At 48.8% G+C, this 271,605-nt stretch overlaps 89 protein-coding genes across 90 annotated transcripts; 40 read left to right on the plus strand and 49 right to left on the minus strand.

The window, feature by feature from the left end:
• Positions 1–12,055: 12,055 nt before the first annotated feature.
• On the minus strand, positions 12,056–13,020 carry LMH87_001283 (uncharacterized protein; the record flags this gene model as incomplete). Its single annotated transcript, XM_056199336.1, has 4 exons — positions 12,056–12,387; positions 12,448–12,751; positions 12,831–12,853; positions 12,987–13,020. 4 exons carry the CDS (start codon positions 13,018–13,020, stop codon positions 12,056–12,058), a joined length of 693 nt encoding a protein of 230 aa, XP_056056193.1.
• A 3,639-nt stretch (positions 13,021–16,659) lies between these two features.
• Positions 16,660–17,235, plus strand: LMH87_001284 (uncharacterized protein; the record flags this gene model as incomplete). The annotated part of the gene is made up of 1 exon (XM_056199337.1): positions 16,660–17,235. One exon carries the CDS (start codon positions 16,660–16,662, stop codon positions 17,233–17,235), a length of 576 nt encoding a protein of 191 aa, XP_056056194.1.
• A 640-nt stretch (positions 17,236–17,875) lies between these two features.
• LMH87_001285 (uncharacterized protein) lies at positions 17,876–19,213 on the plus strand (the record flags this gene model as incomplete). Its single annotated transcript, XM_056199338.1, has 2 exons — positions 17,876–18,421; positions 18,488–19,213. The coding sequence occupies 2 exons, from the start codon at positions 17,876–17,878 to the stop codon at positions 19,211–19,213; spliced, it is 1,272 nt and encodes a 423-aa protein (XP_056056195.1).
• A 764-nt stretch (positions 19,214–19,977) lies between these two features.
• LMH87_001286 (uncharacterized protein) lies at positions 19,978–20,982 on the plus strand (the record flags this gene model as incomplete). Its single annotated transcript, XM_056199339.1, has 1 exon — positions 19,978–20,982. The coding sequence occupies one exon, from the start codon at positions 19,978–19,980 to the stop codon at positions 20,980–20,982; it is 1,005 nt and encodes a 334-aa protein (XP_056056196.1).
• Positions 20,983–21,205: 223 nt separating this feature from the next.
• LMH87_001287 (uncharacterized protein) lies at positions 21,206–23,361 on the minus strand (the record flags this gene model as incomplete). The annotated part of the gene is made up of 4 exons (XM_056199341.1): positions 21,206–21,485; positions 21,537–22,420; positions 22,471–22,704; positions 22,753–23,361. The coding sequence occupies 4 exons, from the start codon at positions 23,359–23,361 to the stop codon at positions 21,206–21,208; spliced, it is 2,007 nt and encodes a 668-aa protein (XP_056056197.1).
• A 1,131-nt stretch (positions 23,362–24,492) lies between these two features.
• Positions 24,493–24,953, plus strand: LMH87_001288 (uncharacterized protein; the record flags this gene model as incomplete). The annotated part of the gene is made up of 3 exons (XM_056199342.1): positions 24,493–24,622; positions 24,707–24,818; positions 24,914–24,953. The coding sequence occupies 3 exons, from the start codon at positions 24,493–24,495 to the stop codon at positions 24,951–24,953; spliced, it is 282 nt and encodes a 93-aa protein (XP_056056198.1).
• A 277-nt stretch (positions 24,954–25,230) lies between these two features.
• LMH87_001289 (uncharacterized protein) lies at positions 25,231–26,704 on the minus strand (the record flags this gene model as incomplete). Its single annotated transcript, XM_056199343.1, has 4 exons — positions 25,231–25,253; positions 25,315–26,073; positions 26,136–26,553; positions 26,639–26,704. 4 exons carry the CDS (start codon positions 26,702–26,704, stop codon positions 25,231–25,233), a joined length of 1,266 nt encoding a protein of 421 aa, XP_056056199.1.
• A 552-nt stretch (positions 26,705–27,256) lies between these two features.
• On the minus strand, positions 27,257–29,203 carry LMH87_001290 (uncharacterized protein; the record flags this gene model as incomplete). Its single annotated transcript, XM_056199344.1, has 1 exon — positions 27,257–29,203. One exon carries the CDS (start codon positions 29,201–29,203, stop codon positions 27,257–27,259), a length of 1,947 nt encoding a protein of 648 aa, XP_056056200.1.
• A 2,000-nt stretch (positions 29,204–31,203) lies between these two features.
• Positions 31,204–32,770, minus strand: LMH87_001291 (uncharacterized protein; the record flags this gene model as incomplete). The annotated part of the gene is made up of 2 exons (XM_056199345.1): positions 31,204–32,104; positions 32,175–32,770. The coding sequence occupies 2 exons, from the start codon at positions 32,768–32,770 to the stop codon at positions 31,204–31,206; spliced, it is 1,497 nt and encodes a 498-aa protein (XP_056056201.1).
• A 708-nt stretch (positions 32,771–33,478) lies between these two features.
• On the minus strand, positions 33,479–34,626 carry LMH87_001292 (uncharacterized protein; the record flags this gene model as incomplete). The annotated part of the gene is made up of 5 exons (XM_056199346.1): positions 33,479–33,548; positions 33,595–33,656; positions 33,704–34,254; positions 34,312–34,402; positions 34,567–34,626. 5 exons carry the CDS (start codon positions 34,624–34,626, stop codon positions 33,479–33,481), a joined length of 834 nt encoding a protein of 277 aa, XP_056056202.1.
• An 824-nt stretch (positions 34,627–35,450) lies between these two features.
• LMH87_001293 (uncharacterized protein) lies at positions 35,451–36,244 on the minus strand (the record flags this gene model as incomplete). Its single annotated transcript, XM_056199347.1, has 3 exons — positions 35,451–35,804; positions 35,864–36,046; positions 36,095–36,244. 3 exons carry the CDS (start codon positions 36,242–36,244, stop codon positions 35,451–35,453), a joined length of 687 nt encoding a protein of 228 aa, XP_056056203.1.
• Positions 36,245–37,803: 1,559 nt separating this feature from the next.
• Positions 37,804–38,712, minus strand: LMH87_001294 (uncharacterized protein; the record flags this gene model as incomplete). Its single annotated transcript, XM_056199348.1, has 2 exons — positions 37,804–38,427; positions 38,476–38,712. The coding sequence occupies 2 exons, from the start codon at positions 38,710–38,712 to the stop codon at positions 37,804–37,806; spliced, it is 861 nt and encodes a 286-aa protein (XP_056056204.1).
• Positions 38,713–40,820: 2,108 nt separating this feature from the next.
• Positions 40,821–41,255, plus strand: LMH87_001295 (uncharacterized protein; the record flags this gene model as incomplete). The annotated part of the gene is made up of 3 exons (XM_056199349.1): positions 40,821–40,842; positions 40,989–41,010; positions 41,066–41,255. 3 exons carry the CDS (start codon positions 40,821–40,823, stop codon positions 41,253–41,255), a joined length of 234 nt encoding a protein of 77 aa, XP_056056205.1.
• Positions 41,256–41,300: 45 nt separating this feature from the next.
• LMH87_001296 (uncharacterized protein) lies at positions 41,301–42,765 on the plus strand (the record flags this gene model as incomplete). The annotated part of the gene is made up of 3 exons (XM_056199350.1): positions 41,301–41,693; positions 41,753–42,619; positions 42,679–42,765. The coding sequence occupies 3 exons, from the start codon at positions 41,301–41,303 to the stop codon at positions 42,763–42,765; spliced, it is 1,347 nt and encodes a 448-aa protein (XP_056056206.1).
• A 194-nt stretch (positions 42,766–42,959) lies between these two features.
• Positions 42,960–44,126, minus strand: LMH87_001297 (uncharacterized protein; the record flags this gene model as incomplete). The annotated part of the gene is made up of 1 exon (XM_056199352.1): positions 42,960–44,126. One exon carries the CDS (start codon positions 44,124–44,126, stop codon positions 42,960–42,962), a length of 1,167 nt encoding a protein of 388 aa, XP_056056207.1.
• A 2,451-nt stretch (positions 44,127–46,577) lies between these two features.
• LMH87_001298 (uncharacterized protein) lies at positions 46,578–47,329 on the plus strand (the record flags this gene model as incomplete). Its single annotated transcript, XM_056199353.1, has 2 exons — positions 46,578–46,907; positions 46,958–47,329. The coding sequence occupies 2 exons, from the start codon at positions 46,578–46,580 to the stop codon at positions 47,327–47,329; spliced, it is 702 nt and encodes a 233-aa protein (XP_056056208.1).
• A 1,847-nt stretch (positions 47,330–49,176) lies between these two features.
• LMH87_001299 (uncharacterized protein) lies at positions 49,177–50,452 on the minus strand (the record flags this gene model as incomplete). Its single annotated transcript, XM_056199354.1, has 2 exons — positions 49,177–50,210; positions 50,263–50,452. 2 exons carry the CDS (start codon positions 50,450–50,452, stop codon positions 49,177–49,179), a joined length of 1,224 nt encoding a protein of 407 aa, XP_056056209.1.
• A 1,308-nt stretch (positions 50,453–51,760) lies between these two features.
• LMH87_001300 (uncharacterized protein) lies at positions 51,761–54,105 on the minus strand (the record flags this gene model as incomplete). The annotated part of the gene is made up of 2 exons (XM_056199355.1): positions 51,761–53,151; positions 53,229–54,105. 2 exons carry the CDS (start codon positions 54,103–54,105, stop codon positions 51,761–51,763), a joined length of 2,268 nt encoding a protein of 755 aa, XP_056056210.1.
• A 1,253-nt stretch (positions 54,106–55,358) lies between these two features.
• LMH87_001301 (uncharacterized protein) lies at positions 55,359–57,216 on the minus strand (the record flags this gene model as incomplete). Its single annotated transcript, XM_056199356.1, has 2 exons — positions 55,359–55,478; positions 55,549–57,216. 2 exons carry the CDS (start codon positions 57,214–57,216, stop codon positions 55,359–55,361), a joined length of 1,788 nt encoding a protein of 595 aa, XP_056056211.1.
• A 996-nt stretch (positions 57,217–58,212) lies between these two features.
• Positions 58,213–58,653, minus strand: LMH87_001302 (uncharacterized protein; the record flags this gene model as incomplete). Its single annotated transcript, XM_056199357.1, has 1 exon — positions 58,213–58,653. One exon carries the CDS (start codon positions 58,651–58,653, stop codon positions 58,213–58,215), a length of 441 nt encoding a protein of 146 aa, XP_056056212.1.
• A 453-nt stretch (positions 58,654–59,106) lies between these two features.
• LMH87_001303 (uncharacterized protein) lies at positions 59,107–59,577 on the plus strand (the record flags this gene model as incomplete). The annotated part of the gene is made up of 3 exons (XM_056199358.1): positions 59,107–59,196; positions 59,398–59,455; positions 59,510–59,577. 3 exons carry the CDS (start codon positions 59,107–59,109, stop codon positions 59,575–59,577), a joined length of 216 nt encoding a protein of 71 aa, XP_056056213.1.
• A 1,813-nt stretch (positions 59,578–61,390) lies between these two features.
• Positions 61,391–62,313, plus strand: LMH87_001304 (uncharacterized protein; the record flags this gene model as incomplete). The annotated part of the gene is made up of 2 exons (XM_056199359.1): positions 61,391–61,874; positions 61,940–62,313. The coding sequence occupies 2 exons, from the start codon at positions 61,391–61,393 to the stop codon at positions 62,311–62,313; spliced, it is 858 nt and encodes a 285-aa protein (XP_056056214.1).
• Positions 62,314–62,890: 577 nt separating this feature from the next.
• LMH87_001305 (uncharacterized protein) lies at positions 62,891–63,643 on the minus strand (the record flags this gene model as incomplete). Its single annotated transcript, XM_056199360.1, has 1 exon — positions 62,891–63,643. One exon carries the CDS (start codon positions 63,641–63,643, stop codon positions 62,891–62,893), a length of 753 nt encoding a protein of 250 aa, XP_056056215.1.
• A 1,338-nt stretch (positions 63,644–64,981) lies between these two features.
• Positions 64,982–65,473, minus strand: LMH87_001306 (uncharacterized protein; the record flags this gene model as incomplete). The annotated part of the gene is made up of 1 exon (XM_056199361.1): positions 64,982–65,473. One exon carries the CDS (start codon positions 65,471–65,473, stop codon positions 64,982–64,984), a length of 492 nt encoding a protein of 163 aa, XP_056056216.1.
• Positions 65,474–67,105: 1,632 nt separating this feature from the next.
• On the plus strand, positions 67,106–69,640 carry LMH87_001307 (uncharacterized protein; the record flags this gene model as incomplete). Its single annotated transcript, XM_056199363.1, has 2 exons — positions 67,106–68,684; positions 68,730–69,640. 2 exons carry the CDS (start codon positions 67,106–67,108, stop codon positions 69,638–69,640), a joined length of 2,490 nt encoding a protein of 829 aa, XP_056056217.1.
• A 407-nt stretch (positions 69,641–70,047) lies between these two features.
• On the minus strand, positions 70,048–72,033 carry LMH87_001308 (uncharacterized protein; the record flags this gene model as incomplete). The annotated part of the gene is made up of 1 exon (XM_056199364.1): positions 70,048–72,033. One exon carries the CDS (start codon positions 72,031–72,033, stop codon positions 70,048–70,050), a length of 1,986 nt encoding a protein of 661 aa, XP_056056218.1.
• Positions 72,034–72,242: 209 nt separating this feature from the next.
• LMH87_001309 (uncharacterized protein) lies at positions 72,243–73,945 on the minus strand (the record flags this gene model as incomplete). Its single annotated transcript, XM_056199365.1, has 4 exons — positions 72,243–72,600; positions 72,650–72,729; positions 72,774–73,735; positions 73,783–73,945. 4 exons carry the CDS (start codon positions 73,943–73,945, stop codon positions 72,243–72,245), a joined length of 1,563 nt encoding a protein of 520 aa, XP_056056219.1.
• A 672-nt stretch (positions 73,946–74,617) lies between these two features.
• On the minus strand, positions 74,618–76,207 carry LMH87_001310 (uncharacterized protein; the record flags this gene model as incomplete). Its single annotated transcript, XM_056199366.1, has 1 exon — positions 74,618–76,207. The coding sequence occupies one exon, from the start codon at positions 76,205–76,207 to the stop codon at positions 74,618–74,620; it is 1,590 nt and encodes a 529-aa protein (XP_056056220.1).
• A 1,246-nt stretch (positions 76,208–77,453) lies between these two features.
• Positions 77,454–79,763, minus strand: LMH87_001311 (uncharacterized protein; the record flags this gene model as incomplete). Its single annotated transcript, XM_056199367.1, has 1 exon — positions 77,454–79,763. The coding sequence occupies one exon, from the start codon at positions 79,761–79,763 to the stop codon at positions 77,454–77,456; it is 2,310 nt and encodes a 769-aa protein (XP_056056221.1).
• Positions 79,764–80,916: 1,153 nt separating this feature from the next.
• On the minus strand, positions 80,917–81,759 carry LMH87_001312 (uncharacterized protein; the record flags this gene model as incomplete). The annotated part of the gene is made up of 1 exon (XM_056199368.1): positions 80,917–81,759. One exon carries the CDS (start codon positions 81,757–81,759, stop codon positions 80,917–80,919), a length of 843 nt encoding a protein of 280 aa, XP_056056222.1.
• A 678-nt stretch (positions 81,760–82,437) lies between these two features.
• LMH87_001313 (uncharacterized protein) lies at positions 82,438–83,313 on the plus strand (the record flags this gene model as incomplete). The annotated part of the gene is made up of 2 exons (XM_056199369.1): positions 82,438–82,449; positions 82,522–83,313. 2 exons carry the CDS (start codon positions 82,438–82,440, stop codon positions 83,311–83,313), a joined length of 804 nt encoding a protein of 267 aa, XP_056056223.1.
• A 1,506-nt stretch (positions 83,314–84,819) lies between these two features.
• Positions 84,820–86,093, plus strand: LMH87_001314 (uncharacterized protein; the record flags this gene model as incomplete). 2 transcript variants are annotated; one of them, XM_056199370.1, is made up of 7 exons in its annotated part: positions 84,820–84,858; positions 84,922–85,045; positions 85,108–85,136; positions 85,248–85,364; positions 85,421–85,685; positions 85,747–85,900; positions 85,961–86,093. In XM_056199370.1, the coding sequence occupies 7 exons, from the start codon at positions 84,820–84,822 to the stop codon at positions 86,091–86,093; spliced, it is 861 nt and encodes a 286-aa protein (XP_056056225.1). The 2 variants fall into 2 exon arrangements, with proteins under 2 accessions (XP_056056225.1, XP_056056224.1); XM_056199371.1 differs by having other exon boundaries at positions 85,747–85,892; positions 85,961–86,017.
• A 524-nt stretch (positions 86,094–86,617) lies between these two features.
• Positions 86,618–87,597, plus strand: LMH87_001315 (uncharacterized protein; the record flags this gene model as incomplete). Its single annotated transcript, XM_056199372.1, has 2 exons — positions 86,618–86,693; positions 86,753–87,597. 2 exons carry the CDS (start codon positions 86,618–86,620, stop codon positions 87,595–87,597), a joined length of 921 nt encoding a protein of 306 aa, XP_056056226.1.
• Positions 87,598–90,894: 3,297 nt separating this feature from the next.
• Positions 90,895–92,736, plus strand: LMH87_001316 (uncharacterized protein; the record flags this gene model as incomplete). The annotated part of the gene is made up of 4 exons (XM_056199373.1): positions 90,895–90,941; positions 90,993–91,295; positions 91,351–91,550; positions 91,610–92,736. 4 exons carry the CDS (start codon positions 90,895–90,897, stop codon positions 92,734–92,736), a joined length of 1,677 nt encoding a protein of 558 aa, XP_056056227.1.
• Positions 92,737–94,271: 1,535 nt separating this feature from the next.
• On the minus strand, positions 94,272–95,938 carry LMH87_001317 (uncharacterized protein; the record flags this gene model as incomplete). Its single annotated transcript, XM_056199376.1, has 5 exons — positions 94,272–94,373; positions 94,591–94,601; positions 94,684–94,994; positions 95,190–95,572; positions 95,645–95,938. 5 exons carry the CDS (start codon positions 95,936–95,938, stop codon positions 94,272–94,274), a joined length of 1,101 nt encoding a protein of 366 aa, XP_056056228.1.
• An 873-nt stretch (positions 95,939–96,811) lies between these two features.
• Positions 96,812–97,984, plus strand: LMH87_001318 (uncharacterized protein; the record flags this gene model as incomplete). The annotated part of the gene is made up of 4 exons (XM_056199377.1): positions 96,812–97,319; positions 97,376–97,423; positions 97,474–97,566; positions 97,620–97,984. 4 exons carry the CDS (start codon positions 96,812–96,814, stop codon positions 97,982–97,984), a joined length of 1,014 nt encoding a protein of 337 aa, XP_056056229.1.
• Positions 97,985–100,388: 2,404 nt separating this feature from the next.
• LMH87_001319 (uncharacterized protein) lies at positions 100,389–101,450 on the plus strand (the record flags this gene model as incomplete). Its single annotated transcript, XM_056199378.1, has 1 exon — positions 100,389–101,450. The coding sequence occupies one exon, from the start codon at positions 100,389–100,391 to the stop codon at positions 101,448–101,450; it is 1,062 nt and encodes a 353-aa protein (XP_056056230.1).
• A 1,477-nt stretch (positions 101,451–102,927) lies between these two features.
• Positions 102,928–103,899, plus strand: LMH87_001320 (uncharacterized protein; the record flags this gene model as incomplete). Its single annotated transcript, XM_056199379.1, has 1 exon — positions 102,928–103,899. One exon carries the CDS (start codon positions 102,928–102,930, stop codon positions 103,897–103,899), a length of 972 nt encoding a protein of 323 aa, XP_056056231.1.
• Positions 103,900–104,982: 1,083 nt separating this feature from the next.
• Positions 104,983–105,987, plus strand: LMH87_001321 (uncharacterized protein; the record flags this gene model as incomplete). The annotated part of the gene is made up of 1 exon (XM_056199380.1): positions 104,983–105,987. The coding sequence occupies one exon, from the start codon at positions 104,983–104,985 to the stop codon at positions 105,985–105,987; it is 1,005 nt and encodes a 334-aa protein (XP_056056232.1).
• Positions 105,988–106,507: 520 nt separating this feature from the next.
• LMH87_001322 (uncharacterized protein) lies at positions 106,508–107,228 on the plus strand (the record flags this gene model as incomplete). The annotated part of the gene is made up of 2 exons (XM_056199381.1): positions 106,508–106,877; positions 106,933–107,228. The coding sequence occupies 2 exons, from the start codon at positions 106,508–106,510 to the stop codon at positions 107,226–107,228; spliced, it is 666 nt and encodes a 221-aa protein (XP_056056233.1).
• Positions 107,229–108,143: 915 nt separating this feature from the next.
• On the plus strand, positions 108,144–109,088 carry LMH87_001323 (uncharacterized protein; the record flags this gene model as incomplete). The annotated part of the gene is made up of 1 exon (XM_056199382.1): positions 108,144–109,088. The coding sequence occupies one exon, from the start codon at positions 108,144–108,146 to the stop codon at positions 109,086–109,088; it is 945 nt and encodes a 314-aa protein (XP_056056234.1).
• Positions 109,089–109,159: 71 nt separating this feature from the next.
• Positions 109,160–111,034, minus strand: LMH87_001324 (uncharacterized protein; the record flags this gene model as incomplete). Its single annotated transcript, XM_056199383.1, has 3 exons — positions 109,160–109,545; positions 109,595–110,374; positions 110,422–111,034. 3 exons carry the CDS (start codon positions 111,032–111,034, stop codon positions 109,160–109,162), a joined length of 1,779 nt encoding a protein of 592 aa, XP_056056235.1.
• A 1,160-nt stretch (positions 111,035–112,194) lies between these two features.
• Positions 112,195–113,887, minus strand: LMH87_001325 (uncharacterized protein; the record flags this gene model as incomplete). Its single annotated transcript, XM_056199384.1, has 3 exons — positions 112,195–112,933; positions 112,989–113,760; positions 113,809–113,887. 3 exons carry the CDS (start codon positions 113,885–113,887, stop codon positions 112,195–112,197), a joined length of 1,590 nt encoding a protein of 529 aa, XP_056056236.1.
• Positions 113,888–115,562: 1,675 nt separating this feature from the next.
• On the plus strand, positions 115,563–117,548 carry LMH87_001326 (uncharacterized protein; the record flags this gene model as incomplete). The annotated part of the gene is made up of 3 exons (XM_056199385.1): positions 115,563–115,674; positions 115,733–116,097; positions 116,145–117,548. The coding sequence occupies 3 exons, from the start codon at positions 115,563–115,565 to the stop codon at positions 117,546–117,548; spliced, it is 1,881 nt and encodes a 626-aa protein (XP_056056237.1).
• Positions 117,549–118,967: 1,419 nt separating this feature from the next.
• On the plus strand, positions 118,968–120,242 carry LMH87_001327 (uncharacterized protein; the record flags this gene model as incomplete). The annotated part of the gene is made up of 1 exon (XM_056199387.1): positions 118,968–120,242. The coding sequence occupies one exon, from the start codon at positions 118,968–118,970 to the stop codon at positions 120,240–120,242; it is 1,275 nt and encodes a 424-aa protein (XP_056056238.1).
• Positions 120,243–120,320: 78 nt separating this feature from the next.
• LMH87_001328 (uncharacterized protein) lies at positions 120,321–121,874 on the minus strand (the record flags this gene model as incomplete). Its single annotated transcript, XM_056199388.1, has 3 exons — positions 120,321–121,277; positions 121,340–121,606; positions 121,665–121,874. 3 exons carry the CDS (start codon positions 121,872–121,874, stop codon positions 120,321–120,323), a joined length of 1,434 nt encoding a protein of 477 aa, XP_056056239.1.
• Positions 121,875–122,636: 762 nt separating this feature from the next.
• LMH87_001329 (uncharacterized protein) lies at positions 122,637–123,575 on the minus strand (the record flags this gene model as incomplete). The annotated part of the gene is made up of 1 exon (XM_056199389.1): positions 122,637–123,575. One exon carries the CDS (start codon positions 123,573–123,575, stop codon positions 122,637–122,639), a length of 939 nt encoding a protein of 312 aa, XP_056056240.1.
• A 2,481-nt stretch (positions 123,576–126,056) lies between these two features.
• On the plus strand, positions 126,057–128,211 carry LMH87_001330 (uncharacterized protein; the record flags this gene model as incomplete). Its single annotated transcript, XM_056199390.1, has 7 exons — positions 126,057–126,356; positions 126,418–126,621; positions 126,675–126,803; positions 126,864–126,997; positions 127,069–127,335; positions 127,458–127,825; positions 127,883–128,211. 7 exons carry the CDS (start codon positions 126,057–126,059, stop codon positions 128,209–128,211), a joined length of 1,731 nt encoding a protein of 576 aa, XP_056056241.1.
• Positions 128,212–129,089: 878 nt separating this feature from the next.
• Positions 129,090–130,654, minus strand: LMH87_001331 (uncharacterized protein; the record flags this gene model as incomplete). Its single annotated transcript, XM_056199391.1, has 6 exons — positions 129,090–129,395; positions 129,449–129,675; positions 129,738–129,994; positions 130,339–130,419; positions 130,473–130,544; positions 130,644–130,654. The coding sequence occupies 6 exons, from the start codon at positions 130,652–130,654 to the stop codon at positions 129,090–129,092; spliced, it is 954 nt and encodes a 317-aa protein (XP_056056242.1).
• Positions 130,655–134,077: 3,423 nt separating this feature from the next.
• LMH87_001332 (uncharacterized protein) lies at positions 134,078–136,293 on the plus strand (the record flags this gene model as incomplete). The annotated part of the gene is made up of 4 exons (XM_056199392.1): positions 134,078–134,122; positions 134,182–134,976; positions 135,040–135,664; positions 135,725–136,293. The coding sequence occupies 4 exons, from the start codon at positions 134,078–134,080 to the stop codon at positions 136,291–136,293; spliced, it is 2,034 nt and encodes a 677-aa protein (XP_056056243.1).
• A 2,522-nt stretch (positions 136,294–138,815) lies between these two features.
• Positions 138,816–139,992, minus strand: LMH87_001333 (uncharacterized protein; the record flags this gene model as incomplete). The annotated part of the gene is made up of 5 exons (XM_056199393.1): positions 138,816–138,952; positions 139,012–139,344; positions 139,466–139,520; positions 139,618–139,651; positions 139,928–139,992. The coding sequence occupies 5 exons, from the start codon at positions 139,990–139,992 to the stop codon at positions 138,816–138,818; spliced, it is 624 nt and encodes a 207-aa protein (XP_056056244.1).
• A 3,184-nt stretch (positions 139,993–143,176) lies between these two features.
• LMH87_001334 (uncharacterized protein) lies at positions 143,177–144,797 on the plus strand (the record flags this gene model as incomplete). The annotated part of the gene is made up of 4 exons (XM_056199394.1): positions 143,177–143,572; positions 143,707–144,179; positions 144,224–144,635; positions 144,684–144,797. The coding sequence occupies 4 exons, from the start codon at positions 143,177–143,179 to the stop codon at positions 144,795–144,797; spliced, it is 1,395 nt and encodes a 464-aa protein (XP_056056245.1).
• Positions 144,798–144,998: 201 nt separating this feature from the next.
• Positions 144,999–146,669, minus strand: LMH87_001335 (uncharacterized protein; the record flags this gene model as incomplete). The annotated part of the gene is made up of 1 exon (XM_056199395.1): positions 144,999–146,669. One exon carries the CDS (start codon positions 146,667–146,669, stop codon positions 144,999–145,001), a length of 1,671 nt encoding a protein of 556 aa, XP_056056246.1.
• A 1,691-nt stretch (positions 146,670–148,360) lies between these two features.
• Positions 148,361–150,603, minus strand: LMH87_001336 (uncharacterized protein; the record flags this gene model as incomplete). Its single annotated transcript, XM_056199396.1, has 6 exons — positions 148,361–148,996; positions 149,045–149,352; positions 149,403–149,789; positions 149,883–150,271; positions 150,344–150,426; positions 150,484–150,603. The coding sequence occupies 6 exons, from the start codon at positions 150,601–150,603 to the stop codon at positions 148,361–148,363; spliced, it is 1,923 nt and encodes a 640-aa protein (XP_056056247.1).
• A 2,305-nt stretch (positions 150,604–152,908) lies between these two features.
• On the plus strand, positions 152,909–155,538 carry LMH87_001337 (uncharacterized protein; the record flags this gene model as incomplete). Its single annotated transcript, XM_056199398.1, has 9 exons — positions 152,909–153,021; positions 153,084–153,607; positions 153,667–153,789; positions 153,836–153,944; positions 153,991–154,189; positions 154,233–154,384; positions 154,435–154,653; positions 154,700–155,153; positions 155,212–155,538. 9 exons carry the CDS (start codon positions 152,909–152,911, stop codon positions 155,536–155,538), a joined length of 2,220 nt encoding a protein of 739 aa, XP_056056248.1.
• Positions 155,539–155,979: 441 nt separating this feature from the next.
• On the minus strand, positions 155,980–158,245 carry LMH87_001338 (uncharacterized protein; the record flags this gene model as incomplete). The annotated part of the gene is made up of 2 exons (XM_056199399.1): positions 155,980–158,078; positions 158,146–158,245. The coding sequence occupies 2 exons, from the start codon at positions 158,243–158,245 to the stop codon at positions 155,980–155,982; spliced, it is 2,199 nt and encodes a 732-aa protein (XP_056056249.1).
• Positions 158,246–159,120: 875 nt separating this feature from the next.
• Positions 159,121–159,944, minus strand: LMH87_001339 (uncharacterized protein; the record flags this gene model as incomplete). The annotated part of the gene is made up of 2 exons (XM_056199400.1): positions 159,121–159,304; positions 159,373–159,944. 2 exons carry the CDS (start codon positions 159,942–159,944, stop codon positions 159,121–159,123), a joined length of 756 nt encoding a protein of 251 aa, XP_056056250.1.
• A 269-nt stretch (positions 159,945–160,213) lies between these two features.
• Positions 160,214–161,365, plus strand: LMH87_001340 (uncharacterized protein; the record flags this gene model as incomplete). The annotated part of the gene is made up of 1 exon (XM_056199401.1): positions 160,214–161,365. One exon carries the CDS (start codon positions 160,214–160,216, stop codon positions 161,363–161,365), a length of 1,152 nt encoding a protein of 383 aa, XP_056056251.1.
• A 342-nt stretch (positions 161,366–161,707) lies between these two features.
• LMH87_001341 (uncharacterized protein) lies at positions 161,708–162,949 on the plus strand (the record flags this gene model as incomplete). Its single annotated transcript, XM_056199402.1, has 1 exon — positions 161,708–162,949. One exon carries the CDS (start codon positions 161,708–161,710, stop codon positions 162,947–162,949), a length of 1,242 nt encoding a protein of 413 aa, XP_056056252.1.
• Positions 162,950–163,084: 135 nt separating this feature from the next.
• LMH87_001342 (uncharacterized protein) lies at positions 163,085–164,882 on the minus strand (the record flags this gene model as incomplete). The annotated part of the gene is made up of 7 exons (XM_056199403.1): positions 163,085–163,672; positions 163,738–163,992; positions 164,049–164,108; positions 164,170–164,448; positions 164,501–164,559; positions 164,613–164,657; positions 164,705–164,882. 7 exons carry the CDS (start codon positions 164,880–164,882, stop codon positions 163,085–163,087), a joined length of 1,464 nt encoding a protein of 487 aa, XP_056056253.1.
• Positions 164,883–165,683: 801 nt separating this feature from the next.
• Positions 165,684–168,609, plus strand: LMH87_001343 (uncharacterized protein; the record flags this gene model as incomplete). The annotated part of the gene is made up of 7 exons (XM_056199404.1): positions 165,684–165,730; positions 165,799–165,827; positions 167,188–167,266; positions 167,316–167,549; positions 167,596–167,762; positions 167,828–168,409; positions 168,461–168,609. 7 exons carry the CDS (start codon positions 165,684–165,686, stop codon positions 168,607–168,609), a joined length of 1,287 nt encoding a protein of 428 aa, XP_056056254.1.
• Positions 168,610–168,805: 196 nt separating this feature from the next.
• On the minus strand, positions 168,806–169,912 carry LMH87_001344 (uncharacterized protein; the record flags this gene model as incomplete). Its single annotated transcript, XM_056199405.1, has 5 exons — positions 168,806–168,834; positions 169,102–169,140; positions 169,196–169,304; positions 169,355–169,643; positions 169,698–169,912. The coding sequence occupies 5 exons, from the start codon at positions 169,910–169,912 to the stop codon at positions 168,806–168,808; spliced, it is 681 nt and encodes a 226-aa protein (XP_056056255.1).
• A 1,325-nt stretch (positions 169,913–171,237) lies between these two features.
• Positions 171,238–173,378, minus strand: LMH87_001345 (uncharacterized protein; the record flags this gene model as incomplete). Its single annotated transcript, XM_056199406.1, has 5 exons — positions 171,238–171,706; positions 171,776–172,065; positions 172,133–172,629; positions 172,687–173,129; positions 173,179–173,378. 5 exons carry the CDS (start codon positions 173,376–173,378, stop codon positions 171,238–171,240), a joined length of 1,899 nt encoding a protein of 632 aa, XP_056056256.1.
• Positions 173,379–176,982: 3,604 nt separating this feature from the next.
• On the minus strand, positions 176,983–177,732 carry LMH87_001346 (uncharacterized protein; the record flags this gene model as incomplete). Its single annotated transcript, XM_056199407.1, has 1 exon — positions 176,983–177,732. One exon carries the CDS (start codon positions 177,730–177,732, stop codon positions 176,983–176,985), a length of 750 nt encoding a protein of 249 aa, XP_056056257.1.
• Positions 177,733–178,849: 1,117 nt separating this feature from the next.
• On the plus strand, positions 178,850–179,733 carry LMH87_001347 (uncharacterized protein; the record flags this gene model as incomplete). Its single annotated transcript, XM_056199409.1, has 4 exons — positions 178,850–178,852; positions 179,278–179,295; positions 179,356–179,527; positions 179,660–179,733. The coding sequence occupies 4 exons, from the start codon at positions 178,850–178,852 to the stop codon at positions 179,731–179,733; spliced, it is 267 nt and encodes an 88-aa protein (XP_056056258.1).
• A 111-nt stretch (positions 179,734–179,844) lies between these two features.
• LMH87_001348 (uncharacterized protein) lies at positions 179,845–180,543 on the minus strand (the record flags this gene model as incomplete). Its single annotated transcript, XM_056199410.1, has 1 exon — positions 179,845–180,543. The coding sequence occupies one exon, from the start codon at positions 180,541–180,543 to the stop codon at positions 179,845–179,847; it is 699 nt and encodes a 232-aa protein (XP_056056259.1).
• A 1,228-nt stretch (positions 180,544–181,771) lies between these two features.
• On the plus strand, positions 181,772–183,232 carry LMH87_001349 (uncharacterized protein; the record flags this gene model as incomplete). The annotated part of the gene is made up of 3 exons (XM_056199411.1): positions 181,772–182,555; positions 183,018–183,086; positions 183,156–183,232. 3 exons carry the CDS (start codon positions 181,772–181,774, stop codon positions 183,230–183,232), a joined length of 930 nt encoding a protein of 309 aa, XP_056056260.1.
• Positions 183,233–183,662: 430 nt separating this feature from the next.
• LMH87_001350 (uncharacterized protein) lies at positions 183,663–184,982 on the plus strand (the record flags this gene model as incomplete). The annotated part of the gene is made up of 1 exon (XM_056199412.1): positions 183,663–184,982. The coding sequence occupies one exon, from the start codon at positions 183,663–183,665 to the stop codon at positions 184,980–184,982; it is 1,320 nt and encodes a 439-aa protein (XP_056056261.1).
• Positions 184,983–185,162: 180 nt separating this feature from the next.
• Positions 185,163–186,827, minus strand: LMH87_001351 (uncharacterized protein; the record flags this gene model as incomplete). The annotated part of the gene is made up of 1 exon (XM_056199413.1): positions 185,163–186,827. One exon carries the CDS (start codon positions 186,825–186,827, stop codon positions 185,163–185,165), a length of 1,665 nt encoding a protein of 554 aa, XP_056056262.1.
• A 527-nt stretch (positions 186,828–187,354) lies between these two features.
• On the plus strand, positions 187,355–188,680 carry LMH87_001352 (uncharacterized protein; the record flags this gene model as incomplete). Its single annotated transcript, XM_056199414.1, has 1 exon — positions 187,355–188,680. The coding sequence occupies one exon, from the start codon at positions 187,355–187,357 to the stop codon at positions 188,678–188,680; it is 1,326 nt and encodes a 441-aa protein (XP_056056263.1).
• A 521-nt stretch (positions 188,681–189,201) lies between these two features.
• On the minus strand, positions 189,202–191,324 carry LMH87_001353 (uncharacterized protein; the record flags this gene model as incomplete). Its single annotated transcript, XM_056199415.1, has 4 exons — positions 189,202–190,070; positions 190,124–191,013; positions 191,075–191,154; positions 191,205–191,324. The coding sequence occupies 4 exons, from the start codon at positions 191,322–191,324 to the stop codon at positions 189,202–189,204; spliced, it is 1,959 nt and encodes a 652-aa protein (XP_056056264.1).
• Positions 191,325–193,370: 2,046 nt separating this feature from the next.
• Positions 193,371–193,725, minus strand: LMH87_001354 (uncharacterized protein; the record flags this gene model as incomplete). Its single annotated transcript, XM_056199416.1, has 2 exons — positions 193,371–193,615; positions 193,701–193,725. 2 exons carry the CDS (start codon positions 193,723–193,725, stop codon positions 193,371–193,373), a joined length of 270 nt encoding a protein of 89 aa, XP_056056265.1.
• Positions 193,726–194,238: 513 nt separating this feature from the next.
• Positions 194,239–196,431, plus strand: LMH87_001355 (uncharacterized protein; the record flags this gene model as incomplete). The annotated part of the gene is made up of 6 exons (XM_056199417.1): positions 194,239–194,578; positions 194,638–194,763; positions 194,815–195,131; positions 195,194–195,561; positions 195,617–196,061; positions 196,123–196,431. The coding sequence occupies 6 exons, from the start codon at positions 194,239–194,241 to the stop codon at positions 196,429–196,431; spliced, it is 1,905 nt and encodes a 634-aa protein (XP_056056266.1).
• A 695-nt stretch (positions 196,432–197,126) lies between these two features.
• Positions 197,127–198,891, plus strand: LMH87_001356 (uncharacterized protein; the record flags this gene model as incomplete). Its single annotated transcript, XM_056199418.1, has 2 exons — positions 197,127–197,269; positions 197,385–198,891. 2 exons carry the CDS (start codon positions 197,127–197,129, stop codon positions 198,889–198,891), a joined length of 1,650 nt encoding a protein of 549 aa, XP_056056267.1.
• Positions 198,892–199,524: 633 nt separating this feature from the next.
• On the minus strand, positions 199,525–200,067 carry LMH87_001357 (uncharacterized protein; the record flags this gene model as incomplete). Its single annotated transcript, XM_056199420.1, has 1 exon — positions 199,525–200,067. The coding sequence occupies one exon, from the start codon at positions 200,065–200,067 to the stop codon at positions 199,525–199,527; it is 543 nt and encodes a 180-aa protein (XP_056056268.1).
• A 77-nt stretch (positions 200,068–200,144) lies between these two features.
• Positions 200,145–200,907, minus strand: LMH87_001358 (uncharacterized protein; the record flags this gene model as incomplete). The annotated part of the gene is made up of 3 exons (XM_056199421.1): positions 200,145–200,489; positions 200,539–200,644; positions 200,696–200,907. 3 exons carry the CDS (start codon positions 200,905–200,907, stop codon positions 200,145–200,147), a joined length of 663 nt encoding a protein of 220 aa, XP_056056269.1.
• A 613-nt stretch (positions 200,908–201,520) lies between these two features.
• LMH87_001359 (uncharacterized protein) lies at positions 201,521–203,028 on the minus strand (the record flags this gene model as incomplete). The annotated part of the gene is made up of 3 exons (XM_056199422.1): positions 201,521–202,397; positions 202,449–202,789; positions 202,843–203,028. 3 exons carry the CDS (start codon positions 203,026–203,028, stop codon positions 201,521–201,523), a joined length of 1,404 nt encoding a protein of 467 aa, XP_056056270.1.
• Positions 203,029–203,544: 516 nt separating this feature from the next.
• Positions 203,545–205,723, plus strand: LMH87_001360 (uncharacterized protein; the record flags this gene model as incomplete). The annotated part of the gene is made up of 5 exons (XM_056199423.1): positions 203,545–203,867; positions 203,915–204,115; positions 204,180–204,450; positions 204,503–205,494; positions 205,543–205,723. 5 exons carry the CDS (start codon positions 203,545–203,547, stop codon positions 205,721–205,723), a joined length of 1,968 nt encoding a protein of 655 aa, XP_056056271.1.
• Positions 205,724–206,302: 579 nt separating this feature from the next.
• On the plus strand, positions 206,303–207,400 carry LMH87_001361 (uncharacterized protein; the record flags this gene model as incomplete). The annotated part of the gene is made up of 1 exon (XM_056199424.1): positions 206,303–207,400. The coding sequence occupies one exon, from the start codon at positions 206,303–206,305 to the stop codon at positions 207,398–207,400; it is 1,098 nt and encodes a 365-aa protein (XP_056056272.1).
• A 211-nt stretch (positions 207,401–207,611) lies between these two features.
• Positions 207,612–208,540, minus strand: LMH87_001362 (uncharacterized protein; the record flags this gene model as incomplete). Its single annotated transcript, XM_056199425.1, has 3 exons — positions 207,612–207,911; positions 207,966–208,297; positions 208,375–208,540. The coding sequence occupies 3 exons, from the start codon at positions 208,538–208,540 to the stop codon at positions 207,612–207,614; spliced, it is 798 nt and encodes a 265-aa protein (XP_056056273.1).
• Positions 208,541–209,433: 893 nt separating this feature from the next.
• On the minus strand, positions 209,434–210,679 carry LMH87_001363 (uncharacterized protein; the record flags this gene model as incomplete). Its single annotated transcript, XM_056199426.1, has 4 exons — positions 209,434–209,475; positions 209,646–210,040; positions 210,113–210,622; positions 210,676–210,679. 4 exons carry the CDS (start codon positions 210,677–210,679, stop codon positions 209,434–209,436), a joined length of 951 nt encoding a protein of 316 aa, XP_056056274.1.
• Positions 210,680–211,634: 955 nt separating this feature from the next.
• On the plus strand, positions 211,635–213,820 carry LMH87_001364 (uncharacterized protein; the record flags this gene model as incomplete). The annotated part of the gene is made up of 7 exons (XM_056199427.1): positions 211,635–211,677; positions 211,743–212,160; positions 212,212–213,185; positions 213,241–213,480; positions 213,528–213,540; positions 213,602–213,753; positions 213,813–213,820. 7 exons carry the CDS (start codon positions 211,635–211,637, stop codon positions 213,818–213,820), a joined length of 1,848 nt encoding a protein of 615 aa, XP_056056275.1.
• Positions 213,821–214,555: 735 nt separating this feature from the next.
• Positions 214,556–216,188, minus strand: LMH87_001365 (uncharacterized protein; the record flags this gene model as incomplete). The annotated part of the gene is made up of 4 exons (XM_056199428.1): positions 214,556–214,620; positions 214,675–214,687; positions 214,946–216,120; positions 216,182–216,188. The coding sequence occupies 4 exons, from the start codon at positions 216,186–216,188 to the stop codon at positions 214,556–214,558; spliced, it is 1,260 nt and encodes a 419-aa protein (XP_056056276.1).
• Positions 216,189–221,813: 5,625 nt separating this feature from the next.
• Positions 221,814–223,445, plus strand: LMH87_001366 (uncharacterized protein; the record flags this gene model as incomplete). The annotated part of the gene is made up of 1 exon (XM_056199429.1): positions 221,814–223,445. The coding sequence occupies one exon, from the start codon at positions 221,814–221,816 to the stop codon at positions 223,443–223,445; it is 1,632 nt and encodes a 543-aa protein (XP_056056277.1).
• A 13,948-nt stretch (positions 223,446–237,393) lies between these two features.
• LMH87_001367 (uncharacterized protein) lies at positions 237,394–242,150 on the minus strand (the record flags this gene model as incomplete). The annotated part of the gene is made up of 5 exons (XM_056199431.1): positions 237,394–239,685; positions 239,737–239,882; positions 239,958–241,123; positions 241,181–241,272; positions 241,329–242,150. The coding sequence occupies 5 exons, from the start codon at positions 242,148–242,150 to the stop codon at positions 237,394–237,396; spliced, it is 4,518 nt and encodes a 1,505-aa protein (XP_056056278.1).
• Positions 242,151–242,861: 711 nt separating this feature from the next.
• LMH87_001368 (uncharacterized protein) lies at positions 242,862–247,221 on the plus strand (the record flags this gene model as incomplete). The annotated part of the gene is made up of 8 exons (XM_056199432.1): positions 242,862–243,024; positions 243,097–243,807; positions 243,863–243,920; positions 244,005–245,970; positions 246,068–246,200; positions 246,271–246,539; positions 246,723–246,818; positions 246,880–247,221. 8 exons carry the CDS (start codon positions 242,862–242,864, stop codon positions 247,219–247,221), a joined length of 3,738 nt encoding a protein of 1,245 aa, XP_056056279.1.
• A 248-nt stretch (positions 247,222–247,469) lies between these two features.
• On the minus strand, positions 247,470–248,267 carry LMH87_001369 (uncharacterized protein; the record flags this gene model as incomplete). The annotated part of the gene is made up of 1 exon (XM_056199433.1): positions 247,470–248,267. One exon carries the CDS (start codon positions 248,265–248,267, stop codon positions 247,470–247,472), a length of 798 nt encoding a protein of 265 aa, XP_056056280.1.
• Positions 248,268–267,452: 19,185 nt separating this feature from the next.
• Positions 267,453–267,939, minus strand: LMH87_001370 (uncharacterized protein; the record flags this gene model as incomplete). Its single annotated transcript, XM_056199435.1, has 2 exons — positions 267,453–267,682; positions 267,768–267,939. 2 exons carry the CDS (start codon positions 267,937–267,939, stop codon positions 267,453–267,455), a joined length of 402 nt encoding a protein of 133 aa, XP_056056281.1.
• A 137-nt stretch (positions 267,940–268,076) lies between these two features.
• Positions 268,077–269,358, minus strand: LMH87_001371 (uncharacterized protein; the record flags this gene model as incomplete). Its single annotated transcript, XM_056199434.1, has 5 exons — positions 268,077–268,160; positions 268,360–268,422; positions 268,470–268,666; positions 268,715–268,814; positions 268,864–269,358. 5 exons carry the CDS (start codon positions 269,356–269,358, stop codon positions 268,077–268,079), a joined length of 939 nt encoding a protein of 312 aa, XP_056056282.1.
• Positions 269,359–271,605: the final 2,247 nt, after the last annotated feature.

A 271,605-nucleotide genomic window follows, 5' to 3' on the forward strand; every position in this document is an offset into this window, starting at 1 on the left:
CACTAAATATCTATAAATTATAGGCATTCTAGTACCTTAAGCTATTATTTAAAAAAGCGCCTATACTTATATAGTTTAATCTAAAAGCCTATATATATATAGAAATAGATATATTAGACTTTATAATTAGAGTAATACTATTATAATTATAGGGAACTTACTAGTATCTTATAGTGTTTTTATTAAAAAAGCTATAAAGAGCTAAACTAAATTACTAAACACTAAATATAGAGATACTAGTAATTTTAGTAATATTCTACTAGTAAAGATACTACCTAATCTACCTAATAGTAACTATTAATATTATTATAGACTACCTAAACTATAACTATCTTATAGAGAAGAAGACACTATTATATAGGCAAGTAGTAGTAATAGATAAACTATCTTTATATAACTTTAAAATTATTTTTAGACTAGGTAAGTATAACCTTATAGATATTTTATTACACTAAGTGGACTATAAAATAGATATAAATAAGCTATATATAGAATAACTACTACTATAATTTTTAAACTATTTTATATAAATAGGGAATAATAGGTATAATATAAGAATTTACTATACTAGGGCGAGCTAGAGGAACACCTAGGTAGCTAAAAGTGATAAACAGTTAGAGAATACACTATAAAGAAGTAGTAATAATATAAATAACATATTAAGTGAGAAAACACTATAAGAGTAGCTATTAGCAGCCTAATAAAAAGACATCTTTATTAAGTAAACTAGGAAAGTATTATATAATAGTAATAAGGAAGACCTAAGAATCTAGGGAGTCTACTAGATAGTAAATATAGTAGGTCTCTTAGTAAATAGAGGGAGAATTTATATACTACTTAGAAAGAGGGTAGAGATCTTATAACTATACTATAATAACCTTACTATAAGATATTAAGGAACTTACTAGACACTATATAAAGTAGCTACGTCTTTCTTCTAGTAGGGAATAAGATATAATATTAATATATATATTAAATACTATTATATATATTAAATAATAAAACCTAGAATATATTAACCTTATAGTCTCCTTATACTATTACTACTACTATCTCGCCTATTTAAAGAAATATTAATAGACCTTATTACTAGATTACTAGAATAATAAGGGTAATATAGTAAATATAATATAATACTAGTAATAGTAGATAGGATAATATAATATAATATCTATATTACTATAAACACACACCTATCTAGTAATAGACTCACAGAAATCTTCTATAAGAAAATTATTATATTATATAAAGCACCTAAAGGTATTATCTTAAACTAAGATAGTATCTTTATATCTAGCTTTTAGAGAAGCTTCTACTACCTTATAGTATATAAGTAGTAACTTAATATCATATTCCACCTATAAACAGACAGCCTAATAGAATATATAAATTAAGCACTAGAACACTACCTACACGCATTCTATAACACTAAATAGACTAATTAGGTTAAAAAACTATCTATAATATAATTCACTTATAATATAAGCTAATAAGTAGTAATCTATAATATACCTATAAAGTTACTACTAGGCTATATACCTACCTACCTTTTAGTACCTACCCTAAATATAAGTAATATATAAGCCTAAGAACATATAAAAGAAATACTTATCGTATATAAAAACACTATAAAATACATATAAGAAGCTAATAAGTAGTATATAAAATACTATAATAATAAAATATAGCCTAAAGAATATAAGGTAAGAGACTAGGTATTATTATTAATAAACAATCTAAAACTAATATAACCTACCTATAAACTTATAAAGAAGTATATAAAACCTTTTTAGATTATCTTAATAATTAGGATAGTTAAATAAGTATATAAACTAAACCTACCCTAAGGCTTAAGAATTTATAATATATTTAATATATCTAGCTTTAAACTATATAATCACTATAAAAGTATAGTACTAAATATATAAACCCTATTTAAAAATAATAATAAGTATATAATTAAAGAAATTATAAGGTATAAATATAATAGTAAATAAAGACTCTTTAAAGTAAAATAAGAGAGATATAGTAATATAAAGAACTCTTAGGTTAAATATAGTAACTTTATAAATCTAATAATACCCTAAGAGTATAAGCTAAAGCTATAGCCCTAACTATAAATTAAGTTTATAAAGTGGAAAATATAAGAGAGAAGTATAAAAGAAGTAGGGAAAATAGTGACTTTTATTAATAAATTTATTACTATAAATACACTATAAAGATAGTTTAAGCTTAAATTAAGTTTATAGTACTAAAACTCCACTTTTCTTAAAAATATTTTTACCTAAAGGCTAGTAATAATATAATAAGAGTATAGTGCCTACTCCTCCTCCTCCTCCTTATTATCCTAACTAAAATCTAGTAAAGCTAGTACTAGTAGGACCTTAATATTAAGATCCACTTATATATAAATTAGCTTTAAAGACACTATAAGAAAGTAGTAAACTTATAGCTATAATAGTAGTAATAATACCCTAATAGTAGGCTATTCTTATATAGAAAATCTACACGTATATAGTAGTATTAGTATAAGCGCCCTAGTCTATAGTAGTATTAGCGTAGCACTTTAGACCCTATAAGGTTATAATAACCTTATTAGTATAACCTAACACCTTCTAAGCCTAGGTTAAAAGACCCTTAAGAATAAGGCCCTAATAGTAAGTTAGTAATAAGGGTGAAAGGAGAAAAGGAACTACTTACTAAATCGCTATAATAGCGGGCAGCCTAAAGTAAGTTAAAAACTTACTACTCACTTATAGTAAGTATAATATAAGGTTTACCACTATCTTAGTAGTAAAAACACTTCTATAACTTATCTAGCTTATAGTTAGATTATAAGGAACTAGTAGGGAAAAGGGTACTTACTATTAGTCTATAGACATTAATAAGGGGCACCCTTATTAATAAGCTACCTAAAATAGCGGTAACACCTAGTATCCTAACTTTAATATAAGTTAGTAGTAAAAGTAATATAATAAAGAAGCACTTATAGGCTAATAATATATAGACCCTTCTTATTCTTACTTATATAAAGCTATATAATACTAAGTAATAAGTTAGCTATAAACCCACCTTAAACTTATATAGACTTATATAAGTAAGAAGGGGGTTATAGTAAGAATAGTAGACCTATAAAAAGTTAATAAAGACCTAATAAGGAAATAGTAAACCTATATAATAATTTCTTTAAAAAAAAAAAGTTATTTAATTCTACACATAAATTAGCTATAACCTCACTAAACTAAATAATAAGTAAACATATAAAGAAAAATAGTAATAATAAGGTAGCTAAACTTAGTAATCTATAAATCAAGTTAGTAGTAAATAAGATAATAATATATAAAGTAAATATAAAGATAATACTAAAATATATAATTTAAGGTTATTAAAAGAAGAAAAAAAGAAGAAGTAAGAAATTAAGTCTTTAGTAGTTATTTATTATTATAAGAGCTTACTAGGGCTAGTAAGGTGGCTAAGAAGGTAAGAATAAAGGTAAAAGGTAGCTAAACTTAAAAATAAAAAGGAAGTAATAATATAAAGGTAAGTCACTATATATATATAAAGAGTATATAGTAAAGATATAAGCTAACACTATAATATAGGATAAATAGTATATAATATAAGAATAAAGTGAAACTTATTATAAAAGAGACTAAAAGACACTAAAACTAAGTTAAATAAATAATAGGCTTACTATAAAGAAGCTTTAACTCTATAATATATAAGTAGCGATATATAGGCAGTAATAATATCACTAAGAGAAAAGTGAATTATAAAGCGAACCCTAGCCCTATAACCACATAAAAGGCAAACCTCTAAGATAGAAGTAGTATAGAGTAATAACATACTAGCTATACGTATATAGGGAAGTAGAAGGAGAGAAGGCTTTACGCTAGGATAGCGCGTAAGAAGGAAGGGCAGCCTATTAGGGCACCTATAGGGCATACTAGTTAGTAGGAGGTTATAGGCAACTAGAGGTATTATATACGAAGAAGCTACTATATAGTTACGGGCTGCTAATAAGGGAGTAGCGAGAAGGCAGTAATAATTCCACCATTATTCTAAAAACCTAAGGATTATCTAGTAACTAAAGCTCTTCACTAATAGTACCTCACACTACTATACCACCTTAGCTTTAATTATAAAATTAAAATCTATATAAAGCTAGATAGGAGCCCTAAATAACTTCTATATAGTAGACTATATTATATACTATAGGACTAATTACTTAAACTATACTACTAACTAACTACCCTCCTTAATAAAGGCTAGATCTAAACTAGCTTCTCTCTAACTATAATACCTATACTCCTAGTTAAAAAGGCAAATAAGAGCTAGTATTTTTATATTAATTACTAGGGTCTTAACACTATATTAGAAGATAACCACTACTTATTACCACTTATTAAGGAGACTATCTATTCCTTATTAACTATAAAGTGGCTTACTAAGTTAGATATCTACTTTACCTTCTATAAGCTATAAATAAAGCTTAGTTCTAAAAAATACACTATATTCTATATAAGATTTAGATTATTTAAGTAGCTTATCTACCCTTTTAGCCTCTTAGGTATACCTACTATATTCTAATAATATATAAACTAGGTTCTAGGCGACACTCTAGATAACTATATTATAGCCTATTTTAATAATATTCTTATTTATAATAATAATAACCTTACTAACTATAAGTAAAAGGTTATTATAATACTATTATAGCTTAATAAGACTAGACTCTATCTTAATCTTAATAAGTACGAATTCTCTATTAAGATAGTAAAATATCTTAGGTTTATTATAAAGGTAGGCATATTACTTATACCTAACTTAGAGAAGATTTAGGCTATTTATAAATAGGAGCCCTTATAAACTATAAAAGGGGTAAGGAGCTTTCTTAGTTTCTCTAACTTCTACTAGGAATTTATCCTAAAATTTACTACCTTATTAGAGCCACTTATCTAACTTACTTAAAAGTATATCTAGTTCTACTAGGGGGGAGAGGAGGATATTACCTTTAAAAAGCTAAAGTTACTATTTCTCTCTAAGCCCTACCTCACACTCTAAGATCCCACTAAAAAGGTTATAATTAAAACTAACTATTCTAGTATAAGGCTAGGAGGTTACTTATTATAACTTAATAATAGGAATATTTTACGCCTAATTATATACCACTCCTAAAAGCTAATAATAGTAGAGTGGAATTATACTATCTATAATAAGGAACTCCTTACTATAATTAAGTATATCTAAGTATAAGAAGTAGAGCTTTAAGGGTAGGAGTACCCTTTTATTATACTTACTAACTATAAAAACTTAGAGTACTTTATAAAACTATATATTATCTTAGAATAATAGGCCTACTAGGCTAAATTCCTCTTTATATTTTAATATTACCTTTACTACTAGCCTAGCTCTCTTATATAATAGCTAGACACACTTAGCTATTAGGAGGTATATAAAGATAGACTAGACTACCTACTAATAGGGATCCTAAGGCTAATTAATATTATTATAATAGAGGATAGTCCTTATACTAGGGTACTAATACCCCTATTTATAAATAATAACCTTAATATACTATAAGAATTAGTAGTTTAAATAGACCTAAGCTATATAATAAAAATCACTATAGTCTAAAATAGCGCCTATATATTTCCACTTAGAGCTAACTTAAAAGATTAAGTAGTAAACTATACTATCTCCGCCTATTATTACCTATAGTTCTAGGGCTATCTTTAAGTACCTAATTAGGAGCCCCTTATTACTACTCTAATTAAAAAAGTATATATTAACCCCTTTTTAGTATATTTAGAGAAGAATAATACCTTCCTCCTCCTTATATAGTTATATTACTAGTCTAGTATATTATAAGATATTATATAGTATATCTAAAATTATGCCTATTTTAGAGCCTATAAGTCTAGGAAACTATAATAAGGCCTCCTTTAACTAATACTAGTAGCTAACCACTACTAGTAATAAATATCTATTAACTTTATAACTAATTTACTAGTATAGGATAGTAATATATTATAGTTCTTTATAGTAATTATAGACTAGCTATTTAAATTTATTTAACTAGAAATAATAATTATAATAATAGCTAAGACTTATACTAAATAGTTTCTCTTATATTAGTAGTATTTCTATAACTTCCCTAAGTAAATTATTAGTAATAAAGGCTCTAACTAGGTTAGGGAATTTTAGTATATATTATACCGCCTAATAAGCACTAAGTAACTCCTCTCTACTATATATTACCCCTAGATAGATAGTAGTATAAAGAGGGCGAACTAAAAAGTGTAAGTAGTATTATATATACTTATCTTATACTTATAGTATAATTAGATATAATAACTACTAACTATATAATAGGTATTAAATAATAAAGACTCCTCTATTATTAATTATAGCCTAAACTTCTTACTTTATAGCTATAATAAGGAATTAATCTAGACACTATAAGAGATAATAATAGTACTAAAATCTCTAGTAGGACACGCCTAGATATTTCTTAAATAAATTTAGGATAGAGTTAAGCTTATATAGTCTACTATTATATATATATAGTAGTAATAGAAGGACTCTATAGATTAGACATATTAACTAACTAAATAATTCTATATTAGTAATAAAGTATAACTTTCTTTTTAGAATATTACTATATTATAACTAAATAAAAAACTTAATTAGGTCTATATAAAATATATAGTAACTAATATACTATTACTATTAATAGTTATATTAGATATCCCTAATAATATCTATAAAACCTTCTATATTAACCTTATTAAAAGAGCTACCACTAATCCCCTACTATCCTAGGCTTATAATAACTAGGCCCTAGTACCTATACTAGTAAAAAATAAACTAAGTTCTAATCTAGCTAAAAAATACTTTATTAAGAAAATCCTACACGCCTAGAATACCTATAGGTATATAAAGAAAAGAGAAGTACTAGTAAAATAGACTAGCTATCCTACTCTAATATAAAAGCCCTTAGTAGTACTAATAAATAGTGCAACCTTATAGGAATTTAAAGTAAAATAAAGAGACACTTAGACTAATAATAGCTTATATATAGCTTATTACTATTACTATATAGTAAGAGCTGCCTAATATTATAGAAAAGATATAAGCCTAAATTATAACTCTTAGAAAAATTTAATTAATAAATAGTATATTACTATAAGAGCCCCCTAAGAGCTTATAGCTTCTTTAATACCACACCTAGCCCTTTAATATATATAACCTAGACTTATATAGGTATTAGAAAATAAAGAAATAGTAAAACTATAAATATATACTAATATAATATAAAAGACTAAATATAAAAGGCTAAGGGTAAAAGGAAAAATAGGTGGGAGTATAGTAGTACTATACTAAATATATAATAGAGATATCTTACTCTTTATTAGTAGACTACTTATAATTAGGGCGGGGGGAATATAAGTAATAATAAACGTATAATAAAGGCGACTTAGGGGAGTAAGAGTAATAATAGTGCCTAAAGTAATAATAATTAGAACTATAGTAATATAAAGAGTATAAAAAATAACACTTATCTTACTTATTATTAAAATAAGTAAGAGTATAGTATTAAGGAGTAGTAAATATAGTAATTAATATAAGGGTAGTAATTATTTACTATTATACTATAATATTATAATTATTATATTCTATAATAGTAATAATAATAGTATAATTCTTTATCTATATAAATAATTAATAGTATACTAATAGAAGAGAAGTAGAGGGTATACTTAAATAGCTTAGAGGCTAGTAGTTAGTCCTTAGAAGGCTTATATAGCCTATATTATCTCCTAAGAGAAGTTATAACTCTAATTAGAGGTAGGGGTAAAGACTATCTATAATAATATAAGAGGGGGCGGTATAAATAAGGCCTTAGTTAGGGAGGGAGTGGTAGTAAATATATCCTAAATAATATAGGGCTATAAGTATATAGACTTTAGAGTACTATTATACTAATAAAAAGCCTTTTTAAAGGCAGGTATAGTAATAAGAAACTTATACCCCTTCTAGTAAGACATACTAGTAGCTACCTTTATAATAGCTCTTTTCTTATTAATAAGAGACTATAAATATTTAGTAGTATAATAGAGGCGCGTATTACTAATAAAGAGTACCTAATTATAAATATAAGGCTTCTTCTTATATTAGTAAATTAAATAGAAGCTAGTACTTATCTAAATATAAGTAAGTATTAGATTTTTAGTAGTAGTATAGAGGTATATAAGGTAAGGGTATTTCTCCTTATTCTTTAATATAAAAGCCTTATTATCTAAATTACTAATAATAAGAATACTATTAATAGAGTAGTGGGGGGCTTTATACCCTAAAGGACTAATATTACTACTACCTTATAGTAGAGGAGGGGGAGGAGGAGCTACTATAATAGATATAGTATAGAGGTATTAGGGAATAATAAGGGAGTTATCTAGATTTAAAGATTAGAAAGTTAATAGTATATAGGTAGAGGATAGAAGGTAGAATATAACTATAAAAGTTTATAAGAGGTTTAGTAAGATAAAGAAAGGAGATAAGATAAAGGTAAAAAGAAATTTATAAGAAGTGGTAATAATAGTTATAGCTATAAGACTTCTTTTATAAGATATTCACTTTAAAGATAAGTAATATTATAAAAGGGCCTTAAAGGCTATACTTAGCCTTAATTATAGTATAAAAGTAAAGTATATTATAAAAGTATTATATATAACTAGTTAGGGTAAGTAAATAAAGTAGGGTATAGCCTTTATAGCCTATACCTAGCCCCCTATTTATATATAGAGTACTAGTATATAAGTTTCTCTATACTATAATATATATAGTAGAGGTATAGTATATAGTATACCTATATAGTATAAGTATATAAGAATAGTTAATCCGCACTAAAATATACCCACACTAGTATAGTAATAAAAAACCTTTTTTTAGTGGCTAATATACATATAGTGTTAACACTACTATTCTATATCTATTTTAGCCTAGCCTAGGAGGAGAGGGGTATATAAAGGATTTAGGCTTTACCCACTCCTTAGGGACTTAATATAAGAGCTTACTAAGCTCTTATATTAAGTATAGATTATACTTACTTTATAGTGTAGATTATAAGCTAGATTAGGGGAGAGGGAGAGAGAGAGAGCCTCCCCCTTCCTTCTTCTTTCTTCTCTCTTTAAGAAAATTAATAACTATTATAACACTCACCTATAGCAGCTATAAGGCTAGTCTATAATAATATTTTTATTAAAAATATATAATAAGCTCTAATTATTATTATATAAGATTTTTTATTTAATATACTCTAATATATTTATTATTATACTTAATAAGTAGTTAATTTATTATATCTTCTATATTTATATATTAAAAAAGAAGTCTTTATAAATCTAATTAGAGAATATATTTTATTATAATTCTCTCTTTTAAATTAGTAGGTTTCTTTAAATTAGGTATAGAATTATATTATATAACTTAGTTATTATATTAGTTATAGATAGTTATTTAAAATATATTATAAATTAATATAGTTTCTTGATAACTTAATTTTAAGTCTTTTTTAAGAGCTTAAAGGGTAAGAATAATACCTACCTTTTTTAAAGGGATTTTTATAAATTATTATTAAGTAATAGAAATACTAAAATAAAGGGTACTAAAAACTAGGTAGAGTAGGTGACTTACTTATCTAGGCAACTTACTTATTAACTATATTATAAGTTATAAGAGACTTATATTATTTCTATAAATACTCTAATTTAGCTAGTACCTTAAAAGATTCTTACTAAAGATATTAAAAGAGGGTAATAGTCTTCTCCTCTTTATAATATAAATATTAAGATTTTAAAATAATCTAATTAAAAGAAGATACTAATACCTTAGAGTTATTATAAGAATAACCTTAATAGATATATTCCTTATAATAAAAAACACCTTTTATTATCTTATAAGAGAGCTTCTTAGAATAATAAAAAGAATAAGGTATAATAATAACTTTAAATTCTTTAATAATAGTAACTAGTTTTAAGTGCTATTTAGTTTTAGTAAAATAAGGCTTAATAATATAATTAGATATAGTAAAGTATAATAATATAAGAGGAAAAAAGACCTATAAATATAAAAGATAAAATAAGCTAGCTATAATAGCTTTAAAGATAAAACTAATAGTAGAGGAGTATTATATTATAAACTAGAATATATATAAGGCAGACTAGGGAAGTGGCCTAAAAAGTAACTAGGTGGGCGCTTATAAGTCGCCTAAATAGGATACTAGGTTATATAACTAGATTACTATAGATTATAGTAAGCTAGTAGTAATTTAAGGTAGTATCTATAATAATAGATTACTTAGAATTACTAGTAATTTAAGGAATCTAGAAAATATAATAGAGAGATAGATAGTATTATAAACCAGAATGCACATAAAGCAGACCCAGGAAGCGGCCCAAGGAGCGACCAGGCGGGCGCCTACAGGTCGCCCGATTAGGATGCTAGGTCACGTGACTAGATCACCGTGGATCACAGTGAGCCAGCAGTAATCTAAGGTAGCATCTTTAAAGATAGATCACTTAAGATCACTAGTGATCTAAGTGATCTAAGGAATATAATAGAGAGGTAGATAAGTACTTAAGGGAGAAGTGTTCTAGTAGCTAGGGAGTCTAGATCTCTATTAATTAATCTAAGTAATAGTTTCACTATTAAGAGTTCTACTCTTAATAAACACCTATAATACTACTTAATATACTACCCTATAGCTTTAAGCCTAACTTACTCTCTAAGAAATAGACTTACTATAACTTAATAAATAAGCTATTATTATAGTATTCTCCTTCTACCTAAAATAATAACTTATTATTAAGGCCCCTATTATAATATATAAGATATAAATTTAACTTATATAAAGTAATTTAACCTAAATTAACTTAATTCTTAAAGATTATAATTAATTACTTAAAAGCGCCTTTTATTATACTAATATTTAATATATAACCTTTATAGGAGTAATACCTTAATATTAGAGTATATAGAATATTTCTACAAGTTAGCATATAGCTTTACTTAGTGTTTGTGTTCTTAGAATTATAATAGCCTAAAACTTATAATTTAAGTCTTAAAGATTTAAAAGTAAAAGGGGTAATTATAATTCTTAGTTAAACTAACTATTTATAACCTAATAGCTTATAGAAAACAAGTAATAAAGTTATTTATATATTCTAATAATTTAAAAAGAGCTAATTCTTATAAACTAAGCTTATAACTATTATATCAGGCAGTTATTAGTTATAAAAGGAAGTAGTTAATTAATTTAAGCTAGCTATATAGGTATTAAGACGCCTAGAGACACCCTAAAGGGGTAGCTCCTATAAACTACAGATAAATATATAGTAAAAAACAGCTTTTATAGGATAGAGGCCCTAGTATAGTCGTAGGCAGTCCTGGCTGCGTGACACTGTAGCTGTTTTAGGTGGTTCTCCAGGATCGACTTTCTTATCTCACTGGATACTGTGGGCTGAGCCAGCCGGTCTGTCACTGTTTGTCATTCATAACACTAAGACCTAGCTCCAACTCTCCTCATCGCTAATCGTCACCCGCAAGAAAAAAAATGCATTCGTGTCCTGGGTCCTGATTAGCGCTCAACTAGTGCAAATTACATACTGATATAACACAGGGGCATATAGGCACAAAAATGGCATAGGTCCTGGACAAGCTTCTTGCTTGCCCCTTGATCTAGGTACTGGTAGCACGGAACTATCAAGCACATGCTTTGTTCCCAATAAAATAATCAACATATCAAATCGGCTTCATCGTCATCGCTAATCACCGCGCCGCGTTAACTACTCAAATAATACTGACAAATGGCGGCACGCATAGCCCGAACACAAATCTTTGACCTTAGCCAGCAGCGACACAAGACGACAGTGCCTATCCACAATGCCTATCCATGATAGCCGCTACAGTGGTTATGCCCATTTCAAAACTCCAAATAAATAGAGAAGTCGCTGTGATGCAACAATAATCTGGAAACATCGGGCTGCAAGACTCAGCTCTGGTGTTGTCGCCTGCAGTGAACGCGCAAGTTATCCTGTCGACTGAAGAGCTTTCCGCAGTAAGGACAAGCCTTTGATGGATTGTGCGAGTCTTCATGCCGAAGCATATCTCTCTTCGTCCCAAATCCTTTGCCTTTTCTGCCCTGAGCCATGTGGCAGTCAGGAAAGCTGCAGAAATACTTGCGGGAATGTAGGCGGACATGTTTGTCCAAGTCGCATTTGCGCCAAAAGAGCGACTTTGAAACGCATGACGGATGCAAACACTGTAGCGCGGGCGGTAAAGAGCCGGAATCAATACCAGCGCTAATGTCAGAAGATGCTGGACCTGAGACACCGGTCATCATTGTAGCGTAAGGCGCTTTGGTCTCTGGAAAATTGGACAAACCCGTCGAGGCCATGCCATTGCCGATGCTTTCCGCAAAATCAAAGACATTCTGGCCATCCCGAATTCCCATTTCCAAAACTTGCGAATCAAAGTTTATCGCATTTATCACTTCTTCCGGCGGATCATTGACGATTGCATAGCTTGATGTCAACCCAGTGTTAACAGAGTCGTTCATAATATATGATGCGGCCATGGACGCTGCAGAATATTCAGGAAGAATCAAAGAATCAGAATGCTCGAGGAGCTGGCTGTTTGTAGTAGTGAGGTCATGCGGAACATTCAATTCGGTGCAGTCACCCTGTTGCTGGTCCCTGTTAATGAAGCCCTTGTGGCACCGCTTGCAAGACTTGCCACAGGCTGAGCTGTAAGGGAAGAGCACGCACCAGATTTCTCGCAAGTTGGGGTGCTAGGGCTTCTGTAGCTTCAGATAATTCATTTGGACGAGTGATATCGAGTGGAGTAACTGAACTACTGTAGACATTCGGCTGTTCTGTCTGGTTGGCTGCATCTGGTGGTTGGCGGACCAAATGCGAGCGCACATAGCTTTGACAAGACGGAAGCACTGTCCTGCATGAGACGTCCGAGTGAGATGCCATTCTCGAGAGATTGATCACCCCAAGTTAGATTAGACTAAGCTCTTTGTTCCGATTTAGATGAGTTAGCTGGTGCTGTAGAACGACCAACCAACCGCCCCGATGAGGCGCCCGAAGTTTCGCCGTGACGCCACGTGACAATGGGGTATTAGATAAGCTACTGCAATAGGGCGGCGACTGCCAATAAGTTACCTGCGCGGATACGGATCTTTTTTTCGCCCCCAAAGGAGGGGGCCTGTTCGATCGTAGTATAGCGCTGGACGATTTCGACCACGGCAAAGCTGATCCTAAGAATACTAGTAAGACGACTTAATGGGGGAATGATTTCGCGTGCGCTGGCTGCCAGTGCGATGGCAATGAGCTACACTGCGAGAGCGAGAGCAAGAGCGAGAGCGAGTCTTCCGGCCACGACGCAGAAGATGGCTCCGGCCAAAGATTACATAAGGTCAAGATGCTGGCAGCTTTTACATGATATAAGCATAACAAGAGCAAGCACAAGCCACAAAACGATCAGCTTGAAAGATAGGGTACGCGCTACTTTGAGCTGAAAATATGGACATAGGTAGAAGACGGACACTTGCTGGCCTGTTGATGACGTGGGCTTTTATTGTGAGAGTTTGGGCGATTTATTTAATCCATCTAAACGATTCTTGTATAAAGAGGAGGAATTGAAGATAACAGAGTTTAGATTCTCCTGCAATGTCCTTTCTCAGCGTTAGCCACGACGTCGGTTGAGTAGACGACCGTTGAGCGTAGGTACCGCAGCAAGGTTTGCCATCGGTATCAGTCCTGTACTCTTGCATGGGCCCATTTCGCCGCAAAATCTTCATAGCTCAAGCTCCCTTCAGCGCTTTTTTCGAAATCGGCCACAATTTGATCACGTTCTGGCCCGCTCGCACTAACGTGGTACCCCACGCCTTCGAGTTCACAATAGTTGCAGGGTGTTGAACGAATAGCGAGTGAATTGCACAAGGCGGCCAATTCTGGTGAAATAGGTTGCTTCTGGGCCATAGTAACAGCCGCAGTGTTGGCCGCAGTGTTGGCCGCAGTGTTGGCCGCAGTGTCTTCCCCCGGCATTTTGTGGTGTGTGAAGCTGCCAGAGCTGCTTTATGAACGTCTCGAGTAGTACTGTCTTGATCCTCTTGTTTCGTAAAGTTGGGGTTTGAGGAGCAAAAGTGGCGCTGTAGGAACGGAGCAACAAAGGTAGCACTGTTGGAGCGGGGTAGCAGCGGGGCAGGAATATGTTATTGTCCGTATTGCTAGCCGATGCCAGCTATTTTCGTGGCTTGTGCCACGCGGCCACTTTATTTGGAACCCGCGACATTCGCGCCGCCCAAGGCCCTGATCTTGGGTTTTGAGACTGAGTCCCGGCTGGGACCAAGGTACAAGAAGGTTGTGGAGTTTACCACCTTGTACACTATGCTGACTATAAGGAGCCACAGTCCTAGCCAGTTTAACTAGGACTGAGTCCTAAGCAAGAAATTGTCACTCTTTTAGGTAAATTGTGGGTAGCAAAGAATAGTATCCGCAACTAGAGCCCCTACTAGTATGGTACCTATATTGCTACCCAGTATGTTGCAGGGTCTTCTGGCGTCTTTAACATTTATACTATATTATGCAAAAAAACCGCTCTCAGTCCCGGCTAGGACTGGGGGATCGAACTCATAATTCGGGCCTAAAGGTGCTGCTGTATACCTATAGCCATCATCAGAGTTCTATTCGTCTGCTATAGCACGTCAAGTGATTTATCAGGAGTGAATCGGGCCAGGACAAAGAAGCTGAGTTTATTCAGGCAAGCTTTGTTTCTAGCCAGACTACTACATGTGCGAGCGGTAAAGATCGTTCGACAATTGTTCAAAGTGAAAGCATCGACAGACGTAATTCCTAGGGAAAAGTCCAAGAGGCGCAATGGTTTTCTATTTTTGGCCGTGGCGGAACACCGCAAAGGTTCCGACCTTGCGCTCTTACAAGCGTTCATATACTCAAAGAATACTAAGAAGCATCTCGATAAAACGAAAGAAATAATGGAAATATGATTCAATTGAATCTAGCGCTATAGTTCAGGCAGACGGCTCGCGATAGAATGTTACTGTCTGCGAGACAGCAATAGACTCCAGTCGCTAGGGTGCTAGTTTGCGTCTTGAGGTGGTAACGTGCGAACATGACTTTGCTGGCTTGACGGAAGCCAGATCCGCAACGGCAAACTCATGACCCTAGTGATTAATGCAAAAGAAATGGGAAGTAATGCACTTGGATCACATTGAACTAAATTCTGTACTTAAGTGTCTATGGCGACAGACTGCCGTACATCCTTCACATCCAGGCCATCTCACTCGTCTTCTGTCTCACTCGACGGGTGGTTGCAGCCATGTTGACCATTTCAGCAACCACAGCCACAGTCTTTGCAGCTCCCTCCTCCGCAGGAGTCCTTGCTGCTGCAGTTGCTGTCACGCGAACAACTCTTCCAAGAGCTGAGGGGACCATCAACAGTAGTCCAGCACCAAGGACCCGACCAATCAACATCGCATCTCTTATAGCACCATCCCGACTTAGAACAGCCCACAGCTTTACCCTGCCAGCACTCACGTCTCTTCAAAGAAGAAGAATCGGTCGTGTTGAATGTTGGGTGTTCTTTGCATGCGCGAACAGTGTAGGGGTCAACGCCAACGGGGACTTCCATGACCCCCAAGTCACCACAGGCTGCCTCGGCCTTAGCGTACGAAACGTCTCCACGCGAGAGTGCAGTAGCCATGGAGGCTACCTGGAGGAAGATCAGCGCAGACGGCTTCATAGTAGAAGAAGTTGTCGTGAAATACTGATGGGGACAAGAAAATGTGGGCGATTAAAATAACTTTTGGTGGTTGAAAGTGTGAATAGTAAGGATTGTTCCGTGGAGAAATATTTGGACGGGACAGGATATATGTTTATAAGTTCGCCCTTACCTGTGGTAGAATGATAATCATAATGTTATACCAAGCTAATTTCTCATTTATTTATAGACGATATAATACCTTAAAATAGACTACTTAAAAACTGCAGTATTGTTATCATACTATTTATAGCTATATTTATTTTTAGATAATAGTAAATATACTTTCTATGCGCGCGGCAAGGCTTCCAGCAGCAAGGCTTCCACCAGCAAGGCTTCCACCAGCAAGGCTTCCACCAGCAAGGCTTCCACCAGCAAGGCTTCCACCAGCAAGGCCCCCAGCAGCAAGGCTTCCAGCAGCAAGGCTTCCACCAGCAAGGCTTCCACCAGCAAGGCTTCCACCAGCAAGGCTTCCACCAGCAAGGCTTCCACCAGCAAGGCTTCCACCAGCAAGGCCCCCAGCAGCAAGGCTTCCAGCAGCAAGGCTTCCAGCAGCAAGGCTTCCAGCAGCAAGGCTTCCAGTGGCCCTTGCTCTTCAGTCGTCGCTAGGGTTATTTATCGAAGGGGCCCCTGGTATACATTCCGAATTGATCTCTCTATTACTGTTCTATCCCAGGCTCAATTCAAGACTTTTTTTGTTTAATGTTCTAAGCTCTCTCTTTGATTCGAACAGTCGTTTTCTGTACGACTTGAACAACTATAAACTGCTGTTATCAATCGCGATATCTGTTGCACCAAGCTCGATTCAACATGAAGTTTACTTCTGTACTTTCCGTTTTCGGACTTCTAAAGGCCGTCTCAGCTGGTCCATTCAGCTGGTACTACTATAGAAGCGCCCACTGCGGTGGTCTAAGGTTCGGCTGTCGGGACCTTGATCCCTTTGTCTGCTGTGAAGCGCCTCCATCAAGATACCTGTATCAGACTGTGAAAACCTATACTACAGGCCCGCTCGGCATCCCTGTCTTTACCTACGTTGACAGGTTTGGCAACTGCGATACTTGCCAGTTCACTGGCACCATTAGTCACTGCTACGACAACACCAACCCTTTCAATGTCGGGTTGGTGCTTCTTGTGCCCCAAGGCTGTGTTCGAAGTAATGCTCTCGAGTTGGCGGCGAACAATGGCGGCCACAAGGTACCGGCTCTGGCAGAGAAGGCCCACCACCCAGAAAGCAAGTGTCGCAGCACCTCTCCCATCAACCACGCGACCGTTGGCGGCATTGATTACACCCTCAATGATGAGATTCTTGACGATTTCGCTTCGGACGTGGACCTTCTTGGCGAGAAAGAGTTTAGCATCAAGTGGATGCATCTTAAGGACAGCTAGGCTTCAAAAATGTAAATTAGAGGTCATTTCTAATGACTTATTAGCTTACTCGAAAAAGGAAACTAAGCTTAATTCTACGTCTCACACCAGTATTTATCCGAGTATGTAAGACTGCGGTACACATTAATTGTTAGAAAGTGCTTCATATTTATCAAATACTATAATTATTCGAAAAACAAAAACCCCCCGACAAGCCGGAAGGATAGGGTTCCGCTTGCAGTTATCGCATCGGTCCAGGGTAGGGGAGTAGAGCATGACGGAACTCGGGCCGCCCTAACTCAACTCGGCCTGCACCGACAATAGTGCCCCTTCCAGATCCAAGCCTGCCATCAACAGCTAAAGGATTACATAATATATCCCCAACTTATCCCATAACCTTTATTCTCTCACACCTTGGCGACAAATTGAGAGCCTCTGCCAGCAAATAGGATAAAAACACACTCCCAGGCGGGGGTGTTCCCGAGTGGGTGGCCGACGTTAAGCTAGTAACCTAGTGGCAATGGTCTCTACTGCCACTAGAATAACTTTCCGCTTTCGACTCTGCCGGTGCCACTAATGGCCTCCGGCTGCGTGTCGGAAAATACTTTTGCCGATCAGAGAGTAATATTTTTGTACTTTTCCGTAGACGTCTCGTTTACCTATGACCCGTTGCCTTGCAACTGAGCATTTGCCCGATTACCTTGAAAGAGTCAAATTTACCATGACCAAGTTCAAGCGCAATGCACAATCACAACCAAAGCATGGGCCAAAGTCGGACAGCGGTGCATCCAAGGCACCAGTTGCAGCACCGGTCCGCCGTCCGGGTTGGACTGGACCAAGCTACATACGGAAACCCGCCAAGCAGACGCCTGCAGCAGTCAAGGATACCAGCTTGACAGAAAAGATCCAGAGTCTGTTTGTCAAACATCAACAGCTTATTCTTGACACAATTAGAACCACGTTTCCTGCCGCCGATGAATTCAATGCATTGATACCAGTATTACGTGCGGTCAAGGAAGCCCTCGACCAAAAGGACTACTGCACGGCATTCGGGACCGAGGACTTCCTGGAGGCATTTACAATCCGTTGGAGTCCTAGTAGAGCTCTGACGAGTGCAAATGTACTAGCTTGGATTTGCAGCGAGATGGGAGAGGCTGCATGGGTCCAACAGTTCCTTCACAATGATGGGCAAAAACCATCCAAGATCGTATGCATTGGGCGAGGAGGATCCGACTTGTTAGCATGTGTGGCATTGCTGAAGCAATCTCATCAGAGCAAACTCGACGAATGCCCCCGGCCAAAGTCATCTTCTCCTGATGCGATAAAGACGGACTTTGTTTCTATCGCTTCCTCACACCTCGACCCTGATTACAACGACAGTGCCATGGTTGATCTCAACCTCATTGATAGGCACGATTGGTCAGGGATTGTCACAAAACTACAACACACTCTTACACATTCTCCTCCTCTTTCGAAATATGCGACTGCCAAGGCGCACGCTTCAAATATCCCAGCCATCCCATCTCACGTCTTGAATCTAGCAGTCAACCAGATCGACATTCTCGAGAGCGAAAGTACCGATCTGCGTGCGATGATTGGGCCGAACCCGGCATTAATTACCCTCTTCTTTACGCTCCACGAGTTCTACTCAATCTCAATTGCTAAAACCACAGCTTTCTTATTGAGACTGACTTTGACAGCACCCAAAGGGAGTCTATTGCTTATTGTAGATAGCCCGGGAGCTGATGCCGCGCTGCCTGATGGTAGCAACAAAGGAGAAGAAAAGGAATACCCACTCGAGTGGCTACTTTACCGGGCTCTGCTGCCGCCCAAGAGCAGTCCTTGCAATAGCACAAACTCAGAGGAGGAGGAACAGCCAGCATGGGCGAAACTCATCAAAGGTGGCCATGAAAAGGAGTACAAGTTACCTGCAGCACTGAGATTCCCAGGAAGCCTAGAGAATACCAGGCTCCAGGTGCACCTACTAGAGCGTTTATAAAGAGCGTTGTATTAGCCAGGCTTATCTTGTAACTTTGATTCTGAAAAAATTTGGCTAACCACGCTCAGCTGGTTCCATGTTCCGGCCCCTACCCTATATGATCTGAAAAGTACTCTATGGTGCCTCCGGAGAATGTCACGCCCGTGCTCTATAAGACATGGCATTACTCCGCGTCAGCAACTGTGTAGTGGTCTTGGCAAAGACAGCCGCCACCGTTTTATAGCGCCTACACAATACTGAGAATATGATAAATTCCCTTGTCAGTGATGGGTAGTGTATGAATGGTCGGTACTCTGAAAGCGTGGGACTCAGGGACAAGGTGCTCCCGGAAACTAGGCTAAGCACTCAGCTCAGGCTTTCGTCACCCCCGGATCACCTTTTGCTCAGGTTGAAGCGGCGCCAGCTCAGGTTCCGAGCCAGTTTCCCTAATTCTTTTCTATTCACTTCTAATTTATTTGTCCTTGCGCAACTCAAGTCTGCCTTGCTCCTGGCCAATTAGACGGCGCGCAGCGGTGCCTGCTGTCCCATGGAGATCAACAGCTTCACTGACGTCACTTTCGCAAACGCGGCGCAACCTAGCAAAACAGGGTTTCAGGGACGCGCAGCAGGGGTCCAACATCAACTTCCTTGAAAATACATGCGATTTACCAACATTCCTTATATCCCAGTCTAAAGCGTAAACTTTTATTTACAACAACCTGCCCTCTCTTTTCGACTTTACCATCTCTACAAGCCTCACAAAATCCGCCAATGCAACCACCACCATGGACCTCCTACTCTCCATCCCCGTGCTCACATACTTCTGGGCCCCATACCCTCCATCATGGTCGACAAGCCTCAACATACTGCTATTCACCATTTCGTGGGGCACCCTGGTAATGTCGCACGATCCCATCAAGGTGCATCTGGTCGGTGTCGCCGCCATCCGTCTCGTCTTCTGGCTCGCCCCGTCGCTCATCTTCCTGCTCTTTGACGTTGGCCTGCCGAGCGTCGCCGAATCCATCAAGCACGGCGGCCGCGCGGGCCTGCCACCGCGGAACCGGCGCGCGCTCACCCAGCTTCTCCTCCTCGCGCTCTTCAACACTGCATTCCTCCTTGCCGTCGAAGGCGCCTGCAGCTATGCCCACGCCGTCGCGTTCGGAAAGCCCGAGTTCCTCACCACCACGACCCTGCCGTTCCCATGGCAAATCGCCAAGCACATCGCCATGGCCTTTATCGCGCGCGAAGTCCTCCAGTACTACATCCACCGCTTCCTCCTCCACGGCGCGTCGTCGTCCCCCGTCGCCCGCCTCCACGCCTCCTACGCGCACAGCCGGCCCAGCGCGCCCTTTTCGCTGCAGGTCCTCGCCGACCACCCGCTGCCGCTGCTCCTGCACCGCTTCCTCCCGCTGTACCTGCCCGCGGTGCTCATCCGCGCGCACCTGCTGACGTACTTTGTCTTCGCGGCGCTCTGCACGCTCGAGGAGACGCTCAGCATGTCCGGGTACACGGTCGTGCCGGGCATCGTCATGCGCGGCCTCGGGCAGCGCTGCGCGATCCACTACGCGAGCGGCGGGGGCGCCAACTTTGGCGCGTACGGCGTCGCCGACTGGGCGCACGGGACGAGTCGCGGCAGGGGCGTCCTCGAGGATCTACAGGCCGAGGCGGAGAAGCACCAGCTGCAGGAACGAGCCGGCGACAAGGTGGGCGAGGGCGCGAGTATGGTGCAGGGCGGGTTGGACGCGCTGCGAGGAAAGAAGGGCAAGAGAAGGACTGCAAAGGAAATTTGATCTTCTCAGGTTCAAGATTGGAAAGATGCCCGGATGGCAATGTGATTGCTGAGAATCAAGCGTTGGAAAGATGTCCGAATTGTGTATGTGCTTAGACATGATACCCATTGCCGTCTATAGTTTTGGTCCGTTTCCTTCTAATGTAGTATATACCAAAATCTGTACCGGAAAATGCTGCATCCACACTGAAATGCAAAGTTGGTTCCAAAAATACAAACGCCGTCTATGCCGCCCAGCCCTTCTTCTTGCGATACCACGCCAGCGTCGCCAGTCCACACTGGATCCGCATGCCCATCCTAGCATCTAGGACATAGGCCTCCCACAGCCTCGCCTTTTCCAAGTTGTCCTCGCATTCCTTGACCTTTTCCTTTTGGTACGCCTCCGTCTGAGCGGCGTCCAGGTCAGAGGGCGGCTGACCGCACTGGGCCCACGCAATGGCGGCTACTTCGTGAATCGCCGCAGGCACGACGTAGTCTTCCTTGTGTCCACCCTTGAACAGGTTTCTAGACCATGTTAGCATCGTCGTCCTCGCAATCGGGTATACATGTACTTACTTGTCGTGCGACAGCACCTCCTCTTGCAGTAGGGCCCTGGCCTCGTCAAGGCGGTTGGCCCCGCGCAGAATCGAGGCCAGAGACACAGCGCGCACGCCCAGTTCGTCTCTGTCTTTCAGCTTCTCAAGCTTGTCGGCCGGCGCTGTGAGCCTGCTCCAGGCCAGACACTCCTCTGCCTTTTCAAACTCGCTCGTGGCCATCCACTTGGGTCCGCTCCAGGCAAACATCATTTCCACCGCGGGACTGACCGCCACTGCATCGACCAGATCCAAGCCGAGCTCCTTGCTGCGTGCCTCCCACTTTTGCACCTTGCGCTGCACAAACGTTTCAAACGGAAGCTGGCGAGCCATGAATTTCTTCTTGGTCGTCGTCTCGCCGGATTTGCGGAGGTACTTTTCGGCAGTCTTCTTTTCGGTGCTGGCTTCCGCCGCGTCACCACGCGCGACCGCATCGCGATACAGCTCCAGCGACGCCGCGCCCGCCATGTAATAGTACAGGGCCGCGCTCCACGTGTTGACCTCGACGCAGTGCAGGAAGTACTTGCGCATGCGCGGCCAGTCGTGGGCCGACATGGAAAAGAGGGCGAGGGTGAATTGGTTAATGGCCGTCACCTGCTTCATCTTGGACGGCGTGCCGCCTTCCAGCTCCGCAATACCGGCGGGCAAGTCGCGGCGACCCGCGAGGCCCTTGGCTTCTTCAATAAGCCACATGCGCGACTGGGGATAGCGTTCTCGCATGGTGGAGAGCAGGTCGGCGACCTTTTGCTGGGGAATGCCGTACGGCTCGGCGGATTCGTCAAAGTCGGCCTCGTGAGGCTGGATATCGATGAGGCCCAGCATGCTGTGGTAAAAATTAAGCAGCATGATGCCAGCGAATGCGCCGTTCTGTATCAGTATATTAGCATGAGGTCAATCCCGCTTCGAGGCATACATACCGCATTGGGATGGGCTACAGAACGCCAGAGCATGCGGATGCCTGCTTCGCGATCACCTCTGAAACCCACGATGGACAAGACACGAGCAAATGCTGGCGGCATCAGTGACATCATGAGCATCAAAATACCCATACACATGTTGACGCCCGAGTGAATAAAGGCGTCGATGGGGTTCGCCATCTCAACGTCAATATCTTGCAGCGCCGGCGCCGTGCTGTTCAGCGAGGTAGGGAGCTTCTCCATATCAGCCGACAAGCCTTCGAGGCTGGTGCTAGACGATACCGGTGTCTGTGTTGCCGAAAAGACTTTTTTGTCCTCCGTTGATGCGCGGGCGCTGGCGACGGCGGCACTACTGGACCCTTTCCGGGCGCGCTGCTTCTTAAAGTACTCGTTTTCTTTGGTGATGATGGCATCTAGCGTGATATACGCCCTCCGCAGCTTCAGGAAGCTCTTCATGGCCTCAATCACGCTCTCGTTTAAGACTCCCAGGACGGCTGACATGAGCTGCGTCTGCGTCACGACGAGCTCGTACTCTGTGCCGGGTGGGTAAATCTCGCCCGCGGCATGGCCCGCCGCCGCTCGTTTCTGTGCGCGCTTGAGGTCATCCCAGGCCCTCGTCTCGCATTTCGCTAGCAGGTCCGCCGCCTTGCTAATGTTTTCCTTTTCAAAGCCCAAGATGGCCTTCATGAAGAAGACGAGCGCGGTGCCAAGGTCGTGGTAGGTCGAGTTGCCTTTGCGCAGCTCCGTTTCGGCGCCATCGATGTCGTCGTTGATGATGAGGTTGGTGGCGCGCATGGCCTGCTCGAGGTCGCCGCGCTCGGTTGCCAGTTCTGCCTTGAGGTCGACGGCATTAGCCTTGGGGCCGGCGAACCACGAGGTGAGGCGGCTCATGACGTCGCGATTTGTGAAATGTCGCGATTTGCGAAATATCGCTCAAGATCCGCTACAGTTGCGCCCAAACCCGACAAAAGTGCGCTGAAACAAAGGAAAATGAGAGAAAAATTGCAATTGGGGGTAATGGAAAAGTAAGATGTAATGATCAAGTCCTTATCGGATGCGAAACTCGGCGCACGCGTGCACTGCCCGGATCTGACGGCAGGCGCTGAGGCCCCGCCGACCGGTGACGACGACAGCGGCATGTCCGCTGGATTTTACGCCTTGATTCGGGGCCGTTGGGTGACGGAGTTAGCACGCACGCCGGCTTTCTGGTCCGCCTGGCTGAGGCTAGAGCAAGGCTGTGGGCGCTAGTTGGGCGTCAGCGGCGGAGGGAGGACGCTGTGAGATGGGGATGTGGGATGGATGTGCCTGGGGGACGCTATCGGCCAATGGGATGCGCTGTGATTTCAGGTGTGATTGGCTTTGATATGAGGCTGGTATGGAGGCGTCGACTTGGTAACGTTAGAGGTCAGTCGGCCATTTTATTAATCTAAATCAAGCACGGGTGCTGGCGTTTGTCGTCGCTGCTGTACAAAGGAAGCCCTCCGTTAAAAAGGCCTGCCAGCACGTGGCTACGAAGGCAGCCCACTGATGCTGACAGGTGCTGGTCGCGACTTTTTGCTGGAGAGGTTGTTTGACGCGGCAGAAACCACATGAGCTCGTCAGGCTCGTCAGACGCACGTGCTGGCCTCCAACAAGACCTACAACACACAAATAGCTCTGCTAAAGTTTCCATTCGTAGATATTCTTCTCGTACCGTTAGAAATGTTGTTTCTTCTTTTTTCCCTCTCAGAATGAAATCCCCCGGTTCATAGCAGGCTTGGTTCTCGAAACCAACCAAATACAGCCTACCCTATACCCCGGGACCGAGTTCTTCCGCCCTCGCTCGCCCCACGTCAACTGGCGCTCGACAGCTCACGCAAGCATCCACCTGCCTGTCGCTGCGATCTGACCCCAAGCTCCAGCCCGCACCTCATCATACAACACATTCTCTCGCGCCGCCACCAACCACGTCCCTTGCTTGCGCATTCACCGCATCACCTAGCTTTTCACATATACGTCGCGCGCACAGCATCACCAGCCACAATGGCCGCCGACAAGATCGACGACAAGACCACCACCGCCGCAGCCGGCGACCAGCAGCAGCAGCCGCCCAAGGAGACCAAGGCCACTGCTCTGGGCGAGGACGACGAGTTTGAGGACTTTCCCGTTGACGGTGCGTCCGCCCCCTCTTATATGGCCCTCTTCTTTGAACCATGAGCGCAGCGAGGACCCAAAAAGCTAACGAGATGATGGGCAGACTGGCCGGAGGACCAGACGGAAGCCGCGCAGGGCTCGGGTCAAACCAAGCACCTGTGGGAGGAGAGCTGGGACGACGACGACACGACGGATGACTTCTCGACACAGCTCAAGTGCGTTGATACCGTTTCCTGCCCATGTGCCCACCGAGCGACGACGCCAGGGTGTTTTGATGATGGGACTATGGATTGAAGCTAACCGTGTACAGGGAGGAACTCAAAAAGGTCGAGTCGTCGAAACGGAGATAGAACGAGCGAAATTACATACCCAGGGAAAAAAAAATATGACAATATGGTTGGAAGGGCAGAGATAGACTGGGCTTTAATGGGCTGAGTATGCCTGCTACATAAATCATGACGAATACAATGATCAGGTCAATGATGATGTACATTTGCGCCAATTCCATGCTACAAGTTATGGTGACATGAGTTTGCTGAACGGAATACGGTATTTGAGCTCCTCAACGTCGTGCGACCATGCAGATGCCATTAAGCGTTCATTGAGTGTCTATTTTGCTACTTTTGACTACAGGCGGCTGCTCTGCCTATCTAGACCCATCTCGTCAACGGGTTCCCGCAACAACATCAAACAGCCAAAGCATTTACTTACTCGACAGAGCAGTGACGCCAGGCAGCTCCTTGCCCTCGAGCAGCTCGAGCGAAGCACCGCCACCAGTGGAAACGTGGCTGAGCTGGTCCTCGACGCCATACTTGGCCGCCACAGTTGCCGTGTCGCCGCCACCGATGATGACAATCTTGCCATTCTTGCAGCCACTAACAGCAGCATCGAGCGTGGCCTTGGTGCCCTTGGCAAACTTGTCAAACTCGAAGACACCGGCGGGGCCGTTCCAGAGAATCGTCTTGGACTCGTTGATGGCGGCCTCGAACAGCTTGATCGACTCCTTGCCGCAGTCGAGACCCATCCAGCCGTCGGGGATGCCGTCCTTGTCGGTCGCGTAGCCCTCGGCGGCGTCCTTGTCAAACTTGTCGGCGGTGACAAAGTCGGTGGGCAGGACTACCTTGACGTTCTTGGCCTTGGCCTTTTCCATCAGCTTGGGGACCGTCTTGGAGCCGGGCTCGTCAAAGAGCGAGTTGCCAATCTTCATGTCGTCAATGACCTTTTTGAAGGTAAAGGCCATGCCGCCGCAGACAATGAGGGTGTTGACCTTGTCGAGGAGGTTGTCGATGAGCTGGATCTTGTCGGAAATCTTGGCGCCGCCGAGGATGGCGAGGAACGGGCGCTCGGGCGACTCGAGGGCCTTGGCAAAGTAGTCGAGCTCCTTCTTCATGAGGAAGCCAGCGGCCTTTTGGGGGAGATCGACGCCGACCATGGAGGAGTGGGCGCGGTGGGCGGTACCGAAAGCGTCGTCTAGAAACTGTTAGCACCAAAAAAACTCAAGCGGCATAGTTGTAGGAGAGGGGAGCACGTACTGACGTAGACGTCGCCGAGAGCAGTGAGGCCCTTGCGGAACTCGTCGACCTTGGCCTTGTCGGCCTTGGTCTTGTTGCCGTCGGCGTCCTTGGCGCTGCCCTCCTCCTCAATGTGGAAGCGCAGGTTCTCGAGCAGGATGACGGCGCCATTGTCGGCGCCATTGACAATCTTCTCGACCTCGGGGCCGACGCAGTCTGGGGCAAAGGTAACCGACTTGCCGAGCTGCTTCTCGAGCTCGGGGACGACGGGCTTGAGCGAGTACTTTGCGTTGACCTGGCCGTTGGGGCGGCCGAGGTGGGACATGAGGATGACGGCCTTGGCGCCATGGTCGAGAGCGTGCTTGATGGTCGGGATGGCGCCGACGATGCGCTGGGGGTTGGTGATCTTGGTGCCGTCGAGGGGGACGTTAAAGTCGACCTGGGAGAGAAGAAGGGGTGGTCAGAATGGCTCCTAAATCATGTCTTTGGTGGTGTGGTGGTGATGGCGGGGTACCCGAACTCACCCGAATGAGGACGCGCTTGCCCTTGACGTCGACGTCGGTAATGGAGAGCTTGTTGGAGAGCGACATTTTGAAAATGACCTGATGGGTGCTCTGGATTGTGTAGAAAAGAAGCGGAAGTTTCTATAGCTCGTTGTCAAAAAGCCAAGACAGGTGTTGATGGCAAGGTGGGATGGAGGGGCAACGGAGGGGCGAGGTAATTTACGGATGCAGATGGTTTGGGTTGAGTCGAGCTCCCGACGTCAACCACCCACTTTGGAGCTCCCCACTTCTCGGCCAGTCAACAGATAGCTGTGCGGCCAAAAGCCTCATGAAAAAAAGACGGAAAAAAAAGCGAGGTCATCAATGCAATACTGTGGACACTAGATGAGAAAACAAGAGTAATTTGTGCATTTACGCGGGTGTGTACCGGCGAGCAACAAACCATTGTGCCACTGCAACAAACAGGGTGGAACAACCTCGATCGCCCGTCTTTGGGCAATCGTCCTATATATAAATGCTTGTAGTATCCAATACGATATATATTACGAAAAAATACCATTATATTTCAACGAGACAATAATCTCAAATCTCATACTATAAGACTGTTTCTTGTCTCTATGCGATACTATGAGTCGTCTCCTACGGTGTGACAATATTAAAGTCGCCATCACCAGCTTCAAGAACCCCGGCAAGCTGCTCTAATTTCGCGCCATTGCCTGCAATCTTCATTCCAGCCGCCTTCATCTTTCCGACGTCGAGCATCGAGATTACCATCGTGGGCAACACCTTTGCCTCGCAGCAAATCGTCACATCTGGCTTGGTTTTGCGCGCTTTCTGACTGTAGACGAGCGCTCCGTTGGAAAGCCACACGTAATAATCCTTGGACTTGTCCGTCAGAGAAACCTTGATCTGAATGTCCTCTCCCCAGGCCTCCGGCCCCTTGATGAGCACCGAGAGCGAGTCAAACACCATTTCCGGAGTGAGCTGCGACATGATGTCAGGCGACGCGAACGAAGTTGGCGTCCCAAAGTTGCCGCTCCGAAGCTCCGTCGCTCCTGAAATGTAGAAATTTCGCCAGGGCCCATTCTCGGAGCCATATCCCAGCTGCTCGTACGTGTCTGCAAGCATGTCACGAACGGTCTGATTCCTCGGGTAGGCAAAGACTGCGTGGTTGAACAACTCGGCCGCCCAACGATAGTCACCTTGCGCGAAAGCTGACCTCGCCTTCTCCGCCAAAGGTTCCAGTCCGCCAATCGCGTCAACATAGCGACGGGCTCTCTCGGTGGGAGTGTGCTGCCAGAGGTTTGCCGGCACACCATCAAACCATCCCATGTAGCGTTGGTATATGGCTTTGACGTTGTGGCTGATGGAGCCATAGTAGCCTCGCGTGTTCCAGGCTTGCTCCAGCGCCGGCGGCAATGTAAAGTTCTCGGCAATCTCGCTTCCCGTAAATCCTTGGTTGATCATGCGCAATGTCTGAGCATCCAAGTACGCGTACATGTCCCGCTGGCAGGTGAGATATTTCACCACGCGCTCTTGCTCCCAAGTCGGCCAGTGATGGCTTGCAAACACAACCTCGAGGCCGTCGCCGAACAAGTCAATCGTCTCCGTGAGATAATGCGCCCAGTCGCGAGCATTACGCACGAGAGACCCGCGCAGCGTCAGTATGTTGTGCATGGTGTGAGTCGCATCCTCCGCCGCACACAGCGCTTTGAACTGCGGCAGGTATATGAGCATCTCGGAGGGAGCTTCTGTGCCGGGAGCCATCTGGAACGTCATTTGAATGCCATCCACCTCCATTTTCGAACCAGTCGTACTTATGAGAGTGGTGGGCGCAATCAGCCCCGCCGGCCCAAGCGGCAAGGTCAGCCCAAGACCGGCGCCGATCTGCCCAGTTGGCCCACGCTGCAGCGCTGCGCCAAACATGTAGGCGCTGCGCCGGCTCATCGCGGTGCCGGCGTAGATGTTCTCTGACGCGGCACTCTCAAGAAATCCCGAGGGTGCAATAATTTCCACCTCACCAGAGTCGACGCTTTCCTGGGAGACAAACCCTCTTACACCGCCAAAATGATCAGCGTGAGAATGGGTGTAGATGATGGCTTTGATGGGTTTGTCACTACGATATTTGCGGTACAACTCTAAAGCGGCGGCGCCAGTCTCCGTAGTCGTAAGTGTATCGATGACCACGATGCTTCGAGGACCTTCAACAAAGGTTGTGTGTGACAGGTCAAGACCGCGGACCTGATATATACCTTCCACAACTTCGAAAAGTCCATCCTTGCCAGTCAGTCTGGACTGGCGCCATAGGCTAGGATTAGCAGTATCAGGACTGGAATTGTTCAGAAATTCGTAATTGCCACCGTCCCAAACAATGCTACCGTTTGTTGTAGTGATTTTGTTCGGCCGCAGCTGGCCAATCAAGCCTCTTGCCGCATCGTCAAAATCTTGTACATTGTCGAAGGGAAGACTGGAGAGTACATTCTGCTGGTGCTTTCGTATAAACTCGGTCGCTGGTTTGGAAGATGTTGCCGAAGCTGAGAACATGAAGCAGAGGCTAACGAGTGTCCACGAGCGGAAAATATGCATTTTGGAAAAGTGAGAAGAATCTTTGGAACGATGTCTTTGATCGCAAGGCAGTCAATTGGCTGTCAACGGACTTGAAAAAATCGTTGCCTGTTACCTGGAGACGAAATTGAGTAGTGAGTGATAAGGGAGTTAATGAATTCACTTGCGACAAGTTCTGGCGCCATATATACGCAGTACGCACAGGTGGTGTCAGTGGTCCATTTTGGCCATGACGCTTTTCATTGCTGCCACATTTAATTCGTAGTTTGTAAGCGATGACTATGACGCGATGTACGACAGTCAACATTTTGCAATCTAATCTACATGGGGACGCATCGCTTTCCGCTCTGCATGGCTTCCACTCAACGTATGCATCGGGTTTCTCATCAATCATTAAAGTTCGATAGACTGCTTTCGGCACTCTCAGCTTGTGCACTCCTAGTTCCAACATGGCAACTGCCCCAGAATGGAGCCAGACTTGCCCGTCAGTCTTGAACCGGCTATCCAGGACTTACATCATGCCTCTGCCTATTGACCACTCTGGCGTGGCTGCCAAGGCTTTAGCACTCTTGTCTTTGACCTGAGGTCCACGCCGCGCCACGCCGAGAGGATAGTAGCGAAAATGCGTGAACTAGCCGAGAGCGAAATTTTACCCAACATTCGTTTTACAGCAGATATACGTAATTAAGAAGTGGCTCAGGAGCTAGCCCAGCCAGTCTTGTACGGCAGCTACCGTCGTTGAGATCGTACGATGGAGCTACTGCGGCTATAAGCAGGGCCAGTCGCCCATTATCCGATGGCGCCAAGAAACAGCTCGTAAGGTCAGGCGTATTGAAAGAATTTGCAGGTTACATACCGCGGGCGGAGCTGGACGAAGTGGGTGAGCGACGGCCCGAGTCGCGACGCCCGTGTCGGTATTGTCTTCTTCTGGCGTAGATGCCTCACAGACTTGGGTTCCATAGATATCATGTACTCCTGTTGGACTGAACTAAATTAAATCTAGAATGATGCAAGAGCCGGCGCGTGCAACGCGAATTTAAAGAGCATAATAGAGCCCCTGTTCGCTGATAGCTGAAAATTGTAAGTGGTTTCCTATCGTCCGTTGATATGAATGCGATATTGTACACTGCTGGCAAAGTGTCTGTGACATATCGTCAAAAGGCGAGGTTTGGTAGAGGCTCCAATTTACAGCAAATGACGACACGTATTAAACTCGTTTGTTGGTAATTCTTATTGGATGAAGGCAAGTGACCGCTTCGATTCGGTTGCCGACAGCCCGCAGAAATTGAGTTCCGCGGCGTTCCGTGGACAGGCGACGTTCCGCGGAGCGCTTTTCTTGGAAAACGGCCCAACTGCAACAACCAGTAAATACCGACCCGTCTTTAGCCCTACCATTTTACACAAGAACCGCCAGGGGGTCAAGCCATTGAGGCGGTGGTCTGCCTCCGTCCTCGCCATGCCAAGACCTATTGAAATCCGTGATTGCTCATATCAAAGACTACTGTAGGCCAGAAACAGACTTCAAGTGTGAAAAGGCGTGAAAAGTTTGGTACTTGTGCCAAGTCAACTTGCGACGTACCTTGATTCCAGTGTCTTATCAAAAAGGAAAAATACGTTCGTACGTACCGAAATGAGAACGGTCTAGTTTTCACGGCACGGTCTCGACAGCGAGGATGCAGCTATGAGACGGGGAAAGCCCATCTTTTAGGCCGGCTGTACATTACATGGGTGCTTTGAATGATGCTATTCAATGATCTAGATACCGGCGTAACTACGAGATAGGCCAGTGTCGAGGAATCTGCCCTCTTGAGACGGCCTTTACGATGCATGCTTTGGCATTGGAAAGAAGAGACATTACTAATATTCAATCTATGGTGGAACTTGCTATCACCCCAATTAATTATCCCTGCGAGGGAAAGTGAGCTTGGGATGCACGGGAGTCAGCTATCTGCGCCGCAGCCGCCGCGACTCGGACCGTAGCAGTCGACTTAGCTCCTCAGGTACGCGACGGAGCCCTGCCCTCACGACACGGCCAACGAATTTCGTCTTTTTTTTTGCGTCGTCGATTGCCGTCGCAAGCCCTGTCTTGCCATCTTGTACGTCGACTCCTCGTCTGCCACTTCCTCATCGGCCTCGCGGATCTGCGCCTTGGTCAAGACATACCCGCAGCAGACAATCTCGGGGTCGTCTTCGTCGGGGGTGAGCGCCATAAAGACTGGCCAGACCACTTTGGCCACTTGCTTCTTGCTCAGTGACGCTGGATTGTACTGCTGCGTCTGAGCTGTCCCCGCCGGCTGCTTTGGCGTATTTGCTTGGGACTTGCTGTTCTGGCTGATGCTTGCCGCGCCAATTGTGGTGGACTTTTTCTCGAGTGGCACAGCACGCCAGTCCTCTGGTACCTGGAACAGAAAGACGGCCTCAATCTTATTCTCTATTTCCAACGCCAAACTCCACGCCTCGGCCGCACCTTCGCAGAGCAGGCGCACTTTTTCCTCGAGTCTCGCCCGTGGAGCCCACGGCTCCAGCGCATCGACAATATCGCCAACAGCGCTGGCAATGCCGCCGCTTTGCATGGCGCGCTGTTTGTTGTCTGGAAGCTCCTTGAAAAGTCGCAGCAGAACAGCACGCACGTAAGCCTCGTGCTCTGCGTCTTCAACTGCCAGGTGGCGAAGCACGCGATGTAGATTGCCGTCCGGGTCCACGAGAGCCTGCTGAAAGACGTATTTGGCAAGCGCTTCACCCGTTACGGCGAGAGCGGCGACGACACGCATCTGTTTCGCCGCTGACGAGTTGGATGCTGGCAGTGGGATACCCAGCTTTTCTATGGCGGCCACAGGCGCCGCGTCTGCCGCCACGTCGATAGTCAACTCGGCCTTGTACAAGTCCAGAAATCGATGGAAGATATCGGACAGTGCCACCTTGCTGCAATCAAAGTATTAGCCGTATTTCGACACCTTCGGAACTACCAAGAACGGCCCGCGGAGGAACACACATCTGTGCCTTGGCATCTGCCACCGGCTGCAGTGGAACAACAAAAGACTGGAGGGTGGCAAGGGACGCATTCGCATTCGTCAACTCCAGTTTGTTGCGAGCCATGTCCTGCTTCGCCGTCTGCAAGCTGCTGCTCAAAGCCGTACGACTCGACTTTTCCTTGTCAAGCTCCTCCTTGGTCTTTTCGTACAGCGTCTGCTGGCGACTTATCTCGGCAGACTTTTTCTTGATGGTTTCGACCTGCGTCAGGATGCTTTTCTCCTGATCCTTGATCTGGCGGTCCAGCGTCTCGGCCTTTGTCTCTGCGCTTCGCAAGCTTTGCACCTTGTCCTTTTGATCCTGCAGTTCACGCAGGACAATGTTCCTATCGGCATCCCATTTGTTACGCTGCTCGGCAATCGAGGCCAAATTGGTCCGATTCGCCACTTCGAGGTCGGAGTTTCGCTTCAGCAGCTGTTCGTTTTCAATGTCAATTTGCAGCAGCCTCTTGAGTACCGGACTCGACGAGACGAGGCTGATGGCGTCCAGTGACGGGTCCAAACCGTTGGACGATGGCCCATTTTCCTCTTTGGGGGGTTTCGCTCGTTGTGATGGCATAACTGCGTAGATGGTGGCCTAACGATTTAAGCGGATATGAGAATACGCGAGCCCCAACGGCTGCTCTTGTATAGAACCGCTGTGGTTCGCATCGTTCGCATCGAAGTCGCTACTCGGTGGGTAGTGGTTCTGTCATTGGTTGCAGTGATATGCTGTCTCAGCGCCAAAATCCGAAGGCGAGTAGTATTGAGGGGTTCCGCCAGTCATTCGCCAGTCTCAGCGCCAAAGGATCAGCTGAACAGCTTGCATACATAGCGGTAGGCCACTGCAGCTTCCACCGCATGTATAGCTGCTACTTCCACCAAAAAACCCAGGGTCAAAGCTGCAGGGTGATGTGTACAGAGACTGAGTACGTGTCGCCGCCGGGGGCCATAGCCAATCACCCAGTGCAGTAATGACAGGGGCTGGCGGCGGCTGCGCAGCCTCGGTGGACATCTGCAGCTTGCAGATCAGAGGCATTGACAGCTATGGGCACTGGGAATACGCGGAGACGAAAACAAAGAACGCCATGGGAATGTCGGGCGATTACCTCCGCAGGCAACTCACGAGCTAGGAAGAACGACCCTGAGTACCGAAGAAAAATACGTATGCATTACGCCAAACGCCATGTGGCCCAAATTAGTAACCAGCCCAGTACACTACTAGGAAAAGTACAGAATGCCCCGTGGTTCTACTGGGTTTTGACAAACCCTCCATCTAGACCCTTACCTAAGCCTCCATTATAGTCGTCTTACCCTGTAATGTCTTGCGATTCTCGACCGCACCTGTAAACTTGAATCTATTCGAGTTGCCGTGGGTCAGGCGTGAGCAGCAAAACTGCTTACTCGCTGCTGTTGTTGAGAGACAGGTATGCAGTCCAGGCAATACCGACAGTCGAGACAAATGGCTACCACCGGTTAGCTGCAGACATAGACAGGGACGTAACGGACTTACCAGCTGGTACTGCACAGGCATCAGACGAAAGTTGACGAGCTGCACAGCCGGCCACACGACATAGTTGGCCTTGAGTGTCGGCACATACATGTCGCGAAGCTTGTTGCTGATGGCACGGCGGCCACCACCTTCCGCCACTGTCATGGCGCTAAAGAAGAGAGCCACACCAAAGGGCGCGAAAACAATCTGGTCAAAGGCCACGCGCTTCAGGGCTGGGCCAAAGGAGCTCGTCTTGGACATGGGGAAGAGGCGCTCGAGCAGCTTGAACCAGCGGAACTGGATAGGCGCGACGCAGAAGCCGTAGCCCATGAAGCGGGTCAGACGCTCAAAGTCGAACGCCGGCGGCATGCCGGTGTTGGGGCCGAAGCTACCGAGCGAGTCCTTCTCGTAATAGGGGCTCTTGCGGCCGAGTTCGTGGATTTCGACGGTGACGGTTTCGTCCTTGCCGCCGCCGGGCTTGCGGACGACGCGGTGGCGAAAAGCCGTGATGACCTGAGCGACAGTATCGGCGATGCCACCGAGGAGGGCGTTGGTCACCATCATGGTGATGACTGACAATGTTAGCTTTATTTGACGCTCGAAATTGATGGAGATTTCGGTCGGCATACGTGGTCGCTCCTCGTACGAGGCATTGAACCTCGCCGTCAATCGGGCGGCCAGCGCCATTTCGATAAGGAGGATAAGAGTATGCAGGAGAGGCTGTGTCAAAAGACAAGTTATTAGCAATTGGATTGTGAGTCGACGTTTGATGAATGCGATGGTGCGTGCGCCGATGATGACGGAATAGAGATGGCAGCGTCACCAGTCGAGGCAGCGGAGCCAGGGCGGCGTTAGCGCCTGGCCGATAGAGAGAGATAACGCACAATTCGGCCAAAGATATATCTGTTGACAGCGGAAGACCTCAAGGGCGAGTCCCAAGTCATGCTGGGCGATTCAAATAAATGCGTATCTGCGAAACTTCAAGGTGCAAGAATTAACTGTCGGGGTCGGGAGTAGCGGAAGGCTTAGTTGGCCTTGGCCTCGGGCGGGAGCGATGACGAAAGCGGCGTGGGCGGGCGACAGAGTCAGCGGGCGACTATTTGAAGCTGGATGAAATGGCAAATATAGCAAAACAAAGAACCCGATGAAAATGTCGGATGGTCTGAATGGCAAGTAGCGAAATAGGCCGTACTCCGTACAGACCGATGGATGAGGATGTCGGGAGAAGAAAGTCGGGGTCGCGTGAGGTGTGGCGGAGGATTTGTGGCTGCGTCATGCAGGGTTGAGGGGCGGAGGGCTGCCTGTACAGCGGCCACTCCACTGGAACAAGTCCTGTAACGCGAAACTTTAGCGCTGTGATCCCCCTGTTCCCCTCTTTTCGGCTTGTGGCCCCTTGTGGCTTAGGCCGCTTGGTGATTCTCCTCCCAGTCCAGCACAAGGGGCAAAGATCGAACCACACGTCGAACCAGACGAGTTAAAATAAATAGAAAAATTCCACGACAAACTTGATATACCAAAGTCATAATGATAATTGTTCAACAATTTGATTCCTCTATTTACAGTTCTACCAACATCATTGCTCCGTCCTCTCGGAAGCTGATACGTCACTGTGTCAATACAGTGGATATGCCCCTGAAGCTCGTAGCAGTGGCCAGTAGTTTATTTCCGTCAGCCACTGATGTGCTCGCCAGCCACAATAAACGACAGAGCGCCCGCCAGCCGCTCAACCCTGCAACAAACAGAGACAGCCTGATAAACCAACGTCCGCCTAACCACCACGAGCAATCTTCTGCAGCTGCGCGTACGCTCCGTTGAAAATCTGCGAATCGCCGCCGTACGCGTACTTGTCGCTGTTCTGCCAGAAAGTCTGGAACGGCCAGCCGTTGGGGATCTCGCCTACGCTGCTCGAGTACCGGGCCAGGCTCAGCGGGCACTTTTGGCCAAACGCAGGGCTGTTGCCCGTGCACGTCTTCCACCAGTCGGTCGTGGTGTAGATGATGGGGTACTGCGTCGTCTTGGATTTATAGTGCTCGACAAAGTCGCTGATCCAGTTGACCATGGCGCTCTGCGAGAGGCCATAGCAGGTGGCTCCGTACGGGTTGTACTCGATGTCGAGCATGCCCTGCATACGTCAGACCAGCACTAACGCGACGGTTCAGTTGATGAAATGACAGGACTTACCGGCAAAGTGATGCCGTCACCGCTCCAGCCGCCGCCATGGGCCAGAAAGTAGTCGGCCTGTGCGGCGCCAGACGAACGGTCAGGAAGCGCAAAGTGGTAGCCGCCGCGGATGAAGCCAGCCTTGGTGGCACCAGGGTACTGCGAGCCGAAGCTGGACGAGATGTAACCAGTTCCCTCGGTGGCCTATCTTGTCAGCATCGTCTGTGATTCGGATGGTCCGCTGCAGCATACCTTGATCATGACAAAGCGGGCACCGCTGCTGTAGGCCGCACCCCAGTTGACAGTGGGCTGGTAGCCAGAGACGTCGAAGCCCTGCACCGTGGCAGAAGCGACAGAAGCAAGGCCGGCGATGCCAGCGACAATGGATGAGAATGACTTCATTTTGGTTGCTGTTGCGATACAGTCTCCTCACCAATCCAGACGGGACGACGCTGCCGTATTTATACTTCATTCTTCGGCACTCTCCGCTGACACTGAGAGGCCGTTTACTTATAAATGCAACCCCAAAACAACTTATCGACTTGATTCCGCCGATACCCCTGCGCCTCGATCCAAGTCCTGACCGACCGTGGGGAACCCCAACAGCCACTCAGACTGCAAGTGCCGCCGGCATCTATCTCCTTACTCTAGAACCAGACCGGAAACGTGCTACCATCGGCTCAATCATAGGCCACAGTTGGTGGGACGGCAACGCTACAGGAATCGCGGCTGAACATGGTCGGTGGGCCCGTGAACGAGCAGAGCGAGCATTGCGACGCGCATTATCTTTGCTCCGCTGTAGTTTCCGCTGCAGTTTCCGGCAGTAAATGCTAGTAGCACTCGATTTGGACTGACACAGGTCTTTGTGACGCTTTTAGCTACGCCAGCTAATTCCAAAAGGCCGGCCAACAAGCATTGCAGAGATCAGCCGTCAATGAACGGGAGATTGCCTGAATATCACCTCGCTAATCAGCAATTCAAAACGAACCCCAAGTACAACTCCCCGCCCCGGCGCAAAAGCCCCCAGGAGCGCCGGCAGATCGCCTCGCTAGCGTCGATGTATCCATGTCCCGTCTCCGTCCACAGTACCTTGGCAAAGCTGACATTCTTGGTCAGCGCTCCAATGGCGGCGCAATGTTTGAACAAAAAATGGCAGCTGAAAAAATGTAGAGGTAATTCATTTACAGTTCTGCCAAGCGAGAGTCAAGACCGCCCAGGCATGACCGTTCAGCTCTGCGAGCTAATGTCGTGGGTGAGATTTCCGGCCCGCCTGTTTCCCACTAGCTCGTCCTCGCCATCGTTACCTCTGTATTTCGTGGCGATGTGTGACACCGTGGCGGCGCCTCGTTGTCATTGTCACCTACCTCTTCTAGACACGGTCCTCGGGGGAACGATAACATGGCACCAGATATCACGGCATTCGCTGTTAGTGCCCCTGCGTTGAAGGTGCCGATCCCCTTGCTAGCTCTTCGCTTCAATGGAACCCGACCCTGCGGAGCTTGCCGATATGTGCTGGGGCGATGCTCAAAACGGAAATACACACCGCGCCTGGCCCTCACGAAGCACGGGCAAGAACACATATATCCGACGCATTCCCATTGACAGACATGTATTCATGATGGTTGAAAGCAGCAGCAATGCCGCGGTGGTGCGTTTCCACACCTGTGACGGCGACGGTGAGGGGTTAAAGTGACAGTTGCGGTAGGGCTGGGAGAAGTCGGCTCTGGACCAAAGCACCATCATTCACCCATAAATATGGCCAGGGCTCAGCGGCCTGGGTAGCGAAAGACCGTTGCAGTTGGTAGGCAGACCTCTATTTAATTCACTCTATACCCTCAGCACAGTCCTCTGAGAGCCAGACATGCACGAGCTCACACATTGTTGAGTGGAGTTCTCTTCCATGATTCCAACTCGAGCAAGACTTCGTGCTTATCACAAAATGGTACATCCCGTCAGCCATGCTATTTCAAGGCGGCACCAACAAGCTCCCACGTGTGCTCGGCAATCTTGCCAATCTGCTTCTCTGTAAGGATAGGCTTGCTCTCAACCACCTTCCCCTTATTGTCGATGTAACTCCAGCGCGGCCTCTCTTTGTTGTCCCCAGCCGGTGTCGACACCTTTTCGACGCCATTCAGCAGGTACTCGGCACACGTAGCAGGCGATACTGTGGCAAGGGGAGCAAGCATCTTGGCGATGGAACCCAGATACCACGGCATTTCTCTCATGAGACTCGTGTTGACGCCGCCAGGCCAGGCATGGATGAAGTGCCGCTTGGCGTTGGCGCCTTGCTGCTTTGCGCTTCCCTGTGCTTGTTGGGAGGCAAAATAATTGATCATGGCGTCGTTCATGACCATGCAGTGATTAGAGGCCGTGCCGAGGCTAAAATGCGTCTTAAGATCCAGGTCTTCCCAATGGACCTTGTCTGGGTTCCCGAATTTGCTGTCATAGACAATGACGACCTTGGCGTCCTCCTTGAGCGCTGGCAATAGCTCGCGGATGAGCAGTTGCTTGCCGTAGTAGTGCAGCGCCATCTTGCGATCGATGCCCTCGGGTGTCTCCGTCCTCCCAGCAATCGTCATTATTCCCTGAGTCATGATGAGAAAGTCAAGCTTGTTCGTCTCTGCAGCATGTACCTGCTGGCCCTGTGACGTCCCGGACAGCTGCTGCTTGAGCTTATCTGTAAAGTTCTTGATCTCTCGCATCGATGTTGCCTCGATGGGTTGAAATTCCATGTTGCCATGAGGGATGTGATCGGGCTTGGTACGTCCACCTATGATGACGGATGAGGTAGGTGATGAGGCTGCGATGCGGCACGCCATGCCGTAGCCAATGCCGCTTGTCCCGCCCACGACTAGCGCTCTTGTTGTCATGATGCCTGGCTATTATTTAAAAAGCAAACTTAATGTTCCCGTTCATGTTACGAGGAGATAAAAAACATGGTCTAGATGGTTCGGAACATCGTTTTAGTGCAACCTTGTGGCATGCCGTCCCTGAACGTGTGCTGCGGCGGACTTTATGAGACTTGCGGGCCGGCAACTCCGCCGCACATGACGGCGGCGGCGGACCAAGCCCCAAGCAGGCCTAGACGAATACGGTCAGGGTTCTAGAAGATATAGTAGCTGATTCTATACCGCTGCAGCTGGTGATCCGATTCTCAGGCTCGCTCACCTGGTGGCTGCGCCGAAATGTGCAAATGCTGCAGCTTGTGGGAGCCTCCCTATACCAGACGCGTCATTGGGCGCATTTAGCCTTCTTCCCCTCATTATTTTCTCTCTAAAGCTCTGAATTTCTCTATTTTCTCTGGAGTTGGAGTTTGAAGCACAGAGAAGCGAAGCGCCATCATTACCACCGATCTGAGCGGCAGCATCTCGAATCTCATTCAGAAACGGTCGACTTGTCCCTTGCACATTCCTCGAGAATCAGCTACAAGTGCGATGTAAAGTACCTGGCCAAGCAGATACTCCGACGCGGCTACGTGAGTGTTCATTGCACACAGTCCTTTTTATCAGATGACGTCAATTACATGAAAATACGGTGTAGCCAAAATTAACAAATCGCGTACTCTGGTGCCAACCTACAGCTCCCAAGGCGCCATCATTGGAGAGAGGACTACATGCACACGACGCTGCGGTTGAGTTGCAAAGACGCTTACCTGGGCTGAAGAAATTGAAATGCGGTCGCAAAGTTGACGTCTACACATGGGATACGCACCTTGACACAAAGAGCGCAGCTGATGATGCTTTCAACAAGAAAAATCAGTGTTGTGCTGCGACCTCGGTCTATCTCTCTTGGTGGCCATCCGCGCTTCGTCAATGGCGCATGGATGGAGGCCCACACCGGCTTGAAATATGTGCATCACAACAACAGCAAGCGGAATATGCTTTCAGCATCAGCGGATGTGAAACATTTGCAAAGTCTCGACAGTTGGCACACGAAGGTACCGTCGGCGATTCTCAATCAGCTACAGATGTCATGACGGCGCTGGCAGACTACTCGAGGACGAGACAAGCAGCAGACGCATCCCGTCCGCGAGTGAATTCTCATCCTAGCTTTTTGCCACTCAGGCTTTTCTCGCCTGTCTGATCACTTTCATGCACTCGTGCATGCAGAGTGCCGCGAGGCTGCAGCAGGAGCGGGTGTCTCAGCGGCTTGCAGTAGCCAATCGTAGCCCTGCCTACACATCATATAGAACCGTTATTTCCGGCTAAGCGAGCCTCACAGGACGAGAAGTCGCAGGCTAAATACCGTCATGGATAAGTCTCATTCTTGGTCTGCAGCCCAGCGAGGCTCATCAGCAGGCAGCTAGGAGGCAACAATAGCAAGGGTGATCAGCCCCTAGGGAGCCAGCCCCCACTGATCCGCATGCTGCGCATATGATTGTTGTCCACAAGCATCTTCCTGTGATACCTACAAACCTTGCCCCCGCAAGAGGAAAGCATCGACAATCTCCTGGCGACGTTGGCCATAACGGCGCATTGGCGTCGTGCATCGGCGCAGCTCTGACTCGTCCGGAAGAAAATCGCCAAGCCAGCCACAGATCGCACGGGATCGAACCCGCCGTCTACGGATCTACCGTTTGCTTTCTCGTCCCAACGTTGTCGATCGCAGCTTGCTGAAACGCAAAGCTTACTTACCTTTTTGCACAGATATGATACTATTTACGGCATAATGATGCAAGACGGTTACAACTTTGTCGCACAATGCAGCAACTAGCCCGATCAGCGGTCACACCCCGGGTCATGCTGGAAATAACCTTTCTCAACCACTGGCGTTTATAGGTGAGACATACAGCAACGGGATAGCCAACTAGTCTCAACCAACCGCAGACTAGACTAAGCTTTTCAGCAGGGTTGCGGCACGTTCCAGCGGCGCCGATCCACTAAGCGAAACGATCCATCACCAAGCCCGCACGGCAACGCGGCACATAGTGAATGCGCCACGAGGAGAGAAGAGCTGAAAACCAGTAATTCGCAAAGGCATGCGGGGGACCTTGGAAACAGGTGATGCTCCAAGTTGATTTCGAGCGGAGTCACCCACAGCGGCAACCCAGCAGACCTTTGATTGAAGCTTGTGAAACAGGCCTTGTTAGCTCACACTATGGGCAGGAGCTGACGTCAGTGTTGGCACTGATACCGGTATCGTGTAGCGATTGTCGCCAACGTGGAGAGGTGTGTGGTGCGCGACTGGACGATATAGAGTTTTGCGATAACCAGTCATATGCAGCTACGATGCGACTTTGGACATGCTTTTGACCAGCGATCTTCCACTAGCTTGCGTCATCCTCATCTGGCGACCTCATTGCCAGCGCATGCGGATGCAGCCGTTACGTTATTTATTATATGAGTCTAGTTTCAAGACTGGTATAAGAAGGACACGCCTCGTCAATTTTCCAAGTTGCGGTTTGCAGCACTAGTCAACAGACTACACAACTCAATTACGCAACACCAAGACGAACATCATGGAAGCATTTTTTCAGGCACAGGCCAAGTTTCAGGCCGCCCGCGGCCTCACCAAGGTCCGCGCCAAGCCCAACCAAAACTACAAGCGCCACGGCACCAAGTCGTACGTCTACCTGCTGAACCGCTTCGGCTTCGAGCCCACCAAGCCGGGTCCGTACCACCGCGTCAACACGCTGCAGCAGCGCGGCCTCGCGCAATCCCACGTCGCTGTGGGCGGCCGCGCGCACATCACCTCGCGCCTGGCCAAGAAGGTCGGTGACGATGGCAAGCAGACGGGCGAGGTCACGGCCGAGGACCAGCAGAATGACTCCGAGTACCTGTGCGAGGTGTCCATCGGCACTCCCCCGCAAAAGGTGCTTCTCGACTTTGACACTGGTTCTTCCGATCTCTGGGTACGTCGCTCCTACATGATGGAGTTTGATACCGGACTTTAAAAATCTAATTGATGTAGATCTTTTCCACCGAGCTGGACCAGGCTACCCAAAAGGGCCACACCGTCTTTGACCCGTCCAAGTCGTCCACCTTCAAGAAGCTGCCCGACCAGACATGGCAGATTTCCTACGGCGACGGCAGCTCCGCGTCGGGCGACTGCGGCAGCGACACCGTCGTTATCGGCGGCCTGAGCATCGAGAACCAGACCGTCGAGCTGGCGTCCAAGCTCGCCGACCAGTTCGCCCAGGGCACCGGCGATGGTCTGCTGGGCCTGGCGTTCCCCGCCATCAACACGGTCAAGAAGGGCGGCCAGTCGGCGCCCGCGCAGACGCCCGTCGCCAACATGATGACGCAGGGCGACATCCCCAAGGAGTCGCAGCTTTTCACATCTGCTTTCTACAGCGAGCGTGACTCAAACGGCCCCGAGTCATTCTACACGTTCGGCTACGTTGACAATGATCTCGTCAAGGCGTCGGGCAAAGATATCGCCTGGACAAAAATTGATTCCTCCCAGGGCTTCTGGATGTTTCCCTCGGCGAGCGCCTCCATTGCCGGCAAGGCAATGACGCTCAGCGGCAACATGGCCATTGCCGACACGGGCACCACGCTCGCGCTCGTGTCCGACGAGGTCTGCGACGCGCTGTACAAGGCCATCCCCGGCGCCAAGTACGACTCGCAGCAGCAGGGCTACGTGTTCCCCCTGACTACCAAGCCCGATGACCTGCCCGAGTTCAAGGTTGCGGTCGGCGACAACTTGTTTGTCATCCAGCCCGAGGACCTGGCCTTTGCGCCGGCCGACGACAAGAACTGGTACGGCGGCGTGCAGTCGCGCGGCAATAACCCATTTGACATTTTGGGTGATGCGTTCCTCAAGTCTGTCTATGCAGTATGTTTCAGCTTCTTCCATTCCTCCTTTTATGAACACATTGCTAACATAAGAATCAGATCTGGGACCAGGGAAACCAGCGCTTCGGTGCCGTCCCCAAGATTGAAAAGACGCAGAACTTGACTCCTCCCAAGGCCACCCAGTAGACTACCAGGTTATACCATGTACATAGCTTCACGACAGATTGATACTGTGAAATTTAAAAACTTTGTATGTTCACTATAATCGGATGCAACTGCACTGCGTCCATTGACCAGACGCCGCTTTACATCACATCATGGCACCAAGAAAGCACATCTGATTCAAAAGTTGATTCATTAAAATTTTGCTGGCAATCAATTTATTGCATTTTGCCAGATATAGTTTGCTGTGTGTCGGAAGATGAGCCATCCCCAAACTTGACGGATATGCTTCCCGAGCTCGTGCCCACGTCCGTATGGTGCTCCGGCGTCCCCTTGACGCCCGTCACGCGATGATGCGCCTTGTCCGTCTCCACGCCCTCTCCTGTGATGGACATGCTCCCGGAATTACTATGCGCTTCCACCGTGCCCTCCCACTCATCCGGGTAGGCGATGCGGACACTACCGCTGTTACTCTTGTGCTTGCAGACAAAGCCTGTCTCGTCGGTCTTCTCCCCTGCGCTGCTTTCTGTCCTGTCTTGTTGCGCAGCAGCGACAACGCTAATATTCTGCGTGCCGCTGTTGCTCGCCGTCGCAAAGTCAGACCGGCGGTCGTGGCTGTGGTCGGAGAGGAGCGCGGTAAGGTGCTGCGAGCCGCTATTAGACTTGATGCTGGTGGACTTTGTCAAGCCGAGAACAGCACGGATGGAGCCGGAGGAGGTGATGATGGAGACTGTGCTGTCGCGGCTGGGAAAGTGCACGCGCGAGGTGGCGGCGTCGAGCTTGCCATTGATGCTCAGTGTGCCCGAGTTGGACTTGATGCCCACCTTGCTCTCGTGGGATGGCTTGTCGAAGAGCGGAAGAAGAGTGAGACTCGCAGACCCAGAGCTTGTGACCACGTCAAGGACGTCGTGCGAGGGGAAGAGACCGGTGATGCCGCCGCTGTTGCTGGCGAGGAATAGCTCGCGCGCCGGCACAAAGTCGACATCGGCGGGAGACAGGTGCGTGACACTGCCCGGGATGCTGGGCATTTCAATGTCAGACTTGATGTGATAGTCAGCCGTGGCCACCTGCAGCCGCTCCAGACCGGCGTCTTTTGGCCATCGCAGGTAGATCTGAACAGGCTCGGCGCTGGCCGTGTGGATTACGATCGACTGCCTCTTGTCGGTGATCTCATTCGTCACTTGATGGGAGTACTGTTGGTCCGCACAGACGTCGAGCACGGCGGGTGCGCCGGCAGGTACCTGCTGGATGTGAAGGCTGCCGGAGCGGAAACCGCTCGTGAAGGATTGCAGGGTGCTAAAGAGGCCGCTGCTCTTTTGCTTTTGCACGATGTGCAGCGAGCGCTCGCGGCCGAGGCTCAGAGGCAAGGAGATGAGTGTTTCCATATTGATGGTGTGCGATTTGTCCTGCGTGGTAAATTTTAAATGACTCAAGACGATGGGAATGTAGTTGTCGGTAGTTTTATAGAGGGAAGGTGTACTCCGTATTGGGTGTTGCGTGGCTCCGCGTCAGCAAATCGCCAGCTGAAGACGCTACACAGCCTCGTCTGCCCACATAAAGTGGTGCCACGTAACGTAGGGCTGGCCCATTCGGAGAGTTCCTGGTGATATATGCGTACTTTAACGCCTATGAACAAGCTTAGTGGATGCATAGCTGTAGGCTATTTTATTTGTAGGCGCAGCGGCGAGAGAATGCTGTCGCGTCGATGAACTACGTAACTGGCCACGCCATGACGAGTTAGTCTGATGAGGTGCGCGCTAACTAACGCCATAGGGCTGGTAAATTTGGCGTTGAGACTTTTTCCTACATTGTAGTCATGGCAAGATTCATTCTGCATCACGTTGGCAACCAATGCAGCATGCGACCGTCAAGACTGCTGTAGGGTAGTGCAAATTTCACCAGCTGCTCGGCGTTCCTCCGTGTCCTGATAACAATTCCCAGGGGGGCTGAAAGCGAGGAATATGCTTTGTGAGTGGAGAGGGTGTATTTCCAAAGTAGATGCAGTCCTCTGGGTGTGATTGCCTCGAAGTGAAAGAACCAGCTGACACTAATCCCTTGTTCCGTGGATCTGCCATGCCATTAATCACCAGCGGCTTAGCTAGCCGACGGCTATACATAAACAGGTGCTTAACCGAGAATAAACAAATGATTTGATGTAAGCGATATAGATGCTAGGCCTTTTACGACACAGTGTTTCAGCCAAGGCCGTTGCACTAGTCTCGTATAATGCTACAGTTAGTAAATGGAAACACTGGGCTGCTTGGAGCAAATGCTGGACCAGGTCTTTTACGAAAGCGGCCCAGCACGAGCTTCATCTTGTCCATCTCGCTTGAATGTGAGTTCTATAACTGTGAGAGTTCGCCGGAACTATTCGCCAAGGCAGCCGGCATGCCAATCTCGTTTAGCCTCGTAGTGGCGAAGATGGCCCACAATGGACGCGAGAGCAAGTCTCCAAAGATGGGCAGTCAAATGGCCAGACTAGACAGAACGGTACAAGAGCCAACCGCAATACTTTCTTTTCCAAGGGGTAACACGGAGAAGCGCTGTCTAATTTGATTAACCCAGTGTGTCAGGGCGACTTTAGCACGCAGTGTCGACCTTGGCGCGACGCGTGGCTACACTAGGAATCATGAGGCTGTGAGACAAGTCATTGATGATACACAGTGAAATTGTACATTGTTATGCGCAGTGACAAAGGAAGCCAATCAACCCGATACTCAATACTTAATATGTGGCCGACTCAGCCTTGCAAATGGGGCTGGACAGCTTGCCCTACACTCAGCCACTTCGAGACAGCCACTTCGAGAGAGCCGTGCACAAAGGAGCCAGTCGCGAGGCGTTAATTAAACTTTTTGCCAACGAGTCAAACAAAACATTTGGCTTGTCCCTTCCTTGAGAGAAAAGGTCCTAGTTTTGTATGCTTGCATGCCTGCCTGCCCGGAGAAGTCTGTGGACTGCGTGTAAGTGCCATTTGAGCACTCCTCTCGTCGGAGGTATGTCGCGACGCTGGCTCGCCAGTATCCTGGTCCGTGACCCATCTAATGCTATTTTCCCACAGAATAGACCATGGTTGCAAAACGTAAACAACGGTAGTAATTGTTTGTGATCATCAAGGCTGCATCACTCCGGCCGGCTCGTTCGTGCACTACGCCGACTGCTGAGAACGGCTGCAGTCCAGAACACACTGCCGAGACTAACGCTTTCCGGCCACATGTTTCAGGGCTCGTTGGATATTACGTTCCAGAACAGTCAGGTTCGTGGTCGACATTGCAAGCCTATTTGCTGGGATGCGCTGCGGTACCTGCAGGCGACGGCTGACAAAGAGCACGCCTAAGAATAACCATGGTAACTAGGCTCAGTGGCGTAGATGAGGCTGTGTATTGGCAGATTTTTGGAATCATCAAAGACTTTGGAGGAACACGGCATGGAAGCCCGAATTTGACTGCTGAATTGGCCTTGTCTATGGACTAACATCTGTACGATGCTACTGCCTATTCGCTGATGAGACACTCAAGAGCATGGGCGTGGCCGGGCTAGCTTCGTAGTGTGTCTTCGGCCAACTCGACCTGTTCGCCTCAACTGCCGGTGGCGTAGACGGGGGGCTGTGATCATCTCATACTCGGCGCGTAGCGTGGCCTGGAATAGACAGCTTCTTGCTTCCGCCGGCCCCTGCATGTGTCTGGCAGAGCCTAGACGGGCCTCATCTCCGTGTTGGTTGGCAGATATAAAGGCGGGAGCTCTTCCCATCATCGTCTGTCGCTCATATTCAGTTCCTGTTCTTTATAATACATTACACTTGACTTTTCTTACACGGCACTCGCTTGATTCTACTAAGAATGCATCTCTCCAACGCTCTCCTCGTCGCTGGCGCCGTCGTTGCCAACGCCAAGACCATCCGTGTTGATGTCGGCAAAGACGGCCTCACTTTCGGCCCTAGCGGCACAAAGGCCGCTATCGGTGACCAGATTGAGTTTCACTACTTCCCCAAAGCGCACTCCGTGGTCCAGTCTGGCTTCAAGACCCCGTGTCAGCCTCTTTCTGGTGGCTTCGCCAGCGGCTTTGTGCCGACGGAGCCCAAGGACGCTGGTCTCTCTACCTTCACCGTCACGGTAAAGGACGACAAGCCAATTTGGTTCTACTGTGGCCAGACTGATCACTGCAAGAGGGTAGGTCAATGACCCATATTGAAACAGTCCGGTGACTAACAAGACGATAGGGCATGGTGGGCTCCGTCAACGCCCCAGCCACTGGCAGCACCCTCCCTGCTTTTGTTGAGCTCGCAAAAGCTTCCAACAGCACCATCAATCCCGCGCAGGCGCCTGTCGGCGGCAAGCTCGACATCAAAAAGGCAGGCAGCGTCGGCACCACCTCGATCGTCTCGAGCAAGCCCAGCAGCACCCCTGGTAGCCGCACCACGACCTACAAGACGACCTTTACCAGCAGTGGCGTCGTCGTCACGTCGGCTATCACCGCCACTGTGCCCGCTACTAAGCCTACTGCCAAGCCCACCGTGCCCGTTGTGGTCAATGGCGCTGCCCAGCTCGGCGCGGGTGCCCTGGCTGCTGTCGCTGCCGTTGCAATGCTGTAAAAAGATGGACAAATGTGCTAGTTAGGGAAAAGGCGGAGCGCGAAGTCCCCTTTTTTGTATTTAGGGTTCGAATTATATGGACAAGCGCTGCGAAAGTTTTGGCAATATCTACATACATGTTACTGTATCGATTGTACCGCGCAGGAGGAATGTGTCCAACCTGGTCGGTCGCTCCTCAGCCGTGAATTGAACACATGCATCATATCAGGCGACTTTCATCAGTCATTCATCTGTTTTTGAACGATCTCGGTTGCACGGCCTTTCTATTGAACAGTTTTTGACGCAAGATTTGATTCGCTACATTCTGTGCCACGGCCAAGTACAAGCATTGGTTGAAACAGAAACCCCAATCATGTTCTCCTTGGCCTGCTCAAAACATTGGCGCTTGTCGCATACAGTTTTCCGGAAAGTACTTGATGCAACAAGGGGTCAGTGTTCTCAATTTAGCTACTTTGCGCAATCGTGCCAGTACTGTCCGTCCCACCAGCAGGGGCTTCTCTGAACAAGCTCTGGCGCATCATGCTCTCTGGCTTTGATGTTGCCATCTACAAATTGATTAGTTTCATCCCGTACAGAGAAATGCTTGATAATACCAACTGCCGCGGCAGCTGCGACCGAAGTGAAGATGAGCAAAGTTGCAAATTGCATTTTGGAATAGTGATTGAACGGGAGTGATGAGGCTGTGAAAGCTAGAAACTGATTCAAGTGGTAGTTGGTGTTAATGCAAAGTCAGAAAGTCCTAACTTGGTGGGAAATCGATTCCTTATATAGTTATTAAAGTTGATGATTCTACCTACTCGTCAAACTTTAATTGCGTCCCGCGTAGCTGCGAGAACATAGATGGCATGGGCGAGTGCTCCGATGTGCCGAGATGTACGTACAACGTTATGCCTGTAGGAGCGCCGATCGTCGTACGATTTGTTATGGTAGTTTTTTAAAGTTTTGCCGAGTGCAACGGCAAGCTGATGCCGATACTTGGCTGTTAGATTGTAGTCAATCTCGTGTTCTCCAAGAAAGCTGTGACATGATTTCGTAGCCGTTCTGAGAACCTTTGCAGTGTGAGCTACTAGTATCGTTCTTACCTTCAATTTCGGCATTTGACATGCATTCGGCTGTTTGGCAACTGCCGGCCTTGGGTACCCTGGTGATGGCTATTGAAACCCGGCCCGGCCCGCCTGTCAGCTAATGATCACTAATGTACTGACAGGGTCTACAACATTCATGCGGCTGCACAAAAGACGAAAGGCACATATCCTTGGAAACGGATTCTGATGCACTTGATGCGGATTCTATATTGTGCGTGACTCATAAATAATCTCTGTAGTATCGACCTATTACAGTCACATTGTGAAATGCAGTCCAACCTTCACTTTTGCCTCGTTGCTCGGCTGCTTCCTCGCCCCAGCGGCCTCGCCGAGCAGTCGGCAACACTCAGCATCAGCACAGTTACGTTGTCAAGTGACAGATAAGTCTTGGCCCTCCATGCTTGGCTGAGCTCCATTTCTACTGGATCACTGGTCTAGCAGCCATGAAGACCAGGCCAAAATCACGCGCCGACCGCACGCCTCTCGCTGCGATCCGCCAAGCGCCAAGTCGCCGGAGCGCCAGGACAAAGACATATTACGCGAAGGACATGTGCCAAGTATATAGCTCTCCTTTCGCAACGCGGAACTGAGTTACGGGCTTTTTGGAACCCTAGCTGCCCGCCAGTGGCTCAAGTTCGAGCATGCTCAGTACCTTTCCACAGTACCTGGCGCATAGAGTCTGATTTCAATATGAGAGGTGCTAGAAAGAACTTATGATTACATGAGTGTAAGCTGCTGCGTATTCTATTGCAGCTCAATCGGCTACTTAAATTGCTGTTCTTCCCATGCCTCCCGCCTATCCTTCGCACTATACTCCAGATGCTGCCATTCGGTTTTTTCGTCATCCGTCAACCTGCCCCCTGGGAAGAATGTGCCTACCATGCTTGAGCCTGCATATGGATACTTTTTTTCTACCGCGAAAAGAGTTTCCATGACCTTGGGCGAGCCAATCACCTCGACTAATGTGAGCGGCATGCCATAAGCAGCAGGCGTTCGCGTCTTGCCCGCAGCATAAATATTTTGCGCAATTCCGACACCTCCAATAGCCAGCAGGAACCATGTGTTTTGTTTGATCCCAGCTGCTGTAATCAGAAGCAAGACCCAGAGAACTGCGAGAACCAGCAAGGCGAATCTGGTCGTAGCCTTGGGGAGGAGATCAGTGTCGATCTGACCGGCGGCGAGATCTTCAAGATCAAACCCTTGCCCTTGGCCTAGGATGAGAATGGTGTGCTGGCTGCCATTACCTTTGGTCAGGATAATGTCCTTGTCGCACTTGTCACGACACGCCCATTTTTCATGCTTCCACTGAGGTAGGCTCCCTGTCAAAAAGGACAGCAACATGCCCACAGCCGTTATCTGAATTGTAGCCCAATCTCCATAAATACCACAGGGTATTGCTGCAATACCCAGCTGTAGGATGCATGTGCCGAAGCCGAGCCAGTAGACAAAGTCGTACCCTGGAACTCCAGCGTGTGCTTCCTCTGCCTTGTAGACCGCTACACAAAGGCCCGCCCTCTTGGGGTATTTCAATGTGTCGCCTGCTCCACGCCGCTCTTCATTTGCCTTTTGCCTGTCGAACTTGTCCCTAGCATCCAACAAAGTCTTGAGGTGTTTTGAGACCTTTTCATGTTTCCAGTCGTCGTAGTCCCTGACGATGCGGCCGATGATCCAGGAGCTGTTTGTCCGCGAAAATCCCGATTTCGCATTGATGACTTGGCAAGATGTGTCGGGGGGCGGCATCAGCTTGTTGTCCCCGACGGCGCTCACGACGGCCGAGACGGCGTACGCAACCCATCCTAGAAAGCGGTTAGCAGAGGAAACCGGCAGCTGGCCGAAATGAAGACGTGCCGAATGAAAATGCGACCGGCGTTATCTTCGAGCCAGAAAGTTGTGCGAGGGCGCGGGCGACGACATCGCCGCCGAGGATGAGGAGCACGGAAAAGACGTCGCCAGGGTTCTTCCACTGCGCTGAGAAATCGCGCGACGCGGCGCCCGGGGCAAAACCGCGACGAGCAAGCTCGATCGCGGCAGGAGCCATGCTGAAAAGATGCTTAGTTGCTGAGCGCGCCAAGCTCGATAGTCAATGTGAGGGGTCAAGGAGACGGGTTGCACACAGGTGGAGATGAGTGTGGTGATGTATTGATCTGCCTTGGCCGCCTCGCAGGGGGCTGAGGTTGACCGGTTAGCTCCAGCTTGCAGTCCGTTGCTGCATGATCATGCTTGCTTGGGTTACAGTGGATTGATGCCCGACGGTTATGGAAAAGAGAAAAGTTGTTTGTTGTATTTAGGTCCAACAATGGAACTCGGGCAGTTCAAACAGATGTCAAACATGATAATCATTCGTTCGAGATAGATAGGTGAGCCTGGTCACTCACAAATAGTAGCTCCGCTCACCCTTGAGTGTGTTAGTCGTGAACCTCATTGACGCGCACGGCACAATGATAGTATCAATCTACTTGCGCTAGCCACAGATGTCGGGAACTGGTTTTACAGATGTTGAAAAAAATTCGATCCATTCCTGAGTATCATAAACGAGGAAACAACTTGGTGAGCGCCCAGAGATTTGTCGTGGGTTTAGCGCCACTGGGATAGTTGTCAATTTGGTGTATTCTGCTACTTTGGATGAGCAGCAGCTACCTCCGCATCGAGAGGTGTTTTTCTGCCCACACACACTGATAGCATAATCCTCAAATCTGCAAAATACAGGCGCCCGTTTCTTGCCTTCCCCCGCAACTACCCCGCGTGTTAATCCTGAGCATTTCGATAGGTGGTGATGGAAAACTATCTTCACCGCTTCGAGGACGGCAAACGAACAGATGGGTACCAATATATTCTCACATGTCAAAATTTGCAAAATCCCCGGCGGGGTGAGGGATTGGATTGTTGCTGTCACGAGAAAGAAAACACCACTTCTAAAACCGCACAGGGAAATTGAAATCTGCACTCGGGCGCGCCGCCCATATGCACGTCCTATGCTGAACTCAATAGACACAATCACAGCTCAGATAGAGTGGCAACGAAGCGAAGGGAGCTTGGTATTCTAATGCTAAATCGTTGACCTAATGCAATAGTCTACAATTTACAAGCAAGTTGCATTGGTCATTCCTGATATCTCACGGTGCGTGAGAGCAACATTGCGGCCAACACTCAAGGCGCTAAACCCACCTCAATCAGTGTTTGTCTCGCTTTTCTGAGTTGGAACTGCTATGGGGGCTCAAAAACTTAATTAATCGAGTACAAGTATTTTTTTCCGTCTCCGCTGCTAGAGAAAAGATGGCGCTTTCAACGCACGCGCTGGTGTTTGAAGGACGCTCACGTCGCACCAATTCCACAGCTGGCAGTGTGCTTAGCTGGGATGACTTAACGTGCAGTTCAAATCAATGCAACCCGAGCCGGAGCGACACTCGCGACCGCCTCGCGGCCTGCTGGAAATTGAGCCGACGGCTCTACTGGCGCCTCCCCTATGCTTGGGGCAGTGTCGCGGTAGTATGTCACCTTGAGACTCATAGAAGAAACGAGACACTTCAAATTCGTGAAGGGGGCCGGGCGCATGGCAAACATGTTTCGTTGTCCGCTGGAGCTCGCGCCAGCACTTTTCGCACCAGCGGTACCCAGGGAACTCTTCCGAAGTCTTGCATATGCTTGCCCGGATGATCCTGCTGCACAGCTTATTGGAGCAGCAGATCATCATATTCGTGGCCGCGACGTCGTCGGGCCAGATCTTCCTGAAGTCGTATTGATTCGCGACGACCATTGCGCCGTTGCTCTTGAGCTTGAGCTGCTCGCAGAGGGCATTGCACTTGTGTGTCGAAAAGAAGAACAAGAAGCCTTCCTGGTGCAGATTGGTGTCTGTGAGCCGGAAGCGCTCTGGGTCCTGGCTGTGGACGGTGGGATCGGTCAGGACGCGGCCCACGCCCTGCAGGTCGCTGACGAGGAAGCGCCCGAGGGAGCGCTCAAAGGTAAAGTGGGAAATGGCCTGGGCGGCCATGTATACGGGATCAGAGGCGTTGTCTGGGTTGACCCATCCGGCGTTGGAGTTGTACTTGACGTACTCGCCATCGATTAGAGGCTCGAGCGACAGGCAGGATTCGGCATCGCCGAGTGCGGACTTCGGTGCGAGGGAGGTGACGACAATGAAGTCGAGGGAGTACTTTTCCGACACCATTGAATTGAATTCGAGAGCAAAGGCCTTGCAGAGAGCCTGGCAGCGCATGTCGCCGAGAAGATGTGCGAGCTTTTTGCCCCTGCGCTTGTAAGACTTGACTACTAGTCGGTTGCGCGATGCGTCGGAGCGAGCGTAAGAGGCGACACGCATAGCGCCCTGGGCGAATGGCCGACGTCGCTTGTGGACGGTCAGGTTGGTGGTTTTAATCTTGATGTTGTCGTCGTGGGCCATCATTTGGTCCAGCATGCTGCCACCGTGTGCGACCACGTCAGTCGTGTATGCCTCGAACTCGATGATCTCGTCCAGCCAGCCGGGGGTATCCCATTGAGGGGCAGTAGTTTCCAGAGCGACATCGGGTTCGTCGCACTCTTCGACCATGAAGAGAGGGCTGAAGTGATTACCACGATGATGGTCTTTCCCATTGCCTGCAACAGAGACGGAGAGGGTAGCAGATCGTGTGGCGGATGTGGTCACAATCTTGACTGCGAGATGTCTCAGTGCGCCATACGATGTACCCAGGTTATGCTCTTCGAAGTTGAACTTGTTTTTAGCCCGTCCGCCCGGCGCGGTCCCTGGAAACTGACGGTGGCAAGGCCCGACAAGGTTTTGCCGACGAGGGAGTGGTACGTGTTGGCCTTGTGAAGCTTACAATCCGCAGAAGCTTCTGCGTAGACCTGAGAGAACTCGTAAGCCATCCGATCGGTAGAACCGTTGATGCGGAGAAGCGAATAGTGGACATTCTGGTCGATCAATAGCTTCAACATTGGGACATGGGTGAGACCATGAGGCTCGCTGCCAGGCTTGATGTAGTCGTCATCTCCATCATCCAGATCATGAAGGTTGCGCCCGTGGGCCGGCGCATCGCAGATGTGAATAATGCATCTGGTCGGATGCTTCCAGGATGCGACCAGGGCCTGCTGCAGGCCACCCAAAACGTCCTCGGGGTAGTCCCCTCCGCCTTGCGCGACAAGTGTGTCCAGAAATGAGCTGACCCGTTTGACATCCGAAGTGAAATCGATGGTCTGAATAGGATTCCTGTCGCCATGGTCCTTGTAACCCACCACGGCCATTCGAACATCAGCCTTGTTGAAGAAGGCACTTTTGATATCCTTCATGATGCTGATGACCTGGTCTTTTGCTGCACTAATGTATGGCTGCATGGATCGAGTCGTGTCTATAAGGAAAAGCAGATCGGTCGATGAAATGTGCTTGAAGATTCCGGCGGTCGAAGCAGGCTTCGAGTTGGCCAGAGCGTGATTCTCGTGGTTCTTAATGCGGACCAATCTTGCCTCGGCTTCATGGGGGGAGGGCGTCGCTTCGCCCTCACGCTTTAGTCGCGTTTCGATCCGCTGCCTGTTGGTCTCATGGTGCGCGGCTTCAGCTGACGGCGGAACCGTGCTAGTGCCCGAAGCTTGGCGGTTGAAGATGTGCTGTCCGTCGGCAGCAGAGCTGGTCGGCCTCCGAAGGGAGGCAGACGAGCCATCGTTGAGCGAAGAACGCATCACTCTCTGTACCAACGATTGCATATCTGTCTGGGAGATGTTTGCTCGTGATACCGACTCAGGACCAACGCCAGGGTTGTGGCTTGGGTTCCTGGAAGACTGAGCTGTACCTGGAGTCTTCGTTCGGTCCCTTGTTGAGTAGTTGTTGCACCAGGACATCGATTCAGACCTCCGGGAGGGACGGGTAGGGGCCATCTTGAGTCTCTTCCTACACCTAAAGTCAAAATTGACCTTTGAAGAAATGAGTCAAAGAAGGCGACCGTAGAGCGAGAGAAGGGGCTTTAAACTTGTCCGTGATCTGCCTGTGCGCCGAAATTATGGCTAGGCGCCTTGTTCGACCAATACTAGCAAACACTACTACCTCGGTGAGAGGATGATGCTCTTTGCACCGACATCGGCAAAAGCAATGTGCCAACAGTGTTACCAGAAATGATGTCGGGCTAGCATTCTGTAGCAGAACGATCTCTCCTGAGTGTACGAGAAACTGACTACTCGATATCATAGTCATGAATCTAGTTGTACTACAAACAATAGTTATGTGTCGCCATGCTCGTCGCTGCTGCTCCCCGGCGACATGTAAATACACTGCGCATGGCGAGGCGCCTGGAAGCTCTGAACCGGTGCAGTTGCACTAGACCATTTTTGGCAACACCGCAGCTGTGTGTATCGCTAATATGAAGGTGTTCGATATTGCAGTGGGGCTTTCCTCTCGATTTATGGGAAGCTCTACCCAGCCGATAGACGGATGTACAATGAGGGTACCACGTCATCCTACAGGCCCGGCGGCAATGCTACCATAGAACAACAAAGTAGAGCCAGTGGCAGTGGCAGAGTATGACTTTACGAGGTTTAAAGAGCTCACTGAACAATGCAAGTGTTGAAATGCATCAGTTCGCAAAGCTTACTGGGCGGGTATAAACAGTCGACTCTTTCCTTGATCATCGACTCGGCATGTCGCTTGCATGGGAGCAAGGCGACCTATGTATTTATAGAGTTTGTGTATTAGTACCGAGCAAATAGGTACGACGTACGAATGAAGGAAAACCGGGGAAAGGGAAATCGGTCCTGGGGATTATCCGCCGTTAGTGCGCGAGTGACGCATGCTGCCCAGGGCGGTTTTGTACTGCCACTTCTCGCCGGAGTCCAAGGGGACAGCGCAGCTTGATTAATTCCTAGCATGTCGGCAAACGGGGTGGAATGGGGGTATGTCAGCGTTCCAAAGGCCGAGATGAGGTCTGAGGCGTGACTGCTTGCGCAGTCACACACTCTCGTCATGCCTATTCTTTGGTCATCTCCGTCGGGCAGTATTTGCTCTTGACCTTGTCGTATATCTCGGGAAAGGCACCGATGGCGTTATACTTGCGACGACACTCACGGTATAGTTGGTGATCAAACATCTGGCAGTGGGTCGTGTTAGCATGCTTATTTTACTCGTCCTCGTCGTCTCTTCTTCAGAGGGGCACGTACCTCTTCAAACTCTGTCCGCGTCATAAAGCTGTCCGTGTAGAGGAGCTGGTAGCCGCGACGATCCCGCGCAAACTTCTCGACCCGTCGCACCTCCTTTACCGCGTCCCAGGACTCCTTGCGCTTCAGTTTGGGTGGTACACCGTACACGCCAAGGTTGAAGTACATTTCGTACTGAGAGCCAGTCTCCGGGCTGGTGCGCGGGTGGAGAGGCTCGCGTAGCGCACCCTGCAGCCCGTCTGGCTGTTTGTAGATGCGCACGGGGTAAAAGAGCAGCGGGTAGACCTCGAATGCGTCGTGATAAATTTCGATGGCATCTTTTAGGTGAGACAGCGGAACCACAATATCCTGCACCACGTGCTTGAAGACGGACGCCTCGCGGATCGCCGGTGCTGAGGAGAGCTTGAGGTAGGCGATCCTAGGCGGTCCCATCCAGCCAAACACGTACTTGTACCACCAATTCACGGAAATAGGGATGACCTCGGGCAGTTCCCAGAAGATGCTGCGCGTGTGCCGATGGAAATAGGCCCTGAGCGGGATCCAGTCCTCGCCCCGACCGTGCTGCAGGAACGACTCCACGTGCTTGTAGAACCAAGGCTTCCAAATGTGACCGACGTCGTTAATGCCACTGGTGTGACCGGCTGGCGGGCCATCGCTGAACTCGCCAGTAAAGATGACGGCAGTATCTTTGCTGAAGATTGTAGCCTCGATCAGCGGCGGTGCATTCGACGCGTGCGTCAGCTTCGTTAGCTTGTTCTGCAGCTCGTCCTGACTGTAACACGGAATGTATGTCATGTGCACATATGGCTTTATCGGCACGATTTTCAGATCCACGGCCACAAGAAAGCCCAGCGTACCGTGACTCCAGGGCAACGCGTGGAATAGATCAGCGTTTTCCGTGCGCGAGCAGCGTACGAGGGAGCCGTCGCCCAGTACCACCTCGCAGGCGCGGACCGTTTCCGAGAAGAAGCCGTGGATGTGTGAGCTGACCTCGACACCGACGCCCATCAGCAACCCGCCCACCGTCAGGTCATCCATCTCGATCATGACAGCCAGGGCGTAGCCCATCGGGACGAGGTGGCGAGTGATTTGGCCCATGTTGACCATTGGTTCGCAGCGCACCGTCATGCTTTCCGTGTTCACCTCGAGGATGTTGGGCAGGTCAATGCGGATCTTCTCGCAGGTATCCTTGTACGTCTCTACGCGGAGGCTGACGGAGAGCCAGGGGGGCCGCGCAGTCACCATCAATCGGCCACGACCGGCCGCATTCCACGATTGCACCTGCTGTTGCACCTCGCGCACTCGTGCATCATGCAGATGCGGCGTGGCCAGGAAGGCTTGGGAGTATAAGTTATGGAGTCGTGAGTATTGGCTGTGCGCAAACGAGAGCGGCACCATGGTGAAGGCGAGGAACCAGCCGCGATGCTCGACACCGAAATCGACAATCATAGGGTAAACTGGAGTGCACTGTATCAGCTGTAGCGTCGGCCAGAGAATCAGATCGGCGAGCCAGCTAAAGAGTAGGGAGCATAGCCAAAAGACGGGAATCAAGGTGTAGGCTGCGAAAATCCACACGGCGTTGACGAGATGGTGCAGCCAACGCACGGCGCGCACAAACGGCGACCCGGCATACTTGGTGTAGTCTGCAGAAGCAGAGGGAGTATTTGCCATGCTGACGATATCGCGAGTATTGGCGGGAGAGTGCCAATGGCAAAAAAGGCAGCGGGGGGAGCTGAAGAGCAGCAATCATGCACAGGGGCAGGCGGCCAAGCCTCACGACGGGTTTGATGAAAATGTATCCCATATTTTCGCTAATGGCACCTACCACGTGACTACCCACCATTTTAATTCAAGAGACACTTGATTTTGGATGCATAGCCACGATGGCCAACTTATTATGGCAAGCTTAGATTGACACCGGCCCATGTCAACATGACACGTCCATCTGCCAAGTTAGCAGGCAGCCAAAACCAAGGAACCGTACGGGGTTCGATGCATCCAATTGGTCGAATAGCGGGCTGCTTGCTCGACTGCGCCTTGCGACCACCATGATGCCTTGTAAATTGCCTTTTCGAATTGTCTCGCAGAAATATCGGCAATGGCGAAGCGAGTGTTGTACTATTTTGGTTAAAAAAAAATTTAACTTCAAAAGTGACAGCCGTTCTAATTTAGTGTGTGGGGAAGCCTCGCCAGCTGGTTATCCGGTACCTGAGACTATTGGTGGGGGAGATAAACGTTCCGAGCCATCTCCGATCAGCCAGAGAACGAGCCATTGCGCTGTTTTCCGCCCAGGTAACGAAATGCTCCGAGACTGTGTAGCTCCGGACATTAGCAAACTGCCCGCTGTGGCTGTGGCTGCTTCACGACCCAAGTACGGCAACTGGGGGGTCAAGTGTCGATTAGTTACATTTTACGGTAGCGTAACCTTCGTCCAGGGCTTTACTGCGCTCAAACAGCGTCAATCTCGGTGCCTGAGCCAGTTCACGGTTATGAGACGGCATGAAAGGAAAAGGAAAATACAAAGTCACCGTAGCTGGAGCACTACCAAGACCTCACGCAGACTTCTCAGCAAACATATCAGGAGGGACAAACTTTTATCTTATTTATCTTTTTAGAGTTTAGTCTGGCTCGGTTTTCCTCATAAAGTATAGGGTATTTAGACCTGTCTCAAGTTGACTTGCTCTGGTTCTGGAGCTGCTGCATCACCCACAGAATCTCAGTGGAATCCGGGTACTCGCGCACCTTGACAATCTTGCCCGGTCGCTCAAACTCATAAGACGATGTGATGTTGTTGACGTAGTGAAGATCGCCAGGGCCGTCGCCGATGGCCTGCCCCTCGACCATGACCCTGTTGTCCTGGCCGACAATGTTGACAATCTTGTACTCGTAGTGCGTAAACTGATCCATCAATCCGGGCAGGTTAGGCAGGCGGTCCTTGGCAAGGCCGTCGCCGCAAGGGAAACCCGGGGGGAGCAGAGCCGCGTTGCCGCTGATCCACCATGTTGCATCAGGGGCGAAGAAGCCAGGGAGGTTGTCCCAGCTGCGCGAGGAGATGTTGCCGATAAAGGCCTCCGTAATGGCAATGAGTGCGTGTGTTGGAATTTGCATTTTGATGAAGATGATAAAGATGGTGAAGATGCTGATTGCCGCGAATTTCTGAGGATAGACCTGTGGTACTTATACCAGTCTTGGCCGCCAATACTTTCTACTTACTCTTTACTGTCCCCTTGAATTATAGTGTGCACTACAATTGAATACTTCAAAACACGTTCCTCCATTAATTTGGATTTTTTGAAACTCCGGCGAGTAGGAATCAGCCGGGCGTGACGCTGAGCGGCTGAGGTAAGAATAGATAGAGGCCGTATCGTCAAAGTCAGCACTAAGGTCGTCCTAGGGCGATGTTGGCGGTCTTGGCGGTTCGATCAATCCTCCTTGTCGGCTTAGCGCTTCTCCAGAATATCTTTCGGGTCCGAAACTTAACACGGGCCTAATCAATTCTAAGCAAAGACGCATCCCACGCCCCGTCTTTACACCAAAGTCGCCGTCGGCGGATTAAAGTCAATGCAACCTTCCACGGGCCATCGGCGTCATGCTGCTTATGTGAACGTCATGACGAGCATCTTGAACTGTTGGGGTCCTCCGATCGGTCGGGTATAAAGACAGGCACTTCTTCCAACTTGTCTGCTCGCTTGGTCGAAACAGCACCATCAAATCAGCAGCACACACACACACACACAAAATGAACTTCGGCAGCATCATCCTCATGGCCATGGCCTCTCTCGCCATTGCTGGCCCTACCCACGACGCCCGCAGCGCCCCCAACTGCCGCGGCCCCTGCGGCGATAACAACAGCTTCTGCAAGAACGGTCTCTGCCCTGGCGCCGTCGGCGTCTGCAAGTGCATCTAAGCGGTAAGAGGACAGCTACTTGTCGCAATCTGTTTCATTTGCTAAGAGAAAGACCAGCTACTTGGATTGAAGACAGTGTTCATGATTCAAATCTTTTGCATAGTCGATCAATGTACATAGGATAACCTGATATAAATAGAATATCCATTATGCACTACTCAATATGCCTCTCATATCGCCTAGTGGCAGTTTCGAATACTCCCCTACTTTGATACCAGGCCGCAAAAGCAATATGTCAGCCGGCTCTATATCGCCGTCTATTCGGACACACCTGGCAGAGGCTGAGTGAGCACTCGGTGCCAGGCGGCAATGCAGTTGTGTACTGGCCAAAAGGGTGGATGTAGTACTTTACATGTGTATTGACGTATCAACTCTAAACGGCGAAACTTAGACTCGGTGTCATCGTATGTCCGGGCTGCACGCCGCGCACCGTTGACTGCTGGTCGCATTGTGGGCACTTGCGATTTCTATATAGAAACATGCCCGAAAAAAAAAAACATCCTGATTGTTGTTATATGTTTTCTATCTTCTTTTATTTTGTGAGTGTATAATCGATGATGAAAGTAGCGAGGTTCCGGTAGACACGCGACTCGCGTGTCAACTGCACAAGACAAAATCTCAACAACGCACTACCGCTATCGTCACACACCACACTCGCTACAAACCGTCAACCGCAGAAAACGAGTTTTCATCATCTACACATTTCAGCTTCGTGAAAGTCAGTGACCCTGTAGTAGAATTGAATGAAACCATTCTATCCATCTAGAACCCACTAATTTTGGCCACGCCAGATATGGTATATTTCACCGACCAAACCAGACTACTATTTTGAATCGAGTGGCGAGAGTCCGTCACATAGGCTCCAAACGACTGAGGACATGTCGGAATTTACTACTGCAGCTGTAGTCGAGAAATTGGCCGCACAAGTCTGATGTCTTGCGACACGACAGTGTGGGCGTCCAGAGTCGGGGTCCAGTAGTTATTGGTTACTCGAGGCCCTCTCCACGGCACTCTTCAATGTAACCTCAATCTTGACCAATCCATCTGTAAGTATATCCATGCTGTCACAGAATTCCATTACCTGGTCAATAGTTACTACTGACACTTTGTAGTTGGAAGCGGCAAGGTCCGTGTCGAGAGAGGGAGGGCCGATGAACGGGACCACAATTCGCGCTGCTGCTGAAAACCAGACCGCATCGACAACGAAGGGATTCATCAAGCTGGGAAGTTTCGGGAGCTTTTATGTACTATGGTGACGATCTTTCGGTAGTGTTTATATGCTGTCGAGCCGGCCGAATGGCACCACGTGCTAATCATCCTCTGGTTCGGTTTTGAGCCCTGCCGACTGCGCGCCTGTCGGACGTGTACTTGGGCCGAGTAGTAGAACCGCATTGAACCAGCCTTGTGATGCTGCAGAAAGTCATTCTGTTCCAGAATAAAGCCAGAAGCAGTTCATTGCGCCATGGGCAATGCGGCCGGAGCAGGCTGCCCGTCCCCAGCTAGCGGGAAATTAGCCACGAGCCTTACGCGTGGCGTACTGACAGTCGGGAGTCATTCCCGGAATTGGCACCCGTGAAGATTATCCAAGTTTTCGAAGCAGTGGGAGTCTGGCGCAATCTCACTCCTGATTTCTGACCAGAACCGGCCTTCCGTTGGTGTGTAGATCCCACTTTTAGACTATCGCAGCGCTGCAATTTTCCTTTCCCATCATTCAATTCAGCCTGTTGCCTAAACAGTGCCTCTGCCTGCAGTTAGCCGCCCCCGGTAATCAACAGTGACGACGCCATGCAGTCACTATGCATTGCTAGCGCATCCGTTGCAGTTGTTTCCGTTAAACCCGGCTGACTGCTCAGCCTTGTTTTTCGAAATTATTTTAATTGGTCCCAACGGGCGGTCACATCGACATGTTCTCGCAAAAACAAATACAGTAAATTCACGATGTTGCTGCTGCTTTGTGCGACCGTTCTGTCCCTTTGTCGCATAGCTTTGGCGACACCATACAATGGCAGCTGCGCGGCCCCCAACAATGGCACGGCGAACGCCCCGACACCACTCGACGGCTTCCTAGGGGCCAACTCCACAGGCTCTGCCAACTTTACCGTCCCCAAGATTACAGGCGACACCCTGTGGCATGTATTTCTTGCGCTGAAAGACAATGGCGGGCAAGAGGTGGGCATGTGGCTGGCGATTCCCCAACAAGCTTTCGGGAATAACTCGCGAAAGTACATGCATCTCTGCGCATACGCCCTCGATGGCGCATTCGGAAGCCCAAAGGCGGGGACAGGCAACGAGACCTGCGACGGCCTCGTCTCGGAGTCGTGCACCGCGGGCATCTTTCGTTCTGTGGACTTTGGGCCGACCGGAGACTGCACGGCCCCGGGCTTAAACCAATACTGCAACACACAGAGTTGGCATGCATCTTGTCAGTTGAGCGAGGGAATCTTTCATCGCATATTTTTTTTCTGGGCACTAACAAAAGAAAAATAGCTATCAAGTTGGCCACAGGCATGTCCTGTCTGGAGACCAGCATCCCGGGCGTAGACGTACCAGACGGGTACATGGTTGCGTCGCTCGGCGCGGCTCGCACTATGAGCACTGTTGATGAGGGACACGAGGCGTACGATACATTGGTGCAGACTGCGCGGCCTCTGGTGCTTGAGTTTGTCCAGTACACAGACTTGGGCACGTATTCGTACACGGCTGATCTTGTCGAGACGCAGCGAATATGCGCGGCTCCAAGTGAAATCAGAAAAGGCAGTAGAGTGCCGTCCGACGCCCAATCGATGGGCCAAAGCGTGAAGCAGCGTGGTCGTGGTCCCCTGTTGGCTCCTCTGGCGTTGACGCTGTTTGTACTTATTTAGACTTGTTGTGGCCTGGCATACATACTACGCAGCATATTATTTTTATAGCATGCATACATAAAGATACGCGAAGAAAAACATCCTTTCGTCAATACTAAACGCACTCCGGTAAAAGCTCCTTCACGAATTGGTCGTTTGGTGGGCGCGGGCCACAGGAGCGATGCCACCTATAATCCTTATTTTAGCAACTGCGCATACAAGTACCATGCATCCGCAGCCTTGGGGGTCCCCTCTTGGAAGGACAGACCAATTGGATTTCTACTTTGCTGCAAGGACAGCATGCAAGCTGCAGCTACTTGAGCGGACCAGGTACAGGGGTGTAGAGGAACTGTTGTGTATGCATGATAGCGCCGTGCCGTCTAGTTAGCCTCTAAGCAGGCGCTCTGGGGCGGAGTTGCGAAGACTGACGAGAACCGAGAGACGAATCCCGTTGAGCAATTCGTTAACTGATATGAAATCACGGACTTGACATTCCAAAATAGAGCAAGGAATTTTATCGACGAGAAAACAACCGCACTCTGTTCAAAGACTGTGTACAAATACCAGTACTTGTCGGGGTTTACGAAGTAGACACGAGCTAATTCTGCCCATCGACCGGCTGCTTCGCCATAACAGCCTGATATAATATTTTCAGCGACGGATGCATGCCTACGACCGCCTCCACCGCCTCTGCGAAGCCCACCGCCCTAGCGAACTCGAGCACGCTGACCACAGTAAAGTCCGCGTAGCTCGGCTGATCGCCGTGGACAAACGGCCCCGGAACGAGCTCCAGCCAGTCGCCAAACTCCTCGAGTCGCGGCTTGGCGGCGACCAGGGCCTCGCTCATGGGATGCTCGGCCGCCCACTGCTCAACTGTCTTTCCCCACCTCTTGCGGCGCTTCTCCGCAAAGGCCGCGGCGCTGCGCTCCGAGAGGATGCCCGCGACGTTGCCGGCGACGGCCTGCAGGACGGGCGCAAGGGCCGGCCCGAAACGGGATCGGAACTCGACTGACCGCGGCGTGTCGTAGAGGAGCGGGTGCTCGGGCTGGATCTCCTCCAGGGCCTGGATTATGTTCAGTGCTCCCATGTAGTATCGAGCGTCGCAGCTGCGGGGCTGGACCACGAGCACGGGGATCTCGTAAGGTTCGAGGGGGTCTGATTTGGGCTCCAGCGTGGTTGGCGCAAAGGTTGACTCAATGTCCGGATACTCGACGTGTTTGACGGAATATGGAATCTGTTTATGCTGCAGCGAATACAATATTCGAAACTCATGATGGGACCAAGTCGCACCATCCTTGCTTGGGATAATGAAGATTTGAACTTCGTCGCTGGTGCTGTTGTTTGAAGCCATGGTTGTGTTACTTGTTGAGAGTGAGAAGCACAAAAGCCGACGGGTCGCTGAGTTGAGTTGAGGCGCGGGGTAACTAGTGAGCGGGACGATAAGAGTCCCGCCATTATTGTTACAACCGTGGCTCTTACCTACACGAGACACAGCTCTAGTAGGAGCGTTGTTTTGCCTAGTAAAGAGAGTGTGTGTAGTTTGAGCGCTCTTACTCGCTTCAGATAGTTAAGCTGTCCCCAATGCAAATTTAGTTGTGATTTTAGGGCAATGTGTAATTCTTACCCTTAATTTCAGAAGTCGAGCTTGTAGGCAAAATCTGGCAAGCCGCTGTTGTCCCGCGTGGTTTGCCGGGCGTGCCGGACACCTTGAAGATCCAACTCTCCTCTTCTGGTAGTCCTACAAGGCATTACTGGCGAAGAGGCATCGAGATGAGCAAGATATCAAGTTCGGGGCATGCTGCTGCTTCGACGGCCTGCAAGTGGAGGCTAGAATTGATGCTTATGGTACCCGGGTAGCACTACATACCATCCAGATGTGCCCACTAGTTAAAACAGTTTTTGTGCGCCACGGTGCTTCGGCAGCACTCTGGGAACTGCACAGCTAAAGCCTGACGTATGTATCCCCTTCAGAACTGCGAGAAATCAAGGCGGAGGGCAATGGCTCCGCTTGTGAAGGTGATAGCCACACTACGGCCAGGTGCAGTTGATCTGGGCCCGGCACTTGAGGCGCTTGCACTTGCTTCCAGCTCGAAGTATTAATGCCTTTTTGTGTTGCCGCAGCCTCAACTCTTCATCTCTCTTATCGCCATTCCGTTTCCAACCATATAAAAGACCCAAATCTTGGCCTTTCTTCGCCGTCCACTGAATTCTCCCCCGCGGAGAATCGTCTCTCGCCATGTCGCGCATCACAGACAAACCCGACAACTTGATGTTCAAGTGGCAGAGCCAAACTCATCGCAATAACAAAAAATCTGCCCGCCGGCCCATGACAGCCTGCCAGACATGTCGCGCTACCAAAGTAAAGTGCGATGGAGAGCATATCTGCGGCCGTTGCTCCACCAGAGGCATTGCCTGCGTCTACAACAAGTCCCACAGCCCACCAGCGACCACAAAGAGCATCGCTCGCAAGAATAGCCTGAATGCGCAGAGTGCGAGAGATAGTGTCACAGATCCGTTGGAAATTATATCGAAACCGTCTCAAAAATGTACGCCATCATTCCTGTTGTACTGGCATAACCATCAGCGACACTGACGGCCGTGGCATTGGTATCGCAGGATCTCATCTTGAGGAAGGCTGCGAGTGAATAGTAAGGTTTATGCATGGAAGGCTTTTTCGAAATAGCCCAGACTATGTGCCAGCATCCCATTTCTTCTGCTCCGATATAAACGCGTCTTTTAGCCTATTGTAGCCCTCATGACTTTTGCATCGCTCCCAGTACTCTCGAAACACTTGGCTCGCCCGTTCTTTGTCACTCTTATCCGCATGTCGCTCGCTCTTGGGAAGTTCCTGGCGGGTGGTGGCGCCCTTTTTGTATTTCCGTCCGCCGGCGTGGTTTGCGTAGCGCTTCGCCCGCGTCATGCCCATCTGGATAAACTTGCGCGCCATGTCCATGCCGATAAAGTCGTCTTGCTCGCCATACGCCTCGAAGCGCGCCCACAAGTCGGCGGCGCTCTTTTCGGCAATGGGCACGGTGCGGAAGCGCCAGAGGGGTAGCAGGGCGGACTTGTACGGCTCAAAGTGGAAGACGCCTTGCTCGCCGCGGCCGATGCGGTACTCCATGCGCTCGCTCTGGCTTGTTGTCTGCCGCAGAGTGTTCGGTTTCTCATTTGGTTTAGACATGCTGAGTCGGCTTCGTTGTATCGGATTAGTTGTGGTGTTGCAAAAGTAGGAAGTGAGTGTGACGATGAACAACAGACTTAATTTCTAGTATCTGACGTCACGACTACAAGAATAGTCTCAGTTTTTCGCTGCGATGGCTCCAGCAGAGCCATGTACAACTTTTTGCTTAAAACCGAACCCTAGGCAAATTGTAGTGGGAATATAGCATCCGTAGTTCAAGTATGGTCCAAATGATGAATGGCATCTTGGTGGCGATGTACCCAAGTGGTATTGGAGCGGGCGCCGCCTGCGTTTGGTCTACGGCAGGCGCCTTAACCGTAAACCAAAGACAGCCATTCTTGGTTACCTCGGATCAGGCAAATTATCTCCTAACCTGGGGGTTTTCACTTTTTTTGCGTACTCGATTCATCTTTGCCGTTTCCTCACACTTCCGTTCCTGCAACCGTAGCTGTTTGATTGTAGGGTAGCAGTACCAGTACCTGCCAGGGTCGGCGCCGGACTGTTCTCTTTTCTTATTGTTGTTGGTCTCTTTTTTGGAACGCTAAGTGATTTGAAATAAAATCCGCGATAAATTTAGCCTGCGTCTAATTTTATCACGGTTCCTTGTCAAGCTGATCGGCGGCCAGCCTCACTTTCAGCTTTCTACAATTGTTGCTTTTTCGTGGCGCAGGCGACCCAGTCTGAGCAGGCGGCGAGTCAAGCTATCAGTACCGTATGCTTTGCAGCGAGACAGCTGAGATGTTTCGGCAGCGTTGGAGCCCATCTTATCCACAGCGTAGAATCAATGCGCTGGGGTGGTCGTGAAGGCGTAGCATTGCAGTCTGACTGTCCATCGTCCGCCAGGGTAGCACCACGCTGTGCCTGAATGCCCAGCAATTATAAGCTGTCGTAATTTAGCGGAAACGGGCCTTGCAATAGTTTGGTCGACTATTCTTGTTTTAGCTGATTTATCACGAGCAGTTGCAGGCTAACGGCGAGACGAGCTAGTTGCTGGTCTGGTCTGGCCGCTCTGGTCAGGCACATCCAGGTCGCAGCCTCTCCCTCTCTGTCGTTTGCTCTGCAAACCTCAACTTTTTCCTGCCCCCCCCCAACGCAGTATTTCTTGCTCCTTCATCAGCGCAAACTCAGCGATCAAGCCATCGGCGTCTGCATCGTCTCCATTATAGCCAGGGCTCCGTATATCGTTCGCCCCGTGGCTAACGCCCCATCCCCGCTTGGGAGTGTCCGAGCTCAGCGTCCCGAGTCCCTGATTTGCAGCGGTCCAGCAGGCCAGCCGACCGGGCACCGCACAGACTTGGGCTTGGCTTCTTTTTGGGACAATTTCGAAACGCCGATTCTGCATGGGAAAAGTAGCCTCCTGTCCTGTGGAACGCTTGCTGGCTCGCTCGCCTGCCATCTGCCGTGCTGCAGTGCCTAGTTACTGGTACCAGCAGTCCGGGCATGAATGCACTGGCGCCGCTCACCTGCGCCATCGCCATCGCCATTCGCCCTACCGTCGAGTCTAATCCGTTTGTCAAACTAGAGCTGCCTCGGACTACTCCATCCGCCTGAGAGACACCAGACCGTGTGTCCCCCCCCAATTGTGGCTCTTTTGCGGCGCGTGCCCAACGAGACGGGCTCTCTCCTTGCATCATGGACCGCGATCCGCCCGACGGTCCCCCTATTGCTGTCCCGTCACGAACGCACTCGCAGCGCCACGCTCACAACCGCTCAAACAGCTCACGAACCAAAAACGGCCCTTCCTCTGCGCGACCCAACCCCGGCGCCAGTCCAGAAATCATCTCCGACCTCATCTCCAGCCTGACCACCTCCCACTTTGATTCGCTGCCCCTTGCGGACCCGGCCAGTCCCTCTCGCCTCGAGACTCGAACCACTGGCTTCTCCGACGCCATTGATCCCCTCGACGACGGCGCCACCTCTCCCGTCGTTCGTACCTCGAAACTCCCCTCTGGCTATACCTCCGCAAGCACACCCAAGAGTCCCCGAGCATCCTCCACCGACGGCTTTCGACCATATCTTCGTGGGAGCAGTCTCTCCCGCGCCTCCTCCTCTGCTTCCCTCGGCTCACGAAACGACGATGCCAGAAGCATTGGCAACCTTTCCATAGAGCCTGGTCCCGCGCCCGATCCCGAGCTGCGTCCGCGCCGCTCCCACGACAGCTGGGGCAAGAAAACGGGCCGCCGCCAAAAGGACGTGCTGTACATGAGCTCCAAGGAGCGGCTTCGTGAAAAGGACCTGGACCGCAAGTGGCCTGGTGCGGTCATGCCCTCGGCCAGCGGTGCCAGCAGCATCCACAGCGGCGGGCGTGCCGATCCCTTTCTCGCAGAGATGGCCATTCGCGAGGAACCCGTATTCAATCCCGTTCGATACTCGAGCGACTCTTACAACGGCTTCCAGGCTATACCCACCCGCGAATCCAGCTTGCGAAGGTCGGGACAGAAGAAGCGTTCCAGCGCCCGTCGATCGAGACAAAACAGCGAATCCGAGCCCATACCCGAAGCTGCAGAACACAGTCGCAACGGCGCACTATCACGGACGAGCCACAAGCGCGGCGAATCTGACGCTGGACGGTCGTTCTTGTTTGACGTAGATGAGTATGCTGCCGTGACACAGGCGCTCGATGACCAGTACGAGCGGGAGAATGGACGCCCGGAGCCGTCGCCGGACTATCGACAAAAATCCTTCTTGGACGACATTGACCACGAGGGAGCCCCAGCGCCCGCCATTTCCAACGGCCGCCGAGCTTACGAGCGGGAGCACAACGGCAACGGCCGCCTAAGCCCCTTTCCATCCGCTGACTTGCGCGCAAAAGGGAGCGGCTCCAAACTGAAGCGTCTTTCTGCCGCTGCCCCGATGAGCCCAGCCCGCACGAGCGAGCAGTCCGACCGAACGGCCCATCCTATCGCATACGAACGTCCTGCCTCGGCGGATTCCATCGACGACAATGTCGAGTCATATCTGTGCTCGCCTAGACTATCCCAGAAAATCAAGCATCCGCAGACGGGACGAATGATTTCGTTTTCCGAAGTTGGTGACCCTGAAGGCTCGGCCGTCTTTTGCTGCGTTGGCATGGGATTGACTCGATACATTACGACATTTTACGACGAACTTGCCTTGACTTTGAAGCTGCGTCTCATTACCCCGGACCGTCCAGGCGTCGGTGACAGCGAACCGTACGCCGACGGCACCACCACACCACTAAGCTGGCCAGGTGAGTTGCCTTTTCGCTGATCATGATCAATGCTAATATTTCTAGACGACGTTTATGCCATCTGCCAAGTTCTCAAGATTACCAAATTTTCCATTCTCGCCCACTCGGCCGGCGCAATCTACGCCCTCGCCACCGCCCTACGCATGCCACAACACATTCGAGGCAAGATTCACCTCCTCGCACCCTGGATCCCGCCTTCGCAGATGAACGTCTTTGGCGCGTCGCAGGCACCTCCCACGCACTCAATCCCCACATCACAGCGCATCCTCCGTGCGCTGCCCACACCCATCCTCAAGGCCGCCAACAGCAGCTTCATGAGCGCCACCAGTTCCTCCATCACCAGCTCCCTGCCCAAGACGCCCCGTCGGAGCAAGCGCAAAAGCGGCGGCAAAGAGGGCCGCAGCGTGACGCCCTCCGCAGGTGACCACATCGATATGGCGACCCTGAACGGAGACCACAATGGCGCGCGCCCTGTCCCGACGCCCGACGCCACGGAGAACATGGACCGTATGCACCCCCCGCAGAGCAGCATGTATGCCGGCGCGGGCCTAGAAGAGGCGGCGGGCAAAGAGCGCCAGGTTACGTACGACACGCGGCTCACGCACGCTATCTGGGACCTGGCAACGACGGGTGCCAATCCCGCTGTGGATTTACTGGTATGTCTGGAGCGTCGCCATACCATTGGGTTTCGCTACGTGGACATTACACGGCCGGTTGTGATTCATCACGGCAGCAAGGATAATCGCGTGCCGGTGGACAATGTCAAGTGGCTGGGCAAGAGCATGCGCAGATGTGAGGTACGCGTGCTGGAGGGAGAAGGGCATGGGTTGATGGCGAGCGCGACGGTCATGGGCTCAGTGCTCATGGAGATGAGCAAGGAGTGGGAGGACTGGATGCGCGTGACGGGGGATGACTCTCGGCAACGGGAGCGTGGACGACGGACGACGCAGCGATGAAGCCGGCCAATCTTCTTTTTTTCTTTTTCTTTTCTTTTGGCTTGCGTTTTTGATGCTCATCATGGCATAATGTGTTGGATATCCCTATGACCAATGTATTTTTCTTCTTCATTACGGACGGGCATTTGGCAATGCTAGTTTTGATTATCTACTTCTCGGACGAATTCTTGAGGTGGACTTTATCTTTTCTTTTGGATATTTTAGCTTGGAAAAAGTTGTTCAGGCATGCATGCTATGATTATAATCGCATTTTTCAAATACCAGCCGCATTCAAGCGGTTTTTATCATATACATATTCTTTCTATGGTCTTTTTGAAGTCAGACTGCAGTCTGCCCTTGCTCTCTTGAAGAAACCTTATCTAATTCTCGCTGCTACGGCTTTCACTGTGGTATACATGTCGCTCGACCTAGTCCTCGGTCAGCACCCTCGTCCAGTCAAATTTCCTCCAGTCCTTCTTGAACCCGTCCACCCTCGAATCGCCGCGATGCCACCGCCCTTGCTTCTTGACAATATGCGGCTCCGCGTCCACGATCCCGCCAATAACCTCTCTCGCAAAGACATCCCCCTTGGGCCAGCGCCCAGCATCCTCCACGATGTGCCCCAGTCCGCCGTCCAGCGTGAACCAGACGTGAAAGTACGGCATCTCCTTGGCCAACGACCTTCGAAACGCCATCCGACCGAGCCCCTCGCGCGCCTTCGCACCCGTGTCGATAATTTTCTTATGCTGCGACCACTCCTCGTCGGCGGAGAGGAAGGCTTCTTTAAAGTACGCCGGCGCGGTGGCGCCCTCGGCGTACGGAATGGGGACGGCCATCATGGCGGCGTGCAGATGGCGGTTCGGCGCGGCGGCGTTTTCGTAGAAGAGCACCTCGCGGCCCTGGGCGTGGTACATGCGCGTGAGGCTCTTCATAAAGTTGCGCATCTCCTCCCACTCGTCGTCGTCGCACTCGAGGAGGTTCTTGCGGTGCGTCGTGGGGACGATGACGGCGCCGCCAGGGGATATCTCGGGCTCCGTGGCGAGCGTCAGGAAGACGCGCGTGGCGAGCGCGAGCACTGGCGCGAGTGGCGGCTTCTGCGTGTCCTCGTGGTGGCACAGCGGACAGTTCTCCAGTATGCGATTGACTTTCTGGAACTCGCTGACGGCCATGTTCTTCAGGTTCACCTCGGACTTGTGCACGCGCTTGGCGAGCTTCTCGGCGTTTTCTTCCATGTACTCGAGGTCGTCGTCAAACTTGCCGTCCTTGGCGATGCGCTCGGCGAGGCGCATGCCCTCGCCGCCCGCCTGGCCCTTGGTGCGGCGCTCCTCGCGCAGCATGTCGTCGACCGTCATGTCCTCGTTGGCGACGACGGTGCCGCGCTCGCGGCCGCGCTTGTTGTCCACCGACCGCACCTCGTTGCGGATGTGGCCCGCGAGGAGCCGACTGTCCTGCCCGCCGAGCACGACGGACTGCGCGGCCGACGCCGAGGGGGAGAAGCCCGCGGCGGCGCGGTTGTAGTCCTCCTCGAGCTGCGCGGCGTTGGGGAGCCGTCGGAGCTTGGCCTTCATCATTTGCGCGCGGAGACGGTTCAGCGCGGTTTGGTCTAGAGGGGTGACAATGGTCGCGGCGGGCGCTGCGCTAGTTGGTTCTGCAGAGGGTGGTCGAGGGGCTGGCGAAGTTGGCTTTTGGTTGGCGAGACGCTCCGTGTAGAATTCGCCTGTGGGTTTGTCTTTCATGTTGTAGCCCTTGCCGTAGCTTTTGGCCCGGTCGAGCTCCTGCTTCTCTTCTCTGGCGTCATCAAATTCCTGCAAACTTCCGAAGCGCTCAACAGCAATGTCTTCGACCGGCCGTCCTGTGTCGTTCGCCATGTCGTACACGCCGCGTAGCTTGGTCATGCGCCAGCTGGAACCGGAATCGCCAAATGTGTAGTCGATAACGCACTCTTTTGGCTCGGAGGACGCCTCGGCTGCGGAAGCGGGTGTATTGAGCCCACGGTTGATCTCGCGGACAGACATGACGCGCTCCGGTTCTTTTGGTGGCGTCTTTTCCTTTGGTATCGCTCGGTGGATGTGCTCAATGTCGAGGGCGGACGGCGCCGTCATCCAAGCGTCTCGGACAGGCGCATCTCCCGCTTCCGCTGATGGCTTGTCTTCCAGCTCTTTGTCTTTGTGTTTTTCGCTACGATCTCGGGCACGATGCTTGTCGCGGTCTCCGTGCTCGTGCCGTGAGTCATCGTGCTTGTCGCGCGCCCGCCGTCGCCGCTTGTGTCTGTGGTCGTCGTCCTCGTCGCGGTGGCGCCGGCGATGGCGATCGTCGTCGCGGTGTCGGTGTCGGTGCTTCTTGGGATCTTCGGTGCGCTCACGCTCGGCCTTATCGGCAGCAAGCTGCTTCTCAAACTCGTCGAGGCCGTCCATGGTGGTGGGAGGATGAAGATCTGAAGGTGCAAAGCTTGAATCTCGAGGCAGCTAAAAGTTTGCCCCACCAGGTCGGGAGGTGACGACATGCAGGGCTACCTTGCACCGAGATTAAAAATAAAGATAAAATGCAGAATTTTCCTCCCTTATTGACTATGACTTGCTATTACACTTGCTTCTATTATATTCTTATGGTATTGTTATTGCGACTATAGGCTGACTCGGTGATATCGCACAATCTCGTCGTGGCCAAAGACTCGTTCTACCTCTATTCGGTAGCCTTTTACACGAGGCACCAGCTTGATCCATACTGCCCAGTATAATACCCCAGAGATTAGTACCGCGAGCCCAACGAGAGGAAATAGGTAGAAGTGAGCCCCGCCGATGGAAGATGAAGGCGGCGGTACAAAGGGCCCAATGATCAAAAGCCCGTTGAGAAACAGATATATCATCGAAATGGGCAGATACGTGTGCCACGGCGATTTCCAGCGCTCTGGTTTATTCCATTGTAAGTAAACGAGGCCAACTGTTAGGAGCATGTTGATCCAGGCCCGAGGGTATACAGTTCTATCTTGTTAGCTCGACTTCAGTCCGTGTGTAAGCAGACCGCACTCACAGTTCTATAATCGCATCATACGAGTGGCCGAGCGGCGGTGCAGCTATCACAATGACTGTGATTACCCAATGCAGTACAAGCTGTTCAGTCAGCAATAGTCGTAATGTACGAACGCCGTACGTACCGACGCCGCTGGAGCGTTGCAGGGCTTGTTCGACGCCCAGAATCTCCCGAAAGGCAATATTCGCTCCTTTCCGAGCTCTTGATTCAGACGCGAGTGCGCAAAGCTTGTCGCCAATACACTCCCAAGACTACTAACTGCCACAAACACAGGTAGTGTCTTGGCCGCCGCACTCTCCCCAAACATGTTCTTGAAGAACAGCGCAGCAACTAACAACTCCGACGTTGCCAGATCCAGCTTCCGAACCGCAGCAAAATACGCAATATTCGCCATCATGTACAGCACAGTGACGACGCCCACCGCCAGCGGCGCCGCAATCGCCAGCGTCCGCCGCGGATTTCGTACCTCGCTGAGCACATAGTTTGCGCTCTCCCATCCGCTAAAGGTGTAAATAATGCTCAGAAATGCACTCGAGTACGCATAGAAACCGCCCGCGCCGTACCGCTCCATGTCCGTCCTGGAGAATGAGTGGTCGAAATTATGCGGATCGTCGGTTCCGCGATACCCTGCCAGCGCCGCAACCCCCGAGAACGCAATGACGAGCATGACGACGACCTTGAACACGCCCATGAGGTTCATCAGCCGCACGCCCCATTGTGGTAGGAGGCTGTGTAGTAGGACCGCAAATGTCACGCAGCCGATGCCGATGGCGCGCGCGGCCCATGTCTCTCCCGTCAGTGTCGAGCTGCACGCGTCGACAATGAGCTGCCCGAAAGCGACCGCGTTACCGGCGGAGAAGCCCAGGAGCACCATTTGCAAGGCCAAGATGCACGAGGCCAGATACTTCGGACGGCGGAAGATGCGCTCGAGGTAGTTCTTTTCGCCACCTGAGCGGGGAATGGCGAGGCCGAGTTCCAAATAAATGGAAAGTCCGCAAAGGGCGAGGATGCCGCCGAGGAGCCAAAGAAGAAGAGAAATGCCGACGGAGCCCGTGGCGCTGAAGACGGTCGCCGGTGCGGAAAAGACTGTCTATTTAGCATGGTCTCTCTCGTGGAGAGGAGGGGTTACGTACTCCCTGTCCCAATCATTTTATTGATTATCAAGAACGCCGTACTGAAAATTCCCAATTTGCGTTCATCGCTGTATGAAAATTGCTGTGCCTCTACGTCGGCATGCCGTTGTCGCACGACAATCGATTTGGCCGACCCATGGCTGTCATTGCGGTCGGAACGCATGTCGATTTTCCGCAGTTGACGAGAGCATCTGTCTTCCCCCCGGATAGAGGGCTCAGTGTCTCCTATATGTACAGTCTCTCTACCTACCAAAGCCAAGTCTTAATAAGGTTCTCGGCTGTGCTGGCCAAGCTTCGCCGCAGCGCACACGCCCTTGGCGCCGAGTCCAGCAGCGCAGTGCAAAGCCACCGCAGCGAGGCACAAAAGTACAAAAAGCCCATACCTATAATGAGGGGGTGACAAGAGAGCGACTTAATGAAAAACGCCAAGAGGAAAGGCGAAAGCCGTTGCGCAGGGTGTATGACTGCGTTAGACTTGCCAAGACCTGGGCGTAGCAAAATGGTTGGGTCTCGGCCTTGGCCCAGAACCCAAGAGCAGCCAACATGCGCAATAAAGACTCTAGAACGACACATTTGTGTGTTTCATTTGAACTGTCTTGTATTTTGGTATCTAATTATTCCATAATCTATTGCTAATGATGCTAAATTCGTGTGCAGTGGTGCAGTTCCTTGTGCAACCACCCAAAACTCCGAGCGCCGTGCCATAATGCCAAGATGTGATTCCACTTTGGCCATCTTGTGTTGAATCTAATCATGTGACAGAAAGAAATCGTTAATTGAGAAAAAGAAAAAAAAACCCCTCAGCTCACAAATGCGGCCGTAAATTAATCCTCGTTCAACTCTTGCCCAAAGCCTTGTCGAGCATTTCAAACGTGGTGACGACGGCGTAGTGGTCCGACGTCCAAAAATTGTCTTTTTGCTTGGGCTCCGGCTTCGGCGGCGGATCATCGATCATATACGCGACCGATTCCTTGACACGCATCGCGCCCGCGTAGTAGACAAAGTCGATGCGGTCCTTGGGCTCCGGCTTGTCGTCGTAGTCGGGGTTGTTGAGGAAGATGGGCGACCAGGTGTAGCCCGGGTCCGCGACGGGATCCGGGTGGGCTTCACGGAACGAGTCCTTCATGCCGGCCTGGACCGGGTACCACGACGACGGCCACTGCATCTCGCCGGCGCCGCAGTGCATGTCCTTGGTCGCCTCCGTGTAGTCGAGGTGCGAGGGGGAGTTGAAGTCGCCCGTCAGAAGCACCGGCACAGTGTCGCTGCCGTTGATGTACGGCTTGATGGCGTCGCTGAGCTCCTGCGCCTCGGCGGTCCGCCCCGAGTCGTCCTCCTGCTGCATCACCGTCTTGTTGTCCTTGCCCTCGAAGCAGAACCCGTACGGCCCGTACTGCTGGAAGCCGAGGTGAGCGCCCCAGACAATGACCTGCTGCTTATCGCCGTCGAGAGCGATGCGCACCGCCGCCGTCTTGTTCGTGCTGTCGAGCGCCTCGACAATCGGATACCGCGAGATGATTGAGGCATCCCATGACTCGTACGCCCACCAGCCGAGGGCGTGCGCGAGCCGCAGCGCATGGATACCGTCCGTTTCCTGGAGGCCGACAATGTCGGCGTTGAGCTGGTTGATCACTTTGACCTGCTTGGCGTGGTAGTCCTTGACCTGGGTGCCGCCGTACCACAGGTTCATGCTCATGACCTTGAGCTCCTTCACCATGGGCACATCGGGGCCGCGCACTTCCACCACGGCTTCCATAAAATACGACAGTTTGTTGCGACCCATGACCTTGACGGCCAGCGACGTCTTGCGCCTGGACTTCTTGGTCGGCGTGCCGTACAGGATGCCGGTGTGGGTTGAGTGAACCCAGCCGTCGCCAGAGCTGTAGACGAGGTAGTATAAGTTCTCGTCGTCGCCCTCAATGTTGGTCATTTTACTGGCGTCGAAGCTCCAGTATTCGCCCTCCCGCGCAGGGCGCAGGTTCATCTTGTATGTATAGTATCGGACATTCGTCTTTTCGGCCGTGTTGAAACTGACCGGCGGCGCGATGGCCTCGTACGTGTCGTCCGCCATCAGAATTGCCTTGTAGCTGCCCTGACCGAGCTTTGATGCGTTGAGGCGCACCTCGCCCTCCTTGCCCTTGGCGTAATCCCAGGTCAGAGGGTCCATGGACTTGGTCCCGTTGACCGGTACGCCGCCGAAGGAGTAGAAAACGCCGATCCAGTTCGTGTCGGACGCGGTCGTGACGTTGTAGCGAAACGTGGCCGGCTTCTTGTTGTACTCCCATGTCAAAAGAGGCTTAGGCTCGGGCGGCCGAGCGATAGAGTGAATTGGCGGCGTGTAAGTGTAGATTGGCCCTTCTGCGGCGATGGCGGCCGACGGCATAATGAGCGCCACCCCGAACGCGGGAAGCCATGTCGACAGGCGCATCGTCGAGATTTGCAGACCGGAGAGCTCGTGGGGGAGCAGGAGGGGTCGTTAGCTATATACTGTTGAAGTACTTTACTAGCAAAACTCAAAAGCCGACCTGCTATGCAGTCATAGAATGGCACGAGGTAGAGAAATGTGAGACACTTGGATGGTATGCAGCCGACAGCCTAGCAGCGGGATGTGATACATTTATAAGGTCGAGAAAATCATTTTCGCCGTTTCCAAGGCCTGCATTTATTCTAGTGTTAGTTGAATTACCCAAAGCTTATTGCGGCAACCCAGCACCAGGCACGGGCGCCATCTAACCTTTTGCCGGCCGCCGCCAAACTCTGAATTGCGCGGCCTGCATCGAGACGCCATCACGGCCCCGGCGCTAGTGGTCATTAGCTGAGTTTCGAGGTATGCGTCCACTTGAGGTGGGCGTGTCTCAGAATAGAGGCACGGCTTTTTTCGACGAGGTCTCGACGAGGTCTTGACGAGGTCTTGACGAGGTAGAGTGCTGGAACTGTGGGGGCTGTTGCGGTCCTCTTCCACAGCTATTTTGAGGCTCGGCCTTGTATTGAAGCCTTGTTGCTGCGGATGAGGCCGCTGGTCGGCGACAAAAAATGCATGAAACTAGCGAAGCCTGGTTGCGGCAAGGCGTGAAAATAGACCATTGTGGATGAGAAGCCACTATAGGCTGACGACGACTTGAAGAGTCCCGCGATAACTAAAAATATAATATTTACGAGAATGGCAAGAGGTCACTTGATACATTTTTGAGCTGTGTCTCGGCTCGGCAGCATCCAGACTCTGCAACTGTATTGTCTGAGGCCAATTGCCTGTTAATACCCCAGACTTTTCCTCTCTACCTTCGACAGGATTTGTGGACAGTCGAATGCTGGTGGCGTTCCTGTCGATCCGCCACAGAACACAAATCAGACTTTCGGGGGAGCTAGAGGTAACTTTGAGCCGCCCTTTTTCTCTTTTTCTCTTCCGCAAGCCGCCTTCTACTTTAATACCGCAGAAGATGTCTCCGATCAGCACGTCATGAAGAAATCGTTGTTTCTCTATGTCTTACACGTGGCAGATGGACGGATTGGGTTCACCTTGGCTAACAAACTTACCCCGCCACCGCCAGACTTGCGCCATGTCGCATTGCCGAATTTTTTCACATATCTAAACCTGGGGAGAAATTTTTCGAGGCTTCCCAATTTACCAATTAATATCTAAATATCTACGTACATGCATGCTAGTGTTCTTCCTATTATGCCTGCCATCGCCGACTCCACTGGTGCACCAGCCCTTTATCCTTGCGCTGCACCTCATCCCATAGCCGGGCCGTCAAGAACTTGTACAGATAAGTGCTCGCGTTGTTGTAGCTGATGCTGTGCGTGCTATCGGTAAACGGCATCACCCTGAGCTTGGTCGGCGGCACCTTAGACCCGACGAGCAGGTCGACGAGGGCCGCAGTGTTCTGGTAGTGTACATTGTCATCGCCAGTGCCATGCATGATGGCGACGCCGCCCGCAATATTCCTAAAGCCATCTATATTGCGGACAGCTGTGTGGTTGTAGCCAGACTCGTTGTCTTGCAGCCTTTTCATGTAGCGCTCCGTATACACAGAGTCGTAGAGGCGCCAGTCCGTCACAGGCGCAGTAATGAGACCAAAAGTAAAAGCACCAGAGTTGGCCTCGACGACTTTAGAGGTGAGAAACCCGCCGAATGACCATCCCCACATGCCAATTTTGTTGGCGTTGATGTAGGAGAAGCGGGATGCGAGCTCGCGGGCAACCCAGATCTGGTCCTGTGCCTCGAGGGTACCGAGCTGCTTGACGACGGAGCACCGGAACTTGCGGCCCTTGCCAGCAGTTCCACGGTTGTCGACGACGTAGGTTATATACTCGAGCTCTGGATCTGACCCAATATAAGCGGTCCAGTCGAGACCGATGTAGCGTTTCATGACCGATTGCGAGTTAGGGCCCCCGTATGGTTTGAACAGCACTGGGTACTTTCTGCTCGGGTCAAAATTGGCGGGGAGGGTCTGCTGAACATTGAGCAAGAAACCTTCCGGATTTTGAAGCTCAAACCAAGTCGTATTGAGTAGCTTGTACTGCTGAGTCTTCTTGTAGTAGCCTTCGTTGCTCTCGAGAGTGCGTAGCGGCGTGGTGCTGTTGGCGGACACAAGCTGCTGGTACGGGATCTCAGGTCCCTGGTACGACAGAACGTAGTAACCGCCACCGGTGGAGAAAGATGCACCGTAATATGCAGGCTGCGAGTCATCAACGAGCGGCGTAACCTTCATAGTCTCCCAAGACACACTGTACAGGTGCGATTCGGTGCTATGGCGCTTGGATGCCAGGAACGCGACCTGTTTCCGTTTCGTGTCGACGTTGGAGATGCTTCGAACGTCCCACTCGCCAGACGTCAGTTGAATAGTTTTACCACCCTCGACGGGATATAGATATAGATGTGTCCAGCCAGACTCATCCGAGGTGTCCACGTAGTAGGTCGAGTTGCAACTGCCCTTCAAGCTGCCGGCGAAGCGAATATTCTGCTCATTATCGAACCAGCCGTCGGTACCATCGCGCTCACGGACGACTTTAGTTTCGCCAGTCTTGATGTCGACAGTAATGTGCTTGTCCAGGTCTTGCACTCGATTGAATGCACGGTAGATGAACCTTTGGTGTGTCTTGGTGACCCATGCCACCTCACCAATGATTGTCTCGTCGCCGAAAGCATCGACGGGGATATCCTTGCGCTCCCGCGTCTTGACATTCAGCAAGTGAAGACCAACACGAGGATTCGTCGTGCCCACTTTCGGGTATCTCAGCTTCAGTTCTTTGGGGTACAATGGCGCAAACTTCTGCTTATCCATAAAGTAGGGAATTGTGTAGGTACCAACGCCCGTCTCATTCAAGCTGAGGAAAGCAATGTAATTGCCGTCCGGGGAGTACCAAAACGCTGAAGCAGCGCCAAGAACCTCCTCCTGGTATACCCAGTCCGGGACGCCGTTGAACTGATCCGGGCCGCCATCTGTGGTTATGCGGTGCACGGTGGCATTTTCATCGCGGATGTACACATCGTTGCCCCGAATGAACGCGATAGAGTCTCCTGCGGGCGAAAGCTGGGCAAATTGAATGTCGCCAGCTTGATCCTCGACCAGCGGGCGAGTTTTGCCGGTGGCGGTATCGAGAATGGTATAATCGGCCAAAACTGAGGAGCGGTACTCTTTTGTAGCATTGATAGCGAACAAGACTATGCGATCATCGGCGCTGATCCAGTAGTCATCCATGTCGTCGGGAATCTGGCTCTTTTTCAAGAAGACAGTCGAGTTGCCCGAGACAATGTCTTGTCGCACCAGGTCGCCATCGTCATTGCTGGAGATGTACTGCCCGTCTTTGCCGCCAGCCGACGTCCACGTAATCTGAGTCGTCTTCGGCCGCAGGCGCGGGGATGGCGTCGTCTCGTTGTAGGTGAGGAGACGATCACCGCTGGAGGTGGCGGGAAATGGCAGCTGTGCTGTGATGCTCAAAGCAGCACCCACGGTTACAGCCAATGCAGCGAAGACCTTCATCTTGCTCCTTGACACTGTTTGAAAGTCTAAGTGTATCAGTGAGGAGGGGAGATACCGCCCGCGACTGAGTCGACATCTGCCTATTTATATTCGCCTCACTGCGTGACACATAAGATCCACTGTCTAAATTGATTGCATTCGATGCTACCAAGACCAGGATGATTTGCGGCGCTCGGCTACGTTGGCCAAGAGCACACCACACTACCTGCCCGTTCGGGAATGGGTAGTTTCCACCGCCAAGGCGATCATCCATGCGGCTATTTCTTTCGCCATTGATGCATGCTTCGTTACTTCAGATCTGTTCGTGGGGTAATGTTTGCTCCTGGCCGGTGCAGACTTGTGACGGGGTTTCGTTGTTGTAAGCCGGCGCTAGATATGGTGCTTATGATCGGACGGCCCTGTCAGCCGCATCGGAGTAGACTCACGGGTGATGAGCACTAGCAAAAGCGCGTTTCGATCGTGGCTACGCCACCTGCCTCTCTCGGACTGCTATTGCTCCGTGCAGAGCCCCAATGAAGACTGTGCAAATGAGGCCAAGCGCTGCAAGTCAGCGTAGCCTGCTGGGCTCGCTTGGCAAATAATCCGCAACAGAGGCATGGACAACATGTAGCCTACTGCTGAACGAGTCTTGAAATATACGGAGCCATTTGTAGTGTATATTATCCTTTCAATAAGATGAAGAATCATATTTTCCCGAATGAAGATTCATGCAGTTTTAACAAGCGATTTTTAAATATGTTCCTTTGAATAAACACTTCTTTAAAATGATAGTCATTAGGCTTGAAGATAATTCCCTTTTACCTTGATATACATAAGCTATGCACGAATTAGCCGGATGTAGTGCTGCGTGACGGGCTACTACAGCAGCCTAGCCACGCCTAATGCTCGGCTCAGCTGGTGCTGGCTCAGGCACTAGCGAACATAGCCTGCAAGGAGCAGGGCGAACCAGCCCGTGAACATACTGCAACCGCACCGGAGAGGTCCCTGGTTAGCCGCCTTATAACGCTGTGGAAGAACAGTCGGTGACTCTCTTGTATTGACACTTCGCATTTGTAACTGTATCTATTTTATTTTCTACCAAGCTTCTTGTACTGACTCTCTAACTATATCCTACTCCCAAATGTGATCATTAAACCTGTGCTTCAATTTAAGTCTAGTTCTTCTTTGCAAGCACTGCTCCTCCCCACAGTGAGCCTGGGTTTAGTCTCGTCGGGTATTTCGCCATCAATCGAGAATAAACCTCCTCTGCAGTATCGCTCTCTTTCACGGCTTGATGGAAGTCTTCGAAGTACTTCCGTGTCTCCATGATTGCTTCCGGGCCGAATGAGCTGTCCGGGTCGCTGTGGCCGCCAATTACTGTCACGGGCTTCAATGCTGCGAGCTTGTCCAACGCTCTTAGCCATTCCAGGCGTGAATCAAGGCTACCTGACTCGCCCATGTAGGGATGAGTATTGCCGTAGACAGAGTCGCCCGCAACAAGAAGACGAATAGATGGAACCCACAAAGCAGTAGTCTCATCGCAGTCCGTATGACCCAGCCTGACGATCAACAATGCTTCCCCTTCCAGTTCAAATCCATCTGCCTCCAGAGCCTCAGCCGAAGCGAATTTGGTTGGAATCTGTCCAGGAAAGAGCTTTCCCCATAGACCCTGGAGCCGGTCCGGGGAGTGCTCTTTTTCCATCCTAGCTGCCACTTCCGAGGTAGCCAGGACCTTGGCCTTGGGAAACTGATCCAAGACAGTTGAGCATCCAAAGTGATGGTCTCCATGAGCATGAGTGACGTAGACGGCAACCAAATTTTTCCCGCTGGCGACGACCCAATCTGTCAATTCTTTGGCAGCTTTAATAGTCAATTGAGTATCGACCAAAACAGCATCCTTCTCTCCGTAGACCAGAGTTGAACTTGTGGGCACCCACTTCAGGTGGTCGTGGCCTTCGGGAGCGCTACGCGTCGCGCTCGTGCGCTTGCTAAAGAAGACCTTGTGCCGAAGAACCATTGTGTTTTTCAAGGAACAAACTTTCAGGTAGCAAGAAGACGAAAAGGTGTAGTTGACTGGGACAAGAGAAGCGAAGGTGCAAAGACGGCGTTTCTCGGCTTGGTTGACGACTCTAGCGGCAGAGGTGGCTTTATACACCGAATCCAGGCGACGCCAGTACCATGCTTTCACTAAGCCGCTACAACATTTCACTCAACGCAAAATTGATACGTATTGGTAAGCCGCGAGTCGGCAAGCACTGTGCGTCTCCATCGCAACTGATCAGTGATCACGGCGAAGCACACGGCCTCCACTGTATCAGTGATCATGACCCGAATACAAAACTTCTCCACTCTTCGCATTTGTGGCATCAGCCATTACGAATCGAACTCCCGTAAAAAGGATATTAACTTATGTCGCTAGCAATGCCGAGGCAGACAATTGCCTTCTCAGAGGTACAGATGGCTTCAGTTTGGTGACGATTATAAATCTTCGAGTCCGTTTACATTAATCTCAGCTCGACCCAGCCTCAACAACTCGCTACTGGGGTCTTTCGCTGCCTTCTTTTTGGTAATCAGATTGTATTTTTCGTTCAACATCATGGTACTACCGAGAGTTGACGTCGAGTTTCGAGCTTGTGACGGCACGCTTTTGAGAGGATGGCATTATCCAACTGAGAAAAAAAGCCCATGCATCGTTATGTCACATGGGGTAAGGGAATTTCATACTCAGATTAGACAGCAACCTGCCAAATAAAGCAATCTAGACGCTAATTGCAAATAGCTTGCTGGTATCCGTCATTTCCTTCTACCGCCTTTCGCTGGTCGATTCCAGGAAGCCGGATTTGCTGTTCTCCTGTACGACAATCGCAACTGGGGCGATAGCGAAGGTGAACCTCGACAGGAATCAAATCCAGCATTGCAGCAGACGGACTACTATGATGCTTTCAACTATGCCATTACCCTACCGATGGTCGACTGCGATCGGATGGTATACTGGGGAACCAGCTTTTCTGGTGGCAACGTCATTTACGCCGCTGCAGTGGATAAAGGTATCAAAGCTGCTATTATACAATGTCCTGCTAATTCTGGAGAAAAGCGTTCTTTGGCTTTTCGAGACCAGGTTCCCCAACTCTTTGAGGACAGGGCCAGAATTGTTGCCGGCGAACCTCGAGGTCGTGTGCCGTGCATTGCGCCTGACTTCGAGTCAGCCCAGGCGGGAAACGCGCTGGTGCTGTTCCCTGACCTTCACGCATACCAGTCCTTTAATGGCATCCACGAGTGTGGCGGCAATTGGGAAAATTGGGTAACTCGGCAAACGCAACTACAAATGCTCGAGTTTGAAGGCCACGCAATGATCCATCGGATCGCTCCAACGCCACTGTTGATGGTGATTCCGGGCAATGACAGGACTGTGTTGACATCCTCTCAGCTGGTGGCGTTTGGGAAAGCACGGGAGCCTAAAGAACTGTTGTTCTTGGAGAATGCCGGGCATTTTGACGTCTATCGAGGACAATTCTTCGAACGTAACATTAAGGCGCAGATTGACTTTTTGAGAAGCTACGTCTTCGACTGAATAACAGTGCGACGGCCGGTGCAGCTCAACAGCTCGATAATGTTCGACCGTGCCGATTTATCTAGTGCTTGTTATCCGCTAGGGTTCTCCGTACAAACAATGTATAATTATGCCTATATTTTTAGCCAGAGTGTATTATTTACTCCATTGAGCCTCTGGACGCGCGATATTCATTTCGCACAAGCTGTTGTGCTGCTCCCCGCATCTCGAAGCGTACTCGATTGAAGCTTGATTCGACCACTATGTATACTATTTTGAACAACTGGGAATCATCTCTTCTTCGGCGATCCAGCCCCACGAATCATAGCATTCATTCTTCAGTAATAATATTGATGGGACTAAATACAACCAAATCTGGCGCCAAGTAGGGAAGAAGCTTGTAGGTATCCCAGTAGAGCCAGACTTCTTTAAACTGCATACCCTGTACCGTTCGTGGCTCATTGTTGTGGCTGATTATAGCAATCATTGAGAGAGGTACGCTAACAGTGGGTTCATGGTTCCTGTTGTCCTTAGCCCAGATGTGGCGGACAGCTTGGCACACTAATTCAACCGTCCCGTCATCATTATGGATTTCTGAGACTTTCAATATGTCGTGAGAAAGCTTCCCAAATTGACTAAAAAGCTTCATGATCCACGGCCAGATCTGAGTTCCGCTGTAATCCACTCCATTTTGATTGTGGAACACTGCATCTTTGGCGTAAAACTGAATTGATTCAGCAGTGAGGTTTTTAGCGGTAATTGCGCTAGCGTATTGCTGGTAAAAGCGCTGAGCTGGCGTGAGAGGCCTGTTGCCAGATAGTTCAGCACTAGTAACGACAGAGGTAAGTTTAGGCATGATAGTGGAGTTGAGACAGAATCCCCTGGCCTTAACACAGTTTTCTTGTCATGCCCGATAAGGGACGGTTGGCAATAGTGTTTGCATGGGGTAAAGCTTCATTTTAATATATTTACTGCCCGGAGTTATTCTCCCCATTGGACTCTTTTGATTACGGAAACCATCTCCGAACGCCGAGTGATGAGGAATACGACAAGCCCTTCTGCTTACGAGACGTTTCTTGGTTGTCGAATAGATTGTGGGGCGCCGAGTACCGAGGAGTTCAACATTGGAGAAAGCTTGTCAAACGTATAACGCTTCGCCGAGTTATAGCAACAGACATAGTTGAACATGGAACGGCATCTGAGTTGCCACGTAGCCCCACATTGTATCATTTAGAGCTATAACAACCCCTAGAGCTACAACAACCCCGGAGAAATCACCGAATGATTATTCATCTCGAGAAGTCCCCATTTCGGCTGCATCTAAGTCACCATGTTCACTCATCACACCTAGCCCACTATTACTACCCTAGTCTCAACTTCAGAACGGTCGTAGGTATAAAGCTGACGATTTATTATTAAATAAGGAACTGGCCGTTTAACGTTCACTGCACCGCCTCAATTGATCAGCAGCTCGCTCGAATTCGTACAAGCGACGCAGGAATAACAACCCATATCTAACGCCAGGACATGATGAGCTCACTCTTATTAGCAGATGCTTGGGTCCAGGTCCGTCTTTTTGGTACGGCGCAAAGCCGCAGAACCATAGTGCTGTTAATTGACCATAACTAGGTAGAAAGGGCCATTGGCCAACGGCCACAGTTGACGGGCGACGCCTTGGCTATGCGAGCGCAGTACAAGGCAGTAAATGACGAGGTCAATGCAAACCTGGTTCGGTCAACTGAAGTTGCTGTCGGTGAGAGTCCCCAAAAGCATTGTGATTTGGATTTATGCTGCTTGCACTGACCTTACATACAGAGGACGAGATACTCGATGGCAACCTCAGAGTGAGAATTTATAGGCACGTAGATGCTACAAAAGGATCTCGTCGGTTTCCGGTTGGGCTTTATTTCCATGGCGGCGGGTTTTGCTGTGGCGACTTAGATTCGGAGGAACAGATTTGTCTTCTTCTCGCCGAACGCCTGCCTTGCGTCATAGTGTCAGTGGACTACAGGCTTGCTCCCGAACATAAAGCTCCTACGCAACTTGATGACGCCATCCATGCCTGGACATGGGTGAGTGGGGGAGCAATCCACCCCTCTATTAAATAATGGAATCGCTAATTAACCAGGCATACAATAACGCGACCAACCTCAACGGTGATTGCGACAAGTATTTCGCCATTGGTCAGAGTGCCGGGGGCAGCCTTGCTCTCTCAGTTGTCCGGCAGCTGGTTGTGCTCAAGCGGAAGCATGAAATCAAGGGAGTTGCAGCAATTGTTCCGTTTACAATTCATCCCAATGCGGTACCCAGACGCTTTTTGGACAGCTACCGGTCGTACAACGAGCTCAAAAACAGCCCTGTGAACACTAGAGAAGCTATGGATGTATTTTACGGTAGACAAAAAGCTCGAGCTGTTTTAAAGGACACTTATTTCTGACCGGTTTTTCTGTCAAGATGCCATCGGTGCGCTGGAGACTGATCCAGACGTCTACATTATCAATGCAGTTGCGAATTTTCATCAATTCCCTCCAACATACCTGGTTGTCTGTGAGATGGATCCATTAAGAGATGATGGCCTCATTCTGAATGATGCTTTGCAGGCAAGTGGGTGAGTAACCCGTGGGGAAAGCTACTAAGACCTATTTGATTCTAACTATGAGACTCAAAGAGTTCCGGTAAAGATGGATTTCTACAAAGGTTTACCCCATGTCTTCTGGGGTTTTAACTGTCCTGCACCGAGCGGAGACTTTGTGGGTGATGTCATAAGTGGTGTAAACAGTTTCCTATGCACTACTACTTAATTGGGTCATTCCTCAGTAGTGTTACAATCAATAGTAAGAATTATGTGTCTAATGTATGTCAGTATAAGATTGTTGCAGAATCGCTGCGTTGGAATCATGCGTAGACACTTCTCTGCCTCGTGATAGTCCCTGATGATTGAACTGGCGCAGCGAGTCGCTGCCCATTCTAAGCGCTTCTTTGGCAATCTTTTGGGGATGGTATTGAAAATGGACCGGCGAGATTTCGTTATACCTACGCATGTAGTATTTTCATAATCTATATCCTACAGAGTAAATGACCACGGCAATCTGATGTGCTGTCGGGCCGACGAGCTATGGCCAATCAATGATATTGCCAAAACTTCCGTGCCGGTGAGCGCGTTTTACCTCGGCACCGTTCGGTAACTTTGTCAGCAGCCCTTTGTAAATTCCATTCAACTCATCCGCAAACGGAATATGTTGCGCAGCACAATTATTTCGCCCACAGTGTACCTTGTTCGCGCAAGATGAGTAGGCAACCAAGCACTGTGATTCACCCGCTAAATATGCATGGCGCGGTAGAGAAACTGGGCCACGGTGCGTACTCGGCGGACTTAATCTCTACATTATGTATTGGGAATGGTGAGGAGCCGAGTGCACCGAAGCACGTAGGAGAACATTTACTGACTTAAACTGATCAGTACCTCATGGCGGCTTTTTGGCATTTGTTTTTCTAGAGGCCACGAAGGCATATTTGCAGAAAGAAGTGCATCAGAACATTATGCTTGGTCACTGGGAGTTTTTATTTCCTACAAAAGTCGGCCGCGCCATTTTGCTTGTCGAGGAGGTAAAAACGGGGAAACGAATGTCAGTACTGCATATTAAGCTATACCAGGGCGACATCAGTGAAAATGCTCCGTGGATCAAAAGTTCATCCTACGCGGCGACTACCGCCTACATTACGGCAGAGACATCGGAAATCAACATCGGAGTGAGCATCCCGACCGGTTGGCATAGCGCGCCTTCATCAATGCCCAAACTCCGCCTATTACCGCCCGCTGGTGATGGCGATTGGCAGCGACTGCATGTGCCACCGGTCGCAAAAGCGTTACAGCACGTGGAATTTTATGTTTTGAGCTCACAAGATCCAACATTGGCAACACGCGATTACTGGATTCGCTTAGCAGGCGGAGGGAATTTTTCCAATGCCTCCCTCGGGTTTGTCTGCGACGTGGGTCCGCCAGTGTTTATCGATTCATTTCGGAGTGCGGCAGAAAAGACTGTGGCTCGCAGCTCGAGCAAGAGGGACTCGTGGTATCCGACATTGGTGATGGACATGCAAACTAAGCAGCAGTTGCCGGAAATGGGTATCGAGTGGCTGCGGCTGCGGTTTCAGTCAAAAGTGGTTCATAACGATCGTTTAGACGTTGAAGTGCTAGTCTTCGACGAGTTGGGCGACCTGATCACAATTAGCCACCATGTGGTCATGATAGTTGACATGGAGCAGAAGAATACTGCAAGGGGTGAACAGAAGGCAAGCATATGAGGTTTAGCTAGGTAATTAGAAAATCTTTTTTTTTTGTGCGTATTACTGGCCGTGCTGTTCCAAGCTGATTGGAAGCTCGTGCCGTAGAGCTTATATTTTTGCACTGTGCTGAGCCGAGTAATCTATCGAGGAATAAGTACAACGCTTATTCGCGTCTGAGCTCGACACTAGTAGCAGGCGCTGTGGGTGCATTTGGGCTTTTTTCTTTCGCGGCTTATTCAACCAGTATATGTGTGAGTGAAGCAGCTGGATCGCAATTTTGAACGCTTACTCTTACGCAGTAGGTCTGCGGCGGTGCGTCTTACCCGGCAGCCGCTGCGCTGAGTCAAAGCATAATCACGTCTACATCAGCACATGCGCCTGTTTTAAACCGTGATTTATTATCTAAATATACTTTGCTTGGGTAAATTGTCCGCCCTCGCCTTATCGTGACGGAAGACCGCGCTATCGATGCCATCTGCTAGGCAAGCTTCTCCAAAGCCACCCCCGCCACGCCCGTCTGGAACCCCTTTAGTCCAACTGCTGTCAACCGTTAAAGACGTGATATCAGTAGCAAAGCAGAGACTAAATACCTCGCGAACAAAATTCTTAAGAAAGAGACCTATGATAATGCGAATCATCACATTGCGAAGAGTCTTGAGGAAGGGGATCAAAAGTTTGACCGCAGCCGGACTGGCTAGATCAACTAGTTGAACAAATTGCACTCAAGAAACCATACAAAGACCCCAAAACCACTTTAATAACGCGAGCAAGTGCTGGACTACCCAAGAACTTTATGATATCAATAAGGGTAACGATGCTTTCATTGATAATATGGTCAAGCGCTGTGAGGAGTTTTTGCGATCATCTGCATTAACACCTGGAGATGGTGTGGCAGAAAGACGCCAAATAGCAGCAGTGAACGTTTTTGCAAGTGCTTGCATAGACGATAAAACCCGTCCCGTTTCCGATTTCGAGACCTTAACTTGATTGAATTCAATAAGAGATTTGTCTGTACACTATGTAAGTATGTCGACGCATCTCTGGGCAGTGCTCGACCAGCAGAATGCTACACTGCTAAAACAGTGATTGACTGGAGTTCTTCAACAACTAGAGCTACAGTTGAAGTCACAATGCCTAGCATTGTTTTGTTGGTGTTGGAGACTTAGCTCTCCAAGTCACGAATGACAGAAGGGCCGCCTTCAGCGAAGCCAAGTCCTCGATCCGCTTCGGCAGAGAGCAGTTTGCCTACAACGCTGAGAGCCAGTGCAGCAAAGATGACAGTAAAGGGTCTCATTGTAATGCTTTGATAATGAAAGGAGATTCAAAAGTTGCGAGTGACAAGATAGTAGTGTGTCAAGTTATAGCTGGTGAGGTCTCTCTGCGTGTGAGGAACCGGGGCGCTAGGTAACCACTCGGCCACAGAGATCAAAAAGATCAAGCAATACCAGACCGTGGCCGAGTATCCCTAGCATCCACCCTATAGCTTCGAGGTCCCTGACAGGCTGTCCTTCCTTCCACGTAGCAGTCCCTGGCTACCATGGCTAGATAATGGGTCTTACTCACCAGCTAGACCACCTAGAAGTATATAGTGTTAGAGTCAGGGGCCTTGAAGCTATATAGTGGATGCTAGGGATACTCGGCCACGGTCTGGTATTGCTTGATCTTTTTGATCTCTGTGGCCGAGTGATTACCTGGCGCCCCGGTTCCTCACACTGCGGCTGAGTATTGAATTTGGCAACCAACCCGTCTTGTATCCCTGCGACTCCTCAGCCGGGGCTACGAATCGTTCCTCTGCACTCGATAATTGAGCGAATCTACGCAGCTTCACGTGCTGCGATATATCGAATGTTCTCAGCACACACCAAGGCAGTCTCGCTCTCTGTTGTGCCTCGGGGACCGGAACAATTCTGCCATCCTGCACTCGTTCGACAAGATTCAAAAAACAAATACCGGCTATGAGAAGCCTCGGGTGGGCTCGCGGAAAGATCAGCGCCGCACCGATCCTCGGCTCTTATCATCGGCATTTTTCAGTTGCATGTCATCTGAGTTGGCGTATCCGAAGCAGTTCACTGATGGACCTTGACGGGACCAATGGAATCCGAATGGACCATACCGACTACAATATGTATGAGGAATATGTAATGAGTTCTATTGTGAGACATTTATAAAAAAAAAAAGTTTGTTCTAGAGGTAGAGAATACAACCTCAGCCTGCGTACTGCCTCTCATGAGTTTCGGCAACATCCGTGATGAGGTATTGCCGCTACTTGCCGGCCACTTTAGTTTTCATTTTGGGACAAAGGTGGCTGAAGCCAATCTAAATGTGCAACTAGCCTAGAGAAAACAGCGACAGCCGTCGCCATTCCTATCATGGTACGCAGTACTATTACATGCACGATAGATGATCCACATTCGATGTCATGGCGCCGGTGGCCCCGTCTTCATTTGGCACTTTCACCGTCGTCGGAATGGCAGGGCTACCGGGCCGTCTGAACTTCTTATCCGTTGTAGCCCAACAGCCACGTGCGCACTCTGTTCGTAGAGTCGGATTCGGAACTTGAGCCTGTGCCGTTGCGGCTCTCAAGATAGGTCCTACTGGGGCTTTTCCGTAGAACCTCCTCATCCCGGGACCACCGCCCCAATCACATGCTTTCCGCCGTCTGGTGGTCAGAACCAAACTGCTGCAGATTTATTCCATTTAAATTTTTTTTTCTTTCATTTTCGGCTAAGGATCAGCCGATAGTCTATATAAGCATGGCGAGACATGATTTCATTCTGCTATAAAGGAGATGATATCGTAGCTTCAAGCTTCACCTTCTTATACTGACCCGGTATCACAGACTCTAGATTCACGCTGTAGTGTTTAGAGTACCTCCAACAACATTGCTAGCTGTTCAACAGTTACGCGGCACTGCATCAATTGTTATTATCTCCGCGCATTTTCTTCCCCACCATCACAAAATTGGATAATTGCTGACACACACAGTGTTCTTCGCTCAAAAATCTTGTCAGCTGTCCTTGACAATGCATCTTCTCCGACTGTTCCTGCCGTCCTTGCTGGTATTGTTCGCTCGTGTTGCGGCGACAACCCCAACAGATGCTGAGATGCCGGCGCTAGCACCTCACACATCAACGCACGTATTGGAAAACAGAGGCCTGGTTCATAGTATCTGGGAAAAGCTCAAGTCTGCAGCTACTTGTGACGCTTGTGAGGTAAATTATTATATATTCCCATTCGTGCCACGCAAGGCTATTGGCTCACTGAAATGCCCCCAGGACATCTTGGTCTTAGTAAAGACACTCGCACTCATGGGCGATGGCCCTTTCGTGGACGTTTTACAGACCCTTTGCAAACTCTCTGGCGTAAGTGCTCTCATACGACACGTGGACAAGATGTAAATTAACACGCGCAAGGCAAGATAAGGTTGTTTGCGACGGTTCTTTTGGACTTGAGGGCCCTATTATCGCGAATGTCTTTCGCGAAATGGATCTCAGCTCAAGCTCACCAAAATCATTTTGTGCCACTTTCCTGGGACTATGTGACTATCCCAGCGTTACTCCATGGGTTGTTCCGCTTCCCAGTCAGAAAATCCCGAAAATACGCCCGAAATCCCGCGGCAGAGATCCTATCAAAGTCGTTCACTTCTCCGATATTCACATAGATCCACTACATGCTGCTGGCGCCAACGATAACTGTAACAAACTTATCTGTTGCAGGTACGTTGGCGAAAATTACAAGTGTATTTCCACGCGCTGACACTTTGACAAATAGAGCCACTGACAACCCCAAACGGGGCGGATCGAACGCTGGCCCCAACGGTGACCACAAGTGCGACTCACCTTTAAGCCTTGAGGCAAGCCTATACACGGCCATCAGCCAGATTGTCCCTGACGCCGCGTTCTCGATATTCACAGGAGATATCGTGGACCACGCCATTTGGAACACCAGCGTTGAGTACAACAAAAACTCAAGTAAGTTGTCCTCTAGAAAATAACAGGAAGCAGAGCACTGTCGTCTAAACGTCACCTAGTTGTAAAGGCGTACGAGTCTATGAGTCAAGCTCTGGGTCTGGTGTATGGTACCGCAAGCAATCATGAAATGCACCCTACCAATGCATACCAGCCAAACAATGTTGGCGATCGCACTGGCTGGATCTATGACTTACTGTCGAACCAGTGGTCTCAGTGGATTGGCCAAGCCCCAGCTACGGACGCAAAGCACATTGGTGCATTCTCCACCAAATACCCAAGCGGCAACCTACGCATCATATCGCTGAATACTAACCTGTACGAGCGGCACAACTTTTGGATGTACAGGAATCTGGAAGAGAGGGACCCAAACTCGCAAATTGCCTGGCTAGTCACGGAGCTTGACGCCGCTGAGAAGGCAGGCGAGAATGTATACATTGTCGGGCACATGCCATTTGGAGAGAAATACTGTTTGAGAAATTGGTCCAACTATCTCCATCAGGTGGTCGAACGCTATTCATCTACCATTTCCGCCATGTTCTTTGGACATACCCATGTCGATCACTTTGAAGTCAGCTATTCACAGACCCTTGACAAGTCTGCTTCTGACGCTTTCATGGTATCGTATATAGCCCCATCTCTCACCCCAACCTCCGGCATGCCGTCTTTTCGAGTCTATGATGTCGATCCGGACACCTTCGGCATCCTCGACGTTACAACCTACATTGCGGATATGCGCAACGCAGCTTTTCAGAGCACTGGCCCCGTATGGACCAAGTACTACTCGGCCAAAGAGAGTTACGGGATGGCTGGGGCTCTCGGTCCAGAAGCTGAGCTCACGCCTGCATTTTGGCACAATGTGACGGAGGCCTTTGAAACCAAATCTGAGCTGTTCGACGCTTACATCGCGCGCAAGAGTCGTGGTTGGAAGGTGGGTCAGTGCGACACAGAGTGTAAAACAAAAGAGATTTGCCAGATACGAGCTGGCCGGTCTCAAGACAACTGTTTTAAACCTACACCAGGGTTCCATCTTAGAAAACGCAGCGAGATTGAAGCACGAGGGGAGCACGATGAGTGTGGTGTTCCAATTTCATCCCAGGTGTTCCACGCCTTGACCATGGATCTGGAACTGCTGAAGGCTTTCTATAGCCTGGTCCAAGAGAAAGCAGGATTCCAAGGGGGGAACTAGAGTCAAGTCGAGACTTGGGAAGGTTTTTGGACAAAGGTTTCTTTAATCCATTGTGCGGATATCGAGTCTGGAGGAGTATAAGTGACCGGACTTGATCTGCGAGTCGCGCAAAGACAGAGATTTGGTTTCATGTATCATATGCCGTTTCTGCTGTGTTTTGCGAACGGGAATGAACCAGACATGGCTTTGCGCCGGAATGCAGTTTTTGGCTGTTGCGAAGAAATTATAGTCAACAATAGCTTCGAAACAACTCGGAAATTAGACAGGAAGTTCTGCCAGTGTTAGTCAGTTCTTAGTTTATTCGAAGCCGAAGTCTTGTGAGCCAATACTTTCCTAGCCGAGGAAACAAACTTTGGCTGACTGGAACAGCTTTTTTTTGGTATCAATTCTCGGACGATGCGTATTTATTTTCGGCACTGTGCAAATTTCGCTTCAGCCCAGAAAATGGGTGGTGAAATTGGACCTGCCCTCTCGGACTAGAAAGGCCGTGTTTGGTCTTGTTGCTGTTCCTTTGACATCGTTTATATCTAGATAAAAAATAATGTTTGATTGATTTTCTTCTACTTTGAAGCATTTTTTGTCCGGTTTTGTAATGTAGTGGACAATCACTCCAGTGCAAATAACTCGTCGCTAATCGCTCAAAGGAGTCGTCTGCGAGCCTAAAACTGGATCTCAGTAGACCTAGCAGATTACGGCGCGCACAGCAGCAGGTGCTGACAAAGGTCTGCCATACCCGAAGCTAAGTGAACAGAGCGTCTAAATAAACCGACCATGTGAACGCGATCGGAAGAGCAAAAAGATACGCGGCTTATTTCGCGCTAGCCCTTTTCTTCAGTGTGTTCCCGAGGCAGAGTCGATAGCATATATTTCCACTGGACCAAAAATGATTACTGAGCGATGATGAGTGATCTAGCCACGATAGACCCAATCCTGAAGGTAAACGACAGCTGTGGGGAAGCGTGGTGGCGCTTGCGAGATGAGGTGGTGACGTGCGATGATGACGCATATTCATGACAGCAATTGTCTACGGCATCCCCCCAAACGATCAACTGGTGCGATCGGCCCCGAGGGTCGCAGCGTTAGAGGAGTATAATCTTTCAGATATCGAATCAGTCAAAGGGCCGACGTGAGTGTAGGCATGCTGGCTGCCGGAGAGTACGGGCAGCCCTTTGCGCGTCGATTTCGAAGCATACACAATGCAACCTATGTGACACCCAGCAACTGATGCGTCGGTCGTGTAAGTCTACCATTCCAGGCTCACAGTCACTCCAACGCAAACAGCTCGTTGGCCAGGGCTGATGCTGCTAATCGACTTTGCGCTAGATCCTCGTCATCTTGCCGAACTACTTATAGCCGCATATTGCCGCATATCGCCGCATATAGCCATAAGTAGTAACGGTGAGTTTCTGGGTAGTGCATGCCTTATCTAATCGAAGTCTGACAACGGAGGGTGTGAAGTAGTGTTGTCCTTCCGCCCACAGCGCCCTTCGGTGAGCTAGAGTCCGGGTCTTGCCCGGTGTGTTCTCGGTTGCGTGCTAGTATGATGGGCGCGCTGGGTGGCTGAGGACAGAGTGAAGGCGGGTGAGCGGCTTTATGTCGTCGTTGCTGAGGTTGCGCGCGACAAGAATATAGAAATTCTTGTCGACATTTTAGAAAATGAGATTTTTTTTAATCTATGCTTTCTTTTCATATGGACATGTAGTTGTAATGCTTTCTCTCGTATCTATAAGTGAGATCCAGGTAAATAAGTATATCACGTCTAGTGCATTATTCCTCGCGGAACATCGCTCTACTAATCGCGATTTCCACATCACAAACTCTGAATCCCGGCGTACGCCCCAAGCATACACTCACATCTAGTAGTTCTGTGTCCGAGTTAGTTTTATATATACTGATCAAGCGCAAGTACCCGAAATTGTAAGCAGATAAATCTCAGAGGACGCTTACCGGCTATCAAGCGTGTTATGTTCACGGCAGAATTACCAAAGCGGGTAAGCATCCGAGGATCAGTGTTCGATGATGGCGAGTAAAGTCGAACGTTTTTGGTTCTCAAGTATGCTTCGAGTTGCTCGGCGTCGAGCCAACTGCCTTCGTACTGACTTCGAATATTCTCTGGAAGCGCCTCTAGAGGGACCTCGACTCTTCGCCACCGATGGCGGTCCTGTTCTGGGGGCTGCTGGGGTAGTGCAGTCGATTTTGCTGAGGCCCGGCTGCCTACCCTTGCGCCAATAGTAAATATAGGGACATCATCCCACTCTCTACGAATGTCCATTCGCATTATCCTGGAATGTATAGCTGCAGCAAAAAAACCAGCCATACGGTCCCTATTCATTACGGTGCTGAGCAACCAGAATGGACGACGGATACGACCTGGCGTGGGCTCTTTGTTCACCACAGCTCTATAGGCAAAATAGACTATAGATATTCGTAACCGTTCAATAAAAGCCGAGTACCCAATAAAATAGTCATCGACAAGGTCCTTTTCGGGAGCGTGCTGCGGAAGAGCATCATTCCTGTCCGAAAATGCGAAGACCGGCGATAGGAACGGCGGTCGTGATGGTGTTCGCTCGAATGAACCAGGGTGTAAGGAAAGGCCCACGCCCAGCTCACTGATTCGAGATAAACATTGCTCGCTAGCGAAGCAGAATGAGCCGTAATCGGGCTGCAGTATCGATGCATTGGAATTGTAGAGCATGTCGCGGAGTCCCACCATGGTTGAAGCCACGTCACTCAGTGCAGACTCCAATCGAACATTGCGCGCGGATAAAGATGAGACAGTAGATGTCTGCCTGTTTCGGTATGCGCGTTGTGCCAAGCGAACCTGTCGTCGCCGTTTCTGTTGCCAAAATCGCAATTTTTAGTCAAAAAGATGGCACACCAGGCTGAGAGTACGTAGCATAATACTGACTTCTTTCTTCCTATCGTCAGTCGAATTGACAGCGGCGCTCGCATCGCCTTTAATGGAGGATGCGACCGGCTGTCTTTTGGTTTGCTGAATGCTGCTGCGCTGCGATACGCCGCTTGTGTTCTCGCGCGGCTTCCTTGAAACATTCACTCGCCATTCTCTCAACGGCGATGCGTTTTCGGATTGGAACCTCGGGGCAGGTGTTTGGCCCAGCGATCTGATACTTTGATGTGGTGGGGGGCAGTCGGGGTAGGATGCTGCAGATAGCAAGGACTCGAGGTCAGTAAAATCTGTCATTGCTATGTTCTGGACGACTTGGATTGTGAAGCCTTGTTCTGCACCAGCCGCGTCACTCAAAGACTCAGGCTTTTTCTGAGGTGGTTTGTGGGCGACCACGGTGACGAGTATTTAAAGAATACTTTGACAGTTTAGAGCAGAGGAATAGCGTCCCGTCCACATTACTCCGCTGCCGAACCATTGAGGTACAGATTACATCAGCTTCGCCACACTAGACAGATAGCCATAGATTGTAAGGGTAATAGGCTATATAAACTTTAAAGTAGTACTGCTATTAGTTATGCTAAAAAGAGAACAAGTGATGTTGAATGTTTTATATTTTCTCAATTCTGGCATTGAAAAGAATGCAATGGCAGTGATTGACGTTGTGCAGTAAAATAGCAAACACTAGGAGGAGTCTTTACTGTGCATCAAGAACTACAACTCAGCGCGCTCGGAAACGGGAAAGATTGACACTACAACTTCAGAAAACCACAGCGCTTCTGCAAGTACTCCGCCTCTGAGTTCGGATGAAATGTTTTAAATTGTAGCCGTCTGGTCGACGCTGAATCATCACAACTCAATCGCGCTCCGGTTTAGGATGCGGGCCAGTACCGCTACTCTACTGCCCCTCCGTCAAAGGATAGCTAAGCAAATGTGTGGACACCCTCGCCCGAGAAAACTAAAAGAATGACATGTGTAGACAAGGTGGTATGTAAATGAGCTCTGCCCGAGGCCATCGGTCAACATCCGACGGCGGAAGCTCATGCTCAGTGACGCAATAGCGCATCTGTTGCGTCAGCCACGGCACCGCATGGTTTAAAGCGCATCCCAATCCAAAAAAAAAAAAAAAAAAAAAAATTCGTTCAAGCCATCTATCAACATATTTTTAAAATGCCAGAGGCAGACTGTCCGATAATTGCTGTGCTTGGCGCGACAGGCAACCAGGGTGGCGGAGTGATTCGCGCTCTGCTCGCTCGACACCCAAATGAGTTCCACATCCGTGCTATTACTCGGGACTCGGCTAGCCCCAGAGCCCAAAGTCTCATTCAAGACCACAATGTCGTATCTAAGATGAGTATTTGTCAGGCCAATGTCGATGATGAGGAGAGCCTCCGTCGGGCGTTCGAGAATGCATGGGGAGTGTTTGCTGTCACGAACCACCGCGCATCTAATGGAGCAATCAATTCAGAGAAAGATTTGCTACATGAACTTACTGCCGGGCAGAATATCATATCTGCTGCCCAGCACTGCAAAGTGCAACACTTCGTCATTAGCAGCCTGCCGAATATTGCCAGAGCGAGCGATGGCCGGTTCAAAAAGGTTTACCACTTTGACCATAAGAGTCAGATTGAAGAGGCCGCACGCTCGTGCCTCCCATCTGTTACTGCCTTGCTGCCCGGTTTGTGTGGCCGATCACCGTTCGCAACATTGTACACTCTAATCGCAATGTTGCAGGTCTTTTCTACACCAATATGTTTTGGTCACAGTACTGTCGGAGAGAGGGTATAGTGTGACGAACAACACCTTGCCGCCGAATCGCTAACCAGCTATAGATAACGGAAATGTTCGATTCTGCGCCGCTGTTTCTGGCGATACAGTGACGGAATGGGCCGACCCATGCCATGACATCGGTCTGTACGCAAGTGGTAGGCATGACTAACTGAACAAATAAAAGAAATCCTCTAATATTTGCATCCAGAAGTATTTGCCAGGGGTCCAGAAGTTACCAGATCCCAGCGGTATCCAGTGACTGGCCCAAAGATACCTTTCGATGCGTTTCCAGACTTATTCACAAAGGTGACGGGGCAACCCGCAATATTCGAGCCCATTACTATGGGTGAATGGGGCGAAATTGTTGCAGCTCGAGTGGGCCAAGGATTTGAGGAAGACATCAGGCAGATGGCCCAATGGATCTCTGTAGCGCCGGTCGAGAAGATATGTTATGGAACAATTAACTCCTCTCAGGACCTTTCGTACGAGCATCTCGGCCTAAAAGCCTCGACCTTTGAGGACTGGCTATGTAGGACACGATGGAATGGGCCACCTCGCGGCCAGGGGATTTAGATTTAAGATTTTAGATCTTCTTTTACTTTAGCTTCAAGCCAAGAAATCATCCATCCCATTCATGTTGCCCGTCTTGATTCTTCCTCGGAGAATATTTTACCCATGCAGTCAATCGCTTTGCACATCTGCAAAAGACGGCTGTGTGACATCTTAACATTAGTCCAGATGAGATTATAACTTGACTTGCAAGATGAAGGCTCAAGGATGTTCTAGCGTTTGAACGAGAAAGACCTGTCGATAGCAATTCGACCTTGCACATGCGCTGTTCCTCGAGCAAAAGCTACCCAAAAATCCTTTACCTTTGGACCAAAGGTACTCACAAGCTTCATTGCATCTTTTCCTTGCATCATCGGAGCAGTTTTCCAATCATGCCGTGTACCAAGAAGGAAAGGCAAGTCCATAGTGTGTACAGCTCCAGCCATGCTCCCGTCAGGAGCTATACTAAATTCATACAGCATAGCCTCTCCACCGAGCGCAAGGACTCTTTGCAAAAGTCGCTCTGCTGGTTGCTGGAACCACTTCTTCGTAATGTAGCTACCAATCTCCACTTCTAGGTAGTTTCCCAAGTAAGGAATTCGAAGCAAAGGCTGCAATCTTTCTGCCATGCCTACAAACGCACGCCCCTCCTCCTTGGTATAACCAACTAAAACTGGAATGATCTTCAAAGCACAATCTAGCTTTTCATCAAACTCTGAACTGTCGGGGAGCGGCGCGTACCCAAAATTTGGGCCAAACGGCATAGACCCCGCGGAGAATGATCTTGCGATGGACACGAGTTCGCTCTGTATGTTCAACAAGTCCTCGGAGGACGCATGACTGCCATACATTTGAAGCATCCGACGAGTATGCATGGACAAACAGCTCACCAAAGGCCCACGGTCGTCCACTTCCCGAGACCGCAACGGCGCACTCTGCAATATGACGCGATGAAACAAGCCGTCAACTCCGTCGGAAGCAAGAAGACAGAGGATGGAGTCGGCTCCCGCAGATTCTCCAAACAGACAAACTCTTCTGTTGTCACCACCAAACGCGTGAATGTTTTTTTGTACCCATCGCAACGCAGCGATCTGATCAAGGAGGCCAAGATTGGCTGGCGCTATCCCATCGATTGGTTGGTAGCCAAATATTCCCAGACGGTATGTGACGCTGACGACAACGACCCCTCGTGAAGCGAGAGCAGCGCCGCTGTAGCACCCAAGATCCCCTCCGCCAGAGGTGTAAGCGCCGCCATGGAAAAATACCATGACAGGAATGTTCTCGCTCTGACTGAGCCTCGAAGGTGAGTAGATGCTAACGTGAAGGCAGGACTCATCCATGGCGCGATTGGCAGAGAGCGATCCGTGCAGGAACATGAGCCGCGAAGGGTTTTGAGGACATATTGTAGCCGGTCTGGTGCAGTCAACGATGCTTGATGGCCAGGAGTAGCGACGCGGAGCTTCGAAGCGGCTTGCTTCCGCATATGTCACGCCCCGGGCAACGAGCATCGTTGGCGTTTGGCGCGCGTATATCGCACCATCCTGAAGCTGGACCACCACTCTCTCATTGCTAGTCATTTCTCTCTCTGGCAAGCTCAATTCACGCTAGACAGAGTGAGAGCGATAAGGGTGGTATCTTGTCAAAATGGATACGCGAGAGGCTTGATTGAACTTGTGAACGATGGATTTTGCAATTAATCGACGAAGTGTGTGGTATGGTGTTTCTTTTCGAACCAGCCCCGTCGGCTTTCCAACTGGTGGCTAATCGGCCTCCACAGACGGTACAGTAATTGAGCTAAGTTGAAGCGGGGATAGCGGCTGAATCAAAATTGCACGGCCGTCGGTAACACACAAAGTCCATGTCAGTCCATGGTCAGCCATTGCAGTGAACGAAAATCACGCGGTCCGGCAGCACGTTCAGAGCCTAAGTCACGGCTACACGACCACTAATACACAAATGGTCCGAGGAAGCACAGCCTCGGCTTTTCTTCATGATAGCGGTGAGCGCGCCGTTCTGCCTAATTACTTTTGACTTTTGATCACTATTCCGCGTTGTAGCCGACGGCAACGAACTTCTAACAATCTCGCTCTGACTTTTGCACCTAATGGAGCAGCAAAAGGTGCATGCAAACTGGGACACACGGAATGTTTTTTCCCTCTCCGCTAGTCGCGCAGGCGAAATCACTCATCAGTCTCGGATGAGAGTACAACAGGCTGGATTCTGATGAAAAACTGACACCCGACTGGCGTTGGTGCGTCGCAGACCCCATCAGCCTGGCCTTCCACTCACTATATAGGCGGCATATCCTTCAATGATGACAATTGGGTTTTCGCTGCTCCAACCCACGACTACTAAAAACGCAAGCTCAAGAAGCATCTGTTACACACGCAACAGCTTAATAACTCATACTTTCTTTTGACTTATTACAATGGGCAGGGCCACGAAGCAAAACAACCACTCTACGGTCTCGGATTGGGTCAACAGGGATCCAAAGACGTGGAACGCATTCCAGAGGCTTCACAACAGTGTTTTCTCTCCCAACCGGGCGCCAGGACTCCCAGTTCCGCAAAAGATGCCTGTCATCTCGATGCTCTCGCAACACATGTTCATCATAAGTTTCATAATGGTGCCATTGTCACTCCATCAAACCTATGTGTTCATGACTGGACACAGTCTTGCCAAGCTGCCGACGTTTCTACTCTATACCAGCGGCTACATTCTTTCTACAATCCAGCTTGCGCGTGTACTAGGCCATCTCGCGCATAGGGTCGGCTACTTGGACAACAATGTGGCTCGCGATGGCCTCGCCAACACTGCGGCGGGAAAATTGATCTCAGAGCTTGCAATGACGACTGGTTTTCGACTCGCAATGGCAGTCATCCTAGCATACAACGTCGACAGCTCTCCCTGGGAGGCGCTGGGCGGTTTCCAGGCATGCATCTCTCTGCTGGTCAAGCTTAGTCTGTACGGCCCTGTTCTGGACCTCTTCTTCTACATATATCATCGGGCGTGCCATGAGATACCTGCCTTGTGGATGTATCACCGCACGCACCACCTCAACAAGCACCCAACGACAGTCCATGCTGCCTTTGCAGACGAAGAGCAAGAAATGATCGAAATGGTACTCGTACCTGCTCTGACATATACCACATTCTGGTTCGCTGGGTACCCGCTCGGCTTCTACGAATGGTGGGTGTGCCTACAATACATTACATACCCAGAACTAGTTGGACACAGTGGACTTCGAGTCTACGCGACGCCACCCACTCCAACTTCATGGTTCTTTCAACTGCTGGGGGTAGAATTGGTCCTGGAAGACCACGACTTGCATCATCGCAAGGGATGGAAGAAGGCTGTCAACTATGGCAAGCAAACAAGAATCTGGGATCGTCTTTTCGGCACGTGTGGCGAGAGAATCGAAACGGTACAGGGTAACGTGGATCTAGAAAACAAGATATATCTCCCGATATTCGTACAAAATACAGAATAGCAACACTCTTTTGAAGCCTCTTAATCATGAAATAAATTCCAAATTATTGAGTGTAAAGGTGTTTTTCTTTCTATCTTTATGAATCTCATACAAGCAATAATTATGAATAGTAAATACCTCAAAACAATCTTAAAAGTCGGAAGAAGCAGGAGCTGGGCCCAAACTAGCTAGCCATTGCCGATGCGCGGAGAGTTCTCTGGTCGTTGGGGCTATTGTCTTTACCCTTCTGGCCTACGCAGGAGTCAAGTGTGCAGAACCACCTTCGGCTTTTGTCCGATAGGCACCAATACGCACAGTTGTTAGCAGAAAGAGAGGAAACCAGCATCTGTGTAGGGTGGGGATGAGCAATCCTGCTGGAAGCTGAAGATGCCTGTCTCGGTGATGCACATGAAATTCCACCAAAAAAAGAAATTGATCCAATTTGCTAAGACTGCGGTTGTGGCTTCTGTCGACGGACGGTTGTCTCCTCTGCTCTTCTGGTGGGGTAGCCGGTGAGAAATCAAGTGGGACATAGTTCTCTCGTCTGGGTGGAGGACGAATGAAAGAAGTACAGTCTCCGCAGGCTCCGTCCGAAATAATACCCTTGCTGCTGGTGAGTGATCAAGTTGGGGCTCCGTGTCAGAAGGGATCTCGATCTGGTAAGGCTCCGAAGACAAGGCCAAGCGCAAGCACAAGTTGGCTGCCAGCACGAATCAGTCCACCACCTGCTGGTCCATAAATTGAGGGTCCGCATCTGATTCATCATCAAGTGGGCAGAAAGGCAAGCCGAGGAATAGAAATAGATAAGCTCAGCCCGGATTAGCTTGGCCTGGAATTCGGTTGAGAATGTCATGATGACACAGTGCCGAAGCTGAATGCCATCCGGCAAGGCCACCGGCTAACAATTGTCTCGCATATGTCGTCAAACGTCTGTCCCGCGGCGAGCACAGTAAACGAGATCGGTCGAACAGCCACATGCTGTTCTAGCGAAAAACCTGCTACCACAGCTGGCTGCGGACATTAAAACTGCACCCTATGACGGCATGCCACCGTAGGTACCAAATATATCTTGCTTGGATTGAGGCATCATGATTCAAGATTAAGTATTTGTAAGCTTAGTTTCCGGTCGTTCGGTCCATCATGGATGGCTATCCAGTGCATGTTACCTGGATTCCGAATTTGTAAGCTTTGTCACGGGTGGCTCCCTAGTAAAGCTTCGGACTTGACGGATCACGGCAGCAGCATAAATTCACTTCCAATGTCAAAACCACCAGTGTGAGCAACTTGATATGTATACATTTTTCTTGTCCTCTACCATCACCGTCTCTCCCATCGTCTACAGCTTGTAATCCAGCCCAGAATAAAAGGCAACGAACCAACAACAAACAAAAAGACCCCAACAAAAAAGAATACAGAAGAAACTGCAAGCATGGCGGTACTGCAGCGAGCCGTTACGATAGTAAAGCCGGGAGTGGCTGCGTTGGTCAACAACCGGCCGATGCCAACTCTGCGTGAAGGCTATTTGCTGGTCAAGACTGTGGCCGTAGCAGTCAACCCGACCGATTGGAAGCACATTGATCACTTCGTCAAGGAGGCTGGCCCTCTAGTCGGGTGTGACTATGCCGGAATTGTTGAGCAGGTCGGACCCAACGTCACCAAGCAGTTTGCCAAGGGCGACCGTGTGTGCGGAATGGCACACGGCGGCAATGTGTCTCAGCACGAGGACGGTACCTTTGCTGAGCACATTGTCGTAAAAGCTGATGTTCAGATGAAAATCCCAGACAATCTGAGCTTCGAAGAGGCAGCCACTCTCGGCGTCGGCCTCATCACCGTCGGCCAGGGTCTCTACAGGTCTTTGGGCCTTGCGCAGCCGACGAACCCGACCACTGCGGGCGAGACCATCCTGATTTACGGCGGCAGCACCGCGACAGGTGCCTTAGGCATTCAATTTGCCAAAGCCTCCGGCTACAGGGTCATCACTACCTGCTCGCCGCACAACATCGAGCAGGTTCGGGCTCTCGGAGCGGATGCCGTCTTTGACTATCGGGACCCCGAATGCGGCGCCAAGATTCGAGAGTACACCGAAAACCGACTCACTGTTGCCTGGGACACCATTTCCCTTCCCATTTCGGCCAAAATCTGTGCCGATGCGCTGACGAGCGGTGGTGGTGCCAAGTACTCGTGCCTACTTCAGCACCAGTTTCCTCGATCCGACATCAAGCCAGACGTTACCTTGGCCTACACTGCCTTTAACGAAGAATTCAACATTATGAATAAAACAATCCCCATCCTGCCGGGCGATTTCGAATTCATAAAAAAATTTATCGACATCAGCAGAGAGCTGCTACAGACTGGCAAGGTCAAGGTCCACACGCCGCGTGTGGAAAGGGGCCTCGACAAGGTCTTGGAAGGTCTTCAGTTGCTCAGAGAGAACAAAATCAGTGGCGAGAAGCTTGTTTACATTGTATAATGTTTTTTCAACCTCCTTCGGTCTGATTGGATATTGACTTCTCTGCCATCACATCGTTCTTCCTTTTAGACTCGCCGCGAGTGGTTCACCATTCAGAGTAGCATTTTCGGTTGACATTTAACTAGTCATAAATTGCATAAATTGAGCTACTGCCTATTGTCAATTCCTCATTGCTGGGTTCCCATATATGTCATTTTGAAAAAAGTACAATCAAATTTGCCTGTGTCCCCCCACAACGTGGCAGGCTTTCGTGTCCCAAGGCGAAACATGATGACTACTTGCAAACCAGGTGCGCCTCGTCTCAGCCGATCTGCCAATTCTAAACCACACTAAACGAATCCTTCTATCCGCATTTAACCAATTCATTCGATTGCGATCTTTGCGCGGTAATTGCAGCCTCTGTGCGGTTGTTACAGCCCTCTGCGGCCTTTGCGGCCTTTGCGGCCTTTGCGGCCTTTGCGGTCTTTGCGGCGATTGCTGCTGTCATGCTGGCAACATACCGCGCGCGTCGGGCCAAAGTAGCTGTAGAATACTTTTCAATATCGTGTCACAAAAAAGTTCTTACTTCTGTTTCGGGGCAAAAGCTCTCGTCATTTGGCAAAGTGCCAGAAATCGTCGATCGTGGACCGACGGCGAGAGGAGACAACACCCAAATATTCTGCTTCCTTGCATGCTGCCATCAAAATGATTCATGGCTCTTCGCCGAATTTCATATGGGGCAATACTCACTCAATTCTTTTCCCCTGCACCTGCTTGGGGGATTGTCTGCCTGAGAATTACCGCAATGATTCCTCATGATAGCTTGGTGGAGCAACAAATGTCCACAATCTATCCAGAGTTGTGCATCCAGGAGATTTTAACTAAAGCCGCGGCTTGCTTTTTGCTGGACAATTGAGTTGATTGTTAAGCTTTCATTAGTTGCATGATGTAGTCAAATTCTCGTGTTTGTTAGCCGAGCTGTCGGCAGCCGCTACTGGCTGCGTTGTATTAAATAGATGGCATTTGCTTCCCTGGTTGGTTATGAATACCAATCACATCTATCACTTTCGCTGCCACTCTCACAACCAGATCTACCCAGCAATTATGTTCAGCGGTTGGTCTACTGCTCTGTGGGCACTCGTCACTCTATGCGGAGCATCACCGCTTGCGAGCCCCCCGAACACGCTGTCAAATACCAGAACTTTGACTCACATTGTGCATCAGTTTGATAATGGTACCTGGGTCGAGAATATTGCGTCGAGGGCCAACGGAAAGTTGCTCGTCACGCTTCTTGACAGGCCAGAGCTATATGAAATCGATCCGCGCAACCCCAACGCAACACGCCTCGTACACAACTTCTCTGGCTATACCAGTTTATTCGGCGTTTCTGAAACCTCCCAAGATGTCTTTGCAGTGGCTGCTGGCAATTTTTCATCAGCTGAAGGACCTGTCGCAGGCTCTTTCGCGATCTGGAGAGTCGCTCTGGATAGGCAGGGAGAAGTCGAGGTTCTCAAGGTTACCGACATACCTGACGCCGTATTCCTCAACGGAATGACGTCCCTCCCAGCGCCATCAGTTGATATTCTCGTCGGCGACAGCACGCACGGGGTAGTTTATCGAGTTGACATAGCCACTGGGCAGTACTCTGTCGCGCTGCGGGACGAGACATTTCTGCCGCCGCACAACGCCAGCCTGCCTATTGGTATCAATGGCATCAGGATACACGACCAGCACTTGTATTACTCGAATACGTTTCGGCAGCTTTTTGGACGCATTCCTCTCAACACCTCCACCGGGGCTGCTTTGGGTCCATACGAAGTCATAGGCACGGATTTCAAGATTGATGATTTCGCCATTGATGAGCGAAATAGTACATACGCGGCCGCTGGTTTCGTTAATGAAGTTTTCAAAATTACTCAACGTGGCAAAACCAGGCTAGTTGTCGGAAAGACGGATTCCTCGTCGGTATTAGGGGCTACCTCCGCGGCTTTGGGGAGGACTTGGCTAGACAAAGATGTGCTGTACATTACAACATCAGGGGGGCAAGCATCTGTCTTGGATGGGGTATCTATTGAAGGAGGAAAGGTTGTTGCCTTATTTTTAAATTAGTAACTTCATAGACCCAAACTCTAGTTGGAAATTGAACCTGGAATAGCCACCTAACGTGTCGTGCCCTATCCTTTGAGTCTTACAACTGTTTCTGAGTAATGAAATAATATTTATTATGACCCGTCGTCATGAAGAAGGTTCCTTGTAGGTCTAGTTAAGAAGTATGTTGCTGACTGTTAGCAAGGACTGGCTCGAAAGAAGACTCTTGGATATCAATACCAATTCGCACCTAGGATGAGAACATGACGCCAAGCTAGTACTGGGTATAAAAGTGTTGTGAAGTGAGCGGAGAGGTAGGTACCATGTTGTAAGTGGACAGTCCCTGCAGGTTCTGGCCTTGAGAAGGAATTGTCAGCTGCTGGACAATTGAAATAGAGCAGAGTGGATATATATTTGCCTCGGCAACGGCGCTGAGCTAGTCTCGCCGGCCTATATAGCTAGTGGCGTTCCCTACATTCTACGGCGGGCGTGCGTGATTCTACTTCTCGGTTCCCAATTCCCGGTTTCCATGCTACCAAGAATGTCCACTGTACACGAATCCGGTATCCTACTGGTTCTCTCCCGAATCAAAGACACGGCTCCTCTCTCTTCCGATATATACAATGACTGGTATAATCTCATTCACATCCCAGAGATTCTCAACACTGGCGGCATCTCTGATGCTGCAAGGTATTGGGCAGATGGGGACAAGCACGAAGAGTATCCATACTTGGCATTATACCAGGTGCCGAGTATGAGTTTTCTCGACAGCAAAGATTTCGAATCAATTACCGTCCATCACGAGATGCTTCCCGGCCCGACCAATAGCATTCTCGATGTGGCCAGTTTCGACTTTCGGCGATACATACGTGTACATAAATTTGCCAATGGCAATCACCTGCGCCAAGCTAGTAAGGAACCAACCATGCAACTGCAACTGTTGAAATAAGGCTGACTCCGTACAAGCTGGTCTAGACATTTGTTTAATGTCCCTCACGTTCGACTTGCCGCAAGAGCAAGACGATGCACAGGCTTGGCTGCCTAAAAATATCGTGGACCCAGTGGCCGCTTCCACTGACCAGCTGAACGCACAAGTGTATGTGCGGTGGCGCTCGATCTCCGGCAGATACAACTTGTCATCGAGTACAGAGCACGAAATAGCAGAGTACCTAGTCTTGTATTGGGGCCCTAGGAAACTGGCAAACGCTATCCGCCGCCATGCGCCCGCTGATGCGGTCATGTCCATCTACATAAAGCTATAATTTGTCGGCCAGAGACCTTCATCACGCACAGAGCTGCGAGGAAGGCAATATAAAATCTTTATTATGAAATCTCTATAACTATACATATATTTATTACTGAGTTGTATTTCTAATGATAAACCCTTCTCTTAATAGGCCGCACTTGCTTGTGGCATGCTTAGTAAGAACATTCTTTCAGCTTCAACTCAAAGCTAGACGGAAATGCAGCAAAGAAGTACTCATAAAACGTGGGTACTGTTCAAAGCCGCCCATGATGGCGCTTTGTATGAATGCCGCAATCCGGGTGCGCACGAACAAGCACAGTGCTCCCTGACTCAGTCGGCCTGAGCATCAAGAAGGGAATTCTTAAAGCTCTGGTGTGGGTGTGCATAAAAGTAGGCATCGCAATTACTTCGATTATAGAATGTCTGCGAGACTAATTTAAGAGGCTTCAGTAAGGTGCTGTTGAATACACTGAAGCATGACATTGAACTAAAATAAAATGAAATCCAGTGCTGTTATTTAGTTGCTGCAAAAACGACGCAGCGGTCCCGGGTAACCTACGCAATAGACTTGGCTAACGCTGTCTCAACCTCGAGAGCTGACGCAGCGAGAGGAAAGCTATCGCATATAAAAAAGTTCATCAAAGGATCGTTACATTTTAAAAAAAGACACTGAATCGTAGCAACGCCTAAGAAGCCTTACGACTTGGTAATTGCCGTGTCGTCCCAAAGAGGAAACTCCGCCTCTTTGTATCAGCCTCACTCCTCACGACGGGGTGCGAACTTGTCGTATTGGACGCATTCGCGAGCCAGTCGCGCAGGCCTGCCACCTATAAAAGGCCCCAATAGTCTGCGAATAGTAACTACGAAGCAGATCCCGATAACCAGCTTCATTGTGCAGACAGCAGATCAGCTCACCATGACGACCGCGAAAATGACAGACCTCCGCATTGCCACCGTGCAGTTTGAGAATATATCCGCCGACAAAACTGCCAACCTCGCCACCATCCAGCGCTTCGCCGCCGCTGCCGCCACACAAGCATGCCATGTCGTCGCTTTCCACGAGTGCTGCATCCCGGGTTACACGTTTGCGTCGCGCCTCTCCCGGGCGGAGCTCTATGCCGTCGCCGAAGCCGTCCCCTCTGGCGCCAGCACCCAAGCTCTGATCGGCATTGCCAGGAAGGAGAACATTGTGATCCTCGCGGGTCTGTACGAGCGCGATGAAGAAAATCAAGAGATTTACAATACATATGTCTGTGTCTCTGGCGACGGGCTCCTGGCAAGTTTCCGGAAACTGCATCCATTCATCAGCGCGCACCTGAGTGTCGGGAATGAGCTCGTCGTTTTTGACTTGTTGGGCTGGAAAGCGGGTATTCTGATCTGCTACGATAACAATGTTGTCGAAAATGTCCGCGCGACGGCTCTGTCTGGCGCGGAGATTTTATTCGCGCCGCACGTTACCATGTGCACGCCGTCGACGCGCCCCGGCGCCGGATTTGTCGATGCGTCGCTGTGGGCGAAACGCCACGAGGATCCGACGACGCTCCGCGCGGAATTTGACGGATTAAAAGGCCGCGCGTGGCTGATGAAGTGGCTCCCCGCCCGGGCTTACGATAATGGCATCTATGTCGTGTTTAGCAACCCAATTGGCATGGACGACGATCAGCTGAAAAACGGGTGCAGTATGGTGCTAGATCCTTTCGGCGATGTGTTGGCCGAGTGTCAAAAGTTGGATGAGGACATGGCCGTGGCGCTGTGCACGAGGGACAAGTTGCAAGAGGCTGGTGGCTTTCGATACCGCAAGGCGAGACGGCCAGAGGTCTACGGAGACGTCATTGGGCAGGAGAATGATTCGCAACTCAAGGTTGCCTGGATGTAGATGGAGTAGATGAGATAGAAACAGAAACTTTGATTTATGTGGTATATACACCCATTTAATGCCTATCGTTATCATGCGTGATTGGGCGTGTTGTGCGACCCAAAGTACTTGTCCAACTCGCTCTCCAGCTCGCTGCCCTCAATGTGGCGCATCTCCTTGGCGCGCTGCACCGGGTTTACCTTGTCCACGTAGGCGCTTGCAAAAATGACATCGAGCTCCTCGAGGCTGCGGCCCTTGGGCTCAGGAAAGAAGAAGTATACGACGGGAATAATGGCGGCGTTGAAGACGGCAAACATGATGTAGGTTTGGTACCCGAGATTGGCAAAAGCCGGTGGCGTGATCATGACAATCAGGAAGTTGGACAGCCAGTTGGAGCAGGTAGACAGCGCGTTCGCCTGGATGCGAATGCGGAGGTTCGTGATTTCGGCGGGGTACAGCCAAGTCATGCCAAGCCAGCCTAGGCAGGTTAGTTGGGGCCCGGACGGACGGGAATGATATAGACTTACCTATGGCGAAGAAGGTGTTGAAGACAAAGAGGAACACCGTAGCGGTCACTCCGTATGTGGTGTTGAGCTTGGGTGCACCATTGGGAAGCGTCGTTCCGGTAGACACGGTGCCAGCAAGGACGGCCATAGACGCCATCATGCCAAAAGCACCAAACAGCATCAGGGTACGACGACCGGTTCTCTCAATCAGCGGCAGGGCAACCAACGAGGCCAAAAAGTACTCGGTGCCGTTGGCAGCGGCCAACAGTCGGGACATTTCAGAGCTGAAACCGAGAGAGTTCTCAAACAAAAACGTGGCGTAGTAGGTAATGAGATTGATGCCGCAAATCTGCTGGCCAAATTGGGCCGCGACACCAATGAGCGTGCGGCGTAGATTCTGCGACGGACCGCCAGTCAGAAGCTCTTTGTTGCTGAACTTTCCCTGCGCACCTTGAGCCTCGATGCCATCAACAATATTTTGTATCTCCTGCTGAGTCTCTTCGTGATCGACTGGTTTACCGAGCAGACGCGCAGTGACTGCAGCGGCTTCGTCCATTCGTCCGTGCATGGCCAGCCAGCGAGGCGATTCGGGTAGATACATGAGACCCCACATGACGATGAGAGTAAAAAAGCTCTGGAAGGCAATAGGGAAGCGCCAGCGAATGGAGCCTTCCAGGAAGTAGAAGCCAAAGTCAACCCAGTATGCAATCATGATGCCGCCCGAGATGAGGGCACCAGACAGCATGATGAGGAAGCCACGCTTGTGAGGGCGGGCGCATTCGGATTGCCAAGTTGGGATTGCTGCGAAAATTAGATATGAGACGGAGAAAGACATCCTGGTTACTCACTGGAAGTCACCATGCCGTTGCCAATGCCGCCGACAATGCGACCGGCGACAAAGAGGCCGTACTCAAAGCACGCAGCCTGCATGGCGGTGCCGATAATCATAATGAGACTGCCCCAGAATGTCGAGGACTTGCGGCCCCAAGATTCACCGTAAAAGAAAACCAAGACCGCGCCAAGGAAGCACCCGATTTGGTAGATGGCCACACCAGCGGCCTGTGTATTGGCGGACCCGGTACACATGTCGGGGTTGGGGATCGTCGCGGCGTCGTCGAGCCAGCAGATGGGGTTGGCTTGTTCGCGTGGCGTCATGAGAGGTAGGTTCTTCTGGAAGTCATCCAGCGTCAAGAGCGCACTCAGTACGCCCTGATCGTATCCGAACATTAGGAAGCCACATGATGCAATAATGCCGATACAGTTGTTCAGCAGTCTGCCCTCGAGGAGCTTGCCACGAATCGTCCATTCAGGCAAGGAAAACTTGTCCATGAAGCTGCTGCTTGGTTTCTTCTTTTCGCTGGCTTTTTCCTTGTGCGTAGGGCTGGCGGCGGGATGTTGAGTTAGACTGTTGCTGGCATTGCCAGAGTCGGCCGACTGCTCGCGCTTTTCCGTGTCCGCCATGGTGAAGTCGAGCCGAATGAGAATGCGATTCGGAGGAAAGAGAGGTTGAGAGACCCAGTAAGATCGATCTGGGGATTATGGACATTTTGTATTCGCCCATGATACTGTACTTCATTGTAGAAGCCGCCAAGATGTACTTGTGGAGGAAAGCGGGTTGATTTCAGTCTTGGCTGAGGTCACGAAAACCTCTGTGCTAGAGCACGACCCACGAGTTGTTGAAGCGTGCGCCAGTAATCTTATTGGAATATACAATGGCCCATAATTAGAAGCGGGAAAGGGGTTTTTTTGGTAGCAGTCTGGGTCCGGTGTGCTGGCAGGCTGTCCACGGACAGCATGCACAATGAGCCTGACAGCAAAAATTCGTGTTGACGGCACAGTAGCAAATGACGCAGTCAACGGCTGTGTCTCTAGATAGCACCACTTATCTTGCCGTCCTAGCCGTATCTCAATATCAAATTCATTCCCATGTAAATGCCTATCTTAGCGGCGTCCGTTCTCAAATGCCTCTTGTCCAGAGTTGGCCGACCTGGCTCAATCAGGCAACGAGCTGGCGCCCGTACCGCATATAGATTGTGAGCACCAGAACAAATCTTGGCGCCATCATCGACGGAATACCATAGATGGAAAGCCGGGATCGAAGAGGCGTTTTGGCGCGTGTGGCAGCCAGCCTGCTGGTTGGTTGCGATTCAAAATCAGCGATTGGCCTTGCCAGGGTCCATATTAATGACGTCGTGAAAAAGGCTGGCCTCGTGCGAGGCGTTTTAAGGTTAACTTGTTGACTTGGCCTTGCACGCACTTATTGATTTTGTGTGGACCAGGCAATTAGAAAAATTCGTACTGTGCAGGCATGTTATGCTGCGCGACTTGGCTGCCAAGATTACTTGCCTTTTCACTATGTTGCCAAGTAGTAACTGATTCGTGTAGCGTGTCGTGGATCTCTAGCACGTCTTGCCCATGAACCGAACAAAAAAGCTGTGGGTCTGCCGTTTCTGACGGGAGGTGCAAACCCGTTTTCTGTAGCCAATTCGTATCTGGCGAACAGTTGGGGTGAAATTTCTGGTTCTTTTGGGGCAAACCGATGCTTCTTCCAGCCATAAGGACTGCGGTGTTGATAGGCCTGGCAATAATCCCTGAGCGCATTATCGGCGGGTTTTGATAAGCTATGTGGATTCACAGAGAGCGGAAGCCGTCGGGTTCATGGCGAGCAAATGCTGCTCGTCCTCTGCCGGCCCGACATGGAATCCTGCTGCCATGCCCGTACCCATGTGGACCATCATATGGCAGTGAAGCATCCACAAGCCAGGATTGTCCACCAACACTCGCAAGACAACATGCCCGCGCCGAGGAATGCTAATGGTATCCTTGACAAGAGGGTTCTCAAAATTCAATGGCTGCCGCAGCACGCTAGCTGGGTCATACGGGTTGTAGCTGCCCCAGCCTCCGCGGCCCTTGGCTCTGAAGGACGAAAGGACGTAAAACGAATGCCCATGCAAATGCACGGGGTGCGAACCATCGTCCAAATTGTTGATGATGAGGTCTACATGGATAGGGGTGGATCCGCTCTCAATGTAAGGGAAGAACTGGTGTTCGTCCCAATTCTGCCGACTCTGTGAGAGAAGCGGCGTAGACTGCGGCTCCCACGTGGTGTGGTTTATATAACCATGTGGCCGATTACCGAGATGCGACTTGATCATTGTTTTGAGATAGAACAAAATTGTCTTCTGCGCGGGAGGAAGGACGGTCTTAGTGGGAGCCTCGGAAGATAGCTCCGAAAGATCGATACGCGTTTCGATTGCTGCAAGATCTCTGGGTGGCTGGAACTTGGCAGCCAGAGTTGTCTCCGGCAGGGCGGGGAAGGCCTGCTCTTCGATGAGCGCAGGGTTGGGTCGAGAGTAGTTTCTATTGGTGTTAGCCGGTAAAGTTGATCAGAATATGTGGAATTGGTGGCACGGACTCATCATCCAGGTATATGTTGAGCCATGACTGGCTGCTGTAATCGTCTTTCCAAGCAAGCATCAAGTCAGTGCGCTCGCCAGGGTACAGGACGCCGATAGCATCTGCGATGGACGATTGCACGGGGCATCCGCCATCCACCTCGATTGGCTGTAGAGTGGCCCCATCCACCATGAGTGTGATGCCGGAAATGGTGCCAACATTAATGAGTCGAAGTTTCGTTTTGGCAGCCTTGCGCCGAAGTATGGGTGTCATTTTTGCCACTGACTTGTCTGTGCAGTTGAGTGGAAATGCAGCCATCTCCATGGAACAGTCAAATCGGCCATGGCCATTAATTTGCAGAGAGTCTGGCACTGGCTCATCGCCGAGACTTGTCCATCCTGCATACCAATCCAGGACTTCCGCTTGCGGTTGATGAAACCAATCACCTACCATGAGAAGGACGTCCTCGTAGTCATCATGGGGTGCGGCTCGTTGTAGGGGAGGATGAATCACCAATCCACCAAATAGTCCATCGCCACGCTGAACTTTGTGATGGCTATGCCACCAAAACGTACCATGCTCATCATGTCCGATGTTGAAGTCATAAACAAAATCATTGCCGCTGGGTATGGGACATTGTGTTACGCCGACGGCTCCGTCCATGGAATTGTTGCCTCTCATTTGCAGACCGTGCCAGTGTAGGGAAAGGCCTTCATCAGTGAGGTGGTTGTGCACATGAATAACAATTCTATCCCCAGAGCGAGCCTCAATTGTTGGTCCAGGAAATTCTCCTGCAGCACGAGGTCAGCATATACTGTATCCGGTGCGAGGCGACTTACCATTGACAAGATAGACTTGCTTTTCGACACCATCTGGACTGCGCGTTCCAGTTGTGACTGTCCAGTCAAAACGTAGCATTTTTGCATCTCGATTGCTGTGCTTTTGCGGATGCAATGGGATAGCAACCTGGTTGTGCGGTTGAGGCTGCTTGTTGACCAGCCGTTGCGGATGCAAACCGAAGTATGGTCCAACCAGCAGCATCGCCACACTGAGAAAGACAACTGTGACAAGCCCCAGTGACACACAACTTGTCAACGAGGGTTTTCTAGACTTTGTTGACATGGTATCTCGCCATTTCACTTGAATGGTTTGCTCTTGCATCTCGATGCTCTGGTCGTCACTGGAATCATCTGAAGTTGAGTTCAGCTTCCGATGAGGTTCGTGGAAGCTAGTTTCAGCACGCATTCTCACAGAGCGGCTAGCCTAAAAGGCGAAGTCTTTTCTTTACCGCGGCTACCCAAGTAGAGCGCTGGGACAAGAGATACGGGCAACAGACAGCCTCAGCGCGGATCGAGGCAGGGCCGACAGCTTTGTGCCAGTCGTGGGGCAGGCGGCATTTGCGAAGTCTCGAGGAGGCGAGGGTATGATGATCACTTGGTGGCTAGAGCCTGTTCAGAGGCTTCGGTGTCGAATTGGTTGGGTTGCATTAGAGGCGTTGAAGGACGACAAGTCATTTGAAATTGGATGCATTGTATAGGCTGCGTTTGCATGTAAATGGTTCGAGATAGCGGGAGACGGCAAGCCAGCCAAGACTGCCAGCTGGGGCACGTGTACAGGGAACCCCGCCGCGTGGCCGCTAAAAGACCGCTAGAGGACCGCTAAAGCTGGCCTCAGGGCTTGCGTTAGCGGAGCGGCCCCTTGGGGAACCCGCTGCGGGAGCAACTTTCAGGGACTGTCACTGTGTCCACTGGGGCTGCCGACGATCAGCGCTGCCGTGATGCCCCAAGTCAACGAGCGAGGTTTTTTTCACAGGCGCAAACAGAATATTGAACACGACCGAACTCAGCAAACAATTACCCGGAGATGGCAAGATTTTCAGCAAATTTTCGGCCGTCCTACCTGATCTTGTATGCGCAAACGGCTCGGATTGGGACTCGGCTCTTCGATTACGCCTATTTAGGTACCCAGATAAGAGACATGCCTCGACCGCCTCCTCTGCACTTGCACCTGGTGGCGACCTTGCAGGGCTTACCCACAGGGCTGTGACGCTAATTCCAGGGCCTACCTACACCCACTGCATTTGCAGCCTCCACACTGCAAATCAGCACCCTCTGGGTACCTAGGTAACTACTTTGTTAGCACTGGTCCACCGTGACCACCATCATCAATCTAGACCGCCAAGCCGCCTCTAAGCTTCCGTCTCAACATTATCACCGTCTGTACGAGATGTATCGCTTGGCCTCGTGCGCCTCGTGCAGCATCGCCGGTCCCTCGTGGACCCCACACCACTATGTATTCTATTGTCCACATGGACTGCCCTGGTGATTGTATTGGATAAACTCTACGTTACATGGCCGGAACAGACTCTCCCGCCAACCCGACAAACACGTTCTCCGTCCCCGCGACGCTCGGCCGCGCTCTGAGAGCATGGCATGGGGTTTGCGCGCTCCGCTGGCCACGCCGGCCCAAAAACTCGGATCAAGGTTGGCACTCGAGCTGCTGAAGAAGAGTTATATCAACGGGCCCCGTCGCGGTCGCCCCAGTCCTCGAGATGCTGATTCAACTCCTCTTGCCTTGGTGCTACCCTGCCATCATGAATACCCTCCGGATTGCTGCCTCGGCCGTCACTGCGCTCCTCTACTGGTCCCAGCCCGTCAGCGCCGGTAGCCTGGCCGATATTGACCATGTCGTCCTCTTCATGCAGGGTGAGCACATCCCTACCCTTGCCCAAGACACTGGGTGACACTGGCTAACACCATGTAGAGAACCGTGCCTTTGACCACTACTTTGGCACCATGCCTGGTGTCCGTGGCTTTGCCGATGCCAACCTCCAGATGAACGGCGATAAGCCCGTCTGGAACCAGGTTGTCAACTCCCAGATGACCACCAAGGCCGATCACATCAACCCTTGGTATCTAAACTACCTTGGCGGCCAGTGGGATGACATTACTCAGTGCATGTATGCTGGTAGCAACGGCTGGGATGCGAACCATGCTGCGTGGAACCATGGCACCAACGACCACTGGGCCATGAACAACACCGTCTACAGCATTGGCTATTTTCAGCAAAAGGATATTCCCATCCAATGGGCCCTTGCTGACGGTTGGGTCATCGGCGACATGTACCAGGTATGCAACTCACAGTCAGTTCTGAAGCGCCCGCTAACCGTTCGCAGGAGGGTGTTGTTGCCTCTACGAGCCCCAACAGAGTCACCTGGGTCTCTGGCTCCATCAACTCCCCCGGTAGCCCTCAGAAGCCTGATCAGGGTGGCAACCCGTACATTGACAACAACGAGACGCCTGGCTGTGAGGCTGGCGGCATTAACTGCTACCCGCTCAAGTGGAAGACGACGGGTGAGATGTTTGAAAAGGCCAACGTCTCCTGGTCCGTCTTCCAGGACGCCGACAACTTTGACGACAACCCGTACGCCTGGTTCGGCCAGTTCCAGGATGCGCCCGAAGGTTCTCCTCTCTACAAGAAGGGCATGGCTGGCTCTTCCATGGACTCCTTTTACGAGCGCGCCGCTAACGGTACCCTGCCGGAGCTGTCGTATATTATCGGCCCTACGGTGCTCTCCGAGCACACCCCATACATGCCCAAGGATGGCGGCTGGCTGCAGCGCAAGATTGCCGACGCCATCATCAAGTCGCCCAAGTACAACAAGACCGCGCTCATCTACTCCTACGATGAAACCGGCGGCTGGGCCGATCACGTCGACCCTTTCCGTTCTCCCAAGGGGACTCCCGGCGAGTGGCTCGACGACCCCTACGGCAAAAATGGCTACACCTTTACCGGCCCTGGCTACCGCGTGCCCTTTTATATCATCTCGCCCTGGACGCGCAATGGCGGCGTTTATACTGAGCACACCGACCACAACTCGCAAATCCTCTTCCTTGAGAAGTGGCAGGAGGCCAAGGGCCGCGATGTCAAGACAGACGAGATGGTTCCCTGGCGTCGCGAGAACATGGGCGACCTCGTCAACGCGTTCGATTTTGTGAACCCCAACTACGAAGTCGTCGAGCTGCCTGACACGCCTGAGCCACACAAGAACTCCAAAGGCCAATGGGACGGCGCCTCGTACTGCCGTGCCACACACTCGGATCACCAGCCCCCGGCGCCGTACACTGGTCCCGGTGCCATCCAGGACATGACCACGGTGGTCGGTGAAGGCTTCAAGTCCGTCCGCGGCAAGTTAACTGAGGGCCGCTACCTGACCTTTGAAAGCAATGGTCAAGCACTCACAGCCATGAAGTGTGGCGGTAACAAGAAGCCCATCATGCAGGCGGCGACGCCCAAGCACGATAAAAAGGCCCAGCGCTGGGTTGTGCACGCCGTGGAGCTCGGCGGGAGCGACTTCACGCTAAGCAATGTAGCCTGCGGCGAGTACATCTGCCAGGGCGGCGTCTTTTGTGATAGCAAGGATAAGGCGGCCGTGTTCACCATTGGGTACACGTCGGGCAAGGGCTACACGCTGTTGGAGAAGCAGACTAGCGAGTACTGGGGCGCGGGCAAGGGCAATGGCGCGCCTTCGGCAAGCAAGGAGCCTGGCTACTGGCAACTGTTTAGCGTCAAGTATTAGAGAACATGAACAGGGTCATGGTTATTCTTAGTACATAGTATTGGTAGCAAATCACGCGTAAATTGAATCCACTTCCATATAGTCCTGCGCGGTCTACACCACGTCCGTTGGCTGATTGGTAGCATTCCCACTCAGTTTCCGTAAAAGGGTGGGAAGCACGGCGTGGTTCCCCGCGCCGAGCCCGTGCCCGCCGCCCTTGCAGATGGTGTGGAGAGGCAGCGCGGAGCGTCAGCAGATTAGCGAAGGGGGCGCGAATCCCTCGCGGTCTTGGAAGCGTATACCATCTCCCGGGACCGCGCGCTCTTGGTGTCTTTTTACATGAGCTTCCTCTTTCGGATAGTGGTCTCGTGACGGAGCTGGTGCAATGCCGCGGTCAGGGGTTTCCGGAGTTTGCAGTAGTATATCATCTGATAGCGGCGCAATTTTATTTTGTTGGCCAGAATGGCGCTTCCGATGAGTGGTTGCAGTACCTGGGCGGTGATGATCATTCGATGAGAGCTAGGGCCATTTTAGTCACGGATTAGGATGGTGATGTGAATAGCGGAGAGTGCTGGTGACACGCGATCCACAGAGGCTAACCAGTTGACTTGATGTAACAAGCTCGGGTGCTGCTGATAACGATCAATAATTTACTCATGTCATGGATTTAAGAGGGCGGATGTGTAGGTCAAATCCCTTGAGTCGAAGCTATAGGGTAATCATCTCGTCAGCGACACGGTATGGGGTAATCGGCAATCAGGGAGGTCTTTATTCGCTTTGAGGAGGATGGATAGCAGCCTAGCCGTGTACAGAAAGGTGGTTCGACCCGGTGTTGCTCAATACACCGAGCTTTGGTATAAGTGCTCCGGCTTCGGCCGTTGACAATGATTTACACGGGCACTAATCGCCGTATTTTGAAGCCTGCACTGGTCATGTGCTCCAAGCCCTCTAGACAAATTGTGAAAGTCTGAGTCACTAAAAGACACCATATGAAAGTTTATTTAACGGGCTTGAGATGCAGTTGCAAGGCCCATCTGGCGTCAAAGCCAAGTCCGAGCTGCACGTGTAGGCGTGTAAACTACCCGACACCAAAAATACAACGCAGTGACATGCACAATGCTATTATTTACTGTTGCTAAAGCGTTACCCTGCATCCAGAAATTTCTCGTCCAATAGTTTTCGAGCGTGAAATCGTTTCTATATGGCCTAGGTGCTGTGTTTCTGTTCATGGTTCCCCCACGCAATCCCTACGGGTGGTGAGAAATAGCCGTCGGCTTTTCCCCCACCTTTTGGAATCGGCAATGACGATACAGACAGGCCCGAGCAGCTCGGATATCAATACCGGACACGGGTGCGAGGACGAATTTTCGGGACTGCTACCCTGACGACCATCATAGAAAGTGTATTTCCCCCGCGTTTCTCTCCCGGACGTGCTCCGCCATGTTCACCATCATCGCCGACGCTCTCAGCAGGTTCCTCGACGCTTCAGAAACAATCAGCCAACAATACAGAATGAAAAGCATACTCAAGACAGCCCGTCTGGCACTCCCAAGGGTACTAGCCCTGACCTCTCTGGCGACTGCCACCACCACCGGCCGATGCACTACCGACGAAGACTGTAGCCTCAACGGCATCTGTAACACCCGCTGCGGCACCTGCGCGTGCGATGCAGGCTGGACCGCCGGTGACTGCGGCGTGCTGGATATCCGCCCGGCGAAGCGGCACAGCGGCTACAACCGCACCGCCGAGGACACGTCCTCCTGGGGCTCACGCATCATGCAAGATCCTAAAGATCACGGCTTGCATCACCTATTTGCCGCCGAGTTTGCGCACGGGTGCGGCTTGGACTACTGGGCGCCGTACTCGCGCATCGTCCGCGCCGAGTCGCGTCATGGTCCCGCGGGTCCATATGCCTTTGCAGATGAGGTCGCCGGTACCTTTGCGCATAACCCAACGGTGGTGTACAGTCCCGCGGACGAGGAGTACCTCATGTACTATATTGGCTGCGAAACCGAAGTCGCGCCGCAGTGCACTAGCAAGCAGTTTACTTGCGGCCCGGGGAATCAGAACAATGGCGAGAGTGGCATCTCGCTCAAGGCGAGCAAGGACTTGAAGTCGTGGATGGACGTAGGACAGGTCTTCCAGGGAAAGGATAACAAGGACTGGGACGCCGATGTGACGAATCCTTCCGCGTTTCCACTATACTCGGACGCCGGCGACAAGACGGACGCAATCCTGCTGGCGTACCGTGGATGCCCGTACGACTGCGGCGGCAGCGAGCAGGTCAACATTGCCTTGGCCAAGGACGGGTACAAGGGACCGTACAGCAAGATGCAGCAAGACCCTATCTTCAGCCAGGGCAACGAGGATCCTTTTATCTGGCGTGACAAGCGTGGCCACTGGCACATCTTGATGCACTCGCTCGAAGCGGAGGGCGGGTTCGGCGACGGGCCCAAAGTTGGCCGACACGCCTACGCGAGGAATTACACTGGTCCGTGGACATTTTCAGAGCGGTCGCTGGCATTCAACACAACCGTGCACTATGATGATGGAAGCACAATCAAGTTCTTTCGGCGCGAGCGTCCGCAGCTCATGTTCTCGACAGACGGAAAGATGACACCGTTGCTGCTGACGACAGGCGTGCAGCCGCGCAATAGCCCAATGAGCTATACTGCCATTGTGCCTATCGGTGATGCCGGTGTCAGGGCCCAGTAATGTTTTTGAATAGCATACATGATCATTGAGAGGAAAAACATAAATTATTGTTTCTTTCTCTATTGGAAATCTGACTGTCTACTGTTTTCGCGCTACCCAAAACTGCGCCTTGTACGCGCTGGTGGTGAGCGCCTTGTCGTTGAAGCTGTACACGGCACGCATGCCGCGCACCGTGCGCCCAGGGATGGTGAGGCTGCCGTACTTGTCGTCTGTATCGAGGTACTCGAAGCCCATGGTCTCCGTGACGGAAATGATTTCGTCCAGCGAGAGCTGCACCAGCGGTCCCGTGCCGTACAGTAGCGGCCCGAGGTTGATCCAGTAGCCTCCAGGCTTGAGGAGCTTGGTGATAGTGTCAAGGTACGTCATGAGATTGCGCGCCGTATCGATGAAGAAGTACGTAAGTAGCACGTCGTAAGAGCCGGCTTCATGGTTGAAGACTGTCGTGAAGTCGCCTTCCACGAGCAGCACCTCGGCCTTGTCCAAGTTGGCGTCGGGGAAGCGAATCGGGCGGATCATGTCGCTCTCAGTAATATGGTGCGACCAAGTGTCGGCAAAGGGATGGAAAGAGGATGAGTTGGCGTCGGGGAAGGTTTCCAGGAAGCGATACGCGACGTTCATGTACGCGGACCACTCGTTGGCCGTGACCTGGAAGCCGCCCAGCCGCGCCACCTCGTGCGCGAGACGATTCAGACCGGAGCCAGGGAGGAGGATGCGCAGAGGAGTGTCGCGGCCCTCGCGCTCGGGGAAGAGGGACTGCAGCGTGCCGAGGAGCGCGGGAAAGGTCTCTTCGCATTCATTGGTGCCCGAGGTCGTCCAGTCGCGGACATAGTGCTTGAGCGCCTGCGAGACGGACGCCTTTTCGGCGCGTTTTCCGGCGGAAACAATTTCGGCGCCGTGCTTTTTGAGCTCCTTGGGTGGAATGCTGTAGTACGCGAGCGCGCTCTGGACAATCTTGTCGCAAAGCAGCTGGTTCAGGACGAGATGCTCATCGACACGCTCAAACTTGGACGAGTACTGAATGTGGAGGTCCAAGAGCTGAAAAGATCAGCTGTGAATTGATCCAAAAAAAAAAAAAAAAAATTGGTCCGGTTGCGTACCGTCTTGTGCTTTTTGCTCACGTGCTTGTATAAGCCGCGGAAGCGCTCCAGTTCTGCCTGCTGTCGCTCATAGTAGCTCTGGAAGCCGAAGAGCGCGTCCAGCAGGCGGTGCCGCGGGTGGGTGGACGACCAACTGTGGTCGCGCTGCATCGTCTGCAGCAGCCTCTCCTTTTCGGCTTCGTGGCGCGAGCCCTTGATAGGTTCCTGCGCGCGCTTGAAGCTCTCGAGTAGGTCAATGGCATCCTCCGAGTCGTGCGTTGTTTGCGACTACGCGCCTGGTTAGCGTCGCGCGCCCACCAATCTTCATGTGAGGCGTGAGACGTACCGGAATCTGCTCGGCGAACACTTCGGTCGAGGCAACGGCCGTTTTCACTCGGCCCATGGTATCGCTGCCGTAAAAGGTGCCAAAGACGGCGAGGAGGCACGTCGCCAGCGCGCCAACGACGAGCACATTGAAAGGGAGCGCGAGCATCATGACCAGCCCAATGAGCACGCCGCCGAAGGCTACCAGCAGGATATCGTCGCGCTGCACCATGGCATGGATGAGGAAGAAAGACTTGGAGATTCTGATTTAAGCGTATTTTTAGACCGTTTTCTATCCGTGCCAAGGCAAGTGGCGCGGTGTTGGGGAACCTTGATGGTGGAAAAAAATTTGGCGCTGAAGCCAGATGGCTTTGTCTTGGCGGGTCTGTAGCATAATGTGCGACGCCCTGCAGGTGCACAGGGATGAAGCTGAGAAATATTGAGTAAATGTGATAAAAATGAAAAAACTAGAAACTAGCATTACATTGCTTTTGCGAAACATCCCGTGCGATTGACCGCATCATGACGAGGTCCTGTTGTTTGCCCCCCGTCTCGCTCAGGATAACGCGATTATTACACGAGATCACCTAACCAAATCCAGCTCTGGAGTCTTGATCAAGCAACAGCAGAACACGCGTAAATGACGAAAAGCGCCGCAAGAACCAGTGATTAAGCATCTTGTCTTACTCGCTGGACTTCACTCGGTCAAGCACATCATCCCGCATCACAATGACAAGATTGTAAAACCATATAATTCAAGAGTCTAAAATAAAAGTCCAAGTCGAAAAGTTCAAAGACAAAGGAAACAATAACAATCCTATTCTTGCGAATGCCAGTTCTAATCTCTTTCCATCGATTCCATCGCTCATATCCATGCACCTAGAAAACCCTACTCGTCACGACGAGGATACTGATAGGCTGAGCGCAGCCAGCGCGGTAGCGACGCAAAGCCTGCCGCATCGTCCCGTACTTTATTGCTCTCAGCCTCGAGTTCCTAGGCGTCGGTGGGCTTCTCAGGGTGTGCGACCGCGAGGCCCTTACTGCCCCAGGGCGGCTGGCCCTCGGGACCCTCGGTGGGCTGCGAGGCATTGGCGGCGGCAAGGTTGCTGATGCCCCACGGAGGCTGTCCCTCGGGGCTCGCAGTAGCTACTTTCTGGGTACCCCACGGAGGCTGGCCCCGGGGACCGAAGCTGCCGGGATCGCTTCTTCCAGGGACAGTAGGCGGCGGCTTGGTTGTGCCGTTGGGCCAGCCGCACTGCACAGTGACGGTGCCAGATGCATCCTTGGAAGCGGCGTCACTGCCAGAGCTGTGGGTTCCGTGGCCTGTCTGATGCTTGGGATCGTCCGGATTGTTAGAATCGCCAGGCCATTTAGAGTTTGCATCTTTTGTCTCTAGCTGTTCCTTGTCAAAGTGCGGCCATCCAGAGTTGGCATCCTTTGTCTCTGATTGTTCCTTGTCAAAGTGTGGCCATCCAGAGTTGGCATCCTTTGTCTCTGGCTGTTCCTTGTCAAAGTGCGGCCATCCAGAATTTGCGTCTTTTGTCTTTGGCTGTTCTTTGTCAAGATGAGGCCATCCAGAGTTGGCGTCAGCCGGAGCTCCCTGTGCCTTCTGTAGGGCAGCCGCGAGGCCCTTGCTTCCCCATGGCGGCTGTCCTTCGGGGCCCTCGGTTGCCAACGTCTTGACTTCCGGCACGGGAGGCTGTCCCTCTCCACCCTCTGCGGCATTCGGCCAGCCGCACTTGATAGAGACCGGGGCTGTGAGCTCGGCAGCAGGAGGTTCTGGCGTAGAAGGCTCTTCGGTGCTCACGGTGCCGGAGCTCACGCCGGTAGAAGCTTTTGACGGCATATTGAGGAGGTTCTTCGCATGAAGATGGTCGTCTGGAGAGACGAGAGTTGCGGTACTCTCGTCAAGAGGTCTCTCGGTGGTAGACATGTGTGCTGTATGAGAGAAGTCGTGTGACTGTGTGGTTGCGTGTTGTTGCAGTTGCTGTAGTAGTAGTTGGTTTGGTAACTTTGTTTCTTTATTTATGAGGAATCAGAAAACGAAACCTGAGGATTTGCCAATCCTTATATATCCCTGAGCATTCCGCCTCGTGTCCTCACCTTGCCATCCAGCCCTACAGTCCAGCTAGTGTGCGCACAGCCCGCCTTGCAAGACGTGACCGTATTGGGGAGTGATCGGGACGTTGGGAAGCATACCAAGTCCACAGGTAGAGGATCATTTTGCCCGCAAATGTGCTGCTAGGCCCAGAAACGGCAGAGAGTCACGGCCTCGCGGATGTTGGGGGCAGTGAACGGCCAGTCCGGGCCCTTACAGTCATCGCAGCCGGCCAATGATGTGCCATAGTAGCCGGCGGACTGCGAAGGCACAATAGTTGCCTAGCGTTGCAATTGTGAGCCTGCCCCTTTACAGCCTCGCGGTGTGGACTCTGTCTAGAGTTAGCTCGTCCAGGGGGCTGGGAGCCAATGGGAGCGTAAAGAGGTCGGTCTATACTGAAAAAGATAGGGCACATGGCGTCAGACCAGACAACGCCCCGAGCAAAAAGACCAAACTGAGGGTCCTTCAGCTGGCGGGGGTCGTTGCGCAGCCTCGCATCATCAATTCGGTGTGGTCAGAAAAGGTTGTGGATCGGCAATCCCTCGATTGGCTCAATTCGGACATATTTGTTTGGTTCGCGTAGGCCGCAGTTTCAATCGAAGGGCAAGTGCGCCTGGCGATGATTGTTCACACCCTCTTCGGAGACTTTTTTCGTCTATCGTGTATACCAGCGCAGGGAGTCGGCGCAGGGAGACGGCGCAGGAACAACACGAAGACGGGGATTTCTGTGGTGCGAACGGTTGCACAAGCAAGCGCAGCTGCGGCTGAATTCATTTCTCCTGCATCGAATTGAGTTCTTCATCCAGGGCAGTGCTACGTTGCGAGCCGGAGGCGCAGAGAACGGGTGTGTCGCACTGCATCGAGTTGCACATGGATACAGTAAGATGCTCAGTAAGCACGGCGCAACAACAGCACCACCACACACAAAGCCGTCAGATTATTGGTCAATTGGCAGGAAGCACTTTTTCAATCGGACGCATCTTTTGGCATCACAGGTCCAAAGCGTCAGTCGGGCAAACGGGCGTCCCGCAAGGCTGGCGGCGCGCGAGGCCGCAGGGCGGACGTTTGCCTTGGCGGGTGCCTGAGCTGAGCAGCACCGGCGCATTATAATGGCAGGCCAACTGTATAAGGCAGTGGCGGTGCCGGGCGCGGCGTGGGACTAGACTCGGAGGAGAAGCAGACAGGGTCAGACGGTGCGGCACGTTGGTTGGCTCTGCGCATTTTGGCGATGCGAGCCTCGCTCGTGTATTATGACAAGACCAGGCAGTTTGCTCGCAAAAGTGACAGCGCCTTGTGTCAATTGGTATGCCCTAGACAATGTCGGTGCCTTGCTCTAGCGTCTTGGGCAATTGAATGGTGGGCGAATCACCATGCTGCCAGTGTCTTCTCGGGGCAGGTGTATACCCTTTTGCGAGGTCAAGTGATGCAAATGACGACGAGGCAGGAATTCGAGGTCATCCGAGACAAGCTTCCTCTTGACTAGGGCGTTCCAGAGAAGGCTCGGTGATGGCAAGGTGGAAATAATCCAGCTCTCGTGTTTCATTTCGGATAGTTTCTTGCAGCACTGTGACGTAGAGAGTAGACAACTGCGTCTAGAACCTGCGATGTCTTGGCTATTCATCGCCACAATTGCGCCCTGATGCCTTTTACAGTCAAAGACGAAAATCAGGCAGCTCTCAGTCCAGGCCTGGCAGCCCGTGGTGATGCTAGTGATGATCAGCCCGCCACTGACTCACTCCAACGTCTAAACGTGGCTAGCTTGCACCTGGCACTACTGCAACGCCGGGAAGCGTAACAGAGAAAGAACAACGGAATGGGCCAGATAGAACGGGTCAAATCTTATTGAAATGAACCCATCGGGATACGCTAAACTGAGCAAATGACTTACATGGCCTCTTGTATGCCGAGTCGATTGAGAGATATGAAATTGCGATTGTGTCTGTAGAATACGTGCGCACTGTGGGGTTCTCATTCCCCCAATTGCCGTCGAATTCGTCGCTAATCAGCTCACATTTGCAGCGCGCCCACTTAAGCATTGCACCGTATTGGTGACTGCCCCCAAAGGATAAACTTCAAGCAGCAATGAGTCTATGGTGGCTGGACCCGGTAGCAATCAATGACATCACGAGAAATTGCGCTCTTTTACGTACAGGCGAAACTGGCGCCCTTGTTCAACTTTGCTTCATCTCGTAGCAACTCTCTCTCTACTCCGAAGATCTTATCAGTGCCTGCATCTTAGCGTCTATTTGAACCACATTTCAGCGCCACCACGTCCATCATTGTCCTTCTCCAGTCTCCGCATCACCAGCATTAACTATGGCCGCGACCAAGTCGTCGTCTAGATTCAATCACCTGCCCCGCGCGGCATCTGGCCCGTTGAAGTGCGCTCTTACGGGGCAGCAGCTGCTTTCGGTGGCTCAGTACAATAAAGGATCGGCTTTTCCGAATGATGAGCGGAAAGAGTTTGGGCTTTACGGGCTTTTGCCGCCCAAGATCCAGACACTTGAGGAACAGGTGGATCGGGCTTACCAACAGTATTCCAGCTGTGGCGATGACCTCGCCAAGAACACATTCATGGCGAGCATGAAGGCGCAGAATGAGGTTCTGTACTACAAGGTGAGAAAAATTTTGCCCTCGCCTCAACTAGGAGATGTTCCGAGCTCACCGAGAAAGCTAGCTACTTCAAACGCACCTCAAGGAAATGTTCAGCATCATCTACACGCCAACTGAAGGAGACGCCATTCAGAACTATTCTAGACTTTTTCGAAAGCCTGAGGGGTGTTTCCTCAATATTCGGGATCAAGATTCAATTGACCGATGCTTGGCAGCCTATGGCGGTGCAGAAGATATCGATTACATCGTGGTCAGCGATGGTGAAGAGGTAATGCAATTTGAGAGACAAATATGGCCAGCAAACTAACCAAAAGCTGGTAGATTTTAGGTATCGGCGATCAGGGTGTCGGCGCTGTTCTCATATCTGCCGCAAAGTTGACCATTGCGACTTTGTGCGCTGGCGTTCACCCATCACGGCAGTTGCCCGTCGTCCTGGACTGCGGCACGAATGTACAGTTTCATGCGACTTCACCAAAACTGTGAAACAGTAGGGCTAACCAAGTTTTGCAGAATGAAGATTTGCTCCAGAACAAACTATATCTCGGTTTACAAGAGCGTCGTGTACGAGGCAAAGAATACGATGACTTTGTGGACAAGTTCGTACGAGCTGCACGCAAGCACTATCCAAATGCCTACATTCATTTGTAAGTTGTGCCAGTTATATGTTTTTTTATATAATATGATCCTGGTATTTAATCTGTACTGACCCGTCAAGTGAGGACTTTGGCCTCCAAAATGCCAGACGGATCCTCGATAGATACCAATCTGAGATTTCTTGCTTCAATGACGATATTCAAGGCACTGGCTGCGTCACATTGGCTGCTATGCTCGCTGCACTGCAAATAAGCGACGTCAGCATTAACGACGTCCGTGTTGTCATTTTTGGCTCAGGGACTGCGGGAATGGGAGTCGCGGACCAAATCGCCGACGCCATTGTGGCACAGACAAATAAGTCCAAAGAAGATGCACGCAAGCAGATTTGGTGAGTCTTCCGCAAGTACCTGCCAGCCCTGGGCGCTGCTGCACTCTTTGCGGCTATCCTCTTAACGCGCGTCTGTGGGAATAAAGACAAGAGATATATTTATAACGGAATTGGTCTCACAGGTGCATCGACAAGCCGGGCCTTCTTCTCCAGTCCCATGGCGATAAGCTAAATCCGGCCCAAGTCCCGTTTGCGAGAGACACCGACGAGTGGCCAGCCGACAAGCACCACGACCTGCTTTCCGTGATTGAACGTGTCGAGCCTCATGTCCTGATTGGTACATCGACAAAGCCGAACGCCTTTGACGAGAAAGTTGTTCGTGCGATGTCCAAGCGTGTCGAACGGCCTATTGTTTTTCCCTTGAGCAATCCAACACGTCTACACGAAGCGAAGCCCCAGGATCTCTTCGACTGGACCGACGGAAAGGCTCTCGTCGCAACAGGCAGTCCATTTCCGCCAGTGGAGCACGGGGGCAAGAAAATTGACATTGGCAAGTGAAGTTGCCGAAGACTCCAAAGCGGTGGCAAGACTAACAGTCGTTATTTAGCCGAGTGCAACAACTCTACTTGCTTCCCCGGGATCGGCCTGGGAGCGATTCTGTCTCGCAGCCGGCTCGTCTCCAAGAAGATGCTGGTCGCCGCCGTCGAAGCACTGAAGGCAAAGTCGCCCGCGCTTGAGGATCCCACAGCCGCACTATTGCCTGACGTAGAAGACGTCCGAGAAATAAGCGTCGAGATCGCCGCCAGCGTAATTCAATGCGCGGTCGAGGAAGGGCTCGCGCAGGAGGAGGGTATCCCGTCTGAGGATGATGAACTGAAAGAATGGATTCGAGCGCAGATGTGGGATGCTGTGTACAGGCCGCTAGCTAAGCAGTGAGGCACATGTCACCGATTGTGTGCGCTTTTGCATTTTGGACTTCCAACATAGTATTGAGCAAGTGATCAGGGCAGGTTTCTGCTGCGAGCGACAACTTCCGTTTTTTTTTACGAATACGGTGCTTGACAAATATATACCTATAATTGTATCAGCCTTACTCCAGCAGTCAGGAAAAAAAGCATTGAATCTCGGCCGATGAGCCGCCAATAAATAGAGAAAAGGCATTGTAAGGCGCCAGCAAAGGAGGCATATCTACTTTCTCCCAAACTACCATTGAAAATTTAAGAAGCTCTAGCGACCGGGAAAGTTACAGATGGCATTGTCTGTTTCATACAGTGTCATGGTTGATCTTGGCTGTACACTTCCGGACTGTAGAGATAGCCTCGCCCCAGCTAGCACCGAGCGCGGTATTTCTCCAAACCGCGGTGCAAATTACATGGCGGCATACCTTTCTCCAAACCAAAGAACACAATTTACCTTACCCCAAATTTCCCCATTACTCCAGTTTATCCCCAGTCTCGACTCCCTCATTTCCTGACTATCGTCTGATTCTTGTGCCTGTACATTTCGTAACGCATTCTCAGCCACCAATCACACGCTTCTTGCTTATCTCGGGGCTCACTAGCCAGACCCCGTCCGCCCACTTATGCGCGACGGAAAGAGCAAGGTTGGGCAGTTTCCTTATCTTTCGCGGGCACAATTGTCCAAGTAGCAAGCAAAAGTATCTTGTATCTATTTAGTGTATTTGTTCTTTACTTTTAAAACGCCTAGGCCCTTGTTTTCTAATCGTGAATGCATTGTAAACTCATCGCTTTCATGCCCATGCACCAATAACCAAAATGCCAACTCCTACCCTCTTCAGTGAGGGATTTACGACTCTACGACGCAGCACGCTTCGCATCGAGCAAGAAACCGCACACCTTGGTCGCAAGCATCCTGCCGCAGTGTGGCCAGTTGACGCGGCTCATGCCGTCGTTGTACATCTCCTCTGAGAATACGCCAATCGAGTAACGTCCCTTGAGAATGAGCGTCATACTCTCTTCATCAAACTCTGGGTGACCCTGGAACGACAGAATGCGACGAGCCTCGTACATGCCATGCACGTCGCAGCGCGCCGAGCCGCCGATGCTGTCGACGCCCGGGGGTAGCACCGTGACTGCGTCGCGGTGAGTCTGATGCATGTGCTTGGGCGTTGTCAGCATGGTCCTGGTGATGTCGACGAGAAAAGGGAACTCACGATAGATGGTACGCCGAAAAACTGTCGACCCGTCGCGCTCAATTCGATCTTCGTCACCGAATTCTCCCAGCCGCCTGGGTTGACCTCGACACGACCGCCGAGCGTGCGCGCGATGACCTGGTGCCCGAAGCAGATGCCAACAATGGGCTTGCGCGAGTTTTTGAAAAAGTCTGTGAGGTAGTCGATAAGGGCAATGATCCATGGCGTGTTGTCGAATGCAGTGTGCTCTGGTTCTAGTCAGCGTTTCCCGTCTCCTTTCTCTGCGGGCTTCTCGAGCGGGGTTACATACTGCTCCCGGAAATCATCAGCCCGTCGAAATCTTCAAACACCGGATACACATGCGCGTTGACGACATCCCACTTGGTCACCTCGAGCTCCGTCTGCGCGTCGGTGCCAGGCAGCCCGCGCATGCCCTCGGCGAGGAGGTTGCGGAACATGTCCCCGTACGAGCCCCGGAGTTCGACTACGCCCGGGAAGGGGACATCGCATTCGAGCACGGCGAGACGAAACTTGGCCATTGCAATATAATAGGTTGGGTGGATGAGTCTGAAAGGGTATGTGTCTTGTGGGAATTTATGAATAGATGTCCAGTGAGAATGTCTTCGAGGTAAGGTACTTCAAACAGGGTCTGCGAAAAGAAAGAGGGGAAGCACTCTCGAGCAGGTCCAAGAGCGAGAGAGAAAAGAACAACCACCGGCCAACCCAAAGCCACGCAGCCACGCACTACAAAAGCTTTCCGCTGCCCGCTTTCGCCCCTCAACCACCACCTTCCCCTCTACAGGCTACGGAGTACAGTTTACAGGCTTCTCCAACAAGCTCCTTGGCTCTCTACGTCAAGCGTGGAATCCCATGACCCAGGACCCATGTCCTGTCCGTGGTCGTAATCATACCCTGGGCGCACGCTGCTGTCCTCCGATATCTCCTTTGTCCTGCGGAGCTGCGAGGGGTGGCCCTTGATGGGCAGAAATTTTCTGTCACTCCTAGTCAGAACGGCAGATATCTGTGACCTGATGGAAACCCATACCCACGCCGTGCACCTCTTGATTGGGTCCCTCTGCCTCGAAAGCTCTCCACCACGACGCGAGCCGGTCGCAAGCTAGACTGGGTTGGCTTTGAGTGGTGCCGTAAAAGTCCCCGCCGACACGCCGCGCTCCGGTCCCGGCGGCCGGGTTTCGTCTTTTGTCTGCCATCTTACACCACTGCCATGCTAGCGGGGACCGTGAATGGGAAAAATTTCCCTGCCAATCTGGACCTGGGCAGTTTATTTGTGGGCATTCTGGAAGGTGCGGATACTTGGGAAAAGGGCATGATTTGATGCAATCACGCCCACCGGTAGCTGCCGAAAGTGGGCGCCGCCAAAATGCTACATTTTTTCCAGTGTTACAGCGCCCCGAAACCCTGGTGGCCGACGTGCGGCTATTGAAGTTTCCGCATAAAAGCCAGAGATTGCGCCCCATTGTCGCAAAATGTGTGTCCGGTGGGCCACTGCCTTCTCTAGACTGACCTTGCATGCTCAGTAGATGCCGTAGACAGGTCGGCGCCGACGTAGAGTACAAATGACATGAGGTGCTCCCGGTCCAAGATGGCTTGCCTCAGCTTGGCTTATTTCTGTTAGTCAAGGAAAAGACATCGGTGCCGCGCGGACGCGGGGGGGGCTGTCTAGTGCATTCGTGCATCCAGTTATAGGCCAGCAACCCGGTCGACTCCGGAAATGGTATGTGAGTGAGAGATTGACATGATGCCGCTTGCGATCAATGGTTGGGGTACTTGTCGTAGTCCGCAGGTTAGCATCAGCCCTGACTAGGAGTGCAGGATTTTGGCATCGGGAGACTGTCGTGCGACGTTGAGCCAGCTTCGCCTCGCGGGATGAAAGTTCTCGGCGGCGCAATCGTGAGGCCAATTTCCTTGCGTAAGCGAGAATGTCTTAGTTAATGTCTGGTGTGAGATTGGCCGCCGAATGGCTTAGGCCGGAATCTACGGATCTTGCACTTTTCGTACAGCACTTCGGTCAGATCTGGCTTAGGCAACGCGCTACCTCACCGGCGTTGCTAACAAGCGTCCACGCCCATTTCTGACCCCTTCATCCAGAAATATCGTGTAGGAGTAACCGCATCGACTTCCGCACCGGAACCTAGTGTTCCAACCAGTCATCAGCCGCCAATGGCTGTGACGACACTTGTCAAACGATCCTCTAGTAAGGAATGCAGACACTATGGCCACATAAAAGCTTGACAAAGTATGCAAATGAAGATTCAAATGAAAGTGAGAGGAAAAGAACCGGCGCTATAAAATTGCTGCTTGCTTTCCGGCCGTAGGTAGGTCAATTGAAGTATCCATGTGCGAAATTCACCTAGTCAGCCCTGACCGTATAGCCTCGAGCGGCGGAGAGTCTCCTGAGCAGACGCCGACGGAATAGTAATGCCGCTTTCAGTTGCTAGTTGTAGCACTGTCTCGCCATCTATTGTCGCCACCTCGATGCTTGCACCCCTGTCTGACAATAGTACGCATGCTGCTTCATGTCCAATTCGAGCTGCTATGTGCATAGCAGTCTCGCCCCTTACCGACCTAGCCTCGATATTTGCGCCGGCCTCAAGTAGACTCTTAATCACCTTGAGGTGATTTTTCTCGGCAGCTAGGTGTAGCGGAGTCCAGGCATCTATACTCATCGCATTGGCATTTGCGCCTCTGTCAAGCAACAGCTCGGACACTGCATCGCGTCCGTTCCCAGCTGCTATATGCAGCGGCGTCCAGCTTTCTTTCGTGGTAGCCTCGATATCCGCACCGCGCTCAAGCAACAACTCAAGCGCTCCATCATACCCACTCTCGGCTGCTATATGGAGCGCCGTCTGGCCGTCTTCCATCGTGGCTTTGATATCTGCACCCCTGCCCAGTAGTAGCCTGATTTCATATCCGACTCCTTGCTGAGCAGCTAAATGTAATGGCGTAATATCTTTTGCCATCCTCGCATTGACATCTGCACCGCAGCTGAGAAGTACAACGACACAATGGAGGTTTCCTCGAGAAGCTGCGCAATGGAGCGGGGTTCGACCATCGTTCATCTTCGTCTCGAGCCGTTCGCCGTGGCTGAGTAACATATCAACAGTAGCGTCCCACTTGGAATTGGCAGCTGCATGTAGCGTTGTTCTTCCTTTCGTGTCCGTGACCTCGACATCTGCGCCTCCCTCGAGCAGTAGCTGAGTAGTAAATTGACCACGTCTGATTCCCGTACAGTGTAGCGCCGTCCTGCCATCTAACGTCGTTGCGTCGACATGTGTGCCTCTTTTCAGTAGTAGCTGGATTATATCTTGCCACTCGAATGAAGCGGCTGTGTGTAGCGCGGTACTGCGGTCGCAACGCCTAGCCTGAATATCTGCGCCTCTATCGAGTAATAAATAGCTCGACGATATCTCTTCGCCCGGATTGGACCGCTGCAAAAAGCCGTCGCACCATCTCTTTTCCCATCTATGTTTGCGCCCTGGCCAAGTAGTACTTCCACTAATGACGTTCTTGAAAAAGTCGTACTGGAAAATCCACCATTGGCGTCTCGTGGGCCACTGACTACGATGTCACCAAGCCGAATATCATGCTCAGCGGTTGGGCGCCGCCGCCAATACCAACCATGAAGCCAACCCTGATGTTATGCAATGTTCGCACCACATCTCTCGCGCCTGCGGCAGCGGAGGCTGTACGGTACTCGGCATAGGGTAAACCCGTAATGACAATGTTGTGTTGTGCCATCGTATCTCTGGTGTAAGCGATGTTGTCATTGGGGCCGGCCGCAACGTCGTCCGTATGCTTCTGGTCGAGGAATAACTGCGCGGCAACGTACTCGACTCCGATGGCACATATCCAGCTGACAGTGTAGCATTCGGGCGCATGTATTTTAGCCTAGCACAAAGGCACGCTGGCTGTCGACCACCTGGGCTCACGAACAATGGAGAAGAAACTCTTGGGATATGGTATCCCGATCGGCAGGATGCCTGTCAGGGGAGAGGGGGTAGCTAGACCAGCTGAGCAGTAAGTACACGTGACAGCACCTGCATAGTGGTCAATCTGAACGCATGTTTCTGGGTGTGATCAAGTTTCGCGTGCGGTTACAAATGCCGTAGCTCACTGCCTCATTTCTTTGAAGTGAGGCAACAAGCACGCTCTTCTCCCTTTGTATCCATAGGTTCCATTAACTGATGCTCGTCCACTGTGATTTAGTGTGCACAATCTTGGCGTTATTTTGGGGCTTTTAGGCCCTCGGGGTCTTCATTTGTAACTGTGAGGTAGTCAGTAGATTCTTGTGTTGGTGTCGAACTGAGGGTTGATGTGCTTCTCATAGAATGTTACTCTCCAATTCGCTAGCACGACGCGAACATAGTCCAATGGCGTTAGCGTTCCCGATTTACTACAGTAGTAGATGGCTGGGCCTAGATTCACCAGCCAAAGAGATGCGCGAATGAGTAGATCGTAAGGCCGGAATTTCGCTAGTGCAAGACACTAGTTAGTAGTCGCTTTTAAAACATAAGTTGATAGAAACTACATTTCGTTTAATGCTCCAGGGCCAATACAATCGCAATGCCCGCAATTTCACAGCCATGATCGACATAACGATCTCTGATAAGTAGTGGGGTCGCGAAATCCATGACGCTAGGTGGCGTGCGAGCAACCAGGCGACTGCTTTCGCGAGTACGTATAAAACTGAGCTAACTAGCTGAATCACTACAACTTTAACTCTACATCTCAAGATAGCCATGGCAGACACGGAGCCTAATGCGCAACAGCCGCCCGCCCTGGTGTGCCCGGAGGAAGCGCCACTGTTAAACCAAGACACACTTAACCCGCTTGCCGCAGACACTTCTCTCGCTGACGACGATGAACCAACCGACAGCCATGCGCTCGCGAACCAAACTGCCGTCAACGCCGATCGATTCGGAGTCAATCGCCGCAACTCCAACTACAAAGAGGTGTTGGACCTAGGATGGAACGAAGAGGACAAAACTCGGCTTCAGCCTATTGTCCAGGGTATCGAGAATGAGGAGCTATGGGCACTGGTGCGCCGTTTCAACAAGCAAGCCTTCAAGGTGCGAACAGTTGAGCAGCCGCCGCTCGCCAACCTCGACATGAACATTGCAGACGAGGAGGAGTTCTCGCCGGAAAAGCTGCGCGCGCATCTGGAGCGATGCTACGTCTCGGTTGTGGTGCCTGTCTGCGCTGCGTGGAACCATGTTGTCCGATTGCGTTCTTGGAACGAGCGCGATCGTACACTGTCGTTTCTTGCAGTTTACCTTTGCGCTTGGTTACTGGATCTTCTCGTTCCCACGACGGTGTTATTTTTCATCATCTTGATTCTGGCGCCCAGAGCACGAAAAGTCGCTTTTCCAACGGCGCCGATCTCTCTCATTGATTCCGGAACCGGCAATTTGCAGACACCAGCGGCAGGAGTCGCCGCTACGGATGACACCTTGACAGGTGCACCAGAAAAGGTTCAAGGCGAGGCTGTTGAACAAGAGGCTCACCATTTTGTCAATACACTTGGCTCGGTAAGCAGATCACTTCAATGACTTAATTTTGTTAAAGATGCTGACGGTTAATTTACGTGACAGGTCGCTCTCAGCACTACGATCGGAGGCCCTTCGCAGGATGACGAGGACGATACTGGTACGGCGCCAGGCGCCGATAAATTGATTGAAAAGGTTTCGGAAGCGAAAGCGAGTGCTGCAGAGGGCGATGCCGGCAAAGCCCACGATGCGACACGGCAGCCCGCCTCAAAAATGGTCTGGCAGCGCACCAAACCTTTTATGCACGCAATCACTGATCTTGCCGACACATGGGAACGTTTCGCAAATGCACTGAATGCGACGCCTCCTTTTCCCAAATCGCGCCCTAGAATCAAACTTGCTGCACCTTTGCTGCCCATTGTCGTGGCATCGTATTTTACCACGCCTTACATGCTCACGAAAATTTCTGGACTCGTGCTTGGATTTCTGCTCTTCGCCAAACCATTGCTGGATCGTGCAGTTAAGGTGCTAGGAAGGACCTATCCGCGATGGCAGCGTTTTGTCGAACTGCGACACTCGGTTCTGAAAGGCGTACCGACGAATGCGCAGGTCACCATCACGCTTCTTCGGATTGGCGAGAAGAACAAGGCGCCTATTCCCGCTCCGCCGGATCCGGATGCGGTAGCTGGCAAACAAAACCCCCATCTCAAAGAATCGGGGGACTACGATGGTAAGTGCTAATACTGATTAACTTTGGACGGCGGAGAAAACTGACAATAAGCAAATCTAGGCTCTTCGAGCGAAGATGCTATCTCGCAAGGCCCAGACAGCACCACCAACCAGCAAGTCAGAAAGCGACCAGGCAAGGGACGCAGAGCTCTGGAAATGCTGAAAGGCACTGTCAAAGGCGGCGTCACGACAGCTTTGGTAGCCGATCGCGTCAAGGCATTTGCTGGCGCACACCACGCCAAGGAAAGAGTAGGAGTCGTCAATGACAGCGCCGAAACTCCTCCTGTCGGCCCCGTGCGTTTCGAAGCCCGCTACAAGGGAAAAAAGGGCTTCGCGTACGTGACGGAGACGGCGACGACACCGGCGCTCAGCTGGTCGCAGGGCGACGACGCCGCTGCAACTCCGTCCTGGACGATCTTAGTGTCGGACATTAAAGCACTTAAAAAGGTCGGGGGCTTTGCCTGGCCGAGCAAAATGGTTATCGGGTGGTCGCTGCAGAAGCAGATTGTGGATGGATTGGTGATTGAGACGGAGAAAGGGGCCGAGTACCACTTGACGGCGGTCTTGATCAGGGATGAGATTTTCAATCGGCTTATTGCCTTGGGTGACCAGATGTGGCAGTTGGAATAGACTGATGTTGTAGTGAACAAAAAAATTGAAAGATATGCACGGGGGGCTTCAGTGTTGGGCCATGATAGCGGGACGATGAGTAGGGGGCTCAGAGCCCACCCGTTTCTGGCAACAGTTCGGAAATTGTTGTAATTTATCTAGCTCACAACCGAACAGCGTCACAGTACAGTTCTACGGATCTACAAGTTGCGGCATAGTCAATGCTTTCCATATTTATGGTATAACTCTCCTAGGCAAAAATTTCAAAATCGAGTGGCAGACGCGATTGGGAGAAGAGACTGTCGACGCGGCACTGATAGCATGTCTCCTCTATCGATCGACGTCAATGCTTGGGGCACGAAACACTGTCTTGATTGAAAGTACATAGACTGGGCAGGACGGCGTCGTAGTTGGGTCGGAGCAGTCATGGCCAGGGCCAGGGAAACAAGGTTAGTGTGGCAAAGATGGCGTAAAGGGACTGCAGATCGTGGGTCAATTCTAGTCTGCATTTTCGTATCGCACCTAACACCACCCGTCGGTTGCTAGAAACGGCAAAGCCCAGGAACGAAGCCGTTGAAAATGATGGCTGGCTGATTGCCAGAGAGCGGCTACCAGGATTCGGCCCAAGCTTGTGGGACACACCCCTGTGTTGAACTAGTTATCAATCACTAACTGAGTTAACTTGGTACCAAACAGGCAGGTAGCGTTGGCAGTTGGCAGGTGGCACCAGGTGGAAGGCCCGTAAAATGCCTGGTGGCGATTTTCCGCCCGCTAATCTAGCAGCTGCGCATCTTCTAACTACCCCTGTAAGGCTGACCGTAGTGGTCCTGGCACACACACGTGCGACACGTCAATATACTCCATCAAGGCACTGGTCATTGCTCACCTCAGGGCATTGCAACCGCTCTGCGTGGCACTGACTGGTGCAGACAGTCGACCCCGCTGGATCCCGGCTGTGCAGGGCTCAACGGCTGGCTACCTGACTCATGGGCGCCATTTCGGCAATTGTCACAGTTGTTGCCAGTCCATTGCCGGGTCGTCGTTCCCAGGGCCGTCGCAGGGATTCATCTGATGTCCATCTTCCCCAGCCTCGGCATACTGGAGAGCCACCAAAACACACCCAAGCTTTTTCTTCGTCGGCCATTCTCCCCGTGTGTATGTTCTAGCCTCAACGGACTCACCTGAGATCAGCTGGTTGAGTCATGTACTGCATACATAACTATAATCTACCCAGAATTGAAGCCGCCTGCGAGTATGTCTGCGGGTTACAGTACCCTTCACAGCGCTCGATTGGGAAGGAAGATCGTGTACCCCTGTATACGAGCTACAGCCTCGATCTTTTTGAACGTAATTTTCGATACGCTAACTTGGCTCCGAGTTCGTTCGGGCAACGTCCTTCTATACAGCCTGCGTCAGCCTCGTACTCAGAGGAGGGGGCGTGAGCGTCGCAACGTCCCCGATGAAAGGCGGGAAACATGGTTATGTGGCTTAGATAGTTGGGGCCGGGGATTCCAAAACCAGGCTGTCCCTTAGCCGCGGGGGTGATGAATAGCAGAAGAGATCGGTTGGCACGCCACAAAAGTACACGTGAAGTTAAGTGCAGCAACTTGAACAGCTTGAGATGGCACATAAGACAGGATGGCAAGAAATAGAATCCTTTTGCAGAAATGCGCAAAAGGTTAATCGCTTGATATCTGCTCTCGCTCCCTCGCAGCTGAGATCAGACATTGGTTCGGTGATCATCCTCGAATCATTAGCCTGGCGCCCGGGTGACCCGACTTGGCACCATACCGCATGTTACTGTGCTAGCTGTATTGCTGCGTTCTCTTGGCCAATGAATAAAAGCCGAATTCTTGGATTGCATGCGTATAATCTTACAGCATGGGTGGTGCATTGTAAACGTTGTTGCACCTGCAGCAGAACAGCACAGAGACAAACGGTCGTCCCTGGCTTGGCGGTGGCCATGGTCTCACGAGAGACTGTAGGGTCTATTTAAGACCGAATCGATTAATTTTCTGTCCCATGTGAGAACTCTATATCGGTAGTACGTAGTAGCATAGGCTCGTTTGTCATAGCAGTATTCTGGTTCTCCTTCTCGAGCAGCTCCAGTTGTCGTTAGTGCTCTATACCTACGCTTCAAAACCTTGAATTTATGTTGCGCAACGCTTTGATTGAGTCTGCAAAGGTTCCAGCTTTTTGTCACTGGTGTGTGAGTTGCATTCGGCATTCATAACAGCATCACTCTGGTCTGCTGCAGCGGCGCAGTCATATAATACAATTGGCGCCTCTTGGCGCCTTGTTGATGACGCTGATCTTTTTTCGGTATTGTTTCTTTGATGTTCGTACATGGCCCGCCATACAGCGACTCTCCCCGTTGGCATTGCTTGCTTGTTGCATGGTCACTTGTGGGAACAGCTGTTCAGGAGCACGGCTGACCCGGATCAACAAGTTGGCGAACCAGTCATCGTCTCTGATCGAGCGTGGTGGTGCCCAAGATGCAGCCCCATATGTTGTGTTGGCTGGAAGGACGGCTGCAGCCGCAGCTAACCCCCTGAGTCAACTGGCCCAGGCTTACGAAAGCGCCGTAAGCTGTCGGCAGAGTTTCCGCAGCTGAGAACGCAATAGTCGTTGATTCTATCGGCATTCTGGCGAGTGTTGCTTCTGATGTTGGTGCTGCCAACTGTATAGCATTTTCCTGGGGACTGCATTGGTCAAAGCAGGTCGTGCACGTCGACGCACTCGTAGTATCGTGAAACATGGAAAGCGATGATGGACTGTCATCGGGTCGTATCTGCTCCATGAGCCGCACGAGCTCATTCTCAAGAGCGTGGTTACGGGCGATGAGCTGCTGGAGGGCGGTGCTGCTCTGCTCGTTCAACTTCACCCGCAGCTCGCGGACCTCGGCCTCGAGACTTTCAACACGGGCCTTGTTTCTTGCACGCATCGCTCTTTGCGCCAAGCGATCATTAGCCCGCTTGCGGGCCAACTGAGATGCTGTCATGTTGCCGGCGGACTGTCTTCGGGTTTTGGTCACGCGGCTGACGTCTAGATACGTCACGGTTTCGGTATCGGCTGCAATCACCAGCGCGTGTAAGTTTCTTGTCCAGAGCACAACAGGGAAAGAGGCCAGGATATAAAGCAATATAGCTAGGCTATAATGTGCTAATATATGTATGAGTTTTTATTCACTGACCTCGATATCGCGTTGGGATCTGTGTCCTGCTTCGCGGTGTGGCTTGTTGCTCCATCTTCCACCGCGGTTTAGTGATCTTTTCGTTTGAGGAGCTCCGTGACTTCGTGAGTGCCGGAAGGTATGAGAGGAATGAAAGGTTGTCTTATACGTACCGGGAAAAACAATATATTTTTTTGAACAATGAAGCTACTGCAAAAGAGGCGACGGACCAATCAACCTCATCGATTTGACATGGTGCTTGGTAGCCAGAGCTTATTCACAACAGCCTCTGCTCTGTGGCTTCTGCTCCAGCGGACAGGCCAGGTAATGGGCGGGGAACAGGCGTGGACGGCCGGGCCATGGAGCCTCACAAGGCGTGCGTGGAGCTGCCCTTGCCACCCTGCGACGATCAATGTTCCGGTCCCAATGGAGGAGGACACTCAGCACTCAAAGTCTTCAGTAAAAGAGCACCAACAACTTTACATTCTCGTCTCAGACACCGTCTCGCCAATGATGGCAAAGGGCAATGGTAAAGACGATGTTTCCATCCATGCTGGTCGTTGGAGCTCTATTCTCTCCCAATGCAAAGCTGCATAGGATTTAGTATCTGCTTCGGTAGAACATTGCCAACCACACCTCGCAGCAGTCTGGGCGACGCTAAGGCCACAAACAGTAGCAACTTTTCTCTTTCCTCGCGAAACGTTCTTTTCAAAAAGATCTACTGGCGGGAGAGCATGACGCACGAGCCGTTTCGTGGCCTTGAGACATACGGACTATGGTATCAACAGCACGCTATTGATTCCATCTGTTCTGCGACGGACATTACTAACGAAGCTTGGCCTGCCCAATAGCTACTTCATTGGGGCAGCGGGACTCGGGGGTGTAGGCGTGCTTCCAGCCTTGCACCCTGGCGCCACGCGTTGATCCGGGCGTTGTGGCGCCAGGGGTGCTTGACTCGCCGCAGCGACCGAGTACACCGTTGAGTCTGGCGAGAAGCACTGACGATATGTGCGACGCGCCCGGGCCAGGCAAGCGCCGGACCACAACGCAGCTCGTATAGCAGCGTGGACGGCGTTATGTCGCCGAAGGTAGATTGCAGGCAGAGCTACACGCTATGATGTCCTTCTCCGGCAACTTCCACATTTCTTGACTACTTTCTTTGGGGTCTCTCACATGGTTGACGATCATCTTTTAGCTACTTCCTGCCCCTTTTGTTTTCACCTTCTCGAAGTAGTATTTACTCCGCAGTGTTTTCCTTTTTTTTTCGTTGACTAGTCAAGCCTTTTCGCTCCACTGTGCTGGCTGCAGCACTGTAGCAATGACTCGCATTTTGGGTAGCCGTTGATGACCACAGCCGGCACTACGAATGTGTATACTAAGCTTCAGAATTTATTATTCGGTTGAAACGTTTGCAACCATATGACCACACAAGGGAAATATCGAAGGAAATGTCGCTAATACCCATTAGCCAGGCAAGCGCCACGCCGCCGTCCCTCCAAGTAATAGTCCACTCTCCATTTAGCCCAGCTAAGACGTATCGACAAGTCTCCTTTCCTCCTTGAAGAGACACATTTGCCTGTAAGCCGATGAGTGCGGAGCGCATCTTGCACAAGTCAGGATCCTGTACTTCTCTCAACAGCCGAAGTCATCGTCCAGGCCTTGTTGACCGGTGAGAGCACCACACGGGTTGAAACCGTTCGTGTAGGTCCCTGTAAGATATCCGTTGCAATTCAGTATGGTTTGGAATCGGATGCGCAATGTGGGACACTGCATTATTGCTGAGACAGGTAGCACTTCTTTTCGCCCCCTGCTTTGCTGCCTGTCCTTGGGACGGTTTCTCGTACCAATACTGGGAACAGTGTGCTCGTACGGTCAAACACAGGGATCGTAGGCGGAAAAGATGGCATCACGTCTTTGTTATTCGTGATACTAGCGTTAAATGCATCTTGACTCGCGGCGAACTTGGAAAGAGCATTGTTGGCGGCCTGAGGCGATCCGTACGGGTAGAGGTTGCCCGTCACCTCTTCTCCGTGCAGCTGTGCAGCTGTGCAGCAATTATTGTTACAATACGCCAAGTGAGTGTTCCGTCACTATAACATGAATGTTTTTCTGTTGGCTTATCTTTCATCGAGAAAAGGAAATCTCCGCATCCTTCTCACTCGGCTGAAAACGCTGGGAGCCCGAGAGTGTAGCTGGCAGCCCTAGGCCGATGTCACCCCTGGAGCAAAGCCGATGAATAGAGCTAGTGGGAAAGGACATCGTCCGAGGATTTGCGGATACCGTTTTGACGTGTATGGGTGAGGGTTTTGGCAGAGTCGGCGATCAAACTAGGGAAGGACTCGGTTCCTTTGAACGCGACCACAGCTAACGGTGGCGCACGTCCGGACTTCGCAACGTAGCCTGCAAGCTCGAATGAGCCGGCAGAAAACCCGACACGGGTCTTGGAGTTCTAAAAGCCAGCTTAAGCGGTGGTGTGCTCAACGCAGGGTGGTTTACCCCCGGAGGGGTTCGAGTACATCTTCACAATCTGCCTCCGTCGCGTACTTGGAGAAGAGCTCAAACTCAGCGGCTGAATCTTTTTCTGCTTTGTCTTTCGAATATGCGAGCTTTAACAGGACAAGACGTACAAGACTGAAAGCCTTTAGCGATAAAATAGTTACCTCGATTGCATTGAGACTATTGACCTTTGAGAGCCCGAGTGTGGTGCGCCACAGTAAGTTGGCTGAGATGTGATACGGTTCGTATTTTCTCGATGTTCTTGAGGTTGAAAGATTGAATTGTATAGGTGATTGATTTGAACGCTGCGGGCAGTGAATACTCGTCGTAAATACGCTCCCAAGGAAGCACGGCAAGTGGCACATGACATCGTGGACCATCATTTCGGAGCTTTACAACGCAAGGCCAGGAATTGAGACAATGGCATGTTAGTCACATAGGCCTCTCCAGCAGGCAATTCTCAATGTTGGTTCTGGTTGAAGAACCAGGCAGAAGCACTAAGAAGTGATATTTTGGAATTTATATCAGAGTTTGGCTATGATCTGGCAACAATATAGCTGGTACGTCGACTAGCCGGTGAGCGTGCGAATCGGCGCTACCCTGCAGTCTCGTGCCCCATGTAACATTCTCCTGTACTGCTACGCCAACTGGCAAAAGACTAGGCATTAATCTCAATGCGAGCATTAACCAGGAGTCCAACTATAGCTTATAACTAGCCCTCAGGCAGGCTCGTTACACCCCAGCCGCAGACTGACACTTGCAAATCGAAGCAGTAGAAGCGGAGAAAAAGACGCAGCAACTATAAAAGAGTCTTTACATTGGCTATTACTTCTACTTGAGCCCTGTTTTGGGTACCGAGGTCCCAAATAAAACCCTCGCACACCGCAAACACCACCAATGGCACTGCTTTTAGGTTGGGGCGGCTATATGTCCCGTCTTCGATAAACCGTACATGAGGAATGATGATCGCGGCATACATTGAACTCATTACGTCAAATGTATTGTTTCGCTTTTCAAGCTGTTTGAGAAAAAATAAAAAGCATGTCACTGTTGCCGCTGCCTTCCCAACCGCGGCTCCAAGAAACGTGGAGAAGTTCCACCCCGTCCCTCAGCGGCTCGCGGCAGCGGTGCGCCGTTAGTCGTCACTTATATAGACTCGATCCCTCTCCGCATTCCCTTAAACCCCAGTTTTGACTTGCCCGTGATATCTATCTTTATATTCATTTCCACAGCAAGATGTCCATCAACACCATCTCCCCTTCCACGGGCAAATCCATCTTCGCCCACCCTGGGGTCTTCCCCGCTGACCTCCCCGCCATTCTTACCACCGCGTCTGACGCTTTCACGACGTACCGCAAGACGACACTCGCGCAGCGCAAGACATGGATCCTCGCGGCACTGGAACATCTGGCGCGGATGAAGGAGACACTGTGCGAGGAGCTCACGGCGCAGATGGGACGACCGGCAGCCTTTGCGGGCGTGGAAATCGATACGATGCGCAAGCGCGCGGACTATATGCTGGGGATCGCGGAGACGGCGCTGGGGGATATGAAGGGTCAGGACGAGGAGGGATTCAAGAGATGGACGAGCCAGGAGCCGGTTGGGCCGGTCCTGATTGTGTCGGCGTGGAATGTGAGTAGTCACTGACATACTAATAGCACGGAAGGACTGGAGATACTGTCGAGGAGTGAACCAAAGTTCCATGTTGTTGAGGGCACGGGGCAAAGAAGAATCAAACAGACAAACGCTAACTCTAAGCAAAACAGTTCCCATATCTCATTACTATCAACACCATCGTCCCCGCGCTCCTCGCCGGCTGCCCGGTGCTCCTCAAACCCTCGCCGCAAACACCCCTCGTCGCGGATCGATTCCTCGACGCATTTGCCGCTGCCAGTCTGCCCGCCGGCGTCTTCCAGGTGCTGCACACTGGCACTCTTGAGACGGTGCAGCAGGCCGCGCAGCACCCGTCTGTGCAGCAGGTGTGCTTCACCGGCTCTACGGCGGGCGGCCTGGCGATGAAAAAGGCAACGGTCGACAGGGTCGTGGGTGTGAACCTGGAGCTGGGTGGTAAAGACCCGGCATATGTCCGCGCGGACGCAGACTTGAAGTGGACGGCGGCAAATATTGTCGACGGCGCCGTGTTTAACTCGGGCCAGAGCTGCTGCGCGATCGAGAGGGTCTATGTGCATGCGGATGTGCACGATGCCTTTGTGGCAGAGCTGCAGAAGGAGCTGGAGGGGTATGTTTTGTATACCTGATGGAGATTCAAGCTAACAAACTCAGGTATAAATTGGGTGACCCGGCAGATAAAGCGACGACGGTAGGCCCCGTCATTTCGGCGACCGCAGTCAAGGCTATTACAGCCCAAGTCGACGACGCCCTCAGCAAAGGCGCTGTAGATGCCACACCCGCCAACGCCTCGTTCCAGAGCCTGCCGGCCACCGGCAGCTACGTCGCACCCCGACTACTCACCAATGTCAATCACTCCATGGATGTCATGACGGTCGAGACGTTTGGGCCGATCATTCCCGTGATGAAGGTAGGCAGCGATGAGGAGGCTGTCGCGCTGATGAATGACAGCGAGTACGGCCTGACGGCGAGCATCTGGACACGGGACGTAGCGCGGGGCGAGGAGATTGGCGAGGACGTCGAGGCTGGCACGCTGTTTGTGAACCGCGCCGACTGTCCGAACCCGGTGAGTCGAGCACGCAGATTGAGACGATGCAGACGCTAACTGTGACAGGATCTCGCGTGGGTGGGCTGGAAGAATTCGGGTCTTGGCTGCACGCTGGGGCCTCGTGGGTTTGATGCGTTTGTAAAGCTGCGCAGCCACCACATTCGCCTTACTCACGGATAGCCCGCATGCAGAGATGTGGCTATACTTGCTAGTGTGCGCGGTCTATTGTAGAACTGCGAGGGCAGCATCGCCAGGGACGCGGATCTTGATCAGCCATCATACTCCTGGGCTCGTTTGGGTTTCGTAGCCAGCAATTTAGCTGATCCGGCCATGGGGTTTAATGATTACGAAGTAATCTTGTCGAATAAATACTCTCGCTCATCACGCAAACGATATCCACACTTGGCGTTCTTGCATCACCTCAGACAGCTTCCACGGACTCACATCATCCGCAGGCTTCGTCCAGATGTGCTCCAGCAGGATCAGAGTCTCCTTCATGTTCCCTAGACCTATAGTACCGTGCATGGCTTGTAGTCGCTCTCGCAGGATCTGCTGCACATCGACATCGGTCGTGCAACAGCCAATGACAATCAGCGGCCAGCACAGACTGGTGTTGATGCGCAGTGTGGCTGGGAACTGGCCCAGTAGAGACAGGGACTCAGCAACGGCGCCGGCCATGAGGTTCACGTGAGCTGTGTTGCCGTGCCCTTGATGCGGTGTGCCGAGAATACTCCACAGGTAGAGAAGCACACCTTGCTTGAAGACGAGACCGGCTAATCGCGAATATGGGTTGACCGCCAAGTCAGGGAAGAATGCCATGATCTGCGACTGCAGCATGCCAAATGTGATGATGTCATCAGGCTGTGGCGACAACTTGCCGTCGGCGCGGCTGGCAATGATGCGGTGGCCGAGATGATAGACCTGGGGAATGAGCAACAGCAGCTCAAGCCAGCAGCCAGACAGCTGGCCGACGTAGCCCTTGGAGATCAAGCCGCGGGCAAGACCTTCGATCGTAGGACTCAGCTCTGGAGGTGCGCGCTTGGGGTCGGTGGACATGATGCTGGTGACGGTCATGTGAATGGCAAACTCGACGAGAAAATCGGGCAGGTCGTCGGGAATCTCCGACTGAGGCCGCGAGAGCAGCAGGTTGAGCATGGACTCGGATGCGCGCAGGTGGTCAAAGATGGTGCCATGAACATCGCCCCTTGCCACCTCCGTCAGGGAGAGAATCAAGCTGCCCACCGTCAACGCCAGCGTGTTCTCCTCTTTTCCCGCGACGTACTCGCCGACGACGTTGCGGAACATGCGCAGCGAGTCAGTGTAGTAGTGATGCGCCACCTCGGTGCCGAGGGCGCCGGCCTCGGCAGATTGGCGATGGGACGCGCTCTGGGCGAGGAGCAGCTGTAGGACAAGCGGGTTGGCAAAGGCTAGCGGGACGAGCTTGGCGATGAAGGGATTGACGTCGGTGGAGCCGTTGCCCATGCTGTTGGCGGTGCGGGTGAGATAGTAGCTGAGCAGGTCGGATGATTCGCGGCCGTGATTAGGGAGCAAGGAGAGCGGAGAGAGGGCGAGTAACGAGGGGTCGGCGTCGAGGGTCATAGAGGAGATGGTGAGAGCCTGCGAGTCCGGAAAGATGTCGGCGTGGGAGGCGACGGGCGACACGGGCATGATGGGCGAAGTGTCGCGAGCAAGCTCGGCGTCGCCCGTGTCGGAAGCGGTCATGTCAATGTCGGGGATGTCATGACTGCTTCCAGAGGAGGAGTGCGAATGCGCGCGGTCCCTAAATGTCGAATCGTGGGCGACGGTGGTATCGACAGCCTTGTCCGTGAGAGAGCCGGCTCGTTGTTTATTTGCCGGCGGTTTCGAGACAGCCGTCGAGGAAGCATTCTTGCCGCGCGTCTGCAGGGTGGTGTTGTTCTCGGTCGGCCAGGTACACTCGAGGTGGTTGCGTCGACAGCCGCTGCACAGAGGCTTCTCCTCGTTGCACTTCTTCTTGCGGCGGCGGCATGTGAAGCAGCCAGTCCTACTGCGGATGATGGGCATAGCGCGCATGGTGGGGTTGCGTGGATAGCTGCACGGGTGGTGTTGCGCCGCAGCCAAAGGAGACGTGTTAATGATGCATTTCTAGAGAGCTGTATTGAGAATTGCGACTGAACATGGGATGCGAACGGTGGAAGAGAAAAAGAAGGGGAATGGAAGCTTGGAAGATGGAGAGATGGAGATGGAGACGGGCAGAAAGAAGCGGGGGAAGATTTATGACGGTGCTGGGTGCTCGGGCTAATCCTTTTTTTAGTGGTCTTGAGCTGGCCCCAGCGTAGTTTTAGGGCGTGGCGCTGCAGCTTTAGTGGATAACGCTGCTGTTTTACAGCGCCCATGTCCCTGTACTGTCCCCTGGGTGGCGTTGGTAGGGCAGATGGCACTGACTCTCGTAATCATAATCAGCCCGAGCTGAAGATAACAAGTGCAAAAATACGAAAGGGGGCGGATGCAGGTCGAGATATGAGAAGAAACAAGAATCGGCCCTGGCACCTATCGAGTCCGCGCCATGATCGGTGTCGTTGCCCACCATCGCTCGTGTAAGGTGAGCCGATACTGTCCGCCAGCTTGTACTCTGTACAGGTGAAGACGATCAGATTAGCATGCACGGCATGGCTTCCACCAACACAATCTCAGACCCTATCACTACCACGCTTAGTAGCTATAGCCAATTCAACGACAGCACTAGCAACAAGGTCGGCCAGGCTCTCAATAGCCGTTTGCTCATCACGGCAATGGATTTCGAGGCATGCAAGCATCCGCCCAACATGGTGACAGGGTCCTCTCCCCGCCCAACGGTCGGTCGGCCGGCTGTCGGCGACGCTAGTCGAACCGAGCTCATGCGGCTGCCCGTTGGAGACATTCCGAGAGAGCGCCTGGCAAATCCGGGGGTCATCTCGCGCACCAAACTCCAAGATGCAATATCCATCAAGGTGCAGGATCGACATTCTAGAAGCAGAAGAAAAAGAATTCCAATTTGTACTATAGCCATGCAACGTCGATTACAAGAATGGCTGGGCTGAAAAAACGTGGCACCGCGCACCGATCACTAGCGCCGTAGCCCAGGTCGAGTCTCCAGCGCGGTCCCGTACATGATTGGACGCTGCCAACGGGAGCACTCACCTGCCCCCAAGGCTGCAGTTTCATCCTACGATGTGACCAAGTCAAGACACCGACGCGCCATCAAACTAGTCATGAACCTAGTTCCCTGCCTGCCAATGCGCACCTCTCCATAGCATCGATCTTCTTCCCGAGACATGAGCGTCAACCCGCCATCGAGACCCATCATGACTCCAGACAGAGGCGGCACCGCAATCACGATACGGGTAAAAGTGTCATAAAAAACTGTGCATATCTTTTCCCTATGCTCGTGAAATATATACTGAATTTAAAAATAATTGAAACGCTGTGAACAGCTCTTCCAGGTTGCGTTGTGCCTGGCGAGATGTGCAGACTCAGGTCTGCTCTGGGCCAAAGCCGTAGATGAGTCCCAGAAATGAGACTCGATGCCCAATCGAGTGGGACTTGGACCCAAGACTTGGTTTCCTAAAATAAAATAAAAACACCAACACCAGATGGGATGAGGGTGCCTTGTAACAAGACCGGGTATATCATGCAGATCATTTCGCTCATTGCTCTTCCAAAATGAGATGCAATATGGCGCCTCCAAAGTGAGGCATCCAACCGGCTCATAGCATAGCCATGCGTTATGACTTGTAAGAGACAGCATACGCAGTAAATTTCGTACCCCCGCCGCTCCAGTTGACCTCTCCCTTGGTACGGGTGCGATGTGTCCTCGTCTCCACCGTCACCGCGCGCTTGCCACCACCCGCCTTCAGAGTGTACCCAGCTGTGTCGGCATGATAGTCAATTGTCAAGGTCTGCGCCTTGTTCTTGTCCGACGTCAGCGTGCCGCCTGCTCGGATGTACTCCTTATCCTTGGCTGACTGCAGGTAAAATTGATTGCCATAGTCGGCGAGGCTGTGCAGGATCCAGCGCTGCTCAATCTTGTCATGCTTGCGGTTTCCGCTACTGATTCCAACGATGCCCCCCAGGTTGGTCAGCGCAAAGCCGTCAGCTTCAAACACCACGTATCGCCCTTCGGTGAGCTGGCCACGCATCGTCTTGAAGCCGTCTTCTACTAGTGACGACATGTCCTGCTTGGCGTTCTCCTCGCCATATGGGATTGGTGGTCTGTTGCCAATGGCGTGCTCCTGCAGGCACCGCGCCGGCCCAACCCAGGGTCCATCCAGCGAGCCAAGACTCAGGTTTCCTGACCATGCCTTACTCGGGTCGGTTTCAGGCATGCGAACAGAGGCAATGGGCGGGACAGAGTAGTCGGTCTAAGTCGTTAGTGTCGCCCTCGCACATATCAAAAGCAGACGACTTACATGACGGAAATCAAACGCATTCACCAGGTTCGACATGTGCTTGCGCCGCCAAGGTGTTATGTTAGGCGTCTCCACATCGTATCCGTTTGCCTTGGCCCAGGCTTCGACAAACATGATGTCCGATGTATGATCAGAAGGCTCTGTGAACACATTACCACCTCGCGTCCAGGGCGAGATGATATAGCGCGGCGCTCGCCAGCCAGGCCCGACAGGGCTCTCGCCACCGAGCGATTCAACGTTGAGCCACTCGCCGGGGGTATCTTTGGGCGCCACCATTGGCACGACGTGGTCCATCCAGCCACCTTGCTCTGTTGAATGTTAGTAGGTAGTCAAGACACCTAGACAGGCGACAACATACCGTCATAGCTGACGATGAGAATTGTCTCGTTATAGGCAGGACTGCCGGTCACGGCATCGACGATCTGCTTCTGGAGCCATGCACCGTCGATTGGCATGTTGGGCGAATGCTCCGCCAGCTCCTGGGGGCCGACGATGATGCTGACCTGAGGCAGGGTGCCGCTTTTCGCGGCATCATAGAATGCGTCGAGTCCGGGGTATGAATTTCCCTTGTTGCGCAGAGCGGAGCCATTTGCAGCCTTTTGGTACTGCTCAAAGTAGGCAAGCATGTTGTCTTCAAAGTTGTCAAAGTCTTGCCAGACCTGCCACGAGACGCCGGCATCCTCGAGGTATTCAGGAAAGGTCTTCCAAACGAAGGGGAAGCAATTGATTTTGGGTTGTTCGCAGCCTAGTATGTTAGCGGGGCTATACACAAGTCTACACGCGACTATACGCGAAGTGGGCGCATGGTATTTGCACCCCCCTTTGCAGGCGGACTTACCAGGAGTGGCATTGTTGTCGATGATTAGACCGCCCTCGCCGTCTGGGTTGGTGGGTGATCCAGGAATATTGATGGAGCCGCTCATCCACATGATGCGGTTGGGATCGGTGGCAGCCAGAACACTTTGGGTGTTCATATCTAGCAAAGTCCAACCTTCAGCAATGTCGAAATGCGTGGCGATATCCTGCCGCTTGAAGTAACCCATGCCGTAGCCTTCGTCGGCTTGTATCCACTGGTTGCCAAGGCCACCATTGTAAGCTGTATGCATGGTACTCCAGCCATTGTCACCACCGCCCATGCATTGCGTCGACTCTTTCCACTCGCCGCCAAGGTAGTTGATGTGCCAGGGCTTGAGGGTGTGTGTGCCGTTTTCGGTGTTTGCCATTTGTCTTGGAGCGACGGTGTTAGCTGGTTCTCTTCGACAATTATGCCAGGTAGGGTTGTTTGCGGGTAGCACTCACTGCTCGAATACCGAGTAGCCATCGTCGTTGACTTGTACGTTGGGATCGCCAAAGCCTCGGACGCCAGCCATGGTTCCAAAATACTAGCGATAAGTTAGTGATATGTCAGTGGCATAATGAAGATTTCCAACACAACGTACGTGGTCAAAGGCACGGTTCTCTTGCATGAAGAGGACAATGTGCTTGACATCGGCAAGCGAAGTGGCCTGGACAGCCGAGGCCGCCAGAGTGGCCCAGAGTTGACTGGTTGTTGGCCGCATGCTGGATGGTCTCTGCAATAAGTAATGGCAAGTCTAGTGACCGCAAAACAACGAGGAAGCAGAAGAGGTAGAAGAACAAGGGGACAGACGAGACTGGGGTAAATGAGACACGGGCAAACGTTGGTTATAACCGACAGCAATCTTGACCGGTCTAACCCGGGTACCACAGCAGACCAGGATCAGCTCGAGTGGGATCGGATCATGCGTGGGTAGATTGCTTGCAACGTTTCAAGAGAGGCGAAAGTATAGAGACTAGCAATGAGCAGCACGTCGGGCTGTAGTAGCTCAACGGCGAGCGTGGTCTCGGACGGCTATCATGTGGACTGGGGGTGTCGAGGAGCCACGGAGCGTCGTGGTGTCGTGGCGGTCGAGGGTCGGCGGCGCAAGTGTGGATCTGATGCGACGGTATTATTCACAGGCGAATAGAAAGAGGGAGATTTGGAGTTGAGTCGCGAGGCCGGATAGAGGATGCCGTGATAAAGCGGAGCGAGAACTGTCGGAGGTGTTTGTCGTGTCTTTGGAAAACCCCGTATGGCCTTTCCGAGCAGCGCCCTGACAAGTCGGTCTAGGGACAAGTGTGGATGGAGTGGATGGTGGAGGGGTAGCAAAGAGCAAGTAGGATCGCTTCGTGCCAATGTCGCATGGAAAACGAGGGTTTGCTAGTTGGCGGTGCGTGGTCGAGTAGCGTCCTGCGGATGTGGGATGACGGCACAGCGTGGGGATGTGCTAGCTCGGTGCAATTTCCGCTGTCTCGCCGCTTTGGCGCAGCGGGTGGCGGGAGCTGCAGCAAAAGAAAGGCTGCGGGCTGATGCTGCAAGGGAGTATGTAACGGGTGCGCGAGGTGTGTAAAGATGAATTGATGATGATGTTGTAGATGATGCTAGATGGCGACAGCTTTGCAGTGCAAAAGGAGAGCTGCTAGCGGCTGGCAGAGACGGTGCGAGGAATGCAGCCACGCGAGGCTGCTAGAGCGGCGAAAATACCTGCCGACCTTGCCTAGTACCCTAGGTGGGCAGATACAGCCACTGTAGGTAGCAGGATAATACTGTTGGTTCGACATACGGCAGGCATCAAATACCGGTAATGAACAAATGGCAAGATTTTACTCGTCGTCTAAGTTATAAAAAAAAAAGTCGGTCGCCCTCTGGGAAATAACTGGTGTCGGTTGGACCCGATTGCACAACGATATATTTCTTCAGTTCATTGTTCTGTTAACTAAACTAGTCGTGGCGTCGGCCTGTGCAGGACGCCAGGCACAGTGGTCCGCACCATGATTACCAGAGTGGTTGAGAGTGGGTTGACTGAGCCAAGTACGGAGAGTGGGTTGCGATATTATTCAACACAAACAGAAGATATCGCAGCCCACCGTTTCCTTTGATGCGCTATGCAGGGGCCATGGTCGAATTGATGCAATCCTCAAGGGCTATGCCACTATCGGCTCCGTACCGCATCCATCCAGTGCCAGCTCAACACGGTTGCCCAGCTGCCTGTCTGAGATGAATCGCCCGGCGCCAAACTGCACGGCGACAGGCTAGTCGTCTTGGCGCTGCAGGATGTAATTAGCTTTTTGGAAGAGGATGGCGGCTTGCTACCAAGTCGAGTAAATTTGCTCGTGTAGATATTGATTGTTCGTTGCAACGCTGCCGTTGAGATCAGTTGATACGATCAGGGACAGTCGCATGATCATCTGTCTAAGTTGTCCATGTCGCGTGCAGAAGACGCAGCCGTAATCACCGTCAAGAGTTTTCGAAACGCCCACCTTATCTCTATCTTCTTCAGCATCCAACGCCACCGGAATCAACGTCTCCGACTTTAGGCAAACACTTTTTCCCTCGTGATTTCAAAGTGCCGAACCCGTGACAAAGAGTGCCTGTCGAGGTGCAAGGACTTGCTATATCGGGTTAGGCCTCTGAATCTGGGTCGCCACTGAACCAAGGTACAGTGGGTGCAGGCCCAGCTGGGGGCTTTTCAGTTCCTGCAGTCAGCGGTCGGTCAGCGGCCTGGCCCCTGGATCCGCTGGCCAAAAGCCTCCAAACCCCCCTGTATCGTTCCCCCGCCCGGCCCTGCAAGCCCCAACCGTAGCCCTGCGCCTCCCCGCACCACCATTCGCGCCCCCAATCCCCCTCACCCCGCTGGAGGGACCGCTAGAGGAAAACAGCTTAGCGCGTTCCATGTGCTGAACAGCATCCACTGAAGACCAATCATTCCACCGCTGCAGCCACTGTAACTGTACGAGTAACTGCCCGTGCCACTTTGCTACTGCGGCACACGACACCTTGCCTCTTTCGCCGCTAGCTTCAATCTGATGTCCCGACGCCCTCAGCTCGGCCTGACGTTTGCTTCTCTCATCGATTGCCAGAAGCTAGCCCACAGCCATCAAGTTCGCATTTGCTTTGTCCGACCTCCATTCGCCCCTTGGTGCGACTCTCCGCCTTCGCTCTTCTTCCGACTACCGACGCGTGCTCGTGCTGATAGCTTAGGCTTCTTGTCCCAACTGAGCCCCTGGCCTACTGCTGGCCGGATGGTTGCCCAGCCCTTGCTCGCGCGCCTAGCAAGGTAGTCTATTCCTACAGCCGAGCCACCATCGCCGGCATCTCATACTTCGACGACCTGGCCGTCATGTATGCTGGGCCTGATTGTCCGCGAGGCCGCCGCCGATGGCTGCCCGCCATTGCGCTTAGCAGCGGCCTGTTCACGATCCTGCTTTCGTTGTTCGTGCTTCACGCCTTAAGTCGTACCGCAACGGTACAGCCTGCTGCTGGTCATGTCGAACACCACGAACCAAGTCCAGAGCCGATAACGACACATATCGACAACTTTACCCCAATCTCTACCCCGACGCCCACGCCAGTCGCCCTTCCAGACCCCGCCGAGGAAACAGGCTTTGTCCTAAACCCCAAAGACCACAATAACAGAGAGCCAAAAACGTTGCGCATGACATGGAATGTTACCCGCGAACTGCGCGAGCCCGATGGCGTTGAGAAGCAGGTGTATCTTATAAACGGTATACAATATTCTACTCTGGTCTAATTGTGCTTGGGCCAATCATAGCTAAACTTCTAGGCCAATTCCCCGGCCCTGTTATCGAAGCACGACCAGGCGACGAGCTCGAGGTCAACGTTTTTAACCACGTCGACGACGATGCTGACGGAGTCGCTGTGCACTGGCATGGCCTCATAATGAATGGTAGTTTGTCCCGACAGACGTGCATATCCCCAGCTAACTCTCCTAGGCGCGAATGGCATGGACGGTGTTGTTGGTGTTACCCAATGCGCCATTGTCCAGAACAACAACTTTACATATCGCTTCACTCTGGATGATAGGCAACACGGTACATACTGGTAAGCTTCTCCATTGCACAAAATTTGTTGCGCGCTGACAATTTAGGTACCATGCCCATTCCCATCTCCAGAGAGCCGATGGCCTTTACGGTGGCATTATTATACACAGACCGGCCGATACAGAGACCGACTTGGTCAAATACAGCTACGAACAAGAAAAGCTTCTACTCGTCGGTGACTGGTATCACTGGCCTGCCAAAAGAGTTCTCGAGTGGTATGACAAGGCTGAGCATTTTGGATACGAGGTATGTCGTCGCCCATGTCCACCAGAATGAAGCTAATTTGTAGCCTGCTCCCGACTCGCTACTCATCAACGGCATCGGAGCATACAACTGCTCCAAGGCTGTCGCTGCCCGCGCAGTCAACTGTACAATGCTCCAGAAGCCTAGCATACGCCTTCCAGATGGTGATCGTGTGCGCCTACGAGTCGTCAACACTGGGTATGTCGTGCACTTGTCTCGCAGCGCGCCACCTTTACTAACACATCCAGTGCTTCCGCTGGGTTCTCCATGCACCTCGATCAGGGTACCATGGAGCCTCTCGCCGTGGATGGTAACGGTTTGGTGGACAACTCGACCTCTGCTGCTGGCGGCTTTGGCGTTTTGTACCCTGGCGAGCGTCTTGATGTAGTGCTCGACAAGACCACAACATCGAAATCGGGCAGGGACGAGACCTCGATCAATACGCTCACAATTGAGTTGGACGACGGGTAAGTAATGGCCTACATGTATGTAACTCCACACTAACAGGAGCAGCAACATGCCTTTAAAAAACTACGCTCTTACCCGCATCCAGTCGTTCCCCATGCAGGACCTAGGTGCGACAGCGAAAAGAGCTCTTACTCGGCGCGAGAATGTGGTGGAAATGCTCTCTCTAGCTGATGTTAACGGTATTGTCGTGTCCGACGAGATTGCGGCTGCAACCAAGCCGGCTGAGACGGTCGTGTTCTACACGACTATCAAGAATCGCGCCACTCATGAAAATCGGCCTGCCGGTCTCTTTAACCACTCGTCCTGGATCGTCAAGGACGCATTTGCGCCGCCTCTGCTAGCCGTGGACGAAGAGCAGTGGGCCGATTTAGCCAAGGAGCCCAGCCCTCTTCAAAATTTTACTGTCTCGACGTTTGAGGCCAGCGCGGTAGGCGCCAAGACACGATGGCTGGACATGGTTATCAATAACCTCGACGACAAGGGACACCCTTTTCACCTGGTATGTCCATGATGCTGGGCTCACTATCTACTGCCAAAACCCCGCTAACCCTTTGCAGCACGGGCAGTCATTCTACGTATTGCTAACCCACAAGGGCCGTAAAGGTGAGCAGGGCACTTACAACCCGTTTGACCCGGAGTCCAAGCACGATGACTACCCGCGGGCGCCGTTCAACCACCTTCTCAAAGACACCGTATACATCCCCCGCATGGGACACGTCGTTTTGCGGCTGCCTTTGACAAATAGCGGTCTGTGGCTCGCCCATTGTCATATCCTCTGGCACCAAGCCGTCGGCATGAGCATGGTGGTGCGCGTCGGGGATGTCGATCAGGACGCTAGGCGAGTGGCGACCGAGTTTTGTGCAAGTCAAAAGGTGGGGTTGTAAGGCGGGCGGGCGGATGAAAACAGGAAACAAAAGACTGCGTATATATTTTTCGGTATTCCAATTGTCCCATTCCGTGAGTATTGGATGTGAGCATCACTGGCTGCCTCTTGATGCACTATTTGTGGTGCGTCATCTCCCGGCCTAGTGAACCGGCAACGTGGTCCAATAGATTGCATGGGTGCACATTGATTAAAAATTTGCTGGCCGGATAACAAAAAACTTCTGATACAAATGAGATCGACAATCTCTTATCAGTAGTGGTGCGTTGGGGACCTGAGAGACTCGGTGTCATAGACAGTCACTACGATGACACATCTAGGTTGGGCGACGGGAATTATTTTGGCTCCTGCAGAAAGACCTCGCCGTCTCGCCCATCCTTGATGTCACGCGTAGAAGAATGATTTCATCATATTGATTTAAAATTCGTACCTTATGTTATCCTTACGCGCTGTTCGTGAGCGTCAAGTTCCTCAGCATACCGTTGAACCCTGCCACCGTACCCAGCGGCGCCTCTACCGCAATCGGCGCCCACCGCAGTTCTTTGCCCGCAATTCCCATGACTCTTTGAAACTCTTCCTCTTCGAGGAACCCATCCTGGGGGAGAATAGAGCCAAACGTCTGCGCGCCCTTGCCGCGAATCGTCACGTCCACCCATTGATTGATTGGCAGGGTCAGGTTCAGCGGGTAGTAGTTGTTGGATGCCAACAGGGTGAGTGTTGGTGCGAGGAGAAGCGCAGAGTCGGTGCCCGTGAGGATGGTGGCGTTTTGGAAGCGCATGTTGCTGTCGAGCTTAATGGATATAGAAAGCGTGTAGTCGCGGCCCTTGGAAGCGAACGGAAGAGTCACGGCGCATCCCGGTCTGATTTGAAGCGCGGTGCGATCCGTCATGCAGGTCGTGTGCGCAACGTGGGCGTTACCGGACAGATCCTTGACGACGCGACTTGGGATGCTTTCGAAGCTGTACTGGAAAATAGTCGATCCCTTGGACGGGATCGCCCGGTCGAGGTTCTGCCCTGGTGCATACGGGTGTACTTGGGGAAGCACGGTGTCGAACTGCGCGCGGGTGAGCTTGCCGCCCCATTGCTTGTCCGCGACGGCCGGCAGACCTTCGCGCCACGCGTAGTATGCCTCCGAGACGACGGTGGCATTCTGTCCGAAGTCGTTCCACATCGGGACGATACTGCCGAGCACGCGCGGCTCGTTGCGGGAAGGGTTCTGAGCGGCGTCTTTGGCGCTGAAGACGTTGGGGTACCACGGTCCGCCGCCGGGTACGGAGGGATCCGCGGAAAAGGTCTTGTCAAGTGGAAGCGAAGACGGGTAGCTCTCAGAGTACTTGTTGACGACGTAGTAAGTGTCGTCCGAGTTGATGACGGAATAGTTGTTGCGTATGTAATCGGTCAGCGGCTTGTCTTCGAAAAACTCCCAGTGCTGGACGGCGACGTCCTGGTGGATGTTGTCGTAGGAGCCGTCGTACTTGGGTGGGAACGTGCCCCAGATGCTCATGGTCTTGTTGGACGAACTGGAGATGAAGTCGTGCATGGTGTTGACGAAGTGGTTGTAGTCGGCGACGGGCCCGTGATACTCGTCAGCGCCGATAGACACAAGCTTAGTGTGGAACCATGGCAGAAACTCCGCCCAGATGGCCTTCATCGTTGGGATAGTGGAAGGGTGGCTGATATTAAGAAGAGATGGATCAGAGTGGAAGCCGAGCTCAGGCTTCCACTGCACGATGCGCAGAGCATGCCCTGGCGCTTCAATCTCGGGCATGATGGTAACGCCCCGCGCGGCGCACTTTTGCTGGATCTCTTCAAAGTCATCACGGGTATAAGCCACATCTCGCGGCGAGCTGAGTCCGTTCAACTCTGCATTCTCCGAATATAGGCGAAAATTCGCCTCGAGCGACATTGACTGCTCGTAGCTGTAGTAGTCCTGCGTCACCAAGTTATCCGAGAGGTGCAGGTGAAACGTGTTTTGCTTGAAATACGACATGTAGCTGCACATTTCGATGAGAAACTCTTTCGGGTACCAGTGGCGGCCCGCGTCCAGCATCATCCCGCGCATGCCCCAGCCAGGTGCATCGCGGCCGTGGCCGTACGGAATCCCGGTGACATTCTTGGAGACTGCCCGGATGGCGGCTTGCTGCAACACCGTTCGTGTCGCCCACCACGCTCCCAGCGGAGACGCGCCAGCAATGAATATGCCCGAGCTGTTGGTCGTCAGCGAGTAGCCCTCCTGCGTAATGCGGCCTGCGGCGTCGGTGAAGTTGCCGTTCGGATCAAGCGTGAGGTGGATGCCTTGCTCTAGCGGTGCCGACGCTGTCGACACGGATGTCTGAATCCCAAGGCTACTGGCGAGATCCGCCGCGAAAGTGCGAGCAAAGTCGGCCAGGGTTGGCGGAACCAGCGTAGAACCTCGGGTGTCCCGTGCATCGGCGTAGCGGGCGTCGACGACGATGCCGCTGAGCTGCTGCAGGTCGAAGCGCTTGCACGCGGTGGTGGTGTAGTCGACCGTCGGGATGCCGACGAGGGCGGCGGTGGTACCTGGGAAAAGGAGGTTAGTGCGCGCCTTGGCCTGGCAGAAAGTTACAGGGAGCGGGTGGCGCCGAACCTTGGCAGGCAAGTGCCGACAGGACGACTTGCGACAGTCCGTTTCGGACCATGGTGATGAGTCTCTGGGCTGTGGAAGAGTCGTTGCGCAACAGCTTCATGGCGGAGAGACTCTGCGCTGCGGTCGAAGACTAGCTATTGAGCTGACCCTGATTGTTACATTTGCATTTCGATGCCCCAGAATCGATGTAACAAGTCCAAGGCGCGAGACCCTGGCCAAACTATCTCGTAATAGAGTTCGGGACATGTGCCGGATATTGGTCCACCGCCAATCTGCGGGGACCTGGAGGAGGGGCGCGCTCAGAGGTCGCATGGGGGCGAATTTGTCCATACGAAGGCCTGATTATAAGGCGTAGACTCAGTAGCCTTCTGATTGACGGCAATTGCCAGTCGGCGTCACAAGGTTTGTCATGGCGACCAGAGAATTGCTGCCGAATATTCGGCCCTCCTCGTCAGACGCAAATCGGCAGCCCAGCAGTAAGTCGCTTCAAAGTAGTTGTTCTAGACAATCGTGTTCAAAATTGCCATGTTTGCCAAGTAATGTTGAGCATAAAATGGCGGCATTACTTTGAGCTATAATGTGCACTTCTTGCTGCAGGTTTCAAAATAATTGTGAAGCTGTCCATATCACCAACGCCCAGAAAATTAGTGCATATGTGGCGCTACTTGATCCAAGCAGCAGCGGACCCCATCAGTCGAGAGCGTACGGCTCGCGTCATTTAGCCGTCGGGGTTTTTTACAAACACGCTACATGTGAAATTGAGTCTTGTTGATATAACCCAGTCAAGAGTTCCTCTTCGCTCAAAATAGCCTGTGGCGCAAACTTGTTTCGAAATGGAAAAAAATTCGGGGATGAATGTAGAAAATATGTCTGGCTTGCACGAGCGGTGACGACTTGTGCAGCCTTTCTGCTGGACTCGTAGAATACTCGCTTGTGCAAAACTAATATCTCCTGATCTCGTTCTATCACAGCTGCTCAGACGCAGCGGCCTCCGTCAACCTCAATGTTTGTGCCTGTTAGAAACTCGGCTTCATCGCTTGCCAGAAAGCAGCACGTATTGGCAATGTCCGAAGGCATCGACGGCCGACCCATAGGAATCGTAGACACAAAAGCAGCGCGGTTCTCGGGCGTATCCGGTTTACCCAAGAATAAATGCGTCCTGTCTGCCATTAGTGCACTGTCTGAGTGCAAATGCCATCCTACAACATGTACAGGGTAGTTACTTACATGGCCGTGCTTCCGACGACGGGCGAGACCGCGTTGAAGCGGATCTGCTTTGGTCCATACTCGACAGCCAACGATTTGGTAGCAGTGATGGCAGCACCCTTGGACGTATTGTACCATGTCAGACCCGGCCGTGGCCGAATTCCCGCCGTTGAGGCGATCTGGATGAAACAGCCGGGGCGTTTCTCGCGCAAAAAGTATTCCACGATGACGGAGGAGGACAAGTAGATAGATTTGACATTGACGTTCATCACCAAGTCGAAATCCGCATCAGTGACTTGCTCGGTGGGCTTGTTCGAATAGGTCGCGCCCGCGTTGTTCACGACAATATCGAGCTGCCCGTACGTCTCGACAGCCGTGGCGAGGACCCTCTCCCAGTCGGCGCGCTGGGTCACGTCTGTCTTGGCAAAAGCACACTTGTATTCTGCTGCGACGGCATTGCCGATGTCCACAGAGAGATCCGCAATGATGACTTTGCTGCCCTCCTTGACAAACTTCTCCACGATGCCCTTGCCGAAGCCCGAGGCGCCGCCCGTGACAATGGCCACTTTGCCGTCCAGTCTTCCAGCTGACATGATGGATTTTGGGGGTTGCAACCAGGAAAGTATACTGAGGCTACTGAGAATGTGGTGATTCACAGAAGGACGGTTGCGTCGATGGCTAACAAGCTGGTTCCTGGTTTGGAGGGGCTGACAGGGCGCATCGCGGGGTCAAGTCCACCACAATCCGGGGAGCGGCTTTTTGCCCGATGGTGCTACGTCATCATGTACTACATCAGCCGACTGGCTACAGCAATATTGCCTCCTGCATATTAATCGATTTTGTCTGGCTGTAAGCTCACACCATGGCGACTGGTGCTTTTAAAATTTTGGTCCTGCCCGGCGACCATGTCGGGCCTGAAGTGGTGCGCGAGGCGTTACGCGTATTGGATGTCGTGCAAGAGTGCCGCCCAGGCCTTACATTCAACATCACCACCGGCTTGGCTGGAGGCTGCAGCCTCGATGCACATGGAGTGGCCATTACCGAAGAGGTTCTTGAGCAAGCTGCCCAGAGTGACGCTGTGCTCTTTGGCAGCGTCGGCGGGCCGAAATGGGCTACAACGGTACCCAACCCCGAGTCTGGCCTGCTCCTCCTTCGCAAAAAGCTCGACGCCTTTGCCAACCTGCGCCCGTGCAACATTATTGTGCCGGCGTTGGTGGGCGCGTCGCCGATCAAAGCCGATCTGGTCAAAGGCACCAACTTCATCGTTGTGAGGGAAAACTGCGGCGGCGCGTACTTTGGCACAAAGGTGGAAGAAGCCGACGTTGCGTCGGACTTGTGGGTGTACACGCCCAAGGAAGTCGAGCGATGTGGGCGAGTCGCTGCAGCGGTTGCTCGCATCATGACGCGGCCCGAGGATGCGACCGGCAACCACAACAAGCCCGCAGTGGTATGGAGCGCTGACAAGGCCAATGTCTTAGCCAGCGGTCGTTTGTGGAGGCGTGCAACTACGAGCCTGTTCGAGCGCGAGTACCCTGATATCGAGCTGCGTCATCAACTCGCTGACAGCATGGCAATGCTCATGGTCCGGAACCCGCGCGGATTCAATGGAGTGATTCATACCGACAACACTTTTGGCGACATCTTGTCGGACATTTCTGGTGCTATCGTGGGGACGCTGGGCACGCTGCCAAGTGCAAGCCTTTCTGGGATACCGGGCGAGGGAAAGTGTAATGGAATCTACGAGCCTGTGCACGGAAGCGCCCCAGATATTGCCGGCAAAGGCATGGTCAACCCTGTCGCTCAAATCTTGAGCTTGGCCATGCTCCTACGATACTCGTGCCTTCTCGTTGACGAGGCTGCGGCCATTGAAGCCGCAGTCGCCAAAGTGCTAGATGACAAGAGTCAGGGAGGACTGGAGATTCGGACTGGGGATATGGGCGGTAAAGCATCCACTGCGGAACTGGGCTCAGCTGTCTGCGGTGTGTTACGGGAACGTCTGAACAAGAGGGCGTAAAAAGCTGCACAAGAAGGCGCAAAAGCCAAACAAGTGGGTGTAAATAGATCGCTTCCTGACCAACCATGTGGCGCATAGCCTCCTAGATTACTATAGACGATCGTGTGATTTCAAGTATACATAGCCTTGAGTATCTTATCTAGTTGCCTAGCACCTAGGTGCACCACTCCGGGGCCTTTTGCCGGCATGCTTGAGACCCGCTGCGTCGTCTCAGAATTAGCTTTCCGCCCAGTCATAGTGTGCGGGGTACTAGGCCAAGCTTCGGTCAGTATAATAGTCAGTCAATGTAAATAGCCCTCGCGTATTCCAGAAGGAATTCGCGCAGCAGACACTTTTTATCAAATGGGACGCGAGGTTGCTGAAATGACCTCCAACACTGGCGCTGAGACAACTGCGAAGCGTGTGCGCCTTCGTGAGCTAATCCCGGACATCAAGCTGGGTAAATGGGAGCGCACCGGGCCGAAAAATGGCATCACGGATGTCAGAGGTGTGCTGGTTCACACAGAATCAATTCACGACAAGAAAAAGGGCATCAATACCGGCGTGACGACCATCTTGCCTCGGAAAGAGTGGATGGAAAAGGCCTGCTACGCGGGCGTGTTCCGCTACAATGGCTCCGGCGAGCTCACTGGCAGCCACTGGCTTGATGAGACTGGGTTGCTATCCAGCCCCATTGTTATCAGCAACAGTTTCGCAGTGGGAGCTTGCCATACAGGCATCTATCAGTACGCTGCGGATCATTACAGAAACAAAAAGGGCGACGTGGACTGGTTTCTGATGCCGGTGGTTGGCGAGACGTACGACGGCATGCTAAATGACCTTTCGCAGTTTGCTGTGACTCCAGAGCACGTCGTGCGGGGTATTGAAAAGGCCTCCTCTGACCCAGTGCCAGAGGGCAATACCGGTGGTGGCACGGCCATGTCGTGCCAGGGCTTCAAGGCTGGGACTGGCACCTCCAGCCGCGTGGTGCCGGGCAAGGACAAGGATGGCAAGGAAAAAGAATACACAGTCGCAGCGCTGGTGCAGGCCAACTATGGCCGCATGTTCTCTCTCACGATTGCGGGCGCGCCTGTCGGTCGCATCTTGCGGGAGGAGAAGCTGCGCAACGCGGCGGCGAGAAAGGCCCTGGAAGAGTACGAAGTATCCAAAAGTGCAAAGGACGGTAGCATCATCATTGTGATTGCTACGGATGCGCCTCTGACTGCGGTAGAGCTGCAGCGCCTCGCCCGTCGTGCGACCCGCGGCGTCTCCCGCGTGGGCGGCTACGGCTACAATACGAGCGGCGACATCTTCATGGCCTTTAGCACTGGCACGGAAGCCCCCGGACAGTTTCCCACTGAGGATATTAGATCGGACATGATTGAGATTTTGCAGCATCAGGCTGTGGATGAGCGTAACATGGATGGGCTGATGGAAGCCGCGGGCGAGGCGACTGAGGAGGCTATCCTTAATTCGCTCTGCATGGCGGAGACAATGACGGGATTCAGAGGGCGGACTATTGAGGCGATGCCGCTAGATGAAGTGAAGAATATTGTGCAGAAGCATATTGATCTCGAAAAGGAGCTCACAAAGCCCAAGGACTAGCAAGGTTGACTTGCTACGGACATGCACCAATATATCAAGTGCAGCCTCTTAGAAAAAGAGGAGTTACCTCTTCAAAGGTTTAAAAGAAGTGTTTACGGTGCCAGATATATCAAATAAAGGCAAATAACAGGCCTGTTAGCACTGGAATCTCCACCGGGCGTCCGCATCTCCATTCCAGCCCTCAGCCTTTCCGACATCCGTAGCCTCTTCAGCAACAGCTGCTCGGTCGCTGTTTTGCCTTTTCAGCCTCCAGCGAAGCAGAAGAACCACCACTACGTTGGCGAGTAGGTACGCCAGCGCCAGTGAGTGACCCACGACGAAGCGCGGCCCATCATTGGCTCGGTACAGTTGTGTTCCCAGCACTGCCCCCAGGTTGCCGATACTGATTTGCATGGCGTTGGCCGTCGCGCGCTTCGTCTGCCCGGACACGTTTAGAGCGGGCCAAGACAGCACGAGAGCGCACGCGGGGTAGATGCCGGCCGCAGCCAAAAATGTGCCCACGTATGAAACGCCAGGTCGTGACACGGGGTCCGTGTTGGAGAGGAGAATGATGTAACCAATAGCAGCGGTAAAGGACGAACCGGCAATGAACAACGCTCGCTGGCCAGCCTTCTCTGAAACCATAGCGACCGTCAGAGTTGTGACGAAAGCGAGGACGTATGGGGGAATCGTCAGAAGCTGCGCCACTGCGGCCGTATAGCCAAGGTCCTTGATGATTGTGGGCTGTAAGGAAGATGTATTAGCAGTCTCGCAGCAATAATATTGGTAGTCTTGCTTATATCACTTACCATAAATAGAGATTGCGTATACAAGGGCAGACTCATCGTGTGGAATCCCAAGCCGTATAGCCAGCAGTTTGGATCGCGCAGAGCCGCACCAACTGCGCTCCATGAGAATGCCTCGTCCTTCGTAGCATCGCTATCTGCTGCCAACCTAGCTCGAATGAATTCTCGCTCAGATTTTGTGAGGAATCTTGACGTATCAGGGTAGTTCTCAATAAACCAATATGCCGCAATTGCCACAAGAACGGTAGCAATACCTTCCTGTTCAGTGTGTTAGCCTAAATACTGCAGTACTGGCTCTTGTCCACTTCACTGACAAGAATAAATATCCATCGCCAACCGTTCTCCCAAACGATACCCTTCATCTTTCCGATCCCCTGCAAAGGATATGTCAGCACAAACTAGCCCGTGAGGACTCTACACTAAGGATGACCTTACGTAGGCCAGGATGCCACCAAAGGCACCTGCGAGCGAGGCGGCTCCAAAAAATAGCGAAATTCGGTACTGGCGCTCGCCCCTTCTGTACCACATAGAGAAGTAATACACGACTCCTAGGAACAAACCGCTCTCGGCAGCGCCCAAAAAGAAGCGCGCTACCAGAAACCCGGCGAGATTACTGACCACGCCGAGAAGCGTGGCCACAACACCCCAGGCAAGAGTGAGAGTGGGAAGCCATATGCGTGGAGTTGTGCGCTTCAAAACGATATTGCAGGGAATCTATCGTTGTCAGTCAGCATCAGACGCGGCCGTAACGAAACGGAGGGCGAACTTCGAATAAAACGTAGCCGATAAAGTAGACAGTCAAGCCAGTCAGGTACTGATTTCCAGCTGTCAAATGCTTAGTATAGTGCAAGCAGGACGGAGAAGTTATTAGTACTTACTAATGTTGATATCATCGAGCATTCCTTCGATACGCGCATTTCCGACTGGGACTAGTGTAAGCTGTGGATGGTGTCGTGGGCATTGAGCTTACCATTGCTACGATCGAGAAAAGAAAGCAGGTACAGGATTCCGACAGCTGGGAGGAGATGACCATCAATTTTTCGAAGGAGTTTGTCCTCATTAATCTCTTCTGTAAATTCAATGCCGCCACTCAATTCTGTCGTGCAGTCTGGTGTGTCGTCGCCGTAAGGATTGCGCTTCTGAGCCATGTTTAGCGGAATTCCGGAGTAGCATGCACCGCTACAAAAGGGACTCGAATATGCAGTTTCATTCAAAGTCGGTTAGAGTTGACACAGCATGCAGGTCAATAGGTAAAAGAACTATTGCGGTCGGCCATTGGCAGACCGTCAATCGGTCGGATCTTGTACCAGAGCAGCCTATTTGATAGGGTAATGCGATAGTTCCCTATTCTAAGCTGATATATTTCGAAAATGCTTAACAGGATGCTCATTGTTGTACATCTGTATGTTTGGTCTATTGTATGTCGCAATTTGGGCACAATTTCGTGCTGGACGCTGGCCAATGATGGTACTTTGGAGTTCTGCGGAGCCAAGCCGGTAACAGGCGACAAGAGTCTCAGCGGCGGCTGGCCCAGACTCGGGCACGGTACAAATAGCCTAACATGATGCAATACATAAATATACGCCCTATGCTCTGCTCCAGCTCTAACAGGATCAACACAGGAAACGTTCCGACGAAACTCTAGAACCCGACGTATCTTGACTTTGCACAGGTCTAGTCGAGCAGTGGAATTATCGATTTTCTACGCTCTAACCACCTGGGGCATTTCTTCAATCGCAATAAATACGTCGGTCAAACCTTGCCCCTTCAAATGGCGAAATTTGCTCTGCCTCTCATCTCGCGCATCGACTGGCCATCTAATGCAGGGACCTTCGTCGCAGAACAACCGCACCGACATTCTCTGTGATCATCTTCAATATCGTACTCGGTCGCCCACGCTTGTGCATAGCATAAGCCGGTGACAAAACTGGAGAAATTGCGAAGATTAGATGAGCATTCTCGTTGGCTTTTCAGTTTTGCATTTTCTTCAGAAGGAGTGAGTAGCCTCGGAAATATTGAGCTAAAACTTAACTGCCTAATGCCTTCTGCTCATATGCGCGACAGCCTTGATGCTTTTGTTGTGCAAGATGTGGGTAGGCTAACGTCGGGCACCCACTTGGGAGCTAACCCACTTGGGAGCTAACCCACTTAGGGGCCACCCTTTTACACCAAAACACTACCTTTTTAACTACTAATAAAGTCACACTACTAGAGCCTAATATTACTTAATAAATTTTATTAATTTAAAAATTACAAATCCTATCTATAAAACTTTTTTTTTCTTTCTAATGAATTTTCCTCTAATTCTAGATATTCTTAAAGTAGGTAGTAGAAAAATGTTAAGATTTAGTAGAAGAATACTAGTACTTCTTTAACATTTTAAAATCCTAAATAACTCTTTAATTAAAATACTTATGAATTTTCTAAAAATAGATTTAATTTTATAAATAGTATTAGTAAGCTATTTTATATTAGTTATAAAACTCTTTATAATATATAAGTTTTAATCTAAAAACCTAAAAAAAGAGGTCTTTTTTAGTATTTTTCTTAAATAAAAGTTTATCTATTAAGTATTTTATATCTCTAACTTAAAAATAAGTATAATCTATTTATAAGAAAATTATTTATATTTTTTATATTCTTAAAAGTATTTTCTTTAATTATATAGAAATTAGTAAAGTTTAACTAGTAAATTACTAGTAATTAATATTTTCTAACTTTAACTAATTATTTAAATATATTTAGACTTAATTATAAGCTAGAAAATTTTAAACGAAGCTAAAAAGACTATAAAGGATTTTAATATATTTTTTATAGTTCTATTACTAGTTTTAGTAAAGATATATAATCCCTGTAAAAAGCCCTTTTTGGTGTAAAAAGGTGGCTCCTAGGTGGGTTGGCTCCCAAGTGGGTGCCCGACGTTAGAGATGTTACTCGGCAGCGTAGGGCGCGCGGTGTTGTAGGGCGCGTCGCGCCACATGTAACTAAACGCCCCTCGTTGCCAAGGAGCTCGCCTATTGGAGCTCGCGAACTGTTGATGAGTTCTGGCTGACAGCAGCATGGTTCACCACAAATGCAGTCTAAATCGCCCATATATAGAACACGCCTTCTTCCCAGTGTTGGTTTCTATTACTACTATTTCACCTTTCTCTCGGCGCGACTCCTTACCTTGGTTAAGACTCAAGCACTTCAGTGTATTGCGCTTCACCATGCCGCTGCCAATTTTTTTTCTCGCCCTACTATGCCTTATCGGGTATCTAACTTATGTTTACATCATTTATCCGTGGCGTGTTTCGCCTTTAAGAAAACTTCCTGTGCCTCACTGGTCCTGTCACTTTTCAAGCTTCTGGATTCTCCGCGCGAGGAAGAATGGCACAGAGAACGCCTCACTGCGAGATGCACACCAGCGTGTTGGAAATATTGTGCGTGTGTCATCTAATACCATCAGCGTAGATGGCGTCGATGCTATGAGAATTATTTACCAGGGCGGCTTTGCAAAGTCACCGTGGTACAGTGTTTTTGATAACTACGGGTATGTCGCCCGTTGTCTGGGCTGTACCCAGCGCTAAAGAGGATGGCAGGGTGCCTTGCATGTTTTCGACACTTGAATCCAAGGCACATTCAAAAAGAAAGCGAATGATCTCGAATGTTTACTCCAAATCGTTAGTCATGTCTTCAGAGGCTGCCAAGGCTCAAAGTCATGTCATTATGTTCAACCGACTCTTACCGCTCTTGAAAGACGAAGCCGCCAAGAGTCAAGGCGGCACTGAAGTACAGTCGCTTTTCATGGCTACGACGATGGATTTGATATCGGCGTACATTTTTGGACTAATTAACGGTACTAATTTTGTACAAAACAAGACTTATCGGGATGAGTGGCTGGACCTTTACCTATCGCGCCACCATCATCACTTCTGGCCCCAGGAGCTGCCCTTCGTCACAGGGGTGCTCAAACGAATTGGAGTGCGCCTCTATCCTGCATTTGTCGACGATGCCAATGACGAACTGCGCTCCTGGAACAAATATCGGTGCGAAAAGGCCAATGAGAGTTATCTTGGCGGGGCAACGTACACTGATCCGGCCAATTTCCCAGTCGTTTTCAATGCGATGCAGCAAGGCATCCGCAAGGAGGAGAAGGTTGAAGGCCACAGGTCCATTCTATACGAAACGACCATACAACAGCGAGATGCTTCCATTGCCAGCGAAATACTGGACCAGGTTCTTGCGGGTCACGAAACGGCCGGCATCGTGTTAACATATGCGTCCTGGCACTTGTCAAAGTCGCCTGGTCTGCAGGCGCAACTACGAGAAGAGTTATTGCCCTTGATCCCCTGTGGCGAAGATATCTTGCCCGACGCAAGAAAGCTCGATGGGCTCCCCCTTTTGAATGCCATTGTAATGGAGACATTGCGACTACACGCTCCGATACCCGGCCCACAGCCACGCCAGACGCCATATCCGGGTTCGCACATCGAGGGGCACTTTATCCCCGGTGGTGTACGCATTGCCTCATTGGCTCACACGCTGCACTTGAATGAAGCAGTTTTTAGCAAAGCCGCTATTTGGAACCCGAATAGGTGGCTCGAGAGTAGCGACCAAGACACGATGAAGCGCCACTTCTGGGCCTTTGGTAGCGGAGGGAGAATGTGCATCGGGTCCAACTTTGCACTCCAAGGTTTGTCAGCATTTGTTCACACCGTCTCCAGTTGATACTGACATTTAATAGAAATGAAAACTGTAATTTCTATCATATATGTCAACTTTACCACGACAATCATGGATGACAGTGGCATCGAGCAGACGGATGGCTATTCTGCGCGGCCAAAAGCCGACCGGCTGTTTCTCCGTTTTCGCCGAGTATCAGATACAATTTAGTCTTTAGTGTTTCTTTTCAATAGCTAACTAATCAGCTTTCATTTTTGAATCAACTGACAAATACTACTGAGCTCTTGCATGTAGCTCTTCCTGCTACTGCCCGACAGGTTCCCCAAGTGAACTATGTGTACTCATTTCTGGATAGTTTGGCGGTCTCGCGCCTCCTGCATCCGGGTCCATGCTAGCGCCGTGTAAATCACAAACTTCCGGTAATTACTGACTTTGCTGAAGGCACAACACATCGAATACGCCCACAGAGGTCATCTCCCCACCCTCTAACGGTGCTGGTCTCAACGGATAGTGTAACATCGACAGTTGCATATCCATGCCCCAACCCAGCTTTGTCGACCCAATATGCTCTTCCGAGTGTTGAAGCAATTTTGGTAGTAGATGAGACGCACGGCCTCGAATGCAGCGCAAGGTACTTACAATAGCACCCAACAAATCCTGCGGCCCGAGGACCATGGCGTTGGGGTTTGTTAATGGACTCACTTCGACGAGGCTTGTTCCGATATCGAACAGTTTTTGTTCCTGCAAAGGTCGTAAGTCAATTGTCACAAGATTATTACAGTAGAGTTTCAGCTACCAGAGATATCCCATGCCTGTTTTTCGAGGCCGTGCTTACTGTTGTGAGCGACGACATGATGGAACTGCCAGCATCGAATGGCAAACTCAACTCTGGTAGTACCATTGAGCTACCGCAACATTGTGCCGCAATTTCACACGTCAAGCGCCACATTCTCACTCGAAGCCAATGTTGCGTTATGAGCGTGTCGAACTGCTGACTTTCAAGCACTGAGTTTTGTGGCTGCACAGCGCTCAGCGCCTGGATGACTCTTTGCCCAAGGTATGAGATAGTCGTTAAATTTGATGACGTTGTTTGCCACTCGTATAATTCTGGAGGCAGAGACTCGAATAAATGGACATGGTTGACAAAGTCGTTCATGATGATGGGACAGTCAGAGTCGAATATTTGTGGTTTCGGTACAGTTCGTCTTAGCAAGACCGGCAGTCGACGCTGCAGCGCGTATGTTCTGCGCAGGAATTAGTGGAATTGCGAATTTATAGTACGAGGCTGAAATTTCTACCTTTCCGATATGAATAGTAGCCAGAAAATTCGCCTACGTCTATCAATGTCCTTGTCGGTCAAGCCGGCCAGCGATTCCGCTGTCTCGGTGTCCATTTCGAGCAAGATGGCCATTGATACGCTTTGATTCAGATAGAACCAGGCTTTTTTGTATTTCTCTTGATTTCCGTAGCAGACGAATAGGAAGAACGATGTTAGAATAGCGTCTTCTGACATGGTGTCTGCAATGTCTATTTTCTTGCGAACGTCTTCAGCCGCAGCCAGAAATTGGAGACCAGTTGTAGAAGAGTTAAACGCGCCCTCGTTATAGGGTATTCCTTCGCTGTGGGTAGTATTTTCCTCAGAATGGTCGAGTCGTAATTGAATTCGGGTTACCGCGGCCAAAGCGAGTAGAAGGGCAAACCGTGATGGGGCCAGTGAATTAGCTGCAGCGCAGTCGGCCAAAAGTGTTATTTCATCCGCCACAGGCATAACGGGGAACAGGTATGTCATGAATATTTTGACGTGATTAGACAGTCTGGACGCGATATCGTAGCCGATACTTGGCACTAGCAGCGGCGAAGGCGATGGCGAGAGCGGCAATGAGCGGACATCCGGGATCTGGAGATGGTAGGATGAAACTCCCTCGCTGGCGAACTGAGTGCTTCGCTGAGCATTGGGGAGGATCTGAACTGCGGCTTCTTTCGCCAGGCTTTCTTTGATCAATGCTAGCCTTTTCCCTTTGCCACCTTTAGGTCCCCGTCTTTGTAGGTTGTGCCGATACTGGCATGGCAAATCGCAGGCCACACAGGTGCCACAGGGCGCCGCGCGATCACATCTCGTCTTGCGGAGTCGGCAATTATCGCAGACAGGCTGTGTGTTTGGCGGCATGTGGTGATACCCCTAAGCGGACGCTCGTCACATTGACACGTCAATTCCTCGCTATTGAGATGCTTTCGACGTGCAGTCGTTCGATTTCAGAGTTTGGGTAGGTTGACGACGACGAGTAATTTAGCCCATTTACGAAGATGGCCACTCCCTCTGATTTGCCGCACCAATAAAGGAAGAGCGTGGCGTAGCGGGACAATAACTTACTGCGCTAAGCAGCGCGCTGAAAAAAAACTGCCTCAGCTGACTCAAGTCGATGTGTGATCAAGTAAAGAAACATCACTCGAACAGGGGTATTTTCATATTTCCCCTACGGCCGTACGTTCACTCAATTTACTCGGTTTCTCTTTAAAAGGTTGACGGCAGCTAGGAATATATTTTTGAACTGATTCTGCAATTCGTTTGGTGAGCAACTCCTTCGCTGGTGGCGTGTCTGTCAACGAGCGGTGCGCTGAAAGGGAAGAAGCCGACCACCAAAGCACCCCGAGGACCCTAGTTACAAAGGTTATCTACAGGGAGCATGCCGCCCGTAGGCTTGTGTATTCTCCGCAGTAGCATCGAAGTCCGTGCACTTAGGCAATGAGAGCGAGTCACATGGGAGCTGAATATTCTTGGTGCAAGTATATACATGTTATCACTTGTACATGATATGATGTTTTCAGAAAACGATCGCACTATAGCTCGAGGAAGTATTTCACCCACTTCTCATAGTTGGGTGTACCAAGGCCGGACACAGGGTCCCAGCCCTGAACAGCGCTGAAGCCGTTGTTACCGCAAGCACTGAAGCCACGATCGCTGAAAATACCACCCAGAGACTGGTCGCCCTCGGTGACATCGTTGTAGAAGCCATCAATGCTGGCTGCATCGTAAAGGGCGGGATTGGCGAAGCCAATAGGGCCCTTGCCAGCATTCATGCGAACATCGTTGATGCGATTGAAGATCGAAGCAACAATGGGAGCGGACATAGAAGTACCGCCGCTGAGGGTGGCGTTGCCTTGAGCAACGACGAGACCGTTGTCGCCAAGAGCCGCAACATCGGGATAGGCCCTACCAGCACGGTTGTAAATACCGCGGGTGTCGGTAGGGATAGTACCATTGGACGTCTCGTAAGAGAAGTAATTAGGGTTGTGGCGGAGGAGATAGCTGCAATCAGTTAGCACATTCAGTCTATTACCGTATTCATAGCCAGCATACTGCTTGGGGAATACATACTTGGAAACGGCATCGTTCTGGTACTTGGGACGGGGGAAAATGTTGGAGAAGCCACCTCCAGGCGAAAAGCTGGTGGTGACAACTTCAGCGTCGCCGACCTTTCTACCTTTAGGAAGTACGGTAGAGCCAACAGCAGTGACAAAGGGGCAGACAGCCAAGAAGGAGGGTGTAAAGATGTCGTTGTGAGGCCCAGCGCACTGGTTCTGGCGACTGGCAACACCGGTGTCGCCGCTGGAAACGACAATAGTGACACCGACAGTTCCAAGCTTCATGAATTCGTTGCAAACACGCTGTTGAATGTCAGCATAGGCCTTTAAACCTTTCCTTCTTCGCTTTTGGTGCCAAAATAGTTCTCACCTGGACAACAGGAACGGGCTCGTCCATCTCGGCGTCGCCGTAAGAGACAGACATGACGTTCGAAGGCTGATACTTGCCGCACATTAGTCTGCGGTCGTAGTTGGGGTCCGTCTTGCAAAAGTCCTTGTCGACAGCACTTGCCCAGTCAGCGAAGAACTGGCTGAATGCATTTCTCAGAGGCTTGTTCTGGAAAATCACAACGTTCTGCGGCTGGATTATGGGATAGGCCATGTCCAGGTCCAGAAGAGACTCGCCGCCACCGTCCTCCTGGCGGACAGGGGCGGTAGCACCGTTGATGAGAGCCAACTGGGGCTTGGTTCCTTTGGGAACGTTATGGGCGTATTTTTCAATAAAAATATCAAGATCCTCCTGGTCAAAAGTATCTTCAGTCTCCCAGATGCCAAGAGAGTTGACATATTCAGGGTTATTCTCCAAAGGGATCTTGTACATGTCCCGAATGCATTGGGGGGTGATGACCTCGTCACAGCCGACTGACTCTATAATGAGGGTCCTTATTAGCGGTGTTAATGATTACGCAACACTTCAATACTCACTGTTAGAGTTCAGTCTGTCAATGACACCTTGAGCGAGTGGTCGGAGAGGCTCCGTGACAGCGTACTTGTCAGCAGCACCCTTGACCGATGCAGGGGCATCGCGGCGCTGCACTTGGCCAAGGCTGACAGCAGGGTACACAAAGTCAACGAACGAGGCAATCTCTGTTGGCAGACTGTATTCCTCGACACCAATGTGGTCTCTGCCAGTGATTTTGCTCTGGTAGACGTGGTATCTAGTCTGAAGGACCTTCTCCATTTTTCCAACAGTGGAATCGATGTTGATATATGTGCGGGACTTGTCCAGGACAATGTCCTTCGAAGGAACACCAGCCTTAACGAGCCAGTCAGTGACTGTCTTGATGGTTTGGCTATCTGCAGCATAATAGTCGATGGCTTCCTGAGCCGTCATGTGCTTGCCGTAGTCGGGGGACTTGGGGTTGGAGCTGACTGCGTTAGTAATAATGTTGCGCTTACACGCAGGGGTTGACTTACATGTCGTAGAGACGCTGCGTGCCCTCTTCGATGTTGCTTTGCTTGAGAGCGAACTGCACAGGGAGTTTCGTAAGAGCATCGGCAGGCTCACCACGGACATAGTGCTGGCGAGGCGTAGTCCGCTTCTCGTGAACGATGTGGCTGTCGGCGGGGAAGCCGAGGGCGCCAAGCACTAGGCTAGACAGAATAATACCCTTCATCGTGAGACAACGTAGATCAATTGCAACACAATCGAAGCTAAAATGAAAATACTACCTTGTGTGAAACACTTCTCCAGGCAGCGGGAGCACCCTTTATACGTAGAATCTCTCGCACCTTGTTCACACGGCAATTCTGCACGTTGCCATTGTATATTTAGCAGACCGGCGCTCAACCATTTCTGTGGTCCGCTGACCGCGTTCCTGACTAGGCTGGGCCGAAAGACTAGGATAGAGAGATGTCGCTTCGATGTGACTTGCCTATTTGGGGGAACTGCGCCATGGTCGCTCGGCCGGTCTGGTCCGCCGCAGCGAAACGTAAAGTTCTTGGAGGGCCAGCCGACCGGAAACTTACCAGTAAAGGGCCGGTGACGGAAGAATTCAGGGGATATGGCGAATCGCTTTCGCGACCTTCCATCTTTGTCCTCTTCCACCGCTCAGTTCATCTCCGCCGCCCCACGGGGAGCTCCAGCGGCGCAGCCCTTTCTGGTCCAGCATACGAGTAAGGCGTTCCCCATCGTGGCCCCTGCACTGCACTAGGGCGCAAGTTCTTGGTCGGCGTCGGTCCCGCTTCCTTGCCAACTTGCGCATCAGGCATCCTGCCAGATGCATGACAGAGAAATTTAATCTCTATACGACAAGTAGGCGGGGCGTTCGGCTTCCTCCATGCGAGAAAATGAGGGTCTAGAGCAGATAACATGGCGTTTCGGTTGGGTAATCGGCAGCGGTTCCCTTCTTATCGCCTTCCTTTCTCAACCCACATTGCAGAAGGATCCATAAATTGTACTCGTCAACAGGTCACTCACGCAGACCATAGCAACTGCCAGTGAGCAGGGAGAGTTCCATCCTTGGTGATGTCTACTCGAGCAATACATACCACTTTGTTCAGGAATCATGACTATGGTCGTCCTGCCAAGTCGAATTCGGATCAGCAAATCGTGACTCGATCTAGTGTAGTCTTGGCTATCTAAGCCCAAGCCACAGAGGCCCGGCTAGCGTAGCCTCCTCGAGGGCGGCCTAGCCTGCCCCCTCCCCCCGGGGTGCCTGGCCGTGCTTGAGCATGTCCGGAGAGGTTCTCCACGCTAGCCAGGACCTTTGTATACGGAGCCACACTGGGGTAATTCCATGCGGCAATGAGCCATCTACTCAACTCGCTGCCTCGTGGGGCCTTGTAAGGTTTAGTTAAAAGACAAATCATGACGCCCGTCCAACATGATGGCTGCCAATTTTATGCTGCGAGGCAACAGTTGCCTAAGACAACGCTTGCACTCGTTTGACCTGCCACTAGCCGTTCTTTGTCTCTCAAGCTTTGCTCGGAAAAAGTAGTTAAGCATGTGCCATGCTCTACTTCTAGAAGCGCAGCTATCCATTTCACAAACCTCCTATCTTCCCAGAACACCCTTGGCAATAAGCAACCGAAATAAGGAAACAGAGGGAAAGATAGCCAGCAGGCTGAGAATTTCCAAGAGTAGTTTGAGCTTTACTATAAGTTTCTTTCGTCAGCGAGGTAGCCGCTATCTAAAATACATGTTCCGCCAGCTCCGCGGCCGTCGCGTGCAGCCTGGAGATGCCCTCGAAAATTCACTAAAGGGGGTAAATGGGTCTCGTCGAATATTGCTTCCAGGCATGATGTGGTTCCGTCAAGCAAGGGGTATCAGAAAGGTAGCTCGGTAAATCAAGGTCATGACGCCACAGCTGTGGTTTACCTCGGACATGAGGAACTCTCCTTGGAAATTAAATGTGATTATCGGGACTGCGCATCGGAATTTTGGAGAATTCTCTAACGACAATGGAATTGTGAGTCTCAACCTAGATTATACGCTGTACAAGCTTCGCGTTACTGCAGCACAACGTACGCGTTACAGCAAGGCGCCTGCCGTTTCTAGCCAAAGCCCTACAGCCGCACTACGCGCGAGCTGCACTTGTCACGATGGAACGAGAGCAACCACATTTGGTGTTCTTCGTGTCAAATCTCTCTTACATAGTGCCTAAAATGAGCCGCTCTACTGGCGCTTGCTACTTACCGAGATTCAGCTGCCACCCTTCTCCCTCGGTATGCCAACTTTGCTGGCTGACGGCACTGTGCGTTCCGCTGCGTAACATGATCAGCCAAAGCCCTCGGCCGAACTTGGGTATACCCCAGCTTTGCAATATTAAGGCTCCAGAAATGCATGAAAGCTGGAAACTGTGGATCTGGTGACCATAGTATCCTTGACGAGACTCGTCAGCTTTTTCCGGCCGCCAGCACGTACGACTATTATGCAATCCCAGACACCGGTCACTGCGTCAACTTCCACTATTCCGCTCCAGCTGCTTTCAATCGTGTACACAATTGGCTTGAGAACGAAGGTTTTTGAACAGCGTCTTAATGTTTCTCGGAATTAGTCTAGAACTTGGGCCGCACTTGAAAGGGTGCTTCCATACATCCCACACTGTTAGATATCCGAAACCATTGGATTTGAAACCTAAATAAACATATAAAAATGCATGAATGGGGTTTTGAGGGTGTTAATTTTTACGTTGATGAGAGTACAATAATGGTCATTATCGACTAAGCAACTGTGCAAGGTTGACAGGGAGGCGCATGAAATTGGGAGTGGCTTTCTGCTACTTTAATAGCTCGTATATGGACTATATTAGTGAGTGGTAGAAATAATGAATAAATTGCAATTTTAAGGCATCGACTTACATTATTCAACACAGACTCAAGAGAAAGGTGGTGTGAACATTCCAATATTCTCCGTATGTCGAGCTTCATAGCTCAAGTTCGCGATGCAAGCACAAACGCGTAAGGACTTATTCAACAGTAGTCCTGGATGTCTTTCTATCCATTATTCAGTATAAATCAGGTCAGGGCCTTCGTCTGGCAGTTTTCTCACTCGAAAGCGTCAATACTTTTCTGATTGGTATGAGCGCTTTCACACCCAGTGTGACAGAGTGCGCGGCTGCGCAAGCCTTCTATCAAGTTCAATACTTCGCTTATTATCGCTAGACGTAGCGCCTTTAAAATCGGTGCAATCTGTGGCAATGTTATCTTTGGCTTCAAACCCATCTGCTGGATGGGTTCTTCAGCCAAAGATGTACACGTGGCCACAGATGAACTGGCGCTTCCAATGGCTTCCGCGAGCGAACGAGGACGGCACCATCGACACTTCAACGAGCCCGTGGCCGCAGCATCTCATGGGATGTGAGCTTTCCCAGAAAATTATTTGAACCGCACATGTACTTGACCTCGCGCTGGCTTATCTGTTTGTGGACGCAGCTGTACTTGGTGCGAATGCGGCGCCGCACATAACTTGTGGTGTAAGTCCACTCGGCTGCTGACACCGGATGCTCCGCAGCTTGGAGTTGGTTGTGGTTTTTACTGTGGTATTTTGGGATTGTGACCTTGATATTTGCACTGGAGGCATGGATGGAAGGTGTCCATACAGCGATTTCCTCGTAGCGGACAACTACAGCCAGACGCTAGCTGGCAGGAGATTTTCAACTTGACAACGCTTCGTTTAGTATGCAACATTAACTTTTGTAAAAAGTAAATTTATGTACTGAGGTATATGTACTGGTATCTTATATACGATATGTGCTATGAAGCCTCCGAGCATTGCCCTTACCCGGTGTAGTTGCAGTAGACGTCGCTGCCGCGGGTACCGCAGTCGGTCAGAATCTGTCCATCCTGAGTGCGGAGGTCGATGACAGTGCCACCGTTGGGTGTAATAGTGCCTTGGCTGCCGGAAGCTGAAGCATCGGTGAATGTGACGCTGCCAAAGTTGGCAAAGGGGACCTGGCTGTTGCCCTGCTGGAAGTCCTCGACGATCCACTCGGCATTCGTCTCGCAGAGGGTTGAAGGAGGGCTGGTGAACTTGTGCTGAACTTTTTGGCCCGTGCTTAGGTTTTCCAGTACAGCGACACCACCGTTCTTGGAGGACGCATCAACGTACATCTTGATGCTGTCGCCAACGCTGACCCCGAAGCCGCTGAAGCTGTGCGAGTAGTCAGGAATCCACTCATACCAGGCGTCGAATGAGCCATCGCCGTAGAAGGAGATGCCAGTCTGTAGAATGGCGCTCTGGCAGGTGTCGCCATCAATACCGATCCAGGCAGAGGCGGCGCTGTCGGCGTCACCGGACACTTGAGGCACGACAATGGTGCCCTGGACGTGGTTGTAGCCAGTGCCAATCTGGACAACACCGGCCCAGTTGCCCGAGTACTGGGTCTCGGTGGCGTTGCTCGAGGGCTTTTTGAAATGCGAGCGCTGCATCTCACTGGGCTCGCGTTGGCGAAGAGCACGACCTCTGGTGACGGCGGGAATGGCCGCCGCCAGAGTAGCAAGGGAAGAAAGAACAAGAGAATACTTCATGATGGCGGACTGAAGTATACAATAAGAGTTTCTTCTTCTGAAAAGATAGGAGTTGCAGAAGTAGGCAAAGTTGCTGCTGTGCTTCCAAACGAGTTTCATCTTGGGCTCGACGGGCCTTCCGTCCGCTTTATAGTTGCTGGCACGGTCGATGATGCCGAGGCATATGTGACATTTGGAAAGCAAGATGATGCCGAAGAAGCCTTTCGGAGCACGACAGGTCATGCGCTAGGCCATCTTTCGAAGGTGGTGAGCACGGTTGCAGCTGCTTACTGCTGTGAACTACGTTTCGTTCCTTCAGGTGGCATCTTCGGTGTTCTGATTTGACCAAAAAAAAAACACCGACACTTGGCGAAGAGTCCATCAAGAGGTTGCACTACTGTGTCGTGATAGGAACCCTCGCTCAAAATATATAAACTTACCTTCCCTTATTGTGTAAGCCGCTTTATCGCCTGGCGTCTGGGAATGATGTTACTAAACAGGCAAGAGATTAAGACGAGGGCCAATGATAAGGCCGCCGATAGTAGCTGCGGGGAAATGGGGTCGCATCCTGAGAAGATCTTACACAAAAGTAGGAAAGCGACGATGCCGTAAATTCCGCTCACTGTGGCCCAGCCCATGCCGGATAGCCGATGAGTTCATTCGTCGGGCGCGCCCGCTGATGTCCGGCTGGGGCTTGTGACAGTTACAGACCCTGTATCGTGCATAGCGGAAAGATTGGGGTATTTTTTTCCCCCCGCGCGATTTGCGCCGTCTGCCACAGGGTTAACTTGACAGCTGCCAGAACTGTGCCTTGCTGTGGCCGAAGAGGTATCGAGTTTTATTAGCCATGTTCGAAGACGCTAAAGGAAGGGTCATTACAGTGGGTGTAACTAGTACATACGATCCCCCGTACATCATATGATCCTTAGCAAAGGTACATGCGCCAGAGTGTTAATGCGCCAGCACAGATCCAGAGAATTGGTTCGTTGGTAGTGTTGCTGAGATTTCAAACTGCCATTAGCTAGTATTGGACACTGTCGGCATCCTGCGATTGAGCCCATTATTGTGACGCTGTCTTGGTAGCCCGTTTGGGCAGGACAACCGCATGGAGGGTGCAGAGGCGTTCCGCCGCCTCAGCATGGTAATTTGCTTTCGAGTAATACTGCTGTGACATAAGAATACTGGAAGTGCTTTTCGTTCAGGGTACGAGGGAATCATTCAAGCTGATGACCGATCGACGCAAAACATAACTGCCTCTTTCTTTTAACTCGTTCGCAGGCCAGCCTGCAGCTTTGGGTGCAAGCTTCACTAACATGAGGCCTGGGTTATAATTAGTGGCTCTGCTTATTACGATCCCCTGTTGCGTGCGGCATTGCGGCTGCGCGGGGTTCAGTGGCCCTTCTAAACAAATACTAAGTAAGTACTCCACACCCCGTACAGCGCATTACTTTATCTTGTCAAAGTTCGGTTGCAAAAATCAACAAAGCGTTTCCAAATAAGTGCTATTATTTATTCACTCCTTCTTCGCCGCAAGCAAGGCCCTGAGTTGGTGTGCATCGTCACGAGACTGCGCATAAACGTGTGGTAGGGCGCGTCGAGAAATTAACTCAGTGTATCCGTATGTGGCTAATTAGGATATTGCAGGACACTAATCTCGCTTTTGTGGACATAGGAATGAGCAGAATGCGAATGCGCGTCGCAACTGTTTATTGCCACGACGCTCAAACGCGTTTTTCCTCGACGCCACTGTTAAGCAACTGGCACCAGCCTTGTGAAGGTTACCACAATGCGCGCCTAGACATCATTTCATCCACCAGTAAGCTGATTGGAAAAATACAGGAGATGTCGGGAAGTTCTTCAGATCCTTTCACGCTTGAATTTCTGAAATCTCCAGGCCCGGCTCACTGTCGCTCTGTCCCGGAACTAACATTTAATGTCGGCGACAAAGACCTAGTGGATGAGTCGCTCCGTAATGCCGGTCAGGATGGTTGTTTGTCGAAGGACTCACTCAAGACCTTGTAATAAAGTCATTTACCGTGGTCTCTATTGCTACATAGAAGGAATATGAGCCTGTCGAACGCAACTACAATTTTGTTGAAGTGATTGTGCTGCTCTGTTGGCATGTGCTTCACCCTACAAATCCAGTACCTTGCCGCCCTTGACGATTGGTTTCAACATGTCGTCCAATTCGTACAATATCGGAACCCCCGTGGGTATCTCTTCGTTGACAATCTCATCGTCAGTCCTCTCATCAAGTACCTTGACGAGACTCCGCAACGAGTTGCCGTGCGCAACTACCAATACCGTGTTCCCACGTCTCAATTCCGGCACGATGTCTGACTCCCAAAATGGCAGCATACGAGCCAGCACGTCTTCGAGGCACTCTGTACGAGGGGTCTGCTCGCCAATACTCCCATATTGAGCATCAGCTTGCTGCGCCGCGTAGGCTTCATCTCGCATCGGAGGCGGTCTGGTGTCGTAGGAGCGCCGCCACAGCTTTACCTGGTTGTCGCCAAAATCTTGTGCCGCTTCAGCCTTGTTCTTGCCCTGGAGATCGCCATAGTGTCGCTCATTGAGTCTCCACGTCCGCGTCACAGGTATCCAGTGACGATTGGCTGCATCGAGCGCAGCGTTGGCAGTATTGATCGCTCTTCGTAGCAGCGAGGTGTACACCACATCGGGCAAATGACCCGACTGTGCGAGGCGTCTGCCCGCATCCTCGGCTTCGGTCTTTCCCCATTCTGACAGAGGGACATCAACCCAACCCGTAAAGAGATTCTCCTTGTTCCACGTACTCTGGCCGTGACGAAGCATGATGAGCTTGAAAGGCATGATGCTTGGGCCGAAAACGTCCTGGAGCAATGGAATGGTCTAGGGTTCGAAGCGTGTGACCAGCAATCATTATAAGCGTTTACTGTTGGCGGTAAAATGGCAAAGTCTAAAAATGCTGGGAATTGGCTGTATTTAATCTTGTACAGTTTTCCTGCAAAACAACTACGTCACAATACCATTATGAAAGCTTGTTCGAGCGGCTGACGTGCGTCTTTCCATCAAGGTGCTGTCGGCCTTTCGGGCGCCGGCCGAGACAGGATCCAAACTTCCGGCCAGCGTTGAGAATGGTTCAACAACAATCTTGAGCTGGTACTCATGGGCCTTTTTTGGGGGGGGGGGAGCGAATGCAGCTTCCCATGTTCAGTTTGCGACGGCAATCTTTTCCCCTCAGCCAGGAGCTGCTGTTCTCGCAAAATGCGCAGAAAACTCGACACTGAGCGTGAGCGTAGCTACCCTAGACCACCGACCAACCAATTTGCTTGCATTGTATGCCGCAGCAGTGAGTAAACTTAATTCACCTTTTTCTGTAGAGCAGGAAATCTCGATAGACTTATTTGCGGCCATAGGTTCAAGGGGAGAAGAGCATAAAGGGCAGCAACGGCTGGTGGGCTTACGGCGAAAACCTCGGTCAACGAGAGCAATATGGATCAATCGTCAGCAGCAATTTACCAGACGCTTGATTCTTCAATGCCAGAGGAATGGTCTTTGCCGCCAGACTCCCAGAGCAGGGGACTATTCTTCTTGCCTCTTTAGATCCAGCAAGTGCTGACAGTAGGGCATCCGGGAAAACCGGATCGTCATACGGCGGCGATATTTTATTCCCATGAACGCTGCTGCGGTCAGCATCGCCCACTCTTTTGCGATCCCGTGGAGACGTAGTGGTCAAGACAAAGAATGAATCCCGAGTGATGGCGACTGCCGACCCGGAATGTAGTCAGCACTTTGTTGCGATTCTGATTAGGTGCTGACACCAATCGTTCCAAGAGCAACCAAAGTGGGTTGGTGCTGGTCTGGTCCCCTTGCCTCAGGTGCCCTCAGCCGCACTTCCCCTTTCTTCCAATCAGACACTGACCGCCACAGCTGAGATTCACGTAACTAGACTATAAAAACAATCGTCCGAGAAAGAGGGGTAGCGTAGTTCTCGTCAATAACATGCCTTCGTCATTGATTTCATCGGAAACCTGCTTGCAACTCCTCATTTCAGATGTACAATCGGGATTCACCAACCATGTCGCGAAATCCGGCCGGGCTCGTCCTTACACTCTTGCTCGCGGTGGCTCAGCTCGCCTGCGCCTCATCTGGCGACGATGCAACTAGCCCTCAAGTGGGCGAAATGTCTATTGTTTTCCCGCAAAACGACACGTACGCCGTGGTCTCACCGTTTCCCGTCATTTTTGGATACCAAAATGCGCCCGCGTTATTATCGTATAATTCAGAGCTGTCGTGGTCGGTTCAGTGCGCACAAGGCGCCCTCTACGGCTCCGACACTGTTAACGGTTACAAGTATGCCGACGTGCCGTCCGGCGCGTACTACATCCTGAATTCGACCAAGACACTGCAGGATGCTCTGCCTAGTGGCAGTAAGGACCCCAAGGGCCCTTATGCTAACTGGCACGGCACAGAAGATACTTGCTCCTTAAGCTGGGAGTTTCACTATTGGACAGTCTGCTCCAAACAACCCAACGATGCGACGCTGATCCAGTCCGGTGTTGGAAAGAGGTCTGGCAAAATGTATTTTACAGTCCGAGTCGGGGCCAAGCTGCCAAGAGATGCGATTCGCGATTACCAGGGCTGTGCGTTGAAAGGAACAGCCGAAAAAGTTGCCAATAGTTCAACTGCATGCCCCGACCTTCTTACGCAACCAGAGGCGCAGCCTTGTAACCTTGACGTCAGGGCAGCGGCCAGCAGCCTTGCGGGCGCTGCAGTCTCGCCAACCACGACGTTCACTGGCACGCCAACCTCGACCACAGCAGAGGCGACTACCAAGACAACATCCTCTACCGACCCGCACGGTACAGACGGCACCAGTACTTCGAAGGATGGAAACAAAAACTCTACTGGAGCGAGCCTCGGTCGGAATTCACCTTTGATCCTCTGGGCAATTTCAGTCGGCACCTGCCTTTTCAATTATTTATTACCAATGATGTTGTAATGCAGCTGGTGTCCCAAACGCCAAGCCAATGATTCTAAATATTGACCCTCCTGTATGTGTTGCTAGAGTGATCCTATGGCCTTATACTGAGCTTGCTCCGAAATAAAACTCCATTATGGCGTCCGCTTGAGTTGCATTTTCTAAACGATAACCCGAGCTAAATAACAAGAGCCATCGGGCCCGTCATTGTCGCTGTGAACAAGAGGGGCTGCAGCGCAGACACTCTTGATCGAGTCGCGTGGCTCCTGTAGCTTGCACATCAAAGACTAGGAGTCTGGTCTGGTGCCTAGTTACTTGCTGTTCCACGGCGTGCCTTCTCCAGAGTGCAGCGATGCATACCTAGTTCAGACTAGTTTCCCGCGCTGGCGCACGGGATTTGTTCCTCAAATAGGCAAGCTCCTGTTCAGACTGGGTGCCAAGCATCCCGTGGCCTTGCTCTAAAACTCGTCAAATCCACCAGCTTCGAAGCCGAGCCCTCATCTCGAAGAGGTCACAACGCAAGCCATCGGGCTGTGCCATTCAAATTTTCTTCGTTAGACCCGTCTGCTTGATCTTGAGGCTTGCTTCATCGATCCAGTGCCGGCAAGCGCAACTGGGTCTCTCCACATATGTATCTCTTTTGCCCTGTCCTCAATTCCGGCTTTCAATCCCGGTCCCTTATGACGTGGATGTATTGGGACCGGGCCGCGAGCCAGCGGCCTTAGCGCGGTTGGTGGCTCAGCCTGGTTGGCCCCAGCCAGTTGGCGGATCGTTCCTCATGGAGACATCACTGGCTGAACAGTTGATTATGTACACTTATATATGTCTGCGATCTCCCGCCCTTGTAAAAAAAATGAAACCTATTTATATTGCATACGATTCAACGCGATAAATTCTAAACCCACCGCATTATACAAAACCCCTTTAACCTCCGCTACACTGCACCTTTACACATCCCTTCATCGTTACATCATACTCTTCCTTCGCAATGGTTTGTCTGAAGAGATATCTTGTCGGCGCTGCTGGCTTGTGCATAGTCGCCGCCCAGAACTCGACCGCATCCCCCAGCAATGACCCCCCAAACCCTATGCTTCAGCTGAGCCCGGACGACTCCTTCCACTTCGAGATTCTTCGCACACTGTCGCTCTCCGTCGCCGAGGGGGCTGATCTGGGCGAGGTGCTTGTCGCTGCGCAACAGATCAAAGCCTCCGACTTTGAGAGCTACTACCAAGCCTTTAACAACCTTGCTGAGCGTGTCGACAAGCAAGGACAGGCAATCGATGGCAAAAAATATCCCACCTCGTTCCGCAGCATGCGCCTCAAGGCGGCCAGCTACTTCCGCGCTGCCGACTTTTTCCTCCACGGCAACTGGAGTGATCCCCGCATCGACAGCCTTTGGGTGAAGCAGACAGCGGCTTTCAACGATGCCCTGCCTCTCATGGCCAATCCTGGCCGCCGCACGACCCTCAAGTCTAAGGACGGCAAGTTCAAGATCCCAGCCATCTTCTACGGCACGGGCAAGCCTGGTCGCCACCCCACTATCCTGATGTGCAACGGCTTCGATGGCTCTCAAGAGGAAATGTTCCACATCTTTGGCAAAGCTGCCCTCGACCGCGGCTACAACGTCATTACCTATGAGGGCCCTGGCCAACCCACCGTCCGCCGCGAGCAGAATATTGGATTCATCCCTGATTGGGAGCGTGTCATTACCCCCGTTGTTGACTATGCGATCTCCCTCCAAGAGGTTGATCCCAAGGCCATTGCTACCATTGGCTACTCTCTGGGAGGCTACCTCGCTTCCCGAGCTGCCGCTTTCGAGCCCCGCATCGCCGCTGTTGGTGCGATTGATGGTGTCTATGACTTTGGCGGCACGTTTACCAGCCAACTTCCCCCCATTGCGAAACAGTGGCTCGCGGATGGGAACCGCAAAGACTTTAACGATCTCTTCGCCCAGGCCCTTGCTGACCCCACCACACCCACCGGTATTCGCTGGGCTGTCCAGCAGGGTCGCTGGTCCTTCAAGGCTGACGACTTCTTTGACTTTGCCACCCTTGTCCAGAAGTACACCTTGGAGGGTGTTGCTGATAAGATCAAGCAGCCCATTTTCGTTGGTGACGCCGAGCTTGACCAGTTCTTCCCTGGTCAAGCCCAGCAGCTTGCCGATGGCGCCACTGGCAGCTCCAACAAGGTCATTCATTACTTCAAGGCTGATGAGGGTGCTGGCGAGCACTGCTCCGTTGGCGCCGCCGTCTACCAGAATCAGGTCCTTTATGACTGGTTTGAGGACGTTTTTCATGGAAAGAAGTAAGGGCTGTCTCGGACAGGATAAGACGGGTTGGCGCAGCATGTATTCCATAAGCATTTTCGGGCATAGCGTTCATCATTTCTCTGGTACTTTTAGCCGGCTTTCCTCTTTTATTGTAATATCTTGGTATTAATGAATCAAAGTTCACGAAGTGCTCCACTATCTTGCCACAGTCCACCTGTTTCAACTGCTACTTGCATTCCAGAAAAATTCCGGGCTAAGAAGCTGCTCCAAATTGAGGTCCTGAATATTAGAAATATCCTCAGGCAAACCGTTTAGCCACGCGAAATCATCGGGCAGTGCTGGCTCGGTATTCGCCACATGCTCCTGAGCATTCACGTCGTACACTTTGACAATGTCGCTCAGTGTAGCAGCTAGCAGTTCTTTGCCCCGCTGGTGCAACATGATGAGCGACCGCGCTGTGCGCATCGCTTCGCGCGTTGCGTGCGTATTGTATACGGCAGCAACGTCTTTGAGACACTGCATCGCATCGCCCAGCTGGGAGATGGATGAAACGGTATCGATTGCTAGCAGGACACATACAATCTGGAACGGCACATATGCCATGTGGTGCCACGGGGCGCGGTCGACGAGTATTTCACGCGCAGCTTGAATGCCTTTCGCTGTCAGAACCAAGATTCGCTGTATGGTGGTGTCGGGTAACGAGAACTCCATGGAGCGCAGACGGCGACAGAGACAGAGAGCGAGGTTGCATTGCCCCAGGACCGTTGGCGGGCGGGTGTGAACTCGGTCAAGGACAATCTGCAGCGCGGATTCTAGCTCGGAAGCTGCTTGCGTTCTTTCTGGGTCTAGCTGTATAGTAAATGGGAGAAGCTCCATCAGCTCCGTCGTGAACTCGCCTGGTCGTTTTGACGGTAGCGCGCATGTTACGCCTGAGAGAGGCACGCGGCTCAGACCCATATCGTAGGACATCCAGGTGTTGAGGTGCTGTGAGACAGCCAGCAATCTCCTGTTAATCTCGACATTGCCTGAGTCCTGCGTATCAGGACGCAGGGCTGCTTGGTCAGGGTCTTCCGTCGTCATGCCTGCGGCCTCAAGCATATGCAGCACCGTGCAGCTTGCTATCCACGCGGGGTAATGTGTTCCAGCAAGTCGGAGATAGATGACCCGCAGTAGCCAAGCGCTTATACTGGAGACAGAGGGCGGTTCAGAGAACGCCTCCTCGAGCATGCGCTTTGCTGACTCGACAAGCTCTGGTTCTGTCCTGTCCACATGGACTTGCGAAAAGAGACACCCAAGGGCGGCGACACCACACAGAACGGCGTCGATGGGCTCTGGCATGCTGGATTTTGCCCACCGTAGTCGAGTGTGCTGCTCCAGCTCATCAGCATCGATGAAGCTGTAGGTGGGATGAAGTTTCTGGAAGTAGACGCGTGCAAGGTACGACATGCGCTGCTGGGACAAGAGCTCAGTCACGGGACGTGCCATAGGGCTTTGCACAGTCTGTCGGGATCCGAGGAACGCATTCCAAGCAAAAGTCTGCACGCGCGGGTTCCCTTTGGACTCTGACTTGAGGCCGAGGTGGCGCACAAAGGCTGGCCCGGAATTGGCCTCAAGCGACCGCGCCTGATGATGAACGATAGAGGAGGCAGGTGTGGTAGTTTCCACAGGCGATTGCTGTATCGGCGGCAGCAGACTGGTATTACGCTGCGGTGCATGATTCGAGTGATCCGTCTTGTTGCGCATCCTGCTGCCAGCTGAGTACCGGCACTGGTACTCAAAACGCACGCATGTGCCGCATGGCTCGGCGCCGTCACACTTGCGCTTCAGGTCACGGCATGTTTGGCAGGCAAGTCGCGACCGCTTCCGCCCTTGCACCGATGTCATTTGATAACAGACCGACTCCGCGGCTTACAGGCTCGAAGATGGTGTGTGCAACGGTCGGAGGACGGGTAAAGCGGAAGCAGCACGGTGGAGATGTAAACAGTGGAGGAGGTTCAGAAGTCGGCATGTGAGTCGTCGTGAGTCAAGGTGATGGCTTGGATGATGATTGCAAAGCTCCAAGTGACTGCAGAACAGTTTCCGTGTCGAAGCAACATTACGGGCTTAAGCGAGACTGCGACATGCGTTGCTGGTGATTCGCGAGACGATGAGATTTTTGCCCTCGAGGCCCTAAAATGCCGGAACCGCGTAGACTTTCATCTCAGTAAGCGGAGACAGAGACATCTCCATCGGGAATAGTGTGGTCGGAAATGGCGGCAATACCGGAAGCCACGCTTATGGCGGAACGCCAGGCTCTTAAACTAGAATCTCATTATTACATTGGAATCTGCTTTTAAAGCGCCTGCAAACGCATCTTGATTCTTCATAGGCATTCAAGATTCAATGCAACCATCATCCTGCAATCACAGAACATGGCGCGCGCTAGCCTCCCAGATCTAGAGTCTGGCACGACGACTCCCGGCTACGCCAGCCAGGCCGACTCTGTCGACCACCAGCGACAGTCCGAAAAGGTGGAAGCTGCTGTTGCTACCACCAATGAGCCGCCTGATGGCGGAAGAGCCGCCTGGACCCATGTACTCCTCATGCACATAGTCTTCTTCAACACCTGGGGCGTCGTCAACGGCTACGGGGTCTTCCAGGAGTACTACACCAAAGCCTTGGACCGCCCTCCCAGCGATATTGCCTGGATTGGGAGCGTGGAGACGTTTCTGCTGTTTGGCATCGGCGTAGTCTCGGGGCGCGCCACCGATGCGGGCTACTTCTACCCCGTCTTCTATGCAGGTGTCTTCCTGGAGCTGCTTGGTGTCTTCATGACGTCGCTCGGCACGCGGTACTGGCACTATTTCCTGTCGCAGGCAGTTTGCATGGGCATTGGGAATGGGTTGACGTTTTGCCCCGCGCTTGCTATCCTGTCACAGTATTTCCACAAGCGCCGCGCCTTTGCAGTTGGGCTTTCGGCGGCCGGCGCGGCGATTGGCGGCTTAGTATATCCGATCCTCATTAATCGGCTGATTTTTTATGAAAAAATTGGTTTTGGGTGGACAATGCGCTGTATGGGTCTCATCATGCTCATTACATACATTCCTTGCCTGTTCTTGTTCAAGCCCCGTTTACCGCCGAGGAAAACTGCCGATTGGATCGACACGACGGCGTTCAAGGATGTCCCCTTCATATTCTTTACCGTCAGCATGTTTTTTGCTTTTTGGGGCTTATACTTTGCGTTCTTCTTCCTTGGCACATTTGCGCGCGATCAAATCGGTGTCGCGCAGCCGATCTATCTTCTGATCCTACTCAACGGCGTCGGGGTCATCGGTCGCATTTCGCCCACAATTGTGGCCGACAAGTGGTGCGGCGCCCTCAATCTTGTCATCGTTATTGGCCTCGTTTCCAGCTTGCTGGTCTACTGTTGGGCGGCCGTGCAATCTTCGGCAGGGCTCTATGTGTTCGCCGTCATATATGGTCTTGTGGCGGCCGCACTGCAGGCCCTCTATCCCGCGGTGGCTACTACCATGACGCCTCATCCGAGCAAGACGGGTACGCGTGTTGGCATGATTCTGTTCTTTGTCAGTTTGGCAAATTTAACGGGACCTGCTATCTCAGGAGCCATAATCGAGCGGTCTGGAGGCAGCTATCTTGGCGCGCAAATGTTTGCTGCAACATCTGTGCTGCTGGCCACCGTCATGGCTGTGGCAGCGCGTGTCGCAAAGGCTGGCTGGAAGCTCCGTGTAAAAGTCTAAAGCATATTTAACTGGCGTTATGGTAATTTGTTACAAGCATGAATACCCTATAGACTATACTATGCAAGTTATGTTGTTCCTGTTTTCACTCAGTATTGAATGTGCAGGGAGTTTCCTATCCTACACAGTCTGACGAAATCGACATACGACGCCCGTTGATTGAACTACAAAGTACTGGCGGGGTGAATGTAAATTAAGATTTATCTCATCTCAATGACGGGTCGTTTCTTGAGGTGTCGCGCTGCCTTCAGGCTCCCCTGTGATGAAATCGGTCGTTTTTATGTCCAAACGATTCACGATCATAATCGCAACTACCTGTTTGCTAGTGTTTTGGATAGTATATGTACCAGTCATTATAGTCGTATAAATGCAAGGCAACCAGTTGATGCGCCTTGGGTGGCCAATGCCTGTTACATGGCTCAATGCGTGGCCCTATCTATGTACACGATCTCAGGGCATACCCGACGTCACTCCCAGCACTTGTAAAGTAATAGCATATGTCCGACAGCAGGAGCTCATTTTTAAGAGCGGTAGTTGACGCCGTAAATCTTGTACGAGGTCTTGGAACCCGTAAAGCTGACCTCGCCAATGTCGCGGCACTTCTTGTCGCCACGCTTCTTGCTGGCGCGCTTGGTAACGCTAACATACTGGCCGTTGCCAGCGCCAGCCTGACGCAGGGTATGGGTTGCAGTCTCAGACTCGTACTCGAAGACGAAAGCCTGCGCTTGGCTCTGGTCCTTGACGAGAGCACCTTTGGAGCTGACGAAGCTGTCGTCAGAAGCAGATTGGATGTAAAAAGACTTGCCAAAGCGATCACCGTCAGAGTTGGTAATGACCCAGCGCTGGGACTTGTCCTCATGCTTGTCGCTGGCGGCGATGCCGACAACCTTGCCATCCTTGGTACGGCCGAGGCCAAGGCCGCTGCTCTCAATGGTGACGTAGCGACCCTCGGTAATGGCGCCGCGAATTTCCTTGTGGCCATCCTCAACGAGGTTGTTCATATCCTCGTTTGCGTTTTGCTGGCCATAGGGGACAGGGGGATGGTTGCCGTGGCTGTAGCCGCTGCTGCACTTAGAGGGGCCGACCCAGGGACCAGTCAGGGAACCAAGGGTTAGGTTGCCGCTCCAGTTATCATAGTCAAGGGCCTCAGGGGTGCGAACGGAGGTTATGCTGGGGAGAGAGTAGTCGGGGTTGTTGAAGTCAAAGGCATTGACCATGTTGGTCATGTGGGCACGGCGCCATGGGGTGATGCCCTCGTTCTTGAGATTATAACCGTTGGCCTGGGCCCAAGCCTCCAAGAACATAATGTCGGACGTGTGATCGCCAGTCTCAGCAAATACGTTGCCGCCACGAGTCCATGGGGACACAATGTAGCGTGGAACGCGAGGACCTTTTGTTAAGTTAGAAGTCTAGCGCTTGCAGGAGGGGGATATCATTACTTACCAGGACCAATGGGGACAGTGCCGCGCCCAGAATCAAAAGGATCGGTGATCCATTCACCAGCAGCATCACGAGGAGCAACGGGAGGAATAACATGGTCGGCCCAGCCGCCCTGCTCGTCATAGCTGACGACGAGGGCAGTAGAGTTGTAAAGAGGGCTGTTAACAACGGCTTCGACGACATTGCGCTGAAGCCAAGCACCATCGATAGGCATATTGGGAGGATGCTCGCTTTGCTCAGAGCCACCGATGATCCAGCTGACTTGGGGGAGAGTGCCATTGGCGCAAGCGTCATAAAATGCATCAAGGCCTGGAAACGAAATACCTTTATCGCGAAGGGCGCCGCCAGATGGAGTGTTCTGGTACTGCTTGAAGTAGGCAAGCATGTTGTCCTCAAAGTTATCGAAATCCTGCCAAACACGCCAAGAGATGCCTGCGTCCTCGAGATACTCTGGGGTAGTCTTCCAGGTGAAAGGGAAGCAGTTGTTACCTGGCGAATCGCATCCCGGACTGGCACGATTGGAGAGGATGTTGCCGCCACTACCATCAGGATTGGTGGGGGAGCCCTTGGTGTTGACGGTACCACTCATCCAAGTGATGCGATTGGGGTCAGTGACGCCGAGGATGCTCTGGTGAGAGTTGTCCATGACGGTCCAGCCCTCGGCAATGTCAAAGTGGGTAGGAACATCCTCGCGTTTGAAGTAGCCCATGTTGTAGTCGGTATCAGAAGTGACCCAACCATCACCGCGGCCATTATTCCAGGCGCCGTGCATGGCGTCCCAGCCGTTGGAGCCGCCTGTCATACACTGGGTGGCGTCCTTCCAATCACCACCAAGGTAATTGATGTGCCAGGGAGAAAGTGTGCTTACACCATTCTTGTTACCTTTGATGGCTCTAATTGCATGTTAGATCAAAGAGAGCAAAGGAGAAGACCGCCTCCATGTAATTGACTCACTGTTTCGTAACGGGGACACCGTTGTTCTTCTTGACATTGGGGTCGGCAAAGTTGCGAACGCCAGCCATGGTGCCGAAGTACTATTGATGGATTAGCCATGAGCAAAGTGTCGCAGCCTGGGCATACTTGCGTGATCAAAAGATCTGTTCTCTTGCATGAAGAGAACAATGTGCTTAATGTCCTTGAGAGAGCCGGCGTGTACACCTGCGGCCGAAGCCATGAGGGTGAAGGCTAGTGACGAGTACAACATTTTGGATGCTGTTACTGAGCCAACTGTGTGTAATCTGATTCAACTCTTGTGAGGCAATAGCAAAAACGCCGATTGTAAAGAAGAAGACCGTAGAAGCTCGGATCAAAACGTGACAGGCGGGTTGAGAATATTTAACTCTTTTGGCGAGGTGCGGCGATGAGCCGAGAGAAACCTGACGTATGACGAGGAGCGAATAGTAATAGCGAAGGGGCCTTGGGGAAAGGTCGGGTGGCACTGGCCGCTGCAAGCATGGGGTCTGCAGAGGAGCATCACAATGGCGACTTCCGTTATTTTGCCATTTTCATTATTTATTTATTTTGCAGGACAGGGTTACTTCTCGGCGGACGCTGGGCCCCGGCCAGCAAGGGCCGCGGCGAAAAAAAGAGGCGGGCACCAGAGTTTCCAGAATTCCCCAGAAGAGGCAACGTTCGGGAGGTGCAGGCCAATCAGGGCCAAGGCAAAGACAAATAGACTAGGTGGTCATGAGCCAATAACGGGCCGAGGCTGCAACACGATGGCGAGGCACGCGTGTGGGAGAGGGACGTGGTGGCAGAGACATTTTGTTGGCGGGCGAAGGTAACGCAAAATCGACAGCGTTACAGTGTCAACGTGTTAGCGTCTCTGGCAACAAAGCAAGACGACTAGTCTAGGAGAGAGTGGGCAGGATGGACGGTCTATGCGCCATGTTTGCTTGTTAATTATAACTTGTCGGGTTGGCTGTGTGGAGAAGTCAAAGGCCAAATGCTACTTGCAGCGCATGACAATGCGAATGAGGTACTTGTGGGCGCATGAGGCTGGGGCGATGACTTTGATGATCGGAAGCTAGGAAAGCACGAAGCCAGATTTTTTTCTTAGCACAGATAGGGCAGGAAGCAGAGGAAGACGTGAAATCCTATGCTTTGAGCACGTGTGGCGAGGAGAGATGATGTTGCAGCCAGGCCACATTGGGGAATGTGTGATGGTGTGCGGTGTTGGTGGCCCCGGTGAGCGAGTTTGGCTTGGACAAGGCGGTGACAAGGGTCGGAGACGCTTAGGTGCAAATTGCTAGACGATTACTTTGCTGTACTCAGTAGATGAGTATTGAATGGGGGGAGAGCACATGCAAGCCTTATCAGCAGGCAAAGAGGAGAAATGCGAGGCAAGAAAAGAGTTTCGACCTGTTAGTAACACTGCGCTGCTGCAGAGCTGTTACTGGCGAGACTGACTCGGAAAGTGCAAAACTTGCCATTCTAATAAGAATGTTTGGCAACTCGTTGATTGAGAATGCAGGACCGAGCACAGTATTTACACGCTAGAACCAAACTGAGGCGCAAGTCGGCTCCGAGTTGTTGTAGGCCAGGTAGTTATTTTAGTGATGGGAACCGGGCGGAGGCGGTTTGATGGTGGCGCTATGGCGCTATAAGATGTCTTGTGCCCTGAAGCCACTGAAGCCACTGAAGCCACTGAAGCCACTGAAGCTGCTGAAGCTACCTACTCACTGTTAACCCACTGTAGGTAGCCAGCGGTCATGGTGGCTTGGCTGGTGCTGGCAATTGGCGAGGCCCGGAGGGAACAAGACGGGCGTGAAATCAATGGGGCAAATTAAAATTTGACATTGACTGTAGCTGTTTGGCAAGCAATCTTCTTCTGTAGACGGTATGCATAATAGTCTGCTGCGTGATATCATGTAGTGTAGAGTGGTGATGATGCACCCCGAAGGCCACTGTAATATTACCTGCATACTGTAGGTAAGTCTGTAGTTATGCACTGTTAATTACAATTCGGCTTCACGGCAACGGCCTTGTCAACTCCAAGTATAGCATCTCGGGGGGGCATTCTTTATTAGCGTCCTTTGGAGCGCAATCTCCCCTGCTGCACGATTCTCGTTCAGGGTCCTTGCTTGCCAGTGCACGGCGAATGCCATTACCAAGTATAACTACAGCGGGCCATATACACCACGACGCGCCACGTGCATCGCCTGCGGAAGAGTTCGTACGGGGATATTCAAGCAGTACTGTCCGGTAGTCGCGTGGTGATTTCTTCAGATGCCCATGACCCACTGCAAAACTATCGCCGTTCTGGCAAATCACCAGGCAGCCCCTTGGCCGTACTAGATTTGCCCCGTGACCGGAGGGTGGTGGTCAAGGTCACAGATGTATTTGTTCCATGCTTGGCACTGCCCAACAACTCTATTCGCAACCCTATGGGGTAGTGGTCAAGAGTCAGGATGGCTTTGAAAAGTGATAATGGCTCCTTGAATCGCACAACAAGCCCGCGGGCATCGCTCAAAACTGCCATCCCGTCTTTCATCCCTGCCGAGGCCACACGTCTATCAGTACGATCGCGTCAAACACAATGAGACATGCTGATGCCTGGCACAACCAGTAAACCACTTACACGCACACAAGCAGAGCCCCGCCATTGTTGATGCCCCAGAAGACCCCTCTGTGCCACTCTACCCCTCCCAACCCTCCGTCGCTAGCGGTGCCGATCACCGCCCATTCGCAGCCAAACTTTGAGCCCACGTTTCTTCGATACCGCCCTGTATTAGTCGTCACCAGCTCTCTGCGATCACCTGCTAGCGCAGCGTGCTCCGCGTTAGCGTAGGACGACGGGGCCGGATGAGGTCGTAGCCATAGATGCTGGCCTTGTAAGTAGTTATCTCGGACAGAGATGGGTCCGACCGGCCCGGCAGTGAGGAAAACTCGCATTTTCTTGGATGATTTTATTTCTTTGTTTTCCATTCTGACCCGAGTCCTGCCGAAAATCAGACTACCGGCCACGCAGGAATTGTATGCCTTGTACGTCATATCCAACGGTTTCGCTATTCAGTGTGGGCGACCGCCCATAGCGCACTTGAGCAACGCAAGATCAAACTCCTCGCGAATTGGAATTGCCCGCTCATGAGCATCCTTCAACGTTCCCAGCGCACTGCATGATGGATGCGCCGCTGAATCACACTCAGCCGCGTCAGCCCAAGCCGCGCCGGTTGTCGCTGTGCGGCGGTTTGGTGCTGCTGCTGACCACGGCCACGCTGTATCTGCTGGTTGCGCTGCGATACTCGGACGCGGCGCCTCTCCCGTTTTCCTGGATCGCACCACCACATGGCGTGGTCGATACGACAGATTCAGCTCCGAGCGACGACAGTGATCCCTTTGCGCTGCACCCAGAACTTCATAATTCTCGTCTTCCGCGCACACTGAAGCTCAACTGGGACATCACGCGACAGCAGCATCGCCCGGATGGCGTCCTGAGATATGTATACTTCATCAACGGTAAATAGAGCTTACCAGTTGGCAGCTTCGTGGCTCGGGATGTACTAACAATGTCCCAGGTCAATTTCCCGGTCCAACAATAGAAGCGCGTTCTGGCGATGAGCTGCAAATTACCGTTACGAATAAGATCTTCAACGATACCGATGCAGGCATCGCCATGCATTGGCATGGTCTCCTGATGAAGGGTAGGCCGCGCTCACAACTCGTGTGTTTGCGTCAGCTAATGTGCTTGACAGATGCCAACGAGATGGACGGCGTGACGGGAGTAACGCAGTGTGGCATACCTGAGGGCCAGTCTTTTACATACAACTTTCGAATTGACCCAGCGCAGCACGGCACCTACTGGTATCATGCGCACTCTGCTGTCAAGCGTGCCGACGGCCTTTACGGCGGCCTGATTATTCACAAGCCGGCTGACGAGCAGACCGGGCAGACCGATTTGTCGCGGCATGAGTATGACGCAGAGAGACTACTTCTCGTCGGCGACTGGTATCATCGCAGCGCAGACAAGGTTCTGGGCGAATACAAAAACTACCAAAACTTTGCATACGAGGTGAGCGCGCGCGCAAGTTCCAGATGCGTCCGCTAGAACAGAAGCTAATGCCCGGTTACCAGCCTGTGCCAGACTCACTCCTTATCAACGGCGTGGGGTCCTATAATTGCTCCAATGCGCGCCCAGCACGGCCGATAGACTGCATAGAGACAAATGTTCCAGTGCTCGCCATGTCAGGCGACAAAGCCATTCGTCTTCGCGTCATCAACACTGGTGCCGCCGCGGGCCTGTCCTTTCAGCTGCAGAACGGCACCATGCAACTACTTACCGTCGATGGTGGCGGATATGTCTCTGTAGACACGCCGCAAACGCCTACTATGGGTGTCCTGTACCCGGGAGAGCGGATGGACATTCTTTTGCTCCCAAGTGACGCACCGGCAGATGATGAGCATTTCCTAGACACGGAACTCAAAATTGTTTTGGACGCCGAGTAAGCGTGCTTTGGCAGCTGGTCATGATTGCGCGGAGCTAACGTCAAAACTTAGACTGATGCCCATGAAAAATTGGGCACTCACCCGCATCCAAGACTTTCCCCTACAGTGGCGTAGATCGAGCGCATCCACCCATGTGCGACATGACATCCGAAAAAATGTCGAGGTTTTTAACATGAAAGATGCGCACGGCACCGAGACATCCTCGGATTCAGGTGTTCGCAAAGAACCAGCCGAGACGGCGCTGCTGTATACCAGTCTCGCTATTAACAACTTTAGACACGATGAGCCCTGGGGTGAGGTCAACCACACTTCATGGGTGTGGAAAGATCCCAAGGCCAAGCCTTTACTGGCTCTCAACAGGGATGAGTGGGCAAATGGAACGCAGCAGGCGAATACCCTCCGCACATTCCGTGCGCCCTGGTACCAAGATGGCCAGGACAGGTGGATCGATCTGGTAGTCAACAATGTCGACGACAAGGGCCACCCTTTTCACCTGGTAAGAAATCAACGATGCTGCTTCGGCGCGCAAATTTGCCAAAGCTAATATTTGTGACCAGCACGGATATGCGTTTCATGTTATCGGCGCCCGCCAACTTGACCTGGGTCGCTCTTATAATCCTTATGAGCCCGGCGCGACCGCAGAGGAAGCCAAATACTTCAACACTGAGACGCCGCTTTTCAAAGACACTGTATATGTTCAATCCCGCGGCTACGTTGTTTTGCGATTCCCGCTGGATAATGCCGGCGTATGGCTCATGCATTGTCACGTCCTCTGGCATCAGGCAGTGGGCATGGGTGTTGTGCTACAGATTGGCAATATTACCGACTCGATGCAGCAGAGAGCCGGCCGGACGTGCATCGCATAAACAGGCGGACTCGGGCACAGGCCGGACAATTACGATAGTTAGGCGACAGGTTTACACCTTTCCAATGGTGTTACCGTATGCTGGGAATACATGTTAAGAATATACGATGCTGGCATACAGCATCGCCGAATTAAGCGTGCAGCCTACAGAGATGCACTTAAATCTTGGCGAGTTTAGAGATGTGGGAATCAGGCACTTGACGTTACCCTGATACCACATGTGAAGCCTTCTAAATTTACTGTAGGGGGGTTTCTTCTCGGCCTTGGCGGCCGGACTTGTTGACTCGCCATCTAGCGCAGCTCTATTGGCGTCGCCCCCAATCCTGCAGCCTATTAGACCATGCTTGGCTGCCAAGCTGACTTACCAAACTTAGTGATTGCCGAGAGCCTATTTGTGCTGAAATGGTAAAGTGAATCACTGACCACGTCTGGGAGGCAGTTACAGTTGAAGTGGGTCACGTGCGATTGCCTTTTGGCTGTGCTGGTTGGCACATATTCATGTGCGGCTGCTGATGGAGGCATCCCCGCGAAGCGTTCAGCTCCAACTCTGTCACAGTCTTCAGCAACTTCCTAATTGTGTCTTACGCAGGCAGAATCCGAGTGACGACCTGGCATCATGGTTGGTATATTCGCCGCCGACCGCTGCCATCCCTCATAGAGTGCATTTCGGGCGCGACTGTTGGAATTGCGGTCGCCATGGGCCCTCGATTCTTGGCCTTTGGTGGTGGCGAGACTTCGCACGGTCCGCCTCAAAGACGAGCGAAGCACAACCCGGACGAAGACGTCCCGCGCATCAAAAGGTGGGCACCCAAGGTCAAAACTGGTTGTATGACGTGCAGGTTAGTGGTCACTTTTTTTCTCTCATGCGATTCGTTTTGCCCAGATCCGCGACCACCAAATAACATGCCAGATTCGCTCTTGAGAGTTCCCGTGCTAATAATTACCCGTCTGTAGAGCTCGCCGGGTGAAGTGCGACGAGACTAAACCAGCTTGCGCGCGATGTATATCGGCCAAGCGCAAATGCGGCGGCTACGTCTATCCAACTACGCCGTCCCAACATACCTCGCCTGAAACATCCATCTCTGAACAGCCGACACTGTCTACGGCTCCTCATGGTCACACTCCCACCCAGAAAGAGAGGCAGATCTTTCACCTCCTACAGACGCTCATAGTGCGCCAGGTCAATGGTGGCATCAAGCCCGACTTTTGGACGAAGAATCTGCTGCGTGCTACCTATGTCTACCCCGCCATTTGGCACGCAGCGCTGGCGCTGGCGGCAATGTATCAAAGGGCCAATATTTTGTTCAATGGGGGGGATTCTCGCTTGGCAGAAGAGCATTATACATTTGCCTCCCAACAGTATACGTTATCATCTAGGTTTATCATCGCCATGAACGACAACATGGTGTCAGGAGCGGAACAGGAAATGTTACTCACCGCGACTGCGCTGTACACTGGCATCTGCTTGCTGCGTGCCGACCTAAGTCAAGCGCGGACTCATGCGGCTGGTGCTGCAAAACTGTCCAAACAGTGGAAGTTTTTGGACGAGGCAAATCATCAAGAGTCGGAAGGAGTCATTGGACGGGCGAATACGATGCAGCTCATTCGAGATGTCTATTATTCGTTTGACTCAATCGCCAGCTTCACCGAGGATGTAGCATCTCACTTCCAGGCACCAGTGCCGCTAATTACAGAGCCTTTTGACTCGCTAGATGAAGCCTACTATGCGTATCTGAATATCCACTCAGGCTGGGCCAGAATCAAGAGTTGGGAGCCACAGAATAGCGGTACACGAGGAGCGTCTCCGTCGCCAGGACAGATGCAGGTGCGACAGCACGCGCTCCGTCTGTGGACAATTCGCTTCGAAGGCTACTTACAACTGGCTCACCACGCGCCAGAGGATGCTGACATTATTGCGCTGCTGCAGCTATTTCGTCTGTTTGAAGAAACGTTCGATGCCATCATGATACACCGGAGTCCAGAGATTTGGGTGAAACATGCGCACAAGTGGGAGCGGATCGTCAACGCGGCAGAGCAGCTGGTCAAGAAGCAAATGCGCCGTGAGAATGCTGGGTTGTCGCTGACGGGCATTTTTTATTACTCACTCTCTGTACAAGAAGTGCTGCGCCTGACGGGCTTCGTTTGTCGAAACGGCGCCATCAGACGACGCATCATCATGCTGCTCCAAAAGTGGCGTCACTGCGACGGCTTGTGGGACAACGAAATATCGTGGAAGTTGGTGGAAGCAAAGATGCTCATGGAAGAACAAGCGCTAGCGGCAGCTGCGCCGACCTCGTGCGAATGCGTCCCGGACTTGTTTTTTTGCATAGATCACCGCGTCGCGTATGTAAAGATGTATCTCCCAGAACAGGGTGGCCTTTCCGCTCACATGAAGACTGGCGCGGAGCTCAAGCAGGGCCTCTCTGGCAAAAAGAAGTGGTGCAAGGGGCTGAGACGCTGACATATTCCATGCAGCAAGAGCATCAGAAAACGGAAGATGATCGATACCCATGCCACAAATCCCGTGGACATAAATAGAGGCCATGTTTTTCTGTGTACACAGCGCACTGATCCTACAATTACTTTCCCACCTCTGTTAGAGATATTATGACGCGCATCCGGAATCTAGCCGAAGCAAACCATCCAGACCGCACAGGCGGCGCTGGCTCGCACCACTGACTTGATATACTGCGGCGGCCTGTTAAGACTGCACAATGGCGTTTGGGCTAGAGATGTACTCCAAACTTCTTGTGACATTTGAATTGTGGTCATGGAAGATTTACAAGGCACACAGAGAAGTGGTGTGCGGGCGGACCACAGAACTGGCAGCATCAGTTTTAGCAGGCTAACTGCTAACTGCTGGCCACAGAAACCTGGAGCCGACCTTTACTAGGGGGGAGGAGACAACATAATTTGTGATGTCCGTGACAATGAATCTTAATATGGTATTCAACACTGAAATAGCAGTCATATGACTTCGGATGTATCTGTGGCTTTTTGAGTGGATATTAGCCCTCTTCTCCCACGCCCGGATCTCCAGCTTGCCAGCTCTTTTTCATAGTAAACGCTCACTTGTGATACAGGACAGCGACTACTACACAGTGACAACAAGCTTCCCACCACGAATCTCTCCATTTCTCATACGGTCAAGCGCGTTGTTCACATCAGCAAGACCAAAGTGGTTTCCCAAGATCCTTGGCGCTCGCAATTGACCACTGTGCAGCAGCCTCTCCATCCACTCACTCAGAGCCTTGCCGACTTCAGGCACCTCGTGGAACAGCTTCAAAGGGACAGAGTGCAGTTGCAAGTCTTTAGAGTGTTCACCCTTTGGTAAACCGGCGAGGCCGATCAAATGCGCCCGTCTTTTAGTTCGTGATGGCGGGGTCGGTGGGGGTGACGGTGATTGATGCGAGTGGCCACTTCTCTGCAGAGCCTTCAGAAGGAACGAAGCGCTATCTTTTCCACTGGTATCGATACCAAAATGAAGCTTATCACCTATTGTCGCCGATAGTATTTGAACTGCCCGGCTCGGATCGCTGTTGTCTATCAGCAGGTCGGGGCGGGCATGGCTATCGGCCGCGAGCCAAAACCCGTGTCGCGCTTGGTCTACAATCACAGCGACCTTCAATCCGGCCATCCGTGCTAGTTGGATTGACAAGTATGCTGAAGTAGCAGATCCTAAGACAGATTAGATCATACGATGGTTTTCAACAGTCATGATGGCATACCTCCCCAAATCGCGACCCAATCGCCCTCAAGTGCCCTCTCCTGGTCGTCAATTGAGCGAAGCGCCTCATGTTGAACATCTTCCGGTATTCGCTTTTCATTCACACTGTGAATCAAGGCTCTCAAGTCTGGTCCATCCATAATGTCGCTGAAGCTCAGCCCGAAGCAGCTTCCCAAAGCCAAAGCCGAAGTCACGAAAGCAACACCTAGCGCGGCGCCTTGCTCTGGCGATAGCTGCCGTGGCAGTTTCACCACATTGTAGTTTGGCGCGACAACAAATTCTTGATATGCTGCTTTCCTTGCGTCTCTGTAGTCTGTCGAGATAACAATGACCTTTGTAATGTTAACGACGGCAAAATACAAAGGGTCTAATGGTGCGTACTCTATCGCCAGGTCTGAAGCGCGATGCCGTGTGACTCTGCGACACAATCCCAACAAGTTCCCGTCCAGGTACGAAAGGAAAGTGTGGTATTCCGAAATTGAAATCTCTAGAAGAGCTTTTGTCAGCTAAAGATCTGCCTGAGATGGATTGAACGTACGGCGACTTCCAATCGATGGGGTTGAGTCCTATCACTTCAGTCTGCACAAGAATCTCCGTGGCGTCGCGCAGGGAAGGAATTGGATAATTATGCATGAGAGTGTACTTTTCGAGAGGAGCTTGTAGCACAAGGATAGATTGAGTCTTGGCGCTTTGCAATATTGAGTCGGTAGTATAGATCTCGGGACCGCTCGATACTGTGATTGATGCCATACTGTCGCAATTTGAGCAGCAAGCCACGAAGTAAATGTGCTCGCCGATGCGTTTACTTGCTATGGACATATATCAATGAAATCCCACGTGCAGATCGATATCAGTCTTTCCGGGGTTTGAAATGGCCGTGTCTGCGTTAGCGTTGATACAGGGTTACGTTTATTCGTGCTGGATTGCGCAATCGCGAGCCTCCCTCAGCGCGACTGTTCGCCATTTCCATTGACCCACCGATCATCTGCGAGCCGCAGTAGCTATCGCGCTATGTTATTTGAGATCATTTGTCATTGTGCATTTTCTTCCTAGTTCTTGCTGTGCACCATGGTTTACTACGTCACTGTCCTGCTCTGGGTCTGGAGTCGAATGCGACAAACAAGGTTCACTGAGACATGTGATGCAGCGCCGGCTGCTCATCTTCCGAGACGCTTAGCCGGATTTCACAGAGGCATTTAGGACTGCGATACCGGATCAGAGAGGAGAAGCCAAAATTCGGCTTTCAGATGATGGACGTGTAAGGTGTGACTTTTGGTAGCCCGTAGTTCTGGGGTGCTTAGTCACTGAACGTAGGGGTAATGCTTATGCTACAAAGTTTGTGATATTTACCATGTAACATTATTCAATCAGTAGCTTTCCAGTGGTACTTTGCAGCTGGGTGATCAGCAGGAGGAAACGCTCCGCCATTGCTGCCGAAGAGATTCTCTCGGTATGTTCCACCATCCACACTGTAGTCATCCCAGAATAACCCTCGCTTTCTTAAGACAGGCAACAGCAGACTAACAACATCTTCAAATGATTCCGGGAAGAGCGCATACGCCAGGTTGAAGCCATCTACGTCTGCCTCGCGAACCCACCTCTCCATTTCATCCGCAATTTTGTCCGGTGTGCCCACGGTGGTGGCCCCCAAGCCCCCAATCTTTATATGGTTGGCGACAGTATGTTTTGTCCATTTGGGCACCCCTGGTGTTGACTTTGACCAAGCTTCCACAGCCGATCGGATGGCGTTTGATTCCACGTGTCTCAGTTCCTCGTCGTCGCCGTAAGTGGACAGGTCGATACCAGTCCATCCTCCGAAGAGGGCCAGTGCGCCGTCTTCAGAGCCATACTGAATGAAGTCCTTGTACTTTGCCTCTGCTTCCTCTTGAGTTTTTCCAATAATGGGGCAGAACAGGGCCAAGAATTTGATGCCGTTAGGGTCCCGTCCAAACTCATCTCTTGCTTTGGCGCGAATTTCTGCGACGTTCTTGGCGACAGTCGACGGGCTGTGACCGGCAACAAAAATAGCCTCCGCGTTCTTTGCCGCAAAGGCTTTTCCGGCACTTGAAGTGCCAGCCTGCATAATAACAGGAGTGCGCTGCGGAGATGGCTGGCAAATGTGCGGGCCGGGCACTGTGTAGTATTTGCCGACGTGATCGATGGTGCGGACCAGAGCCGGATCCGTATAGACCCCTGTTATGCGGTCTAATTTGACAGCATCATCTCTCCAGGAGTTTTGCCTATCAAGAAGTCAGCGTTGTTTGCGTGGTCTGAAACAGCATTCATCGTACCAGAGCTTGTAAGTCACGTCGATGTACTCTTCAGCTACCGCATAGCGCTCGTCGTGCTTCGGCTGCTCCTGAAAGCCGAGATTTCTGGCCGCTGAGTCCAAGTAACCTGTCACAACATTCCAACCGAGTCTTCCGCCTGTCAAGTGGTCGATGGTGCTTAGGCGCCTCGCAAGATGGTATGGTTGTTCATACGTGGTCGCAACAGTGACGCCAAAGCCGAGGTTCTTTGTTGCCGCTGCCATGGCGGAGATAACAGCTAGAGGCTCATTTACAGGCCACTGCGCTCCCGAACCAATGGCAGGATCGGGGTTTCGAGGACCTTTGTAGACATCGTAGGCACCCTAATATATATATTAGCAGCGCGAGTGAGCACACCACACTGGAAACGACGTACCAGCACGTCGGCAATGAAAACACCGTGAAATTTTCCTTCTTCGAGTTTTTTGGCCAGATTTACCCAGTGAGAAACTTCGTTGAATCGCCAAGATTGATCACGGGGATGCTGCCATAGCCCTGGGGATTGGTGCCCACTGCACGATTCTACGAAGGCGTTGAGGATAAGCTTTTTCTGAGCAGCCATTTTGTTCAAGAACCCAATTGTCGTGAGTAAGAATCGTTGACTCACGCAGTCCTAGTCAACTTAGGAGAGTTGAAATATTATTCTACTAGCTGCGCAGCTGGATTGCCTCCGATAGCGGCATGCCCTCTCGCACAGTGATTCTCGGATTGCGCAATAGTGCTTGCTGCGCATGCAATCCCCACAACGTCGCATTGACAAGGCCGGGATGAGCTTAACCGGCCCAGTGGAAAGGTAAAACAGGTTACTCCATGTCGATTATCAGCTGCCAGTCTTTTTTCGGTTCGTCTTTAATACTGCAAGGTTTGATGGGGAGATGGCGTACCTGCTTCGTAGGGTTGCGCAATGCGACTGATGGCCAATCATCCGTCAGCCACAGACCCCCCCTATGCTTGTAAAATCGCAGTTCGATAAGGGGTTGCGATAGATAGATCCCAGGGTTCTCAGAATCTTATAACTACTCGGCAGCAGTGAGGATAAATTTGGGCACCCTCAACAATCTATCTCGTACTACTGAGTATGTCGGGACCTCTAACTTCTAGGGCTGGAGAGCCTCCCAGCGCGGTTCAACCGCCACTACCACAAGCGGCTGGCTATGTAGTCATCATCGTGATGGGCTTTCTTATTGCCATTATAATGATGCTCATCACACATATACTAAAGCGGACAGCCGGAGAAGACAACAAGACGACCGAAATGTTCATGACTGCGAATCGGACAGTGGGTACTGGACTGACGGCATCGGCTGTGATTTCGTCCTGGCTATGGAGTACTGCAATTTTGGCAAGCAGCCTGGTTGGCTATAATTTCGGCGTCGCTGGTCCCTTTTGGTTCGCTGCAGGGTATATCGCTATCACTCCAAGTTTGACGGCCTTGCTGACATTAGTAGTTGTTCCCCTATGATCGTCTTTTTTGCGGTTCTCGGAATTGCTTGCAAATTGCGAATCCCTGAAGCACACACTCTGTTGGAAATCGTACGAATCCGATATGGAAAAGTTGGGCACATCGTATGGATAGTGCTTTGTCTGATAAACAACATCATTGCCATCGCCAACATGCTTCTAGGTGCCAGTGCGGCCATTTCGGCACTGTAAGTCAAATCCAGCTTACCATCGCCACTATGGCTAGCAAGAAACTGACGCTGCCACATGTAGAACTGGAATGCACATTATTGCTGCTACATTCCTCCTCCCTGTCGGAGTCATCATGTACACTTTTGTGGGTGGCATCAAGGCAACCTTCCTGACGGACTACTTCCACACTTTCGTGATCACTGTCATTGTTTGCTTTTTCACTATCAAAGTCTGGCTTACCCCCGAGATAAGCTCCCCTGGAACACTATTTGATACTATTACACAATTAGCTGTGGATCGGCCTGTGTCAGGTAACCAAGGCGGGTCATATTTGACCATGACCAGCCGCGACGTAAGTCTCGGATTAATTATGCTGGGATTTGCTCTGCTAACTTTCAAAACAGGCCATATTTTTTGGCATTATTCATACTCTGGCCAACTTTGGTCTCGTTATCATGGACACTGGTTTCTTTGCCAAAGCCTTCAGTGCAGCACCGCACGCTGTAGTGCCAGGCTACATCATTGGCGGCATTGCGTACTTTGCCATACCCTGGTGTCTGGGTACCATTATGAGCTTCTCCGCGCTCGCCCTAGAAGATCAACCATCTTTCCCAACATATCCACGCTTGATGAATGCCTCAGAAATATCAAGTGGATTGGTCCTACCATATGCCGCGGTCGCGATCGCGGGAAAGGGTGGTGCAGTCGCAGTTTTGCTCATAGTCTTCATGGCAGTGACATCAACAATTAGTGCACAGGTGATTTCAGTCTCTTCTATCCTTAGTTTCGATATATACCGACAGTATATCAACAGAGAAGCTAAGGATCGCGATGCAATCCGCTGGAGTCATATTGGCGTGGTCGGGTTTGGGCTTTTCGCCGCAGCGTTCTCAACTGCTCTGCATTACGGCAAAGTCGATTTGGGGTGGACTCTTTACATGTTGGGTGTCTTGACTTGTCCCGGTATTTTCCCAACAGTCTTTACAATATTGTGGAAGAGGCAGTCGAAGGCAGCAGCGGTGCTATCACCGCTTCTGGGTATGGCAACTGGTATTGGAGTCTGGCTTGGCACAGCCTCTGCGTTGTATGGTGAAGTTACTGTGGCATCGACTGGTCAAACTCTGCCCTGCGTCTACGGTACTGTGGCTTCGGCCTTCAGTCCTTGTCTTTTTTCGATTTTGATTACACTTGCGAAGCCGGCGAACTTCCAGTGGGCAGATTTTCGAAAAGAGCGCTTGGCCTTCGCGAAATCCGCTCCTGGTGACTCAGATGAGGAACTGAAGTCCCATGAGCAAGTGATCTCTCAGTACGCCGCAGACAAACTTCGTCTGAAGCGCTGGCTGCGGATATCCTCGCTCTGGGCTCTGGCAACCTTCCTGGGGCATTGGGTCTTATGGTAAGCTTTCCAAGTCGCAATAATCAGCCAGCACTAACCTGAGGGCAGGCCGCTTCCTATGTATGCGTCGCACTATATATTCGGCAAGTCGTTTTTCGAAGCTTGGGTAATTGTATCGATTATTTGGGTGTGGGGCACGATGCTTATTGCTGGATTTTATCCCCTTATAGACGGTTGGAGGGCCATCAGGAACGTCTTCATCGGATTGCGTGATTCCAAGCATGGGTAGGCAGCAGTCGGGTTTCATGCGACAGTACCGGAGAAAAACGTCGCAAGATTTATCAACGGGAATTACAACCAAATAATATATTGAACTCGCTGAAGGAACTATGCGAACTACGTGGAGTTAGACGTGTGGAGTGCGCTCGTTCACCGTTGATATAGGCGAACATGCCGCCGCAAATATGTTCTCATTTATACCACCTTCGCTTGACGGGCCGTTCTGCCATGCAAAAAGGAAACGCACAATCAAGGAATAAATTAATAAGATTAGTTCTTTGATTCCAATTTTTTGAAACTTTTTAACCATTGTAGCGCTCACCTTGTCGCTATGTGTGTGACTGTGACTATTGCTACTACTGTGGCGGATACGACGGGTAATGCGGGACCTAGTGCTTCCGACGCGTGTCGTCAAGCTACTTATACAAACGCGTGGCGGCCTCTGAACTAATCCGTCTTTCACAATTCACACCTTACGGTACACAGTGGAGGACCGTTCTATTTTCTTTGTTTCTCCATTTACCTGTCACTGGCAGAGTAGACGATCATCTCATATGTCCTGTCTGCGTTCCAACGACTACACGCCGACATGTGGGTAGCCCGGCAGCGTAAGCAACTGGCTTTACTGGCCCAGCGCTACAAGTGGCTGAAAGCTCCGTACATCATCGGAGCGCCAATGCGAGTTCTCGCAGGCCCGGAATTGGCGGTCGAAATCTCCGCGGCTGGTGGTCTAGGATTCATAGGACCCCCTGTGAAGGTTGCTGCTGCGGCTGTCGACTTGGCCAAGGCGGCGCAACTTGCACGATCCTCAGCATCACAATCTCTTCAAAGCCATTTATCTAGCTCCGAAACTTTACCTGTTGGGATAGGGTTTCAAACATGGACCACAGATTTAAATGAAGCTTTGAATGCCTTGCAAGAGAACAGCCCTTGCGCGGTCTGGCTGTTCGCGCCTAGCCGTGGCCAAGAAGAGCTCGATGAATGGACGACAGCGCTGCGGAAGACCGTGCCCAAGGTCCAAATATGGATCCAAGTAGGCACAATACGGGAAGCAGTTGCAGCTGCTACTAGCTCTTCGCCACCCGATGTTCTTGTTGTTCAAGGCGCAGAGGCTGGTGGGCATGGCAGGGCGCAGGATGGTGTCGGCTTGCAGGCACTTTTCCCCGAGATCTCCGACGCAGCAAGCGAAAGCGGCATTCCTCTCATAGCTGCTGGGGGCATTATAGATGGAAGGGGTCTCGCAGCAGCTCTCTCTCTAGGGGCTGCGGGCGCCGCTATGGGAACCCGGCTGTTGGCCGCAAAAGAGACTCGCATTAGCAACGGCTATCAAAAGGAGGTGCTGCGCGCCAGCGACAGTGCAACATCTACAGTTCGCACGCACCTATACAATCACCTACGAGGAACATATGGCTGGCCTGAGCAATTCGCCCCCCGAACTATCATTAACAAGAGCTGGACCGACCACCAAGATGGTATTCCTTTTGAAGAGTTGAAGATACGACACGACGAGGCTGTCAAGTCCGGGGACGCAGCTTGGGGCCCAGAGGGTCGTCTTGCAACATACGTTGGCGCTGCCGTCGGCCTTGTCCGCAACGTTCAGGCAGCCGGCTCCATCATCGCCGAAACTCGGTACGAGGCGACATCTACGCTGGCTTCCATCTCGAGCTTACTAGAGAGTGATGGTTGAAGTATATAATAAATGATGAGCATCCAAATTTATAATTTACCGAATTTTAAGTGTGCTGTTCTGGAGATTCCGAGAAGCAAGGGTTTTCTCGTGAAACGAGCTATTGCGAGCACTTGCTGGACCCACACTGCAGATCGCCGTCGCAGTCATCGTCGGACGAGCAATGAGCGCCTAGACAATGGTCTTTTCAGGAGCAGCTGGGAGAATTTCCCTAGTTGCCAGGGCTGCGACCACCGCCATTATTGCCGTCGCCGATGCGTTGCAGCAGTCGCTCGCCAAGTGATCCCAAAGACGACTCAAAGGAGTCGAAACTATCAGCATCCCATTGAGCGCCGCTAGCGCCTGGGACTGCATCCGCCCCGGTAAACCCAATGTATAAAATGTCATTTTCGTCGTGAGCTTGGTTTCCATTCACAGAATCACCGTAGCAGGCTTTTCCAAGCGAGTCAGACACTTCACCAACGAGAGGAGGGCCATCGTCGCCATTGGTGTCGCCCCATACCCCGTAGAACTGAGAAAGAGTTAGAAGTAGTTTCACGCTGCAAAAGGGTGCAACACAACATACCATCTTGTTACCGCAGACAACGGCCACAATAGACAGAGGCTCCACGCCATACTGTTCAGGCTTGAAAGTGATGTAATCACGCTTGCTGCCATCATTACCTAGTACAACATAGGAGTGGACGTAAGCATTCAGGTCCTTGATGCCTTTCCCGTAGCCCTCTATATCTGCTTGGAATGTCGTCTGTCCTTGAGTATCGTTGGAGCTGTCGCAGCTCCCATCGCCGTCTCCCAAAGCGCCATCGCAGTCGATATCCATGTTCACGAGCTCTCCGTTTTTGCCCTGAAGATAGATAATTCCATAGTCAGAAAGATGATCGCCACAGTATCCAAAATCTAGAATTTAAGAGTTAGTGGTGCCAGTAGTCAGCAAAATATACACAGCCACTGTGATTGGCAAAGTAGAAGCATACTTTTGGAATCTTGTTCTTGGCTATAAAAGCCACCTTTCAGCTCGATGTTGCAGGCCTTTTGCACCCGGATCGAGTCGTACAAATTGCGAACATTCTGAGGTATCTGGCGGCCGAGCGCCGCCTCAGCCAGAAGGGCTGCAAGTAGGACCGGGCTTGAGGTCTTCATGGCTGCAGTCTGATTCGCCTATTCGGTTGTCCGATTATTGACTTCACTTGCTGCTCAAAGGAAGGGCTCAGCATTATATTTATAGTTGAGAGCATAGACCTGCTTTGGCGATCATCAGTGCGGGTCGGTAGCACTTGTCCGTGCATCAGAGCCCCGGTTTCTTCAGAGCCCCGGTTTCTTCAGAGCCCCGGTTTCTTCAGCAAAAATATAACTTGTTGGCTTCGCGTTAGTCTTGATTAGAATGCGGAGGTGAGATTGCTAATGATCATCTGTGCCTGAGACAGGCCCGAGTGCTTTGGATGCAACGATAAAGAGGTAAGCCGGTGATGGTCGGCAATTTCCCCGTACTCGAGTCCGCAAAGTCCAGGTGACCATATACGGAGACTCTAGGATATGCATAATCAGATACATATAATATCCTTCAAGATGTTCATTTCACCTGGTGAATAAAAAAATCCTCGTCACTAAGTCTAGAGCATACTGTACACAAGCCACAAAAACGACCGAGACACCTGCTCGGTGTTCACGGCCCAGGAGGGAAAAAGAATTTATCGCTCTTACCTCGGTTCCAATCTCTTTGAGTTATGTACGAAATATAAACAAAGCTGTATATACATGATTTTTAAGGTACCGACTGCGCTATGAGAGCTGCTCCGAGGCTGGAGCCATCCTTGGCCAGTCCAATTTTTACTCTGGCTTCGCCTTCTACTCCAATCCGGGGCACAGTACGAAGTGCACGTCGCACTTCTTCTTCAAACCCGGGATAATACTCAAACAAAGAGCCATCGATACCAATTTCAATGTACCCTGCTGCTGCATCTAGCAGCGCAGGTGCGTTGTTGTCCCTGTGACCTCGACAACCACAGCAGATCGTAGTACTAAATGCCGCCCAGTTACGCCACCGTCTCCATTTTGAGGACGCACTTGGGTTTGGTCTTTGAAAGATGGTTTCAAGTCTCTCAGAGTGGATGATCACTGCTGCAATTGTGGCTCCTGCAAGCTGGGCAGCACGTTTCACAATTGCAGCTCCCAGTTGCACGAGAATTTGGGCATCCTTCATGCTAATATTATCGACATGCAGGGCTTTTGAAATTTCGATCTTTACCGTTTGCCAGTCTCTAGCTTTTGGCTCGTCAAAACTTGTGGCGAGCAAGGATAGAAAAGAGGCGCTGACATGGTACGCCGTTTCAAGAGGTGACCCAAGCTTAAGCGTCATTTGTAGTACTTTCGAAGCGATCAAGTCGACAATTACCAACCGCGCAAGTTCGCCAAGATATAGTCCAGAGGTTCGCTTTTCGAAAAGCTGCTGTCCCGGTGTAGGACTCTCTCGATCGAGAATGTGATCGTAAATACAACCAGGCAAGGCAGACGGCGTTGTGTCAAACCAAGCTCCCCATTCAGTATTAATGACCATGACAGAGTCTTCACTTCGGTAAGATTCTTTCAGTGGCGGCAGTTTCTCGATCCTCGCCCGGTCTTCGACATAAGCAGCATTTGTACCTGTTCCAAAGATTGCACCAATCAATGGACTACATGCATGTGATGATGTGTACGCTTTTGCCATCAACGTACCGACACTATCATTTGTGAGTGCAGTTACGCGGACACGTAGTTTCTGCCGGTCGATAGCGTTCTGCAGCATGCGGCAGGGATCTCTTCCAATCGCATCCGGAATGTCCCAGCCTTTGTCCCACTGGAGCATGGTGCCATGGCTGACGGAATGGCTATCATATGTGAAGCTGAAGGTGAACCCCAGTTTGCGAAAACTGGCAGCCTTCGGAGTACCCAATTCGGGAGTGTTGCTAGCAGCCATTTCCGGGTTCGCCGTGAGAAAAGACGCAAGCTTTTCCGCAATGAAGTCGAATAAAGGTTCATGCCTGCGATTCACCATAAATTCTTGCGGAACTGCGTGTTTTGCTTGCTTCATGGAGTACGTCGCATTGCCATGTAGCTCAAAAGCAGATATTCGACAATTGGTGCCTCCAAGATCGACGGCGAGAAATACTCCTGTTTCGAGTCCATTTGGTATGTTGGTAACGAAAGATGGGATCTGTGTGCCCCCATCTTCTTTCAGCGCGTCATCTGTACGATTTGTCATTAAATAGCTGCCAATAAGCAGTTTCTTGAGTACCAACTCATATATTGCAGGCAGTGGTCCGTGGCACCACATATGTCAGCCGCACTCAAAGAGAAGCAAGCGACTGCGCCTTGAGCGCCGCGATCTACGGGTACGACTTTGCCTGACATTGCAACCGAATGCGTCAGAACACCCTCAACATGGCAACACGGCGGTCATCGCTACAAAGAGAGAGCAGCTTTATAAAAAAAAGAGCTCAAGAAATGACGCGCTATCAATAGCACCGTTTTGCCTGTGCCTGTTTTTTCTGGCCATACTCTCCACTGTAGTGCCACAGACACGCAGCGCCGCCAATTCGCTGACAATTAAAATGGCAAAGACCCCGGCAATATCCGGCGAAAGTTACCGGGCATTGCCGCAGACAGCGTGCACTAGTTGACGTTAGCCTTCAGGCCTCTGTATTTTGGCCTCCTCTCGCACTACTGGCGCAAGATCTGGTGTGACGCCGAAAGTCGGCAAAGCCGGGACAAATCCCTTCGCACCTCATTTTAATAAAAAGCAAAGGCTCCAGTAAACTAACTGCGTATACTTATATCTCTGGAGACCAAGATCTTGGCTCCAGCACCAGCACCTGTCGCATGTGTCACGCAGCTCATCCGAATCTAACCAGTCCTCCTTCAGCCCTGCAACAATGACCAGATTACGGTGCCCTGTTCATGACACCTGTACAGATTAACTAGTAAACGTTGGCGCACTGTGTGATAGCCTGATAGCAACCATGCCTTGTCAGCGCCGGCGCTTGGCGTAGATGGCGGTGGAGTCCTGCCCCCCGCATTCCCCAACTCCCCAGAAACACATCATCTTCTGGAGGGTTACTGAGCGCGTGCACGAAAGCTTCAGCATAGTAGAGCCTGGAATCTTCCCTTTCTGGTCGCCTGATGGCTCGCCATTCTGCGCAGTTGCCCAACCACTAGTGCACAACGCTGGCACCAACCACCTCGGCGCAGTGCTGTCGCCATGGAAGACGAATCAGGAGAGCCCAAGGCACGCAAGGCCTGCAGTGAGCACCCCGGTGTGAAGTCGGCGCGGACACATGGGCAATTCCATGTTGCTAATGCTCTTCAGTCAACTGTCGCAGGCAGAAAATGAAATGCCGGATAGATTCCGGTAACACCTGCCGCCGCTGTGAGCGTGCTGGGCTTCCCTGTATTTTTGTGCCGAGAGCCAATGCCTCTGCGTTCATGGTGCCAGCCTCGATGCCGTTGGCGGAGATGGCATCATACGACGTGACACGCGATATTCTGCGACGCGTGAAAATAATTGAGGACCACCTTGGACTTCCTAGTGTGGGGAAAATCGACGACCCTGAGGCAAAGCCAGCGCTCACTCCAACAACCCAAGATGCGCCGACTCAGCTGGATAATTCTGCCAGTGGCCAGCTTCAGCACCTGTGGGATGCGGTAGCGAGCCTTGAGCGGTGTACAACAGGGCCCCGGGATGCAGTGCTTTGGAACAAGAATATTATACAGTACCTGTGGGAGACGTATGAGGCCTTCCATCCTTGCGCAGAAAACAGTCGCTGACATGCTTATAGTTTTCATGACAAAATGCCTGGGCTTCACTTCTTTCCGAGTAAGCAAATATTTTCCTCGCCTCAGCCCCTGTTACTGGCATCCATGCTATACTGCTCAAGTATTCGGGGGTCTGTTGAGCATGCGGCACTTGCGCCAGGCTACTTCAATGTCCTGAGCTGCGCCATCGCACAACTGAGCATACCAGGAAGCGAGATCGCCATCCCATTCGATGATCCCGCGACTTCGGAAGCCATTGCGTTTCATTCTGTTCTCGGCCTAGTCCTGGCAAGCCTGCTCAATGAAGCCAAGGTCCGGGAAACTGGACTTTGGATATCCATTGCATACAATCTTATACTCGAGCACTGCCCGTCGCAGATTGATGAGAACATTTTCGACTGGCCCAAGATTTTCAAGGGCGTACAAATTGTCGATCTAGAGCACGCATCGCTCCATTTGACATGCCCTGTGGTTCCCATCGAACCTCCGTTCCCCGCGCTACAGATTCCGCACCACGACCCTCTATACCGTCTGTCTCGGATGATGCACACAGGCCTGTCTCGATTCTCTGGTCGGGGCCTGCCTACCATTTGGTCTTGCTTCACAGCCAAATTCGGTACCAGCGCCCCCTCGTCCATCCCTTTTACACCTATCGATGCTGCAGTCATCCGAGACTGGGCGAGAAGTCTTGATGATTGGCTCGTGGAGTTTGCTAAAACTGGGGATGAGACCGACCATCAGCGCACTCTTGTCTTTCGGCAATACGTGCTGCACCGACTTGTGGTCCTCTCAATATACCATCCAGCTCGTGGATGTAACTTGCAATCGAATAGTATCACACTACATGAGCAACACGAGCTTCTCGTCTCTGCCAGAGCGACATTAAAGCTTCATCTTAACGACAAATCAATATGGTCCAATTGGGATCTGGTCATGATAACATGGGCAGCCCTCATTGTTCTACAAGGGGTGGAGGCTGGTGCCGGGGAGCAAGACGGTACCGATCTTTCTCCAACTACCAAAGCTGATCCACCAGAGTTAACTTGTGATAGACTTTCACAATATCCGAATACATATGGACCTGTTACGCGATACAAACGAAACGAAGCCCTGCCTACGCGAAAAGCTGGCGGCACGATTAGAACAACAGCTCAATTCTCTTCAGACACCGAGTCCTTCCACTACTCAACATGTGTCAATAGATATGACCCAGGACTTGGACTACTCGTGGCAATTGTTTGATCATGCGATTATCGAGCAGGTGATGGAACCTTTTTGGGTGCGGCCAAACGGTCACCAACCAGCAATGCCACAGTGAGCTTATGTGGTACGACGCTAGCGGACGAGATCATGTAAGATACCTGCGACGGGGACACTGCAATGCCCGTATTGAACATATTCTGCTTCACATAGAGTACTATTGGCGCTGCAAGAAATAAAGCGCCCTCCGTCGTCACGCACTAAACGCCGCAGGGCCACACCGTCAACTTTTAACTGCGCCTACTGCCCACTGCCTAACATTACGAAATGCAGATATGAATTCTTTCCTATCAATGGTCATCACCGTAAGACCTCCTAATAATATAATACATTTCCGCTCTTCCTCCAACGCAATTGTCCGCAGTTGCATGAAGGACCACGTACCACTAGACACAGCTAGCTACCCTACAAGCAACGCCTTTAGTAAAATTCATCATTTGGCATTGGCAGATACTTATGATGACATAGACCTGCATTTACTGTTGTGGGTTTTTCTTTTTCTTCATCACGTCGACGAGCGAATCGCATGCCGCATCATCCGGTTGGCCTGTCATCGCCACAGTCTCTGTCCTACTTTAAACGGGCTGGTCGTCAAGATTTGCAAGTTTGTCCACAGACGTCCTGGAATATTTCAGCGGGAGGACTTCCCCACATAAATTCGAGGGCGCCACACGGTGCTACGCTGGCCGAGCACCATCTCGCCGTCGAGATTCGGGATTTTGTGCCACGGTCGCATTTCCTAACGCCACATGCTCTTTCTTGAAAAATAAAATAAAAAAAATAAACCGCGAACGCAGACTCGAAAGACTCAACTGTTACTCCGTGTCTGAAATCGTTGTGTATTACTCTGTAGCAGCACAAATTGACAGGAAAGCTTTGACCCTCAATTTCCGTGTCGGCTTCACGTGGATAGTAGACGGACCGCTAGCTCAATCTATCGCTATAACCCATGGGCCGTATCACTCGATTTTATAGACGGCTTGCCCGCTATAACGAAGACTGACAGTGTTAATATGCGACGAGCTTTATCACAAGCACGAATGATGAAACAAGAATAGCAGCCTCTGTAGCTGTCTGTAACCCCTAACTTTTCATCTATTCAAAACCCTAGTTGCCGTAGAATTCGATCCAGACACAAGCGCTCATGCTTCCAAATTTGATGTAAGTGTCCCCTTCTATCAGCATAAACAGACGCAAATTCTAAATTTCTAACTCTAAGAACCTACGTATTGAATCGTGCTAAGCAGTGACATTGTAAACCGTAAGCACAGCTTTATGGTCGGAAGGCCACTCGTTGTCGGCATGATTTGGCTGGGCAGTTGGCTCTCCCACCACTAGCGCTTCCGAATTGTCGACATTGAGCTTTCGACCTTTGTGGTAAATGAAGTCAATACGGTCCATTGGCTCTTTCCTGCTCCCGTTCTCAAGAAAGATTGGAGACCATGTGATACCAGGCTCGGAAGCAGGATCTGGGTAGACAAATCTGTACGAATCTACCAAACCGGCATCCGCGGGGAGTTTCGAAGTCGGCCACTCCGTGTAGCCAGTGCCACAGTGCTGATCCTTCGTGGCATCAGTCCAATCTAGATGAGATGGGGCATTGAAATCACCAGTGAAGAACAGCGGAACATTGTCGGCATTGGCAATGCTGTCCTTCATGCTTTCCATGATGGCTGTGATTTCCGGTGTTCGGCCAGATTGAGCCTCGCGCTGCATGACCTCCTCGAAGCTCATATGATCAAAGCAAAAGTCGTAAGGCCCATATGGATCATATCCTAAATGGCAGTTCCAAAACACGATATCGAGCGCCGCGCCATCAAGGCTGATGCGAATTGCGCCAGACTTGGCAGGAGTATCGATAACCTCCGCGATAGGATACCGAGTGATGATGGCCACGTCGGGGCCTTGCCAGGAGTGCCACCCGAGTGCACGGGCGAGGCGAATTCCATGTCCGCCGCCACTTTCCTGCAAGCCCACGATGTCGATGTTTTGTTGTGCCAAGAACCGAATCTGTTTCTCGTGATGATTATTCACTGGCTGACCACCAAACCAGAGATTGAAGCTCAACACGCGTAGCTTTCCCACCAATGGCTCTTTTGATTTTCGAACTGGGATTCGAACTTCCAGGCTTGCCACACCTCCTCCATTTTTGACCGTGACACACATCGTTGTATCGCTGGCATCAGCGGGCGGTATTCCGGTGATGATGCCATTGCCATCCACTTTGGCCCAACAATTCTGCTCGGTTACAGAAAAGTGGGTGTTTGGATCACCAGCACGATTAACAAGATTTCCAACATTAGCCGTGAAGGCCTCTCCTTGACGCGCGTTGTGAGTGAGGAATGAGTCGGTGAAGAGGGCCAGATCGCTGGGGCTGCCGAGATTGATAACGATCGGTTCCGCTAGCAATCGATATCCGCCATCGCCTAACAGATAGGCCTTATATGTACCGCTTCGCAATTTGTCCGGCGAGACAAAGGAACTCCCGCTACCCGAAGGCGCCCAGTTCCAAGTCAGCGAATCTTGCACATATTCGCCGTTGTCTGGTCCACCGCCATATGCATAGTAAATGCCAATCCAGTTATTGTCACTCGCGTCCGTGGAGCTGTATTTGAAGGTAAAGCTCGGTTTCGAAGAATCGAGAGAGAGTGTGCCAGGATGGTTCTCTGTGCCTATTTGTTGTTAGGGTCACGCGACCACCAGGCGGTGAGCTGGGCGTCTCTGAACACTTGCCTGCCATGGTGGGCGCTGAGCAACGGTGTGTAATGATACGGTTGAGTGGGATTAGCTTGTTCGAGATAAAAGGAACGAGCGACGCGGAGAACCCAAGCACTATTATCAATGGGTTACCCTATGATGGTCTCCATATATGCTACGAAAAGGAGAAAAAGCGCACAAAATTCTGGCCACCCTTGCATTAAACCATGACTACCAGCTCGCAGCAGTGTCACGATTTACGTCACTCGACTGCTGTAAAATCCACTTGGCGGGGCCGATTGAATGATAGTGGGCTAACCCCCCTTCGCTGTGATCACATCCCAAAATTGAGGGGAAGGAATGAGAAATATCCAGTGGTTCAATTCAACATCTACTTCGCTCCTGATCCGAACTCGGTGTGGCAAGGATCCTCGATCGGCACAAATCTGATGCGGTCATAGAGAAATCACTTTGCGACCCAGCATTCCACAGACTCTAGCAGGCAACGTGGGGAACAACAGCCACAGCTAAGAGATCGTACTTGAATTACGATGAATCTCAACTGACACCAATAAACACCATATCCTCTCTGCACAACGAAACTGTAAAAAAAGGCACTCGAGTTGTCCAGACGCGGCCCGGCTATCCCACTGCTATACGTCGCGTGCGTCATCCATATTACTGCCCTCGCCATGTTCTCGAAGTAGACCTCTATCATCGAACCAGCAGCATGCACCTTGATTCGGTGCATGCATACGAACCAAAGACGACATAGCATCCCTGATAGACGTTGAGCCCGCGGCCCAGGCTCGACGCCTGGAACGAGATACCCGCGGTGCCAGGACCATATTTGGTGAGCAAAACGTCGGCCTTCAGGGTGAACTCGGCAAAGTCGATGTTCATGGTGGCCTTGCAACTGCCCTAGCCGCCGCTGCTGTCGCCGACGAGGAGACTGCATCGACAAGAGACAGATTGCCTTGCCCCGTCGCTATGATAGTACAGCACTTTACCTAAGTTTTCCAGCTTAGGAAACAAAGTTCTCCATTGCTCTGCTGCTAGTTCGCGCCAGACTTCTAACATCCAATGTTCTTCAATACCTTCTGTTGCATTGCTCATCCCCGTCCGCGAAGACTGGTCCTGTGGTCGAAAGCACTACACCAATGACTCTACGCTGCTCTGCCTTTGTCGTTTCATTGTATGTAAGATTGCCGCCCGAGAATCGGAGCTCTCTGAAGTGGAAACACCGCGACTTGGTATAAGTGGAGCGGAACTCAAGCTACTTACTGTCTAGTACCCGAGAACTGGCTTTTTCTGGCGGGCCAACTTCCTTGAGTGATACTATAGTGGCTAAGTCTTGGGAGCTCGCAGACTTCTCTCTCTCCGCGATGGAGAGAGCAGGGTACTGCAACAAGTTTAGTATGATGCATCGGAATAGAAATTTGCTAATAATTATGTGTTCCAAGCATATGGACGAGAGGAATCTGTTGGTCATAAGGTGGTGCTGGTGGTGATGGGCGACAGCCTAATTCCTTCTGTATTGAGGAACTGACTGTCTATGAAGGAAGGAAGAAGAAGCTATCGAGGTCCTGTTAGGCAGCCACCACATTAGGTGGAAGTGGGTCTAGCCCAGTCACTGGTGCTTGCAACAGAATCAATCTGCTTGCTTCCATTCCCTGCATAGACGGTGTTCTAAACGGCAGCTTTTTTGTCACGTTGACACAAGAGCAAAAGCGAGCTGAAGAAACGGGTAGCTATCACAACCCTTTAAGGGAGGTTGCAAGTGCATAAAGGGGACACTTGTATGCAACGAGCATCGGGTGAGCGTAATGTTCATGTCCCCGCCGACTGGCAATTATCTCACGAAAATCCGGTACAAAACCCGTCACAACCTACAACACGACGAGCCAGCCGAGCCCATAGCACCGAAGCTGAAATAGCTTGCATCTCTAATGGCATCAGAGCGATAGTTTTATACGCTTGCAAAAGATTTGCATGTCTCCTCCCGCATGGATGTTCAATCCCTATTAAACCACGGTTAGCCAATGCGACTGTTGCAGTAAAATCAGCTAACGTCGATCACCCACTTGGGAGCCAACCCACCTAGGAGCCACCATCACCTAATAAGAGCCTATTAATAAAATGCCTTATAATAGCCATAAATAAAATCAATTAATTACCAAATAATTATAAGGTAATAGCCTTACTATCAGAGATCTTAGTATCTAATAAATCAATTATCCCTACCTCTTCTACACTAAGTAATTACGTGTTAAGCTAGTAGCGCACTATATTAACCTCTATAATTGTAATAAAGTCTTTATTAGGATTCAGTTAGACTTTCTTTCACCTCTATAGCTTAGAGTTATTAATCTATTATTAAAGATAACTAATCTATATCCCTAAAGTAATATTAATACTATTCTATAAATTAATTCCCTTCTATATTTTCTATTTAATAAGGTAGTATATAGGCGATATTTTCTAAGTACATTTAAGGCTAGAAAAGAGCCTCTTAACGTCTTAGCTATTAGATAGAGTTATAATATTAATATAGTAGCTTATTAAAGGCGCCTAAGGCTTTTTTAGAGTAGTTAGGCGTTATAATACCTCTAAAAGAAGTAAAGGACTAAGTAATAGCTTCACGATATTAATAGGCTAAAGTCCTACTACCTACTAGCTAGTAATAACATTTACTTTAGTAATTCTAAGTTCCTATATCTTTAAATAACACTCTAAGAAGATCCTTTTACTAAGTAGTGATAAATTAGTAATAGTTAGATACCTTCTAAGATATGATATATAATACCTCTTTATAGGGCTAAAGATAGCTATATTAAGAGGTTAAAGTATATAACTACTATATACTAGTAAGAATAGGATAAAAATGTTATTCTAATAATATTCTTATAGAAATTTAGTAGTATAATGACTTTTATAACTATTAATAACTAGTAACTAGTAGCTTAATAGGTATAGCTTTATCTTTAGGATAAAGACTATTTTAAGCTAGTAAAGAGTGATATTATTATTTATCTAACCCTTCTTTATAGCCTTAAAATACTAGTAGGTATAAAGATTAAGCTTATTTAGGAAGTATTATTATTAAACACTATTACCTTAAAAGATAACTAGTAAGTTAAGCTTCTTCCTAGTAACTAAGATATACTTAATAATTATACTCTAATAATATAGCCTAGACTACTTCTTTATTACTATTTACTTCTTTAATAACCCTAGTACTAAACTATTCTCTTATTAGCCTATTACTAGGCCTATCTTATCTATATTATATTAGTGCTTAGGAGGAATATTATATAGGGTAGGAAGGTTAATAAGGCGAAAGAATTCCTATATAGTATTAGTTAATATACTATTAATTCTCTTTATATTAAGTCTCTTACCTTTTAAGGTCTTAATTTTAGGATTTTAATAAAGGAATCCTTATAGCTAATTCTTACTAAGTGGTCTTATATTGCCATTAAGGGTAGCTACTTTCTAAGCTATCTCTTAGACTTAGCTATAAGCTAGAGTGAGGCTTACTATATCCTAAATTAGAATCTAGTTATAGAGATACTTCTTTTAAGTATTAGAAAGGTATTATATCTATTTAAATATATCCCTTTTAAGCTATTTTCCCTTTAGCTAGCTACTAAGGGTTTATTAAGGGATTCCCTAATATCTTCTAGCCTTATATTAGCTTATACCACTAATAATATCTTAAATTATATTTTAAAGGTCTTCTTTAGTATAATAGGTATCTATAATACTCTTATTAAAAAAGAATTAAATAATAATAATAAATGTGTGAGTTATCGCGGTTATTATAAGGAGGTGATGGAGACGGACGCGACGTGTTAGAGTGGCTCCCAGGTGGGTTGGCTCCCAAGTGGGTGATCGACGTTACGGGCTGTCAATCAAGACTCAGACTTGCAAAATTTGTCGCGGCCTGAAAAAGGCTGATGCAGCTGACCCTGTCGAGAGCATAGCCTTCCGAGGGTGGGTAATGAGGAAAGAAATGTCAATTTAAAATCAGGCTGCGAGACATGCTGAGCCTTGGCCTTGCATTGTCTGCTTACAGCACTATACTACGCTTGTGGTCTGTGGATCAATCCCCGGTTTGTGGTTGCTGCCCGCTGGAGTCAAGACGAAGGAATAGCTGGTGACATCCTGCTGAGCAACAGATCATCATTTATCAATCGATAGATGGGGCTTACATGTTACCTATTGCAACAAAAGTGTCACCTTCGAAAGGGACTTTTAGTCGCTCGACAAAGCACCCATCCCACTGCTACCAGCGCTGCCTCATTTGCTGTTCCAGGAGCATTTTGCCAGACGACCATCCGACGGGCGTGCAGGGTCACCTTCAAGAAAGGAATACCCTCAAAAGCATAGAAGTCACGCATTCCGCAACAGTAATGGCGGTCGGATGGTCAGAGGCCTTAAGTTAAAATAAAAATAAAAAATCAGAACAGTGCTTGGAAAGGTAAAGGACCGGCCACCTGAGTCAGCCCTGAAATTTAGAATTGCGTAGTGCAGCGGCAACCACCACCATTGCACGCCATTCATATAATGGACTATTTCCGGCTGGAGATCGTGTGGGTTATATTTACGAGGGGGGGCTAAAGAGGCAACGTACGTGATGGGGGCGTGGCAGGTGTCGAGTGCGGCCATCCACAAGGCTGACGCGTCGCCGTAAGCAGGGACCTGGAGCCAGTTCCATGACGTACATCGCTATACAGGCTTTTAACACGCCAGCATGTACCAAGACAAGGAATGCTGCACATCTCGCTTCAAGACATTGTTCTCGCCATTCGTTATGGCGCTCGCACCCACTACCAAGGGTACAGAAGAAGGAGCAATATCCTGGCGAGACAACGCTGGCGAACGAGACAGCCTGGTGGTTGGCTGGCTAGTTAATTTCTTACGAGAGACGCTATAATTATGGATATAGCTCCTCCAGTGTCCATCCAATGTGGGCAGTTTCCAACGCCAGCGTGCCCACTGACTTTACGGTGTGGCGCGAACACACCTGATGTAGGACTCTCGGCAGGGACCCCGAGTCTCGGAGGTTAATAACCTAATACTTAGTAAGTTAGATCTTACAATTATCTGCGAGAAGGTGTGGGCTCCGTAACAAGAGACGGGTAGGGGCAGGTTTCCTCTAACATCCCAACACCCCAATGTGTCTCTTCCCGCGGACTGTAGCAACAAGCGCAACCCCTTATGCCCTGACTCACGCCAAACACGGGGACTATTTCCCCTTGCGTGATGGGGCATACGAACGAGGCTGGGGAGCAGAGGTGTCAATGTCAAGCTAGCAGAATTTTTGTACGAGACTGTGGGGAGCATCCCCATAGTACCCCCGACCCCACGAATATAGCGAGTCTACCTCATCTAAGCTGGACGCCACTGTAATCTGGTTAGCCCTGTTGCCCAGTCTCTGGGGTTGCGGCGCATGTGTGGCCATTGGGGCAAGGGAGGGAGAGTCGTAAGGCTGACAGACCGCGCCATCCTCGGTTGGTTTCGATTCCTGCCACATGTTCCGGATCATGCCTCATTGATGTGTCGAGTCGAGAGAAGCGACAGCGCACCTGGGTTCTCCCGCATCCTTACCCGCCCATACTGCGGGCTTTAATGCTTCTCTCCAATAGTCTCGTGTGCGCCGCCGATGCGACCCCGAAGCTGGCCCGGCATGAAGACGACACTGCGATTCGACGCGCGCGACACACTCCTCTACTTCAAGAACAAGAAATGGAACGCATTTCGCAGGGTGCCATACCTCGAAAATGTCGAGATCGACCAGCGAACCGCATATTTATTCCTTTTGCCAGCGCTGTTCTTCCGTTTCTTTCCATTCATAATGACACACAACTCCACACCTATGAGCGCATTCCTGGCACTCGTTTTGATATACATACCCGCCCATGTTGCCCTGACAGCTTGGCAAAGCTATTCTTCACTCCTGAGAACGATGCAGCGAGCAAGAGAGATGCGGGAGTGTTCGCCAGTGCTGATGCGGAATGCGCCAAAGCAAGCGTACTCGCCGCCTTCTCCATGGCTAAGGAGCAGTCTGGCGAGGAACCCAGACACCGTCAGTCTGTCGCTATGGGTGTGCGGCGCCCTCCTGACCGTGTGGGTTTATACGTCGGGCATATCTCCGCCGTTTCCGTCGGCCTCGAGCCTCATATCCTCGTCGCCGACGCTCACGGCGTATCTGGAGCGAAATGCGACGTACTATATTTCGGCCACATTTTGGAACAATGAGGACATCTTGAGTGCATGGACATCTGAGACGCTCCAACTCATTGACATCCTCGGCCCCTCCAACGTATACGTATCGATGACGGAAAACGACAGCGAAGACGATACGCCGACGATGCTCCGACGATTTGGCAGACAGCTTGACGTTCTGAATGTCAGGCACAATGTGAATATTTCGACTGGAATCCGTGAAGAGCCCCTAGATGACCCTTGGCGAAGTGTCAGGCATCGGGTAGGGTACATGACAAACCTCCGGAACGGCGCCTTGCAGTCTTTGGAGGACGCCCGCCAACGATTCGATGTTGTCATATTATTGAACGATATTGTCTTCCATCACACCGATGTGTTGAAGCTGGTTTCTGCGCTGGGGGGCGATGACCAGAGGGAGAAAGCTCGCAACAACCACCACAAGAACACGAGGCGGCGCATGGCGTGTGGCCTGGATATGGACAACGCGGCGCTATACGACGCGTGGGTTCTCCAGGACCGTTGCGGTCGGCCCATCACCGGCTTCTGGCCCTTCTTCACCTCGGAAGAGGATAAGCAGGCCGTTAGAGACGGCCATGTGCTAGAAGTTGGGACCTGCTGGAACGGCATCGCGGCTTTGGACGGCGACATGTTCCTCGACTCGCGACTGAGGAGCAAAACGGCAGATTGGCACACGGATGCGCTGAGATTCTCGGAGCCACCAGAGTGCGTCATATCAGAGTGCGCGCTACTACCACTGAGGATCACAAATACGACCGGCGGCGCGCCCATCGTCGTTGACCCCACCGTCGTGGTGGCGTACAGTGTGCGCGGGTGGAAGTATTACGCCGTCTGGCTGCGGATGCCAGTAGTGAAGCTCTGGATGCGCATATTCGAGGAGCGATATTGGGATCTTTGGTGGAACATGGGGATGGGCAAGGGACTGAGGTGGACGGGGCTGGACAATGGGAGAGAAAAGAAAGAATGCATCATTGATGGCTGGCCGCGCTGTGATACCAACGACACCGCTGTGCCAGGGGGTTTCTCGCTCAGATTCAGAGGAGACCTTTGATGACCACAAACTCCATGTGGCTAATTTATAATCATGCACGGTAAATACTATTTAATCTACATTTATATCTCGTATCCGCTGCTCCGCATGCGAACCAGGTAGCTAAAACCCGCCGCGCCCCGTCTCACAAAAACTACCCAGGAGCACTTCCAGGCTATCCTTCAACTCGATAACCATTTCCTTCTCGACAATGTCCTGCTGCAACGACAGCGCAATGGTCATGCTTCCTCTTAGCGAGCTCGAGACACTCACCCCCACAGCCATATCTAGCTGTCTAAGGATTATAGGTCATTCTGTCAAGCTAACCATTACAATCGGCTACTGGACATAAGATCGGACCAGGGCTAAGAGCAATTGATAGACACAAACTTGACATCGTCAGAGAGCATGACGCCGTTGCTATCCTTGCCCCTTTCGACCGTGACCGTCTCGCGGTAGTCGCCGCCACAGGTGTCCCCGTTGCCATTCCCCTTAAAGGCGAATTCGCACTTGGCAAAGCCCACGTTAGCCTGGACCTTAAAGTCGCCGCAGATTTTACCCGTGCACTTCTAGTATAACTTAATATAATAACTATAAATAGTAATTATAAAGCTTAAACTTATTAATATAGTAATTTAATATTAAAATGAAGTTAGATCTAACTTACTTTTTTAATAATAATATAGTTAATAAGTGAGTCGCCTAGATAAGCAAGTCGCCTATTTTAACCCACTTATTTACTAAAGTTAAAATAACTCTATAAAAGTAAAGCTAAAATAGTTAGGCTTTTAGATATAATATATTAAGTTATTAGACTATTTATAATAAAATAGTAATAATTATAAATAAATAGTAATTATATATTATATTAAATAATATATATTAGATTTAATTCTTTTTTAAATTGTTTTTAAATTTAATAACCTTTTAGTCTTTATATATATAACTATAAAACTTAATAAAGAGCTTTAATAAAATTATATATAGTTAGTAAAGTTTAATAAATAATTATAATTAATTCTTTTAATAAGTTATATTAAAAATAAGAAATCTTCTTTTATTTTTTTATTTTTCTTATTTAACTTATTAAAAAAATTAACTATATTCTTTTAAGCCTTTATATCTATTTTTATTATTATAGTATACTATAATTCTAGGAATATAAACACTAAGTAAAGCTATATACTAACTTATAGAAATATTCTATATACTCTAATATTAAGGTATTACTCCTATAAAGGTTATATATTAAATATTAGTATAATAAAAAGCGCCTTTAAGTAATTAATTATAATCTTTAAGAATTAAGTTAATTTAGGTTAAGTTACTTTATATAGGTTAAATTTACGTCTTATATATTATAGTAGGGGCCTTAATAATAAGTTATTATTATAGGTTAAAGGAGAATACCTAGAAGGGCAATTCCTGCCTATAAATATAGGGCTTTATAATTAATTAATTATAATATTTTAAAAATATATTATATTAAAGGAAAAAATTCTACTACTTATTATAAGGTATTAGGCTTTTATAGTTATAATATAAGGGTAGTATAACACATATATATTAAGTATATTATCTAGTATTATAATACTATATATTAAGAAGATATTTTATTTTTAAATAGACTAAAAGATAATTAATTTTAAAAAGAGTTTAAAAAAGAATTAAATCTAATTATTATTAAATTAGTTATTTAAATTTAAATACTTAATATAAAGTATTATTTTTAGATATAATATAGTTAATAAGTAAGTTACCTAAATAAATAAGTTACCTCTATTTTCTAACTCTATACCTTTTAACTATTAATAACTTAATTATAATATAAAAAAACATTTAAAATTAATTAAAATCCTCTTCCTTACTAGTATTTATATTTATAATATAAGTATATAATATAGTTAATAAGCGAGTCGCCTAGATAAGTAAGTCACCCACTCTACCTAGTTTTTAGCACCCTTTATTTTAGTACTTCTATTACTTAATAACGATTTATAGAAATCTCTTTAAAAGAGGTAGGTATTATTCTTACCCTTTAAGCTCTTAAAAAAGACCTAAAACTAAGTTATAAAGAAGCTATATTAATCTATAATATACCTTAAATAACTATCTATAACTAATATAATAGCTAAGTTATATAATATAACTTTATACCTAATTTAAAGAAACTTACTAATTTAAAAAAGAGAGCTATAATAAAATATATTCTTTAACTAGATTTATAAAGACTTCCCTTTTAGTATATAAATATAGAAGATATAGTAAATTAACTACTTATTAAGTATAATAGTAGATATATTAGAGTATACTAGGTAAAAAACCTTATATAATAATAATTAAAGCTTATTATATATTTTTAATAGAGATATAATTATTAAAAAACTAAATATTAAAATCTAATTATTATTTATAATTAGTTTATACTTTTAGAGAATATAATTATAAAATATAATATTATAAAGTCTAATATTTATAACTTTAATAAGACTAGATTTCTAATAGGCTTTATTATAATAAGAATAGTTATTATAAGCTCTAATTAGGTTAGAAAAGTAAAAGTAATATAACTTAGTAATAGGGAATAAGTTACTATAATTTAGGTGGTAAATTCTTAGGGCTTAATAGTACTACTATATATTATAGTAAAAAGCTAAAAATACCTTATATTTTAGTATAAAGATAAATACTTACTTTTAGAGTAGTATATTAATATAAGCTTAAATAGCTAGATAATAAATAAAATTAGTATAAATTAGATTAAATATTTTAATAAATATATAAAAGATTAAAAAAAGAGTAGTTATTATCTTCTAATTCTAGATAGCTATAAAAGTTACTACTTAATTACCTTTAAGCTTTTCTATTAAAAAAAGAATATTATTACCCTTTATATACCTATATATTCTTCCTATATACTCTAGCTTTTAGATATTAGCTATTTTAATATACTAAAAAAGGCTTATAAGTAATAAATTAAGGATCTTATAAAAGCTAGTGTTATAGACTAGCCCTAGGGTGTCTATAAATAGGCGTTATAATTATTATTAACTCTCTTAAGGAGAAGAAAGAGAAGAAATAGGAAGATAGTAAGCCCTTTCTATTTTATAGTAGTCTAGGTTTTATATAAAGTTAGTGTGGAGTTTAGCTAGGGTCTTAATAAAGTTAACCCTAAGCTTAGCTAGTTAACACTTAATCTATACTATCTTAGTTATAATAGTAGGCTAAAGCCTAGTACCTTTATATACCCCCCCTATTTATCCCCCCCTTACTAACTAGTAAAAACTTTTTTTTTTTTTTAGTATATATTATTCTTAGGCTCCCTAAGTATAGTGTGGAAAAATATAACTCTAGTAGGGCTATATATTACTATTAGCTAGGGGTTAGTGGGTGGTAGTTAGTGATTATATAGCTATAACTAGGCCCTACCCGCTCTTTTAAATATCTAATTAGGCCTTTATTATAAACTATTATATAATATATAGTACTATCTAGGTGCTTTAAGTATAAATAAAGTGAAGTAATTATAAAAAGGTAAACTATATAGTAAAAAGACTATACCCCCTTAAAAGAAATATTTATAATAATAAGGTTTTTATTATAGCGCCTAATAGTATTTTCCTTTTTTCCCTCTATTAACTATTTTATTTCCTTATAGTACTATACTTATATTACTTTATTCCCTTCTTACCTTAATAATATTCTTATTATATCTTACTATATACTCTTCTAAACTAAATAACTTTCTTTATATATTACTATATCTTTCTCCTAGCCTTAATAATATATCTACTACTACTATACCTCCCCCTCCCTCTCCCCCTAGTAAGAATAGCCGTAACCTAAATATTAGGTATTATCGCCCCTAATATTCCCTAACTAGCTTTATTATAAAGGGTAACTCTAATAGTGATAAATTTATCTTAAATAATAAACTTAATATACCTTACCTAACCTATCTTAAAGGCACTACTAATAATAGTATACTTAACTACTAACTAGGGCCTAAGGACGCCTATATATTTTATAATAGTAGATATTAAACCTATAAATAGGCCCTTACTATTTTTATAATAAACCCTACTCTATACTACCTTATTTATAATATATAGTAGATTTATAATTTTAGTAAGGCTATAAAAACTCTTACTATAAGTAAGTTAGGGGAGAAGGGCTCTAAAAAGGCTATTTTATAGCCTACTATAGTGCGCCTTATTTAATAATATTATAGTGCCTTAGATACTACTATACTCTACCCTATCCTTATTTAGGATATTTTTACTCCTTATTATCTTAGCCCTAGTACTAATAAGGGCGCTACTACTACCTTATTATAAATAGTACTCCCTACTAGTTCCCTAGGTAGAAACTATACTAGCTAAACTAATATTATTAGTACTACTAACACCTTTAATTAGCTTAGCTAGAATATCTAAGCGCTTATAGTGTATATTCCTAAAAACCCTCTTTCTCCCTTACCTTAGTATAATCTATCCTATTATAGAATTACTACTAATTTAATTATACTCTTAGGAAACCCTATACTCCCACACTTATATCTAGGATAAGCGTAATATACACTATAATAAGAAGAGTATATATATAAATATATTATTAGTAGCTACCCTTATATACCTAACTACTCCTATACTCCTATTAATACCCTCTTATCGCCTCCTAAGCTAGTATAAGTATAATTCTTATAGCTCCTACTCTTTATATTATTATTATAAGTCTTATTCTTAATCGCCTTCTAATAGGCATTCTAATTATTACTATTTTAATTACTATTATTATTCCCCTCACTATTTATCTAGCCGCCTATATAGTTACTACTATTCTAACTAAACTTATAATATTAAAGACATAGACCTTAATAAGTACCTTAGAGAATTAAATAAGGTCCTATCTAAAAAGGAAATAAAATAGTAGTTCCTAATTAGGGTGCCTATTAGGGTAATTAATTTTTATATTATTATTAGTATATATACTAAATAAACTAGCTTAGAGTTTAGGGAATTATTTATAATTTTTTTTTCTTATATTAGTTTTTAGTATTATAAGTTTAGATTAGGTAATAAAGAGATTAAGGTATAATATTAATAAAGCTATAAGTCTATAAAGTAGCCCCCCCCCCTAAAATATTATAATATTAATTATTTCCTATTACTTATACCTATATATCCCCTAATTATTCTATTTTACCTATTTATTATAGCCTACTATAGTGTACTTATTATATACTATTATATCTATTAGCTTCGCCCTAATAAGCCTTAAATATAGCTAATATTAAAGTGTTCTATAAGGCACTAAGTGGCTCCTATATTAGGTCCTAAAAGCCTATCTATTTTACTAAGACTTCCCTTTTTCCACCCTAGCCTCTAGTATTATAGGTATAAAGAACCTCCTTAATAACCTATTTTAGGTATTAGTTATCCCCTAATTTATTATTAACTAAGGTTAGCTTAGGCGCTTAATTATTCTACGCCTAAAATAGTAAGGGGTCTACTACCACCTATTTAACTAGGTTAATATAAAATATCTTATAGAGGCTCCTAGGTAGGTCTAATATTACTATTAATAGACTTAGGGTAACTATAATATAATATTTAGAGCGGACCTAATTAAGCTTTTTATTAGGATAGTTAGTTATAATATTATATAAAGATAGCTATACCTAATTACTAATCTAGAATTTTTCTACTAGATACTAGTTTTAGTTAGACATTTCTTTTTATTATTATTATATATAGGTAATAGTAGACTATATTAGGTTATTATTATCCTTAATATATTATAAGAACTATTAGGCGTGGCCTATTAGTATTTTATTTAATAGGTGTGGGTTATTTAGGTATAATTAGACTACTTTAATATTATATCTATATAAAAGGAAGTTTAAGTTAAAACTTATAACACTTAAGTCCTTATTATTAAGGGCATATTATACTATAAGAAGTTATTATAACTAGTTATATTATAAGTAGAAGATAAGTACTCTTAGGACTACCTACACTTCTTAGTTAGCGTGTTCTATACTACTATCTATCTAGGGATAATAGGTAGTAGATAAGAGTTATAATATATCTAATAGGTGGCATAATATTCTCTAGAACTAACTAACCTAATCTAATTTATAGTTACTAATAAGTTAGTCTAAAAAACTATAGAAATACTACTATATATAGAGGAATTATTTTATACACACTTTAGTACTTATTAATATTATAGCTTCTAACTAGATATATTTTAATAGGTAGTCTATAATAACTATAAGGAAATATAGTTATTCTAGTCTTTCACTTAGTAGATCTATTATAAAATTAACTAAGATTTACTTCTAATATTAATTTATAGTTAGGATAGGCTATAAGAGGCCTTAGTATAATTACCTTAACTTATATATACTATAATAAGGGTAATTCCTAATATAATATATTATATCTTATAATAATCCTAACTAGTAATAGTCGCGAATTAATATCTAAAATATACTATTCCGCCCTAAGTGCACTATTATATTAGATATATAAGCGCGTTTAATAAGTATAGTTATTAGGGGCTCCTAACTAGGTACCTATATATAGTTATAAAATTAGAGTATCCTATATACTAAGATAGTATAGTCTATTATTTACTCCCTATAATTTATTTTAAATAAAAAAGAGTAAGCTCTTTCTTAAATAACTTTTACCTTTTCTATATAGGATATATTTACCTTTAAACTAGTCTTCTATAAAGTTATTAAACTTTTATCTAAAAAGGGGGATAAGGAATAGCTAGATTTAATTACTATAATATTAATAGACTTTAAGATCTTAGTTAAGGGTTAATTAAGGCTATCCTTAAACTATTTAAGGTAACTAAGAGCGTTAAGGTAAGCTATAAGGGGGCCTAGTTAATAGTATAATTAGTATTAAAATAAAGATAAGAATTCTAACTATTATACCTACTATTTAGAAATAACTTATAGTTTAGTAAAGTATTTAAGGTTTTTATAGTTAGTAAGGATTATAAATATATTTTCTTATCCTTATAGCTTAGCCTCTTAGGCTTTTAGATATACTATTATAATAAGGAGTTTTTTATTATAGATAGTATAGTTATATTTAACTAATAAGAGTTTAGCGGAATAGTATACTACTAGGTGTAGAATATTATTATTATCTACCTATAATAGATAACTACTAAGCCCTATTCCTAAATAATCTATTTTAATAATTATATTCTAATTAGGATCTTATAGGGTAAGGTAGAGATTAGATAAGAATAAGGACTTAAGTTACTTAAAAGTGTTATCCTCTTACCTTCCTTATATAAATAGGACGCCCTTATAGGTAAGATATATTAGGGGTTTAGTAAATAAAGAGAAATTAAAAATAAAATCCCTATAAAAGTTTATAAAGCTAAAAAAGCTATATACTCTATATACCTTAGTAGGGGCCTCTTACTACTATATAGCTTTAATCTTCTCTAGGTCTAGTTTAAGCGATTTCCCTACCTCTACTATAAACCCTAGGTACTTAACATTTATAACTAAGAATTCACACTTATTAATATCTAAAAATAGTCTAGCTTTTACTAGCTTATCTAATACTACCTTAACCTTTTCCTTATATTCTTTAAGTATATCTAAGTTATAGATAATTATATTATCTAGGTATATAGATATAAAGTTATTAAGTGTCTTACCTAGAGTCTAGTTAATATAGTATTAGAAACTAGTAGGAGTACCTATAAGCCTAAATAGATATATAAGCTACTTAAAAAGGCTAAAGTAGGTATAAAATACTATATACTTTTTAAATCTAAAAGCTATATATAGCTAATAGAAAGCCACTTAGATGTCTAACTTAGTAAACTATTTTACTATTAAGAATAAATATAGGGTCTCTTTAATAAGTAAGAGAGGATATTAGTCTTCTTTTATAATTATATTAAGGGCCTTATAGTCTATATAAAATCTCTATTTACTATTAGGTTTTTTAATAAGTAAGATAAGTGCTATAGCTAGTAAGGAACTTATATAGATCTAGCCCTTATTAAGTAGGGATATAAGTTATTAATATAGCTCTAATAATTATTTATATAATATTTAATATAGGCGCCTATATAGGAGTTATTTAGGCGTCCTATTAGCTTTTCTCTTAATATTAATTATATAATTAAAGCCTAACTAATTTAGTAGGAGGCTTAATATAGTGTCTTCTAAAAACAGATTAGTATATTCTTTATATTAAGTTAGAAGCTATTTCCTAGGGGATAAGGACTTCTATAATAAGGAGTTAATCTTAAAGATACTTATTATAAGTACTAGAACTTCCTAGCTAGTTTCTATATATTTATATTTTAATACCTTATAAAGTTAGTATCTATTAAGGAATAAGTGTCCTTATACTTTTAACCTTTTATCTAGTATATATATTTACTAGTCTAGGGTTAATTAGGGGTATATATAGCTTATACTTATATCTAAGACTAGGTTATAGTGTCTTAATTATAGAAGGCCTAAAATAATAGAGTAAGCTAGTAAGGGGATAATATAAAATAGTACTAGAAAAGACTAGCTATTAATATTAATACTTACCTATACTATATAAGAGACTATAAACTTAAGGCCTTTTCTTATTACTAGTTAAATATTTCATTTAGTAGGTAAAGGTATAAGTTAAAGGCCTAATTACTTAGTTATACCCTCCTAAATAGCTCTATAATAGTTATAGTCTAAGTCTATAAAAATATTAAGTAAAGTAGAAGCCTCTAATATAGCTAGTATTAGGAAGGGTTAAGTATTTATTCTTTTTTTTACCTACTTTTAAACTATCTTATTCTATAACTTAGTATTTAGTATATTATTTAAGACTAACTATTTTAGTTACTTTAAAGGGAGACTTTTTTTTAGGGTTTATTATTTTCTAAGCTTATAGTGGATTTATTAGGTTTTAAGCTAGTATTTATTTAATTAATACCTATTAGGGGGAGGGCTTATATAAACTTATATTTCTTAATATAGTATCTATCTTACCTATATTAAAGATAGGCGCTAGATTCTTATTATATACTTATAACTTCTTATAAAACCTATAAGGCTTACTTTTACTTTAAATTCCCCTAGATATTTTAGATAGTAACTAAGGGTAGTATTAGGAGTATATTAATTCCTATTATAATAAAGTCTCTTTTATAATTAATATAATATTAGCTTCTCCTATTTAGGGGTGGTTTTAATATTACTTTAATCTAGTAGGATTTTAGGTTAACTATAAAGGATTATAGCTATTATATAGTAGTATTATAATAGCTTCTAGAAACCCCCTAATTAATAATAAAATATCTTATAATATCTAAGAGTGTAGGATAAAGTTTATCTAACTTAATCTTATCTACCTATAATAGACCTCCTATTAGGGCTAGCTATTACTTAAAGTGGATATAGAACTTAGAGAAAGACTCCTATTCCCCTTATTATAGTTAACTAATTCTACTTAAAGTAAGTTCCTATTAGTGTAGGTTATTAAACACTCCACTTAGATAATAAAGGAAATTATATAAATTAGTATTACTATATTAGCCACCCTCTTTAAAATATATAATAACTTTTTATTAGGCTACTAGGCTAAGATTATTCTAAATATATATAAATTAGGACTTTAGAGGGCTAATAAAGTCTATATTAATTTCTAGCTTATACTTAATCGCCTTTTTCTAACCTTAGAATAAATCTAATTTACTATTATACTTCTCTTTAAGTAGGAGAGGTTTCCTCCTAGGTATATAAATATTATTTCCTAGTTAGATTAGGGGGGCCTATATAGTATAATAGGGTGGATTCCCTATACCCTATAGGGCTTAGAGTTATTCCTATACTACCCTTATCTAGGCTTATATAAGTATATTTTACTCTTATAGTGCTTTATTTTATTCTTAGAGAGAATAGTATTTATTTAAAGGCTCCTTATAGGTTAGGTAGCCTTCTATTTTATATTCCTTTAGTAAAAAGAGTTAATTATTATAGACTAGCCCTAGGGTGTCTATAAATAGGCGTTATAATTATTATTAACTCTCTTAAGGAGAAGAAGGAGAAGAAATGGGAAGATAGTAAGCCCTTTTTATTTTATAGTAGTCTAGGTTTTATATAGAGTTAGTGTGGAGTTTAGCTGGGGTCTTAGTGAAGTCAACCCTAAGCTTAGCCGGCTAATACTTAACCCGTACTATCTTAGTTATAATAGTGGGCTAAAGCCTAGTACCTTTATAGCTAGTATTATATATATTACTAAAAAAGACTTCTTCTTTATATTCTTTAATACTTTTAATAATATAGTTTATAAGTAAGTAGGCTACCTAAGTAAGTATATCACTTTATATTATTTTTTAATTAACTATATTTAAACTCTATTAACTTAATAGGATAAAATAGTTTTAACTCTAAATAAAAAAGATATTATTAATACCCTTAAGGCTTTAAAAAAAGACCTTATATTATTACTCTAAAATATAACTTATATCTATAATATACTATAAATAATACTAATATATTATTAATAAGAATAATTAAGTTAAGCTAATATAATAATATACTCTTAAAAATTAATAAATAAAGAAGAAAATCTTCTTATTTAGTATATTCTTAATCTAAATATATAATCTTAACTACCTTACTTATATAATATAAAAGCTATAACTAACTACCTACTAGAGCTTAAATATAATATTCTAATTATAAAGTATTAATTTATAAACTTTATTAGGTAATATTTAGAACTTATTATATCTTTATTATATTAAATTAACTATTAAAGAGTCTAATATAAAGATTTAAAGTAATATTAAGACTAGTTTTAGCTTATAAAAAATACTATTATAAAATATAATATATAAAAGAGGGAGATTTATAACTTTAATAAGATAGGATTTATAATAGGCTAAATATTATTTAAAATAGTTATTATAAGTATAAAAAGATATTAAAAAGGTTAGAAAATATAATAAGGAAATTATATTTAGGTAATAATAATAGAGTATATTAGTATAGCTAGTATTATTATTCCTCTATTTATTATTATTATAAGTAAAACCTACCTCTCCTTTTAGTATAAAAATAGCCCCTTACTTTATAACTAAGCTATTTTTATTACTAAAAATAGATAGACTATAAATAAGAAGTGCTTAAAATAGTTTAAATATTTTAATCTATATATAAAGACTAAAAGAATTAGTAAATATAAGCTATTAATCCTTAATAGGTATAAAGGTTATTATTTTATAAACTTTAAGCTATATTATAAAATAAATAATATAATTATATTATATATACTTACTTATTTATTATATATACTTTAACTATTAGATATTACCTATTTTTAGTTATTAAAATGTATATATAGTAATATAATTAATAATCTAATATATATTAAAGTTACCTATATTACTAAAAAAGAATTCTTTTCTATAATTTACTTAATATATAAAGCTTTTATAACTAAATTAAATATCCTTAGTGGTTTTTAAGGCGCTAAGATTTATCCTTTTAATTTAGAATATATTATTTTATAGCTTAATATAAAGTTATAAACTTTATTACTCTTAGTACTACTAATAGTTAAGAACTTCCCTAACTTCTAAAAACCCCTAATAACCTAATAGAGACTCTATCTTAAATAGAATATATTAAAAAAAAGATAAGAATTTATTAGAGTAGCTTTTTAAGTAAAATTATTATAAATATCTCTTAGTTATTAAAGTATATAATAAAAGTAATATAATAAATAGTACTAATATAAGAATAAATTAATAAGCTAGAGGTAATAAATATATAACTTTCTTAGTATTAATATATAAAAAAAAAACACTTATAGACTAAAAGATCTCTTACTTTAAAGGCTAGTACAAATTTAGCTATTTAGTTATAGGGGAAGGGTAAAAGAAGATATAATAAGTCTAAAAGTCTAGGTTTATTAATATAGCCTAAGTTATACTATTAGTACTATAATAATTATAATAAAATTAACTATAATTCTAGGATATATAAAAAGATAATAAAAATCACTTTTTTAAATAATTATAATTAATTTTTATTAACTAGATTTTATTTTAGTTTATTAAAGTATATTTTTTATTATAAGGTCCTAAAAAGTAGCCTACTTATTTAGGTGGCTTATTTACTTATAAACTATATTAATACTTTTAATAAGTCTTTTATTAAGGAAAATATCTAGGGTGGTTTTTAAGGCACTAAGATTACCCCTTTTAATCCTAAAAAGGTTATTTCTACCTTAGAACTTAAGTTTATAATACTAAGTCCTTTAAACTTATATCTAAGATTAGCTAGGTCTTAGGTCTTTTAGATATTAAGTATTATTACTAAAATGGTTTTATAGTCTTTAATTCTAAAAAAACGAATTATTAATCACCTAAATAGCTCTCTAACTAAAGTCTTAATATACTTAATAGTTTTAAAAAAGGTATAATAGTTATTATATACAAGGTTACTCTTTTATATATATAGGTATATACCTTTAAGGCTATAAATAAGCTACTTAGTAAGTATTAGTAAGCTAAAAAGACTAGACTATAAACTAAAAGATCTCTTTTTATATAAGATATAAGAGATTTAAAAGAGTAAATAAATATAAATAGTTAAGTAAAGAATAAAATATAGACTTATAGTTATTATAAAGTAAGGGTTAAAATATATAGTTAGTAATATAGTATATATAGCTAGATAGGATATAATATATATACTTATATTATAAATATAGAAACTAGTAAGGAAGAGGATTCTAATTAGTTTTAGGTGTTTTTTTATATTATAGTTAAATTATTAAAGGTTAAAGGGTGAAAGGTTAAGTAAAGTGGCCCGCTCACTTATCTAGCCCGCTCACTTATTAACTATATTAAGTATATTAAGACTTTTACTTAAAAAGCTATTTAAGTAACTAATAATTTATTTCTTTAAAATTAAATATTATAAGATTATTTTATTTATTATACTTAATATCTAAAAGACTTAAAATCTTACTAATTTTAAATATAAGTTTAAAAGACTTAGTATTATAAATTTAAGTCTTTAAAATAAAAATAACTATTTTATAATTAAAAAAGGTAATTCTAATACTTTAAAAACTATTTTAAATATTTTCTTTTATAATAAACTTATTTGTATTTTTTATCTAATATATCTAATATATCTAAGAAATTCCTTATATTATAATAAATAAGGAAAGCTATTCTAGATCTACTAACACTATAAATAGAGAGATAATATAATAGTTAGTAAGATAAGGCTAGATACTATAAAGGAGTAACTAGTCCTATATAAGTAGGTTTATAAAAGGAGAATTAATTCTTTAATATATAGAAAGTGTATAGAAAGTATATAGAAAGTATATAGAAAGTATATAGATTAGAATTTCGCTATATAGAATATAGAATATAGAGTATAGAAAATTATATATAGATTAAATAATCTATACGCGTATAGATAGAAAGCCTGCTAGTAGCCTCGCTAGTGTTATTTACAAAGAAACCAGGAGGTGGTCTTGAGTTCTGTGTCCACTACCGAGCACTCAATATAATAACCATCCAAAACTAATACTGTTGGAAGCGCAAGGCTTCTATCGGGCGAGATATCACGATGGGTAACGAGGTTATTCCGGTATAATGTTGATGCTCATTCATAGTCCTCTAGCTATGGATAACGTACGACTGAATTGGTGTTGAGACCACCCCGCGTGAGGTCTGTTTCAGCCACTGTTTGAGGCCATTCGCACTGACTCCGCCGTCCGAGGTGGCGGCGGAAGCAACAATCAATGATCTTGAGAAATTAACACCACCACTAGTTTTGCAGCAATTTTGGTGGGAGGACGTTTTCGGATTAGCGCATTAATAGACATTCTTAAACCTTTGTGGAAAAAAGTACAGGTACAGTATAGGTCTATTTATGTATTTCGAAAAGACCGACTGCTTACTAGACGTATCGAACCGTGACGTCGGCCCACGCGGCTGACGTCTTATACACACGCACCCCAACCCTACCGTCCTTGTAAGTCCCGTCTCTGACTTGCATGATTGGATTTTTCATTGCGGCATCATCCAGGTAGACAGAAATGAGATCTCCTCGCGCCACTACTCCAAGACGATGAATTCCTTTGGAAGAGTCCTTAATGGTGGCTGGCACCTTGGCAAGATCTCTCCAACCATTGTTCTCGTATCCAAGGACCGCGTAGCCGTCTGTCGAGATACCAAAGTAGTATCCCCGGAAACTAGTATCGCCGCGGACGGTGGCCTGGTCACGGAAGACGACACCACTGTTACCACCACGCTCTACTCGCGTATACACGTCCAGCGTGAAGTCCGCGAACGGTATTTGGTGTATGGCTCTGCCGCCTTCAGAGTACTTGCCAGTTATCTCACGCTTTACGATACGGAACTCGCCGCCGTATGAGGTCCAATACTCTGGCCCGTCGTTGGGTCGATCAATCGAGGGTGTGGGTGGTTGGATCTGAGCATCCCAATCGTGCACAGGCCCTGCGCAGTATGCATAGGACCTCACCAGTGTGGCGGTGCAGTCCTGTGTACTGAGGGAGGGATTGACTTTCAGGAAAAGGGAAATGTCAATCTTGTTTTTCAAGCAGATCGAAACGCAGTCATCGTCCTTGTCGGCAACGTGCCATCGCCCACACCTCCTGGTCGTGTTCTTCGCAACTACACCACTGTCTGGAGGAGGAATGACTGTATTCGCATATCCATCTGCTTGCTTCGGCGCAACGGGAGACCCGACTGTGCTGTTGAACTGTCCATTCTGCGGCGCGAGACAGACGACCCGCCCTAACGCGGAAGCAGCGGTGTGGAGGTTGCTGCAATCAAAGTAGAGCCATGAATTGTAGTGTCGAAGGCTACCTGGAAGCTCACCAAGTATGTAGTTAGCCTCTATGCTGCTGCAGGTATCATCGGGTTGAACTTTGTAGACATGGGCGCAGCTGAGGGGCAAACAAATTTTGAGTCCCGGCTGAATAGCGCTGCAATTGGCAATGGTTGGATTCGTGCCATACAGTGCCGCTGAAGAGACATTTTTGGACAACGCAATGGAGTCACAGGACTGGCCATTGTCAGGTACTTCATACCACTGCTGCGATACGCAGAGGTCAGACCTTGGAATCTCCGCCGGCGGAGCGACCGATGGAGGGATGGATGTGTCGGACTTGATTCCACACTTTTTCACAACGAAATCGAGCGAATCTTTGTACATTTCGCCATAAATGGAGTAGGACGAACGTTGCATCATCCGAAGGCGACCGGCGTAGCAGTCTGAACAAAGCTCGTTCTGTGGCATGCTCTGCACATCGCTGACGAGCGTGAAATCCCTAATGATATCGTTGCAATAACGGTCCGACTTTGGATCCTTGGAACAGGTTTCATTGACTCCCGCCCACATGCGTCCACCAAGCAAGGTGGGAATCTGACTGGAGATGTTGTAGCCATTGCAGTTATCGTTGACGTTGTCAAACCAGGACTTCAAGGACAGCCCGCATCCTTCATCACAGACGGCGTCCATCAGCTTCGCACTTGATAGTGAGCCGCGATACTGCGGTTCAGCGAACGAGGAGACCAAGTCGACACATAGAATCTTGGAAGTCAAGGCGGACTTGCAAAGATCGGGTAGTGGGACATTCTGCAACCCGTCGGCGGTGTAAACCTCAAATCCAGGAAACTTGTACCTGCCACTGACTTCCTTGGAGCCCTGGAGCCACGCCAGAATAGAAGAGAGGAAACCATTGATATTATCTTTGGCGTATGTCGGCACAGCGCCGAGCGGTGACACCATCTCGACAATGGCCTTTGTGCAAAGGTTGTATATCCAGATGTCATGGCTGTTCTGAATATCGATTGCACGAGCTTGGCAGTCTTCCGTCTTTAAGCAATCTTGTGAATATTGGGAAAACCACGAGTACAATCCAGAACCGAGCATGTAAATGGATGACGAGTCGATCAGGCGAACGGCCCAAGAGGAGGCACAGCGCAAGTCGGTTGGGCTGCAATCACTAAAGGTCGGATCGTTGGGAAATGTTCCAGCCTTGAATGGCTGTGGTGCCATTGGAGAAGGTTGATAATACGGTGACTCTGTCTGTATCATTCCCATCAAGATGTTTTTAGCACCCGAAAGCTGATACTGATAAAAGACAGCGTGCTCCGAGGCCGTCCCCCACAGCCAAGCTCGCTGACTTTCGATGAGAATGCCACGCCCAACGTAAATGTCGATCTGGTCCTGGGTTACAGTATCGAGATCATGGTCTGCGACCCATGCCCATACATTTTCGAGATATGCTGTTGACTCGGGTTTTAGATGAAGCAGAAGCGAGGCGGCCTTGCATTGCGCATTGACCGCTCCGGTGAGTTTGGGGCACTGGGCTTTCTGCAGCTTAGACCCAATTGCACCTCCCACGCGAAAGTGAGAATCTAGAACAAGGAAGAAACCGATTAACATCACGAGCTTTTTGCTTCAGAAAGCCATTGCGCCAGTTGAAGACTTACCCCACATTCCCACTGATCCTTTGCTTGACTCTTGAGCATTCCATTCCATGAGGACGGCGCCTGCAGTCGCGCCAGAGACCGTCACCATCATATCCTGGATCTCAATGATTCCACGTTCTCCAGGCTCTCCAACCTGGACAACCGCACGAGGCTCTGCTTCATTCTCAAACTTTGCGCCCGTTGCCATGATCTGCGACCAAGCCTGACCTATTACTCTAGAGCCGATTGGGAATTTCACCGTGTCCCTCACCAGATACACTCCAAAGGGGAAATACACAACAGATGATGTATTGGCTGCCCCTTGGAGAATGGCGTTCAAAACGTAGGTGTCGTCTGTTTTCCCGTCGCCCTTTGCGCCGAGCTGCCGAACATTCATAATCTTATTGCGTGGAACGTCGTAGTACTTTGGCCGACGACGCGTGAAGAGGTTGCGCTGCATCTTATCGTATGCGCTTCCAAGAAGCTCCTCGCTGCGGTTCATCGCGGGGATGTAGTCCGCATCAACGAAACGGCTCGTTCCCTTGGCGTCTGTGACGCGACCGAACCCCCAGCTGGGAACGTGCACCTCCTGTCCGCCGGCCAGCAGATCGCGATTCTTGACGGTATCCTTGACTGCGGCCGTGACATTGAAGAAGCCCACGTTTTGCATGAGAAATGAGGTCGAGCTATCGGCCTGCAGAGATGTGACGATTCCGGCCGGGGTATTGGCGATGATAGTGTCGGTTAGCAGCAGCGACCCGACGCCTTGGCCGGTGCTGTGGGAACCGCCCGCGCCACCTGTGATCACCAATCCGCGCGTGCAGCTTTCGATGATGAAATCTTGCATAGTCCATGCCCAGTCCCAGTGTACCTGAAGCGCTGTGTTGCTTCGGGCAAAGACCAAATGGCTAGTCGTAAATTGCTGGTTGCCAAAGTACGCTCCGAAGTTGCCACCGACAAAGACAAGCTCTGACAGGAAGCCGCCGGAACCATTTTCCATGTAGATCCCCTGCTGTGTGTTGTCTGGGTAATCTGAATTGTACAGCATGTAAAACTCAATATTTTCGAGCGACGTGCCCTGCGCGACCTGCCAATGGATCGCGCAGATGTATGCCCGGCGCTCCGTAAGACGGATATCCATTTTGAAATTCTTAACGCTGCGCAGGAAGTTGTTTGTGTTTAAATACCTGCTTGAGTGTTAGATATGACTTCAGAATCTTATATTATCAAGAGATTATTCATACCAGCCAATGTCGTCTCCAACATAGACGTTGCTAGTAATGACGCCTAGGCCGACGAAGCTTTGGGCAGCGAGGATGGTTGGCACGTTCTTGGGCTTTCATGCTTTGTTAGCCTCGAAGTTTCCAATGATATACACTTAGATATTCTTACGTCACCTAGAAGCTGTGTATTGTAGTACTGGATGATAGGGCTGCTAACAAGGTAGGTGCCTGACGGAAAATACACGACAGCAGGATAGATGGTACTGGAGCCGCAGTCCGGACCACATCTGCCGCCGTTGGCAATTGCCCTGTTGATTGCTTCTGTATCATCGGCTTTGCCATCACCTTTGGCTCCATAGTCTTTCACGTTTCTCCAGACTCTGTAGCCAGCAGGCGCGAACGGGCTTTGACCAGGAAAGCTCTGGTCGTCAATCAACCAATACCCGGTGTCACGTTTTCCAACGCCAGCTGCATCATCTGCAAAGACGGACAGTCGTCCTTCTGGAGCGTCTAAGCTTTGGGGAACCTCGGTATCATTTGTCATTCCAGAGCTATACTTCTCTCGCATCTCCCTTGCAATCTGCTCATGATCGCCAGAGGGAACCTGCGCCGTCGACTCGGCAAGATCCCGGGCTGCCTGTCTGAGCTCATCCGGAATCGTGTAGCTTGTAACGTTTTGCGTGCCGTCAGAGGTTATGTTGCTCCGCCTGACAGCATGCTTCTCGTCTGGCAAGTATCGCAGTGGTTGGGCAAGCTTGCTCGAGCCTGCCGCGTCTTCCTCTTGCAGCTTGAACTCGTATTTATTGAAAACTGGGCTCTCAAATCGAGCTAAGTTGATCTTTTCGAGGGTTCTGAGGGCTTGAGAGATGAGAGCAGCCGCACTGTTATTGGCTGGCAGTGTTGCATTCGCAAGCTCTGGACCGGCGACTGTCTGGCAGGACGCAACTGGGAGATGGAGCAGTCCTGCGCTAAGGACTTGCGCAAATCGCATAGTGACTGTGAAAGTCTCAAATATCTGCAGCTTTTGGGGGGGGGGGGGGGGGGGGGCGAACGCGAATAAAATGAAGTGCGGTCTGCCATTTGACAAATTGGCGTGGGCGAGCGACTTAAAGGAAAAAGCTTGTCACTTGAACTAGTGAGTACCGTTACGCGAAATTGGCAATTTAACAGGCAATTAAAAGTTTTCCATAGTATATTACACGTGCCACGCCCCCATTTTCGTTCTTCACTTTACGTGTAATGAAACTCGGCCGCAGTTGTTCCTTCAGGTGAAAACTCGCCAATGAGTATTGTTGCGTGTCATCTGGTGAATTCTGTACCGCTCGTCAGCAGTAGGCTGCGTGGGCCCAATCAACTTATATTTATTTGACCCAGTTTACGTAGAATAAAGTGGCTAATGCCAAGCCTCAAAGGCTGGAATAGGTGATTCCTAGCGACCGTTAAAATTGCATCAAATATATCATAATCAAACAACTAATACTTCTAAGCTCCGGACGTAGCACGTGGTATCTAATTTTCATTTGTTAGATTGAGCACTATATTTGTCTGGAGACTCTTTGTCTTCCTGGCCGTCGTCGTAAATTCTGGAGCCAGTTATGGTTATGCGTCAAGTATAAGACTCCTTGAAAGCACCACAGGCTTCCTGATTCGGTGACTGTCAATGCATATCTCTCACCAGCCTTGGAGTGGACGGTATCTTGCTATGGCCCCCTCCTTTGTTGGCAACCGCAGCAAGGGTTTCCTTGTCTTCCTATATGCTTTTTTTTATGTTCTTACAACTGTTACCGCGCAGGACTGTAGCGCGTCAAACCATTGCGCTGTTGGATGCTGCACCAAATGGGGGTTTTGCGGCCTCGGTCCTGAATGTGAGTTTATGACCTAAACTATGACCGCGTGACGAAAAGGAAAGGTATACTAATAAGAGTATAACTGAAAAGACTGCAACTCTGATATTTGTGTCGCCAACTGTGACAGAAAGTCCCAGTGCGACCCCGGCGGTTTCGGTTCCAAATATGCCGAGCGCGTCAAGTGTCCTCTGAATGTCTGCTGTTCTAAATTCGGATTCTGCGGCCTCACAGAGGAATTTTGCGGCAATAAAAAGGTCAAGAAGAGGTCTTGTGGCGATGGCCACGAGTTGCAGCGCGTGGTCGGGTACTACGAGGGTTGGTCAACTCAGAGGCCATGCAACCGATTCGTCCCCGAGCAGATTCCTCTTGGCGTTTACACGCATTTGAACTTTGCTTTCGCTACAATCAATCCAGTCACTTTTGAGATTCAGCCGGCTTCTCATAAAGATCCGGAGTATTACAAGCGGTTGACCTATCTCAAGCGCCTCGATCCAGATTTGAAAGTCTTCATAGCAATTGGAGGCTGGACGTTCAATGACCCTGGCCCAACGGCAACGACATTTTCTGATATTGCTCGATCTAAAGCAAACCAAGATGCATTTATCAAGTCCCTGATAAGCTTTATGGCTACATACGATTTTGATGGTGTAGATCTCGATTGGGAGTATCCCGGGGCAAAGGATCGCAGCGGCCGCGATGAAGATTTTGAGAACTTCCCCAGTTTCATGGCAGATTTGAAGAAAGCTCTCAAGTCTACAGGCGGAAGAGATGGAATAAGTATTACGTTACCGGCATCATATTGTAAGTTAATGCGGCCGAGATTGCTGCAGCAGAGTTCTACTAACCAATAGCGAAGGGTATCTGCAGCATTTCGACATTGTTAAACTGGCACCGCACGTGGATTTCTTCAACATGTGAGTAGGACTGAAACAGAAAAGGACAAGTCTCAATACTCGGCCAAAGAAACAGGTGCTAATTGACTAAAAATAACATTATAGGATGACGTACGATCTTCACGGTACTTGGGATCAAGGCAACAAATGGGTCGGCCCATATCTCAATGCGCACACCAACCTGACGGAAATAGAAGAAGGTATGAATCTCCTGTGGCGAAATAATATCAACCCAAACAAGGTCGTTCTTGGAATGGCATTCTACGGTCGAGCATTTACGGCCGTTGACGGGAACTGTCGACAGCCTGGGTGCACCTATGCATCGGGCGCGCCGGCTCAAAGATGCAGCAAGGAGGTAAGCGTCATGCTCAACTCTGAAATACTGGACGTCATAAAGGAAACGAGTGCGAAGCCGTATCTGGACAAGAAAGCCGCGGTGAAGGTATTGCCTTTCGGGGACAGACACTGGGTGGCATACGATGACGAGGAGACCTTTAAACTGAAGGCTGCCTTTGCTCGGAGTCAGTGCATGAGTGGCCTCATGGTCTGGGCCGTATCACACGACACGAAGAATGCTGATTTTACCGGTGCACTCGCCCTCGCCGTTGGTAGAAAGTTCCCGTCGCTTCCCAACCTCGTCCGCCTGCCGGTGGGCAGCGACGACGGGCTCGAGAAGGTCGTCACCAAGCAGCCGCAGTGCATGTGGACAAACTGTGGCGAGGAGTGTCCGAGTAACTGGGTTCGGGTCATGCGCCAAGGACCTGGTGCGAGGAAGAACGAGCGCATGGCCGATCCGACAGGCTGCGGCGACCGTGGACTGCATTACTTCTGCTGTCCTCCCGATACCGAGGCGCCTACGTGTGGCTGGTACACGCACAACAATGGCAAATGCGATCCCAAGTGCCCTTCTGGCTTCACCGAGGTCGGAGCTCTCCAGGAGCACTGTAACAATGGCAAATACCAGGCCGGCTGCTGCACCGTCGGCGGCAGCAACATGAAGCTGCACGAACAATGCAAATGGTTGAACTGGCCCGATTGCGACGCTGGCAAGTGCGAAGCCGATGAGGTCGCCCTGTCGTCGACAGGAAACGGCGGCGGCGAGTGTAGAATGAGGAACTGGAACGACTTCCTCTCGCCGATCGAGCTCGAGGAGCGCAAGTACTGCTGCGACAGCAGCGAGAACCAGAAGTGGGAGGACTGCCAGTGGTACGACTCTCTCGGCGATGGCCCGGCGGACGACAGTGTCTTTTGCCGTACAGGTTGTCCGCCCGATCGAGTCCGCGTGGCCATGGATACCTTTGTCAACGACGGAGCCAACGGCCGACGCTGTAAGCGCGGCGGCCGATCCAAATGCTGCATCCCCCGATCTGCGACCGTTACAAAACGAGAGTCTTCCAAGGACGCGTTGTATCGCGATACGCTGACAGAGTTTATCAAGAGGCCCGTATGCGAGAACACTTCGCTCAAACGATCCCTCCCGCTGCTGTCGGAAAGTCACGAGCCAAAGGGCCATGTCCGGCGCGGCAAACTGCAGCTGAGAGCCTCCTCCGCGGACGAGGAGCGCGTCGTGCGGTTTGTTGGTCTGATTGTCACGCAGACGGCTACTAGCAGCCAGGTTGCCATTTGGGAGCAGGTCGTCGCCACCAAGTACCCTGGCCTGAAGCCACAGCTCATCTGGTCCTGGCTCAAGAACAGCGCATATGCAAACGACTATGGATGGTCGCACTTCTCGACGCTATTCGCCTGCAACCTCCCGCACTACAATCAGTTGATACAGGGTAAAGGCGTGTCTTGCCCTTGCAAGACAGAGGTCTGCTGTCCGGGAGGCGGCAACGAATGCAGCGACGAGGGATTCGCCGAGGATGACAGCTCCGATACCAGCAGGCGACGGTCTGACGGCTCAGAGTCTCCAGAGCTTCTGGAGACAAGAGACGATGAGACTGGGGTTTTTAATGCGTCTGAAAGTGCTAAAGCCGTGCTATTCGCCGGCTCTAGAGTCCCTCCAGGTGATCCTCGACCTTACTCTACATCATTTACGACAGGGCAGGTACTCAGTTTTTTCTCTCTCGCGGTAAGTTACACATCTCCTTTTAAGGAAAACATTGTTTTCTCAGTCATCTATGTTTGCTCGGAATATTTGACGTTAACAGATACATTTTTTCTGTTAGTATCAACCAAGCAACCTCTTATCAGCCACAAGTCCTATAAGGAATTTCGGTCTTACATTTACGGGCGATGGTGATTGCGTTAGTGTTGAGGTTCATTATGAGGTGGTGCTTTTCGGACAACCTGGATACCATAGTAAGTTCTTTCTATACTTGTGAGCCTCTATGAGCTGAGATAAACTACGTATTAACTGGCAGGGTTCTAGTGGAACACATTCTTGAGCTCAATACCATATACCGGTTTTTTGGAGCTGCTGAAAGTGGACATTTCCCAGACATGACCTTGGATCCGCATTACCGCGTACCGGCCAGCTTCTTTATGACTTTGAGCAGGAATTATGGTATCGGGCCTCCCATGAGGGGCGGTCAACTAAGCGGCGTTCCAATTGTTCGAATCATGAATGCTCTCGGGAGTCTGGATTTCAGCGACCATTTCGTGTTAGCACAGGGCGGACTGAATATGTTGAAAACAAAGGTGAGATGGTTACCAATCTTAAATACTCGACTTTCACTCTCTGTTTCTTCCTTCCTTCCTTCCTTCCTTCCTTCCTTTCTTCCTTCCTTCCTTCCTTCCTTTCTTTCTTTCCTTTTTTTCTTTCTTTTTAGCCGCATCTTACTTCTTACTTTACTGATGCGTTGATACTAACCACGTCTGCAGATCTGGAAGTTGAATGAGCCAGTTGGGCATGACATCATGGCAAATTACCTAGATCGAGCGACTACCGACGGTAGCTTCCTCCGCGAGATAAGACAGGTAAGGAGGAGAATGCTATAATCAATACGTTTCAAGTTGGAAAAAGACTAAAATTTCCTAGATCATCGCCGTATTCAGCTATTACGGCGACCACATCGTCTGGCAGAACATGTTGGGAACGTATTGGGCAGTACGTGAGGAGCTTATGAGAGCACAGAACATATACAACATCCAAAACCCGGGGGCGACTGTGGATGTGGTCCATGTTTGGAGCTTGTACATGAAGTCTCTTTTCCGGCAGCAGCAGTTTCTCGCGCTCGACTTCATCAACGACTGGTACCTGCGCGCGATAAACCTCTACGCCAACGACAACAGCGATGACGTAATCATGTTCATTGCAAGGCTGTCGACACTATTTAGGTATACAAGAGACATAGAGCTACCTATTGAGACCATGCAGTAAAGGTCTGGCTTTTCTGTTATTTAGACCAAGATGGAGCCAAGGCCCGTCCAATGTTAGCTACTGGTTAGGTGGGGAGAAAAAAACCAGGAAAAGAAGAACAAAAAAAGCGTCTAGATATGGTTAGTGTATACTCCGGTGTCTTTCCTATCATTTATGATCTTTTATATGACTATAATTTTTATCATCTTATTCTATTGATGCTCGATACTCTTGTCACTCTTCGCGGTCCCAAAACGGCTGTACCTGCGCTATTCGCACAACCAGGGCAACCAGGCTTCCCCAGTTTCCCCCAGCCAAGGAGCTGACATAAAATTGTCCGAATCCTCTGCCCCAAGTCCTGCGTGCCACAGCACTCCTGGCCTGACTGGGTCCGAGGTCACGACCAGGTAGAGCGGTACGTCCAGGAGCCCGAACCACAGGCTCGGCAGGAGTTTCCACGCGCCGTAGAACCAGAACACGCCGAGTCCGTCCCCCTCATCCGCCCAGGTCGAAATGACCGGACAGCACAGAAAATACGCGGCTCCCTTGTCGTCGCGCTCTTCGTACTCGGGCACGCGCAGCAGGTTCCTCATCGCCTGCTCATCCACCATGAGACACACCCTGTAGCGCGTGTCCTCGTTTTCGTACCCTGGACACGGGCTGAGCTCCTCGGCAAATGCGCGGAACCGAGCGGCAATAGCCTCCACTGTCGCGTTGTTCAAGGCGACGGGGTCCTCAATCACCTCGTTGCGAAAGCGCCGTAGCAGCTCGTTGTTGGGCGCCGGGTCCGGGTTCCAGACGGGCCTTACCCAGTCAATCTGAACATGTGTATATCGCCGCACAATTTTGTTCAGAACTTCGAGGGCCTTTGGGAATAGCTCGTCTGACTCTGGTGTGTAGACGGTCCTATATATCGTAAATCCCCATGTGCAGCCGTAGTGAGAAGCGGCACAGTAATGATTTAGCTTAGCCAGGTCGCGATGGCAGCCGCGTTTCTTTCGGCAGTAGTGCCATGGCTCCGATGGCTCCAACAGCTCCTTGACGACCGGTGGAAAAGCGTCGTCCATAATGTCGCGTGTTCTATAGCAACTTGATGCTAGATCTTAATTAGAAAGTATTCAGGAGTATCGGTATCCGTATGCCAGTGAGGATTGGCAACCGTTAGTCCGGTTCTTAAAGAGGGTTGAGAGTTACAGCTTGGCTTCGCACCACATGCACCGGTTTATTATGGGCCTTTGATCACATGACAAGTGAAATATACGGTGACAGAATCGCGCTTTGTGAAATTAATTAATGTATTTAAAGAGCGACCTTGGACCCTCCAAGGGCTGCAACCTTCCAGGCGTTCGCAGAGTGGGCACTGTTTAGCAACAATGCCTATTAGCGAACGAATCCGCTCCACGTGTTTGTGTTTTTGTTTTCTCATGTCTTTGAAAGAGGAAAAGAGGAAAGTTATCGTTGGCAAACAAGTTGGCTCTTTGGTGCCCATGGTGGAGTCGGGATTTGTCAGATCGAATTTGATTTGATTTGACTATTACGTCCGTCTGCGCGGGGGACTAGCTCACTGGTGGTGGTCGTAAAGCTATTGAAGGTTCAGGTGGGGCAAAAAGGCAAAAAGCGGTGAGTCTTGACCGCATATGCAATGCATATGCAATGGACGTACTGTGCGCTTGTCGGAAAGCTCATCTGCATACGCCATGCATATGCCGGCAGCCAGCTCTGCATATGCCCCCGGCCATAAATACGGTGTAGAAGAATTCTCATGCTATGGCGCAAAAGACGGTCAGAAAATTGAGTGAAGAGATAACAAGGAGAAAAATGATAAAGCACATAAGCCTCGCATATGCCATACATATGCTATTATCACACACAACAAAAATCAACTTCAATATTATTACATGATGTCATCACCAGAGTCAAGCGCGGTGAACCCTTGGGGGCAGCTGTTTCAGCATAATGAGGTAAGAATACCCTAATAAGGCTCTGGGCATATGCTAACAACATCAAGGACCTATTCGCCAACACTCTCGAAGACGATGACCCTACAAGCTTTTTTAATATCCCGAAAGAGATTATTGAAGAGTCTGGGCTTATGCTCAGTGGGCGCGGAGCGCGTGCTGTGAGCGTTCGCAAAGTGATTGATTGCATTGCTCTTCCAAGCTATCCAAAAGCATCGATGGATGGATTGGTATATATTATACCAAATATATCCCCGACATATGCTGGCGATAAGGTTGAGGAAGTGACAAACTTCATACAAGAGCAAATGAGTATTGTAAGTAATACTGGGCATATGCCAGTGCTATGCTCACTATCTACTAGGTACAGTTTGGTTCAACTCGGGTTGGCAAATGCACAACTGTTTCTCTGGTATTCTTGTGAGTAAATTCTTCAAGTGTGCAGATGCTGAGCATATACTGACTAGAGATAGGGAGCAGATGCTTGGAAAAGGAGCGCAGGCACAGTGCTGGCATATGGCCTTCAAATGCACTGGAATACGAGTCTGCTCAAAAATCAAGCAAGATCTTATAACCTACCAAGACGACTGGAATAATGGTTTTAACCCAGAGAATATTGGCCGCATACGCCAAACATATGCCACAAGTATTGATACCATGGAGATTGACGAACGCACACGAATGAAGACGGAAGCAGCATACCTGGCATATAAGAAGATATGGGATAGTTCACGACGCCCTTGTCGGCTACTCCCTGTATCAGAAGACCCTGAGAGTCTACCAGGCATATGCTGCGAAGAGCAACTAATGACCTGGGTCCAGACTGACGGGCAGTACTTTATTGGCTGTCCACAAACATCGAATGAGGCCTGTCAGCACACACAGCTCCGAGTTGTTATTGGTAATATTGACCTAGCATATCTTCAGCATATGGTCGAGTATGGGTTACACGAGCCCGAGGAGCCTCTACGCGATACTTGCTCTTTTTGGGATGCCTCAAATACACGGAGAAAGGACTGTGGTAAGTGATAAGAATATATAGAATGTAGAGTGAGCATATGCTAATAATATATAGTATTTCAGCATAAGGATATATCCCGCCTACGTCCACACAGTTGCCGTGTTAAATTTGACGTCTACATACCAATTAATAACCGCCGTTTCCCTTGGTATATGCTCAGCACACGCGACGTCCATACCCACGTTCCACCGCCACCAAAAAACATACCACAAGATATTCTTAAACATCTTATTTATGCCCTCTCTGAGCGAGATGATTTATTATATCTAACTGCTCGTAAGTATTATTCTATACTATTTAAAGCATATGCTAATAACATACCCTATAGGGAAAATATTTTTAAGCCCTTTACTTAATGAATTCCTTAAAAAGTATAAGGCTAAGAATATTCGGAGCATCCACCCAGCATTGAATTGTGAGGATAAAATACATGCAATACTTATACGTGCACGATTCCTTAAATACCCTGAGGGTAATGATATTGCAGGTAAGTGCTATTTAGAATGTTGTGGGCATATGCGCTAACCATGCTAGGTGTACAACGAGAATTCTGCCTTGACCAAATCCGTGAGCCAAACCAGCAATGGATACGTGAGATCAAATTCTACGGCTCTGAGTATTGGATCATCATATGCTCAAAAAGCCAGGCTTCTGCTGCTCAGAAGGCAAGATGTATACAAATTGATCTATCTTTTAAGATGATTCGAGGGAAAGCAAATATTCTTAGCATCTCAAGCTGGAATGACACTTCTAATCGTAAGCATATGCCCAGTCCAGATAATACCTATCTCTAACCTACATATCTAGTTCGCGAAACATATATTTATGCTATAACAACAATCACAACTACAGAGGCATACACTGATGTAAGTAAGTGCCCAGCATATACCCAGGACACTACTGATCTAAATAGATGTTCGCAGCAATGTTTCGGTGGCTTGGTGACATTGGTGGCTTTAGCATACGCTGGCACCATCTCGAGCATATGCCACACGGAAGACCTCCTCCTATGTTCTATACAGTGACGACAGATATGGATGGGAAGCAAGCACATGGTGAGCAGCTACACAGCATATACGGAGAATATAGCTAATATCATTAGGACTTGGCAATTACTTACAAAGTCTTGATTCACGATGGACCTGGCAAGAACATTTAGAGCATGTGCTTATCTTCTGCCAGGTACATGTCCAACGGAACTGGCGACATAACCATCCTGATGCTCCTGATGAGTATACATATATGTCGCTCCTAGACTCACCATCTGCTGAGATCTATAATGAGGAAGTACGTCAGCTTATTGAGGCACACCCTGAGAGAGCAAGTTGGTTTAAAGCAAAAACAGCTCCCTGGGTTGTTGCTGGGCTTGTTGCAAGTGCCTCAAAGGTGCCTCCAAAATGGCGATTATATGCTCAGAAGAATACGAATATCGCAGAGAGTGGCCATTGGGAAGACTACTCTGCTGTAGGACAGCACCGCAGCCTACTATCAGGTATCCTAGGGCTACGTCAGCATGTGCTGGAGAAATGCTTCAAGGTCCAAACACAAACAGACCTAGGAGTAGCAGTAACATGGCATAATCGAGGGCCTGTTGCCCGCATAAGCCGAGCATATCTTCGACGAGATACTACTAATCGCATAGCGCAAGATCGACGTATCTCTCAGCCAAACCTACCCCTTAACCCACGGAATCCCTACCATGTTCGACCCGAAGGCTCAAGCCCTGCGTCAGCATATGCCTCCGATACACCAACAACTCCTGTCCCACAAAGATCCTTGCAACCCTCTGAGCCCCCGTCCTCAACAGGTTCTGGGCACATGCCGGCAATCTCTTCGTCACAACACACAATACAGGCCAACAACGTAGGCCTATATGATGCCGAGAATACACGTATAACACCACCTACTCCATCACCACAAAATATACCACAAGAAGATGTGCAGACATTGGCGGAGCATATGCCTGCACAACAACCGGCATATCCGCAAATACAGGGGACAGGTACGCCCCGGCCCTCCTCGGCAGTCGGTAGGCATACGCCCAAAACCGATGGGGCATCAACTGCATTACTAGAGCCTCTCACAGCACCAGCACTAGTTAGGCATATGACTGTAATTGAGCTTAATAGCCTGTTAGATAGTGATCAGTTGGAAACAATCGATCTATCTACAGTCCCAGCCGCGGGCATATGCCAGGATGATGATCTATCAATCATCAGTATAAGAGCTTTAACACCAAGCCGTATTAGACCAATTACTGATGCAGATTGTAAACCAGTAAGTAATAGACATAATATAGGCATATTCCCAGGACTAACTTTCTCTAGGAACCAAAAACACCACAACAACAAAAACGGGATCGCTCTAGCTCATCAGCAACGTGCTCACTACCATCAATTTCTCAGATATCTCTACGACCAAAACGGCCCCGGCATATGCCAGAGATAGATCAATTTGATGATGCTGAGATTTCTGCACTTCTTCTACAGCAGAAGGTGGTCAGAGAGGAGTATAAAGATCTTATTCAAGAGGATATTCAACATATAAAAGAAAAGTGTCAAAGACTCAGACAAGGTATATGCTTAAGAGAGTTTTAAAAGATACTTAACTAATTTATATATAGGAAAGGAAAAAAGAATAAGCTAGTTTTTTTTCGTTTTTTTACGCTAGATTGAAAATTAGATATTAAATAAGTATATGCTAGGAAAATGCTAAGTGGCTTACTTGTGATAACTTTTGTAAAGCCCGGGTAGTCTTTTTAGGTGAAGTAGTTGCGTAGCATATGCTCTGCGACTTATTAACTCTTATCACGGACTCTGTAGAGGTAATATCCTCAGGCATATGCTGACTGCTAGCTGTGTACATTCTGGCTGTGTCCTCAAGTGAGGAGTCTGTGTTAATTGTGGTGTCTGGTTGACCGTTGTCTGAGCATATGCTGGTTTGATCCCGCTCTGATCGTGTGGTTGTAGGATCTAATGTGGGAGAGACTGGCACACCGTGAGCATATGCACACGGTGTGTTGAATGTATTTTCGAACAACATCTGTCGGAAACTTGAACGATGGAATTGTCTACCATATTTCTGTGCAAATGCTAGGTCTTGTTGGCTATAAGATTATTAGCATATGCGTATAATATGAATAGTAGATACCTACGCAAGATACTCAAGCTCAGTCGCTACCTTATATAAAAATGAGGTCTTTGGTAGGTTTTTTGGCTCACGCTGGTACCGAGCATCACGCCAACCGCCATTGAGAACCCAGGCGCGAATAGTACTACTAAGTGTAAGCATATGTCACGTCTATTCTAAAAGAATACTTACTTCTCTCCAATTAGGCGTTCTTCGTCTGATATATTCGCCTTATTTGGGAGGCGGATATGGTAGGGATGTGCTGTTCGAATGTGACGATAAAACTAAAGTATTTGATAAGTATATCCCTAGCAAGCGCCTGGCATATGTTAGGCCACCTACATTCACATTCTCAGTATATACCCTTCCACACATTCTGCCAGTACTGTTGACAATAATATCACAAATGTGTGTGTTGACACGGGAGAGAATTTGTGTGTTTTTCTTCTCAACTGGTCCTAAAATAGAGTTAGCATATGCTGATAAAGTGATATAAATATTCTGACCATGATGGAAGCCAAACTTTGATGGATTTGATGCATTTATCACATCAATATCTGTATACTCTAATAGAAGTTGTCGCGCCATCTTACAGGAATCTCAGTAGAAGATGTAAGGAGGAAGAGGGGTATATGCCTGATTAATTTCTATACTAGGCGGGACGGATTATTATTAATCCATAGCTTACGCATTTTTCCTCCGCATAGAAATATCTTTATAGTAAGCATAACTTATAGCGAGCATATGCTAGATTACGAAATAACCTAGTAAGTGTCCAGGGGCTGCCTGCCCGCTACTAGCCCGTATTATGTATTGGAATTTCAGCATATGCCGAAAAAAAGTTGACTGCCTCGCCGCGCGGTCTGTAGGGTAGCCTGCCTGCCTTACGCTAGCTAGGCGCAGCTGGCAGCCTGTAGCCGTTTAAATCTCTCGGCATATGCTCACAACATGCACATGAGGGACAGAAAAGATTGGGAAATGACTTTTTATTTTTCGGCATATGCCGAGGGTATCCTTCCGGTCTGCTTGCCGGGAACAAAAACATCGCCGCCTGCCTCTCAGCATATGCTGAGCACCCTCCTGAAATTCACGAAAACAACAAAGCAAAAAACTGTCCAAGTCCCGAGGAAAGGCTGGGCATATGCTCAGGCCTTGTTGGCGGCAGCCTTCTTGGAAGGCTGGGCCTGGCGCGTGGAGGTGCGCGTAGCAGCTATTGATTGTCAGAATGCTGTCAGCATATGCTCGGCGTACTACTTACCAGGGGCGGCACCCTTGGTGCCCGTGGCCGCCTTGTTAAGGCGGCGCTTCTTCGACGGGGCTATTTGTCGAGGGTCAGCCTAGAACCTTGTGGGCATATGCTCAGATACTTACGGGGGGGGCCCTGGGAGGGGGAGGGGGAGCGGTCCGGGACAGCAGCCTATTACTCGTCAGCATATGCTCAGTACATGTTCGTAGTGATTAATACTTACACCGCGGCCGCGCTTGCGCGGGGTGGTCTGCGCCTAGAAAAAGTATTATTATCTTGAGTACTCGGCATATGCTCAGACTAAAACTTACAGCAGGCGGGGAGCGGTGGAAACGACCAGTCTTGTCGCCGGTCGCGGCGCGCCAGACGGGATCAGCGCGACTAACATTAATCAGCATATGCTCAGCTTGTTCGCACAGGATTCTCTACTCACGCCTTGGCCTCCAGAAAATCCGCGATCTTCTGGATCGGGCCGCCAAGGGGACCGGCACTAGAGGTTGTTAGCTCAGCATATGCTCAGACGGTTTCTTTCACTTACCCGGGCTCGTCCAGGAAGGCGGCCCTCTTCCACTCCTGGGAGAGGACATACCAGAGGAGGGAGCTATCACGGGTCAGCATATGCTCAGCATCGGCCTGAAACTACTTACCGGCGGGCGGTGGCCTTGTCGGCGGTGGTCAAGTTGCGCCGACCGGAGGAAACGGCTACTGATGTCAGCATATGCTCAGAACTTACTTGGGCTTACTTACGGTCGAAGCCGTGCATCGTCTTGATGTGCTTCTTCATCTATTTTTTTTGTTAGCCCGGCATATGCCCGGAAGATGCGCAACACTTACTTGGCCGGAGCCACCCAAGAAGGCAATCACGGTGCCACACATGACGCCAAGCTCGTTCTTGACGCCGCACCTTTTGAGAATTAGCTGGGCATATGCTTATGCTCAGTATTACTTACACCATGGTGTTGACCTTGGCGATCTGAATCGAGCCTAAGAAAATTGGTCAGCATATGCCTGGAATCGGTTGACAGGGAGCTTACGGAGGGGGGGGTGGTGGCCTTCGATGCCCATGTCGCCTAGAAAAAAATTAGTATGTGGGCTTTGAGCATATGCTCAACCCGTGCTTACCGCAGTGGATGCCAAGGGCTGTCTCGCTGGGTGCCCCAACGCAGTTGACCAGCTCCTGGTCAGTGAAAGTTGCTGGGCATATGCTCAGTACATGTTCAAGTTATTGTACCACACAAAAACTTACTTCCGAAAGAATCCATCTGCATTCGTTAGCATATGCTGAGTGTACTCTAGGAACAGGGGTAAACTTACCTTTGATGATGGCGGGGGGGCGCGCGCAGTTGTTGTATATCTACTACCTGTCTAGTCAGCATATGCTGGGTGCTTGCTTCGGGGGCAGGGCCTGCATACAGAATTTGATGATGATGAAGAAGAGAGAAAGGAGAAGAGGAGCAGGATCTAGGCATATGAGTTAATTGTTCCTAAGCACTGGCCAGGGCACGTGAGGTATCTCAAAGGAAGTGAATTCATTGTGATCTTTTTCATTGTCTATTGCTCAGATCAACTTCAGATCAGAGTAACAAAGAGGCATATACTAATTTGAGTGAAAAGGCGGGCACCTTGCATATGCAGAGCATCTGCAGCAGAGAATCATTTTTCTGCCGCTTTTTGCCCCACCCTAGCCTCCAATAGCTTCGCCACCACCACCAGTGAGCTTAGTGCTCCGTCTGCGCCCTAACGTCGGCCACCCACTTCTTGGCCCTACCCACATCTTGGCGCCGTCATTCCACCCACTTCAACACCAAACCTACATTACTAGAACCGTGTTTTCTCGCGTAATTATAATTATTTTAATGTTAAATTATATATATATAATAATACCTCCTAAATATACTAAATAGGCCCTTTAAAATGCTATTTATAATATAATTAGCGGTATAAAACTCTATATTACTATATAGTGGTAAGAGGTACTATAGTTAATAATATAAGAATAATTAAAGGGCAGAATATTATATAAAGAGGCCTTTAAGGGCATATAAAAGCTTCTATTAATATAAAAAGTAGATTTAAAAGGCTAGATATTAATTTAGGACACTTTAGGTAACCTACTAACTTATAAGTAGATCTGGTAGATAGTGGGCGAGTTAGTTAGAGTTAATAGTGATATAGAACTAGTCGGTAAGAACTAAATATAGGGTTTTATTTAAAGAAATCTAGAAATTAAGACTTTAAGAGATAAGAGACTTAATTTCTAAAGGGCTAATAGTACTTTATTTTATATTATATAGAGTTTCTTTAAGCTTCTAATAATTAGTACTATTAATAAGATACTCCCTAATAACTAATATAATATAGATAAGACTAGGCTTATAATAGCTAATAAGAGAATAGCTTAATATTAGGGTTATTATAGAAGAGAATTGCCTTAAAGAAATAGTCTAGAATACACTATTAGAGTATAATCTTTAAGTGTATCTTAGTACTAGGGAAGAGCCTTATGTAACGATGGCTTATTTACTAAGTCACAGTAGGTCTGTTTCTTAGAGAGTAAGTCAGGCTGAAGGCTACAGGGTAGCACGTTCTTGAGCAGTAGGCGATAAACGGTCGTTAAGAGTAGAACTCTCAATAGTGAAACTATTGCTTAGATTGATCAATAGAGATCTAGACTACCTAGCTACTGGAATACCCGTTCCTTAAGTACCTGTCTATCTCTCTATGGTATTCCTTGGCTCACTGCGCTCACCAGTGATCGCAGTGCGCACCGCTCACCACGCTCACCAGTGGGCGAGGTGATCGGTCACGTGACTGTCTTGTCCTAATCGGGTAATCTGTATGCGCCCGCAGGGCCGCTGCCTTGGGCCGCTCTTGCGCCCGCTCCTGTTCTTTCTTCGTTCGTAACAGTCAGGACCTCCCCACTAGATGCTACAAATTATCAATTTACAAAGTTATATATGCTTCTACCGCTATTAGCGTGGTGATTTAGGCGGGGTTTATATTCTTAATAGTATATAAGCCGACTATAAGAGTCTTCTATAAATGATCTTAATTAGGTATCGTACAGTTACTACAAGATAATTTGTAAGCAGTAAGACAAGCCAACCGCTTTCAGCTTCCACTACTTAGAAATAAAACTCTCAGATAGAAAGGTTCTTTTACCTAGACACTATCCCTTACCTTATATTCTTAATTCATATTCTAAGACGTTTATATTCATTCTTATAAAACCAGCTTTTATTATGCTTAAAACTAGCTTAAGGTTAGACTCTCTATCTTTTAAATAGGCCTTGCGCTGTAGCAGCTAAAAATGGGCGGCACCAGTGCTAATTTACAGGCCCGCGGGCCTATTAATTAGTTTAAAGACCTGGAAACGCCCACTAACACCGCCTATCTTTAGCTATTATAGCGCACGCTAATTTTTAAAGACAGAGAGTGACCTTAAGCTGGTTTTACATATAATAATTCATCTTATATTCTCTATCTTTTTAAAATTAGTGTGCGCTGTAACCACTAAAAGTTAGTAGTGTTAGTAGGCGTTTTTAGGTCGTCACACTAATTAAGAGGGCTAGTAGGCTAGAAAATAGGCGCTAATACACGCCCCTAAAACCTAAAATAATGATAAAGAAGATTAAAGAAAAAAACAGGCAAAACAATAAACAAAGGAGAGCCGCTAGCGCAGAAAAATTCGCAGCAAGCCAGCAACCAAGGCCTTAGTAAAGAAGTAAGGATACAAAAAGATGCTTATAGGTTTAGCTAGAGGAGATATCTAGAATAGCACGAAGATTAAGGTGGTAATAAGTAAAGAGCTATAAACGCTAGCCAAAGGCCGGAGCAAAAAGCTATATCCTGGGTGGCCTTCACTGCCACCCTTACTTTTACTCTAGCCTAAAAAGCAACATCTAGTTGGCGGATTAAAGAGAGAATGGATAAAAAGAAAGCTATTAATAGGCATTACACAGTAATAGAGCTACTAATAATATGATAATAGAAGTTAGCAAACTGCGCTAATAAGATAAGTATAGAGCTAAAGTGGATAGGCTAGAGGCTGAAGAATAGCGCTAGTCTAGTTTATAATAGCCACTAACATATCAGCCAAAAAGTGACTACACTAAAAGTGGCTACGCCAAAACCGGCTGTACAATACCATAATGGGGTAGAGAATCGACCCGCCGAGGTAACGACTAAAAAATGGAAAGCAAGAATCCTAATAGGCTTACTAGAGCGGAATACACTAATTTTATAGCTACGTTACTAGCGCTAAAGTGAGGGCTAGCCTCCTAATAAGATAGATCGTCTACCAACTGAGAAGGCTAGTTAAGGTAAGGGCGGCACGGTTATCATATTGCCATAACTTCTACTTACACGCTTATACCCGTGTAGTGTTCTTCTGTCTAGGTAATAGGTACTTTTAAGCAGTCACTTATGGGGAGATAGAGATATAAGGACCCTAGACCTCCTCGCTTATTATATAGCCTCTACTCTCCGCTCGCCTATATATAAGTGTAAATATCTTCTTTCTATATTTTTTCTTATTTCCATTTTTACTTCTGCAGAATTAATATACACTCTCTTCTAACTGGGAGTTATAGCAACCCTCACAACTAAGCGCCCTTATAAAGACTACTATCCTCATCTTAGCCCTAGCCATGGGCGCCTACGTATAGACTTACCCTAATTACGAGCATAATAGCTATTACCGCAACCTAGTTAATCCTTGCTATTCTAACTAGGCTCCCGCCTTTTATATTGCCTGGATCTCTAGCACTACCATAGATATTAGTGCCATCCCCACGCAGTACTATAATTGCCTGGGTGTTGCTCCTCTCTTGTCTATCTACTCGTACATAGCTTACACAGCCACTATAATAGATTGTATCACCGAAACTATGACGAACACCCCTTCTCCTATTACAACCTCGTCTTAGTCGTAGATCACCGTCTCTACCCCTCCTATCACCCCTACCCTAGAGAGCACTACTGAGTGCGCCACCATAACTGAGTCTAGCACTTCTTCTCTTATAATAATATCCACAATTCCTATCTCTACTACTGCCTACCCTATTAGTAGCAACAATACGTCCACCAGCGTGGCTACCAGCTCCCTGGCAGAGAGTAGCTTTATTAGCTTTCAGCCTTCCCCATCGAAGACCCTTCTATGGACGACCTCGACTATTTTCACTACTTTAACGCATATTATTACTAAGTGCCCTCTTTAGGCCATAAACTACCTAGATGAGTTAACTATTATTCTAACTTCTATTATTGTGAGGAACCGGGGCGCTAGGTAAACCACTCGGCCACAGAGATCAAAAAGATCAAGCAATACCAGACCGTGGCCGAGTATCCCTAGCATCCACTATATAGCTTCGAGGTCCCTGACAGGCTGCCCTTCCTTCCACGTAGCCGTCCCTGGCTACTATAGGTCTTACCCACCTGTTAGACCACCTAGAAGTATATAGTGTTAGGACCCCTAGGCTCCCTGTGGCCGCCTCCACAGCTCACCTATCAGCGCGACGAAGATTAGCTGGTTGAACGCTAGTACCGATAACCCCGTACCGTAATACCCCAGCCAACCTAGCAACTATATCCACAGCCAGGATTCGAACCAGCGACCTCTTCTAGGCGCCTTCAGCTCGCAATCCTTAATACAGTGCACCGTGACGGTCTGGTATCCTGTGAGGAACCGGGGCGCTAGGTAAACCACTCGGCCACAGAGATCAAAAAGATCAAGCAATACCAGACCGTGGCCGAGTATCCCTAGCATCCACTATATAGCTTCGAGGTCCCTGACAATTATTCCCATTTTAACTACTATCTGCCCTATGCTTAGCACTAAGTCTTCTCCGCTTCCTCTTTAGTCTTTAAACTAGGAGCTCCTCCCTTAGTCTTCTAGTAAAGCTCCCCCTCCTTCCTTATTTATTTCTAAAAGGCCACTTTTTCAACCATCAATCTATACTTCCTACACTCCTTCGTAGTCTTTTAGTTGCCGTTTTGGCTAGAAGGCTGGTCCCGACGGCGATTATAGTTCTATTACTTCTTTCTTCCCGCACCGTCCTCCTCCGCCTCTTACTAGTAGTCTTCCTATCGTCTCTAGAAGTAGTATCCCCCCCGTTTCTACAGCTAGTACCGCTTATCTTGGTATTGAAGCTGCTGTTATTATTGTTAGTGTCGTCGCTACTCTATTCTAAGTTGTATGATTAAGCGGATTGGTTATAAGAGGAGAGGACGATTTAGTGTTCCTATATTCTACGATTTTTGAAAAAGACGGCTAAATTTAACTCCTAGTCAGTTTAGTAGAGGTAAAATCAATTTTAGCGAAAAGTGGCATTATATAATGCGTATATATACATAATGCCTAGGGAAACCTTAGAAAGTAGATAGCCCACTTCGTTGAGATTTATATCTGCGATATATACACTTTAAGGGTTATAGATGTGCGAAACTGCGATATTCAGCTAAGAAAATAGACTAAGATTTCCACATTAAGCTTCCTCCATAGCTATAAGGCACTCTTATAAAAGAGCTATGCTTAACAATAAAATGTAATTAAAAATATTTGGTGGGCTAGTTATATAATAACACTACTTTAGGTAACTCGGACCTTTTTACCGGGCTCTAAGGCGGCCTAGGGGCTAGGGCGAAAAGAGCGTCACACCCCACTATGGCGATAGTGTAGAGGGCGGGCTAGCCACTAAAGAGTGTAGGTCTACTAACGCTAAATAAGCTGTTAAGGTAGATATACAAGAAGAGACAAACATTGGTCCTAGATTTTAGGAATTGATTAGGGGTGCGTTAGATTCTAACAGAGATTACGCAATGCAAGCGGAGGACGCGCTACTATAGCTCTTCTCCGCGGCTTTCTAGTAGCGTAAGGAGAGATAGAAACGTCTACTAAGATATGATTATTAGTGTTCTTTTTAGTTTACTATACTAATAAGTATAGGCTAGATCACGAGGGGAAGATATTAAAAAAGTATGGACGCTTTTAAGATATTAGAGAAGGGTGGTTAGATAGTGGATAGGGAGGTAGTGGTGAACTCGGCAAAGCGCCCTCTAAAATGGAGCGGGTGGCGGTTAAATACCTAGAGAGCGCTGATAGCAAATACGTGTTTTAATTAGGTGACGTTAAATAGAGTGTATGTAATTTCCGTAGGGCCACTACGGCCAGATAAGGGAGAGTGACTAGCCAAACGTAGAAAAAGGATAGAATAGGGATGACCTAAGTTAGCTATAAAGGCAGATAGACAAGACACTACGGTCTTAGTAGGTGCTAACCTAAGAAGGCTATCAGGCTTATGGTAGGCCTCTGGCGTTACTATCGCTGTTAATGAATGCCCTACCTATCACAGCTAGCAGCGCTATCTATAGGCATGTGCTGGCGTGGGTAGGCTATCAGGCCTAGACGACGGACTAGCTTAGCTGGTAGGTAACCACCATATACACCCGTCTATAACAGTAAACCTCCACTAGTAGTACTAGCCCATCTCACTGCCATCCTCTAGTGCTTCCATAGCTGTCACTATTAATAGATGCTAATAGGAGGATGGCAACCTAGTTATAGTTAGTGCTATCCCTTCTACTAATGCGGCATAGAGTGGACAGCTAATATCCTTATAAAATGACCGTCTTTAAATGCACCACTAACTTTTAGTCTTTTCTAGAACCAACCAACCTCTTCCACTTTCATAATTGTCACGCTTACGCCGCGACTTATAACTTTTTTTTTCTCTGGATCCCAGCGCGGCGCCTTCCCTTAGCTTGGCTTTCTTATATTATTATTGAGGAGTATAAGGCTTAGAAATATATTAATAACTCCGGGAACTTAGAGTAATCCTAGAGAAGTATACTGTAACGTTAATTGTGATAGTCCACTATTCGCAGACGGGGAGTGAGGCACTATAAGACTTCTTCTATATACCATCTACTATAAAAGTATGCCGCTATTTTAATGAATTAGTCACCCATATAGTCTTTAAGAATAAACTGTTATTTATTAAATAAAGAACTTAGTTATTTCTCTAAAAGTGTATTTCTGGTTCCTCCTTACGTGTCTTGAATCATTTGCAGGCACCTTCAAACCGCTAGTGGCATTTGCCTACAAGCACGATACATTACTTATATAAGAGCAGGGCCACCATATATTTAAAAAAAACTTAATAAGTAATACTAAAATTAAAAGATATAAGAATAATGTGGCTTGATACTATAATCATTGCCGCTACTACTGTCTCTGTCGCTAGCGCTTCTTAGAAGTAGGTAACCAATATAAAATAAGATTAAGACAATGTTTAACAAGCCTAAGTAGCAAACTTACTATAACTAACTCAAAGCGTAGCATTATCTACATGAAGCCAGTTTCAGGTCTTCTACGAGAGGATTATAAGTATATACACAGCATTAATATCAGCAAGATAGGTATTAATAACTTTAGTAATAACGGTAGAATCTAGATTGGTAATAATAGCCCTAACAAGCTTACATTTAATAACTAAGCTGATATTCCCGTTACACTTATAATCTAGCATAACGCTAATTTCCAATTAAGCTTTATCAGTACTCGCTAGCTATATATTACTTACTCACTGCCAATCACCGGGGATAGTGTCGTCATTTCCATAGGTAGTAATGTTTCTGGTGGATTCGCGGCTTTATATAATCGAACGACTATACTTAGTCCGTATAGTCAGGTTTATAATACGTGGGGTGAGTTCACGTCTGGACCGTATGCTACCATTAATGTGTCCCGTGAGCCGAACATGAGAGGAAATAGCATGGAGATTCGAACCGGCGGTGGCTGTGTCTCAAATATGGAGACTTGTGTTTTCAAGTGTAAGAGTGGTAACTCCTGCTGGCAGGACAACACATACTATCTCTAAAATTGTGAAGCGCAAGCCGGAAACCGGCGCTTTGGGTACGATGCCAACGGCCAGCCACGGGGAGGATGTGGAGGCTGGGAGAATGGCGGGGTAGTATAGATAGACCTTTTTAATTGAGAATAGTTTTGAAATTAGTCCTGTTTTGCAAATTTCTCCTTGAAATAGCTGCACGTTCTATTGATCACGTTTAGGTAAATACTACTAATAGACAGATGGAAAGACAGGACTACACCGTACTATTGTCAGCCTTACACAAAAGCGACAGCTACGCGAGGTCCACTGCGTATTTAAACACGCCGATTAAGTTACCACTATTACGTAGACTGCAGTTCTTGGGGGCTTCCTTCAACAATTCAATTCAACTCGGTGGAGGCGCCCTCACGCCAGCTTAGGGACCAGCCATATAACTGTTTGATCAAACCTTTATGCAGATCGACCTGAACTATACGAGATATATAAGTCCTGCCCTAATTAGATGAAAACGTATAAACAATACAATCCTTTGCCATAGTCCCGCCCCGCCCGTAAGAATAACATTTTTTCTCAATGTCTAGTAGTGAGGTGTAGCATGTATCGGGGTTAATATCTTTGTGGCCAGTACAGCTCTTATTGATTGAGTCCCAATGCATAAAAAAATCACACCTAAGTCTACTGTGCGTATATGAGCTGTTATAGACGCCATTCTCGGGGGAAAGTGGTTCGTGTGTCTGTCGACAAAAGTCACGCGCCCACTTTTTGAGGCGTCCGTATAATTTCCACTATAGTAGTATGGTTTGTTGTCAAACTGCTCATAAGCTTCTTCTATCGCTGTTGGTAGGGACGATGGGATCGATGGCGTCCTGGTAGACGAGGAAAGTTCTGTGTTGGAGGCCGTTGAGGTACTGTTTGGTGGGGTTGTGATGCTGGCTAACGTTCCGCTCATAAAACAGGGGAGGCTTAATAAAATCCAGTGGCACTTCATTTTTGTAGTTTGTGAAAAAGACGCAATTGAATTGTTCCAACTTCAACTGCTGCAATCGTGATTCGTCTGCTGTTTTATATATCATCCGCGGACGTAATCGCTCTTGTAAACGACGGTATGGCTCGAGGCCTGTTGCGATGTAGGAGAATCTGACTTCGCTAAAAGGCGACTAACAGACCGATGTTGACTCAACAGGAAAAACAAATGCTGGAAACAAGGAAGGGTGTTTTCTTGTCAAGCATCAATTTCGTCGTTCGCTCACTTTCTCACTTCATAATATAAATAGGCAGCGCGATAGATACTGTCATATAGATGATGTAACATGGACACACCCTGCTCAGTCAATTTATGCTGGCTATCTGATTTATAGAATAGCCTGTAACATCTTCGATGCCTCTAATCTTATTGTCTCCCGTTCCCGAGGTTTTGTGCCGCCTTTGGCCTGCTGGGCTAAAATTGTGTTTTCCTGACTGGCTAAGTGTGTCAAAATCCGTCCAATCTGACGAAGGCGATTTTCAGCATCGCGGACCTCTCTAGCAAAACATGTGCTTCGTCGCCGTTGCTGATGTATACAATGAGCATTTTTCATTCGGTTTGTTGTTGTGTGAGTTTCATAGAACTTGCTCTCGGGCGCGGAAAATACGGGCTGTTGCATTGGATAAAATAGACGCGCGGGATCTTTCTTGCACGCGACACCTGTCTCGGGCCAACTTCCTCTTTTCCACTTCTGGCGCTCTTCCACTTCTGGCGCTCTTTCACTTCTGGCGCTCTTCCACTTCTGGCGCTCTTCCACTTCTGGCGCTCTTCCACTTTAAGTAAACCTTTCTTCGATTCTCCTGGCACCCTTGCGCTTGCGTAGCTGTAATTTTTCCAACTTCTATCTTCTTTCCTCTGGGTTTACACACGTTCGTATTTGTCTATGTCTCGATGAACTGACAGCCTCGTGCTCGATCGCAAGTACAATAAATGCCAACTACTTATAAGTCCTAGAGCGAAGAGCCGCACTTATCAAAATAATGCCTTTCACTTCTCCCACACCAATCAATATCATCTTCACACGCAACGCGCAAGAGGATGTGAGATGTATTAGCGAGCTCTCTGTTGTACTGGGAATCATTATCGGTATCCTCAAGCACACCATCTCCTACCGACTGCGCGCCACTAAAACACAGCGCCCAAGGCCTCCATATATTCTTTTAAAGACCTTACACCCTCTTTTACCTACAGGTGCTTTTACCAGTTCCTACGAAATATTTTCCGAAGTAGATGCCTTAAAAGAACATTGCCGTCGGCTTTATCGAAAGTATTAGGAAATACCTTTCCTGTCCTTTTCGTATAGGCTCGCAGTTCTCCTATAGTGCTGAAGCACTGAACCTAATCTCCATAACTACTTCGTCCCTATTTAATCAGGTCAACGATGTTAACGTGAGTCCTATGTGCGGCCTTTCTTATAGATTAGTATACGACGTGTTAATAAGAGGCCAAAATGGACTAGTATGATAGAGAGGTTAACGATATTTAAAGACTTTTTAATTAAGGCGCTTATTTAGGTGGTATTAGATATAGTGAGAGGTAATATAAGATATGTAAGAAATTATCTTAAGACCTCTTTAAAGGTGCATTTTTTTCTTTATAGAGTTAAATCTTAGGCTAGACTTCTAAGCGACCTGTCTATTAGTAATAATAATGACGTATATTCTATATAACCTAATAACTACGCCTTTAGGGTAATAGCGCTATATATAGCCGCTATGGAGTAGTATCCCGAGATAATTCGTCTCCTTATTATAAAGGGTGCTAATATTAACGCTATAGATAGTAACGGCCACACTTCTTTATAGAAGTAGTATTTTAGGGCTGGTTGGAGAATGTGCAGATTATTATATAGTTAAAATAACTCGTACTACGCCTATAGCTAATAGGTGCCATCGATACTATGCGATGGTGCACGTGGAACACTATGCCGGCTTCCTTTGGCTTGGTGTAAGGGCCGGATACTACCAGCTTTTAGAAGCCGCTTTTAGCTTATATAGTGTGCTATAATTGTAAAAAGAAAGAATGTACGATTTTACGCTAAATAGTATTAATATATATAGTATCTATACTGCCCCTTTTAGTAGCGCGCTTTCTTATCACCTCGTCTCGGGAAACGTAACTACTAGGACGTCTCGTCATTATGCTTCGACACGGTCCTTAATTTATCGGGCATTCTAATTTTGTTTATATTTGTATATTTCCTAACTAGTAAGGGCTTTAGTACGTATTTATAACATACTATTATTCTAGTAGAGTCCTTTAGATACTTATTACTAAGGAGGATGAATTTATTAGGTTAGTCTCTGTTCTTCGTTATAAAAAAGGGATATACTAATAATACGAAAAGTCCTAGTCTGGGATAGTATTAAGTTAATACTAGTTTAAGCTTCTTAATAAAGTATATGTTATCTTTCTTTTATTTTCGTCCATATAGTAAGGGACTAATCCGTGTTATTAGTATAAATAATTTAAAGGATAATTTTATTATATAGGAGATTATAGATAATATAATAGAAATAGTGCCACTTAATATAGTAGGAAATTTCTTAAGAAGAAAAGGCGACCTAGCTATTTAGTATACGAATAAGGCTTAAGACGGGTTCTAAAGAGCCTTCTTATTTTATAATAAGGAGGTGGCTATAATATAGCCTAAGAATATTACCTTTTATACTTAATATTTGTCTATATATTAAGAGTATTAACCTTTATAGTGTATAAATTTACTAGAGTTAGTATTAGTGTATCTGCTATCCTATACTATTCTAGTATATATAATAGCGTTTGCTATAATAGGGTCTATGAATTCGCTAATAATTAAGGAGGCTCGCTTAAGATTTCCTTCTTTTATTTACTATCCTATATATAAGATTTTAGTACTAGCGATAACTATATAATTATCTACGAGCATTTAATTAATAGTCGCCTTTTAGTCTTTAATATTAATAGAACTGGTGGGAATGCTATAGATAACAACTCTATAAGCCGGCACGATAAGCTCAGTGTGGGTTCCTAAGCCGCTAATCTACTCCCTTTTCTGCTTGAGATGTGTAGTCTCGGCGGTTGTGCTCCCGAAAATTTGTGTGTCGCCGCCCTTGAGCTGATGCGCCGCGACGACCTTGACTAACTTCGTTGTCGTCTGGTTGCTGATGGACGCCTCAACCTGTTGTTTTGTCCAGGTCGCAGAGTGAGCTCGGTGACGTTGGGCGGCGCCTTGATCCTTAAGCTTGACTGCAACTACTCGGTCCTGGTATGCTGTCATGGTAGAGTGTGTCTTGGAAGCGGCTGCCTGTGGAACAGGCGAGGGGTTCGATGGTGAGCCCTTGGGTTGTGCCGCTACCCGAGTCCAGGACACTGCGGACCTTGCTCTGCTGAGGTTGGAACCATTCAGGGGGGAAGTGCTCAGGCCTACGGAGTTCTTGATAATGATACACTTCCAAGTCCGCCTCCGTGTCCTGTTTCCTCAAGACGTGCCAGCCCAGGCGGAACTCGACGTTTTGATTCCGTTCCATGGAGATTGAAGTCGCGCTCGCTTCCAGATCCCGGGATTAGAGCGTCGGTTCGTGATGACACCTAGGGTCCGCTTTCCTCTAGGTTCAGTCTTGTTCGCGAGATTCAGAACAATTTGGTCGGCGTAATCGTTCTTTGACTACACGACAGCGAGGATGATGCTTTGATGCTCCTTCATATAGTGCTGGACAACATTGTTGATGAGGTCAGTGTCCAAGGCGGACTGATACTTGTTTGAAGAGTGTATGGGGGACGGCGTAAACAAAAACGTGTATTCAGCTTCACATATGTGGAATATGTATTGACAAAAACGAGGGTACAGTATCTTGCATCAAGGGTATCCAACCTCATACCATATGGTTTATTTCAAGGCAATTTCGCGATTGCTTGGGTAAAACTTTATATCCCCGATCACACCATACTTGGGCCAAGGCTAGCAACCCGCCTAGGTGTCCCTTGTGCCATGGGATTCGCAACAATGGGTGCTTGGCAAATCAGCACTTTGCCCCGAACGAAGTGTATTTATACGTACCTGATTAAGCTCACCAATGCTCGTCATCTGCTCAAGTGCACAGAGAAAGTCAGAGCCAAGCGGAAAACGCTCTGGCCTATCCAACCGAAATCGACCGTCCTTGTCAGCATACCCTTGTGCAAGCTTCATCGTTACGACGGCAATGTTCTGTATGGCTTCATTCAAGTTAAAGCAAGTCCGGATGAACTCTTGACCCCCTATAGCGAGTTAGCTGAGTGTTTTTATTCTCCCACATGTTGACCTACAGAGCTTCACGGTCCCATGTATGTCGATGAGTATATTGGAGCACGTCAGTTTGGTATGACTCAAAGAGTTCTCCTCTAGGTATAGAAGTCCTTGCACGACCTGTTTTACTCAGCAATGCTTTTGCCTGCCGGGGAATTTTGTCACTTACCTGTCCCAGGATAGATGCGAGCCGGAAATCATTCATGAGAGGATTCCCTTCGAGCTCCGCAAGAGACAGTGGCATGAATTCGAATGTGACGAAACGCTCATTTTCTACAGAGAAAATATGGCGAGGCTGAACAAACAGTTCATGCTTGATCTGCTGTATGAAGTTCATGCGTTCCTCGACGTTGATGCCAGAAAACCGTTTCACAATGTAGATTGGATATTCGTCTGACAGGGGCTGCGTCTGCTCTACTATAGAAAAGTAGTCGCTGTTACCGAATTGGAGACTGTAGAGCTCAACGCAAGTATCCCATAGAGTCTCATGCGTTCCAGATGAGCCTGGATTTGTCTGTGTAAGAGATGAATCGTTTGAAGACACTGCGCCGCGAGGACCTTCTTGCTCCTTCTCCGAGGAATGCTCGACAGGGTTAGAGCGGCTATTTGCGGTGTGACCATTTTCCTGATTTGTTAGAGCATGCTGGTCACTTTGCTGTTGCATGGCTGCAAAAGCAAAGTGGGTAGCACGCCTGCAGTGATCGGGTGGCATGATATTAGCAAAGGTTGGACGATGCTGTTTATTGTTTGCAAGGCGGCTCAAGTACGATACAGCTGCCGGACTATAAATAAATGAAACTGGCGTACATATCTTTTGAGTGTTTCACCTAGGAGCCTGCTGCCACGAAGTGGTCCTTCAATAGTCTCCATCTGTACCTCAGCAAGAACATATAGTTCACTAATACTCGAACTAACTCTCCTGTAGTGAGAACTTCAGAACATCTGTTCATAGCATATCGACACATTCAGGCATAAATCTTTATTCAAGACGTGGAACCGGCCAATAAGCAGAAACTTGATTCAAAAACTCATGTATAAGTATTGTTTGATGCACAATCAGATCCATCCTCTCACTTGCACCGTAGAAAGGCATGTTCGCCAGCCTAAAGCGCCTTTTGCTTAGCGTCATAGCCTGTAAGCACCCACTAATATCAGCTTGTTCTTAGCGGTTATAGCGCTCGCTAACATTAAAAGTTATAGAGGGAGCTAAAGCTGTTTTTACACTAAACTTTAACAGCTTAGTGTCAGATTATATATATTAGTATAGGCTTATAGTTACTCTTTCAAAGCTTTCCACTAACCGTAATAAACTAAATAAATAATAATAGTTTCTCCGCAGTCCCATAGCTATTAGTATTAATTATTCTAAGCAGATTTAATATATATATATTTATAGGCTAGGCGTAGCAATATGCGCGACTTAATTAGCATATAAATTGACCAGAGTGGTGCTTAAAAAAGCACTATATCCTTCCTATACTTCATCCCTATATTAAGGTCAGGTAGATAAGCGCCTACTAGAGAGAGCCCGTAGTGTGAACACCTATAGTAGACACACTACTATAGCTAGTAACGGTGTTAGCCCGAGCTGTCCTAGCGCTAAGATTAAGTGTTTAGTTATAAGCAGGTCGATACTCTAAGATTATAGTATATACTATATAATAAATACTATAATATAGGTACTATATTAAAGCGTTTATTATTATTCCTTTCCTTTTTTTCCCTTAAAGATAGAAAAGCGGACTAAGAGACTAATTAGCCAGTTTTCATAGCCATAGCAGCTAACCCTATATAACTTAAGATATTATTAATCTAATATATTTATTTATAGGGTATATTCCTAAGTATTAATTATAGGGCATTTATCTAGTATAGAAACGTAGTTATAGCTAACACCTTAATAACTTCCTAGTAAATATAGATATATTAATCTTAATCGCTGTATAATAGTGCCGACTATAAAATGCTAAGCTTCCTTGCTCGCTATATTACTGATATATTTATAATTAGGTATAGCTTATTTTATTATTAGGGATACTAGTCCTTTAAGTTTTTCTTTCTACTAGGTTCTTAAAAAGGGGTGCTATAACTTATAAGCTTTTACTTATTTTAACTTAACTAAACTTAAATAATATACCTTTTATAACTCTAAGGTAGATAAAGTAGATATTATTACTAAAAGGAAGTCTATTACTTCTATATCCTATCCTTAAGGGTTATTAAGGCCTATGTTATTACTCTCTTTAGTATAACCTTATATAAGCTCTATTATCACACAGCTAAGATCTCTAATATCCTTCTAGGAGCTTAATTTAACGTAATCCTCTTAGCCTACTAATAACCTAGTTAGTCCCCTATTTATATATAAGATAAAGGATCTATTACTAAGTTTAACTTTACTATTTAGATATAAGAGGATATTTAAGTAGGTTAGGTAGTTATATCTTAACTTATTTTACTCTAGAAACTTAAGTGCCTTAACTACCTAATAGATATTAGTATCTAGGCTTATAATCGCTAATTAAATACCACACTTAGCCAATTATCGCCATAAGCCTAGGGCCTATAAGATAGGGATTCCTTATAGCTTCCGCTAATAAAAGTGGTAGATACTTAAAAACAATAAGATATAAGTCTTTTAACTTATATATTTTATACACTATAGCGAAGTTAGGGTGTTAAATGAGCTCTAAGACGTTAATTTAATAGTTTGTTAGCGAATTAAAACGGCGTAAAGAAAATAGATCAGAGCTTATACTTTTACGCTCTGCTACTAGGAATAGTTCATTTAGTCTAAGCCTTATAGTGTAAATCCTTTCGTACTTTGTCTATAGTGTTGTTGTCTTAATGAGGAGAGTATCTTGAGCTGGTTTACCTTTTTCTCTCGTTGTCGATAATCTTAGAACATCCA

The sequence above is a fragment of the Akanthomyces muscarius genome, chromosome 6 (assembly GCF_028009165.1).
Source record: "Akanthomyces muscarius strain Ve6 chromosome 6, whole genome shotgun sequence".
Taxonomy (NCBI): domain Eukaryota; kingdom Fungi; phylum Ascomycota; class Sordariomycetes; order Hypocreales; family Cordycipitaceae; genus Akanthomyces; species Akanthomyces muscarius.